General features: G+C 41.3%; 1 pseudogene; it reads right to left on the bottom strand.

Moving 5' to 3' along the window:
• Window positions 1–131,052: 131,052 nt before the first annotated feature.
• On the bottom strand, window positions 131,053–131,933 carry LOC126015741 (heterogeneous nuclear ribonucleoprotein A3-like; annotated as a pseudogene).
• Window positions 131,934–288,358: the final 156,425 nt, after the last annotated feature.

Here is a 288,358-nt window from a genome sequence, read left to right as displayed (position 1 = left end):
GAACTCATTCTCTGCATTCATTCACCAGGGGAAGAAGTGAGCTGGTACTGTTCGTGTGCTGAAGATCATGGGGGGACCCTCAAACCTCTTCCTGGCTCTGAGGATGTGGATGGCCCACTGTCCTAATTCCCACTGGGAGAAAACAGAGCCTCTGTCATAGTCTGTGACTTCTCTAGATTCTCTTGAAGTTTCTAAGGGGGAAGAAACTTGAATTTAGATTCCTTGTGTCCTCAGTTGCTATTTATTTGTCTGTTAGTCTACATTTCGTAAGTGACTGCACTAAGTAACTGGCTCAGCTCTGACACTGAGTAGAACTGTGGTCTGATTGTCATGTACAGTTTGCACAATTTTTCTTTTTCTGAAAGAAAAAATGGAGGAGCACTCAGAATAACATTTGCAGCAATGCATAGCTTTTTCTCTCAAAGGCTTTCATCTAGAACTGCCCAGAGGAATCTTTTCAGTAATATGCCTAAAACCCATCCAATCCCTGGGGATTTGAATAGCCCAAGGAGTTGTCCAGACCTCCTCTGAGCACAGACATGCTTTTAATGGTGAGCAGGAGGAATGGATATGAAGCACCTCATTTTCTCCTGCTCACACATTGAATTTTTTGTGTCCTAGAGTCCAGTGCCTTGGCCATTCTCCCCCACAAGGAAGTAAAGGTTATCTGAGAGCACACAACCAGGTACAAGCTGAGATTCATTCTCCCTGAGGCTAATTATGGAACTACGTTAGATAAAAGTCAACATATGTTGTAAAAGGCACCGTGTATCATGCCTGACAGTTTCTAACAATGTGCTCATGGAGCAGCTGTCAAAGGCAGTGCTTGAAAATGAGTAATATGTTGATTTATGTATATCAGATCTGTCCTCATGCTCCGTGGTGGAGTCGACCAAGCGAGCTTGGCTCTGTGGGTGGGGACTTGGGGAGGGTAGTGAGGAAGGAAGGAAATTCCCCCATCTTCAGAAGTGCCTGGAAGGCCTGGCTGAATCTGCCAACAGCTGTTATTTTCTGAGGGTCTTTGGAGAAAAATTGCCGAGGGGACATCTGTTCCCCTCCACTCGCCATAAGGTGAGGGAAGTGCAAAGCTATCAAGGCTATAGGGGGCTTTTGAGGTCACCTCTGCCCATCACAAACTCCTGACCACATATGGGAAGCACAAAGGACCCCCGCTGGGTGGTTTTGCATAACAGTGCATCTCTTGGGTAACCGGATATCATTTATAGATAGGGCTCTCTTAAACAACCAATTTGATTTTCTCACTTGTTTTGTAAGAAACTCATGTTATTTCAAAAGTACTTTACAGAAGAGGTAAATTAAGGATTTCATTTAAGAAAATGTTGGATTATTGTGGTTGTTGTTTTCTTTCTTGAGGCCATATAAAGGGATCTGCCGTTCTTTCCATGGGTCTGATTGTCTGATTACTACCTAGTGACCTAGTGCAGGACCCAGAAAATTTCCATAGATTCCAAGTTCACCATCATTGTCCTCATTCTCTTTACCTTTGTTATACTATTGTCATGTTTTTTCTTTCTATGTACCTGTCTTTTGTTTTCTGGACCACACCCAGAGATGCTTTTTGGGGGTATGCAATACCAGGTATCAAACTTGGGGCTCCTACATGAAGAGTGTGCTCCAGGCTTTTTGTCTCTGTTTTCTTTAGATGATGGAGGGTGATTCTAGAAGAGACACTGATCCACAGCACAAAGCCAGGGCTGATAGTTCAGACTCAGTTGAAATCGCTAAATTAATTGTTTGCAGAAATCTTTCACTAGTGGACAGGAATACATAGTTTTAGTCCTTATTTGCTGGTCACTAGTAATAAAGAAAATGCATATTTTCTTACTATTAGTGGCCAGCAAAGTAATATAAATAAAAAGATTTTGCTAGTTTTAGAGAGAAAGGGAAGGTTGAGTGGTGGGAAGAATATGGAATTTAGACTTTTAAAAAGAGTCTTGGCTTTTTTTTTTTTTTTTTTTGCTTCTTCCAGTTTTTGGGTCACAACAGGTGGCGCTCAGCGGTTACTCCTGGCTCTCTGCTCAGAAATCCTGGCAGACACGGGGGATGTGGGATTCGAACCACCATTGGTCTTGGATCGCCCGCTTGCAAGGCAAACGCCCTACCGCAGTGCTGTCTCTCCGGCCCCTAGTCTTGGCTTTTTAGCTATGTAATCCTGAAAATGTTGAGTAACAATTTGGAGGCTTTAAAAGTCATTTTTTGGGTTTGTTTTTGGACCACACCTGGCAGCACTTACAGGTTACTCTTGGTTCTGTGCTCAGAAATAACTCCTAGCAGGGTTGGGGGGACCATAAGGGATCCCAGGGATTAAACCCAGCTCAGCCATGTGCAAGGCAAATGCCCTACCTGCTGTGCTATTGATCCAGCACCCCCAAATCACATTTTAATTGTATTACTTTTTTTCTGGGGTGTCCACAGCACTGTTCAAGGGGCCCAGGACCCACTCTGAGCATTACCTGACTCATTGGGTCAGATGGTTCTATATTCATACCTCCGAAGCTAGGTAGGTCTACCGTTTCTATGCCTACCTCCTAAGCTCTCTCCCACCTTCTATTTTATTTCATTTCCCTTTTCTGCTCCCATCCTTTCTTCTTCCTTTCCCTTGTCTTCCCTCCCCTCCCCTCTCCTTGACTCCTCTCCCTGTTCTCCCCTCCCCTGTCCACTTCTCCCCTGTTTTCACCTCCCCTGTCCTCTCCCACCTTTTCTGTCCTCTCTCCTCCTCCCCTTCCCTTCTGCCCATTATTGTTGAAATCACCAAAAGTCACACTGGCTTTGGGGCTCACTATGGCTTGCACATCTGGCTATAGTGCTCACAGAAAGGCCATGCCTTCTTTGGGGTGTCATTTCTGTGCATTCTGTTTGTATGTAGTGCTCACTGTTGGTGACCCACATTAGTTGTGGTGTAATGGAGATCACACTCTGGTTGTGGTACTTGTACATATCTGCTTCTCTTACTGCAAGATTGTTGTGGTCTTGGTCCTAGAATTCAGAGTTACTGGGCCCACAACTGGAGTATGAGGCTGTCATCAGGAATCAAACTCAAAGCCTTCGTTTGCAAGGTGGGTGCTTTTTCTACTGTCTTCTCTAGGTGCCTTTCAAGTCCCTTATTTTATTTGTTCTAATCTAGAAAATGGGGAAAATAATCATAGTTAACTTTGATATAGTGACATCATATAAGGTGATTAATATTAAGTTGCCAAAATATCAGTTTTATGTTTTCTCTCTTAATGTTGCCCATATTCTTTAGCATTTCTAAAACTGATATGTTTCTTATACTTGACATGTACATGCAATGTGGTCACACTATCTCCTTCACATTATAGCTATTTTTCTAATTTTTATAACACCATAATTTACCAAATTGTTTATAATACAGTTGTTTGAGACATTAAATATTCAAACATCAGCCCAACCAGCAGTGTGACATTCCCTTTATCCCAATCTCTACCTACTATCACAAATTCTGATTGTTCTTTTATTTTTTTTTTTATTTTCTGATTGTTTAATGTTGCATTAAATAATTAACGATGGAGCTGGATGGAGGCCTTTATTCTTAGGCCATGGCCAATCCCCATTCAGTTGGCAGGTCCCAGGTTTAGGTGAACGGCGGAATCAGACTCATCCAGAGACAGGCATCAGGAAGCATCAACTTTATTCATGCCCTATCCACCACATGTGTGGCCTATATCATAACCTTTTAAGCATTCAGTCATTCTTAGCTAGTCCTGCATCTTAACTCCTTTCAGCCATCTTCCCTTTGACCTCCATGCTGGCAAAAGACCAAAAGACCAAAAAGGGCCCCCATCCCCTCTGGTCAAAACCTTATCTACCCTTTCCAAGACCCCTCCTAGGAAATGGGTAGGGTCCTGTAGGTAAGGTCAAGTTACCTAGGAAGAATGGGTGGGGGAGGTAAATGTATTTATTAAAACTTAGATCAACATGTGTCAGGTTGAAAGAATTTTTTTTTTATCTCTCCATAGTATTATTAAAATTAGTGTCTAAGATTTTACTGGACAATGGTTAGTGCTAGTTGAGCCTTCTGTGTTCAGACTCATTGATCTTGGTAGATTTATATGTAACTTTCTCACCAGATTTAACAAGACAAAGAGATATGGTTTAGCATTTTTCATTTTGATACTTAGAGCTACCAACTTATACAATGAATGGATATGTTATTTTTTACATATATTTTAGTTTTTGCATCTAAAATGATCCCGGATGCAAACCCTCTTCTGTACAATTTCAAAGACTCCTTGATTTTATAGTTGAAAGATAGTTTGCTTGTCACATTGGTGTTTGGCACAGTAAGCTAGGAGATGAACCTGGTAATTCAGAGGTCTCTGGACCATTTGAGAGAAACTGGAGAAATTTAGACAGGCCCTCTATTTCTGTCCCTCTCATCAACCCCATTCTATCTCTCGGTTGGCAAACTTAGGATCTTTCAAGAATGATCCCTTCAAATTGAAGAGTTTTATTGTAATGAAAATAGAAGATTTCTTAGACCCATAAAAACAATTGGCTTTCTTCTAGATTGATTTTTTTTTTTTTTTTTTTTTTTTTTTTTTTTTTTTGGTTTTTGGACCATACCCAGCGGTGCTCAGGGGTTACTCCTGGCTGTCTCCTGGCAGGCACAGGGGACTATATGGGACACTGGGATTCGAACCAACCACCTTAGGTTCTGGATCGGCTGCTTGCAAGGCAAACACTGCTGTGCTATCTCTCCGGGCCCTAGATTGATTTTTCTTAACTTGAATGTAGACTCTTTTTTGTATCTGATTGTGCCATTTTATTTTCAAATACATGCTCTGTATTGACAACCTTATTCCCTCATTGAATTTTCTGCAGGTTTTGTTGTCTTTTATAAGGCTATTCCAGTGAGGAAAAATGCCAAACAGAATTTATGGTGATATATTAACCTGGCTATATTGTAACTATACTTAAAATAAACAAAACGTTGAAGACAATGAAACTAAATATCTCCCCAGCTCTTGGGATAGATAAAAAATGTGTCCAACTTGTCCTGTATCTTTTTCTAAGGTCTTTTCTAACTTTTCTAAATAATTGGGGTCGATATAGAGTAATTGGTATGAACTTGTATACCCTGTGAGCGGTCCTATAAATATTCATTAATACAATGTTCATAAAGCTCTGGTCCATGAACTTTTAATTCAGAGATGTGGCTTATAAAGAAAACAGTTCCATTTCACCTACTGGGTAGGGTCTACAGATCTGAAAGAATGATCTTGAATTTAACCCCTTTCTACCCTTTCAGAACTTGAAAAATGGATGAGCAAGACTGAACCAAAACGAAGCAGGAAGACATGGAAATGAAGCTTTAAATGCAGTGAGACACTAAGTCCAGAATCCATCCACTCCTGCAGAGGCCACATGGTATTTGCAGAGCAAACCTCAGATCCATGCCTTAGTTATGGCTTTGGGGAGACAATTAGGGTGGAAATATAGAATTTTAGATAACATGAGCAAATAATAAAGAAATAAATACTTACAACAAAGGACTATTATGCAACTCATTTAAGCCTGGCTCTGTTCAAACAGGTTTGAAGTGTTCTCCAGATAGGATATGGGATTCCAGGCTATGTGTAACTTGGTTCAAAAACTCCACATTTTATTTTTATTTATTTAAGTATTTATTATTTTCTATTTATTTTTGGTTCTGGAGCTATGCCCTGTTGTGCTCAGGGCTTACTCTTGGTTTTGTGCTCTGAGATCACTCCTGGCAGGGTTTTGGAGAACAAATTCCAATATTAGCCACATGTAAGGCAAATGCCCTACTTGCTGTACTACTGGCCCCACCCTATTTTTTTCCTGTTTAATGTGAAATTGAAGACTATATGAAGTTTATGGAAGTTTAGGGGTTACATAGAGTAATTTTGCTAGTTATGTTACATGATAAAAAATAGTATGGCAACTGATGGCAAATCATATGTTTTACAAAAATGCTAAACTACAGAAATAATGTGAATTCAAAAACTGAAGAGGAGCTGGACATGGTCACTCAATGACTAGATTGTAGTTTCAACACCTTGGTGAAAGAAACTGACTTCTTTACAGTAATGATTCTGGATGTTAAATTAATAAGATCCAAGGTATATTAAATAGAACTATTTTAAGAGCTCCACATTTTTTAAAGAAAAATGGGGTTAGCCATTCTTTGGTTCCCTTGAGGGCTTTGAATGAGGATTCAATTGAGTGTTTTATTATTACTATTATCATTATTATTGTTTTCAGGAAAAAACATGGTGGTAGTCAGGGCTTACTCCTGGCTTTGTTCTCAGGGCTCACTCCTGACAGGGCATAAGTGACCATATATGGTGTCAGGGATCAAATCCTTGGTTTACTACATGAATGGCCCCTATATTATCTCTCTGATTTATTTTTTCATTTTAAACCTTTTTTTGGGGGGGGGTTGGGTCACACCCGGCTGCAATCCTCACTCCTGGCAGGCACAGGGGACCATATGGGATGCCAGGATTCGAACCATCATCAGGCCTAGATCAGCTGCTTACAAGGCAAAAACTCTACTACTGTGCTATCTCTCTGGCCTTTCATTTTATATTTTATAAGTGAATACCCAGACACTAAAATGAGACTGATCCACGGTCAACTTTGAACTCAGACACTCCAAGTTCTCTGAGCTTGGATCAGTGCTCAGTTTCTTTAAAACGGAACTGCAAGTTTCTAGCCCCAAAAGATGACCAATCTCATTGTTCTGTTTAAAACCTAGAAAATATATGTGATATTCAATATTACTTTATTATTATTATTAATTATTATTATATTATAAGGCCCACTTTTGGCAATTCTCAGCTTAGTGGTTTTTGAGGGCCACTAGGATCACATCTGGAAGTGTTTCGGGGTGTCTTGTGTGTGCTATTGAGTAAATTGGGGTCCTAAAGATTCTGTGTTCTAACCCTTGAACCCTAGGTTCTGGGCCCTTCACTGGTTGTTATTCTGAAAAAGCTTCTGCTATGCCAATCACACATATTCCCAAGAGATCCTTGTTAAAGCTTCACTGACATTCTTCTGGTAGTCTTTCCTAATCACAGTTCCCAACCGCCCACTACTGGTGCCTGATGACAAATTTTGTGGAAAAAGTTATGTCTGTTATCAGGACTCACATACTTGCTGTTCTCTCTGCTAATAAAGGCAGCATTGCCTCATTGTGGCATGAGAGTCAGGTTCTGGAGTGTGTCTTGGAGTGTGTCTCAGGTCAGCTGTGTGGCATTTGCACTGTGTTCAAACCCCACTGTACTACAGTACTGATCACATACCAGGGAATTTCTCCCTTACTCCCTTACTGTAGAGAGCTGAGACAGACTCCTGGGCTCCCTCATGAACTCACAGGAGGTCAGAACTCTTTTTTTCAGGCAGTTTACTGATGAAGGAATTTCTGCAAAGATGGAGCAGGAGGCTTGCCCCTAAGCACAGGATAGAATTTTGTGGCTGACATCCTGAAGGGGAAGTTTAGGTTCTCCTCTGTGGAGCTCAGAGACCTCAAAAGAAGAAGCATCCACCCAAGTCCTTTGTTTTGTCTTCAAGACACTCCCTGATGTGGCTCTAGAAATTGTTGTGGCAAGTCTGTAATCAGGTCCCCCAAGGTTTGTTCCCTGAGTCTGGTACATGGCTCAAGATGGTGGAATTACCCTTTATTGCCACTCCAGGAAGGTCAAGAGCAGACATTTGTTTGCTTATTTGTTTTGGGGTCACTAGTGATGCTCAGCTATCTCTTCTGGGACCATATAGGGAACTAGAGAGTCGAACTTGGATAGGCTGCATGCAAGACAAGAAACCTTACCTTCTGTGCTATTGCTCTGGTCCTGAGCAGATACTTTCTTGATTTTTGTCTGGCATCAGGACTATGACATCCCATTTCCATCCTGGAAGATTTGTAATCTAAAATCCTTTGTAGAAGGTCCTGCAGGATTTGTAGACTGTGCAGTGCTGTGCTTTGAGGCAAGTCTTTTGAGGCATTTAGAAGACTCATTGAGTCTTCTCATCTCATCTGAGGCTCATCGGTGGGTCATTACTATTTCAAAATCATCAGGAGAGCTTAGAAAAAGGAGAAATTCTAGGAGTGGAGAGAGAATACAGTGAGTAAGGTACTTATTTTGATAACCCTTCATAGGAGCCCCACAGCTCTTTCATCTGAGCTCTGAGCATCATTAGGTATGATCTTTTTTGTTTGTTTTTGTTTTGGGGCCACACCCGGTGACACTCAGGGGTTACTCCTGGCTATGCACTAAGAAATCGTTCTGACTTGGGGGACCATATGGGACACTGATGATCGAACCCAGGTCCATCCTGGATCAGCTGTGTGCAAGACGAAGGCCCAACTGCTGCTCTATTGCTCCCTCCCTGGGTGTGATCTTTATACACAAAACAAAATGAAAGAGCAGTGTCTGGGTTTAATGAAATGATCTTTATAGGCATTTAGGAGATGATATTTTTTGTTTTATTTTAGTTTAATTTTGGCTTTTGGGCTATACCCAAAAGTGCTCAAGACTTATTCCTAGCCCAGTGCTAAGACGAAGCTTGGGTCACCATAAGTAATGTTGGCAATTGAACCAGGGTCAACTACATGCAAGGCAAGTGCCTTATTTTCTGTACTATCACTGTAGCCTTGAAGTTGGTGTTTTTTAAGAGCTCCTTTTGTCCCCAAGCTATCTACATTCAGTATGAGTCACAGCATGAGATAATGTTTTCCAAAACATGTTTCTCTGCAGTGATGGAAAGTGGGCTATAGAATCTGGACACCGACGCCCAGCAGAAAAATGCTCTATTCTTTCAATAATTTTTTTCTTCATTTTTTCCTCACTATTTGTTTTGGGGTTTTTCCAGTCTCTGGAGGCCTGGGGGCTCCTATGACTGATTTTCTGCCAACTGTTGGTTTAATGCCTAAGCATGAGGTTGTAGTTCTGGCGGGTCCCATGATGTCCAGGACCAGTCCACTGTGCTAAGACATCCAGGGCTGCACCCAGATAAGATCTGGGGACCATATGGTGTCAAGATTGGGGTCAGCAGTGTGTCATTCAGGTATCTTTATCCTCAACTAATTCAGAACAATCATTTTCCTATTAAGGATTTATTTAAAGACTACTTCTGCAGCTGTGAAACAAATCTTTGAACATGATTGATTCCATTGTCTTGCTGTTCAATGGCATTGTTATCATAACTTGGAACTCAATTGCTTTTGGAGGGTACTATTTAAAAATGGTTTTATTTTTTGATTTTTGGGCCACATGTGGCAGTGCTCAGGGCTTACTCCTGGCTCTATGCTTAGGAATCACTCCTGGTGGGTTCACAGAATGCCAGGAGTTAAATACCAATCTGATGTGGGCAAGGCCAGCCAATACTATTGCTCTGGTCCTTTAAAAAATTCTTACCATAGAACCTAAAAATCCCTATTTACCTTTTAAGATTTATCTTGAATATTAACCCACTTAGTTAATAAAAAAGTGAAGTTTTGTTGATTCAGGAACATAAAGAATTTAAAACCCACATCCTACCCTATGCATGTATCAGTTATTTACATACCCTGATTGAATAAGAAATTTGAAATTTTTAACAGATGTCTGTTTCACATATGCCAACTAGAAATAAGGTTATATTTACATATAAGTTATATATCTATGTATCTATATATGCAAATTAAAGTTAATTTTTTTGCAGATTAAAGTTTTTATCTTTAGTCTTTCCTCCTTTACATGGGTGTCTTCATTCAGTTCTTCCCTTAAGAATTATTTCTTGTTGAATATCTGCATTGTACAAGAGAGACATGTATGTCTGAGAAATAAGAATATATGTTTATAGATAAATAAAAGAAAATATATAGGATCAGAGCAAGCATGTGCCCATAATTATAAAAGATGCCAATTTATCTCCAGATGTTATAGACTTAATGTCCTAAGGAGAAAACCAAATAATTTTCAAAACTTTTTGAGAAAAAATTTTAATAAGATTAACCCTTTACTTGGTCTGCTTAAGCTTACTTCAAGACATCAGAAACATATTTAGTTGTGAAATAACAAGAAGAAAATGTTCATTTTATTAAAATGAAAATACACACAGGAAACACACACAGGGACATACACAGATGCATATAGTAGAATATAAGTTTTAATTACCATGAATGATAAAATATTTAAAATAAGGACTCAAGGATGGGGGAGTTTGCTCAAGGGCTGGGTGTAGGCTTTGCTGTGACCCTAGGTTCCATTCCTAAACCCACAAATTTCCCTGAGCACTGCTGTCAGGCTCCAGCATCACATTGTGAGTGACCTTCCAAACAAGAATCAGCCATACAGAAAAACAGGGACTTGATGTTAATAGAAGTTAAGCGCTAACTAATATAAAAACTTTTTTTGCAGTGAGCAAGGATGGACTCAAAGCAGCCCCTCTCTGGGCATTGCAGAAACATTCCTTTTAGCCCCAGGGTGACTTCAAAAGAATGAGTGACTGAATCTCCAACTCCTGTCACAGCCATGGATGGTCTAGGTTGGACACTAGGAGTTCCTGTGTGCCAAGGGCACTGTGTGTGTGGTCCTGTGGAGGTCCAAAGCCCCTGTCCCCCTGATGATGCCCCTGGGGAAGGATAGACATACTATTTATGCAAGAAGTCAGAAGTTCTACAAGGAGTTTTGGTTTCATGGGAGGTTAGTTAGAGTCTAATTGATTCTAATTGATTTCCTGGGCAGCTGGTACATTGTTACCTACAGCTGAATGTCACTCTTAAAGATGCCATGTGCTGACCTTCTGGGAGACATCAAAGCCATGCTTTCATGGCTTTCTGAATGGGTTTTGCCATATTGGGTTTGTGAGTTTGTCTCTTGTTGGTTTGGAGATAAAACTAGGAACATGGAAAGTATAGGTATTATGATTTATTTTTATTTTTATTTTTTTTGGTTTTTGGGCCACACCCAGCAGTGCTCAAGGGTTACTCCTGGCTGTCTGCTCAGAAATAGCTCCTGGCAGGCACGGGGGACCATATGGGATGTCGGGATTCGAACCAACCACCTTAAGTCCTGGATCGGCTGCTTGCAAGGCAAACACCGCTGTTTGCTATCTCTCTGGCCCCGATATTATAATTTATTTGATGGGAATTTGTATGTTGTATTTTTTTTTTGCTATGCTAAAGTATAAGAATTATAAGATAAAGAAAATTCAAGCAGAAAACTCTGACTTATAAAGGGAGAGAGATAGACAAAGAATAGTCTCACTAACTTATGGAATTTAAGAAAAAAAAAGACATTATTATAACACCCAGAGGCAATAGAGATGAGGGCTGGAAAGACTGGTCCATGAAGCTCACCACAAAAAGTGGTGAGCACAATTAGAGAAACAACTCTACTAACAACTAGATGATAATGATAGTGAGTGAGAGAAGTAGTACGTCTGTCTTGAATAGAGGTAGAATGTGGGGAAAGGAGATGGGAGGGCATTGGTGGTGGGAAGGTTGACTAGTGAAAGGGGGTTGTTCATTTTTTATAACTGAAACCCAACTACAAACATATTTGTAATCATGGTGCTTAAATATATTATTATTATTATTATTATTATTATTATTATTATTATTATTATTATTTGCTTTTTGGGCCACACCCGGTGACGCTCAGGGGTTACTCCTGGCTATGCTCTCAGAAATTGCTCCTGGCTTGGGATACCATATAAGACACTGAGGGAACAAACTGCAGTCTGTTCTAGGTTAGCAAGTGCAAAGCAAATGCCTTACTGCTTGCTTGTGCCACTGCTCCGGCCCCTAAAAGATATTTAAAAAAAAACAAACTTCTGACTTATCACAGAAAATGTTTATGTACTTTTAAAATACTCTGATTTATCTCAGAAGATATTTGAGATGGTTTCAGTTTTTTTCTGAAAGTCAAAAAGGCATAATATACAGATTTTTCCAGTCATGACACGTGGTTGGACTAAGCATCCTGAAGCTGGTCACTACACTGCCACCGACTGGCAATGGGCTAAAAAATACCTTAGTTCCAACAGCCAGCATGGGTCAGGCAGAACCTATGGAAAATGTAGAGGAGCTTCCAAATATTTTGCCGGAAAAATTTGATCTTATACAGAAAACTAACGTAGGTGAATCAGCAGAGGCAGAGGGCAGTTCTGTAAGCCTATCACCCAAACTTCCTCTTCCACAAGCTGTGGGACAGACCCTATAACTCCACCACAAACTTCTGGGGATGCAGTACAGATTCTATTTCTCCCCCGCAGACCTATAGGGAGTGTGGTACAGATCCAGTGCCTTCCCCACAGGCTTCCAGGGGGGAATGGGGCAGACCCACTATTTTTCCCACAAAGGGTAGTCATAAGAGAGATTGACATAAATACAGATTCGGAAGCAAGTTTTTCTCACCAGAAAAACAATTGACCGAAACAACTAATTGTTAGAGAGGTTGGAATTAATACAGATTCAGAAACAAAGTAACTCCATTGGAAAAATATCTGACCACAGAGGCTAGTTTTTTTTAAAGGCAGACAGTTTTTTTAAATTTTTTAAAAAATTATTTATTTTTTTATTTTTATTTTTATTTTTTGGTTTTTGGGCCACACCCGGCGGTGCTCAGGGGTTACTCCTGGCTGTCTGCTCAGAAATAGTTCCTGGCAGGCACGGGGGACCATATGGGACACCGGGATTCAAATCAACCACCTTAGGTCCTGGATCAGCTGCTTGCAAGGCAAACACCGCTGTGCTATCTCTCCGGGCCCTTAATTTTTTATTTTTAATTATGAGAACAAAGATGCAAAGAAAGAGGACAAAGTAAAGTTACAGTGGAAGGACAATCACCCATAACATAATTCTCAGAAGTCCCCTTGCTGATATCTTTGAACTTTCAGCCAAAGAACATTAAGATAAATAAAACAGAATCCATGTACAATTACTTTGTCCCTCAAGTCCCCAGATTGTAGCACATTATAGTATTTCTTTTTTTTTTTTTTTTTTGTGGTTTTTGGGTCACACCCGGCAGTGCTCAGGGGCCACTCCTGGCTCCATGCTCAGAAATTGCTCCCGGCAGGCACGGGGGACCATATGGGACGCCGGGATTCGAACCGATGACCTTCTGCATGAAAGGCAAACGCCTTACCTCCATGCTATTTCTCCGGCCCCAACATTATAGTATTTCTTAACAGCACACAAGGCAATCTAAAGCCATAAAACTTACGTAACTCCTTAAACATTACAGGCATAGTATTTTTTTACATTTCCATGTACATGCATATTAGCTTAAGTTAACCTCAAATTTTAAGTGTTTTTTTTTTTTTAAGGATTAGAGTCAAAGGAGCACAGTAGAAATGGTGTTAGAGTGGCAATTGTTGTTTGCATAGGCCCACCAAAATATGAGGGGCATGGAAAGAAATAACCTTGGCCTAAATACAAAGAGACCCTACCCCTGAAGTTTCCTGGCATAAGACCAACTCTAGGATCCAGGCAAGCTAGATCATCCAATCCAAGACATTGTCTGTAGTGCCAACACACTTTTATTTTTCACACTGTCTCTGTTGTTGGTATCATGTTTTTGTATTAAAGATCCTGGAATCTGCATATCCTACATTGAAGTCAGGATGTGGAGTGTCCTCTCGTTTCACCTCACAATCAAAGGGCAATGCAGGGAGCCCTGTCCTGTAAGCAGCTTGTTGTTGTTGTTAAATCTTCTCAGTGTTAAGGGAAGACTTTTTTGAGCAGGTCGATGTCTGAGCAGTGTAGGGTCTTCCGTGGTAGAGAATTGCTTCCAGGTGATGTTATAGACAAGCCTGTATGTTTCGTGGATGGTTTCCATGGTTCAGGGGTGATTGGAAAATGCCCTTTCTTCTGAAGTCTGTGCCAGGTCATTATGTCAATGTTCAGGGTGTAAGGTCCCTTTGCACTACAAGATTTGTGTGTTCCAATCTCTATTAGATAGGATCTTATTTGTATGTATAGTATTTTCCCATTTTAATGTGCCTATGCAAAAAAGGAGCAATGCCACATGGTGTTATTGGTGCATATGGGGGCCATAAGAACAAGTCCAACAATTCCCATGATATGGTTCAATCATAAGCATTAAACTGGGGGACTCTTTCACCAAAATTCCTTGTTAAACAGCTCAAAAAGAGAAGATAAAAAGCAGATAGAATCGACACTGTATAAGACAACATTTAGTAAGAATTATAGCTGTCAGAGAAAAAACACAAAATATTCTAAAGAAATACGTGTCCATTTTATGTCTCTTGAAAAAGTTTGGGGTTGTTACACACAATGCACGGCTTTGGTCTGTGATTAAGATTGTACAGTACTGAAGTTAAAAAGAGTAATGTAGGTTAGTGATGTTTGGGGGGGTGAGAGAGAGTTAAGGAGTAAAAAAGAGCTTTGTAGGGGTGTGGGAAAGGGCAGAATACAAAATGAAAATTCTTGATACACAAAACAAAACATAAGGATAAGGAATACTCTTAATACATAAAGTGCTCGCTGGGGCACGGTTCTGTAGTTTGTGGATGCATAGGGAGGAATTTCTCCCCCCTCCCCCCCAGGGCCCGATTAACCAGGCGTGGCCTTGAAGACCCGCCTGGTGTGGGGGGATCTTGGTCTCCTGGACTAAGTGGTCAGCCCAGGGGGCCTATGGCTAGCTGTCCTGCCCAGAGCCCCCAACATACCAGTCGAAGACACCCAGAAGTCCTGGCATGTGGAGTGTTCTGAGCCCAGCCCTGAAAGGCAGACAGTTTTTAATGAGACAGACTCAGGAGCAAATTTTCCTGACCAAGAGAATGAAATGGCCTTAACATATGAAAGTTCAAGTACACACAATCTCAGTTTAAGAAAGCATGCACTCTATATGGTCCTCTTGCTCCATACTTTATTAGACACCTTGGTAATGAGGCAAATTAGACTAACAGAGATCATAAAAGTGTGGCAAAGATATGTCTCGACCCATCTCAATATTTACAGTGGAAAATGTATTTCCATAAACTGATTAGGAACAGACTTAAAAAAACTAGATTACTTTGGAAAGATGGTTGCTGGAATCCAATTGAATTATGAAGTACTTGTAGGGGTAGGGGAATTCAGAGACATGAGTAATCATGCTAGATTACCATGTGTTGTTTTAAGGATGATTAGGGATCTCAATTTAGAGGCTTGGAAAAAGGTTGACTCTAAAGCTGAATATATTGGTAGTTATGCTAAGATTGTCAGGGCACTGCAGAGCCATATTCAGATTTTCTAGTAGATTACAAAATGCAGCTGATAGATAGGTAGATTATATAGATGCCTGATAATGATTGACAAGAATTTTAGCAATTGATAATGCTGATGGACAGTGTCAAGCTAATAGACAGTATTACACCCTTTATAGGGGAGAAAAGGAGGATAATGGCGTACCTACAGGCTTGTAGAAGTGTCAGCTATTACAATAATCCCACACCTAACCGCATTTCCCCTCATTGGTTCTAATAATTATCCTTCTGTGCCCTATGCCACAGAAGGATATATATACCTGTGTCTTCTGCCAACCCACCCTCACCCTCCACAGCTGCTCCTGTAACACCTTATACTATACAGGTGCAGACCCTGGGGAATCAGGTCAATGGCTTGACTTCAGCCCTTGCCACTGTACCCTTAACAGCATATGCTATTCAAATGCAGACTCCAGGGAATCAGGCTGTTGGACTTCGCACAGAGTACCCGGGCTTTGTCCAAGGTGTGTTAAGGGAACTCACTGGGCAAGAGACTTCCATTCAGCTCCCAATGCCAAGATGGCAAATGGGGAAAGGATTTGAGATCTAACTTACATGGGAAGGTAAAATGCTTTAAGTGTGTCAAGATAGGACATTAAAAACAAAACAAAACAATGCAGAGCACAGCCTCTTTTTGTACCAGTTCAGGGATTTTTCCCCCTTGAGACCAGTACTAACTCAACCTATCTAAGGAAACTGGGTAGGGGCTCTGGTCCCCCAAACTCAGGGGACATTTCCATCAAGAGAACTCGGCATCTTAAATACATTAAAACCTGCCACCACTGGAAGCCATGGTTTAGATATTCCATGTACGGAGGACTTGATTGTCCTTCCAGCTCAATGTCCTTATAAGATTAGGTATGGCATAACAGGGCCTCTTCCTCAAAAAACTGTGGATATTATTATTGGAAGAAGCAGTTTAACATTCAAAGCAATAGTAATTCACATGGGGATTATAAATACCATGTAGGGAACATAATAGTTCTTGTTTCAGTACCCATATTCTGGACATTTAAGAAGGATGAAATCATAGTTCAAATATTATTGCTTCCTCATGTTATGCCTAGGAAATCAGAGCGCATCAGGAAAGGAGGCTTTAGAAGTGCTAACCCTGTTAATGCATTGTTGGCCTTTATGGCTAAATTAAAAGAGAAAAATCTAAAGTTAACTCTAAAAATTCAGGGCAGAAAATTTGATGGTATGTTTGATTCAGGAGTAGAAGTGAGTATAATTTCTTTGAGAGATTGGCCCAGAAATTGGGTCTTACAAGAAATTCAACACAGTTTAGAAGGGTAGGAGGTGTCTTCCATAAAAATTCTATTAGCATTAGATATCTTAAACATGTAAGTCCAGAGACCTAACAAGCAGTAATTTTGCCATTCGTAGCTCCAGTTTCTTGAACATATGGGGACATAATATGCATAAGCAATGGGGAGCAGAATTTTACATCCCTCACCAAAACACCTCCCAGTATGTTAATTCAGAGGTTTTTCCTTTTTAATTGGGGCTACCTGGTTAAAGGGCCAGAACCCATTCCTATTGAACGGAAATCTGATATTCCAATATGGATTCCCTAGTGGTCCATTCACATTCATACCACAACATTAGAGGCCATTAGAAATTTAATTAATTTAGTTCAGAGCCCTGAGAGGTGGTGTGGAGCAGTAAGGTGTTTGCCTTGCCTGCACTAGCCTAGGACGGACTGTGGTTTGATCCTCTGGTATCCCATATGGTCCCCCAAGCCAGGATCGATTTCTGAGCTTATAGCCAGGAGTAATCCCTGAGCGTCACCTGGTGTGGTCCCAAAAACAAAAAACAAAAACAAAAAACAAACAAACAAACAAAAAAGGAATATGGTTTATAAACAATTGAGATTGGGACATAATAAAATCTCATTTTCTTGTTAGAAATCTCCAATATTCATTATCAAAAAGCCATCAGGTAGTTGGAGACTTTTAACTGATTTAAGGTCTTTCAATTCTCAAATGATTTTAATGCATAAAATGCAAAATGGCTTAACTTCCCCAGCAGCTATTCCAAGAGACTGGCTTCTGATGGTAATTGATTTAAAAGACCTACTTTTATAATATTTATATACACTCAAAGGACAGAAAAAGATTTGCCTTTTTAGTTCCTTCTCTTAATAACAGGGCCCCTATATGGCAATTTTACATAGGGGCGTTTTTGTCCTCAGGGCATGGTAAACTCACCCACGATATGTCAATATTTTGTTGATGGGTTCATTTGTCAGAAGCAGGATTCCCACAAATGAAAAAATTTAGACACAAATGCAAGATAAGACAGTAAATCACCCCTCAGACCACTTGAATGGATAAAAACAGAAAACAAAATGCAACTTCAATAGGTAGCTGGGACAATAAATCAATAACACTCAAATGAAATAGAGACTATCGAGAATGGAAATAACCAATTCCAGTCTCAATTCTGTAGATGAGGAAAGGGGTCCTGTTCTCACTGAACTTCATAATTTAGGAAACACGTTATTTGAACTCAGTATTATAATGTATATATAATATCCCGGTTTGAATGATTACTTTTTACCAAAACTATTATAAGGAGGACATTAACAGGTAAAATCTTTTGGGACATAAAAGAAAGGTGGCAGAAGAATTTTCCAAACTTATAAAAAGCCTTGTGGGCAGGATAACATATGTATGTCAGCTCAAAAGATTTTATGATGATCATTGGAAAAGTCAATAATTGGCTTTCAGGAGACAGTCAACAAGATTCACATGAACTACTTCTATTCTTGATGAAGGGTCTCCAACAGGACTTGAATAAAAGTAGTAGATATGGTGGCCATATGGAGGGAATAGCAATTATATCCCTGAATCAAAGACAGTAAAGTAAGCTTGGCAGTCAGTCTAGACAGTAAGTCTAATGAGTCCATTATTACTATACTTTTCAAGGCCAGCTAAGATCCACATGCCTCACATGCCACCATAAATCTTAGACATCAGAGACTTTTATTCATCTATCCTTGCCTCTGACATCCACAGACAAGTTCAGGTTACAAAACTACATTGAATTTTTTCCAAGGTAAAAGAAGAACTTGAAGACAATAATAGGGTTTATTGCAGCTATTGTAAAAAAAAACAAAACAAAACAGGATGCCCCCCAAAAGACAGAAAATTTGGAATTACCTCCTGTGCTATTAATACATTTGAAACATTTTTCCTATGAAAACAAAAGGATGAAAAACTACAGATTTATGTGGAATTTCCTTTTGAAAACCTTGACTTAACACAATATATCAGGAATTCTAAGAATAATGCTGAATTATACAACTTATCCTCAATTGTGAACCATTATGGTGAATTGGAAAAGGGTCATTGCATAGCATACTGTAAAAATTTAGCAAAGCAATATTGGTTTAAATTTGATGATCCAGAAGTTTCAGAAATCTCCAAACCATATGAAATCTTCAGCAGCTTATATTATTTTTTATACATGAAAAGAAATCTTTGGCAACAAATACAGCTGTTTAAACTAGTTAACTAAATGCTTTTTAGAGATGTCTATAATAATGTTCTAAGATTTTTTTGTTTTGGTTTTTGGGCCACACCCAGCAGTGCTCAGGGTTTACTCCTGGCTGTCTGCTCAGAAATAGCTCCTGGCAGGCACGGGGGGACCATATGGGACACCGGGATTTGAACCAACCACCATTGGTCCTAGATCGACTGCTTGCAAGGCAAACGCCACTGTGCTATCTCTCCGGGCCCATGTTCTAAGATTTTTGTCAGCAGAAAAACAGTGGCTAGATGGTTAGAAGATTAGATCCTCATTACAGTGCCATTAGAATGTTTTAATGTCTTAATACCTATTTTCATAATAACCTCTAAATGTTTTTGTTTACAGTAATCTGCAGAGAGATATTATTTATTTTGGACTCCTAATGCAGTGTTCATGATAATGTCATAACCACTACTTTATTTTTATATTTATATTTTATATTTTATTTTTATATTATATTATATATTTTATATTTTTATTTTATATATTTATATATTTTATATTTTTTTCCAAAAATTTAAAAAATACACATCTTTAAGAACCATGATTAAAACATGTCTGTAGTTGGGCTTCAGTTATTTAAAAAAAAAACAAGAACACCCCCTTTTATCAATGCAACATTTCCACCACCAATACTCTCCATCTCCCTCTTCCCCCACCCCTTGCCTGCATTCCAAACAGGTATTCTATCTCTCTCTCTCACTACCATTGTCATGGTAGTTGTCATTGTAGTCATTTCTTCAACCGAACTCACCACTCTTTGTGGCAAGCTTCATGTCGTGGGCTGGGCCTTCCAGCCCTCATCCCTATTGTCTCTGTGTATTATTACAATGCTTTTTTTTTTTTTTTTTACCTTTCTTAAAACCCATAGATTAGAGACTATTCTGTGTTTATCTCTCTCCCTTTGATTTATTTCACTCAGCATAATAGATTCCATGTCCATCCATGTATAGGAAAATTTCATGACCTCATCTCTTCTGATGGCTGCATAGTATTCCATTGTGTATATGTACCACAGTTTCTTTAGCCATTAATCTGTGGTCAGGTATCTGGGTTGTTTCCAGATTCTGGCTATTGTAAATAGGGCTACAATGAATATAGGTGTGCAGAAGACATTGCTGTGTTGTGGTTTTTTTTTTGTTGTTCCTAGGGTGTGGTAATGCTGGGTCATATGAGAGATCAATTCCCAGTTTTTTGAGGAATCTCCATATTATAACCACTACTTTATTTCATTCATTTTTATTGTGACCCAAGTGAATTACAAATCTTTAACATTAATATTTAAGGCACATAGTGACAATGAGTGAGGGACATTCCCACCACCAGTGTTGTTCTTCCTCCATCCCTGTTCCCAGCATGCATCCCATATATCCCCCCTTTAACCCCATAATGCTAGTGTAAATGGTTCCCACTTGTACAGCTTGTTGGAGATTGGGGGATCGGTTTTGTTGTCATTAACTTTGGTATAACCACTACTTTAAAATAATCTTTTTTCTCTTTTTTTTAAAATATATTTTTTATTTAAGTAACATGATCATAGTTGGGTTACAGTCATAACCAGAACACCCCCTTCACCAGTGTAACATTATCCCCTCCCCCTTCCCATCCCCTATCTGTATTCGAGACAGGCATTCTACTAGAGTTATTTGTTTTTAAGTTCAGTTAGTTGTATTTTTTTTTCCTTAAAGGATAAGAGTAAAAAAATATAGTAAAGGTGTGGTAGTGGCAATCACTGTTGTTTGCAAAGGCCCAGAAAAATGGGAAAATGGAAAAAAATCCTTGACCTGATTACAAAAAGGCCTCACCCCAGAAGTTTATTGGCATAAGACTGCCTCTGGGTTCCAGGCATATCAGTCCGTCCAACTCGAGTCATTCTCAAGGTCCTGGTGAAACTTTTCACACTTTAGCTATTGTTGGTATCAGATTCTTATATTTAAAGACTCTGGGTTCTGTGCATTTCTTTCATCGATGCCAGGCTGATGTGGAACATCCTCTAGTTTCAGCATAGCATTAAATGCGGAGCGATCTGCCCTGCATGCAGACTGTTGCTGAGTCATCTGGGTGTTGGGAGCACTCTTTGGAGTAAGTCAATGCCAAAGCAGTGGTAGGTCTTCTCTGGTAGAGGCTTGGATCCTGGTAATGTTATAGACAATTGTGGTTGTTTCCATAGATGGTATCCATTGTTCAGGTGTGTGTGGGTGATGCCCATTCTTCTGAGGCCTAAGCCAAATCATTATGCCAATGTTCAGGGTAAAAGGCATAATTACATTACCAAATATGTGTTCCCATCTCTATTAGATAAGAACTTGTTTGCATATGTATTATTTTCCCATTTTAATGTGCCAATGCAAAAAAGAAGCAATGCCACAAGATATTGTTGGTGCATCTGGGGGCCGACAAATAAAGTCCAACATTCCCCGTAACTTGGTTCAAACATGAAATCTATATAAAGATACTCTTCTACCAGTATTGCTTATAAAACAGATATCAAAGGGGGAAAATCAAACAATCAAATAACAAATCCAGTGGGCAAAATTGTCACTATATGAGGATGTTCAAAAAGAGTTATAGATGTTAAGGGAATACATCTGAGATATACAAAGGAGATATACGTGTCCCTTTTGTGTTTTAGAAATAATCAAGAGGGAGGGGGGTATTTTCGAGACACTACTTTGGTCTGTGATTTGGACAAGCAAAGAGAACATGGAGTCATATCCTCCCCTTGTTGCCTGTTGAAGCTTCCGACTCCCCAAGAGGCGTTTGCTTCCTAATTGCTGGAAGTTGAAAGTTCACCAGTCCCCTCCCAGTCCCTTGCAGGAGCAAGGAAGCCTTGGGTCTCTTTTAAATTGCACTTTACCGGAACCGACTTGCTGGGACCCTGAGCAGGTGTCCAGATATAACCCTGGGGATGGGGAGGAAGGAGAGAGAAAGCTGTGGGGGGCAGCCGAGGCTGCATATTCACCTTATCTTGGCCAAAAAGCCTACAGCATGATACCTTGCTGTGACGCGTTGCCTGCTGAAGCTTCAGACTCCACCCAAAAATTACTGTGAAAAATATGTAATCCGCCTTAGCCAAAACAAAAATCATTAGTACAGAAAAATGATTAAATGTTGGGTAACAAGAGATGGGAGAGAGGGAGTAAAGGAATAAAACGAGCTCCTGGACGGTGTTCAGATAATGACAAGCAATGAAACACAATGATATCCATATATTTGTCATAATGTTCCCCCACGCGGTTTCACAATGCACAGGTTTAATAAGGAAACTTCCCTGGTAAGTCCTATTGCCAGAACCTACTGTGGTGCTATTTCTCCCAGCTCCCAGGAAAGAAGGAGATCCTTCCCTAGCTAGAAGGCCGAAAGGTCAGAGCCCCCACCTCCAGACCCTCCCTTTGGACCTGGGAGGGACATGGGGAAAGCCTAGAAAAACCAATAAACTCCTCCAAGGGACCCACCTCGCTGGCTTGCCCAGTCATGTGGCCAGGTAAAGCCGTGGAGCACCGGAGGAAGGAGGTAGAAGGGTGCTGGGGTGACCCATGTCCCGTACCCCTTCCTAGGCTCAGTTAAAGAGGCCCTTGGCATGGTGGAGGGCTGCCAAACGCCATGCTGGCTGAACCTCCCGGCTCCCAGGAAGGAAGGAGAAAATAATCTTTTTTTCATTTGATTATACTTGCTTGTATGATTTCATATGTTTCTCCAAAGAGACTCTTGAATGAGATATCTGAATGTCCTGGACTCATACCACAGTGCTTAGTCATTGAATATGTTGTTTACAATTTATTTCTGATTATTTCTGTTTTTTTATTATATTAAGTGACTTTTACCCAGTATTTTCTAGAAAGCTACCTGGTTAATAATAAGTAGATAATACTATAGTTTGAGGTGCTCATTAACTATTTTACTTAATATTTTAAACTTCAAAATTATGATTGTTTTGGAAAATTTCCCTGTTCAATCTAAACCTTAAAGGTTTTATTTTCAGCAAAGTTCCACTTCATTTACATTGCTAGTTCTAGAAGCTGGAAACGTTTTTCTCCAGACATGCCAGCTCTATATTTAAAAGCACTTGACCCATTTCACCTGGACCAATTTTTTAGATGTAAGCTTTGGACCAATCCATTTGTTCGTTTATCTGTATGTTGAATGTGAGTGTGCTGGCCACCTCTGTGTTTGCTTAATTCTGGTAGTGCTGAGAAGTTTCCCTTAGTGCTGTTTGGTTTTGTTTGTAATGTCTGTTTATGTGGTATCTCTGCCTTTCATTCTTTTTAAATCCCTTTCATTATTTTTTCACCTTCAGTTATTTAACTTCTCATTAGCTACTTTTTAATAGGCTGCTGATGGGACTCCTCACCTCCAGCTTGACTCCTATTTCCATCATGGGAAGAAGATTACGTCACCACTTCGAATTGCCCACTGATTGAAGAGTAGAGGAAAGGACAGCATACCTTGCATGTGAAATGTTCACCACCCTCTTCAGTGGCTTGTCCTGCAAGATATCATCATTGTAGATGCTGTCGGAGTTGCTTGAGTCATTTGGGCTGTGAGTCATTCTCTACAGTCACATCAATATTGCTGATAGGTTCATGGAAATTCCCTTTTTTTTACCACTTCTTTCCACCCTAGGATAACTTGTGACTGATGTCAGCTTGGGAGAGTGATCTTTAGCTTTAAAACATCTCCAGAACTGTGACTACTGCCAACCAGTTTCTCAGGCTCCACAGGACTATGCTGCTGACTGAAATTATGACCCAGAATTTATTTACTCATCAGTCATTATTTTTAACACTTAGAAGGGATATGCATGTTATCTTTGTATCTAGAAGGAACATATATGTTTTTTTTGTATCTTGTTTAAGTTTAATACTTAAATGGTGTTCAGGGGTTACTGTTGTCTCTATGCTCAGAAATTGCTCCTGGCAGGCTCAGGGGACCATATGGGATGCTGGGATTTGAACCACTGTCCTTCTGCATACAAGGCAAATGGCTTACCTCCATGCTATATCTCCGGCCCATTAAGTGTAATACTTAAACATGTATATCTTTTATAGTATATTTTATTAATAATTATATCTTTTTCCTTTTTATTTAGATTAGCTAGTAAGAATTGTTTAAAATTCAGTATAGGTAGTATCTTTGGAATTATTATCTTTCTTGTATAATTAGGTCATCAGAATTGTTTGATGTGTTATTATTATTTCCCTTAGGCCCCAATAGTGTTCTATGGCACAATTCTTTGTGCATGGGCACATTAAAATAGGAAAATATTATAGTTTAGGAGGAGTTATCCATTAGGGATGAAAACTCAGTAATTTCTGGTTACAGGGAGCCCTCCACTCTGAATAGCCATAATGATTTTACTTAGGCTTTAATAATTCTTTTTTTTTTTTTTTTGGTTTTTGGGCCACACCCTGTGACGCTCAGGGGTTACTCCTGGCTATGCGCTCAGAAGTTGCTCCTGGCTTCTTGGGGGACCATATGGGACACCGGGGGATCGAACCGCGGTCCGTCCTAGGCTAGCGCAGGCAAGGCAGGCACCTTACCTCCAGCGCCACCGCCCGGCCCCGCTTTAATAATTCTTAACTTTGAGAAAGTTATGGAGGGAGTGACTTCCTCCTACAGAACAATGAAAAGTTTAGAGCTATTTTCTTACTCAATAGACTCGACTTTCACATTTTTACTTCAGCCTCTCCTGGGCATTCCTGATATGATAAGGAAACCTTGAAGGCGGACTGTCCTAGAAACTTGGAGGGTGTCTAGAATGAGCTGCCCCACTGCAAAATGGTGAGATGTAACAAAGAGATGTCTCAGAATGTCATAACTTCATTAAGTGCTTCACTAATATCTTTAAGGACTGTTACCTGACTGTGAAGACCATATTGGAGGTGGCAACAGGACGGGAACCCTTCTAGGTACATTGAAGAAAGGCCTTGGAGTTGCCACTCAGGGGACACACCTGTCTCTGTGCTCAGAAATTGCTCCTGTCTCGGGGGACCATATGGGATGCCGAGATCAAACCTATATCTGCCCTGAGTCAGCTGCATGCAAGGCAAATGCCCTATCACTGTGCTACCACTCCAGCCCCTGTAGTTGGTCTTGTGGTAGGAGCTTTGTGGATTGGAATATCCTGTGGTTAGAGGCCAAAAAATTTTGCTTCCTATATTCTAGCTTTTGCTGCACCTATGCAAAAAGTTGTGCTATCATTTTTTATTTTTAGAGTCATTCATCTTCCCTCCCTTGCCCTTGGAAGTATATTACCTTATGTTACCTCTTGTTTATGCACTTTTTTTTTGTTTTTGGGTCAGTGCTCAGGGGTTACTCCTGGCTCTACGTTCAGAAATCACTCCTGGCAGGCTTGGGGGACCATATGGGATCCCGGGATTTGAACTACCTACCGTCCTTCTGCCTGCAAGGCAAACACCCTTTCTCAAGCTATTTCTCTGGCCCCTGTTTATGTACTTTTTATATGAAGTAAAATAAGAGGATATGTGAAATTACAGGAGTTGTCTGTTTCTACCTCAGTCAGTATACACATTGTTACTCATTGGGTGAAATTATCTTGAATGTAGCACCTTGGATTGGTGTGGAAATTGGAAGCTCCCACCTTCCAGGAGTGCTATTTTTCCTCCAATGAAATACTTGGTTGAAAAGGAAGTGTTTCTTTCATTTTATAAATCTCCTGGGAGTGGGTTGAAGGGTAATATGGGGAACTCTTCAAAAGCCTTTTGTCTTTACTGTGTATGAGCAAGTTATTTTCCAGACCATCCTCTGATTTCAGACTCAAGTCTCTCCAGTGTTCCAGGATTGGAATCCGAGGACTTAATTCAATAGGGTGCCCCTCTATACAGGCAGAGAATGTGCTTACCCTGACAGTGCACAGTAACATAAACTCCAAACAGGGGGCACTGGGCAGGATAGGGTTCACTCAGCCTTGAGACCATGGAGCAGTAGGTGGATGGGAATATTGTGGAAATCTGGGAGTGGGGGAGGCAGTGAAGTTTATGCCTAGAGCTGAATGAGGTATGAAGAACCTGGGCAGTGTGAGGGATTCATGGGAAGCCAGGATTATGCTTTATCCAGGCAACCCTGAGCATTGGCAGCTGCAGGTGTTACCTGGCTAAGGGCCTTCCTGCAGATCGAAGGGAATGTCAAAACCTCCAGGTGGGCATTAGGGCTTTGTGTCCACATTTTAAACTTAGCCAACACAGTCAGGCCTCAGGCAGAGGAAGTCAAGGGTCTCAGAGCAACACTTGAGAGGCCTCACAAGCTAAAACCGTCACTGTACATTTGGAGTAGGGAGTGAAGAGGAGCACCGGAGAAATTTGTTAGATACAATCCTAGCTCTTTTCCTTGGAGTTTGGACCATGCTGAACATACTACAAATGGGACCAACCAGACCTTGTCATAATACTTTGAAGGGGTAAAAATGAATGAATACTGTATGTAATTAGAGATTTACTCTTAATTTATGGTTTGAAACATCATGCTTTTGAGGTACCATCTGTTTTTGACAAGGTTATTTTCCAATTGTATTCTCTGGCAGATAAGCCCTGGGGAAAGAGGGGCCAGGCTTATGCTGCTATACTCTGTATTTAGTCTAGCAAAGTTTGTAAAATAACTCAGCATATTTCCAGGTGGTGCTGAAAATTGATATTTTCTCATTACTGAAAGTGGTGGGCAAATGTCAGTCTACCAGCACTCTGCAAATGAGCACACAAGGGCAGTGGTAGAACAGGCATTTGAGTCTTCTGGCTTGTCACCCCGCTCTAGGACTACTGCCCAGAAGATGCATAAGGAAATATACATATATATATACATATATATACATGTATATATACATATATTTAAAAATAATATTTTTATTTAAACACCATGTACATTTTAGTTGGGTTTCAGTCATAAACAGAACACCCTCTTTCACCAGTGCAACATTCCCACCACCAATGTCCCCATCTCCCGCCTCTCCCACCCCTGCCTGTATTAGAGACAGGCATTCTACTTCTCTCACTCATTAACATTGTCATGATAGTTGTTAGAGTAGTTATTTCTCTAACTGCATTCACCACTCTTTGTGGTGAACTTCATATCATGAGCTGGTCCTTCCAGCCCTCATCTCATCATCTCTGGGCATTATCACAATGTCTTTCCTTCCTTCTTTCCTTCTTTCCTTCTTTCCTTCTTTCCTTCCTTCCTTCCTTCCTTCCTTCCTTCCTTCCTTCCTTCCTTCCTTCCTTCCTTCCTTCCTTCCTTCCTTCCTTCCTTCCTTCCTTCCTTCCTTCCTTCCTTCCTTCCTTCCTTCCTTCCTTCTTTCCTTCCTTCCTTCTTTCCTTCCTTCCTTCTTTCCTTCTTTCCTTCTTTCTTTTCTTCTTCTTTTTTTTTTTTTTTTTTGGTTTTTGGGCCACACCCAGTGAAGCTCAGGGGTTACTCCTGGTTATGTGCTCAGAAATTGATCCTAGCTTGGGGGACCATATGGAATATAACCTTGGTCTGTCCTAGGACAGCACATGCAAGGCAAACACCCTACTGCTTGCACCACTGCTCCAGCTCCTCTTTTATTTTTTTTAAAACCCATAGAAGAGTGAGATTATTCTGTGCCTATCTCTCACTCTGACTTATTTAACTCAACATAATAGTTTCCATGTGCATACATGTATAGGAAAATTTCATGACTTTAACTCTTCTTTTTTTTTTTTTTTTTTTTTTTTTTTGGTTTTTGGGCCACACCTGGCGGTGCTCAGGGGTTACTCCTGGCTGTCTGCTCAGAAATAGCTCCTGGCAGGCACGGGGGACCATATGGGACACCGGGATTCGAACCAACCACCTTTGGTCCTGGATCGGCTGCTTGCAAGGCAAACGCCGCTGTGCTATCTCTCCGGGCCCGACTTTAACTCTTCTGACAGCTGCATAATATATTTCATTGTGTACATGTACTACAGTTTCTTTAGCCATTAATCTACTAAAGGGCATCTTGGTTGTTTCCAGAGTCTGGCTATTTTAAATAGAGCTGCAATAAATATAGGTGCGAGGAAGGCATTTTTGTTTTGTGCTTTTTTGTTCCTAGGGTATATCCCTAAAAATGGTGATGCTGGATCATATGGGAGATCAATTTCCAGTTTTTTTTTTAGGAATCCTTATATTATTTTTCATAAAGCTGGACTAGATGGCATTCCCACAAGCGTGAATGAGAGTTTCTTTCCACATCCCCGCCAACACTGATTGTTCTTGTTCTTTGTGATGTGTGCCAGTTTCTGTGGTGTGAGATGGTACCTCATTGTTGTTTTGATTTGCATCTTCTTGATGATTAATGATGTGGAGCATTTTTTTTATAATATAATTTTTATTTTGATCATAGTGGCTTACATATTGTTGACAATAATATTTTAGGTACATATTTACATAGAATCAGGGGGGATTCCCATCACCAAATGTCCTCCCTACCTGTCCGTTTTTGTCTTCCCTCCCATTTCTTCTTCCCTCACTCCCAGGGCGGCTAGAATATGTGGTCCCCTCTGTATCTAACCTACTACTTAGTAGTCTTGCACCTGTTTGGTCTTGAGGCCTCCCTTATTTCCCCCTCTAACTGGAGGCAGGACTAGCTATTTCAAGTTACGTGGTTTTGCCTGAAAAAGAGAAAAGTAATAAATTGGGGTAAGAGTCTAATACCCCGAAAATGGGCGGAATCCTTCTAGTGGCTCTCATCATTGATTTGGGAGGTGAAGGAGAAAGAGAAGGTGAAACACTCCACCAGTACCAAAAGAAGTGTCAAATATCCAGTGAGGACTCCAGCTATATCGATAAGCACCACAAAAAACAAACAAAAAACAAAACAAAACAACAAAAAAACAACAAAAACCAACCAACAAACAAAAAACACACCATGGTCTTGAAATAAGAAACATGGCATAGCACATAACGAAAGAAAAGAAAGGAAGAGAAAAAATAAGTATAACTGGGGACAACAATTTCAATAATCACACCCAAACAGAGAAATCGACCAAAATAGATAGGTAAATAATAATAATAGTAATAATAATAATAATAATAATAATAAATGAAGGTAAAAATATATATAAAAAATAACCAAGGTTTTGTGCTTTTTGTATTTTTGTTTTTTCCCTCCTGCCCTGGCACAGTAAATATTGGGGTCATTCGAAAAGGAATTCACTTGGCCTAAGAAATATGGGGTTTCTCCGTCCTTGGAGTATACTGTCATGGGATCAACTCTAGACTTTGCTCAGGATCATTTACTCTCCCGGTGGTGTTTTTGTGGTGTTTGGAAGACTTCTGCTCTGTCCAGGGTGATATAATCAGAGCTCTGTGTTTAGAGGTCTCAGTATCTGCACAGATCCTGAGATGGGATTTATGATGAAGTCAGTCTTTGTGATTCTAGAGGTTCTGTTCCCTCAGTGTCATTTTAATCCATCTTCTGTGGTTGGTGATCTTGGTCTTTGCACTGAACCTAGGATGGTACCTAGGATAGCGTCTTTCTTTGTGCTTCCAGAAGCTCCATTCCGTTACAATTGTCTCTGCAGGACCTTTGGGACTGGGGATCATGCTTATTGTGCAGGTCATAGTTCAAACCCTAAACTAGGGCTTTTTTTATTGGTCCCAAGATGTGTACTGTCTGGTCGTGGTTCTATCAGCCAGTCATCTGTAAATCGCGATCTTGGCTTTTGGACCTACCAAAGGGTGCCAAGTCTTCTGGTTTTGTCTTGTCGTTAGCTGGTAAGGTAGGCTAATCTGCTCTAAGGTCAAGTTGTTCACATTTTCCTTGTTGTCAGGATATCATGTTAGAGCTGGCCCTTGTTGTTGACCCCGCAGTATTAAGGCTGTCCCGGATGGGATTTGTTTCCTGCAGCTGTTGTGAAGAGCTGTGCCGTTTCTATGTCTGGGATCCAGGGTTCAAGGCTGGATGAATGGTATCTAATCACCTGAGGTCTAAGTTGATTGATGTGGAGCATTTTTTTAATGTGCCTTTTGACCATTTGTATTTCCTCTTTGAGAAATTGTCTGTTTATTTCTTCTCCCCCTTTTTTAATGGAGTGAGATTTTTTTTTCTGTTAAGTTCTGTCAGTATCTTGTATATCTTTGATATAGCCCCTTATCTGATGGATAAGGTGAATAGTTTCTCCCATTTTATGGGTGACTTTTGTATCCTAGGCACTATTTTCTTTGAGGTACAGAAGCTTCTCAGCTTAATATCGTCCCAGTTGTTTATCTCCACTCTCAATTGTTTGGAGAGTGATGTTTCCTCCTAAAAGATGCCTTTAGTCTCAATGTAATGAAGTTGTTTTTACCTACTTGTTCTATATATCTTATAGTTTCAGGTCTGTTTTCAAGGTATTTAATTAATTTAGCTTTAACCTTTGCACATGGTGTTAGATGGAGGTCTGAGTTTACTTTTTTGCATGTGGCTGACCAGTTGTCCCAATATTACTTGCTGAAGAGGCTTTCTTTTTTTTGGTTTTCTTTACATCGATTTTTATGTTACTTATATTGTCATTTATGATATACATGTTGATTTCCTTTAAATATATTACATGCATATAAAAGTTGGAAAACTGAAGTTTAATGTCCAATTTCATACTTGTTTTTCTTTGCTTCAAATTTATAGGGCAGATTAAAATTCACCTAAATAATTCTCTCTATAAAACAATCTGTGTCTAATTCTCTAATGATTTGTTTTCTTTCTAATCTGCCCATCACTGATCTGGAATATGGTCTGAGAAAAGAATTAAATGGATGTTACACCTAGTACAGCATTTTTCAGCTGCAGTTTTTGAGTAACTGATCTATTGCCATCAACTTATTATTTGATATGAAATAGTATATTATATTATTCTAGAGATATGAACATATACTGTGTCTTTGGTTCTAGAATACTTATTTTAGTCTTTGGTTTTAGAATACTTATTTCATTCTAGTATTCTGAAAAGAGCACTTAGGTAACTGTGGGCAGAGAGGATCAAAGTCCAGGCTACAGACAGCAGAGAGGCAAAGCCCAGAATATTTGCTGTGTGTGTCAGAAGGGCACACAGCAGCACTCAGCTTTGTGTGCGGGACAGCTCACCTCTGAAGAAGAACCAGAATGCATAAGCTATTTAAAGGGAGGTGAAAGTGCGATGGGGAGATGACCTCAAGGGCTATAATACATGCATTTCTAAGGGCTCCTTGGATTCCATCCCCAGTACCACATGGTCTCTGAGCACTAAGGTGGAGCACCTTCAGATATACCACCCCTCCAGGAGAATGACTGCATCTAACCTGACATTCTCATTGAATTCATGAGTCCAATATAGTGTAAGATTGTGATAGGAACCCTGAGAGTCTTCAATTTTGGGCATCCTGTTCTGTGATAATTCAGATGAATAATACCATCATTGCTGCTTCCGAAGCACAGATAGGAAAACCTTTCATCAATGTGTATGATTGCCTTTAGAAAGGCACTTATAACCAATATATCATAAGTATGATTACATCATGTGATCATAAATCATCTACTTGGTAAAATATAATACTATCATCATGTTATTATAAGCCAGATCTTTAGAAATATTTTAATTGAATCACTGTGAGATACACAGTTACAAAGTTGTTCATTATTGAGTTTCAGTCATACAACATCCCAACCCCCATCCCTTCACCAGTGCACATTTCCAGACACTAATGAACCCACTTTCCATCCTGTCACCCCTTCCCAAAACTTATAGAGAGTTTTGATTGCTGGCACCTGCCTGTAAATTGACACTGTTTGGTCTATCCATTCACTTAGAATATGAATTATGTCAAGAAGCTTATTTCTCAGAATCTCTCTGATCCCTGGAACAAAAGTGAATTTTTGGGTTGGGACAGGGCAGAGAATGAATTCTAGGTGTGTCTAAAACCGAGACTGGCTCTCACCTGCTGGAAAGAAGGTTATGTCCCTGGTCACTGTGTGATCCCCTGAGAGCCAGCTGGTGCAAAGCCCTGGGGAGAGGGATCAGAATAGAAGGGCCACTCCAAAGAGCAGAAGGGATGAGAAGCTATGGACTGAAAGTGACCAGTGGGACCAGAAGTGAGCAGTGGGGTCTGAAGTGAGCCTGAAATAGACTGGAAGTGAATTCTGGAACTGGAAGTGAACCTGACACTCAGTGCCTGAAGGAGGCCAGAAGGCGCCAACCCTCAGCCCAGGGAGAGCCTCTTCTCCTAGGCGCTAGCTTCAAGCACATCATCTTGAAAAACCAAACTTGTATTTCAGGGGTGAATTTTCTTCCTCCTAAGGAGCATGGCCGTTTTAGCTCTCGAAAGAAGGTTCAGAATCACCAGTGCCAATGGGTCACTTGTCCATATACAATCTGGGGCTACTAGGTTATTTATGGTCACTGCCAACGAAGGGAATGCATGCTGGTGGAAGTATAAATATCAGCAACACCTCTGAATAGAAATTTGGCAATTTATCTTAATAGCTTGTACACATTTGTGACTTTTAACTCAATAATTCCACTCTTAGAAGCCTGAGAATGTAATCAATGAGAGGGGCAAAGATTTATGTTCAAAGACATTCATTCCAGGTTATTCATCATCATAAAAAAAAAAGAAAAAAGGAAAAGGAGCCATCTTTTCAACAACGGGAGACTGAGGAAATAAACGAGCATGAGTACAAATGAGCTGAGCATGAGTGGGGGAGTTCTGTTCCAATTTAAAATCCAACATTTAAGTGTGGGAGATGTTTGTAAAAAAAAATCAGTAAAAAGTACAGGTACCAGACATATGGTGCATAATCATAATCATGAATACAAAAAATTCTATAGTTAAAAATATTGGATGCAAATGCATCTAAGTGGTATGGTGCTTGAAATTATAGTATATTATACTAGCTTTTTTCCCCCAGCCATACTTGGGTGCTCAGGGTTTAGTCCTGGTTACTGGGGGACCCACGGTTGGCTGTATGCCAAGCAAAGCTTAACCTAGGCACTATTGCTCAGAGCTACAGATTATATATATATTTTAAATAAAATGTTGAGGGCTCTGTCATATCTCTGTGGTTGAGCAGTTGTCTTGCAAGCTGTAGTTATAAGCACAAGGGCAAGTTCAATTCTCTGCATTGCCAAGTGAGATCCTGGAATTTGCTGCATCCTAACCAAGTGTGCATCACAACAAAGAGAAGGAAGGGAAAGTTGAGAATTCTAGTTTCAAGTGGATACACGGTATTATGTTTTCCTAAGCACATATTTTTTGTGGAGCTCTGCGTGCTCTGCGTTCTGTAAGACAGTCTGCTAGGAGGGAGACCAGGAACACACAGGCTCAGAGGTTTGTGAACAGAAAGGCGCTGGAAATGAAGGAGCTGCCTGTGCCTTCTTGCGAGCAGATGTGTGTAGCAACACAAAGAGATTTGGGAAGAATAGATGGTACTTGCTCTTTTATTAATTTCTTAAAACAGGCAATCTGCCCATGTAGATAGCAGCTACAGTAGGAGCTCCAGGGAGGCCTTGAACCAGGAAGTTTCTAGTGAGGAAACCAGGAAGAGATGCAGGAGTGAAACAGATCAGGGTAAGTGGGGAGGGGTGGTCAGAGAACTAGGCAAGGAAGGGATGGAGAGCGGTGTTCAGAAAACCATAACTGGGCACACCTGCAACTCAACAGCTCCCTTGTCACCGACTGCCAGTCCTGTCCTAGAGCCTGTGCCTCCTCTCAAAGTCTGTGGATTTGTTGTCCGGTTCACGTCTGCACCCACCATATGCCCTAGGCATTGTGGCCAGTACAGATTCAGAAGTGAGGTACTGGAGGTTTGTCTTGCAGGACTCCCACCCCATCTCCCACCAGCCCAGAATGACTGCTTTAAAAACTTTTGTTACAAGTGTTCTTACATATTAAAAAGGTTCTTCATAATACAGTTATTTTTTTCACAGTTGCAAATTTGTTCATGATATGAGTTTCAGCCATAAAATATACAAACACCTTCACCAGTTCACATTTCCATGCCACAATGCATTGGATTATTCTCGGAGCAGAATGTGATCAGCCTGCAGTGCTTTGCTGTTATCAATTTCATGGTGAAATATGGACTACTAGGGGATACTTTGATTTCTCAAGAGATATGTTGCCCTCGTGTGGTATTTTGGCATAGTTTACTTAAAAAGAAAAAGTAGTGAAGGTAAATCACCTTGCCTTGCTGGGTGCCAACCCAAGTTCAATCCCCAACAGTGATATCCAGCCATAAGTCACATCTGTCACATCCAGCTATAAGTGATTTCTGAGCACAAAGCCAGGAGTAAAAACCCAAGCCCCTCTGGGTGTGATCCAACAACAGAAAGAAAGACATGAAAGAAAGAAAAGAGAAAAAGAGAGAAGAAAAGAGAATAAAAGGAAAGAAGGAGAAAAAAGAAAGAAAAAGGAAGGAGGAAAGGAAGAAAAGATAGGAAGGTAGGGAAGAGAAAAGGAAGGAGTCGAGAAAAGAAAGGAAGGGTAGAAGAATGGTAGGATGGAAGGAAGGAGGAAGATCCTTTTCCCTCAGTTCCTTAGACCCTAGACAGTTTCTGCAGCCGAGGCCAAAATCCTTTCAAATGTAGGACTCATTAGAAGGCATTGGATGTTATAGGAGAAGTAAAAAGAACCTGAACTATGGCTGAGGTGTTTATCAGAAATTTTACTAAAGAGGGGTAGGTTTGGCCTTGGCTAATCTGTGCTTCTGTGGGCCAGTCTGTCCAGGCCTCAGGCTTTCTCATAGAGCATTGGCCAGAAGAAAGGGGAATCTGTTTCAGTGTCTCCTTTGCTTAGGTTCCAGGACCTAAACTCAGAGAGAACAATTGGGAGCAAGCAGAGAACTTCAAGCTACTTCCATGTCCACCTCTGATCCTTGGAAGGGAGCCGGCCCTGTGTTCTTGCATGGGAAAATTCTCCCACAGAATTAGTCTTTGGCTTCACATCATTTAGGACCTCTTCAGCAGACTGAATAATCAAATGCCAGCAGACAGTAAATATTCACTGCCTGGGAGTCAGCACTAGATACCGACAAGTGGATTTGGTGGGATTGTTTGGTAATTTGCTTTTTAATCTTTAATACCAATTAAATGCAGGGGAATTGCAGCCCAGCTTTGCCTGGAGGAAGTAGCTCTCATCTGATACCTAAACTGCCCAGCATGGATTGCTAGGGCTGAGGGCATCCCAAAGCCACAGCCCTGCATGGAAACTGCTGCCTGTCTCTGCCCCAGACTTCCTAGTACTGTGTAGATGCAATTTAGGACATGCTGATGCAGATGAGGGCTCTTTTGGTCTTGCTTTGAGGAAGAAGAGCAACATGTTAGAGAGATGCTTTACCAGCATAGGCACTGGCAACACATGCTTGGTGGGGGCTTCGCTGGGACTCAGCTAAGACACCAGAGCAGCACCAAATCCAGCTTCTGCCTCCAAGATTTACCACATTTATTATTGTGAATACGATGAGAGCACTGTGAGTTTTATGAGCTTTATGTCATGTGTCCCATGTGAGAACTGTGTCCTGTGAGGGCACTGTGAGTCGTCTGAGCACTTCTCATGTGTGATCACTATGTTCTATGAGCACTGTGAGCTATCTAAGCACTGTGAGAATACTGTGATCTTTTTGACCGCTGCCCAGGTGTGAGCACTGTCCTGTGTAGGCAGTGTGTATTGTCTGAGCACTATGTAGTTTGTGAGAGCACTGTGTGCCATCTCTGACAATTGTCCCATGTCTGAGAACTATGAGCTGTCTGATTGCTGTGTGTGAGTGCTGCTGCTGTCCTGTGCACTGTCCTGTGTGAGCATTGCGAACTGTCTGATTACTGTGTGTGAGCACTGTCCTGTGTATGAGAACTGTAGGTGAGCTCTGTTCTGCATATGACCACTGTCTTATGTGAGCATTGCCCTGTGTGTGAGCCCTCTGAACCATGTGTGGGTGCTTGCCCGGCTCCTGCTATTCTTGCTCACCTGGGCCATGAGTAGCTGCCTAGCTAAAAAAGAACTAGCTGGAACTAGCCAGAAAAGACTGGTGAGTAAGAAATCCTGCATTGGCACCAAATCCAGGCTCTGTTCCAGCCAGAGGAAACAATGCATAAAAAAAAAAGAAAAAAGATAAGGAATGGCCTGGGGCAGGAGGAGGGCAGGGATTAAAAAGGGTAGATTTGGACTTTCCGGAGAATGAAGAAATTTCTTCAGTGGTGAAGGCTGCACAATCTGGCAAAGGCAAAAACAGCCCCTGAATTTGGAATTCTCCATGAAAAGGGAGCATTTTATAGCTTGAAAATTCTATCTGGGTTTTTAGCATGGGTGGGAAGCCCATAAAATACACAACTGTGGAAATAAGGGCAGAACATTCAGGCTGGTTGCCAGGGCTTCCCCTGCACTCTGGCACTTGTGAGTTTGTCAGCCTGAGGAGTTTCAGTGTCTAGATTGGGCTGCTGGCAAAGCCAGGTCTGGGGTAGTGGACTTTGAGCCTTTCTGACCTGTATAGTAAGGGGTAGACACCTGTGCAGTCCACTGCCTTGCCTCACCGACTAATGCTTGGAATGAGGTCTATCTCCTTTTGCTAATGTCTCTGTGGGATTCCTCTGTAAATGATGGCTTCACTGAGTATCAGTGACTGTTCACCAGTCTTGGGGTCATTCATCAGAGTCACTAACCAGGATACCGGCTTCTCCACTACCCTGTCTAATGGAGGACTGGGGTCCAGGGAGGGCAAGGGACATTTGGTGAATGACTACTTTCAAAAGGACCATGTCTCCCATGCCCCATATCTCCCAACCCGGCTGAAAGGTAAAGTGTTAGCTGCATGAACTTAATTAAAGAACAAACCCAGAGACACAGATAAGAGGAAAGCAAGAAGTAAATTCAGGATTTACATATGCTATCTGTAAGTCTACACACACACAGAAGTCTTGGGGAAAAGAGGTAGGAGAGTAAAAATACCATCACTGGGGACCAAAGGATGCAAGAAATATAGGAAAGAGAAGTGCTGGTGGGAAATTCAGGATATAGATCATCTGGAAGGAATAACGAAGTTTGAAACAAGCTGCAGAGAGAAGGGAAAAAGCCCAAAGCTTAAAAGGATTACAAAGGGAGATCATAGCTCCAGTGGGAAATCCTTGCAGGTTTTACCAAGGAAGCTTGCCATACCCTACTCACAAAGGCGGCCCAGAAGTTCTCAGCACTTCCCTGATGGTCCTCCTGATTTCAAGATGCTAAATTGAACCATAGGAATCACTAGGCATTGTCTTTTTTTTTTGGTTTTTGAGCCACACTCAGCAGCTCTCAGGGGTTACTCCTGGCTCTGCGCTTAGAAATTGCTCCTGGCAGGCTTGTGGGACCAGGATTCGAACCACCGTCCTTCTGCATGCAAGGCAAAAGCCCTACCTCCATGCTATCTCTCTGGCCCCAGGAATCATTAGGCATTGTCAAAGTGAGGATACCCCATAACATGCCTCACTGAGGTTCTTTCCTTTTATTATATTTATTGTAGTTTGACATGGTTGTAATTTAATTAAAGAAAATACATTACATAGTTGACATAGTGAACCATAATATATTTGTCTCCAGATAGGTGAGAGTAAAGTTATTAAAAAAAGATATGTAGAAAAAATAAAAAAGAAAAATGAAGAGAAGAAAGAAAATTTAAAAGAAAGAAAAAGTACACTAGCAAGCCGATTTGTGAAAAATATTGTATCTCCAATGAAGTAATTAATACAATGGGTTTAGTAAGCTCCTGTTAGTTCTCCATTTTGTTAAATTGGTGTGTTCTGATAGGAATGATAACATCAAAAAAATTAAGTTGTCCAGGAATTTACTGGATTACTACTGATACTGAGGCTTTTAGGGGCATCTTCTCAGCTACCAAGCCTTCTGGAAGAAGGAGGATACAGGGGGAAGGTATCTGCATTTACTCCAAAATCTGCAAATAATGTGTAAACTGAAGTTTGGTCAGATTGGTGACCAGAAGAGAATTATAGAGAGATGCTGAGGCAGGGTCATGGACAAAATGATGATTCTGGGTGATAGATACAGCAGGCATGGCTTTGGCAGGGCAGGGACGTGGCCTGCCCTCTTTTGCTAAGATGGCCAACTTTTTGCTGTGTGGCCAGTGCATCCATGATTTCTCATGGCTTACCATCTCTTTAAGAAAGAGTCTATGTAGCTGGCCCAGTATGAACTTGGTGACTGCATTTGTGAGCATGGAAATGATGTTCACTATAATGATGTGCTAGTGTCATCACCTCCAAAATGCCCCACCCCCATCCATATCACTTCTTTTTGGTTTTGTTTTTGGGCCATACCCTGCAGTGCTCAGGGGTTTACTTCTGGCTCTGTGCTCAAGAATTACTCCTGGTGGGCTTAGGGAACCATATAGGATGCCAGGCATGGAATCCAACTGTGTACAAATTATTTTACTTCTAATTTGCCTCTTTTCCCCCTAGTCCTGCTTGGTGATCTGAGTTCTGCACTGTCACATCTCAAAAAACAGCAGCAAGTATCATATACAGAATGAGGCTGTGGAGAAAGAGGTGTGCTGTTAACCTCAAGTGGCTGTTAGTCAGGGTATGACTCAATGGGCAGTCAAATATGTCAACTTAATTGACAACTATGGCTGTGTTATTCTTACTGTGATTATACAGGATGTCGGTTCAGAGGACAACCGAATAAAGGGAACAAGGATATTGCTCTAGTGTATTTGTAACTCTTAAAGATTCTCTCAAAAGATGAAGTCAAAGTAATGTGATCAGGACAGGACAGCTGATAAGACACTTGCCTTGTACATGCTGTCTCAGGTTTTAACCTTGGTATACTGGTCCTAGGAAGCCCACTAGAAATAAACCCTGAGCACTGCTGAGCTCAAATCCAAACCAAACAAACCCCAAAATGCTGTTCAGTTAATTATGGACAGGATCAAAGGACTATTTTTGTTTGTTTGTTTGTTTTGTGGTGACGCTCAAGGGTTACTCCTGTTCCTGCACTCAGATCACTCCTGGTGGGGTTTGGGATTATATAGGATGCTGGAGATTTAAATCTGCATTGGTTACATGCAAGGCAGGCTCTCTCCCCATTGCATGATATCTGGCCTTTGAGAACTGACTGATTATTGGTTGGGTTCTATGAATGCTCTACCAGAACCAACGACTTCATAGTTTGGTTATTACGACACTTCATGCTGCTTTTTTATTCACATTTTCTGAAGACTAATGATTTGACTACTCTATGATAAGTTTATTTGAGCACTTGACAAAGATCTGTTTAGGTCTTGTGGCTTTTTTTTTCCTTTAGGGCTTTTGGGACTTTATGTTATGGAAATAAACCAAAATGTGACACATAAATATTTTTTATGGATGCTTCTTTAAAAATAATACAGCTACTGTATTAATTTGGGTTAGACAAGATTTTTTCAGATACAAACACCCAAAGCACAAGCCATAAAGGTAAAGCTTAGGAACATAAACTCTGTGAAAATTGTACAGTGTCTGGTATCTTAGCATTGCTAGTCATACAGGTGTCAGCAAAAGAATTTAGAAGCATTCTCTTCTATTTTTTTCAGATTGAGTTGTGGAAATTGATCATGTTTCTTCTTTGAATGTTTGGAGGAAGATGTGAGTGTAACTATGATGGACAAAAAATAAATTAAATACACTAGTCCTTGTTTGAAAAAAGAACTTAGAATTTTCAATTTTGAGGGAGGGAGAGGAATAATTCCCATTTTTAAAATAATACTTATTTAAAATATTTTATTTATTGGAGGCTACATCCAACAGAACTGGGGTGATGGGAATAGAATTGAGGGTTTCCACATGCAAATCACTGCATTATATTCCTTCAAACCCTCTCCCAGGCTCTTTTTTTTTGGAGGATTTAAACTACATGTCTAATATCCTTTTGTAGGTGTAGAGGTTTATAGGTAATTTCTTCCTAAATCAGCTTTGATATTTGTTTTCTAAAGAAATAACCTATTTTACCTAAGATGTTGAAGTTATTGGCTAAAAGTTGTCTCCTTATCATTCAAGGCATTGACTATTTCTTAACTTTCATAGCAAGACTCCCTGGAGCTTGCTTCTTTCCCAGGCCCCTTGATTTATTTCCTTTCCTAGACTTTTCCTTCCTATGCTTGAGGGTCAAAGGATGATCTAGGCATCCCCCTTTTATATCTTGCATTCCTTCACCCAAATTATTCTATACTGACTTACATCATTTAACATGAGATCTTACAGCTCTGTCCAAGTAAACACCAATTGCATGATTTCATCATTTTTTGCAGCTGCATTATCAGCTTCCATTATCCCGCAAACAGATCTTATCCTTACTTTTTAAAAAAAATTCTGCCACTCTGTGAAATAAGACACCTCCTTTTAAAGGGAATTCAGCAGGCCCACCAGATGTATCTAAGGATTTTCCTGAAGCAATGAGCTGATAATCCCCAAGAAATATTTTAGCCAGCAGGCCTGTTTGTAGATGTTAATTATACCACCTATGTGGATTACTGGCGATATTTCTGAATTTCATAACATGATAGTGACATTACAATTTCTTTCTTATTAGTTGGCATTGTCTCAAGTTCTCACCAGCACTTGACCATCATTATCATCACCACCCTTAGTTTATATGCATGTCCCTAAGCTTCAGCTTCTGTATTATAGCTGAAGGTACTTCTGGTTGTTATTTTTCCTCTTGAGATTATGTTGTCTTTAATTGCCATACTTTGTAACTTTTTTGGGGGGATGCCTAGTGAACCCTAGGCCCCTCATAGATTGATTAACTGATTGGTCAATTGATCATCTGATTAATTGGCATGGTGTGGGGAGACTGCTCAGTGCCAGAGCCTAAGGATGAGGGCTGATCAGGCCCTGTGGTGCTGGGGACCATGAGGGCCATACCCCACCATGTTCTGTTCTTCCCTTCTTTAACTGTGTACCCTAGGGAGATCTTATGAACCTCTAATCTTTTCTGCAAGCACCAATAGAGCTGATAGAGATTTTTTGTGGCCTTCTTGGTTCCTGTATCTCAGAAGGCATCACTGTGCATTATCCCAAGCTCTCATCTATTCTCCACTCTGCTTCTGTCCCTCTAGCTGAACCCCATTGACTTCAATCTGGGTCTGGGAATCTCTGAGGAAATTCAGCCCCTGGTCACATAACCCTCTTGCCTTCCCTCGGCATTCCAGCCTGTTGATTCCCTGTCAATGCAACTCCAACTGGCTTGAGGAAAACACTTGTATCTTCTGGTGTAATATATTTGGGCTGGTTCTTCTCAGACCTCTTCTTCCTGGAGAAAAATTCAGAGTTTATGATAATATTTCTATTATTTTATTTAAGTAACATGATCATATTTGGGTTACAGTCATAACCAGAACACCCCCCTTCACCAGTGCAACATTACCCCCTCCCTCCTTCCCATCCCCTGCCTGTATTTGAGACAGGCATTCTACTACAGTAATTTGTTTTTAAGTTCAGTAAGTTGTATTTTTTCCTTAAAGGGTAAGAGTAAAAAAATATAGTAAAGGTGTGATAGTGGCAATCGTCAATGTTTGCATAGGTCTAGAAAAATGGAGAAAATGGAAAAAAAAATCCTTGACCTGCTTACAAAAAGGCCTCACCCCAGAAGTTTATTGGCATAAGACAGACTCCGAGTTCCAGGCATACCAGTCTATCCAACTCCAATCATTCTCAAGGTCCCGGTGAAACTTTTTCACACTTAAGCTATTGTTGGTATCAGACTCTTATATTTAAAGACTCTGGATTCTGTGCATTTCTTTCATTGATGTCAGGCTGATGTGGAGCATCTTCTAGTTTCAGCATATCATTAAATGCGGAGCGATCTGCCCTGCATGCAGACTGTTGCTGAGTCGCCTGGATGTTGGGAGCACTCTTTGGAGTAAGACAATGCCAAAGCAGTGGTAGGTCTTCTCTGGTAGAGGCTTGGATCCTGGTAATGTTAAAGACAATTGTGGTTGTTTCCATGGATGGTATCCATTGTTCAGGTGTGTGTGAGCGATGCCCATTCTTCTGAGGCCTGAGCTAAATCATTATGCCAATGTTCAGGGTAAAAGGCCTAATTACATTACTAAATTTGTGTTCCCATCTCTATTAGATAAGAACTTGCTTGCATATGTATTATTTTCTCATTTTAATGTGCCTATGCAAAAGAGAAGCAATGCCACAAGATATTGTTGGTGCATCTGGGGGCCGATGAATAAAGTCCAACATTTCCCGTAACTTGGTATAAACATGAAATCTATACAGAGTTACTCTTATACCAGTATTGCTTATAAAACAGATCTCACGGGGGAAAATCAAACAATCAAATAACTAATCTAGTGGGCAAAATTGTCACTATATGAGGATATTCGAAAGGAGTTATAAATGTTAAGGGAATACATCTGAGATATACAAAAGAGATACATGTGACCCTTTTATGTTTTAAAAAGAAAAAAAAGAAAGAAAACAAGGGTATTTGAAGACAACAGGTGATAGTTGAGTTTTAGACATGTTTTGCGGCATTACAGAACTCTATATTGTCCTTGAACTAGGGGTTTTGCTGAAGCTGATTCCGGTATCATGCAACAGTCCATAGTTTGATGGGGGCATGAGGGGCCACTAAGCATGGGTCAACAGGCTTGTTGTTTGTAGTTGTTTGTAGAGGCATGAGCTGGGGACCGAGAGGGTGTCTTTCAATGAAGAGCTGGATGGCGGTGTTGGGGCAGAAGGTCAGTCTTGGTGTCTACCCAATTAAGAACTGAGGATAAGGAGGGTTGAATAAGGGGAAGATAATGGTTCAGGGTTTGGGTATGAGAAGGTAGGAGAGACACAGTGGTGAGGGGAGAGGCAATACATAAAAGACTAGACAATAAAGGTCAATTTGAGTGTTTTATCAAAATCTTGGGCATCCTGATTCTATTTCTAGGAACAGTCTAGGATCAGGAATGTTTTAGGATAATGCTTGTGCCCGCGCGGTTCTGAAAAATAGTATTACTAGCAAAAAAAACCCCAGGGGGTCCAATATACATAGCGGAGGGGTTTCCCTTCTCCACCCGCCCCCCAGGACCTGAGTTGCCAGGGCTGGCCATGAAGACCCGCCTGGCGTGGGGGGTTCCAGTCTCCTGGAGCAAGTGTTCAGTCCAGGAGATCTGTGGCCCACTGTTTTTTTGTTCTTTTTTTTTTTTTTTTTGGTTTTTCGGGCCACACTTGTTTGATGCTCAGGGGTTACTCCTGTCTAAGCGCTCAGAAATGACTCCTACCTTGGGGGGACCATATGGGACGCCGGGGGATAGAATCTCAATCCTTCCTTGGCTAGCGCTTGCAAGGCAGACACCTTTCCTCTAGCGCCACCTTGCTGGCTTTGACTAATAATTTTAATAATAATTTTTATTATTCTATTTAGTCAAATTCTTTTCTATTCTATTTGCAATATGTGGGATAAGGAAAATATTCTCATGTAAATAGATTTTGTCATGAGACTATTTACTTTGAATTAGTTTTGATGCAATATTTAGAAACAAAGAGGGGGGGCAGAATGATGGCACAGTGGTAGGGTGTTTGCCTTGCATGCACCTGACCCAGGACAGACTGGTTTGATTCCCCAGCATCCCATATGGTACCCCAAGTCAAGAGTGATATCTGAATGCATAGCCAGAAGAAATCCCTGAGCATCACCAGTGTGGCTCCAAAAACAAAACAAAACAAAACAAAAACAAACATAGAGGGAATAATCTAGAATATTTTATGTGAAATAAAAATGAGTAGAGGTAAAAGAAATACCTGAACAAGGTCTATAAAAAAAGACTTGTTATTGGGGATACATAATGAGAGAAGTCTAAAGGAAAGCAAATATAAACTGAGTTGGGAAGAAGATAAAATAACTTAAAATTGGTCAAACAATTCTGTTTCATAAAGAGAAATAATAGGACTGAAGGGAGAGTACAGTGGGTAGGGCATTTGCCTTTCACTCAGCTGATCTGGGTTCAATCCCAGAATCCCTTAGGACCCCCTCCCCACCATTAGGAGGGATCCCTGAACACAGAGCCAGAAGTAAGCCCTGAGAACTGATGGGTGTGGCCCCTCTCCAAAAAAGAGAACAAAATTAAAAATGAAAATAATAGAATAAAATATAAAAATTGTGGAGAGAAATGGGAAAAATTAATATAAGCAGAACAAGTTTGAGTATGTTCATATGAAGAGCTTTACCTGCATATATCTGCATTTTATCATTTAACTTTAATTTTATAATTTAATTTTAAGCAAGATGGATGCAAATGAAAGATATGTTAAATGAAGTAATATCACTTATATGTGGCATTTATAATAAGCAGATGAAGAAATGCAATGACCTAAAAAGGTATGCCTACATCATACTTTGTCCCAGAGTATAGGGAGGAGAAGGAAAGAAATAGAGTGGAGGGAAGGGGAGAAAGACAGATGTGAAAGAATCGGGGGGCCAGACTCAAGGGGATTCAAGTACATTGGTGGTAAGTAAGGTAGAACTAAATATACAAACCATGGAATCAACAACACTGAAATCATGAAAATCAAGCTTAAACATCTAAACTCAAAAAGGTTCCTATGAAGATGACAGCCGAGGGGAAAGTGTGGGAGGGAACCTGGGAACATTGGTGGAGGGAGGTTGACATTAGTGGGGTGATTAGTGCTGGGACATTGTCTGTCTAAAGCTCAACATTGCATAGCTTTGTAAATCACAGTGCTTTAATTAAAAAAATTTAAAAAGCATAAAAAGGCAAAAACATATCGGTCAACATAACAACAAATATAAATAGACTAAGCTCAGTATTTATAAGTCAAATATTTATGCATTGAATGAAGATATAGACAGACATAGGCAGGAGTTCAGAATTTCTCTGAATTCAATTTTTTTTAGAACATATAGTCCCATTAATTCAGATTTGATACTATAACCCTTGCCATTGGCATCCATCATTGAAGACTTCTTTGAGATCTAAGTCTTGGAGTGTTTCACTTACATTTTCCTCAGTGAACTTTATGGATTCAGGTCTAATCTCAAGGATTTTTAATCTACTTTGAAATGACTTTTGTGCAATCTGTGAGATACGGATCAATCTTTAGTTTCTAATTATGGTTATCCAATTGTTCAAGACTGTCTTTATTCCATTTCAAGTTCTTAGGTCCCTATCAAAGATTGCCAACATACTTGTGGATTTTTACTGGATATTTTATTCTGACACATTGGTCTGAAAGTTTGTCTTTTTTCCAATACCATGCTGTTTTGATCACTATGGCTTTGGAGTAAAGCTTCAAGTTAGGTAATGAGATGCCTCTCAGTTTCTTGTTTTTCAATATGGATCTGGCTATCCTAGTTATTTTTTTGTGGGCCACATGCAGTGATACTCAGGGGTTACTCCTGGCTATGAGTTCAGAAATCGCTCCTGGCTTGTGGGACCATATGGGAAGTCAGGGATTGAATCCAGGTTTGTCCTGGATCAGCCAAGGCAAATAAATGCCTTACCACTGTGCTATTACTCTGGCCCCTATTTTTTTTTTTTTATGATTTTGGCTATCCTAGGTCTTTTTTAGTTCCACCCCAGCTTTATAATAGATTGTTCTAAGTCCTTTAAAAATGTTGTCTAAATTTGAATAGGGATTGCCTGAAATCTGTATAATAGATTAGGTAAAATGGTCATTTTGATGATATTGATTCTTGCAAGTAATGTTCTTCCATTTCCTTAGGTCTTTTTCAATTTCTTTCTTAAGTGTTTTGAAGTTTTTGTGTGATAGGTCTGTCACCTCTCTTGTTAGGTTGATTCTCAGATACTTGATAGTTTTGTACTCTATATTAAATGGAATAGACTCTTTGGTCTCTTTCTCCTCTGAGTCGTTATTTGTGTAAGGGAATGCAGCTATCTTTTGTGTATTGACTTTGTAGCTGGCCACTTTGCTGTATTGGTTTATGGTTTCTAGAAGCTTTCTGGTAGACGCTTTAGGGTCTTCAATTTATATCATCTGCAAGTAGAGGTAGTTTGATTTTCTTTTTTTCAATTTTGATTCATTTGATTTCATTTTCTTGTTCGATTGCTATTGCTAGGACTTATAATCCTATGTTGAAAAAGAGTGGAAAAAGAGTGAGCATCCTTGTTTAGTGTCTGACCTTATAGAAATGTTTCAGTTTTTCACCATTAAAAATAATATTGGCTGTAGATTTTTTTTAATAGATAGCTGTAACTATCTTGAGGAAGGTCCCTTTTACACCTAGTTTGACAGTAGCCAGGAAGAAGAGTTAGTGATGTGAAGAGAAATTCCAGCAGAGATTGGATAAGAGCACACATGGGTATTGGATTATGCCCGAGAGTCCCTGTTAGCTGCTCCCACTCTGTATGTGTGCTTTTGAGCCACATCTGTGTTGCTCAGAGTTGACTTCTAACTCTATGGTCAGAGGTCATTCCTTGAGGACTCAGGGGACCATTGGGGTTGCTGGGGATTAAGCTTGGGTCTGCTGCACACAGGTAAGCACTTCCCTGCTGTCCTATGGCTATGGCTGAGACAGCTCTGACTCTGATGTCCTCAGGGATATTTTTAGTGTTATAAAACATTATGATGTGCTTTGATGCCTATGGAAAAACAATGAAAAGTTATGCCAAAACTGTATGAAAATCTGGACCTTGCCCTCTTACCAAGTCTGGGCTCTAATCACCAGACACAGGTTTCCTGGAGATATTTTGCTGTTTGCATTTCTGATTTCCTCTCCTCTTCTCTATTAATTCACCAACCTGAGCTGAAGAGGCAGAAAAACACATAAAGACAGAGCCCTCTGCAACTGATGAATTATTTTGCCAATTTGAGAAAAATGTGAGAAAAAAAACACCTTTCAAACCAAATAACAATTACTTTATAAGAAATTCAATGAACACTTTTCCATCAAGCAAATATGTTGGGCCTGGTAGGAGGCAGAAGTTTTCTGAGGTAGCTAAGACTGTTCCCTATTTGCATATTATTTTATAGAAGAACATAGAGCAAGTACTTTGACACAAATAATTATAATATTTTAATTGTGTTTCTTCAGGGCTTTAATGGAAAACGAATAAACAAGAAAGTCAGTGTTTCCTGTCACACAAAAGCTATGGTGACAATTGTTTTCTTTCATCTGCAAGAGAACAGTTGGAGGAGGGCAGAGCAATAATAATACAATGGCTGGGTGTTTGTCTTGCATGAAGCTGGTCCATAGTCAATCCTTTCCTTTAAATATATGTTTTATAATACTAAAAATAAAAAGGGAGGGTGCCGGAGCGATAGCGCAGTGGTAGGGCGTTTACCTTGCAAGTGGCTGACCCAGGACAGATCTGAGTTCAATTGCTGGCATCCCATATCGTCTGTCCCCTTCACCAGGAGCGATTTCTGAGTGCATAATTAGGAGTAACCCCTGAGCGTCACTGGATGTGGCTCAAGAATGAAAAAAAGGGGCCGGAGAGATAGCATGGAGGTAAGGCGTTTGCCCTTCATGCAGGAGGTCATCGGTTCAAATCCCGGTGCCCCATATGGTCCCCCGTGCCTGCCAGGAGCAATTTCTGAGCCTGGAGCCAGGAATAACCCCTGAGCACTGCCGGGTGTGACCCAAAAACCACAAAAAGAAAAAGAAAAAAAAAAGAATGAAAAAAAGTTTTTTGTTTGTTTGTTTGTTTTGCTTTTGGGTCACACCTGGCAGCGCTCAGGGGTTACTCCTGGCTCTATGCTCAGAAATTGCTCCTGGCAGGCTCAGGGGACCATATGAGATGCTGGGATTTGAACCATCGACCTTCTGCATGAAATGTCCCACCAAAACAAGTTTTTTTTTTTTTTAATATTTTTTAACTGTGATCAAAGTGAATTACAAGTCTTTCACAGTAATATTTAAGGTACATAGTGACAGTGAATTAGAGTCATTCCCACCACCAGTGTTGTCCTCCCTCCACCCGTATCCAGCATGCATTCCATACCTTCCCCCTTTTTACCCGATGGACTGCTAGTGTGACAGGTCTCCTTCGTGTATAGCTTGTTGAAGCTTGGGTATTGATTCTGGTGTCTGTTGACTCTGGTGTCATTAACAAAAATAAAATGTCTTATAATACTCTGTAGTTGATGAAAAATTTGCCTTTGTTGTGTACACTGAAATGTTATATTTTCTATATGTTTTACAGGATTACAAAACTGCTCTCATTTTAAATACTATCCTAAAAGTAATCTCAGAAAAAGTCTTTTGTTTTGTAAAACTAAACTTGACTTAAAAAAATCATATGGACAAGCAACTCTCAAATAAAATCAGGATTGATAAGATTTTTTTGCCTGCTGCATCACATGGCAGTTTTTTTTTGTCCCAGCCCCATTCCTCAAAAACTCACGTGGACACCATGCTGGAGATAAAGAATCTTTCCCTGATATCATTAAGGAAAATGGGATAGGCCTACAGTTTCTTTGGCAAATAATTTTATGGCCATGCATGTTTGATTGCCTCCTTCTTAGTGGGGATGGTTGTAGCAGAAAGGAAAGTCATGAGTAATCCCTGCCAGAGTGTAGAGCCAGTAGTAACTTCTGAGCACTGCTGGGTGTTGCCCCAAATAAAACAACAACAAAGTCCTTTCAGGACTTGCATTGCTCTTCCCTGGCACTGTGTTTGTGAAGACCTGACCAGCTCCCCCACTTCCTCCAGTTTGTGTTTAGGGTCCCAGTGAGGTTTGTGGCAGCCCTATCCACTCAGTGCTTGCTCTGGAGTGTCTCATAGAGATTCTCTGTACCTTTGCAGTCTGCTATCTGCTCAGGTAGTGTGGACAGAAGGAAGTTACCTGGCTGGCAACCTCTGTGTATCTTACTGTTCCGTACCTACAGTTCTTTCCACAGTTTTTACCTGGACCCACTAAGTGGACTAGATTTGCAAAGAGTGGTCCTAATCCTAACTTTAGACAGGTTATTTTGGTTCCCCCTACAGGCCGAGGCGACCTTAGAACCCAGTTCCCCTGACTCTCTAGCACAACTGCCCCAACTCAGGCTCATCACCCCAAGATTGGGTAGAATCAAGCTGGCTGCATTTCCAACAGTCACAGTTTGCATCCCTGTGTTTCCCTTCCTCATGTTCCCACTGAGTCACAGGCCCACTGTATTCTTTGTTCTGTGGAACTTGGGCAGAAACATGTGCTTCTGTGTTTGTCCCTTGGTGGTAGCCTTACCACCATTGGTGTACAGGATAGTAGACATAGTAAAGAGACCAGGATTGTCTATTATGATGGAGGTGCCCAAGAACCTCCATTGTGATTGTGATGGACACTAAGGGGCTCCTATCAGCCAGACATGGCCCAAACCCACCCTAGGTCATAAAGCCATCATGTGCAAGTGTTGGGGCTAAGGTGTGTAGGTCCTGGGGAGCACTGCTGAGAATGACAACACAGTATGAGTGAGACAATACAACATAACTTTGTGTGTGTATGTGAATGCATGTATGTGTGCGCTTTGATTTGTTTTGTGGACATACCTGGCTGTGTTCAGAGCTTACTCCTGGCTTTGTGCACAGGGATCTCTCAGATGGGGCTCAGGAACCTTGTGTGGTGCCTGAGATTAAACTATCTCTCTGGGCCTCTATAAGCAAACCTAATTCTATTCCTGCCTCTACATCAGTCTGAGCCTCAATCCAACTGTAACCATAACCCTAATTTACACAGAAGGATGTTACCCAGCCAGGTTTCTGAGATTTCCTGGTCCTAGCTGCCATCATTCACCCTCCTGCCTTTGTCTTAGCTTTTTCTCTTGACTGCCACTCCAAAACCTGACCATACATTCCCATTTCTCCTAGAAACACTTGAGGTTTTGGCTCCTTTCATGAATATGAGTCCTGACTCCGACCCCAGGGCTTTTCACCTGCCCGAAATGAGAGTATAGACCTGATTTATTAAGATTCCTGGGGCAAGATTTCTAGATCAATCTGAGTTTGCTGTAGATCCTCTGGAGATGTGTCTCCTCTTCCTTTTCTGACCTCCTTCCTTCAGTGCTCCCAGACTCAGCAAGACTCCATACGAGCCTGAAACTTCCTACTCAGAAGTGCTCTCTCATTTTCTGCATCCCTGTGTACATTGGGGGTGACAGGTTCGAGAGGGAATCTCCCTACAAAGGTGACCAAGGCCTGTGAGCAGAAATTCACCAAGCAGAGGTAGAGCGTGAGTGGAGGAAGGTAGGGGGGTGGTTGGGCAGAGAAAAAAAAAGATGGAGAAGAAGTAAAGAGCTTGAGACAACCCTGGGCAGTAACAAGCACTGTGCAATGTTTTCTGATGCACTCTTTTCATTTGAAATGCATGAAAATTTAGTGAGCCTCGCTTTCCTCCATTCCATTGCAAGCTACATATTTATGGCAAGTGTTTACAGCATTTTCCATTTATTTTTCTGTTCCATATGTAGTTTGTGCTCTTTCATATGTATAAGTTTAATCTCCCCAGACACAGCTGGGTGTGGTACTTTGTGTCCAGCAGAATATTTTGAGTGATGGTAGCTGCCAGTAATGCACCTTCAGTGCTAGGGAGCTTAAGGAATACCCCAATGGCCCATAATTATCCCTGGTAACTGGGATGTTCAAACATTGTTTCCCATTGCCTCCCTCTTGAGATTCCCCCCACAAGTCTTTCAATGGGATCTTCTTTGGCCTTCTAACTTTTGCACTTTCTTTTTTTTTTGTTTGTTTGTTTTTTGGGCCACACCCGGCATTGCTCAGAGGTTACTCCTGGCTGTCTGCTAAGAAATAGCTCCTGGCAGGTACGGGGGACCATATGGGACACCGGGATTCGAACCAACCACCTTTGGTCCTGGATCGGCTGCTTGCAAGGCAAACACCGCTGTGCTATCTCTCCGGGCCCACTTTTGCACTTTCTTTCTTTCTTTTTTTTTTTTAACTCTTGCACGTTCATACTGGACAGTTGCAACTATGTCTTCATCATGCCCCTTCTTGTTGCTAGTAGAATCTTCCTGAAAAGTAAATGATGCCTTTTCGCATAAGCTGAATTACCCCATTGCTTCTCAGCACCTTGGTCTCTGGTGCTGGCCTGCCTCCCCACGGTGGAGTGACCTTGGACTCTGTGACTTTGTGCCTTCTTGCCTCTTTCCCACCTGAAAGTCCAGCTGGGGCTTATTGTCTTCAAAGTCCTCACCCCACCCATCAGTGCTGACTACTGCTCCTGGCAGGACACTCAGTGCCATCCCTCCCAGCATCCATGTATTCATATGCAAGACTCAATGAATGTCTTTTCTGGCCCAGCCATTCCAGGTCATGGCAGCTCTGATGCCCAAAGTACTTGATTCTGATTCAACAAGGTGGTTTCTATGAGTGCTGTTCCTAGTGCCTCCTGTCATTTGAACACAATGGCACAACTCTTGGAACGAAATTGGCTTTTCAACAGCATGGTATTGAATGAGCATAGAACTATCAGGAGTCTACACTTCTCCAGCAGGCTAGACCCACCCAATATTCAGTAGGGTTCCCAAACTATGGCCTGTGGGCCACAAGAGGCTCAACGAGGACATTATTCCAGCCCACTGGGTGTTTATGCCATTGATGCTTGTCCTGCTTAGCAGTCAACTTGTCCCAGGCCCTATGTGAACATGTGTGGGATATTTGCCACACTTTCTGACTCCCCTCCTTCTGTCTGTCTCAACTCCTCCTCTCAGTCTCAGGCAGGGGTCCTCAGTGTGGGGACTGGACAGTTAAAAGAGAGAGGTGGTGAGAAGGCTGGGCTAGGGGGCAGGGTTACGTGTGTGAGAAAGAGTGTGGGAGAGTGTGTGAGCATGTGGGAAGATTGGGAGCATTGAAAATGTGAGTATGAAACCATGAATGTATGAGTGTATGAGAGGATTGTGAGTGTTGGGGAGGGCAAACAGTGGGAGATTGTCTTAAAATGTGAGTATGTGAGAGCTTGGGAGGACGTGTCGAATGTGAGTGTGAGAAAGTGAAGATATGAATGTGTGGGAGGTCTGTGTGTTGGAGAGTGCTAATGTGTGGGATGACTATAGGAGATTATCTGTGTAGGAGAATATGTGTAGGAGAGCACGTGGGAGGATTGTGTGAGAAGCCATGAGTGTCCTCACATGCGAGTATCCTAAGTGTTATTTGAGTGCAAGCATGAGACGATGAGAGTGTCATATTGGATGTAGCCTGAGGGTAAGACCATAAGAAAGGGAGCGTGTACATATGTGTAAGCGTGGATGTGAGAATAGATGTGAGTGTGAGTGTGAGTGCATGTGAGTGTGTGAGACACTATGTGAGTATGTGAGTGTGTGAATACTACCCGAATTGTGTGAGGAACCAGGAGTAGGGCTGAGAATCTGCCTGGTGGAGGATGCTGAACTGGGGAGTCTGGGAGCTGCTCCTTCAGAGTCAGGGACAGTGGGAGAGGAGGGGGCCTGGTGGCCATCCTGTCAGGATGGAGCAGGCAGGGAGAGGGGTTCTGAGGCTCCCAGCTGAGGGGGCACATCCAGCCATGCACCCCTGCTTCAGCACCTCATCAGCAATGTCCTTGGAGAGCAGAGTCTGCGCATGGTCTGTGGAGAGGAGGTGACAGGAAGGGCTGAAGTTTCTAGCAAGTTTCCAAGTACTAGAGGTTGCTTTGCTCCCTGGTAGCCTTATGTTCTGGAGAGTTCTGTCAGGAGCCCTGTCAGCTCTGGAGGAAGGTTCCAGGGTAAAAGCTGTGATGGCACTTGTGGGAGGGCAGGTGTGGCTGGCAGAGTTCTGGGTTTATAGAGGCCACTCTAGGGAAAATTTTGTTTTTCTGGGGAAAAGTTGATGTGTTCCTGTGAGGAGGAACCAGGAAGAATCTGGGTCTGAGGTGAATGTGGGGCTGAGGCTTAGGGGAAAGGTGTGCCTCCACCTGTGTTCACTGCCTAGACACTCCCATATTGAGAGGGCTGCCCTCTGCTCAAAGACATTTGATAATGAACCCTCTGAAGATGGGTAATTAAGTTCCATTGGGAACAAGTGTGGAAATAATCACAGCTGATGATTCCCAGGATGCTCAGTCAGAAACACAGGAAAAGCAGAATATTGTTGGGATGCCAGATTCTAAGCAGCTTGGCCTCAGCACAGACAGAATGTAGGAAGGAATAAATGAATGCATTGTTGATGGGGAGGGGATAAGCTGACAAAATAGAGTGGCTTCACACACTGGGGGAGAGATAAAGAGAGAGAAAGGGAAAGATGGGGGAGGAGGAGAGAGAGATGGAGAGAAAGGAGAGAAGAGAGTGGCAGGGAGGGAAAGGATGGGAGTGAAAGAGAACAAGAGAATGAGAGTAAGAGCAAGAAGAATAGAGATGGAGAAAGGGAGAAAGAGATAAAAAGAGAAAGAACTATGGGGAGGAAGAGGGATAGAGAAGAGAAAGGAGAGATAAAATAGAGAGCAGTCATACATGTGCACCCTTAAGCTCTGCCTACCTGGATATGTGGCACTGAACTAGCCCCAGCTGCCTGTGGGGCCAGAGCACAGGTACAGCAGGCAGGTGCTGCCTTGCACATGACTGACCAGTTTTGGTCCCTGGCACCCCTTTTGGTCCCTTGAGCATAAATAGGAATGATACCTGAGCACAGAGTCTTGAGTACCACCAGGTGTGACCTAAAAAGCAAACATACAATAATTACCCTGTAGCGGCCTCCTGGGGACTTTGGATATTTCAGGACACAGTCTCAGGACAAAGCTTTTCTCATCTCCCATTCTCATGTGCCCATGGTTTAGAGGGACATAGTCCAGAGACCTTCTCTGCTCACCTGGTACTGAGATGACACAAACTCAGGACTCAGCAGTTGAGCTCCATGGCCACTTTCTCACTTAGCCTCTTACCCATATTTCCCCCAACCCTGGGGTGGCCCACAGATTAGTAGGAGAAAGTGACTAAAATATGGTGGTGGGGAGTGTCCTGGGTATCAAAGCCTGGGACATGTCCCTCTGCCTCTACCCTCCTGGTTCTGAAAAGAGCCAGCCTCTCAGTGTCTATGGGTCTCCCCTTCTGGATCCCAATCCCCATACTAGGGCTGGAATTGTCCTATGGTGGGTGTGAGATGCTCATTAGAAGCTCTGGACAGAGGAGAGTTTGTGGCACAGGTGAGGACCTCGCCCTTCTCACCTAGCATCTGACTTCCCTGCACAGTGCTTACAGCTGCTGTTTTAGGTGAGAAGGTGGTGCAGAGACCCCATAGGTGTGAAATGCAAGCAGATACACCAACAGAGACAGACCCAGTAGTCAGTGGTCAGAGAGACCTATCATTGGGAGACCAGTGCCTGGGGACAGGCTGTTTTGACTCAGTCATTCTCAGTCATCTGGGGATTCGGGTCCTCTGTGTAGACCCTGGAAGCCTCCAGGGAATCTCCTGTTCATCAGATGCCCTTAATCATTCTTCCCTTACCACTTAATTTCTCTCTGTTCCCTTCCCTTTCCACCCTCCATGCCATACTCAGGGCCAGTGCTCAGCTTCTCCAGGATCTTGATGCCCAGGATGGGCTCTTGACCCCCAGGATTGAAGGGAAGAGTCTGTCGTTTGGGACAGAAATGGCACGAGGGGCTTGGAAAGTGGAAGAGCCAATATTGCCGGAGACAGAAGGTAGTCATGATTGATGATAGTCTATATTCCCTCTGTGTAAGCATGTATTAGGGAGAGCCAGAGAGAGATAAATAGAAACAGAGAGATAAGAACAAGCAGAGATAGAAACACAGAACTAAACAGAGGGAGACAGGTAGAGACAGGTAGAGAAATGAGAGAGACAGAGATAAGAGGTTGAGACAGAGAGAAACACAGAGAGACAGAGACAGAGACAGAAACAGAAACAGAGAGAAACAGAGAGGCAGACATTGAGACAGAGACAGAGTTATGGAAATACATAAATAGAAAGAGGAACAAAGACAGAGATAGATAGATAGAAACAGAGACAGAAAACAGAGAGACAGAGAGAAACAAACAAGAGGAACACAGAAATATAGGTAGACAGAGAAAAGGACAAAAACAGATAAAGTGTGGGAGATAGAAAGAGATGGGGAGATATGGAGAGACAGAGGTAGAGTGAGCACTGGAGTCAGAGCATTGTGATTGTCTGAGCAAGACCCTTTCAACATGGAGTGACAGTGACTGATCCATGGTGGGACCGCAAGAGTGGGGGAAGAAAATGAGACTTCCTCACTGCCTGGGGACTTTGGAGACAGGGCTTCAGCTGACCCCATAAACACCAATATTAGGGGTACTCATTTTCTTATCACCTTCTCCAGGGTCTTCGGGGGCCAAAGAAGGCCCCAGGCTGGTTCTATTGCCACAATGATGTTCTCAGGGACTGTGGAGTGAGTCATGCAGGGAATGATCCTGCAGCAGCAAGACAAGGGCAAGAGTAGGGGCAGGTAGAGAGATTCGATGTAGGAGAGGAAAATGGGGGCCACAAGGGGAGAGGGATGAGGAGCCTCAAAAATAAGAAAAGGAAGATCCTATAGTTCAGGTGCTCCACTTCTGGGACTTTATCCCCCAATACAGAAACACTATAAGATCTATGCACCCATGTCTGCCGCAGAGATTTAGAAAAGTCAAGAAATCCACAAAGTAGCCACAAGCTCATCAGTGAAAGTGAATACACACCTGTAGAACAAACTCATCTTCAATTGCAGACAAGAGCTGGGCATTTGTGGGGCATTTGTGATGGAGTTCAAGGGTCATGACACTAAGAAATATATCAGAAGAGAATGCAAAGGCTGTCAATCTCCTCACATGTAAAGCAATGAAACAAATGAATCAACCAAACAAAACCAACGTGTTTGCTGCAGAGAAAAGGCTGGCTCCAAAGAGAACACTGGAGGGGAGTGGGTGAGTCAGTGGTAGATGAGGTGAACCCCAGAGCACTGGAGATGGGAGTCACAATTTAGAAGCATCAAGTTTTCAAGCTATGCACCTGGAACTCGTAGGGCATTAACAACCAATGCTGCCTCAATACACTTATTTTATTTTGATTTATTTTTGTTTTGGGGCCACACCTGGCTATGTTCAGGGCTTACTCCTGGCTCTGTACTCAGAGATCTTTCTTAGAGGTGCTCAGGAGACCATATGGGGTGCCAGATATGGAACCCAGCTTCCATATCAGTAGGCAAATGCTCTACTTGCTGTACAACATTGAGCTGGCCTTAATAAACACATTTTATAAAGAATATTGCCTGCCTTGTATTTTCTATATCTTTATATCTACACAGTATATCTTTAGATGAACTGTGTAATAGACAGTACAAGCCACTTATTGTTTATTAATTAATCATTCTGAGATGCAGCTAAATCTATAAAGATAAATTTGAACTTTGATTTATGTACTCCATAAACTCAGAGGAGACAAGAAGGAGGGAGAGAGAGGAACAGAGGAGGATGGAGAGAGGAAAAAGGAAGAGGGCATCCATCTCCAGGAAGGAGAGGGAGACCAAAAAGGAGAGAGGACTAAAGAGAGACAGAGAGAGTGATGGAGGGAGATGGGAGAGAAGAGACAAGTTTCCATAATTAAAATTTTGACTTCTAATAGTTTGTTCTGATGACAATGTTTTCTATATGATATGTGAATTTCTCAGTAAATACTTATAAGTTGAATGATAGATAGCCCATGGCAGTAAGTACGCTATGAATTTGAAAGTAGAATTAGAGCAGGGGGAAGATTTTTAATGCAACTCTCTGGTCTGCTTGCAGGTTGCTCTTCTCTGCTGAAGCCTGCTAAAGTGCTAGTAAAGGTTTAGAACCCCCAATAACTACAGTATTGAGAAGATACGTAATGTAGGGGATCAGGAAGATCTGGAGCAGCTTTAAAAGAGACAAGTTACAAAGTCAGTGCCTGAGTCTGTGTGAATGTGTGTTTGTGTGAATATGTATATGTGTGTTTAATCTGAGTCCATCTAAGTGTGTAATCTGATGTGTGCATGTGTGTATGTTTGAGTATAAGTAAATGTGTATATGCATTAGTGTGTGAATGTGAATGTGTGTCTGTGTGTGTCTCTGTGTGAGTATATGTATGTGAAGATATATGAATGCGTATATGTGTATCTGTGTGTCGAAGTGTGTGTGTGTGTCTGTATGTGATTGCATGTCTGTATGAACTGTAGTCACGTCAAGTGTGCTGTCCTCCTGGGTTTGGATTTTCAGGCCCCTCTGTGACTAGAAGAGGCTGTCACACTGCTGAGAAATTATGTCTCTGATAAAAGGTCTCCCCACTTCTCCTCAGACCACAGTCCATGGTCCCTGTCATTATGCAGACCCAGGTGGCCTGAGAAAGAGGAGGGCACAGCGGGCCAGGTAGATCACATGTACTTCAGCCTATCAGAGTTTTCAGCACTGGACCATAGCCAGTCCCAGAACCCAGAGGAGTAGCACACACTATGCATGTGGGAGGCACATGGGCTTGAACTTGTGACCAGTTGCTCTAAATTCCCATGCTTTTCCCAGGGCCTAGGGTTGTTCCTTGATTTCTTTCCCAATTTGCCCAGCTCTGGGCTATAGCTCCTGATTCTCCCTTTTGTTATTCCTCTTCATTGTCCTCCGGGGCTTCATTCATGGTACCTGTGGGCCCTAAGAAGGCTTAGGGTTAGGCACTTCAACCCTTCTGGCCACATATAGTGACCGCTCAGGTGTGGTTTCAAGTTTTTAAGAGTCGCTGTCTAGGCTGATGGTTCTTTGGATAGTCTAAAGCCCTCAAACATGTAGTTAGCTTGTAATTTATTTGATTATGGCCAGTTCCTTGTGCAAATAGACCCATGCAGCTACGTCCTAGGAAAAATGCCTTAAATTTGCTGTTTATTTTCTCTCTTGCTTTCATAGATCCTTCATATTTTCATTTCAGAGGATTTTTCAGAAAGCCATTATACATTTCTCCAAAGTGAGCTCCTCAGACCATTGTAAGTTTTAGACTGGGATGAAACCTTTTTTTTTGAAGGGTTCTTATTTTAGGGATAATTTATATAAATTTAAAAATATTTATAGATCTTCTCAGCTTTGTTTAATTTCTACTTGAGCTTAAGAAATTCAAAATAGTCCGTGTTGTAACTATAACAGTGTTGGTGGTTTCCTCTCCATCCTTTGCTGCACTTTTAGGTCTCTTCCTTTCCTAGTTCATTCAGCCTTGCACCTACCCCAGCAAATATACACTCATCCTGGTTCTCTTGAGATAAATATGCTAGGTTCTCAAGAGAAGCAAAACCAATACACTCTCTCCATGTCTTCTATGTCTCTATATCTCTATCAGCATCTAAGTAATGGCTCACATGATTTTTTTTGCCACACCTTGTGGTGCTTGAGGCTTCCTCCTGGCTCTGTGCTCTGAATTCATTGCTGGCAGTACTTGGGATGTGGTACTGGGGATTGAACTTGGTCAGTTGAGTGCAAGGTAAGTGCCTGTCCTATATCTCTGGATCTGATCACACAATTAGGAATAAAAACTATGAAAGAAATGTTATTTTGGGGGCAGTGGTTTCACTGGTGGCAGTACTGAGGGAACTTGAATGTCAGGGTATCTACAAGTAAACCTGCTCTTAGTTAGTTCTCTGAGAAGAGAACGTCCTTCATCTTCTGTCTTATACATAAGATCAACTAGAAGTTTGTTTGCTGTTCTTTAGGGGCCTGTAGGGAAAAGTCTTACCACAAGGCTCCTTGGTTTTAGATCACTCCCTTTTCCAACTAGGGTCCCTATTTCTTGAACCTTCACTAAGTTTCTTTAGTCCCTGGCCAGGCCTTTTAGAAGACACACTGCATATTTCAGGCCTTTCCTGGGGCAGCCACTGTGATTCCTTCCTGGGATCAGAGAGCTGATGCTGCAGGAACAAACAGCTCCAGAACCTCAGGGTTGTTTCTCAGATTTGTGGCCTGTGAGTCCTCCTCACTTTAGGACATAGAATGGAGCTGCTGTTAACTATATGGCAAGAGTGCAGAGGCTATCACTGCTTTCAGGCCCTGGCCACAGCTAACACAGGTCACCAGTCTGTGAATGTCTGGGCTTCAGTAGAACCAGAGAACCTGTATAAGTTGGGCAGGAGGTCATTGCCCATGCTAGGCCCTACATAGCTAGAGAGAATCACTAAAGTCAAAACATGCAGAATGTGCTCTGCTAGGAAAAGGTGACAGACTTTTGAGAGAGTAACCAGGAGGAATGAAATGCTGCAAGGAATCATGTGAATTAAATCCAAAACCCTCTAACTCGGTCTCCCAGTATAAATACCGCAGCTCTGAGCTGAGAAAGAGCACTCAAAGAAGAAACTCCCTTTCACAAATGAATAGACACTCAAGGGGAATTTAAATTTTAATGGAGGTGTTGGAAGACAATCTTAAAGTAGTTTTAAAGTGAGCACCCAGCAGGTCAAAAATAAAAGAGGCACAAGGACATAGGAAGGGCTGAGGAAATGCAGAGGTTATAGACACAGTGGAGTATTATGCAGCTGTTAGAACAGATTCGTACTCACAGTTGGCTGTGACTGGAGGGCATCTAGTTAAGAAAAGTAAATCAGAGGAGAAGGACATATACCAAGTGACCTCACTCATCTGTGGCAAGCTCAGAGCATGGACAGTAGCAAGTGATGGCAAAGTCTTGACCCCAGATTAAAGCAAGGCTAGTAATGAGAGAGTGGGGAAAGGATGGAATGCACAGGGATGGAGGATCTGAGGTACTTTGGTAATAGGAAAAGGGTTAATTGTGTAAATCGAGAAGACATCAGTCAACACTATTCTGAGCAAATGACCCAAATTCTGTCAAGTCAATCAAAAAGAAAAAATGAGCTTGTCAGGGGGGTGGACCTAGAGTGTAAGGTACAGCGTGAGACATCACTGCCAGAAATGGGTAATAACAGCACTAAAATAGGAACTGCACTAAAATAAATAAATCTGAAGGAAAAAAGAAAGGAGGAAAGATATGAGTTTATTGTCCTTTTGTGAACAGAGATGAAAGAGAAAACAAGAGACTTTTCACAGAATTGCTTCCAGAAAGGCCCTGGCATTGACAGTGAGTGGTTTATGATGGACCCCAAGACCCATCACTGAGGACACAAAAAACATGATGGGCAAGAATAGGTACCCCTTGTGTGGGCTGTGGAGTCAGCAAACCCAGGTATGGGGCAAGGAGTAGAAGGAAAGTCAGAAAAACTTTGGATGACCAGGCCTGAAAAACTCCCCAGAAAAGTGCAGGAGGGAAGTGAAAGAAATTTCCAGGAGGGCCAGGGAGTTAACATAAAGGGCTGGGACAAGAGTCTGGTATACTTCAGGCCCCACATTGCTTTTTCAGCTTTATTATTTTTAGGCCACATCCAGTGATGCTCAAGGCTTACTCCTGTCTCTGTGCTCAAAGATCTCTCCTGGAGGGCTCAGGTGATCATAGAGGTTGTCTTGATTTGATCCTGCATCAGCTGAATGCAAGGTAAATGCCCTACCTGCTGTACTATTGCTCTGGCCCAAGGGCCCCAGTTTAGTCCCTGATCGTGAGCAAGGCTGGGTGATTGACCCCCTGCACAACCAAGTTGGAGCAACACTGCAGGCAGGGCTTGAGCACTGGAGTGTCTGGCCTTGTTGGCCAGACTCTGGGAGTGGCTGCCAGCAAACTGAACACTGGTGGAGGAGCCTTCTCTGGAGGCAGTGGACAGTGATGTTCCAAGTCTTTTGGAGAATAGTGCCCTATGCCTGGGCTGGGCCATTTAGTGGACGTGGAACATCTGAGGTGCACCACAAATTCTGGAACTGTCAGAACAGAGCCCAGGGCTGGGTAGAGAAGCATGGGCCTGCCACTAGAAAGTTTCACCAAGATGCATCTAGTATTGCCTGGTCCCCAAAGGGCAGTGTATAGCTGAATTGAGCTCTGAGTGGCTCATTTCACAGCTTGCCAGGCATTCCCCCTTCTCACCACGCAGCCCTGTTGAGTAAGCAAGTGTCTGTCTCTGTACGGGGCAGGTGTTGTCAAACTTGACTCTGATGTGTCTTTAAGGGGATGGGCCCCTCGAGATCACTGCAGGTCACATTTGGCCAGAGTGGGGAAAGCTCTGGATGCCCTGTGAAGCTACTGTTTGGTAGTAACTCCAGGGAATATCAGTTCTCTACTATGGGTGCTGTGATCCTGAATCCCCCCGAAATTTGATTTCTAGTTTGTATCACTGATTATCTGTGTAGCCTGGAGCCCTGCATCTGACCTTGCATTGCTTTCTTGTAACCCCACATTGCTTTCTCACTCATTCACTTCCCAGACACTTTCTGTTGCCCATGCCCTGGGTTCCTCAGCTGCCTTCTTGGGGAGAGCCTTTCTTGGGAAATGGCTGCATTTCCTCACAAAGGAGATGCTGGAGCTGAGGGTGAGAATCTCCAGTCCAGGGCCCAATGCCTAGTGGGAGCAGGGAAAGTGGTGGGCACATATGGTTTATTTAGATGCTCTCAGCTCTGTATCCTAATCCTATACTCACCCCCAGTAGCTCCTTGGTGTGTAATGGGGCTGGCTGGAGCTGATCTGTCAGTTCCTTAACACTCAATTAAAGCCTTTCTCGCCAGCATGGCATTAAGTTTTAAAAAATTTATACATGCAGTTGAAGGAATTAAAGTGCCACTGTGGGTTTCTGAGTGGTTCAGCTAGGGAGGTGGCAAAATTGTTCTCCTTTGCCTACTGTCTAGGTTTCAGATTTATTCATGCAATTGAGCTGGAAATTAAGTGAGGTTTTAAGGTGAGTGTGAGCTTCGAACATGGTACCCCATTAAGCATTTTAAATTTATAAAGGTAATTAAAATGGGATTACACTGAAATGAATCTAGGATGGTGTCTGCTTGCAGAAGAGTCTTCTCCCCTCTCCCTTGTGTCCATTGAAATTTCAGGAGCATGGGTCTTGGACTATCACACCCACATCCACACTTCCTGCTTCATCTTTGCCCTCACCCTTCCAGCCTCCTCATTTCCAGAGGGGGTGGTGGTCACGCAGAGGGAACTGTAGTTGATGGCCTCTAGTTCTCATTTCTGCAAGTAGTGGCCCCTGAATCTCTATCTAATTGCCACGGTTTCCATGTCCCTACATACCAGTGCCTGACCCTGTGGTCCCCATATTCCTTGTCTGTATGCCACGCACTCACATCACTGAAACTGAACACAGAGACCTATGCAACACCTTGTCTGACCTAGTTATGCTATGTCTGTAGGCCATGGTCCTAAAGTTGCATCACCTGTGAGTTACAGACCTGGTGTCACCACATATGTGAGCCGCATCTTTCTGTCTACTGCAGTGGCTCCCCCACTCCGGCTCTCTCATGGCCAGAACTACATGCTGCTACCCCATTGTGGCCAGTTCTGCTCAGTGGGAGGCATTTTGGGGCTCAGCATATAATGCTGGGGGTGATGGCAAGAAGCACAGTCAGTCCTTTAATTCTATACATTTTCTAAAAAAGTCAAGAACACTGACATGAGCAACTTCACCTGAACTACCCAACTCTGCCATGGTCAGCATGGGCATGAGGGCTACATAATGCTCCTGGCTCTAGAAAATTCCCAGGGAGAATCACATTCTCTGCATAAGGGGACAGATGACCATCTATGTGGTTTCACAGAAACCACATAGAAAGCACCTGCTTTCTTCTGGGTCTCAGGACATTGACCCTCCAGGGTCCCACAGTCTTGCTCAGGCAGAATGGGGAGACAGCTTCCTGGCTTACTTTTTACTTGGAGGTTTCCTGAGCAGTGTTGTAGAAATTCTAGGAACCCCAGGTCTGTAGCACAAGCCTAAGGATGTGGGCCTTCATTTCCAGAGCTGGGGGTTCCTTTGACCTCCACACTGAGGACACTTGGATGACCCTTGCTGTACCTCATCCTGGCTCCTTTCTCCACCTTTGTTTACTGTCCGAGTCTCTGCACTAAGACACTTCTCTTTCCTCTCCTACTACATTTGCTCACCCAAGGTGAAAAATTACATAATTTAAAGTTTACATGATTTCCTTTCTGACTGGGATCTGCTTACTAGAGTTGACCTCATGGGGTGGGGGCTCACAGTCCCCTTCTGTACTTTCTTCTGGACATACCACCATGGATAGGGTCAGGCATACTTCATGAACAGGCTTTATGTTGTCCTCAAGGGGAGAGAGATAAAGCGAGTCTAACCCATAAGGTGGGGATGAAGAAAAAGACAGTCTATTTTTTAAACATAGAATCTTACAGAAGCTCAGGAGAGGCCTAGACTTGGTCTCTGGTAAAACAGCCAATGAGATGGAATATGGCAGGGCTCACTGGAACAAACCAAACAGGGCATATGAGGTGGGGGATAAGAGGAAAAGATTTGGGAAGCATAGCATTCTCTCCAAGAAATGCTAAACATGGCTGGAGCCAAGGGTAGGAGAAAAGAAGATGAGGACATGGAGCCACTGGCAAGACAGTGCCCCTGGAAACCCTGGTTTCCTGCTCCAGGAAACTCTGTGGGACTGGTGACTTAGAGCTCCATGTGGCCACTTCCCTGGTTAGATGCTGATATCCCAATTCTGCTGCAGACACCCCTGGTACCCATGCAACTTGGATTCAGTTGCTGCCTTCGACCTCACCCCTAAATCCACAGGAGCTCATACCCCAGCCTAGCCCTAACTTGTCCTTGGGTCAAGACCACTCACAACATTCTGCACACAGGGGCCCAAGTCAAACTCAGGCAGTCAAGTGAACTATGTTGGGGACTGCAGGGTCTGTGCCTCATGGAGCCCTCTAATCCCTCATTTTCTTCTCTCTTCTTTCTCTCTTCTCTTTCCTCTGTCTTCTCTCGTCTTTCTTCTCTGTCTCCCCTTTCTCCTTCTATCTCTCTTCTCTCTTCTCTGTTCACCCTCTTTGGTGGACTATTTTAAAACTCCAGCAAAGTTACTGACTTTGAATCTGGGACAAAAAAAAATCTAATCTGGGATGGGACAGCCTCACTTTCCTCTGTTCTCAGGCTTTGACCCCAGGTGTACCTGGATTTGGGGCTCTCTGGAGATAGGGGATGAGCTTTCCCTGAGCTCTGGAGATCTTTATTATTTTATTGGGGATGAGGGGCCAAGGGTCTGGTGTTGGAGGCTGGGCCTAAGTATGCAGCAAACCCCTGCCTCCAGTGCTGGGGTGAGAGAGCATGGGGCAGGAGCAAGGAACCCAAATGAATTCTGTGGTTCTGGTATCACCAGTGGCCTAGTGAGGTGTAGGGCTCTGAGGGGTGCAGAGTTGGGCAGAGCATGTGGTCCTGGGGCAGCCTATGCCCCACTCTGTGAGTCTGCTGAGTTCTGTAGGGAGGCATTTGGGCCTGATCTTCTTTCTGGAGAATCTTCTCCTGGCCAGACCAATCACAGACCCCAGAAACTCTCAGGGAGCAGACAAGAGGCTGAAACAGGGTGGAGAGTCAGAGAGAAATGTGCTCAGAGAATGGGGGCCTGCACAGAGGAACCTGCTAGGCAGAAGCACTGCCTGCTGCCTATAGAGGAATAGGACTACAGTCTGAGGGCAAGCACAAAGGGGTCAGGCAGTGTGGAGCAGATAGCAGGCTCCAGGGGTCCCTGCAAAGGTGTTGGGGGCTCTGCTATGGGGATGGGGTCTGATGATTTCCATCCTGCAATTGCTTCACAGCCAGATGCTCCTCATCATACTCTGAGTATGTCCTGGAGATGCTGAGTATCATTCAGGGAAAGGTGTGTGTGTGTGTGTGTGTGTGTGTGTGTGTGTGTGTGTGTGTGTGTGTATGAGAGAGAGAGAGAGAGAGAGAGAGAGAGGAAAGAGAGAGACAGAGACAGCGACAGAGACAAAAGAAAATGGAGGGAAAAAGGGGGAATCAAGTTGGCCTCCACACTCAATGTGTGAGTGTAGAGGAACTTCATGGTGATCCCGAGATGCAGGAATAACCCTTACTAAGCCTGTCAGAATAATTAAGAGTGGTGCTTCTCTGCCACAGTTTATAGAGAGGAAACGTCCATTTGGGTGAGTGTCAGCACTGACTCCAGCAGGCCACAGGCAATGCCATTTGTCTATGCATAGCTGTTGGCAGCCAGTTGAATGGGGTGGGGTGTTGAATGTGAAGATGTTGGAAGTTTTAAAATCACCCCACATGCCTTATTTCCAACTCTAGGTGAATGAGTCTAAAGCCAAGTTGCTGCATGAAATAATCCAGACTAGGCTGAGGGTGAAACACAGATAGTCTGGCAATCTTCTACCTCATATGAAGAGCAAGCTGCCTGCCAGAACTGTCCCCCAGGTGCAGGAGTAAGGACAGAGTAAGGCCGTAATCTCAGGCTATCCTGAGTCTGTCTTACCCTTTTATATGTTTACATATAAATTTACCTCCTTTTATATGTTTATATATAAGACCATCTTTGTTTTGGGTGAAACCAAGCTGTAAAGAAACAGATACAAAGAAACCAGGCTGAGCTTTGCTTTGTGTAAAACAACAGCTATGCTCTAATAGGAAGTGAGCAGGAGAGAGAAAATGGTTCTTGTTTCCTTATTCCTGTTGTTGTCCTGGGTAGGGAACAGCATGCGTGGGGGGGGGGCAAAGTGGGGGTGCCCCAGAAAATAAGAGCCTGGAGAAGTGCCATTTGCTGGCTGCTTCCCATCCCAACCTGAGTCACAGAAGATCAAATAGGAAGATGCAGTGGAGCCCTGAGTAGTGCCTCAGTTTATTCAGAGGATAGGGCAAAGCTTCAGGGTGGGACAGCCAGTCAGTTCAGTGGAGCTGGAAGTAGCGTTCATTGTTTCATTCATCCCTGTTTGTGGGGCTTTGAGCTCACTCTGCAGGAGAATTTCTGATCTGGGTCACTGTTGGAAGCATTCTATTCAGCATAATTCTTGTTTGCTAGTTCTTATCACTCATTGGATGGAAGCACCTTTGAATTAAAGCAGCTTTTGTATTGGCCCCTTATCCTACCTTAGGGGTCTCAAACTCGTGGCCCACGGCCGTTTGCGGTCCTCCGTACAACATTTTGTGGCCTATGGCCGGCCTTCAAATATCGCAGTATTCGGTAAGCGAATAATCGCAATAAAAATCGCATTAGTAAGAAAAAAAATCACATTAAACATTCACATACCCCGAGCAGTTCCGTTCGGGGTATGCAAATGTTTAATGCGATTTTTTTGCGATTTTTTTTCTTACTAATGTGATTTTTTTTATTGTGAATATTCGGTAAGTGAATAATCGCGAATACTTTGCGCCTAGCACAGACGTCATTTCCGCTGCTCCTGCCCACTGTCCCTTGCATTATCAGAGGCCTAAGGGAGAGAAGTTTATTACAGAATTAGATTTTGTCATACCTTCATCATGACTTCATCAAAGCCTGCAGTGAAGAGAAAGATTGATGACGAGCACAGACAATATCAGGAAAAGTGGGAGACGCAGTATTTCTTTGTTGAGCACAGGGGCATCCCCACATGTCTTATTTGCTCAGAGAAAGTTGCAGTGCACAAGGAATACAACTTGAAATGCCATTATTCAACTAAACATGCTGAGGAATGTGCAAAATATCAAGGAAATGAGAGAGCCAAACGGGTTGCCAGTCTTAAAGCATGTCTAATGAGGCAACAAGATTTCTTCAAGAAAGCAACCAAAGAGAATGTTGCATCAGTTGAAGCTAGTTATATGGTTAGTGAGATGATTGCTAAGGCAGGGAAACCATTCACAGAAGGAGAGTTTGTTAAAAAAATGCATGTTACAGGCTGCAAGTATTATCTGTCAGGAAAAGAAAGGTCAGTTTAGCCTTTCTGCCAACACTGTGGCAGAGTGCTTTTCTGACATGTCAAGTGACATTTATCATCAACTGTGTGAGAAAGCCAAATGTTTTGATGCATACTCAGTTGCTCTTGACAAGGGCACAAATATAACAGATACTGTGCAGCTCACAATTTATGTCCATGGTGTTGATTGCAATTTTGAATTGACAGAGGAGCTGCTCACAATAATTCCAATGCATGGCCAGACCACCGCTAATGAGATATTTCGGCATCTGTGTGATGCCATTGAGAATGCAGGTTTGCCATGGAAGAGGTTTGTTGTAATAATAACCGATGGAGCACCATCGATGACAGGGAGGAAAAATGGACTGGTGGCACTTGTTCAAAAAAAACTTGAAGAGGAGGGTGGAGAGAAGGCCATTGCTCTTCACTGCATTATCCATCAGCAGGCCCTTTGCAGTAAATGCCTGCCATGTGACAATGTGATGTCTGTTGTTGTGAAATGCATCAACAAAATCAGATCCAGGGGCTTAAAGCACAGGAGGTTCTGTGCTTTTTTTTTTTTTTAGAGGAAATGGAGTCAGAATATGGAGATGTGCTCTATTTCACTGAGGTACGTTGGCTCAGCAAGGGAAATGTCCTGAAAAGATTTTTTGAGTTGAGAGAAGAAGTGAAAGCCTTCATGGAGAAGGATGGGAATGCTGTTTCTGAGTTGAGTGATCACAAATGGCTCATGGACTTATCTTTTCTTGTTGACATCACACATAAGCTGAATGTACTAAACAAGATGTTACAAGGCCTGGGGCAGTTTATCAGTGCTGCCTATGACAACGTGAGAGCATTCTCCACAAAACTTGTGTTATGGAAATCCCAGCTCTTTCAGACAAACCTTTGCCATTTCCCAGCATTCAAGAAACTTGTGGATGCAGGCATACCATTCAGTGGTGAGAAATATGTTGATGCTATTTTTAAGCTAGAGAAGGAATTTGATCACAGATTTTCAGACTTCAAAAAGCACAGAGCCACTTTCCAAATTTCTGTGGACCCCTTTTCCTTTGATGTGCAAGATGCCCCTCCTGTGCTTCAAATGGAGCTCATTGACCTGCAATGCAACTCTGATCTCAAAGCCAAATTCAGGGAGATTAGTGGAAAAGCAGACATGCATGGCCAGTTTTTGAGAGAATTGGCCCCCAGCTTCCCTTAGCTTTCCCGAATGTTCAAGCACACCATGTGCCTTTTTGGGAGCACATATTTGTGTGAAAAGTTATTCTCCACATTGAACTTCAATAAGTCAAAGTATAGGTCTAGACTTAATGCTGATCATCTTCAAGCCATACTGAGGGTCTCAACTGCTTCCTCTCTAAAGGCAAATGTGGTTCAGATTTGTGAGAAGTGCTGTCAAGTCTCTGGCAGCAAGGAATAGGCAAAAGATGCCATGTTCAGAAGAACTGTTCATGATCTTCACTCAATGTTCTATTCACGTTCAGAAGAAATAATTAAAACTGTTAATAATGACGTTTGAGGACTTTTTTTTTTTTTGTGAAATCCCTTATGCAGCCCTGCCACACCCTGACTTTGCCTCCTGTGGCCCCCAGGTAAATTGAGTTTGAGACCCCTGTCCTACCTGTTTTCAACTCCAGAGTGTGGTCTTGTTCTTTCACTTCCCAATAAAGACTCAGGAGTCTCAGGGAGAAACTTTTTCGTTTTGGTTTTCCACAACTGAGCTATCTGCCTGCTAGCCATAGTATTAGGAGCAGAAAGCTTGTAGTGGGAGTTTCCTGGACCTGTACCATTCCCTTCAACTTTGTGTGGATTATTTTCTGTGTCAGCATTTGCTCCCAGACTTTTGTCTCCCCAATTCCTTGGAATTGGACCATGAGGCATTTGCTTCACCTGGTGAAGATCAGGGACCCCCATTTATGACTGTTGAGATGTTCCCTGGCATGATTTAGAGGTTTCTCTAGTGAATAATTCTGTGGTTTTTAAAAATAGCATTTATTTGGTTCAAAATTATGACAATAGCCTGGTTTTTGGTCAAGGGGCCCAGACATTTCCTCACATATATCACAACGTTTATTTTAATTTTAATATTTTTATTTTAAAAAATAATATCTTTATTTAAACACCATGATTACAAACATAACCATAGTTGGGTTTCAGTCATAAAAAGAACATCCCCCCCCTTGACCAGTGCAACATTCCCACCACCAATACCACCATCTCCCTCCTCCTTCATCTCCCTCCTCCCCTATCCCCTGCCCATTCTTTATTCCCACAGTCAAGATAAGACACACTGACATGGTAATTTATATATTGGCTATTCTGGTAGTAACTCTTATTGGCATAATAGTTTATATGTACTGTGAAATGCAAAATAATCAAGTCAAACTTTCTGAAACTGCTCTGTTTCTAAAATGCTCTCAACTGTTTCTGAAGCACCTTCTACTGTTTTTGAAAAGTCTTTGACTGCAGAAAACAAAACAGCTTTCCCAATAATGATAAGTGCTCAAGTCAAAAGCCCTCTGGCTTGAGGCCAGAGCGGTTGGGCTTTTGCCTTGCAAGCAGCTGATTCAAACAGACGGTGGTTCGAATCCCGGCATCCCATATGATCCCCCATGCCTGCCAGGAGCGACTTCTGAGCTCAGAGCTAGGAGTACCCCTTAATGCCGCTGGGTGTAACTGGTAATTCTTCACCTCCCACTGGCTTTAGTATAGAGGGACCACAGCAATCTGACATTGATTTACTAAACAAAACAAATGCCAAAAATGATATAGTGATAGTCCAATTGGATACTGAGTCAAAAAAAAGGAATCTGTAAGGTTACAACCACCCCACCCACATGCACCTTCTCAGAGAGTGTGAGACAAGCTCCACCCCACCCCAATTTCACTGCAATCTTCAGAGAGATTTTTTACTAACACAAACCCAGAACCATCTCCCATCAGGGAAACGATCAAACCTCAAACTATGTGAATTTAAATATAAAATATTATGGTTAATTTTAGAAAGTATGCTTGAATTATAGTCCACTTTCTCTGTTTTTGTGTTAAATTCCTTGCTACCTGGAGTAACAATGGGTATTGGATCCATCAGGACTTTAACACTGTGTCTAAGATCTGCCTGAGTGCTTCTCAACTTTTACATTGAAAAATGTCAATTTCTAAAGAAACTAAAACTAAGCTTAATATCCTAGAGCACTCTGGAAGAATGATTGCAGGAGTTTCATTGCTTTATAAGCTGTTAATAGGGAGAGAGGACTTTTCAGATACAAACAAGTAGAAGAAATTACCCCATGCTGTTTTGGAGCTCATCAGAGAGCTTGCATTGAAAACTTGGGAAAAAGTTGATGCAGATGCTGAATCTTTACAAAAAAATTTCAGGCCATTTCATAATTTCTAGGTAAACTGATGCTATCCAGAGGCTGATTAAAGACAAGAAAGCACATCAGGTTCTGACAAAAACCTTAGTGTTTGTAAATGCCAATGAAAATTGTTAAGCTATGTTATGTCTCATTAGAGAAAAAGATGTTATGAGATTTATACGTGCTTGTAGAAATATTGAAACATGCAATGATACTGCCCTGCTAGCAACCTATGCAGTACAGAGTCAAACTCCAGAGAACTAGAATGAATCCTGTTAGAGGACATGGTGGACTCCACTCAAGGAAACCACCTGGCTTTGCCTGAGGTGTGGCAAAGGATTCATTTGCCTTCATATTCTTTTTTTTTTTTTTTTTTTTTTTTTGGTTTTTGGGCCACACCCGGTTGACGCTCAGGGGTTACTCCTGGCTATGTGCTCAGAAATCACCCCTGGCTTGGGGGGGACCATATGGGACACCGGGGGATCGAACCGCGGTCCTTCCTTGGCTAGCGCTTGCAAGGCAAACACCTTACCTCCAGCGCCACCTACCCGGCCCCTGCCTTCATCTTCTTATCATGTCTCAAATAACTAGGGATGAGGTCCAAACTCAATCCTCTAAGTTCAGGTTAGATGCGGCAAAATGGGTCATTTATGTAGAGACTGCAGTAAGCCACCTTTTTCTGCTCTGGCTCCTGGACCCACCTCCTTGAGTCCAAGACTTAGTCATCCAATAGCAGGAAACTGGGTCAGAGATCAATCCCAGGCCCTAAAAAATCAAAGAATTTTTTTTTTTAATTATCAGCAATTCAGCTTCCTAACCAGGCCCAAGAGAACTCTACAGAATAAACTCATTAAAGCCTGCCATTCAGGAAGCTGTACACTTGATATTATATGTCCTTACAAAATTACCATAATATCAGTTCAATGCCCTTACAAGATAAGATCTGGCACAGAAGGGCCAACTCCTTCAGGAACTGTGGGCTTGATACTGTGTAGAAGCAGTGTGACTATTAAAGACATTTCAGTTCATCTGGGAATTATAGATTCTGACCATGATGGAGAATAGTTCTTATTTTCATGTCCACAGTTTAAACTTAAAAACAAAAGTAAAAACATAGCTCAAATTTCATTACTTCCTTATGTTATGCCTGGCAAATCAGAATGCATCAGGAAAGGGGTTATCAGAAGCACAAATCCTGATACTATTATTAATCCTTTAATAGCTTTTACTGCTAAGCTTAAGAAGAAAAATCCAATGTTAAACTTTAAAATGCAGCACAGAAAGGTTGAAGAAATGATTTTGGTGCTGAAGTTTCTGTAATAGCTTAAAAACATTAGCCCTATAATTGGGCCTTGCAAGATATACCTACCTGGAGTGAATAGGTGGTATTTTGCCTTCTGCATTTGCCCATAAGAATTCAAAATTTCTAAGATGCATAGGACCACAAATGCAGCAAGTGGGTTTTTTTTTCCTGTATGTGGCTCAAATTTTGTTGAACTTTACCAAACCCCCTCTTAAACCACAAGCTCAAATGTTTTGCCTTCTTGCCCACCCCCTCTAGACCACCAGCTCAGAAATTTCATCTTTTTAATTAAGGCACAGGGTTGAGAGCATGAAAACCGGCAAAGCTTTGCAAAAGCCGGCTCCCTGTGTGTGACACCAGGCGGGGAAAATCCGCGAAAGTACACCGGCCCAGTGGGGCCCAACTGTGAAAAACTGTGAGTGTGACCTGTCTATGTCTGTCTACTGTCCTCTTGCGTGAAACTCTTGCGAGTGGGGCAAAAAGAGGCTCCAGCGGAGCATGGCCGCTCCGCTTCGCTACGCGGCCGTGCACTCTTTCTAAGGAAAGAACTCCATTGCAACAAGAAGGAAAAATCACACTAAGAACGGCGCTATATCACAGAAGCAAACATTTCTCTCCGGACTGTCTTCTCTGTTGCATGCTCGGGCCTAAGATTTGACCCAGTGTGAGGCTTCATCCACGGAGGACTCCCCTCCCTTAGAGGCAAGTCAGCCCATCCAGAAAGGGAGGAGCCAGAGGAGTGTGCTGCCTGCATCATATAGACAATGAATACCACCACAACACATAGAAAAACCCACAATACAAGTGTAACAATGGGGAAACAACGCAGGCCAGCATTAGACATAGAGAATGAAGATGACAATTCTGAGGACCAGATAATGACCAACCAACTAATCAACCTCTCAGATAAGGACTTTAGACTAGCAATATGGAAGATGCTCAACGGACTCCAAGAAACCATGGATCGAGTTGAACAGAACACTAATAAGAACCAAGAAAATATGAAGACAGAAATCACAAAACTCCAAACTGAAATAACATGTCAACTAACAGGACTGAAAAAGTCAGTAAACGAAGTGAATGACAAAATGGATAAGCTCTGGGACAGGGTATCAGAAGCTGAGAATAGACTTGGTGCTGTGGAAGATGAGATACATAACAATTCCATACAGCAGGAGAGATTGGACAAAAAACTTAAAGCAAATGAGCAGACAATGGAAAAATTAGTCAAAGAATGGGAACAGACGAAAATAGAAGTCTATGATAAGATCAACAGAAACAACTTAAGAATCATTGGAGTCCCAGAGACCCAGGAAGAAAATTTCCAGGAAGAATCAACGGTCAAGAACATCATTAAAGAGAAACTTCCAGAGCTAAAGAATATATGTGATCAAATCCTGCATGCCCGAAGAGTACCAACCAAAAGAGACCCCAGAAGAACCACCCCAAGACACATCCTAGTCACAATGACAAATCCCACAGATAGAGACAGAATTCTGAAAACAGCAAGATCAAAAGGGGAAATCACGTTCAAGCAAGCTTCCCTGAGATTTACAGCAGACCTGTCACCAGAAACACTCAATGCCAGAAAGCAGTGGTGGGATATGGTGACAAGACTGAATGAAATGAATGCTTCACCCAGAATACTATACCCAGCAAAATTCACTTTCCGGTTTGACGGAAGAATACATGGTTTCACAGACAAAAAACAGCTCAGAAACTTCACAGACACAAAACCAGTCTTAAGAGAAAAACTGAAAGACCTAATCTAAGACAAGACTACCCAAAAGACACACCAAATTTTGAAATAAAGATGGCGTTAAATCCCAGGACAATTCTTTCTCTCAACGTCAATGGAATAAGTGCACCAGTTAAGAGACACAGAGTGGCTAAATGGATCAAAAAACTCAATCCAACCTTCTGCTGCCTACAAGAAACGCACCTGAATAGTCAGAACAAACATAGACTCAAAATAAAAGGCTGGAGAAAAATTATCCAAGCAAACAACACCCATAAAAAAGCTGGAGTGGCCATACTAATATCAGATAATGCAAACTTTATACTCAGGAACGTTGTAAGGGACAAAGATGGACATTTTATATTAATCAAGGGGTACGTAGAGCAGGAAGAATTCACTCTCCTAAACATATATGCACCGAATGAGGGGCCAGCAAAATATTTAATACAACTGTTGACAAATCTGAAAAATAATATCAACAACAACACAACAATTGTGGGGGACCTTAACACGGCTTTGTCAACACTGGATAGGTCAACCAGACTGAAACCCAACAAGAATATACTAGACCTGAGGAGAGAAATGGAAGAAAGAGGCCTAGTGGATATATATAGGACACTCCATCCCCAGAAACCTGGATACACATTCTTCTCCAATGTACATGGGACATTCTCCAGGATAGACTACATGCTGGCACATAAAACATACCTCCATAAGATCAAGAGGATAGAAATTTTGCAGACTACCTTCGCTGACCACAAGGCTCTGAAATTATTTGTGAACTCCAAAGGGACTCAGAAGAAACACTTTAACACCTGGAAGTTAAACAGCCTCATGCTCAATAACCAGTGGGTCCGAGATGAAATCAAGGAGGAAATCAAAAGGTTCCTGGAAACAAATGACAATAAAGACACAAACTCTCAGAACTTATGGGACACAGCAAAAGCAGTACTGAGAGGAAAATTTATAGCTTTGCAAGCACACATCAGGAAGGAAGAAGGAGCTTACCTGAGTAGCTTAATGACACAGCTAATAGAACTAGAAAATGCTCAACAAAAGGACCCAAGAATAGGAAGACAGAAGGAAATAACAAAGCTGAGAGCAGAAATCAACGAAGTGGAAACTCAAAAAAACAATCCGAAAGATCAACGAAAGCAGAAGTTGGTTCTTTGAAAAAATAAACAAGATTGATAGACCACTGGCAAACCTAACAAAGAAAGAGAGAGAGAGAAACTTGATAACTCGTATCAGGAATGAAAAAGGAGAGATCACTTCTGATATGACAGAGATTCAAAGGGTAATCAGAAACTACTTTGAAAAACTTTACGCCACTAAAAATGAGAACCTGGAAGAAATGGATAAATTCTTGGACTCTTATAATCTTCCACGGTTGAAGGAAGAGGATGTAGCATATCTAAACACCCCCATCACCATTGATGAAATTAAAACAGTAATCAAATGTCTGCCGAAAAACAAAAGCCCAGGTCCAGATGGATTCACTAATGAATTCTATCAAACTTTCCAAGAGTAACTACTGCCAATCTTGGCAAGACTCTTTCATGAAATTGAACAAACAGAAACACTTCCAAATAGCTTTTATGAAGCCAACATCACCTTGATACCTAAACCAGACAGAGACGCTACCAAAAAAGAAAACTACAGACCAATATCACTGATGAATGCAGATGCAAAGATCCTCAACAAAATCCTGGCAAATAGGATTCAATGCCTCATTAAAAAGATCATCCACTACGATCAAGTAGGTTTCATCCCAGGAATGCAAGGCTGGTTTAACATCCGTAAATCTATCAACATAATACACAACATCAATAACAAGAAAAATAAAAACCACATGATCATATCAATAGATGCAGAGAAAGCATTTGATAAGGTCCAACACCCATTCTTGATCAAAACTCTCAGCAAGATGGGAATGGAGGGAACCTTTCTCAATATAGTGAAGGCCATCTACCCCAAGCCAGTGGCAAATATTATCCTCAATGGAGAAAAACTGAAAGCCTTCCCTCTAAATTCTGGCACAAGACAAGGCTGTCCTCTCTCACCACTCCTATTCAACATAGCACTGGAAGTACTTGCTATAGCGATTAGGCAAGAAAAGGATATCAAGGGAATCAAGATAGGAAAGGAAGAAGTCAAGCTCTCACTGTTTGCAGATGACATGATACTCTACTTAGAAAACCCTAAAGACTCTATCAAAAAGCTTCTAGAAACAATAGACTCATATAGCAAGGTGGCAGGCTACAAAATTAACACACAAAAATCAATGGCCTTTCTATACACCAATAGTAATAAGGATGAAATGGACATTAAGAAAACAACCCCATTCACAATAGTGCCACACAAACTCCAATAGTAATAAGGATGAAATGGACATTAAGAAAACAACCCCATTCACAATAGTGCCACACAAACTCAAATATCTTGGAATCAACTTGACTAAATATGTGAAGGACCTATACAAAGAAAACTATAAAACTCTGCTCCAAGAAATAAGAGAGGACACACGGAAATGGAAACGCATACCCTGCTCATGGATTGGCAGGATTAACACCATCAAAATGGCAATACTCCCCAAGGCATTATACAGATTTAATGCCATCCCTCTAAAGATACCCATGACATTCTTCAAAGAAGTGTATCAGACACTTTTGAAATTCATTTGGAACAATAAACACCCTCGAATAGCTAAAGCAATCATTGGGTAAAAGAATATGGGAGGAATTACTTTCCCCAACTTTAAACTGTACTACAAAGCAACAGTTATCAAAACAGCATGGTATTGGAATAAGGAAGGTCCTCAGATCAGTGGAATAGGCTTGAATACTCAGAAAATGTTCCCCAGAGATACAACCACCTAATTTTTGATAAAGGAGCAGGAAATCCTAAATGGAGCAGGGAAAGCCTCTTCAACAAGTGGTGTTGGCACAATTGGATAGCCACTTGCAAAAGATTGAACTTAGACCCCCAGCTAACATCATGTACGAAGGTAAAATCCAAATGGATTAAAGACCTCGATATTAGCCCCAAAACCATAAGATATATAGAACAGCACATAGGCAAAACACTCCAGGACATTACAGGCATCTTCAAGGAGGAAACTGCACTCTCCAAGCAAGTGAAAGCAGAGATTAACAGATGGGAATATATTAAGCTGAGAAGCTTCTGCACCTCAAAGGAAATAGTGCCCAGGATCCAAGAGCCACCCACTGAGTGGGAGAAACTATTCACCCAATACCCATCAGATAAGGGGCTAATCTCCAAAATATACAAGGCACTGACAGAACTTTACAAGAAAAAAACATCTAACCCCATCAAAAAATGGGGAGAAGAAATGAACAGACACTTTGACAAAGAAGAAATACACATGGCCAAAAGACACATGAAAAAATGTTCCACATCACTAATCATCAGGGAGATGCAAATCAAAACAACGATGAGATACCACCTCACACCCCAGAGAATGGCACACATCACAAAGAATGAGAATAAACAGTGTTGGCGGGGATGTGGAGAGAAAGGAACTCTTATCCACTGCTGGTGGCAATGCCGTCTAGTTCAACCTTTATGGAAAGCGATATGGAGATTCCTCCAAAAACTGGAAATCGAGCTCCCATACGATCCAGCTATACCACTCCTAGGAATATACCCTAGGCACACAAAAATATAATACAAAAACCCCTTCCTTACACCTATATTCATTGCAGCACTATTTACCATAGCAAGACTCTGGAAACAACCAAGATGCCCTTCAACAGACGAATGGCTAAAGAAACTGTGGTAATATACACAATGGAATATTATGCAGCTGTCAGGAGAGATGAAGTCATGAAATTTTCCTGTACATGGATGTACACGGAATCTATTATGCTGAGTGAAATAAGTCAGAGAGAGAGAAAAACGCAGAATGGTCTCACTCATCTATGGGTTTTAAGAAAAATGAAAGACACCCTTGTAATAATAATTTTCAGACACAAAAGAGAAAAGAGCTGGAAGTTCCAGCTCACCTCAGGAAGCTCACCACAAAGAGTGATGAGTTTAGTTAGGGAAATAACTACATTTTGAACTATCCTAATAATGAGAATGTATGAGGAAAATGGAGAGCCTGTCTAGAGTACAGGCGGGGGTCTGGTCGGGCGAAGGGAGACTTGGGACATTGGTGATGGGAATGTTGCACTGGTGATGGGTTGGTGTTCTTTACACGACTGAAACCCAAACACAATCATGTATGTAATTAAGGTGTTTAAATAAATTAAAAAAATAGGCACAGGGTTACAGCATGCGTCACCCATTCTAATAGAATTGAAATTGAATGTTCCAATCTAGATTTCCCCATTGACAATATGAGAGGAGTACAATATTAGAGGAGCTGAAAAACTTAGTTGACAATCAGCTGGGTACACATAAAAACCTCCTTTTGGAATGAAATTCCCCTGTCTTTGTGATACAAAAAACATCAGGTAGCTGGAGACTTTTATATGATTTAAGAGCTGTCAATTTATTCATGTTTCCTATGGGGAAATTACAGAATGGCCTACACTCATCAGTGGCCATTCCAAAAAACTGGCCTTTGACAGTAATTGACTTAAAAGATTGTTTTTTAATAATATTGACCTTGAGAGAGATAATTGCCATGGTATTTAGTGTTATATTTGTGTGAGAGTTTGGTGTATCTGTCGGTCTGTCTTGTTTAAAGGAAGACCTTTTAGTTTTTTATTTAAGACTGGTTTTCAAAAAAATTTCTGAGTTGTTTGTCTGTGAAGCTATGTATGCTTCCTTCAAACTTGAATGTGAGTCTGATAGCGTAAAATTATTTCTAGGTAAAGCATTCATTTAGTTGAGTGTTGTCACTATATCCCACCAGTGCCCTTCTGGCCTTGAGGGATTCTTGTGAAAGATCTGCTATAAAATCTTAAGGATGCTCCTCTTGAATGTAATTCCCCCCCTTTTTGATCTTGCTGCCTTCAATAATTCTATCCTACCTGGAGGGACTTCATCGTCATGACTTAGAAACTGTCTTGGGTGCTCTTTCTTCAGATCACTTTTAGTTGGAGTCCTCTATAGGTATGCAGATTTGGTTGCTATGCACTTGTTAGCTCAGGAAATTTCTCTGAATGATGTCTTTTAACTATTGATTTATCATGGGGATTTTCTTCCTGGGTCTCTGGGGACTCCAATGATTCTTATGCTGTGTCTGTTAAGTTTATTGAAGATATCTATTTTCATTGTGTTCACAGTTTTAGGATATTCTTCCATTGTCTCACCTTGCTATAAGGCTCTTTTCCAATCTCTTTTGTTGTATATTTTCACCTCATTTTCCAGCTCACTGATTGGTCTTCAGCTGCTGTTACTTTGTTGGAGAGGCTTTCCAATGAGGTTTTCATTTAGCTTATCAAGTTTTTCAGTTCTTTCAGTTTGAAGTTTTTTCTAGTTTCTATTTTCACTATTCCTCTTGATTCTTATTTGTAGTTAGGTAAGGTCAATCATGCCTTTTTTGAGTTCTATAAATATCATCCATATTTTTTCTCTAAACTTTTTTATCTGAGAGGCTAAATAAGTGGTTGGCACTTTTTGCTCATTAAACTGCTGAATATTTTTTATGCATGGTGTTAGCCTGCTTTGTTTCCTCATTTTCACACTTGTAGTGTGATATTTTCTGCTTGTTGTGCTGTGGATCATTGACTAGTACATGTGCTTGGTCACAAAGCAAAGCATAGCTTACTTATGTTGACCATGGCTTCGCGGGCTCTTCTGGGTGGAGTTTGGTTCCCAGCATTGGGATTACGTGGATTTTTAGAATGGCAGGAACGTTTTGGTTGGTATTTTTCACAACCAAGCTATCTGCCTGCTGACCTTAGTGTTAGGGAGCAGAAAATCTTGTCGTGAATTATCTGTATTTGTAATATTCTCTTCACCTTTCGTGTGGATTATTTCTCTACTGGTGCTGGGCATTTGCTACCCAGATCCAGCCATTTCCTAATCTTTTGGGATTGAGCCATGAGCACTTCACTTCAGGTAGCAACTGGGGGTATAGTCATGTAGGCTCCTATTTGGGTGCAGAGTGAGTAAATAGTTAGCTATGTGGGTGAATTGCATGTTAGGGAAGGGCGTCTTGCCGCTAGATGGAGATGTAAATTTGGGCTTCCCCATCTTAGGTGATAGATATAATGGGTTCACTCATCTGTGGTGGTGTTCATGTATTTTCCCCTGGTATTTCTGGGGATCAAGCTCAACTAGTAGGAACCAGAGTTGGCAAGAGTAACGCAAACTACTCAAGTGGTCCCTTTCCAAGGTTCTTCTGAGCCCTGACAATGCATATAATAGTCCACTGGGCGCAGAGGACTGGCTGGGGGTACACTAGGGTTTGCTCACTCATAAGTACATCTAAATTTCCCCAGTACTCTAAATAGAAATCATTAAAGATGTGGTGTTGTGTGGCTCATGGGCTAGGAAGAGGCTGGTGTGGGGTGTGGGAGAAAGAGGGCTTTTCCTATTGGCAGGCAGCTGTGGAGGATTGATATGTGTGTGAAACAGCCACCACTGGTTGGATGTTTATTGAATTGCTGTGGATTTTTTAAAAACAAAGCAAACATATCAAATTGCTATAAATTACTCAGGACTTTCCTAATATTTAATGATAATGCTGTGAATGTTTGAGGACAAACAGCTTGGCAAATTAGCCTGGATATAGGGCCAGGGATGCTCTAGCATTGATGATAAAGACATTGGCCTTTGGGTAAGAATAAATGGAGTTAAGAGAAGGGCAGTTACTCAGATATTGGCATGGCATTCTCTAGGCAGATCTGCATTGTTGTCATTTGCTTTTGCTCAGGGCAGGCTTTGTGCCTGCTTGGCCCATTCCTGAAGGGACTCACCTGAGACTCTTCCCCTTCCACCAGCCTGCACTTAAGGTTCAGAGTTGGGCAAAGAACACAGGCAGGCAGGGGGATGTTTCATAACTGTCTTCCTGAAAAATACCAAGTTTGGGGAGCTGGATGGGTCCATTCTTGCATGAGACTGACCCCAGGTTTGGGTCCAGGCACAGGATTTATCTTCCTTGACCACTTCCAAGATTTGCTGCTGAGCACAGACCCAAAACAGCCTCTGAGTACCACCAGGAAAAGCCCAAATACCAACACCCCTCAAAAAACAAAAATGAAAAAGGACACCACATTTTAGCTTTTTCAGCATTTCCATGTCATGTCCTGCTAGGGGACAGAGGTGTTGAGAAAGGTGGAGCTGAGGGGTAAGGAGGGGAACAGTATCTGGTGTCACACTCCTGCTCCTCATCTCTTGTCCTGGTTTGTTCAGGTTTTATTCCTCTTCCCATTCTCTTCTGGACCTTTGCCATTTTACCTTATTTTCCTCCCAGTCTTAGTCCTGTTCTTTGGGCAGAAATATTCTGTGTATATATTATATCTACACATTTTAATTTATTTTATAATGTTTACATATAAATTAAGTTGCATCGTGCTTATACCCTATACTTACAGATATACTTATATCCTATACTGAAGATATGCTTTATAGTATAATATAATTATATATACTACATATTATAATATATAATAAAATATTAATAATAAACTTATAATAACCTTATAATAAAAATATATCTCAGGAGAAAACATCCTTAGAGCCAGGGAGTTGTAATAGCCTTAAAATGAGAGCTAGAGGAGACTTAGGTCTCTGTGCATTTATATTAGTCCCCTGCGTTAAAAAACCCAAAGCAAGAGGGCCGGTGCAGTGGCACAAGGGGTAGGGCATCTGCCTTGCTCGTGCTAGCTTAAGACGGACTTCGGTTTTGATCCCCCCGGCGTCACATATGGTTCCCCCAAGCCAGGAACAATTTCTGAGCACATATCCAGGGAGTAATCCTGAGTGTCACTGGGTGTGGTCCTCAAACAAAAAACTCCCCCAAAACAAACAAGCAAAAAAATCAAAAGCAAGGTTTAGGAGCCATAGGAACTTTGAGTTCAATGAGTTAAAAGCACCCAGAAAGTTTTTAAACTATGTGGCGTACACAGCAAGGGCTGGGTTGTGTTTCTTTTCTTGCCACTTGGGGGAGAAGAGGACTATAACTGTCTCTGGCAGCATACAAGGATTCTATCCTAGCTGAGTGGTTTGCTAAAAGAGTTTGAATGCAGAGTGCTGCCTTCTCTCTGGGAGGGTTGCTGAGGCTACATTACCCTCCCCAGGGATCATGTTAGGAATGAGCTTTTGACTTTAATGAGCCTATTAAATGATCTTGGTGGAAACCAAGAAGGTGAATTTAGTCCCTCAGTGCAGACAAGGTAGCCCATGGAATTGGGACTTTAACAGTATAGGAGCTGAGAAGAGAATTCCCTTTTCTAGTTAGAGTTACAATAGTTGCTTCTAGGAGCCTAATTAGCATCCTAAATGGGCAGGAAGTAGTAGAAAAAATGGAGTGGGGACCCCTTTGCAGCAAAAGCAGAAGGAGGATACAATGGAAAAGAACCAAATCAGAGCCTGTCAGTCAGTCAGTCATGGCTCCAGGGATGAGAATGAGAGGTCTACCAGCAATGGGGTTGGGATAGGAAATGGTTTTTCTCAAGAACCATTTTTGGAGTAGTCATCACAGACAGAGGCAGATTTCTGTTGCAAGTGGATAAACCTTATTCATAGTCTTATAGATTGGTACTCCCAGGTCTAGTGAATGATTTTACTGCTTCTTTGGGATGACTCTGGTGGCCATAGGAAGTCTAGTTGAGAGAGGCTCCTCTTGCCTTTCTCAGTCCAGAAGGAACTCAAGGTATATATAAATTTTCCACTTTCCCCAGATAAGTCCTGCTCCCAGAACTTGGTGCCTAAGCTGCTGAATGGTTGTATTTGCAAAGTCATCCATCATCATTCACCCATCATACACTATCATTGATGCATCCACTCATTCATCTCTTTCATCATCCCACCTATCATCCAATTATCTACCCATCCATTTCATCATCATTCATTCACTCATCATCCACCCATCTTCAACCTATTATTCATTCATCCCATTCACTCCATCATCTGCCCATCATTCATCGATCATCACCTCATCATTATTATCCATCCATTCACCCATTTTTTTTTTTTTTTGGTCTTTGGGCCACACACCGGTGACGCCTCAGGGGTTACTCCTGGCTATGTGCTCAGACGTGTGCTCCTCGGCTTGGGGGACCATATGGGATGCCGGGGGATCTGAACCGCGGTCCGTCCAAGGCTAGCGCAGGTAAGGCAGGCACTTTCACCTCTCTAGCGCCCACCGCCCCGGCCCCCTCATTCCACCCATTTTTAATCTATCTATTCACCCATCATTATCATCCCATCCATCATCCACTCATTATACATACCATCCATTTACCATAATCCATTCCAGTTTTACAATCCCATCCATTTATCCATCTATCCATTTATTCACCTTCATCATCTATCCAAACATTTCTATATAATTTTCTCAAGCATCATCTACTTCATCATCAATTCATCTATTCATCTTCCACCCACTTATGCATCTTTCAATTCATCCATTCAACCTTCCATTTACTCACTTATCCATCTATCATCCATCCACTTTTTCAACCATTACCCACCCATCCACTTATTCAACCATTACCCACCCATCACTTATTCAAGCATACCCACCATCCACTTATTCAACCATTACCCACCTCATCCCCCACTTATCCATCTATTCATTCATCCATCCAATATCCAAATAGCCATTCCATCAATTCACTTATTATTCATTTTCCACCTATTCATTAATCCCATCATATATTATTCGTGACCAATCTATCCATCTCTCCATTCACTTATATCCATCTTAACCATTCACCATCCATTTATTTATATACACCTCCAGCCAATCATCCCATTATGGTCCTTTAATTCAATTATTCATTTATCAATTCATCTTCCATCACACTAATCATCCCATCCATTAATCAATTTGTCTAGCCACGTACCCACCTATCCATACATTCATTGATTTACTGGTATTTTAATGGTTTATTAATTGATTTAATAAACAAGCATCGACTAATAGCCATATAATTCAATGAAGGACTATTCTAAGTTTGGTTGGGACAAGAGCATTGTTCTTTACAGAATCCATCTCCCAATATTTCTTGAGTTAAAATGTGGGATATATGTTGAATGGCTGAGGAACAGAGCTGATTTTATCTATCCACTGGATTGCAGGGTGAGAGTGGTTCTATTTCACTTAATCCAGTTCCTGCATTCCATTAATGTTGGACATATTTCAGTGCTAAACCTATATTTGTGAAGGTAGGCAGGCATCTCTGGCACCTGTGGCTGTTAGTGCTCTGCTTTGACCATATGCTCTGGTGCTATCTCTAATGGTAGTATAGGGTAGTAAAGAGGGCATGCGGGAGTCATCTCCCTCACCCTGCTCCCACGCCATCCCTTGCACCTTCTCAATTCTGTGTCAGTCTTTCTGGACTGCCATTTCTGTACTTTCTTTTTCATCCAAGGGCATACATAAGGGATAATGCACCTGAAAACTTTCATTTTTTGCTAAGACAAGATCCAGGTTTTCTCTTACAATGTGGAGGAAAGGCTTGCTTATATCCCCCCCAAATGCAATAGTAAATAGTGGGAAAGCAGTCCTTTACAGATACCTGGTGAAAATCAGATCACAGGTGACAAACTGCCACCACAAGCTTTGCAGCTTGGGATGACTTTTATTTTCCAGAGCAATGAGATGGGGGTGTGAGCACTTGTGTGGAATCCACCCTTTGAGAACAAATCTGGCGATCCAGGGGATGAATTAGGCTCCCTTTGTGCTTTCCCAGCCCACAGGATCACAGCATGGTTAAAAGTCAGGAGACCAGTGCACAACACGGTCAATGTCTTGACTAAACATACTCTAATTATATCCATTTTTCTATTTGATTATTCCTGCTATTATAACCTGATGTTTATGTCCACAGAGAACATTGAAATAGGCAATTGCATGCCATAGACTTTTGCTTCATTGGGAATGTTTTTGAAATTTATTTTTTCAATCCAAGCTATTTAACAATTATATCATAAGGCCCATATTGTCAGTTTGCTTTCAGAAAGGGAACCTGGCTGCTCAAGACATGGTACACAATACTCCAGGGGGTAGACTCCTCTTACAGTGCTCACAACCATATTGCTAGACAGGAAAATTATAATTGTTCTAAGAATGATCATGCAGACAGTGGAACTAGCTGATTTCTGCTGTGTGTTTGAAGCACGGCAGACATCTTAGGCCTTTTCTCTGCTTGCTTCGGCCTGGGACTTGATCCTCTGGCATTCTTTCCTGAGGGCTGTCTTTTTTGGAGGTGAGTCGTCCTGCTCACAAAGGTTGGAGCCAGAGTAGTGCGGCCACTTTGCTTCACTTCATGGCTGCATGCATCATCGAGCTCAGCAATGGCGAACCTATGGCACACGTGCTAACTGTGGCATGTGAAGGCCTTGCAGCTGGCATAAGGGAAGGTCCTCAATTAAGATATGCAGGTGAGTGTGCCGGTGTCTGCTTTGCAGCTCACCTGGCAACAGGGCCGGACTGCCCATTGGGAGGACAGGGAATTGTCCCGGTGGGCCGCAGCCCATCCTCCTGTGCTGGCTACAGTCCTGTGAGTGGATGTTTAGCCTGCCTGTCTTCCCCTTAGTAGCCTATGAGTCAGGCAGTGTGTGAAGGGGAAGTGGGGTGGTGGTGGTGGTGGAAGAGAAGCTTCACACTGAGTCTGTCACAGGAACTCAGTGAGGCTATAGTGTAAGTCCACATATGACATCTGTAATCCGGAATAGTTCCTAGTGCTCCCATGCTAGAGAGGTGAGGATATGGGGGATGTTACTGTGTCTAATAATGTACTCCTCTCTAAAAACCTCTGTATCTTCCATGGGGGACATGCTAAATTCTAGAAAATAAAAAAGCTGCTTATGATGATTGCATAGAGAAGTTCAATAAGCTGAGAGGAGGGCTGGGTTCTCTGTGAACAACCAACACACTAATCCTCTGCTATGTACCTTATGGAAAACTCAATATAGCAAAAAATAGTCAAGTGTTTATGTGGCCCTTCACGGTGCTTTTGTAAGCAGCATAATAAAATAACAAAGGCTCCAGTAATGAAAAATAAAAGTCCTTTTCCTATACACTCAGGTCACCTCTTAATTAGTTGCTATTGTGATGAATCCAATGCTGTATACTCATTAATGCGATTAATTCAGTTTGCAGGTCATTTTGTTTGGGAATCGCAGTCACTTCTCCAATACATCAAGACTACAAATAAAACATCTCTGCTTAATCTTCTACTGTCACATAAACTTCCAGCTCACTAAGGTTGGACATTGCTGAGCTGCCTCTTGTTATCTGGATTTTTCATTGTAAAAAGCGCGGACCCCATGGTTTGGTTTCATTGATAAGGGCTTGTCATTTTTGTTTCAAAGGTGAGAGTCTGCCATTGCTTTTATAGAACATTAAAGTTGGAACATAACGCAAGATTATCTTTCCTGTGCATCTTCCCTTAAGTTACATTGTTTTCTGGAGGTTCTTTGGGTGTTCAGCATTCCTTTGGGGGTTTTGTGTGACAGCAGAGGATTAAGAAGAGATGCTTTAGTCGAAGTCTTTATGGCTCTTCTCTCCCACCCCTCCATGTCCCATCTTCTTTCTCTCCTCTCCCCCATGTCACATCTTCTTGTGTGTTGGCTGTTGCACTCTACTTATTAGTGGCTGGCCGTGCCTCTTAAGTGTGCTTCTGCATTTTAGCCCTGTCCCTGGACTTCAATGGGCGGGGCCTGCGAGAGGTCATGTGATTGGGCTGCTCAAGCTAAAATGTCCAGGCCTCTTTTATGTCCCAGTCCGGCCCTGCCTGGCAGTGTGTTCTTCGTGGCTGCCTGAACTACAGCGGGGCTGTGAGAAGCAAAGTCTCACTCTCCGCCTCCTCCTCTGAACTCGCCGAGGTACTTGCCTACAGCACGGAGCCTTCTTCTGTCACACCCTCCCACCCTAGCGGGAGACTTGAGGAGAACAGGAGATACAATCTGCATTCTACATCATTTATTATTAGGTAAACTTGTACTTTGCCCTACTTGTGCTGCCTAATTTTAATTGGACCAATAATACTAATGTTAATTATAAACTTACCTGGACTCCTTTTAAAAAAACCTATTAAATTATCTGGCTATTTGTCTAGGTGTCAGGTTAGGGTTGCACAAGTCCGGTTTTCACCCGGACAGTATATTTTTTGACCAAAACGGATGTTTACAATTAGTAAAATTCCCCAATCACATATTTTTTTAATGGGGACGGATTTGTATACAGCACTTAATTAGATTTTTTTATTATACAAATTTTATTTTTTTGTAGACTTGAAGTCTTGAACAAAGAAAATGAATACAGCAAAAAAAGCAAAAACAGATAGTGGAAGACCGTTCCAAGAGGCCTGGACAGAGACATATGGAGCGATTGAATGCAGTGGGAAAGCATTGTGTATTATGTGTAATGAAAGCATTGTGTCTCACACATCAAGTGTCAAATGTCACTTTGAGACTAACCATAACAGTGTTGCTGAACTTGGTTTAGCTCAAAGAAAAGAGGTCCTTGTAGGAAAATTAAAGAAATATCATTCCCAGTCTCTTAGTTTTAGCAACTATCTTTTAACAACTAATTATCTTACAGTTGCCAGCTTTCAAATTTCACTGTGCATGGCAAAACATGGTAAGCCCCTCTCTGTTGGAGATCTTATCAAAAAGGCAATTTTGGCTGCGAGTAATTCACTCTTCCATGATTTCCAAAACAAAGATAAAATTGTGCAGTGCATCTCTGAGATGCCGCTAAGCAGAAATACTGCAAAAGATAGGGTTCTGCAAATGGCTGCTGATGTTAATCAACAGCTTATTTGCGACTTACAAAAAGCACCCTTCTACTTCATGTGCTTGGATGAAAGTACAGATATTACTAACCATGCAAGACTAGTACTCATTATGCGTTATGCTACTGGTGACATCATGAGAGAAGAGCTGGTAAAACTGCTATCTTTGCCTGGAAGAACACAAGGGATAGATAGCCACAATGCTGTGATGGAGGCTTTTTCATCACTAGATGTAAGTTCAGAAAAAGTGGTTTCAGTTAGTAGCGATGGAGCACCTAGCATGGTAAGGACAACAGCAGGATTCATTCATTTCTTTGCTAAGGAAGCAAAACATCACTGATTCAATTTCACTGCATAATACATCAAGAGGCTCTCTTTGCCAAAGAAAGTAGCAAAAAACTTGAGGATGTCCTCAAAGATGTAACAAAAATGGTGAACTTCATCATGGCGCATGCTCTTAATTTTTGACAATTTCAAGCCCTTCTTGATGAGGTTCAGGTACAATATAACACTTTACTGATGTACAATAATGTCTGGTGGCTGAGCAGAGGACGACTGTTAAGAGAGATTTGTGGCCTGCTTGGAAGCAGTTAGGCTATTTGTGAACTTTGAAAAGGGGGAAGACTATCCTGAATTCACCAACATGGCCTGGCTTATCAACCACATGCTCTTTAAAGATTTTACTAACCACTTAAATGTACTAAACAAAAAATTACAAGGCATGGGAAAAACAGCAGAAATCATGTTTAGTGACATCAAAGCTTTTGAGAGAAAATTCCATGTTTTTGAAAAAGACCTTGAGAATGGACAGCTAAAATATTTTCCTAACCTAAAAATACATTTGGATAATTCTACAACATTTGTGGACAGTCATAAAAAACACCAGGAAATCCATAAAGCATATTCCACCATTGTAGCTGAAGCAAAGGAGAATTTTAGTAAAAGATTTTCTCAGTTCTGTAAGAAGGAGATAACCCTTTCATTTATAACTTCCCCAGAAAAATCCACATTTGAAGAATTTGATCTTTCCTGCTTACAGTGGTTGGATATTCAAAATTTGGAAATGGAACTACTGGAATTTCAAGAAAACTCTATCTGGAAAATTAAATTCAATGACCTGCATGCGGCTCTTGAATGTATTGAGTGTGAAAGGGTGACAAATGAAATCACTGCTAGCAGTTCTGAAAATGAAATCCTAAAAGTGTGGAATTCTCTGCCAGACAATTTTAAGTCCATGAAAGCACTTGGGATTGCGCTTCTTACTTTGTTTTGGTCATCCTATGCTTGTGAGCAGCTGTTTTTGGCTTTCAATCATATAAAATCTGATGCTAGAAACAGATTAATAGATGACATGACTACTGCATGTGTTGCTTTGAAATTAATGCACTATGGGCCAAGGATTGACAAGTTATCAGCATGCACGCAACAACAAAAATCACATTAGGGTTTTTCAGAGAATGCCCAATGCATATGTTTACATGAAGCAGTATTTTCAGTTTGCAATTAAGACACTTTGGAAGTTATTTAAATACTATTTAAAGATGTTATTTAAAAAAAGGACTTTATATGGCCCTGCTGTATCCCAGTCTGGAATTTCCAATAAAAACGGTTGGTTTAATTGAAAGCTCTTATGTTTTCTTTACATCATATTATTAGAAATGTAATGATTTAACTGGTTTCAAATTTGATTGTAAATTTTACAAAAAAAAACAGGTATAGACTCTTTGGGAATACACACCGAGTCTTGACACAGTTAACAGTTTTAAGCAGTTTATCTTTTTTTTTTTTTTTTTTACTCAGGATACATTTGACATGTTATGTGAATAATACATTTAAAATATATTGTGTAACTGAATCAGATTCTTCCTAAATTCATTAAATTGATTGAAATCATTAAAACATTATAAATTGCCAATAAATCGAAATGAAAACCAAAGAATTGTGAATCAGATTGATTCTCTGACAATAAAAAGATTCCAACCTTTAAAAATGATGTTAAAATACAGAAAGAAATATCGAATTAAATAAACGGTGAGCACTACAGCAATAAAGACAGGCACCACACAATTGTCTTGGTTCTGAAATCAAATCATGCTTGAGTGCAAAAAGAAAGAGAAAGACAAGACAAAATAAAATAAAATAATATTGAGACATCAACCTTAATCTCCACACCAAAATAAAGACGTCAAAAAAATCGATCAATCGATAAATAAACATGTGGAAAAATGATTGTTTTGTGCTTTTATTTCCCCTCTCCTTTTCTTTATCCCCCTGCATAGGCACATTAACTATTGGGGATATTGTAGAGGGAATTCCCTTGACCTAGGAGATACAGGGTTTCTCTACCCCTGAAGTATACTGTCATTGGATTAACTCTAGACTCCTTGCATGATCATTTACTCTCCCCTTGCTGCTTTTCCCCTTGCGGTTATTTAATTTGATATTTCTTTCTGTATTGTTGTGGTATTTCAATTACCTTTTTCACATCCTCTCTCAAACTGAGGTTGGTAGCCTCTAGAGGGACTCTGCCCATTTTCAGCGTATTTGACTTTTGACTTTTTTTTCCTCTTATTTTGTACCCCAATCTATTGCTTTTCTTTCCTTCAAACAAAACCACACACCTCGATTTTTCTAGCTCTGCCTCTTAAATAGAGGGGGAAACAAGGGAGGGTTCCAGGACCAAACAGATATGTGATCACTAATAGTAAGCCAGACAAAGAAGGGTCCACCTACTCTAGCAGCCCGGGGGGTGATGGTGGGCTATATGGGTTGTAGAAAGGAAACTGGAATGGGGGGAGGACATAGTTGGTGATGGGTATTCTGATTCAATGTTAATATGTACCTAAAATACTACTGTGAAAGATATGTAAGCCATTATGGAAAAAAATTGTGTTTTTAATCAGAAACTTTCTTTGACTTACATGTATTATTATTATATCAATTATATTATATGTTATGTTATGTCACTATATTATGTTATGTTAGTTTACCTCATTATGTTAATCAATTTTGTCTCTTGAATAAATTCTTACAATAAAAAATGATGTTACATAGTTCAGGCAACTTTATAAAGAGTTTTTAGATACTAAAATCTTGTTATTAAGGTTTAATTGTCGTGCTGCCACTTTGAGGAAATTCTTTGGTTTTGTGCGGCAGTTTGGGCACTTGGGCTCAAAAAGGTTAGCCATCGCTGATCTTGCTGATGAATACCACCACAACACGTAGAAAAACCCACAATACAACTACAACTAAGACAATCGGGAAACAACTCAGGCCAACACCGAGCATAGAGAATGAAGATGGCAACTCGGATGTGTGGTTTTTTCTACGTTTTCTGGTGGAGTTCTTTTACTAGAGATGCACGTGTCCAATCTCTCAGGTGTTGTTATTTAGGACCCGCAGTGCTCACGAGCCCTCAGTAGAGGCGTCGGTGGTGGAAACCTGGACAGGTGTCCAGGGCACCTTAGTCTCTCTGCTTTCTTCAAGGATTCTGTGCGGGGGTTGGTCTCAAACCCACTGGGCTCAGGCACCCACAGTAAAGATGATGGCGACCCGGACTCACCAACACCGTATTTTTTTAAGCAAAGGGCATTTTCTTTCTAATTTCCCTAAGGTTTGCTGTGCATATGGAAAGAAAGAAAGAAAGAGAGAAAGAAAGAAAGAAATAAGGAAAGAAAGAAAGAGAAAGAAAGAAAAAAGAAAGAAGAAAGAACCTTGCACACACCTTTAAAATTTTTCATTTATATATTATAGATGTGGGATTTTACCTTTGTCATAGAACCTTGGGGCATGAAATACTTCGTTATTACCTCATATTTCTACCTCTTTCTACAAATTGAGAAAAAAATGGACAGGGGGGCCAGGGGCCAAGTGATCTCAGGTGCATTGGATGAAAAAAAAAATGGTCAGAACTAAATGCCCAAGCCAAAATTAATGATAATAGAATAATAGAATCAAGAAGCCCAAGCTACAACAATATAAACAAAAAATGGATCTGTCACACTAGTAGAACAGGGGGATAAGGGAGGAGATATGGGATGCATACTTGGAACTTCAGTGGAGGGAGGTCAACACTGGTGGTGGGAATGGCTCTAATTCATTATCACTGTATGCCTGAAATCTAACTACAAAGGACTTTTAATTCACAATGTTCTCAATATTTTTTTTTAAAAGTCAGATGATGAGGATTGGGCCACATTTTGTGCTTGCCCTGGTCACCCACACTGTCAATCATGGCAGCTAAAACAGAGGCCAAACTATGTACCTTCTCACCATCTAATTGTGCACATGAAATGTTTAGGGAATGAGACTGGGCAGTGAAGCCTTGATAGGACGCAGAGATAAGCCTAGAGCAGGCTTGCAGCTAATAAGTACCTAACTTTTATGTACCTCCATGACCGCCTTTCCATCTATTACCGCATTTGCTGCCTAAAATGGTGATCATCATTTATAGAGACCTGCTCTGTTCCAGGCACAGGACGAGTGCTTTGCTCCCATTCCCTCTACTAAGCCCCACTGCAGACCCCCCACATAGGGGTCCTTCGCTGTTAGAGCTGAAACCCTAATCAAAGGTGTAGGAAGAACTTCAGGCACATTTGGTTCCTAGGACCTACTCAGGGGCTTCTGTTCTGGCTTCATCTCAACCATTCCATCCTGGCTCTGACCCCTCCATCTTGTCTGTCTCTGCCCCCTCTCTCCCATCATGGCTCTATTCCCTTCAATGTCTCCTGGCTATGTCCCCAGCTGTCCTGTCCTGTCCTGCCATGTCATTTAAAGATAAGCTATTCCCTTGGGGTTCCAAGGGAGCCACAATTAGTGTCAGGTACAGGGATAATGCTAGCTAAGGTGCCAACCTGGCCACTCTTCCACAGACTTTGTGAGGGTGATGCTGTGGCCCAGATCACAAACCAGCTTTGACATTACATCGGGCCCTAATGAAAGCAACAGTGGCATTTCTAGAAGTCATGTGGAAGTTGGGCAGATGCACAGAGAAGTGGCGATGGAGTGGTGTAGGGAGACACACTTCCTCTGCTGCAACAGACTGTGATGAGAGAGGCAGGCATAACCATCCTGGTCCATGGCTTTTGGAGATGTCAGGGTGGAGATGTGGGGGAGAAGACAAAGGCTCTGAGCCCTTCTGACCCCAGCACTGAAGCCCCACTAGGCTCTTCAACTCTCTTAATAGCTCTGCCTGGGGGTAGTGTTGGTTCTCGGGATTCTCCTTTTAGATGAATCATAGTCCTTAACACTATGCAGGGTATCCCCATTGCTTAACTTCTTCATACATAATGAAGCATGGCAGGGGGCCTGGCTCTAAGAGGAAAGAGAATTAACCTGTAGGATTATTTCAGTCTGCACATAGGCTGTGCTGAGAATCTTTTTTTTTTTTTGCTTTTTGGGCCACACCAGGTGCACTCAATGGTTATTCCTGGCTATGCGCTCAGAAATGGCTCCTGGCTTGGGGGACCATATGGGATGCTGGGGATCAAACCCAGGTCTGTCCTGGGTCAGCTGTGTGCAAGGTAAATGCCCTATCGCTGTACTATCGCTCCAGCCCCTGTGCTGAGAATCTTAAACATGCCCCTTTGAGTCTCACTAACAGAACTGGCACAGTACAGGAGAGGGGAGAGACAGAGGCCTGCAGAGCCAATTCCTGAACCCCATCACAGCAATCAAGTTTCTGCTGCTGGAGACAAGCCCAAAACCACACAAGTGCTCTAGCTGCTAGCCTGGAGGAGAAGTGCTGACAGAGCAGAAGGGTCAGAGTCATCCCTGGACATCTGGGTCTGCAGACCCCTGAAATGGCAGGCAATGTAGGTGCCCTCAGTCACAAATGGAAGGAAGAACACAAAGCTGCAACCTGTGTGGGAGGGTCTGGGCCAGGCCAGCCAGAGCACAGTGTTCTGAGAGGGTCAGATAATGCCTTGTCTCCACCTCCCTCACTAGTCCCAGGATAGGCCTGTAATGGAGTTCCTGGGGTCTGTTGGCCAAAGGAAATGCAATGAAAGCATCATCTTGTCTTCTCTCTCTCTTTGCCATTGTACCAAACCAAAGGAAGGATAAGAGATGATGCCAACAGGCTTGTGAAAATTATAGATGAGTAGGTCCTGTCAGATGAATCAGACCTCCTGCAACTCTGCCAGCTGAGGTGAGGGAGACTGAGGCTGAACTCAGCCATGGTGCCCCAGCAGTTTCACTGTTGTGCACTGACCTCAGCTTGGCTTCCTTTCCAAGTTCCACTTGGTGCAGAGTTCAGCCCTCACCAGGTTAAAGAGGCTGCAGTGTCACCATACGAGAGGCTCAGATTCCTCAGTGCATGACAGAGTAAGGGGAAGGTCTCCACAGAGTGGAGTTCCAGGAGCACATTCTAACAAGCAAAGATGAGGAAGGGGTGCTCTTGACTCCTGAGGCTCTGCTGGATTCTCTCCCTCATGCTCTGCTTGCTCCAGATGGCATACCAAAGGGCCATCCAGGGTAATGTTCTCTTGCCATCATGGATAGGGTAGAGGTGAGGCAGGATCACAGCCCTCAGAGCCCCAGCAGGCTCCCATGGACAGAGTTCAGAGGAGACACCCAGAGTGCAGGACACAGTCTCCCCTGGGCATTTATATGCTGGGGGTGGGGTGGGGTTCCATTAAGGCCCAGCTCATTGACTGGCTAAGTGTGTGTGTGTGTGTGTGTGTGTGTGTGTGTGTGTGTCCCACGACCAGTGCTTCAGCATCTCACACCATGTGGGATGGCGTCCACATGCGGCTGAGGAGCTGGTCCTGCTGGACTGAAGCAGTCACTGTCAGCTCAGCTCTGGATCCTGACCACACAGGCCTGAAACTCTAGGAACCATCATTCCTCCTGGGACCACTCCAAACACTCAGTTCTGTGCTTAGAGATCACTCCCACTTCTTTACTTAGGAGTCATTCATAGTTCAATGCTCAGAAATCACTTCCAGCTCTGCTCGGGGATCACTCCCAATTCTGTACTTAGAGATCATTTCTATTTATGTGCCTCAGAGATCATTCTGGATTTTTTAGGACTACCTTCTGGCTATTCAGTAAAGGCTCCTGGCTTTGGGCTAAGGGCTAACTCCCACCCCTGCACTCCAAGAGCACTCCTGACATAGTGCTGGGGAATGAACCTGAGCCAGCTGCCTGCAAGAAGAGTGCCTTAACCCCATTCTTTCACTTTGGCTTCTACACATCATGTCTTTTTTTCTGTTTTATTTTTGAGTCACATGTGGTGGTGCTCAGAGTTACCTCTGGCTCTGCACTCCGGAATCCCTTTTGGCAGTGCTCTGGGACATTTACCTGTGTGAGGTGTTAAGGATAGAATCCCAACTGAACAAGTTCAAGGCAAGTACCCACCATTGTACTAATTCTCTGGCCTCCGCACATCATGTTTTTATTTGACAAGCTCAGCGTCATGTAGGTAGTTCAATCTGAGTGTCTCATGTGGAGACCTCCGGTTTAAACCCGGACTCTTCTCTATCCCAGCCAGCAGCAGTGACCTTCATGGGCTTGTTTTACCTTATGCTTCCCCAAAATCTACATTCAAATGGCCTTCAAATATTTCCCAGTAGCCTTTATCTATCAGGCCAGCCCAGTTTTCTCTACACCCAGTGACACATATTAGCACCCATGACGTTCTGTCATCCTGTTTGCTCTTTGTCTAACTTGGCTGCCCTCTCACCCAACTCCATCGTGAGTCCCCAGATGCAGGCCATGCCATAATTCTTTGATCTCACTCAGCCCAGCCCAGCACTCAGCCGCACACATTTGGCTGGAAACCCAAGTGGAAAAGCCAATGGCATTTATCTTCCCCTGGGAATGAATAACCATGACCCCATTTAGCATATTGCTCTGTGTTTGCTTTCTCACCATCTTATTAGTGTGGAGACAGAAGCTGGCTGGCTTGGAAAAAGCATCCAGCTGTTCCCAGCAGCTGGAAGCCCAATAAGGGTTATTTTAGGATGAGTTATTCCTTGCTGCTGAAGCCTTTTCCAATCACATTGTCTGGGGTGATGAAGAGGAGTCCCCTCACTCTCAACAGATAAGGGGAGCTGAGATAGCAGAGAAGGATGAGTATGTGCCCTGTTTCAGAGCACAGCTGTGCCAGGGGCTCTCACTGGAGTCCATGCAGCTTCTGCAAAGCACCTGTTTCTGAAGACAGGGTTGGAGACTCCATACTCACCTCATGCTGGCCTCATAGCTGCTTGGAAGAACGTTGCAGCTTCCACACATGTGTGTGGGTGTATTGGTGCAGGGGGGGCCTATAGGTGATGGAATTAATAGCAGAATCCATTAGTAGCAGGAGGTCCAAGTGCTCAGAGGAGCTCGGGGTGATAAACTGATCCCAGCAAGAAGAAAAGGTAGCAGGGGGTCTCAGGTGAGGGAGGCATCAGGCCTGCATGGAAGATGCTGAAAAAGGACTGAGTGAATGGGGAGAGCACAGGCAGCTCCCACACTGGGGGTAGAGAATTAGTCAGGAGATGGAGGGAGACTGGGACTAGGCAGGCTCAGGAGAGTGGGGTGCCCTGGGCAAGGGATGAACTAAGAATAGGCCCCAAGTTTCTAGCCCCCAAGTAAAATTTAATATTCAACCTGGGGCATATGGGATGTATGTGTGTATATGTGGCATCTGTGTAGGTGACTATGTGTGTGCATGTGCATGGTGTGGGGGTATATGTATATGTGTGTGATGTGGCATGTGTGACTGGGATATGTGTAGAGTCATGTGGATATGCATTATATGTGACATATGTGGTATATGTCATGTGTGTGAAGGTGGATATGTGTGGTATGGGACGTGTGTGTAGAGGGACCAAGAACTGTGGATCTAGAATTCTAGGCAAAATGTACTGAGACTAGAAGTGGTTATCCGTAGCTGTCAGTTGTCATCAGTGATTGTCAGTTTCCATCAGTGTCCATTAGTGACCATCAGTAATTATCAGTGATTATCAATCATCATGTGGCCATCAGTGTTCATCAGTGGCCATAAGTAGCTATCAGAGGCCATCAGTGGCTGTCAGTGATCAGCAATGATAATCAGTGAGCATCAGTGGCCATCAGTGGTCATCAAAGGCCATCAGTAATGATCAGCAGTGATCATCATTTGTCATCAGTGGCAATCAGTAGTCATCAGTGATTATTCTGCCAGCACATACTATGGCCCTATCATGTGTCAGGTTCTGCTATGGGCACTGAGGATGGTACAGAAAACATAACCAACTCCACTTCCACATGGGCCATGGTATTGAGGAGTCTGATAACAATAGATAAACAATCCAAACACACAGTGTTAGAGAGGGAGCCATGGGGGGAACAGGTTAGAAGATGGGGGCATAAAGAAGAGGTGGAGGTTATTGGCAAGGTTAAAGGGTATGAAGGTCTAAAGATGGAGCAGTTCTCAGGTGATCTGGAGCAGTGAGGAGTTCTGGGCCTGGCTGGGAGACAGTGGCTGAGAATTGGATCCAGGCTTTGTGATGTGAACGGAAGAACGGCCATGAGAAGAACAGTGCTGATCCAAAGGGAAAGGCAAAGGGGTCTGACTTCCAGAACACACAGAAGATGTCTGCCATAGAGGGTATAGACAAATTTCTCAGGAAAAGAGAGAAATAGGGGAGCTAGAGATGGAGAGATGCCTTTTAAATAGGAAAGACAAGAGTATGTTTGTAACTTGATGGAAAGGACAGAGGAGCATAAGAAAAGTGACTAGTGCAATAGAGTGAAGGAATATTCGTGAGAGTATTTTCTGTGATTAGATGAAGAAAGGGATGAAACGGACAGTGGAGGATTGCCTGAAATAGGAGCACAATGAGAGAGAGAGAGAGGAGAGAGAGAGGAGAGAAAAAGAGAGAGGAGAGAGAGAGAGAGAGAGAGAGAGAGAGAGAGAGAGAGAGAGAGAGAGGCACAGAAGCTGGAAGGACATGTGGAGGGAAGCAGTATAGTCTGTCAGTTCCTAAGTCTAAAGAAGCAAAGTAATTGATGACGAATCAGTGCTGAAACTGAAAATGCACAATGCAGCAGCCTCTGTGCAGATTGGAGAGATCTGAGCACCGGGGCTCTGAATGCCCACACCCTTTCAGGACCCCAGAATCACGGGTTTCCAGTGAAGAGTCTCAGTTGTATAAGGTAAGAATATCCTTTGGCTGGGGATGTTGCTGAGTGCAGGACAGGTAGTGGGAGCAAAAAACAAGGTCAGGATCAGAGTGTGAAGGTGAAGGCAGCATGCAAGACTGGCAGGAAGTCCACAGGGGAGCAGAGACCGGCCAGTGCATTCTACCATCAATGCTGGCAGTAGAGCACTTGCAAGAGGAAGCAGATCTGAGGCATAGAAGGGACATGCGGGAAGCATGCTTTGTGGGCAAGACACTGCATTTCTCAGCAGCTGTGAGCCTGAGTCTTTGACTACACAGTAATTGGCTAAGTTAGGAGAGAGGGAAAATTTCAAGGGGGCAGGCAGGCAGCATGTTTCAAGCCTAGTTACTTGTATCTTAAATAAACAGTGAAGAAGGAGGATGGGATGTCTTGTGGATGAGAATTTTTAGGAATGAAGCATTTCTGTTTCAAGGGGCACTAGGTAACTAACTGGACTGAGAGGGACTCCTTTAAAAGACATGGGCTCTAAGCAAGAAACTTTCATAGCAATGTGAGGAGGGAGAGCAATGCAAAGGGATGGGGAACTACTTCCCAGAGACTCTAGTAGCTCAGGGAACTCTTTGAGTTCCCCAAAGATGAAGTCATATTCTCAGAAAAGAGCTAGGTTTGAGCTGGAAGAACAGGAAGACATGGAGGTGTCTTGGGAAGATGATAAAGTGGAAGTGTCAAGGAAGATATAAAGGCAAATGGGTGACCAAAGAAAATGTGCCTTATACCCCCCAGTCCTCTCCCCAGAGATAAAGTAGATTTATTTTGGGGAGAGAAAGGGAAACAGAGGAAATCTTTCTGGGGTGAGGAGAGACTCTGTGTGTGTGCTCCTGCGAACCATGTCACCCATCTGCAATCATGGCAGTGGGGAGTCCCATCATCTGAGAGCAGAACCAAGAGCCTATGTCACACAGCACATTCCTTCCTTTAAGGGCAGTCCCAGGGAGATATATTCCTTACAAAGAGGCTTAACACAGCCATTTGGTAGTTCAGAGAAAGAAATGTCCCCATCCACATCCAGAGGTCCACAATGCCCATTCTGTGGTCCATGAGGACTCAGGAACTATTCTTTGAGCTGTCTTTTGTGCTTTGAGCACTATCATATCCTGTCCAAGCATTTGGAGTGTGGAAAACAAAACAGCTCTCGAGAAGGCAGTGGGAGACCCAAGCCTTACAATCTGACCTTGTTCTCTGGATTGGCCACTCATCCCTGCCTTATTTCTAGAAACTTCTCTGAGCTGGGATCCTCCAGAGACCCAGATGATGGAGTTGACTTTCTGAATGATGAAACAAGGCCAGAGGGAGCTGACAAATTCTGATCTAGTTTTCTCATCTGTGTATGAAAAATTTAGGTTCCCAGACTAAATATTTCTCTAGTCATTTCTAAAGAGCACGGGAGGGCTGCTGGGGATGCAGATGGGTGAGAAAGGGTGCGATCTGAGAGCCAGCAGAAGGCTCCACTGGTCCTTCCTGTCCACTGTGGCCAGACCCAGTGCTCCTGCTTTCTTGCCTGCCTCTGAAGTGCCAGCAGGCTTTGCTCCCTCTGCATACCACATGCATACTAATTGAAGCCTTTCCCAGAAAATATACCTTCTTTCTGACAGATTCTTTAAGAATAGATGTAGGTTTTGAAAAACCCAAGATGCCATTGCCTGTAATTATAAAGTAATTGGTGTAATTGAGAGCTCAGGATCTCATACAAATCACCCTCCTGTTTTTAACTTTGCATCAAGACTATTTTTATTTTTAAAAGCAAAAGGAAAAAAAAAAGGAGAAGCATCAGCCACATGTGCAGGAGGGGATGTTCAGGCACACGCTTGTCTGGGACCCCATTGATGGAGATCTTGGGAGAAGCTGCTGTGAAGAAAGCTGGCCCTGCTGCAAAGTTCAAGCTGCATCTGGACTTGATGCAGCTCCGAGAAACTGCAGCCTCTGCCCTTTGTATCTCTCGAACACAAGAAAAAGAACAGTCTTGCTGTGGGACCCTTAAAAGAAGGTAACTGGTTGTAAACTATGAACTCATTTGTCCCTCCCCATGCCTTCCCTTGTAATTGGGATGGGGAAATAGCAGCCACTTTCTGTGCCAACTTTAGAGAGTAGACTTTGCATGCCCGGTACAGAGTGGGGACCAAAGGGCCAAGAGGCCAGGCTTTTTGGAGAGGATCTGAAGAAAAACTTTCTTTACTGCCTGACCTCCATGCACATTTTCTTCTATGCTTCTGTGGGGCTCTGCGCATACTTTAGCATGACTTTTGCTGTGATAGTTAGGGTTCCCCTAGAGAGTCAAGGAGCTCCCCTTATTTCCACAACTTCAATGACAACTGCACAGTTGCTGTCTGAGAAATCATGTTAGACTCCTGAGAGTACTGGGGATCCACAACTTAGGTTATACCTTATTTTACCCAAAACAAAGATCATACCTGGTTTCTTTGTATCTGTTTGTTTACAACTTGGTTTCACCCCAAACAAACATTTTCCCTGGTTACCTTTGTATCTGTTTGTTTACAACTTGGTTTTATCCCAAAACAGATTACATGTAAACCTAGGTGAAACTGGCTCAGGTTAGCCTGAGCTATCTGTACTTATTCTGTCCTTATTCCTCCACCTAGGGGTGGTCTTTGTACTCAATAAAATGACCGTTCTGGCAGGCAACTGGCTCTTGATATGAGGTAGAAGGTTGCCAGACTACACTTGTTTCATCCTCAGCCTTATTTGGATTATTTCATGCATGACCCTGATTTAAACTTGTTCTCCTGGGGTTGGAGATATAGCACGTTAGGGTGATTTTACAACTGGAGCTTGAACAGTGACTCGAGAACCAAGAAGAGCTCAATAATGGTGAGTAACCTGACCCTATGGTGGATAATTATCTTTACAATCCCTCGAACTAAACTGAATGTCTTTCTCTGGGACATTGGTGCACATGGTCCCTGTTCTTAATGGCTTCATATTGCTCTGATTCATCTACCTGCATTTCTCACTCTGTACTGTACATGCCAGGCTCCTTAGAGAGTCTCCTGCACACCTGCCAGGAGAGGGGAAGGGTCCCTTTCCAGTAGTAACAAGTTCCAGATCTAATGGTCTTCCCAGAGTTAATAATTTATCATTTACTACTAGCACTAAACCAGAGAGAAGCCTCATCTCCCACTAAGAATGATGAACTGGCAACCTTTTCTGCAGACTCAGAGTCTGAAAATGGCTTAACCAGAGATACCCCTGTGCCCTAAACACTGACAAGCCAATGCCCGTAATCCAAGTCCTGGGCACTGTCAAATGATTCAATGTTCAGACATCGAATGTTCACTGGATGTTCACTGGATAGCTATTAAAAGAAACAATCCCAGGAAGCTTCTTTGTAGTATTGGAGATGGTGAGACTGTGGAGTTTGATGTCATAGGAGGTCATGTATCCAGACCTGCTGAAGTGCCTGTGAAAGGTAGCTTATATACTTCCAATCAACACATGTTCTGTCTATTCACCCTGCGGCCTCACTCAGCTGCCCCACCACCTATTGTGGCAGAGGACCCCTCAGGTGGGAAGTGTCCTAGACACTGACACCTACCATCTTTCTTTTACTGGAGGCACATTTTTGCTAGGGTCTTAGTCTCCTAACCTGCAGCAGCTTATGGAGGAGACCCCAGAAGCCACCACAGAAGGTGGGGATGGAGAATCCAAGCCCAGCTGAAGCCAAACTGAGGAAGAGCTGCTTTCAGAACCTCCTGCATATGGGTTACTTCCAAAACATTAACTTTCTTCTATGTTAATCTCTTGACCTTATAGGCATCGATCACTATATTGCTGGTTAAACTGTGTTTTATCTGCATGAATCTTAATAACTACTGTTTTGTTCTATGCCCCACTGCAAACAGAAAAAACTGTATTCAAATTTAGTGCTTTAATATTAGTTTGCACAATTCCAGGGAAATGAATAATGTTGTTAGAGTTTTTAAAGTTCTCAGCTAGCCAGTGAATATTTCCCTATAGCTATGATGTTTGATTGAGTATGTAGCAACTGATTCTCAAATTATGTCTGCAAAAAATGTTCTAATGTCTTTGTCCACAGAAGTAGAAGGAAAAGGAACTTGTATACTATAGACTCTCATTATAGTGACCATTATAGAATGTTTAGCAAACTTATTTTCAAACTGTATATGCAGAAATGTTCTTGTGATTTTGTTTAAGGAACTTGGATGTTCTAGACTCATATGATAGTACTCTGTAAGAATGGTTAAGAATTTTTAAATTAACCATATCTGCAGAAATGTTCTAATGTTTATGTTCAGAGAAGTATATGAAAAAATTTGTGATATGTGGGGACAGGCTCAGTATAGCCTGAGCTATCTGTCCTTACTCCCCCACCCAGGGGTGGTCTCTGTACTTAATAAAAAGGACAATTCTGGCAGACAACTGGATTTTGATATAAGGTAGAAGATTGCCAGACTACACTTGTTTCACCCAAAGCCTGATTTGCATTATTTCATGCACAACCCTGATTTAGACTCGTTCATTTGGGATTGGAGATAGAGTTGGATATTCCAAGCCAGGATTTCATGCTTTTGGCACTCTGTGATGGTGACATTGCACAGTCCAGTAATTTTACTTCTGATATGTAATGGTCTCACCTGTGTTTCCCTCAAGGGTGGTTTAATGGTTCATGACTCTCATAAAACAAAAACTTATAAAAGTCCTATGTGGGGCTGGAAACGCAGCACAGGGGCTAAGGGTCTTGTCCAGCATGTGGTAGCATCTGGTTCAATCCCTGGTACCAAAGAGTTCCCTGAGTATTGGTGGAGCAACCCCTGAGCAGAGAGCTAGGTGTCACCCCTGAGCACTGGGGTATGGCCCAACTCCCCTCCACTCCAGTCCTGAAAACAAAAGTATTTGGTTCACCATATCACTCCCAGTTTCCCTGGGCATACACATGCCATCATGGCTTCAACTAATCCAGTGGTTTTCATTGACCATGCTTCAGACTAGTGACAGCCCAAGGAGATTTTTGCTGGCCTACTAAGATGTCATTGCTGTTTTCCTGGTGGAGGTTTGCAAGTTATGATCCACACACTGGTGCCAATCTCGAGGGCCCAGGGTTTGAAAACTTTTAATCTAAGCTTTCCAAGAACTTGATTGTCCTAGGCCATTTTGGTGTAAATAATTTGGTGTAAATGCTAGGGACTTGGCCATCCCTAGCATTGCTTATGTGACTACTTCTGCCTTGTTACTCAGAGTTCAGTCCTGATGAGGCAACCTATGTTGTCGGGACCCAAATTCAGGACTGTGAGATTCAAAACATATTTTCCAGCCCTCTAGGCTCCTCCATATCCCTGTACATCACCTGCTCAAAAACAATATTTTCATGCTTACAAATGATAGCTTTATAAATATTTTACAATTGTATAATTTGGTTTGATTTTGGCTTTTGCACTGTTTTTATAAAGTTCCATTATCTGCCGGTTTGTACCTTTTATGGATGGAACTAAGTATTGTACCTGAATGTATGCAGAAGGAGACACTGCTTCTCCTCATCAATTTTGGGGTCACATCATCACTATTCCCACAGGTTCCTCTAGTGCCAACTTCTCCCTCTATTTCCAGTCCTCCTTCAGGTGCCAGGGTCTTTTCTCTGGTAGCAAGCTCTTCCCCCTAGTGTACCATTCCTTGACTGCTCTCACTCACCATCAACTCAGTCAGAGTTTGAAATGATTTTACAAATGCAGCAAACTGAATTCAGTTTTCAATAGTTAAGAAATGTATGCTGGTCAATCGAATTGTCTTCAAGCTGATTTGGCAGGTTTATAGCCAAAAGGCAAATGCAAGGTCTTTGTGGGCATCCCATTGCAGTTGCTTCTCTTTGTTTTAGGGCCACACACAGTAGTGATTAGGAACCACACCTGATTTCCACTTGCTTGGGAAACCACATGGTGCTGGGTATCAAATAGGGGTCTTTTACTTGTCCTCTGAGGAATCTCCTGGGCATGCTTGCAATTCTAAAGTAGTATATACACCACAGCACCATAAAAGACACACATCAAAAACCCAAACTCACACTGCACTTCAGGGCAAAAGCCAACAGTTGCCCTTTATGAATTGGAGCTTAACTTGTCTTTTAAAGGACTCTCAGAACTAAGTTGTAAACTGATTCCCAGAATCCCACACACTATTATGAATCCTTAAAAGTGCTGCCTATTGTTTAATTTGCTTTTGGTTCAGGGGCTATAACCAGACATGTGTAGGGGCTGTTCTCAATTTTCAGTTGAGTTACTCCTGCTAGTGCTCTGAGTATCATGGGGTGCTATCTCTTCAGCTCAAAAGTTTTCCCTGGACTCTTCTCCTGAGTACCCTTTGAGCCTAATCCTGCTGCCAATCACCTCTCTAGAGAATCAGAATGGTGCTCAAGCATGCACACCTTCAGCCTTGCAACCTGATTTTGGGTTTCTAAATCACACAAGTAACATGACAGGAAAAGATGTCTTTTGGAATATACCGTATTTGCCGGCGTATAAGACGACTGGGCATGTAAGATGACCCCCTAATTTTGAAGTTAAAACATAAGTTTAGGCCTATATTCGCTGTATCAGACAGAATGTTCCTGTGCTGCATGTGCTGCATGTGTTCCTGTGCTCATGTACCGCAGTAAGCCAATCACAACAAGCAAAGGTTCAAAGGTTATACTGTAATAGACTTCCTCTCTTACTCTGGCCAATCTGAGCAGGCTTCTTACAGTGTAGATTCGGGTCCAGAATATTGTCTAATTTGCATGCATAAAAAGCCTGCTTGGACTGGCTGAGTTAGAGAGGCGGTCCGAGCAGCCTCGCAGTGATTGGTGCAGGATCGAGTTGGAAAATTCGTTTTGTGGCAATATTCAGACAATTTTCGTTTAGCAGCATATTGAAACATTTTTCGGGATATACTTGGCGTATAAGACGACCCCCGATTTTTGGTTGACTCTTTTTTTTTTGTTTCAAAAGTCGTCTTATACGCCGGAAAATACGGCACTCCAAGAGTCCAAAAGTAAATGAGAAAAATACAGTTGCACTCCTATTTTCCTGCAGTGTTATCCACAATAGCCCAAATCTGGAAACAACCCATGTATGCAGTATGAATAAAAGATAAAAGAACTCACAGGGCTGGAGGGGTGGCACTAGTGTTAAGGCCTAGAATGGACCATGGTTCAGTCCCCTGACATTCCATATGGCCCCCCAAGCCAGGGGTGATTTCTGAGCACATAGCCAGGAGTAACCCCTGAGCGTCAAAATGGGTGTGCCCACCCAAAAAAAAACCCAAGACCCCAAAAAAACCCAGAAAAAGATAATGGAACTTTGGATAAAGGAACTTGGGTACCTATGCACAATGGAATATATTACTCAGCCATAAGAATGGATAAAGTCATGGTTTTTCTGCCCCATAAAGGGACACGGAGAGTATCATGCTGAGTAAAGCTAGTCAGAGAGAGAGGAACCAACAAAGAATTGTCTCTGTCATATGTGGGATATAAAGAAACATAATGGTGGAATAACAAATGTCCAAAGACAATGGAAATAAAGAACATGAGAATTGGAATTCAATAGGATACATGCCACCAGAGGGGGCTGGGGTTAGTACAGGGAGGGACAATGTCTATCATGGAGGGAAATGTTGAACCAGGAAGAGGAGGTGGTACAAAGGTTTTAGCCCTATCAGAAACAGTGCTGTAAACCAAAATACAAAAACTTATTAAAAAAAGAAAAGATGTCTGTTTAATATCTTCTATTAACACTATCCAAAGCATTCTAGACAAAACAATTAGGCAATAAAAAGAATTATCAGTTATCCAATTTGAAAAGGAAGCAGTCTGGTTATCTCTGTCCATAGCAGATACTGTCCTTTATGCAGAAAACCTTAAAGTTTTCCCCAAAGGCTGTTAGAACATAATAAAGACATTCGACAAAATTGCAGGGTACTGAATCAATACATAAAATCAGGTTCCTGTCTCTATACTAACAGAAAGTGATTGAAAATTAAGAAAACATTTTTACTTACAATAGCATCAGTAAGAATGAAATCGTTAGGAATAAACAGTCATGGAGGTGACAGACTCAAGGCAGAAAACTAAAAAATATGATAAAAGGAATTAATGAGGACATAACTGAATGAACACACCCTTTGTTCCTGGATTGAAAGATTAATGTTAGGACATTAAAACTAACCAAAGGAATCTATAGATTCAATATAATGGCTATCAAAATCCCAACTTGTTTGTGGAAATAGAAGTACCTATAGAGATTCACATGAAATACTAAGAATATGAATAGATAAAAAAAACCGTGGGAAACAAAGAACTAAGTTGGAATCCTAAGATTCTAGGTTTCAAATGTACTGCAAACTTCTGGTAATGAAAATTATGCGGCACTGTCTTAAATATAGAGATCTACGGCAATAGACTGAACTAGCAAGCACATAAATAAACATACAATGGATTCATGCAAGCTGGCAAGACCACTGAATGTGGAAAGAAAAGTTGTGATGGGAATACAAAACCCTTACCTAACGCCATAAGAAAAAATAACATAAAAATAGATGAAAGACCTAAATGTATGAACAAAATCTTAAAGTTTTTAGAAGGAAACAGGCAGAATGTTTTACAACATTGAATTGTCAATGATTGCTGGGTATGGCACCAAATGAGTAGGCAAGAAAAGAAAAAAACAGGTAAATCAAGTGTCATTAAAATAAAATATATCTTTTATGCATCAAAGGACACCATCACTTTTGACAGAGAAAAGGTGACCCATAGAATCAAAGAGAATGTTTTCCATTTACATATATAAGAGAGTAATATTCAGAATATACAAATAATTACAACCCAAGAAGACAACAAAAAGATCAACTAAAGTATGGAGAAAGAAATTGAACACACATTTCTCTAAAGCAAATGAACAAATTGACAAATATAATAAATCATGTTCACTATTCAATTAGAATAGCCATGAGGTACCACTTCCTTATGATATTTAAGGGTATGATACCTCATTGTGAAGTAACACATCTGTAAAGAGATTATTATCAATATACGAAATAAATATTTCCTGGGTTGTGTAGAAATTGGTTTATCTGTATATTATTAGTAAAAATAGCTGTTTGGAAAGCAGACTAGGACTCCTCAAGACATGGACAGAATTACTCTTTGATGTATGAAATAAATAATAATATTAAATAATATACATATAAATAAAATAATTTATAAAATTAAAAATATAAATAAAATATAATGCATAATTAATAAAATAACATTTCACTTTTAGTTGGGTGTCATCAGAATTGAAACAAGGGGACTAGAGTAAATAGCACAGTGGGGAAGGTGTTTACTTTGCCTGTGGCTGATCTGGGTTCCCCAAATCTCATAGAGGTAAGGCCTATGACAGACCATGGTTCAATATCCTGGCATCCCATATGTTCCCCCAAGCCAGGGGCGATTTCTGAGCGCATAGCCAGGAGTAATCCCTGAGTGTCAAAATGGGTGTGCCCCCACAACCCCCCCCCAAAAAAAGATAATAGGACTCTGGATAAAGGAACTTGGGTACTTATGCACAATGGAATATATTTCTCAGCCATAAGAATGGATAAAGTCATGAAATTTTCTGCCCCATGGAGGGACATGGAGAGTATCATGTACTTGGTCCCTCAAGTACTGCCAGGAGTAATTCTGGAGTGCAGAGCCAGGAGTAAACCTTAGCATACCTGGATAGGGCCCAAAAGCTTAAAGAGAAAAACTGAAATAAGAGGCCAGAGAGATATTACAGGGCTTAAAGCACTTGTCTTTTTTTTAAATAAGGGGTGGGCCATAACTGTCAGTGTTCAAAGGCTACCATGGCTCTGTTCTCAGTAGTACCCCTAATGGGACTCAAGGTACCACACCAGCCACTGAGGATGAAATCATGTGCAAGGCAAGTGCTTTACCACTGTACTATCTCTCCCATGCCTTGCCTTTTTCTTTTTTTTACAGTGAAACCATCTGTACATCTACAGTCCTTCTGTACTTGAGGGAAAATTTGACACAGAGATTGAGGATTCTACTTGTCACACACCATGTGTAATGCCCACATCTTGGTTTTTGAGACTAGAAAATGTAGGCTTAGAGGGTCTTAAGTGGGAACAATGTGTGACCCATGCTTGATACATGCAAAGGAGACTGTAGAGCTGATGACAGAGCAGCTGGACTGTCAGACGCTGAGTTCACATGATTGGTGTGTGTCGATATGAGGTGGCCCCATGCTGGAGAAACACAGCACAAACAGGGGCTTCCTGCATGGGCCTGGCATGTGCCAGGCTGGTTGCCTCTGTGTGCAGGGCAAAAGAGAAATTCCTTCAAGGAGCTTCCAGACTTATTGGTGAGATCAAACTCAGGGATCTAAATTAAGAAAATACTTAATGTTCAAGACAACAATAGCTGATCTATTATAGCAGCTGATTATTAACTGTCAATGCAATTGAAGAGGCACTAATTGCTCAAGGACTTCACAGCAGGCCCTATTCAGGAGGTTGGTGGCAGTGCCTGTTGGTTGGGGGGGTCTATGGTGTTTGAGGCTGATCCTTTCTGGCCCAGGACTATGGCTTTGACCTTGATTTTCTCCCTTGAAAATAGGCAAAGTCATCAGTTCAGAATGGGTAAGTGGTTGAAGAACAGCTCTAACACAGACATGGCTGTGCCCTTGTGTTATTAGAGCTAAAAAGGAGGGTTTGAAATTTGTTCTTGAAGGTACAGAAGAGGATAAAAAGTGGGGGGATGGGGACTCCAGAAACAGGCAAGAGCAGGTAGGGAGCTGTGTGAAAGGAAGAAGTGTATGTATAGAGAAGGTTCTTTTTTCTGCAAGGTAAGCTGGTGGGATGGGCACTGGATGAAGATATACTATTTCATCTTTCCTGGTCTATGCCCATTTGGGGTCTCTGGTGCATGCTGGGTTAGCATCCTCAACGTTTAGTAGATGCCAATGTAGGGACTGGCCCTGGGACTCAGAAACCTCTACGGGCAGGTTATGCAGATCCTTGCAAAGAGTTTTTAAATCATTTATTAGTTCATCAGAAATTTAATGAGAAGTGAGGAACATAATTTCTGCCTCCTAGAAAGAGATGGAATTGTTTGCAGGATATTTATGGGCTCCAAATGGGGCAAAACCAGCAAGAATATTATCACCTCATAATTATGAACTTCCATATTCAATAGATAGCAGGGGTAAATGGAAAGTAAGTCGGACTTAATTTTGAAAAGGGAAACCAGCCAGCCTTATCACCTGGCCCAGCACAATGCCTTTTACACACATTCCCCTCAAATGGTGGGTGTTTATGTTGAATCTGTAAAACTAGCTTATTTTTTGAACTAAGGTCTATTTAAGTAATTAATCTGTATTGTAAATGTCATAGCTGAATGCTAATTTTATTTCAATGAAAAGAGACTCACTTGCTCAGTGAGATGAAGAACTTGCTTACTATTCAGAATTTATTTCTTTTTCTAAATGTCCCTTGGAAGGCAGGATTCTGTGTTGATATAATTCAGGCCTGAGAGTGGGGTCAAAGGACTTGCAAGCCCTTTTGGATGGGATAAGAGCTGGATCACTAGAGTTGATGCTCCTACTGGTGTGGAGACATATGGAGCACAGCCATGACCTTGGGCTAATTTTCCACCCTCAGTTGCTGGAGTCTGGTCCTTATTCTGTTTCTGGTCTTCTTTCCCAGCCTTTCTTTCATCCCTCAGCTTCCTGCTGAGTGTCGTGAGTGTCGTGGCTATTGGACAGACCCATGGCCAGATCAAGCCAGGTTGACGATAGCTGGTTGTGAGATGAGGCTGATGGCAGGGAGACTGATTGTATAGCTCTTAGAATTTGTCTCTAGTTCCACCATGGGGTACTTTGCTCAGTGAGTAACTAATCAGATGAACTTCCTCTGACACTATGCAGCCCAGCGCATGTGGGCATTTTCTGAAGAGTTTATTTAGAAGACTCACACTCCATCAATATGTCAACAAAAGCCTGAAATATATGAGGCTGGGCTTGTGGATGGACTTCCACCCCGTCCCAGGGTACCATACCCCTCTTCCTTCTGCCTTGCTTCAGCTCTTGGATCTCAGTCTCTTGATAAGCTCCAGAAAATGAAGTTGCAGCTTCCTAGAAGCACCAAATATAGATGAATGAGTGAAGGCAGACAAACAGACAGATGCCCTGCCTGCCTGGCCTCTCTCTTCTGCCATCTCTGCCATCACCTGCTTCTGGATTGGTTGGGATTGAGGATGATGGTTGTCTCAGAGGAGAAAATTAAATGAGTTAGAACACCAGGTAAATGCTCCCACTGCCCATAATACCAGATTGGGAAAATAGACTCATCTCCTGATTATTGTCAAAACCTGGAGCCCAATCTTGCTACTTGACAACCTTCTTGGCAGGTTCTTGGCATCCACAGGTTGGTATACAAAAACCCATTGCACCCAGATCTCCAACTGCTTATGACATAAGATCTGAGCTCCCCAGGATGCCACCCAGACTTCCTGTTGAATTCCTATTCAACTCTGTCGTCCCTGCCATCCTGTTATCCCTGCCATCCCTGCAGTACCTAGAACTGTAGAACTTAGGGGACCTCAGGGTCCTATGTGAACATCAGCCACTGGGCTGTAGAGCTGAGTTTCTTGTTTCCCCAACACCAACTTATTACCCTCTAAGGGCTTTTTATTAATCAAGTGTCCTTGTTATTGCTCTACTTGGTTACTGGAAATCACACACTCTCACGCACACATACACACACAGATCCAAGTTGGAGTGTCTGAGAGCTTGGACTCTCCTGGCCACTGGGCTAGTGTTTATCACTGCGAGGGGGGGGGTTAACTGATGGGTTTGGGTTCAATGGAATAATAACCTCCAACCCAGAAAAGGCTCCTCCAGAAATTTACCCAGGATCATGGTCTGGAAAGCAGGAACTTGGACTTGGTTCTGAGGTTGATTGCATAGTGCGCATCAAAACAGTGGGAAGGAGAAAGTCTAAATGGCTACAGAAAAAGAATGTGTCTAGGGAACAGTGATACAGGAACCCAAGACGCAATGACTTGCTGGGTAGCCCAGCCTATAGCAAAGCTGCTGGATACTGTGAGGGCTCAGCAACACTGAGTGAAAAGATGCTGTGATTGTTACTGGTCATCTCTGAGACAGGAATCCAGGTTTTGAGTGATATTGATGGAATGGGAGCAGGTTATAGTAAATGACTAAATCAGTAGAAGGAAGACAAATATTAGATGATCTTACTCAAATGTGGGATATAATGACACAAAATAGGGTATAAATAAACAGTGTCCACTGGAAGGTAAACTTCAAACTCTGGCCACAGGACTGAAGTGACTGAGTTGGCTAAGGATGAATAGACTGGGTCTAATGGGCAGTGATGGTATGGTGGACAGAATGGACCAAACAGACAGTGGTGGAGAATGGATCTAATGGATGGTGGGGGGATGGACAGAATGGATGTAATGAATAGTGGAGGAGCTATAGGCAGTTAGGGAGTGTATAATGTCAACCAAACATATAAGAACATTATTCATATAAATCAATGTTACTTAAAGAAACAAAATTTTTAAAATGATGAAATTATGGCATAGAGGTAATGATTTAGAAAAAATATTCATGATGTCTTTGGTCATAAAAGAAATGGTATATAAAACTGTATTAAATATGGTGAGAGAGAGCAACAGTGAGCCATCGAGAGGAAGACAGCAAGTGTGTGTGTGTGTGTGTGTGTGAGAGAGAGAGAGAGAGAGAGAGAAAGAGAGAGGGAGAGAGAGAGAAAGGAGCAGAGACAGAAAAGAGAGAGAGACAGAGAGAGAGGAAAGCTAGAGAAGAGAGAAACTATGGATAGCACTGGAAGGAATATGCCTAAATCCTGTGGGGACATGCATGATGCTTACACTGCTCTTCTCTCACAGTCCTAGGTAGCAGATCCTGGTGTGAATTGGAATCTCCTGTTCAGGCCAGGCAAATGGACTGGCCTCTGGGAGAAGAATGTTCCCTATATCATTGCTTCTCCTTGTCTAGCGCTTAGGTTGTGCTCTGGAGTCCAGTCTGGGTTGTTCTGGGCAGGAACTCCCTTCCAGAAGCTTCTTTTCAGGACTTGGTAATATGGCTAATGGGTAGTGGTCTAAATCCCATGGAGCCTTGGCTTCAGGTCATGAATGTCTGAGATGCTGCATCCCAGATGATTCCACAGATCCTCCTGCATCTCCAAAAGTTCTAGGGGGTGACTTTCTGTCACCTCCATGTAAGATGTGGGGCATAGTGGTAGAGATGAGGGTCTGGGAAATCAGTGCCACCCAGGATCATGACAGAGTGCCAGACCATTTTACCAAAGGCATGCCCCCTCTCACCTCCAAAATGCTGCCAGATTCTAAGTGGAGCCTCCTGGATGGGGGGGGGGGCTTTTGTTTACATAAGGGGAGCAGCAGGCTGTAGACCAGAGGGGAAAGGAGTGGCAGAAAGGGAAAGGGAGAAGAGGAGAGGGGAGAGAAGAAGAGGGGAGAAGAAGTGAGGAGAGGAAAGAAAAAGAGGTGGGGGGAGGAGAGAAGGGAGGGAAGGGAAAAGGAGGGAAAGGGTGGGAGAGGAGGAAAGGGAGGGAATGAGATACAGATAAGCAGAGGGGAGAGGAGGGAAGGGAAAGGAGAGAAGAGAGAAGGGCAGGGGGTCTAAAGCATGAGTCATTAGGCAGGAGAAATTCACTGTCACTTGGGCTGACTCCAGATACTCCCCTAGGGCAGGATCTCAGCCATGTGTCTATGAAGGGAGGGGACATTCCTATCCATGCTCTTACCCTTCCCAGATACCCCTACAGTCCCCTCATATTGAAAGGCAGCTAATTGACCTCCTGAGCCCCCCTGGCAACCCTCAGTCAACCAGGCCAATGTGGGATCCCGAGAGAGCAGTACTTCCTGGCATTTGAGTGCTGGGGACACTGGGTCACCTTTGAGATGCATCAGTGCACCTGATTTTAGGACAACTATGTGGTACCCAAAATTGAAACCAGGCCTGAGGCAGGTTCCCTAACTGCCGGGTTGTCTCTGGGCCCAAGGCCACTTGACTTGAGTGGCAGAGCCAGGACTAGGCATGGATCCAAGACCCTAGACTCAGGAGTTTTGAAGTTTGTTCTTTAGGAGTTGGGAGTCTCAAGCTTCATCTCTGGGATCTCAGCTCTAGGACCACCCAGGTTCTGGCCACCCCTAACCCCGTTAACCCTGCCTGTGGATATAGGCTTCTTGACTGTCTTTGCAGTTCATTGAAGGTTCATCAGGGGTCAGAGTGATTGTAGGGTGGTTGTCTTGCACATGGTCCACTCAGTGAGCACAGCCAAGGCTAATTCCTGAGTGCCAGAAGTAATCCCTGAACATCACTGGATGTGCCTCTCTCTCCTGACGGCCCCCACCAAATAATAGGAATAAAACGTATTCCTTAGAAAACATGCACAGACACTGAGAGTGTTCAGCCAGCTGGACCCAGACCAGTGCACACTGAGCATCTCTGCTAGAAGTTCCTGACTGTGAGTCCCTTGGTTTCTGGGCAGAAATGGGTCCTGCATATCCCTTTTTGCACACTCCAGTCCTGGGTGGTCATATCAAGGGCTCCTTAGGTTTTAGTTCCATCACTTCAGGTTCTTGTGTTGGTATTTCCTGTCCTCTTATTTTTACCTTTCTTGGGTCAAACCCATCTTTCTGTGACACCGAGGACCCAGCATAACCCAGAATTCCTTTTACAGTTGATATCTGTTCTGCTGTGTCTTTCACAGGCCCTCACACCTAACTGTAGATGGTGTGAGTGTGTTTATATGTGTAAAGCTTGTGTGTGTGTTTGTAAATATATGTTTGTGAGTTTCTGTGTGATTGTGTCTAAGCTTGTGTGTGTTTTCTTTTGTGTGTATGTGTGTTAATGTGTTTGTGTGTGTATATGTGTGTGTTGGAGGGTTGCTAGCAATGTGTAGTGATAGGAACAAGGAAATGTCACAGCTTTCTGCAACTCATAATTAGCAGGATGGGGAGTAAGGAAGAGCTAAATGGGCCATGGTTTGTGGCGTGGCCCCTCCCTGGGAGAAGCTGCCATGTGTCTTGTCATCTATGACTAGGTCAAGGGAAACCTGAAGAGTTTTTGCTCTGATCAGGTTCCAGGTGTGTCCAATGGAATCAGCCAGTGAAGACTCAGTAAGCCCTTCCTGACCTCTATCCTTGCTCTTCATATTCCTAAAAATACAACCAGCACATTTTTCCAACAGTTCCTGCAAATGTGACATGTCTTCATGACATGTTCCTCAGTTGTATGTGTTCATGTGCTCCCCTACATGTGATTTCATGAAAAATAAGAAGAATATGTTATCTTCAGGCAGGACATTGGCCACCATCTTGGGCACTTGAGGGGTGTAGAGGTGAAGTAACGAAAGCAAAATCATATGTCAACATTCATGTAAACCATGTCACCCTCATCATAATAAGTCATCTTCAAAGAAAAGTGAGTTTGCCATAATGGGAAGTGAGAGGGAACCTGGTCCACTGGTCCACTGGAAGGTCTGGAGTCAAACATTGAATATCTGAAACTCTCTAGATAATACTATTGTTATATTTTGTCAGCCATGTTAATATGAAAATCATGATACCTCACTTAAAAATCCAAATATATGTATGTATTTTCTATTTCTAAAGGAAAAATTAAAATTGGAAAATGCAAACCCTCTCCCCACTAGAATATGTATAAGCTGCTATTGCATCTAGCCCTGCTCAGCTGGGCATGAAACCAGAGCCCCTTCCTCTCTTTGAAGCTGCTCTCCAGCTGTGCTGGTGGACATCTTTCCAATTAAGTTGTTTTCATGCCAATAAAACCCCTCTTGAAGATGAGAAGATGAAGCAGGGTGCGGCTTCCCACTCTCACACTCACAGGCCTGATGAAGCAGCTCCCTAGGAGCGGCCCTGCAAGCTCATATGCAGAGAGAAGAGGAAGAACTACAGCCAGGAGGTCTTGATGGTTTGGGTTGCAGGCTGTGTGTGGAGATGCCCATCTTTGAAGCCAGGCACTCAGGTTGGACCTGCCTGCATTGCTACAAGCTAATGATCAAGAGTCCTTTTTTGTGGGGGGTTGGATGGCCCAGGTGGTGCAGGATTCACTGCAGGAGTCTGGAACCTGCCAAGGTAGTTGGAGCCAAGGGGTGGGTGAGGCATCTCCCAGGGATGCAAGGGGCCAGACTCAGACATGGGCGGGGCCAAACCTGAAGGTCAGAGGAGAGCTCAGCTGCCAGTCCCAGAGCCTCTCAGAGAGGCTCCAAGACCCCAATTCCTTCTCAGCTCCCCAGGCCCATCACTGAGGGATTCCACCTACTCACTGCTTGGTCCTCTTCTGCAAAGAAGGTGACTACCATTCTTGGGTACAGTTTAAAACAGGTGTCCTCAAACTTTTTAAACAGGGGGCCAATTCATTGTTCCTCAGACCATTGGAGAGATGGATTATACTTTATAAAAAAAGATTGAACAAATTCCTTATATCTTATTTACTTCATTTCTTATGTTTACTTTATATCTTATTTTTGAAGTAACGAAACAAAACAAAACAGGAACAAATATTTAAAAGGAAGAACAAGTAAAGTTAAATAAACAATCTTACTAGTTTTTCAATCGGAACTATGGGCCTGTTTTTGGAGAGCCATAGTTTGAGGACCCCTGCCTGAGACTGAGAGGAGGAGTCAAGAGACAGAGAGGAGGAGGGGAGTTAGAGAGTGAGGTGCATATCCCACACGTGTGCATTGTGGACCAGGACCAGTTGACTGCTAAGCAGATCAACAGGCATCATTAGCAAAATCACCCAGCTAAATGTTCTCAGCCGCAAGTGGCCCATGGGCCATAGTTTGATGACCTTGGTTTAAAAGCATATAGAACTGAGAAACACTAGTCCTCTCTTTATTGGGGGCACGTTGCCAGCCCCCAGGGGAGGTCTGAGACTGGGGCATATAGATCATATTCTTCCCTCTTGTCTGCAAGCTTATCCTCATGATAAATTTTAATTTATGAATTAGACACAGTAGGAGATGAACTAGTCACTCATAATAAAATAGCACAATGATAGCAGTATGCACTCACGAAATTTTATGTGTGTGCCTTCTCACTGCCTGTTCCTTCTCTCTCAAAGTATCTTCTAGAGGGAGTATTTTCAACTGGGCTTAGCTGTGGGCTACAGAGCCCCAGAAATCCACACTCCAGAGAAAGGGTGTTCCTGTTATCAAGGACCTCCCTCCCATATCTCAGTGAATGTAGCTGCTTCTCTCTGAGGGGACCTTCCTTTCAGGAGGACACCTATCTCTTTGGAAGGAGGACCGCATTCAGACAGCAAATAAGGTGTCAGCCCTCAAAACCTGTTCCAACATACTGCTGGTTCTGGGCTGTTGCTCTGTTACAAGTGTGTGTGTGTGGGGCAAGACTCTGGAGCAGCTGGAGGTACCCCATCACAGCTCCACCATCACTGCTAACCTGGACCAGGATGCTGGTCCCTGCTGGTGTCTACTCTATGGTTCTTTTTTTTTGGGGGGGGTGTGCAACCAGCAGTGCTCAGGACTTATTGTTGGCTCTATGCTCAGGGATCCTTCTTGGTGGGGCTGAGAGGACCATATGCAGTTCCAGAGATTAAACCCTGGTCAGCCATGTACAAAAGCCCAACCTGTTACCCTTTCACTCTGATCCCTCTCTAGCTCTGCACAAACCTTTGGTTCCTTGTCACCACCTTCCTTCAAGGAAATGGGATAGGGCTTGCTGACAACTGTGACAACTGAGATTTAACAAATCTAAGGTTTATTCTTCCAGGAACATCCTGATCTATAGCCCCATATAGGATCCCGTTTTATATTTTTTCTAATTTGGGGGCCATGCTCGACACTGCTCAGGTCTTGCCCTTGGCTCTGTATTTTGGCCTACTACTAGTTCTGTGCTCAGGAATCCCTCTGATAATGCTTAGGGGACTCTGGGGATGGAGCCCAGGACCTCCTAACCCTCTGTACTCTCTCTTTGCTGCATGACCCTCTGCTTTCTAAAGTCAGTTACACTGATAGGTTTTCAAACAATAGCAAGCCACAGTGCAAAATCATATAAAAAATACCCCACAACATCAACAAGCACCTCTCATAGAAGCAAATAATGCTTGGGAGGCAAATGGGGGGGGGGTGAAAGGGGCCTGAGATGGGGCATTGGTGGACACTGATAAAGGGATCAGAGTTGAAACATTGTATGCCTGAAACCCAGTCATGAATAACTTTGTGATTTCAACTGGGATAAATTAAAAACAAAATAAAGCCAGTTACCTTGGCTGTGTCTAAGCTAGCTTTGCCCAATTCTTCCCACCACCCTCTGGAGCTTCCTTTGGTACCTTCCAGAAACTGTGACCTTCTATGGTGCTAGTGATGGAGGTAATGCTGGCAATGACTGTTGGAGCGGACTGGGTGCCACCCCACTGTATTTGGTTTTAGGACAAACCTTACCAGAAGCTGGCTCTTACCCAATGCCAAGTATTCCTCCTGCAGGGGGACTGTCCTGGAAGAAGGTAGAGAAGGAGAGAGCAGAACAGAGCAAACACTTGGAAAGTGGCTCAGATCTTTTCCTCATGAGCCCGTGGGTCAAAGCTGTGCAAGTCACTGTTGGGCTGGAGACTGGTAACCCTGTGGTCCTGGGCTGTTTGTCCTCAACCCAGGTGGTGGGGGGTACATTTGTTTTCTTGAGTTCTTCTGGGCAAGACTCTTAGCTGTTCATGCCGCACTTTCCACAAATTTGCCATTGATGTTAGGGTGTCAGAGACATTTGGAAAGAGAATTGTTAAAGGACGGGGAACAAAACCAGGAGCCAGGATTTGGGTCGTATGTGGCTGTCATCTTGGTCTTGTTTGTGCTCTCCATCCATTTTTTGTAAACAAAATGGTTTAGGGAGAAGATGTTACCTCCTAGAGCCACACCCAAGTGTGGAAGGCTCACAGGTGCGTGGCACATGTATGGGTTTGTTTTGGGGCCACACCCAACAGTGCTCAGGGTTCACTTCTGGCTCTGTATTCAGGAATTACCCCTCGTGGTGTTTGGGGGACATATGAAATGCTGGCAATTGAACCTGTGTTGGCCTCTGCAGGGTAAATACCCTACACACCGTGCTATATTTCTGGTCCCAGTTTTTGCTGTTTTAAAATAGCTACTGGATTGAGTCTTTTTCCTTTTAGAAGTTGATCCTCCCTTTGAGGCTCCATTCATTTAGAGCATTGAAAGCCACCACACCTCTGATTCTAGACAAAATGCACAAGAGACAGCAGAATTTTCCTCCAGCTATCATGGCATCATGGGTACCTATGGGATGTACGTGTGTATATGCACATATACACAAATACACATGTGTGTATTGCTGCCAACCTTACCAAGTTCTGAGCCACCTTCCACAGAATTCACCCTGCTAATGTGTGTGAAGATGAAGCTGGTGAGGTCGGATCCTGGGCAAGTTCGCAAATAGGCCCAGAAAGAACAGCTTAGTATGTGGTGAGACAGCAGAGGATGGGTGGATATGGATCAAACCTTCTGGGAGCAATTTTAGGGAGATTACTCCTCTAGTGTGGGTAAGGGTAGAGTATTTATAATGTGCTCAGCCAATCAGATTCAAAGGATTGTTTGTGCATGGGAAGTTTAAATGAAGGGAAGTGAAGGCTGTTACTGGTCACAAGACCTTTAAGTGACATTTGTGTATGTGGAGTATTTTAGTGGCATAGGGGAAAGCAGGGTGTGGGCTCTGCTTTTAAGAGGCCAGCAATGCCTTTCTGATAAGTGCTCATTTACCCCATCTGGGGGTGGCCTCTCCTCCATGGTTGCCTGTTGAGCTCCTTTCAGGGGCCTGGTGAGAATCAGCTTGATGGGGGCCTTTGCTGGTCTTCTTAGATGAGAGCCTTTTTCTGCTTTTCCAACCCAGCTACATGGGTAATAATATTTTAGCACATTCATAGCATATTATGCAAAAGCAACACAGTCTCATTCAGATGTTTTTCTTCACTCTCTAAAGCAGCCCAGTAAACATTGGCAGCTCCTCCCTCTTCTCTGGGCTTCTGGCAACCTCAAATATGCTTCTTGAGTGCCTGTTGCAAATGTTAACTGCATGCCAGGTTAGACAAACCAGTGTCTTGGTATCTGGCTTCTCCCACCGAGTGCAGCATCCCGAAGGTTCACCCAAGTGGCCGTAGGTTTCAGTACTCAGTATCTCGTGTTCTCTAATGAGATTTCTGCACTGAATAACTATGTTCTATTTGTCTGATGACCAGCTAATGGGTATTTCAGCTCTGTCTGTTTTTTTTTTTTTTCTGTCAACAGTACAACCTTGAGTCTATGTTCTTGGTTGTGATGGTATATGCCTAGAGGGGTATACATGCTGACTCTGTTACTCCTTTAGAAAAACTGGTAAAGCATTGTACAAAGTGGTTGCTTATGCTACTTTTTTTTTTACCACAAATGTTTTTTCAAATAATTTTATTTTGACCAAATTGAATTACATCTTTCACAGTAATATTTTAGGTACATAGTGACATTGAACCAAGGTCATTCCCGCCACCAATGTTGTCCTCCCTCCACCCCTGTTCCCAGCATGCATCCCAATTCCCCCTCTTTTGCACCCCAGGCTGCTAGAATAAGTGGTTCCCTCTGTGTCTAGCTGTTGTAGATTTGGTATTGATTCTGTTGTCGTTGGCTTTGGATTTGGTGTTTAAGTCTGATCATTTTTTAAATGGTACTCAATGTTCATATGCCTGTTTGGTCTTGGTACCACCCATTATTTCCCCCTCAATTTATGAGGCAGAACAAAATGATTCAAGTTATGTGCTTCTGTTTAAAGGAAAAAAAGGGGACAAAATCAAATAAACAAAAGACCAGGAGGAGTCCATCTAGAGTTATAAATATCAATTTAAAAGAAGAGGGAAAAGAAAGAAAAACATAACAAAAATACAAAAGAACCCACCCCCCAAAAAGAAAAACAAAAACACTCAGACAAACAAGAAAACAAAAACAAAAACCAACCAAACAAAAAATAAACCAAAATAAAACACCAACCCCTCCCAAATAGCACCACAGTAATAAAGACAACAACCAAACAATAACTACAATCCCAAAATAAAAACAAAACTAAAAAAAAGAAAGAAAAAATATACAACAACAAAAAATTTGTACTTCTTTTTTTCCTCTTTTGCATAGGCACAGTAAATATTGGGGAGATTAGAGAAGGAATTCCCTTTGCCTAAGAGATACAGGGTTTCTCCGCCCTTGAAGCATACTGTTATGGGAATAACTACAAGCTCCATACATGCTCCTAAGTCTCCCTTAGGTCTTTTTGTGGTGTCTGGAAACTTTCCTCTCAGTCGTGGATGATAAAATCAGCCTCTGTAACTAGAGATTTTGGTATTTGCACAGGTCATAGGATGGAGCCTAGGATGGAGTCTTTATGGTGCTAGAAGTTCTGTTCCAACACTGTTGTCTTAATCAGTCTTCTGTAGTTGGTGGTCTTGGATTTTGTGAAGCCTAGGATAGTCTTTCATTATGTTTCTAGAAGTTCTTCTCAGTTGCAATTGTTTCAGTCAGACCTCTGGAATTAGAGATCTTGGTTGTTGTACAGATCACAGCCAAAGTCTAGACTAGGATCTTTTTATTGGTCCCAGGACACGTTCTGTCCAGTCATGGTTGTCACAGTCAGTTCTGTAGTTAGCGATCTTGGCTTTTGCACTAATCAAAGGATGATGTGTCTTCTGATTTCATCTTATCCTTAGGTGGTGAGATAAGACAGCCTGCTCTTAGGTCAAGTTGTTGACATTTACTCATAGTCAAGATGTCATATCAAAACTGGTGCATGTTGTATATCACAAATTTATATTTATATTTATTATTATTATTAATTATTATCATCCAATATTATACAAGTGTTTTACTTTGTTTCCACTCTCACCAACCCTTCCTTGTTCATTCTGCCCATCCTGCTGAGTGTAATGTTCTGGTGTGGGTTTTCCTGATGATCAGGAATATTGTGCATCTATTTAAGAACATTTAATGCATTTAAGGCATTTATGCATCTTCTATGGATCTGTGTCTTCAAATAACTGGGTCATTTCTTTTTTTTTTTTTTTTTTGCTTTTTTGTTTTTTTTTTTTTTTTTTTTTTTTTGTGGTTTTTGGGTCACACCCGGCAGTGCTCAGGGGTTATTCCTGGCTCCAGGCTCAGAAATTGCTCCTGGCAGGCACGGGGGACCATATGGGGCGCCGGGATTCGAACCGATGACCTCCTGCATGAAAGGCAAATGCCTTACCTCCATGCTATCTCTCCGGCCCCGCTTTTTTGTTTTTTTGGGCCACACCTGTTTGATGCTCAGGGGTTACTCCTGGCTAAGCACTCAGATATTGCCCCTGGCTTGGGGGGACCATATAGGACGCCGGGGGATCGAACTGTGGTCCTTCCTTGGCTAGCGCTTGCAAGGCAGACACCTTACCTCTAGTGCCACCTCACCGGCCCCATTTCTTATATTTTTTCATTATTGGGTGATTTATTTTTTTTTATCACCATGATAATGGGCTCTAGAAAGAGTTGCAAAATGTTTCCTCCTCTTCAATTTTGGGAAAGAAGTTATAAAGAAGAGTTGCTAATTCTGCTGTGAATGTTTGATGGAACTCTTCAGTGAAGCATTTGTTCTCAAGAAGACTTTTGAAATAGCAGGGAACAATGAGAAAGCTGGGGCATATGGTTATAAGACAGCCATCCACATTGGCCAGAGAACAGTTTCCAAGAGTGGGTGTCAGGAGTCCATTTTTTTTTTTTTTTTTTTTTTGGTTTTTGGGCCACACCCGGTAACGCTCAGGGGTTACTCCTGGCTATGCGCTCAGAAGTTGCTCCTGGCTTGGGGGACCATATGGGACACCGGGGGATCGAACTGCGGTCCGTCCAAGGCTACCGCAGGCAAGGCAGGCGCACCTTACCTTTAGCGCCACCGCCTGGCCCCAGGAGTCCATTTTTATGTACAATAAAGAGTTAGTAATGAAACAACTTTGTATATATGTTGGTATTTTCATGAAATGATTACAGATTCTTGAGGAAGACCTTTGAAAATGTGTAATGAGGAACATATCTGAACTTAGGTTCCATGTACAGAAAATGGCAGAGAAATGTGAGGTAATTAATTTTTTTTGTTTTTCTGGCCACACCCATTTGATGCTCAGGGGTTACTCCTGGCTAAGCACTCAGAAATTGCCCCTGGCTTGGAGGCGGGGGACCATATGGGATGCTGGGGGATAGAACCGCGGTAGCAATCTTTCCTTGGCTAGCGCTTGCAAGGCAGATACCTTACGTCAAGCGCCACCTCGCCAGCCCCGTAATTAATTTTTTGGATGGCAGAGCTATGGAGCAGAAGGCCCAACCCTTTACTCAGGCTCTACTCATGCTCTACCCACTGGCACCTAGGCCAGCCAGAACGAAAGTTCCTCCACTGGCCCCTCAGAGCCAAGAGAAGGAAATGGGGCAGTGGACAGCTTCTCCCAGGAGTAGAATCTCACCCTCAAACATTCTGGCCAGGCTGCTTTAACACCTCCTAATCCCGTATTCCTGCTAAATTTTCTGGGAAGTGAAGAAGGCAAAATTATAAAAAACTTTAGCACTTCTCCCAGTCAAACTTATCTACTTTTTGTATGTTGCACCATATTATCTTTAGACATTTTGATCAAATATTAGAAAGTGTAGAAGTCATTTTTAAGCTGTGGGTGATGCTCCCAAATTCCAGGACAACTCCTTGTGTCTTGTACTTGTATCTATGAGTTTTTGAGGCTCTGGGCTTCAAATTTAAGCTAAAGAAACATCATTCTCCAGCTCTTATTTCAGCTTAGGAACTGAGTCCAGGGGAAAGCTAGGCAGCAATGCTAATAATAGACTTTTAATGTCAGAGAGTATTTATGATTTGATGAAAACTGGCTGTATATTATATCTTCCCTTAATTATACCCAGCCACTGTATGGTATTTTTTCAGCTCCTAATAGACTTGTACATAATTATCTTATTTAATCTTGTTAAAATCAATCATTTACAAATGATTTTTCTCACATTAGTTCAGAATAAAACTATGCTTCTTGTTAAAGATATTAAGACAATTAAAGAAATAGGTGTGCATTGACTACCTTCCTCAAATTCATTGTTTGCAGCAGAGAAAATTGTTTTGAGTTTATTTTGGATTCATAAAGAACTTTTCTTATGTCTATACACATACTATGATATTATGATACATGCACTTTAACATAAAAGTATAATATATGTGTTATATATGGGAATTTTATTTATTTATTTATTTATATGGTTTTTGGATGCTTAGGGCTTCCTGGATCTGTACTCAGGAATTACTTCTGGTGGTGTTTATGGGATGCTTTTGGGTGCTTATGAGGACCAGATGGCCACAAACCTCAGTGGCCACATACTAGGACTATGCCCTACCTACTACTATTTCTTTACTTCCTTGTGTGTATGGGTGTATGTACTTTCTATCTAAAGAAATCGGTGTTTTCTCTAAGATCATCACAACTAAGCAGTGGCACAGTGCTTGGTTTCCCAGTGCTTATGGAAGTTATATTTATGCTATTTTGTGCTCTACTAAGTGTGCTAAGAAAACAATGTCCAAAAGCTATAAATGTGGACATGATTGTAAACATGTGATCTAAACCATAATTACTAAATGGAAAGTAGAAAACAATGTACTGACCTTAATTGGAAAATATTTTATTGCTTAAACATGAACTCATCATTCGAATTTTTGCTGCGGTAGAGAGTATGCCTTGTAGATAAATAACAGTATTCAGGAAGCATAGTGGAGTCAAGAGCTAGAAGAGCAAGAGTATGTATGATCATGTTTTTGGGCTTTGGGGTTTGTCTGAAAATTTATTTGCTTGCTTACTGATGTGGTAGGTAACATGTGCAAAATCTAAAACTTGATTTTAGTTACTTTACAATTACATAGGGCACAAAGACCTTCTCTGTGCCTAGCAAACACTGACTTCATTTTAGCTCACTGAAAACCCTCATTGGAATGTATCTTAGCCTGATTATTTTGGGGGGGGGTAAGATTGAACCACATCCAGAAGTGATTAGATCTTAGCAGTACTTAGATCTTAGTACTGGATCTGCATTTAAGACTCACTCTTGGAAGACGATATGTGATGCTAGGGATTGAACCTTGGCCAGTCACATGCGAAATAAGTACCTTGCCCACTGTGTTATCTCTTTGGCCCTGCTTGCTTTTTTCTTTGGTAATATCTAATTTTCTGGTTACAAATAATACTGCCATTGGCATGGACACACACATAGTTTTATGGGTTGGTTATTCCACATGTTAACTTTTAATAGCTATTATATCTAAGTGTCCTCCAGGACCAGTGAACAGTGGTTAGGACCAAAGGGGTCTCAAACTCGCGGCCCGCGAGTTGTTGCGGCCCTCCGTACAACATTTTGTGGCTCACGGCTTACCAAATAAAAATCGCATATTTGAAGGCCAGCCACGAACCACAAAATGTTGTACGAAGGGTCGCAATAACTTGCGGGCCGCGAGTTTGAGACCCCACTGATCATCAAGAGAACCCCCAGAACATCAATGACATGATCTGAGTATCCCTAGCATCTCAGGGTTTAAGCAGCACCATGTTGCCAGGCTCTAGTATTTGAATGACAAGCCTGGCTGGCCAAGAATCTACTCGGAAAAACTACTTTCAAACCTCACCAATAGCACATAAAAATCCTATCTATATTATTATTTTTTTCTAATTTAGGTACACACAAATGACATCATTTCAGCTCAACTTCTATCTTTTCATATGTTTGTTAGTTGCACATATCCGTCTGCCTCCAGCTGTGCTGGTGTTTGGTTATGTTGCTCATCTTTCTTCTTGGACTATTTCTTTTTTTCTATCTAGTGGAAGAAACTCAGTCTTGGATTGTGTAATATAGTAAGGCTTTCTAACCAATGAAGGAAACTGTAGACAATAAACAGATGGGTAAGAGATTGATAGAAAAAATTTACAAAGGTAAAAAAAAAGAGCATTTATCAGGGATTAGTAGAAAACACACATGAGATAGTCTTACAAACCTGTCAAGAAAATGCTGGAAAGCTTGGGCAAGAACTGAGCAAATGCTATGGAGAGTGATTCACAGGAGGAGATCCTGAAAGATGATTACCTGAATAAAGAAGCACAGTCCTATTTTTTTCTAAGCAGAAAACTCTACTTTTATATTTCTGTTAGCTACAAGTCTAGGTTTTATCATGTCAAAAAGCACAGTCTTACAAGGAGCCTGAGGACCTAGAAGGAGACAATAAACTGAAATTATGTGAAAAATTGTAGGTCAGCAAAAAATTTAAAAGTCAAAATATTCTGAAGACTGTCTTGTGGTGCAAGAAAATGAGCACATGCAGTGCTGGTGGGAATAGTTCAGATAGTTTGAACTATTGGTGAATTTTAATCACCAATTCATGAATGAGAGCTGGTCTGGAGACAGTTCCTGCCATTGCGAAAAAGTAATTGTCACTTAGTACTCCATATACCTGGATTGTGTTGTGATAATAAATATTGATACATACATTCTTGGAGGATATTTGGAGCCACATCTTTTTTTTTTTGCTCAGGACTCACTCTTTTTTATTTATTTTATTTTTAATACCTTTATTGAAACACTTTGATTACAAATATGATTGTAGTTGGGTTTCAGTCAGATAAAGAACACCCACCTTCACCAGTGCAACATTCCCATCACCAGTGTCCCAAATCTCCTTCCTCTACATCTCCCCTGCCTGTATTTGAGACAGGCTTTCTACTTCCCTCACTCATTCACATTGTTATGATAGTTGTCAGTGTAGTTATTTCTTTAAGTGCACTCACCACTTTTTGTGGTGAACTTTATATTGTGAATTGGACCTCCCAGCCCTCTTCTCTTCTGTTTCTGAAAATTATTGCAAAAATGTCTTTTATTTTTCTTAAAACTCATAGATGAGTGAGACTATTCTGTGTCTATCTCTCTCCCTCTGACTTATTTCACTCAGCATAATAGATTCATATACATCCATGTATAGAAAAATTTCATGACTTCATCTCTCCTGACAGCTGCATAATATTCCATTGTGTATATGTACCACAGTTTCTTTATTCAGGGCTCAATCTTGCCTGTTATTCTGGGAACAATAAGGTACCTTATTGTTGAAGTAAGCAAGTACCTTACCTTTATTCGATCTCTTAGGTCTGATATATAAATGTATTTTATTTCTGCACTCACTGTATGCAAGACTTCTTCTCCCGTGTTCACTGGCCAGCAGATGTGAAGGTTGGAAAAACTGTAAATAGTAACTTAGTGCTCTCACTCTTCGTTCCCACTGTAATCAAGAGAAGTCCAGGTATGGTACTACAACAGGGAGATTTGAGAAGGTTTGTGCAGCCTTCTTTGTGATAGTGAGCTCTAAAGACAAAGGAAGTGAATACAGAGTCCAGGTGTGCAGGAGATTAAAAGTAATGGGGGTAGAGAGATAGAACAGTGGGATGGTGCTGGTCTTTCATGTTGTTTATCCAGGTTCTATCTCCAGCATGCCATTTGTCCCCTGAGCACTGCAAGGAGTGATCCCTGAGTGCAGAGCCAGGAGTGAGCCCTGACCATCATCAGGTGTGGCCCAAAACATAAAAAAGAACAAAGCATTGCACAGTGAACATGTATGGGAAGAGCGATGTGAGACCTCAGCTCAGAAATGTTTGAAAATATTTAAACTACAAAGGCACGTTTGTGAGGATGGTTTCCTAGACTCCTCGAGGGAAAGAGCAGATTAAATAAATGGAAGTGACAAAACACAGAAGAAGGAGGTTTGCAACCCTGTTCTCAGTATTGGTTCTTCCCTAAGGAGCCTGATGCTCTTAATTCTCTGTATAATATTTCAAAAGGAGAGGCCCCTACTGAGCCATGATAATGATATTATCCATAAAATCATATTATCCATATTATCTATATAATATAGTAATTTCATGTATATTACTATGTAATATATGATAAATGGTATAATATGCTTATATTATCTATAGATCATTGCCAGGTATAAATATTCAGATTTGCTTTATAGCATTACCCTTTTCACTTTTTAAAAATCTATTAGAATTAATTTTTCTGCATATTTTTAATCAGAATTAAGGACCATTTCACGGATGGTCAATGGGCTCAAACTTAATTCTATTTACTAAGTTAATGCCTAACTTGAATGATATAATAAATTCTCATGTGGCTGTATGAATTATTTGGATATTTGGAGACTGTTTCATGCTATTATAATTATGATAGTTTTATCTAAAATATTTGCACTTCCCATCAAGCAAATTTCTACTCATTGGTATTCCTTTCCAGTTTTTTATTAGCTATTTTTATATTTATCTCATTCAGATTAATTGAAGAAATGTGAGGGTGCCTCCTAAATAGTGTGCAGGGGGCTGGGGTCATCTTGCAGTGATACCCAGACACCCAACTGGGTTGGGTGGCTAAATGCCAGGCCTGATGCCCCTAGGAGTGCACAGGGGCTACATCCAGGGCTACAACTAATGGTGCTAAGAGGGGAGATCCATGCATACTGGGGGTCATACTCAAGGCATGTACTCTTGACTTCTACCCCTAGCTCTTCTTTTGTAGATAATTTTGAAACTTAAGAATGCACATCAAGTTTTATCAGTGTTTTTCTTGTCATCTATTAGTAATCCTGAGCTAATTATTTCTTTTTTATTAATATCTTTATTTAAATACCTTGATTACAAACGTGATTATAGTTGGATTTCAGTCACGTAAAGAACACATCCCTTCACCAGTGCATCATTCCTATCACCAATGTCCCAAATCTCCCTCCTCCCCAACCTAACCCCTGCCTGTACTCTAGACAGACTTTCTACTTTCCTCATTCATTCACATTGTTATGATAGTTCTCAATGTAGTTTTTTCTCTAACTGCACTCATCACTCTTTGTGGTGAGCTTGAAACTTCCAGCCCTCCTCTCTTTAGTCTCTGAAAATTATTGCATGAATGTTTTTTATTGTTCTTAAAACCCATAGATGAGTGAGACTATTCTGCACCTATCTCTCTCCCTCTGACTTATTTCACTCAGCATAATAGATTCCATGTACATCCATGTATAGGAAAATTTCATGACTTCATCTCTCCTGACAGCTGCATAATATTTCATATGTACCACAGTTTCTTTAGCCATTCATCTGTTGAAGGGTATCTCGGTTGTTTCCAGGTTAAGGCTATTATAAATAGTGCTGCAATGAATATAGGTGTGAGGAAGGGATTTTTGTGTTGTATTTTTGTGTTCCTAGGGTATTACAGCTGGATTGTATGGGAGCTCAATTTCCAGTTTTTGGAGAATTCTCCATAATGCTTTCCATAAAGGTTGGACTAGATGGCATTCCCACCAGCAGTGGATAAGAGTTCCTTTATTTCCACATCCCCACCAACACTGCTTGTTTTCATTCTTTGTGATGTGTGCCAATCTCTGTGGTCTGAGGTGGTACCTCATAGTTGTTTTGATTTTCATCTCCCTGATTATTAGTGATGTGGAGCATTTTTTCATGTGCCTTTTGGCCATTTGTATTTCTTTTTTTGTCAAAGTGTCTGTCTATTTCTTCACTCCATTTTTTGATGGGATTAGATGATTTTTCTTGTAAAGTTCTGTCAGTGCCTTGTATATTTTGGATATTAGCCCCTTATCTGATGGGGATTGGGTGAATAGTTTCTCCCACTTTGTGGGTGGCTCTTGTATCCTGGGCAGTTTCCTTTAAGATGCAGTGCTTCTCAGCTTAATATATTTCCATCTGTTTATCTCTGCCTCCACTTGTTTGGAGAGTACAGTTTCTTTATCAGCTTAATTTCTACCAAACTCAGTCAAGTATTACTAGCCTGACTGAACAGAGCAGGGAGTTTAAAAGGATGGGTGTGAAGAGGTGGCTCAAAACTGAGAGTGCAGAGTGACTTACTAGGTAGGTGCTTAGAAAGGGGCCACCTAGCTCTGCACATGGTATATGATGTTGCAAAATTACTCACCATTTGCAGAATACTGCTGTTATCTGCAAGTTGCCTACAGTTATCTGCAAGTCCTGCCAGGCTCAAGTTAGCTGCAGTGCTAACTTGTAGAGGCTGTAGACACCAAAGGCTATAGAGGCCAAAGGCTTCCAGGGTTGGGTGCTGCTAGGCTCAAAGGAACCTGGCTGCCAGGTGGGGTCAGGAGCCCACCCAGGGATGCCAAATTGTAGTGGCCCAGGAGCTGCCATCATCTTGGCAGCTGGGGACTGAAAGAGAGGAAAGTATAAACTAAGCATCCTTTCTTATTCCCTCCTAAAATCTGAGGTTTGCCACCACTGCCTGGGGGTTTTGGAGAGACAGAAATTCACTGGCTAGAGGGTGTCAGAGGAGGCCTGTAGACACGGTCTGAGAAAGAGAAATAGAGGGATAGATACAAAGCAGGCAGCATCTCGCCAATGCTTTATCACCATCCTCCCATCGACTGGTAGTTGCTACCTCTGGCCACTTTCCTGGGGCCCTCTACAAGTGTCCAAGTTTTTTTTATTACCCTACAGGACAGGCCTATGCCCAGGGGTGTGTCCAAGGATCATTGCAGGTTCAACTGCCTTTACGGTGGGGTTACTCAAGGGACATGTCCAAGTTCAACTGCCATTGCATCAACATGATGCTACAGATACCCATGACCCATTCACGTTCGAAAGACAAACTTGGCAATTCCCCAAATCCCCTGAAGCTTATTTTCTTTGTATTTGTATCCTGGGAAATATGGGGTGTATCAAAGTCATGATTTGAGGTGTGTTCATACAAGAAACATGCAAGATAAAAATGGAAAAGTGTAACCAGAAGGGTGAAGATTCAAACAGAGTTCTATAAATTATACTCAACAAGTATAAATAGAACATCAGCTATAATCTTAATAACACAAAGGCAGGTTGCTCTATATTTTTCTTTCTGGCTGGATATATTGGGCTGCTCTGAATTACTTTATTTGTCTATTTCCTTTGTCCTCAAGGCATGGGCGCTTATGGTCACGTGGGTGACCAGATTAGGAATTACTGAGGTGTCTTTATGTTCTAGGTTTATCAGCTAGGCTCCCCACACTAGTACAGTTGTCTGTGAATCATACTAAATAAAGTAGTATGATCTAATTTCAGTCCTTTTGAAAAATTTAAGAATAAAAGATATTTAAGAATAAAAGCAATGGGGCCAGAGAGATAGTGCAGGGATTAAGGCATTTGCCTTGGATGTGATTGACTCTGGTTCAGTCCCTGGCACTACACCTGAGCACCTACAGAAATGATTGTGGAGCCCAAGTCAGGAGTACCACCTTATGTGGTCAACAAACAAATCAAACAACAAACCAAAGAAAAATAAAAGCAAAAAGTTTATTATTACCTAGTTAGAAATATTCAGAAAAAATACAAGCAAGAAGAATGGAAGGAAGGAGCTCTAGGGAGTACCACTAATAAGAAATGCCACCTTGGAGTGATGTTGGAATAAGCCACTTGGCTCACTCCAACATCTCAAGGTCCAGGTAAGGTGGGGGTGGATGCATTTTCTTAGAATGCCTGGGAGGTCTCAGCTGTGTTGTGTTGAGTCTAGTACAGTCTTTGCTTCACATCAGGGAAAATTCTACATCATCAACTTTAGTCTCTGACCATGTCTCTCTCTGTCTGTCTCTCCACTTCTGTCCTCTCTGTCCTTGCATCAGGCAGCTGTAATGCTGTCACTCCTGGGCTATCCAGGAGCTTGTCACCTTTTATTTAAATGACCCTCTTGATAAGGTAAATGAAGTGACTCTGCAGGGACTCCATTCACAGGGAAATGAATCAGCAGCCCTTTAGCTGAAGGAGTCCTACCTCCACCTCCTGTGGGAGAGAAAGTGGGAGCACTTGAACTTCAGTTTACTGGGATCTGCTTCACGTATCCTACCCCCACTTTCTGAGTCCTCCCTGTCACTTAACCCTTCCTAGAAGCCAACAGCTTGTCCTTTAATTGGAAGTCATTGCTGCTGTTGTGTGTGGTGGTTTAAATAGGCAAGTAGCAAAAGCTTCTTTCAGCTGATATGAGAGCCTGGACAAGTGTCCCTTGTAGTTGGCTCTTATTTCTATCTTTCATCCTTTTGATCAAAGGCAAAGGCTATTCCCAGTAAACCAGGCATGAAGGAAGAGGCTGTCAAGTCATCTGGCTTCACCACCATGTTCATGCTTTAAGCGCATGATGTCAATCACATGGTCAGGTCTCTAAGGGAACTAGGACATGTCACACAACAATCCAATTCCTTGAAAGTCATTCCTAGTCCCACTTTATAGATGATAAAACTGAAACTTAGAAAGGACATAGCTAAGATTCCCAGGCAGTATGTAGCAGAGTGTGATAGCAATTTGCTAAATTCCCTCTATCGACCTGTGTTCAATGTCTTTACAACAACCTGTGATGCTAAACACCATTAATGTTTAGAGCTGAGAAAACAGCTTCAGATGCTAAATTAGTAACTCCCAAACTATTAGCCATTGCATTCACTGCATTTCAGGAAATATATATTAAGTGTCCATGACCTGGTAGAAATTCTCATTCGTTCTTGGGATCCCAGGCAGGATAAGGCTACACCTTGCAAGATGGCCAAGTATTGGTGGGGAATCGCTACTAAAGAGAGCACAGGGTGCATCCAGCACTTCCCAGGGAAACTGAGGTCTGAGTTAACTCTCTAAACAGCTGAGTGGGTAGTGTGGAGGGTAGAGGTGGAGCTGTAAGGGACCTTGGGCACAAGCACTACAGTGTTGACAGAAAGAGGCTGGGTGCAGGGGTCTAGTGGGGGAATGGATATTGGTGAAGATGAGTCAGTTAATTACATCCTGATTCCAGAAGACAAAATACACCAGACCAACGTGAAATCTCTCTGTGTGAGCATGACCCAGATTTCCTGTTCTGAATGAGGGGGGAAGCTCTCATTTAGTGTGAGTTCAAAGCTCTGGGGGAAGGAAGAGAGCATTGTAGTTTCTGAGGATGGGCCTGGGATTCCTTTTGTTGGAGAAGACAAAAGCCAGAGTGGTTTGGTGTTGACTGTCATTTCCCCCACCCAAGTTTCACTCTGGGGCATTGATTCCCAGTGGGATTCACAGGAGGAACCTGCCATACTTAGAACCTCACTGGCTATTGAGTTTTTAGAACCTTCTGCTACCATAACCACCACTTCCACCACCAGGTCCATAACCACCACTGTATGGAGTGTCCAATCTTCTACCACCAAAACTATCCCTCTTTCATGGGTCCATAATTTTATTGCTGTTGTCTACTATGATTTCCAAAATCATTATAGTTTCCACCACCACCATAGTTACCACCATCAAAATTTTCTCCTTCATTGTATCCATCATATCCTCCACCACATTCACCATATTCACTGCCTTGGTTTCCATTTCCTTGTCCTCCACCACCATAGCCTCCTCTACTACTATAACCAGAACCACTGCCATAGTTGCCACCATCACCTCCAAAATAATTATCTCTGCTGCCACCACCTCCACCATCATAGCTTTCTTTTCCACCAAAGTTTCCACCATGGCCAAAGTTTTCTCTACCACCTCCAAAATTACTTCCATGACCCATAAAGTTGCCAGATTCGCCTTCATGACCTCTTTGTGATTCAGATGACTGCATATCTTGTTTAAAAAGGGCCCTTTCAACTTTACAATTATGCCCATTAACAGTGTGGTATCTCTGAACAATAATTTTTGTCAACTGTATCATAATCATCAAAAGTTACAAAAGCAAATCCTCTTTTTTGTATTCTGTCTTCCATAACCTCTATGGTTTCAATTTTGACATACTTTTCAAAGTAGTCTCCCAAATTATATTCCTCTATATCTTCTTTAATATCACCAACAAAAATTTTCTTCACTATTAAATGGACACCAGGCTTCACAGAATCCTTTCTAGAGACAGCTACTACTACTAGTAGTAGTAGTTTGAGTAGTAGTTCTACTACTCTCCCATCAAACTTATGTGGTCGAGCACACATTGCTGCATCCACTTCTTCAACACATGAGTAATGTCACAAAACTAAAGACTGGAACGTTTTGTCGGGGATTCCCATTTCTCAAAATGTTCTCTTAAATTATCATCTCTAAAAAAAAAAATTATCATCTCTAGGGATGGAGCGGTGGTGCAAGCAATAGGGCATTTGCCTTGCATGCAAACCTAGGAAAGACCATGGTTCAATTTCCCCGGTGTCCTCTATGGTTCCCCAAGCCAGGAGCGATTTCTGAGCACATAGCCAGGAGTAACCCCTGAGCGTCATCGGGCGTGACCAAAAAAACAAACAAAAAAATTATCTCGGGGCCGGGGAGGTGGCGCTACAGGTAAGGTGTCTGCCTTGTAAGCGCTAGCCAAGGAAAGGACCACGGTTCGATCCCCCGGCGTCCCATATGGTCCCCCCAAGCCAGGGGCAATTTCTGAGCGCGTAGCCAGGAGTAACCCCTGAGCATCTAACGGGTGTGGCCCAAAAAACCAAAAAAAAAAAAATTATCTCTAGTTTTTTTTTATAATATCTTTATTTAAACATCTTGATTACAAATATGATTGTGATTAGGTTTCAGTGATGTAAAGAACACCCCCCTTCACCAGTGCAACATTCCCACCCCCAATGTCCCAAGTCTCCCTCCATCCCACCCCATCCCCACCTGCACTCTAGACAGGCTTTCCAGTTCCTTCATTTATTCACATGGTTATGCTAGTTCTCAGTGTAGTTATTTCTCTAACTGCACTCACCACTCTTTGTGGTGAGCTTCATGTCGTGGGATGGACCTTCCAGCCCTACTCTCTATGTCTCTGAAGATTGTTCCAAAAATGTTCATCTCTAGTTTTAAAACTCGAACCTTCAATTAACAGTTGAGAACTGCTCTGGTTTCCTTGGATCATGGGCCTCCTCCCCCAGTTGGTGGTGGAGACAGCTGGATCCGGTCTGGGGGCATTTTTACTTCCATTTTGAGACCAGATTTCCTCAGTGAGATTTTTATCTCAGATTTTATTTTTCCAGACTATCTCTAAAAAGTTCCCTTGAGCCTCAGAATAATTATGAGCTCCAAGCTTGAAATGGTATTATCAAATTCTGACCCTTCAGCTTCAATTCTTCTGAACTGAAGTCTTCCCTTCTAGCAACCAGCATTGATTATTTGCTTTTAAAAGCAAGAAATTTTTCACATATTGATGTACAGAAGAACACCAGGGAGCAGCAGCAGGAGGAGGCTCTGCAGTTGCCAGTTAACTTGCCAGGTGACTTGATCAAAGTGTAATCAGGTCAAGGTGTGATCTGGGGACGATAAAAGTCAAGAGCCAAGTGGACGGAACCCCCCATTTCCATCCCCTGCAAGACTGACAGTGAGCTGACAGTGAATCTGGAAAGGTAGCAGGAGCTATTGCTTATTCATCTCATTCAGTAGATTGAGGCAGAGATGTAGCCAAATTCACAGGCAGTTCTCCCTTTTCCCCAGATTGCCTTCTCCAGCCTGAGAGTCACAAATCCCTTGGAATGAACAGCTTGATGGGACACTGGCGGCCACTCTTTTATCTGAGTACTCCTGTGGGGTTTGCTCTGGGAATCAGAAGGGCAATTTCACTTCATCCATATGTGCATGAACTCAGGAATAATGCCTTTTGACATGTGAATTTCTGCGAGGATCTCTTTTCTCAGCAAAACAGCCTCATTTTCAAAGAGTAATTAGCAGAATTACAGAGGCTATAGAATATTAATTAATGTTCCCTGTAAGTGGAAATGTCGTTTCTTGGGCTATTTCTCTCTCCTGGTAGTTGACACATTTCTAGAATTCCCTCATTGTTTCCTATTGATGATGATGAATATTTTTCCCTCTCTACTCTGGTAACTCATTGGATGGATCTCCTAAATTGTTAGAATTTTGTGCTGGTAATATCATCTTTTTAGTAGTTCAACTGCAAATGCCCATTTATTTTCTAGGTATTTGCAATCACTTAAATTAATTCTCATTAGCTTGCTGGGCTGCCAGCCACATCTACTTGGCTTCTTCATCAGATCTGTTTTCCTGGGAATAACATGAAGGAAGAACTATTCCCTGCAAAGTGGAGTTGCCCCTTACTTACTTCCAGACCCCTAGAAAGCTCCATGCTTAAACCTATAAGATGATTGGTTTTTGTATGTCATTGAATCATTTTTCTAGATTAGGTTTCCAAATGTCAAAATAAATATTAACTCATTAAAACTGCAGCTGTAGATTTTTTACCAATTTTGTGCATAGAAAAGTGATTACAGAGCAAGCTTGATTAATTAGGTGTGAAAATTTAGGGTCAACATGGAATAAAGGATGGAATTCACCTAGCAGTCTGTTTTCCTTCTACAGCATTTCACTGAATGGCCAATTTTTCACATGTCTGTTATATGTCGATCCTTTTTCAGAGCTGGGAAACTGTATGTCTAAATCAAGGCCCCAAATCAAGGATGGACACAAACAACAGACATGTTCATCCTTGGCAGTTTAGTGACATTACTCAATATCTCAAGTTTCCTTTCTCCACTTACAGATGATGCATTTCTATGTCTAGCTATAGCTTCAGTCTTTGAATAGAAGCAATTTCATTAAAAAAAAAAAAACTAACCAGCCAAGGAATGCTGCAGAATCCCATGTGCTGCTGGGACAGTTTTGGGCCTAGCACACTCTTCTGTATGGAAATAGGATACTCAACTGTCTCATAGAGTTTGGAAATCTGACAATCTGCTTTATCAAATTAATCTTTTGAATGGAATTAAATAACATCTGTGCAAATGCCTTGTCCAAGACTTACTTCATAGAAAGCAATTACTGAAGACAAGAGGCTTCCTGGCCTCTGATTGGCAAGGTGGGACCATGAAATTGTAATTGGGCCCAAAAATATCCCATAGTCCTTTCTGGATAGCCAAGAAGGAAGCCTACATCATGTTTAGAGCCACAACTGGCCATAGTTATAAGGAGAGTGAGTGCTGATGTTCTTTTCTTATTCCTATTTTTCTAGCCTTTGGTAATTATAGAGCCAAGCTTCCTTGGCCCAGAAGAATTCTCTGCCCTCTTCCATTGTGGGACTTCTTACAGTGCCTAACTATGGTCTGGCTCCTCTGCAGTCTTGTCACCAGGCCCCAGATGACAGGTATCATCTCATAAGTATGCCCTGCTTGTTAAATGCCAGGAAATATCCAGTATTTTTCCTGTGCTTCTCACAGATGATGACAGAGCCCCACAGCCCCTTACTTGAGTCTGACAAATGAATGTCCTTTTGGGACTTGCAGGGCACAGTGGTTCTCATTTAGTGACTATTTTGTGCCTAAGAGGAAAACAAAGGTCAATAAACAGAGAAGAGCTATCCAGGGTAAGAAAGACCATATGTGATGTATCTCTTATCCTTGTGAGGTTGGGGCATGTGGGAAGATGTGCACCATAGACCAGGAAGTTCTATAAACCACATCCTGTGGGGTTTCTAGAGGGATTCATAACAAAGGCATTGCTGGCAGAATCACCAGCCTCAGGTGATCAAGTTGCCTCCAATACTTTGCCCACCCTGAAGTGAAAGAGGGAGCAGAAATCTTCATTCATATCTCCAACTACTGGGAACCAACCACCCAGGGCCCCTAGAACTTTATTTAAGTCATGTTAATAAGAAAACACAAACTCCAAAGGTTAGGGGAGTACTCGGTCTGATCTGGGCACAAGGACAAATTTCTTCTTTTCTTAAATTTTATTTATTTAAACCATTGTGACTTGAAAATCATTCATAGTGCATTTGAGACATATAATAAATCAGGGCCAATCCCATCATCAGTGTCAAGCTCCCTCCACCAATGTTCCATAGTGAATCCGATACCACCATCCTTTGCCTTCTGGCCTGCCAGTATAACAGACTCATTTTAAGTTTAGATTGCTATAGTTTGAGTCTCCTGATTCTATTATGTAGGGTTGGTTTGGATATTTAGTTCTTCTTCTTTTTTTTTTTTAATCTCCACCAATGGACTTGAGACTACTTGGTCCCCAGTCCCCATTCTTTCTTTTTTCTTCTTCTTAGTTTTATAAAAAAAATTCAGAAATATGGGGCCGGAGAGATAGCACAGTGGTGTTTGCCTTGTAGGCAGCCGATCCAGGACCTAAGGTGTTGGTTCAAATCCCGGTGTCCCATATGGTCCCAGTGCCTGCCAGGAGCTACTTCTGAGCAGGTAGCCAAGAGTAACCCCTGAGCGCAGCTGGGTGTGGCCACGCACGCCCAAAAAACAAAAAAAAAACTTAGAAATATGAGGTAAAACAAAGTAATTCATGTCCCAAGATTCTATGACAAAAAACAGGAGTCCCTATCTAAAAGACTAAAAAAGGAGTGTCAGTTTTTTTGCACAGGTATAGCAAAAGTTGAGGAAAATAGAAAGGACAAACCTTTGGCCTAAAAACAGGGTGTTTCTACCTATGAAACATTCAGCCATAAGACCAACTACAGGCTCTTGACATTAAGTTGTCTAACCCCAAAGTCTTTTTTCATGATCCCAGGAAAAGTTCTGCCTCAATCATGGTTGTCATAGTCAGGTGTTGTGGGCCAATTCTGTTGCAGAACGCCAGCACCTGCAAACAGATTCTTTGTGTAGTTCGGGAAACCTTCACGGGGAGAGAGTCAGTACATGAAATGGCGAAAAGACGGAACAATATTGTAGAAATGAATGAGACCACACAGAATGCATGGGGACTTGCGTCTAGAAAGACAAAGACCAATTTATTTTTTGAGCTGGGCTGCTTTTAAGGTTTGAGGTTTGGAATGCAGGGTGTAAATTTTTGACATCAAAGGAAATGGGAGATGACCAGGGGAACAGGATGAAAGACCCTGGCTAAAATTTGCATATTAAAGAACCGATACTGAAGATGAAAAAACAGTTTCTATTATGGGTTTGCTTTGTTTTGGGTAAGCAGGGGGAAACAGGTAATTTTCAGGGAAGTGGGAAGAGAGAGGAGTGTTTTAGAGTTTTGGGGAAAAACTGAAAATTACTTTGTTTTGAGTAAGCAGGGGAAAACTGAAAATTGCTTCACTTATGAGCTAAGTGTTTGGAAAAACCTGATCTTGGTGCCAAAGTAGCAAAGATCACAGGGAGCTGTTTAGTGGGAGACTTTTGGCGGGATTTGTACTGTCCTTCTTTGTTAGAAAGAATTACTAAGGCCTGATTTTTAGTAATGGTTAAAAATAAAGAGAGAGATAGTTACAGCCACTTTTGAATTATGGCCAAACAATCCACGCAAAGGGTCAACTGATTTTGACTGCTCTAAGCGGGCCTTTTTGGCAAATAATTCTTTTTCAGGAGTGCAGCACTTTTAATGTGTGCCCTTCCTGAGTGGGGCGCAACAGTCAGGTTTCTGTAATTTTGGGTTTTGCACTGATCCTTTGATCCTATATCAAATTGCCATCTTTTTTTAAAATTTTGATCAAAGTGGATTACAAATCTTTCACAGTAATATTTTAGGTACATAGTGATATTGAATCAGGGGCGTTCCCACCACCAATATTGTCCTCCCTCCACCCCTGTTCCCAGCATACATCCCATATCCCCCTCTTTTACCACCTCCCCAAGCTGCTAGTATAGGTGGTTCACTCTGTGTCTAGTTTGTTGTAAATTGGGTATCGATTCTGTTGTCATTGGCTTTGTATTTGGTGCTTAAGTTTGATCCTTTTTTAATTTCTACTTAACGTTCATATGACTGTTTGGTCTTGTTACCCTCCATTATTTCCCCTTCCATTAGTGGGGTGAGACAAGCTGGTTCAAGTTGTGTAGTTCTGTTTGAAGGAAAGAGAAAGGAAAAAAATATAATAATAAAATAAGGGGCTGGAGAGATAGCATGGAGGTAAGGCATTTGCCTTTCATGCAGGAGGTCATCGGTTCGAATCCCGGTGCCCCATATGGTCCTCTGTGCCTGCCAGGAGCAATTTCTGAGCCTGGAGCCAGAAATAACCCCTGAGCACTGCCAGGTGTGAACCAAAAACCACAAAAAAAAAAAAATAATAATAATAAAATAAAATGGGGCAAAAATTAAACAAGCAAAAATATGAAAGGAGTCCTTTTTGAGGTTATATCTATCAGTTTAAGAGCAGGGAGGGAGAAGGAAGAAAAACATAACAACAATACCAAATAAATAAGATAAAAGGAGTCTAGCAGGAGGGGTTTGGCAGGCTCCCGCCATGACGGAGGCCTTCTTAACCAGGCCTAGTGGGGGTGCCAGACTTGGATAACCCCAGCACCCCTCTACCGCCTTGCTCCAGATCTCCAGGGCTTCCCGGGCCACATGCCTGGGCAAGCCGGTGAGTTGGGCCCCTTGGTGGAGCTTGAAGGTACCCTAGGCTTTCCCCCATTATCCATTCAGCTCCTTAGGGAGGGTCTGGGTGGGGCTCTGAACTTCTGGCCTCCCAGCTTCTTGAAGTCACTGGTAATCTCTTTCCAGTCTATATTTTCAAAATCGCAAGGGGGGACTATCGCCCCCGCGCGCACAAGAAACATTAATAGTACTCACTATCATTGAATTATGTTTTTATGTATGCAGAATGTCCATTTTGTACTCTGCCCTTTTGCATACCCCTTCATAAGATCATATTTCTTTTTAACTTCCTTAACTCCTATCATTATTATTCCTCATTTACCCTTTCTAACTTAAGTACTGTAGAGTCCTAAGTCACAGACCAAAGTGGTGCCCTGGAGTTAACACCCACCCAACTATTTTAAAAGGCATAAAAAGGACACTTATGTCTTTTCAACATTTTATGGGTGTTTTCTTTGATGGCTATAACTTTTGCTGAATATTTTCTTATACAGTGACGATCCCCCCCCCCCAAGTTTTTTATCTTCTCTTTGTGAACTGCTCAATATGGAATTTGGTGTGAAAGAATCCCTCAGTTTAATGCTTATGTTTGAACCAAGTCATGGGTATTGTTGGAAATGTTCTTACGCCCCCATATATCTGATAGCACCACGTGGCTTTATTTCTTGTTTGCTTAGGCACACTAAAATGGGAAAATACTATACATACCAATAAGTTCTTATCTAATAGAGATGGGAACACACAAATCTTGTAGTGCAATGAGACCTTACACCCTGAACATTGACATAAAGACCTGGCACAGGCCTCAGAAGAATGGGCATTCTCCATTCACCCCTGATCTAGAGAAGACATCTACAAAACATCCAAGGTTGTATATAACATCACCTGGAGGCATTCCTCTACCAGGGAAGACTCTACAGCTGCTCTGACATCAATCTACTCAAAAGAGACACCCCTTAACACTGAGAAGACAACAAGAACAATGACCTGCTTATGGACAGGGCTTGCTATATTGCCCCTTAATTGTGAGGTTTGTCTATAACATCACCTGGAAGCAATCCTCTACCACAGAAGACCCTACCACTGCTCAGACATCCACCTGCTCAAAAGAGACTTCCCTTAACACTGAGAAGACTTAACAACAACGACCTGCTTACAGGACAGGGCTTCCTGCATTGCCCTTTAAGGGTGAGGTGAAACGAGAAGACGTTCCACATCATGACTTCAATGTAGGATATGCAGATTCCAGAATCTTTAATACAGAAACATGATACCAACAACAGAGACTGTGTGAAAAGTGTTTTGGCACTACAGACAATGTCTTGGATCGGACGATAACTTGCCTGAAGCCTAGAGTTGGTCTTATGCCAGGAAACTTCAGGGGTAGGATCTCTTTGTATTTAGGCCAAGATTATTCCTTTCCATGCCTCTCATATTTTGGTGGGCCTATGCAAACAACAATTGCCACTCTAACACCAATTTTACTGTGCTCCTTTGACTCTAATCCTTAAAATGCACCCACTTAAAATTTGAGGTTAACTTAAGCTAATATGCATGTACATGGAAATGTAAAAAATACTATGCCTCTAATGTTTAAGGAGTTACGTAAGTTTTATGGCTTTAGATTGCCTTGTGTGCTGTTAAGAAATATTATAATGTGTTACAATCTGGGGACTTGAGGGACAAAGTAATTGTACATGGATTCTGTTTTATTTATCTTAATGTTCTTTGGCTGAAAGTTCAAAGTTAAGATATCAGCAAGGGGACTTCTTTTTAGAATTATGTTATGGGTGATTGTCCTTCCACTGTAACTTTACCTTGTCCTCTTTCTTTGCATCTTTTGTTCTCATAATTCAAAATTAAAAAATTATAAAAAAAGATAAAAGATAAAAAATCAAACAAAAAACTCGAAAAGCACCACAGCAATATAAACAGCAGCCATACAATAACCACAGTCCTGAAATAAAAACAAAACAAAACACAAATGGAAGAAAACATCAACAAACAACAACAATAACACAACTAAATTTTTTTTGATTTGTGCGTCTCTCTCTTTCTCTCTTTTTTTTTTGCATAGGCACAGTAAATATTGGGGAGATTAGAAAGGGAATTACTTTGGCCTAAGAGATACAGGTTTTCTCTGCCCTTGAAGTATACTGTCATGGGAATAACTATAGTCTCTGTACATACTCTTTTACTCTCCCCTAGGTCCTTCTATGGTGTCTGGAAACTTTCTGCTCTGTCATGGGTAATAAAATCAGGCCTCTGTAGCTAGAGATCTTGATATTTGCACAAGTCAAAGGATGGAGCCTAGGATGAAGTCTTACTTTATGGTTCTCGGAGTTGAGATACATCACTGTTGTTTTAATCAATCAGTCTTCTGTAATTTGGTGGTCTTGGTTTTCACCCCAGTCCTAGGATGAAGCCTAGGATAAAGTCATTATGTTTTCCAATGATCTGCTTTGTTGCAGTTGTTTCAGTCAGACCTCTGGAATTAGAGATCTTGGTTATTGTATATATCATAGGCTAGGGTCTAGACTAGGGTCCTTTTTATTGGTCCCAGAATGAGTTCTGTCCAGTCATGGTTATCAAAGTCCATCTTCTGTAGATAGCAAACTTGGCTTTTGTACAAATCAAAGGATGACATGTCTTCTGATTTCATCTTATCGTTAGGAGGTGAGGTAAGACTACCTGTCTAAAACCAAGTTGTTGCCATTTCCTCATTGTCAGGATGTCATATCAAAACTGGCATATGTTGGTGTCAGAGCAGTATTAAGAATGACCTATAGGGGGAATTGGTTCCTGGAGCTGTGGCATAGAGCTATGTCGGTTCTATGTCTGAGATCTCGAGTTTGGGGTTGGACGTTCCTGTCCAATCACCTGGAATCTAAGTTTACTCCAGCTTTTTTAAGAGTATTGTTTGCTTGTATGATATTCCTCCAGCCTTTGATTTTGAGTCTATGTTTGTTCTGACTATTCAGGTGTGTTTCTTGAAGGCAGCAAAAGGTTGGGTTCATGTTTGATCCATTTTGCCACTCTGTGTCTCTTGGTGCATTTAGTCCATTGACATTGAGGGAGATGATTATTATAAAATTTAATGTCATCTTTGTGTATAAGTTTGGTGTGTTGGTTGCTCTGTCTTGTCTTTCAGTTTGTATTTTAAGGTTGGTTTCACATCTATAAGTTTCTCAGCTGTTGCTTATCTGTGAAGCTATGTATTCTTCTTTCCAATCTGAACGTGAGTTGAATTGGGTGCAGTATTCTAGGTGAAGCATCTATTTCATTCAGTCTTGTCACAATATTCCACCATAGTCTTCTGGCCTTGAGGGTTTCTTGCGACATGTCTGCTATAAATCTTAAGCCTTGCTTCTCAGCATCTCTAGTGGGGAATAAATCCTTCACAAGAGGAAAATGGGTAACATGAGCAGCCGAATATGAAATATGAAATAATGAAACCACACACAGAGTATGTGGGGTCAACACATCTTTTGGCAGGAGTGTGACAAGTTTAATTTTTAAGCAGGGAGCTTTATAAGGGGAAAAATCAGTCATAGGTATAGAGAAGAAGGTTTACAATCACAAAGAAAAGTTTAACAGTAAACAATACTTTTTTTTTTGTTTTTGGGCCACACCCATTTGACGCTCAGAGGTTACTCCTGGCTATGTGCTCAGAAATCGCCCCTGGCTTGGGGGGACCATATGGGACACCGGGGGATCGAACCTCGGTCTGTCCTATGCTAGCGCTTGCAAGGCAGACACCTTAACTCTAGTGCCACCTTCCCGGCCCCAGTAAACAATACTTAAGCTATGGGTGTGAGCCTTAAGAATAGTAAAAATTCTGAGTTACAATGAAGAAGGTTATAACTCAAGGCAGCTCTTTGCAAGCTAACTTCAAATGCAAAATAAGAAATATTAAGAAGTAAAAAATCTAGGAACTTGATCTTCACTGAGCTGGACTCTATTGTTTTAGAGGTCAAGTAATGGAAGGAGTCAAATCCCATAAGGTGTGGCTCCATTTTCTGAGAAGAGTCAATAGCCCAGGAGCTGTATTCTGGATATGCCCTTGATTACCAGAAACTGAAGCTGCAATGACATATTTGAAAAAGAAAAAAATATTGTCTTTGCTTTTAGGTGCTTAATATTATTCAGAAAAGGGGTTCTCTTAGTAATCTTTGGTGCTGGAATTTCTGAGCCAAATTATTTGATTGAGGCCATAATTTTGCCTGAAATTTTACAAAGAAGAGATAGCCAAATAATGACAGAAAATGTAAGACTAGGCATGGATTTATCTCTTTGGGAATTCCTCAACTATCCACACAGGGGAAAAGGTGTCCACAGAGGGCCTTTTGAGGAACCCTGTAGGGGTTATTTCAACTCTCCATACCAGGAAAATCTAGGGATACATCTGTTGTGCCTCCTGAGTTTCTCTTGAGCTTATTCTTTGAATGTAATTTCCCTTTTTGATCTTGCTGCTTTCAGTATTCTATCTCTATCTGTGGGATTCATCACTGTGACTTGGGAGTGCTTTTTTTTGGGCCACACCTGCTGTCTTTCAGAAGTTATTCCTGGATATATGCTCAGAAATCGCTCCTGGCTTGGGGACCATATGGGATGTTGGGGATTGAACCACGGTCCCTCCTAGGTTAGCACATGCAAGGCAAATGCCCTATCTCTGCACCACCGCTTTGGCACAGTGTTGTATAATCTTTTTGATGTGATGTTGAATTTGGTTTGCTATGATTTTGTTAAGGATATTTTTTTCAAGGTTTATTACTGAGATTGGTCTGTAGTTTTCTTTCTTGGTAGTATCTTTGCCAGCTTTGGTAATAAGCATGATATTGGGTTAATAGTAGGTATTAAGGAGGATTTCCATCTTTTTGATGTTTTGGAAGAGTCTACGGATCATGGTTAATAACACTTCTCTGAAAGCTTAATAAAATTCACTTATAAACTCTTTTAGTTCTAAAAATTTTATATTGGGGAGATTATTTTTCTCTGTTTTTGTTTTGTTTTCTTTGGGCCATACCCAGAGGTGCTCAGAGGCTGTTCCTGGCTCTGCACTCAGAAATCACTCCTGGCAGTCTCGGGGACCATATGGGATGCTGGGGATCAAACCAGGGTTGGTCCAGGGTCAGCTGTGTGCAAGCAAATGCCCTACATCTGTGTTTTCATTCTGGCCCCTTGTGTGTGTGTGTGTGTGTGTGTGTGTGTGTGTGTGTGTGTAGATTCTTAATTACCCTTTCAACTTCCTTACTTGTAATTGGCCTGAGTAGGATTTCTTCCTCAGTCTTCAGTTTTGGGAGACTATATATTTCCAGAAATCTGTCCATTTCTTCTAGGTTCTCTAGCTTAAAAGAGTACAGTTATTTATAATAAATTCTAATGATATCTTGGATTTCTGGGGTTCCTGATCTAATTACTCCCTTTTCATTTCTGGACAAATTTATTTGTGTATTTCCCTTTTATTCCTTGAGAGTCTTGCCAGTGGGTTGTCTATCTTGTTTATTCTTTCAAAAGACGATCATCTATTCTTTGTATTGTTTTCATTGTTTCTGTATTGTTGATTTCTGTATGTTTTTATTATTTATTTTCTTCTGCTTGTGTTTGCTTCCTTTGTTTTTGGGTTTTCAGATATTTAATGTGTGCCTTTACGTTGTTGATTTTGTCTTTTTCTTCTTTCCGAATTGTAGGCCTATATTGCTATGAATTTTCCACTAATTACTGCTTTTTCTATGTCTTATAGATTCTGGCAATTTGTTTTTCATATCAAAAGTCTCAAGGACTTCTTTATTTCTTACTTTTTTCTTCTTTGATCCAGCTGTTATTGAGCAGCATGTTTAGACTTCAGATTTCAGATTTTCTTCACATCTTTTTACAATTAGTCTTGAATTTGTGGCATTGTGGTCTGAGAGAGTGCTTGGTATAATTATTATATTTGTGACTTTATGTAAATTAGACCTATGTCCTAAAATGTGGTCTCTCCTAGAGGAGCTTCATGTGCACTTGAAAAGAATGTGTATTCAGCTTTTTGAAGATGAAAGACCTTTTATAAATCCATTAGTCCGATTTCTTCTAGTTTATCATTTAGGTTTTTATGTTTTTGCTAGTGTTCTGCCTAGTGGATTTCTAATAATGATAATGGTATGTTAAAAATCTCCCACTACTATCATGTTTCCATCCATATATTTATTTCTCTAGGTCTATGAGCAAAAATTTGCCTTACATATTTTTCTGGCTTTATATTTGTTGCATAAATGTTGATCAGAGTTAGTATTTCTTGGTTTACTGATACTTGATCAATAAATAGTGTTCATCCTTGTCTCTATTTAATTTCTGGAAGTTGAATACAATATGTTTTGATATAAGTATGACTGTCCCAGCTATTTTTTTTGTTTTCCAGTAGCTTGTATGACTGTTTTTTTTATTCTTTTACTCTGAGCCTGTGTCTGTCCTGAAATTTTAAGTGTTTACTGCAGGCAGCAGATGGCTGGTTTTGTTTCCAGATACAACCTACAACTCTGTGTTTTTTCTTGGTAGAGTTTAACCTATTTTTTAAAAAAAAATATTATCTTTATTTAAGCCCCTTGATTACAAACATAATTGTAGTTGGTTTTCAGTCATAAAAAGAACTCCCCTCTTTATCAGTGCAACATCAACATCACCAATGTCACCAATCTACCTCCTTCCAGCCCACCCAACCTGTATTTGAGACAGGCATTCTACTTTTCTCACTCATTGACATTGTCAACATACTTGTCAGTGTAGTTATTTTTCTAACTGTGCTCACCACTCTTTGTGGTGAGTTTCATATCATGAGCCGGCTCTTCCTTCTGTGTCTATCTCTCTCCCTCTGATTTATTTCACTCAGCATAATATATTCCATCTATAGGAAATTTTATGACTTCATCTTTCCTGAAGGCTGCATAATATTCCACTGTGTATATGGACCACAGTTTCTTTAGCCATTCATCTGTTGAAGGGCATCTTGGTTGTTTTCAGAGTCTGGCTATTTTAAGTAGCACTTCACTGAATATAGGTGCAAGGAAGGGATTTTTGAATTGTATTTTTGTGTTCCTAGGTTATATCCTTAGGAGTGGTATAGCTGGATCATATGGGAGCTCAATTTTGAAATATTTTGAGGAATCTCCATATTGTTTTCGATTAAGGTTGAACTAGATGGCATTCCCACAAGCAGTGAATAGGAGTCCCTTTCTCTCCACATCCCTGCTGGCACTGATTGTTCTTGTGTTATGTGATGTGTGCCAGTCTCTGTAGCATGAGATGGTATCTCATTGTTGTTTGATTTGCAGCTCCCTGATGATTAGTGATGTGGAGCAATTTTTTATGTATTTTTTTTTGGCCAATTGTATTTCTTCTTTGAGAAAGTGTCTGTTCATTTCTTCTCCCCAGTTTGATGGGGTTAGATTTTTTTTTCTTATAAAGTTCTGTCAGTGCCTTGTATATTTCAGATATTAGCCCCTTATCTGATGGGTATTGGGTGAATAATTTCTCCCATTCTGTGGGTGGCTTTTGTATCCTAGGCAATATTTCTTTTGAGGTGCAGAATTTCTTAGATTAATGTAGTCCAATCTGTTTATCTCTGCTTCCACTTATTTGGAGAGTGATGCTTTCTCCTTGAAGATACCTTTACTGTCAATACCATGGATTGTTTTACAGATGTGTTTTTCTACATACATTATGGTTTTGGGTCTGATATCAAGGTCTTTAATCTACTTGGAATTGACTTTTGTGCGTGGTGTTAGATGAAGGTCTGAATTTGTTTTTTGGTACATGGCTGATCAGTTGTGTGAACAAAACTTGTTGAAGGGGCTTTCCTTGCCCCATTTTACATTTAATGCCCCATTATAAAAATTAATTGATTGTATGTCTGGGGAATACTCTCTGAATAATCAAGTCGGTTCCACTGATCTAAGGGTCTGCCTTTATTCCAAAACCATGCAGTTTTAATGACATTTAAGGAAACTATTAACAGAAAGGGATATTGTACCATTATATTGTGTAGGGTTGTTGCTATTAGGTGTTTGGTTTATCTATTTGATCTTTGAGTAGTTCATTTAGTTTCATTAGTGGGAATGTTGTGAGTTCTTTTTTTTTTTTCTGAGAGTGTTTTTAATTCTTTCCATATAAATGTAAGTTTTGCTGGGTAGTAAACTCTAGGTTGAAAGTTTCTTTCATTTAATGGTTTGAATATGTCATTGCACTTGTTTCTTGCCTGAATTGTTTCAAATGGATGTTCTGCTTTGATTCTATATTTTTACGTCATACTTAAGGTTTTTCTTTTTCCTTCCTGCTTTACAGAGTCCATCTCTCTCTCTCTCTCTCTCTCTCTCTCTCTCTCTCTCTCTCTCTCTCTCTCTCTCTCTCTTGCCATTTGCATTACTATGTGTCTTGGTATTGACCTGTTTGGATCTATTTTGCTTGACATTTGTTTTTTTTTGTTTGTTTGTTTTTTGGCCCACACCCAGTGACACTCAGGGGTTACTCCTGGCTATGCGCTCAGAAATTGCTTCTGGCTCAGGGGACCATACGGGATATTGGTGGATTAAACTACTGTCAGTCCTAGGTCAGCCTCATGCTACACAAACTCTCTTCTGTTGCACCACTGCTCTGGCCCCTGCCTCTTTTATCTGTACAGCAGCCTCTTTCCAGAGAGCAGAAAATTTCCCTTTCTTTTTTCTTTTTTCCTCCCCTTCTGGTATTTCTATGATTTGGACATGATTTCTTTAGTCTTTGTTTATTAAATGCCTTATATTACCCTCCAATGTTTTGTCTCTTATTTATTTTTTGACTCCTTTATTAATGCTGCCTTGTAATTTGTCTTTAATTTCATCTATGCAGTTCTCCTGTATGATTTTGCTACTATGGCTTGCTAACATGCTTTTTAGTTTCTTCAATTCAATTTTTATGGATTTTTTTTCTTTCTTTCTTTTTTGTTGTATGGATTTTCTGATCTGAAAGAGTTCTCTTTTGAACTGGCTGAATTGTTGACCTATAGATTTCTTAATTTTTCAGGCTGGTGACTCCTTGATTTCTGTTGCTAAAATATTAAGTGTTGATTTTAGGTTCCCATCTATAAGTCTCAGGCATTTTGGTAGACTTAAAAATTTGTAAGGTTTCCTCTCCTTATCCCCAACTACAGGGTATGTTTCTTAGTTTCCCCATTTAGTGGGTTGGAATTCTTTAGTTTCAGGGTGTTTAAGAAAGTGATCTATTGAACTGATTTTATAAAAGTTGGCTAGAGGTATATCTGCTTTAGAGGTTATTTTTCTAAACAAGTGAGGTTATGTAAGTATGAGAAAAAAACATTGCAAACTAATTTATTGGTTTGTTTACCTGTTTTTTGAGTTTTATTTTTTTTATTTTATTTTAGGCCACACCCTGGTGGTGTTTCAGGGGTTCATCCTGGCTATGTGCTCAGAAATTGCTCCTGGTTTCTCTTGGCTATGTGCTCAGAAATTGCTCCTGGTGTGGGGGACTATCTGGGACACTGGGGATCAAACCAAGGTTCATCCTGGATCAACCGCCTGCAAAGCAAATGCCCTTCTGCTGTACTATCACTCTGGCCCCAGCTTTATATTTTTTAGGCGGAAAAAAGTGCTAGGTCCAATCTGCCTGGGAATATATCTTATAAATTGAAATGTCTTTGCATGAACACTACTGCCTCCATGCGGTTTGAAAAGAGGAGGGTTGATGGGCATGAATGAAGGGTCCTTGTTTCTATCCACTCACAGACTTGATATCATGGGGGAGGTAGCAAAATGCTTATGGAGGCAGCATGGCCACAGTTGATGGGAGAAATTTGAGGGTCCCTCTCTCTGTCACCTCACAGACTTGAAATGAACAACTTATATATAAATCCTAGGGGACACTCCTAATTGGGACCCAGATTTCACCTACTTATCTTGGTCACCAGAGTCAGTCAAATATCCTTGTGTTACACACTGACCAACCTTTGACTTTGAGGATCCCTGTGAACCAAATATATCTCAAGAGGTATCTTACTAGACTAGGTATCAGGAGATGGAAGCCTGAGTAGATATAGACCTTGATCTCTGCTAGCTTTGTCCAGCAGGGTTAGACAGAGAAGACCCTTGTAATCTGGTAGACACATATACCTATCAGTGCTTTATCTTGCATTCTGTCTTCCTCGTCTCTAGGTCTAGCACATGTCCTTCAGCCACGCACTCAGGCTGACCAGAACCAGCATGTGTCTCAGACACTGTCCTCCCTATGGCAGGTCTTCAGCCCAGCACTGATTCATCTCCCTTGGCAGAGATCTTTACTTCATGATTCTTAAGTCTCAAGGAAACCTTGGTTTTTTATTTTTATTGTATTCCCTGCCAATTTGTTTATCTTTCACTTTTCTACCATTTCTATCAAGCCAAGCCCCCATGACTATTCCTTTATATTTTAGTGATTCACTGGCAATTGTCCAAATGCTTCTTTGCTTACTCACTCTGGACTTGTATCAATCCTGCTAACTACCTTCTCTACTGATGTATTTATCCTTCTGTGTATTGTTGGTGACATAGTGCCAGGCAAATGCTATGGCAAAACCCGGAATCTTTCCATTTATTTGTGCCCAATATTATGCCCATACCTAATCCTTCATGTGTCCTGTTAGCTTATACAGGCTATTTCCAAATCCATCTCATCCCAGGGGAAGGCTATTAAGAATCTTGTATTTCATGGCAAGGAACTATAATTATTCCTGGTAAAACCTTCCAGGTGTCTGTGGAAGTGTTGGGGTGTGCTGGTGGAGAGATGATAAGGTCTATTACCACTTATTCTTGAGTTGTGGAGTGAGGGTTGGTTAAATGTTTTAGGAGGCCAATATGAGATCAGCAAGGCCCTGTGAAAGAAGGCAGAGAGATTTGAGGAATTATAGTGAATAAAATCTGCAAGCATCAACTGAGGTAGAGAGTACAAGAGAAGGGGCTGGAGCAATAGCGCAGTGGTAGGGCAATTGCCTTGCACACAGTTGACCCAGGATGAACCTGTGTTTGATCCCCAGCATCCCATATGGTCCCCAAGCCAGGATTGATTTCTGAGCTCATAGCCAGGAGTAACTTCTGAGCATCACCTGGTGTTGCCCAGAAACAAAACAAAACAAAACAAAAAGTACAAGAGAAGAGAAATTTGAGGGAATTAAACAATGAATAATTTTCATTTTCACCATGTTGAGTTTGTTTGATTGGTGGAACATAGAAGTGAGAGTTAATAGATTAATCTAGGGTGCAGAAGCCAGGGCCAGGGCCGAAAATATAGATTAAGAAGCCACTGGGACATAGATGGGAATGAAAAATTCTGAGCCTGACTGTGGCTTACCCAAGGAGCATGTAAAGTGCGGAAATGCATGGGTGGGGACAGAGCCCAGGAAATGGCAGTGTATTCATAGCAAATGGAAAAAGAGGAAGCTGAAAAGGTGTTTAACAAGGAACTATTCAAGGTAAGAGGTGATGGAGTAAAGGGTCCTGACCAGGACTCTCCCATAGAGGCTTTGCCCATTGCATTCTACTTTTTAGTGCTCCAAAGTGGTATTTTCTGAGAGAGTTTTCAGAGGAGGGAGCAAGCAGTTGTAGATGATTGTGAGCTGGAGAGAAGCAGGGCTCTGGGGTGGGGCAGAAAGTGACACAGACTGGTCCAGATAGGTGCAGTCTTGCTGTGGTTGTTTGCTTTTGCTGAGCTGATGATGGTCATAGGGGTTCTCTGGGTTCCTGCAAGGGCTGGGGATCAATGAACACTTACAATTTCCATGGAGAGCTTCGAGACCTCCATGGGAGCCTAATATCTCCCTGTTTGTTTCTACAACACAACATTCATGAGACTCTTAGGACATCCACACCTATTAATTTAAAAAATTTCTTTGGTTTTTCGGCCACACCAGGCAATGGTCAGGGTTTACTCCTGGTTCTGTACTCAAGGATTACCCAGGGAACCATATGGGGTGCAGAGATTGAACCTCAGTTAGCTATGTGCATGGCAAACACCCTCCCTATGTGCTGTACTATCTCTCTGGCCACATGTCTATTTTTTTAGTCCTACATCCTAGTTATTGATTTATCTGTTCAGTCCTTCATTAGTTTCTTTGTACTTAAATATATGATATCTGTCCACATTTTACTTTTCTTTTTTGGGGGGAGGGGCATACTTAGCAGTGTTCAAGGCTTACTCCTAGAAGTACACAGGTGATCATATGTAGTGCCAGGGATGGAATTTAGGTCTGTACTATCTCTCATATCCTAATATAACTCTAGTATATTCTAAATGAGTGTGTTCAGATTTTATGGAGGATTACAAGCAACTTATATGGTACTTAGTGGCTGCTCCTGACTCAGTGCTCAGTGGATCATGCAGTGTAGGGAATGAACTGGGCTCTGCCACATGCATGGAAAGCACTTTAGTTAGCCCTTGTACCAATCTTTTTTGCCCAATGACTCAATTTGAGAATATAGAGAAGGGGCCTGAGAGGCTTAGCTGTTTTAACACATGCTTTGTTTGTAGAAAGCCTGTTTCCATGCCTGCACTACTTTGTCTCTGGAGCACTGCTGGGAGAGAGCCCATGGCACAGATCTGAAAGAAACCCCTCCAGCTCCAGTGCTACTGTAAGTGCTCCACTCAAATGAAGAATAAAAACTACTTAGTGGGCTGTTGTAAGGTCAGTAATGACTCACAAATAATTATAGAAGGAGTAGATATTTGACCATCCACCATAATCACATTGTAGTAGCATGGGTAGTAGCATGTTGATAGGGCTTGAAGGTCGTCTGCAGGTGCTATTTTTCAGCCTATTTCTGACATGCTCTTGTGTCTGAGTTTCCACCGCACAGCTTCCTGGGAAGATTGGCCAACTATTCGTCTCTGAAATGACAGGTGCCACACACCACCCCATGGCTGGACCACTTCACACTACAGAGACCTGGGATTGGTATTTCATATTTCCTTTAACTGTTAGGCTATACCTTTTTTACCCAAAACAAAGATCACCCCTGGTTTCTTTATACTTGTTTATTTACAACTTGGTTTTACCCCAGAACAGAGATTGTCTTACATGTAAACCTAAGTGGGACTGGCTCAGAATAGCCTGAACTATCTGTACTTACTTTTCCCGTATTCCTCTACCTGGGCTGGTCTCTGTACTCAATAAAAAATGGCCATTCTAACAGGAAATTTCTAAATATGAGGTAGAAAATTGCCAGACTACACATCTACAGTCTGGATTATTTAATGCATGACCCTGCTTTAGATTCAGTCACCTCGGGTTGGAGATAAAGTGTGTGGGGGGGTAATTTTACATTTAATAACTAACAATACTTGCACAAAACCCACTTCTTTCCTGGGGTGCTTCCAAGCAGTTCTTAGGGGTCTGGGGACTCTGCTTGGCTACACTTGATCAATGAGTCATGTGGTTCAATCCTCAGACCTGTGATGTGTTGCTGGGGATGCTAGTGCTCACAGTACGTGGTGCTGGGAATAGGATGGAGCTCAGGTTCCTGTCAGGCAGGCAGCATTCCCACTATGAGGAGACCCATGTAGAGTGGCTGAGGGTTCACAGAAAGAGATGCACACTTCTATTTCCTGTGTCTTTAGCAAGGGTGATTCTTACACGTTCCTGTAGTTCCTGTATTTATATGAACAATGACCTGAGATGGACAATGTTTCAGACAGCAGCATGGCATGTGAATCTTTCTGGGAGATGACTATAGTGCAAGAACATAGCAAAACAGCATGTGGGCTCCATTGAAGACTCATACAGGTAGCTGTCCTGCTCTGTTGTCCTCTCCTCTCCTCACCTCATCTCTTCTCACCTCATCTCTCCTCTCCTCTCCCTTCCTCTTTTCTTTCATTCCCTTCTATGCCCTCCTGTTTTTTCTTTTTTCCCTTTTCTCTCCTCCTCTACTCATATCATCCCTGCCTTCACTTCTCCCCTGCTCTTTTTCCCCCTCCTTTCCTTCCTCACCTCTCCTTTTTCTCTTATAACCCTTTCTTTTCTTTTCCCTCCTTTATCTCCTGTTCTCCATTCTCCTCCCTGCCCCTTTCCTCGTCACAGCCAGTTAAACTCAGGGCATACTCCTAGATCTGTGCTCAGGGAACATTCCTGGTGGCATTCAAGGGACCATAGTGATGCTGGGGCTTGAAATGCTGAGCTGAAGTTGATCATGTGCAAGACAAGTGTCCTAATCCCTGTATCTCCAGTACCATTAATTGCTCTCTTCTGTAGAAGAGAACTTTAGAGAGAGCATACAATTTTGGTTTATTTAACTCCTCTGCTGACATCAATTTGCTATTCTTAGAAATGCAGACTTTACACTTTCATATTGCATTGGGTCCTCCAGATCAGACAGATGCTCTTCTTATCACTATTGGCCCCTTGCTCAGAAAGGACATTCAGGGTTTAAGAGGTGGTGGGGCTGGCAGGTAATCTTGGGCTGGAAATTATCTTTAGAAATAATAAAGTGGACTTTTACCCACTTAATAAGGCGATTGCAGTATGCCTAACACCGACCTTTATTGAGAAGAAGAAGAATGGTATGAATGGCTGCGTGAGGTTTAGAAATACGGTGTCTGGGGCAGTATCACAAGCATGGAATTTTATTTTACAACTAGCCCTTGAACAGGGATCCAGGACCCAGGGCCCCAAGAAGATCCCAATGATGATGAGTACCTTGACCCTCTGTTGGATTATCAGTATGATGGCTTCCTGAAGGTAAGACTGAGTGTGCAGTGCCCTTCACCAGAACATCAGTGCACATGGTGCCTGTTCTGAACTTGGCAGAGGCCCCTTTAGGTGAGACAGAAGCAGGCAGTGAAGGGGAGATAGCTGAAGACTCTGAGCAGCTTCCCAGAAGCCAAGGTCCACAGCCTTTCTTCTATCATAGGTACTTTGTGAGAGGACCTTGCCCCCCCCCCCAACCTGCAGCAGCTTATTGGGGTCACTGATGGAACAAAAGTCAAAGAGAAAGCTGCATTGGAAGGGTACCAATAGCAGGATGAGCGAATCCCCTCATCCCAGATTCCAGCTCAGAAACTGAAGGTCTCTTTATCCCAGATGACCTCAGAAACCTCACACAGAAGAAGAATGAGAAGATGGAGGATCCATCCCAGCTAAAGCCCAACTTAGGAGAAACTGTTTTTCAAACCTCTTGCACATGAATTACCTCCAAAAAATTAACTTCTTTTAGGCTAATCTCTTGAACCTATAAGCATTGGTTACTATATTTCTAGTTAAACTGTGTTTTATCTGTATGGATTGTAATAGCTAATGTTTTGTTCTAAGCCCCACTGCAAACAGAAAATTTTGCATCTAACTTTAATGGTTTGATATTAGTTTGTACAATTCTGGGGAAATGCATAATGTTTTTAGAATTTTAAAAGTTCTCAGCTAGTGAATGTTTCGCAATTGCTATGATGTTTTATTGTGTATTTTATGTAGCAACTTTTTCTCAAATTATGTCTTCAAAAATGTTCTAATGTCTTTGTCCACAGAAGTAGATGGAAAAGGAACTTGAATACTATAGACTTTTTATTAGAGTGCTTGGTATAAGAATTTTCAAATTAAATATAATGGCAGAAAGGTTCTAATGTTTATGTCTAGAAAAGTCTATTGAAACTTTTGTGATATGTATAAGATATGAAAAGATATGGAAAAGGCTGATTGTTTTGAGAATGATATATACAATTTAGACTTTGATGCTTTGAGTTCTGATTTGGGGTTTCAACTCTGGCAGAGAAAAGTTTAATGAAACTTCTGTGACTTTTCTCTTCTGTTTTGCTTTGTTGTGTTTTAAATAGAAAGGGTGAAAATGTAAGATGAAACCAACCCTAGACAAAGGTGTTCCCCCAATTCCTCTTTCCCTAATCCTCTTCTTTTGGTATGTAAAAGCCAGATAGTACTTTTGTTTCTCTCTTCCATTCTTCCCCCTCTTAGTATGGTGAATTGATTTGAAAATAAAGGAGTTCTGGCTCTTGGCTGGGGGAGAGAGAGCACTAGGAAAAAGGGCACAGAGATGCCATTTTGGCCATCCTTTCCTGACTGCTTGGTGTATTATTTTTTTTGCTCCTACCCTGGTTCTTCAGACCCATCTGCCTAAGGGGTTAGATTGTGGGGTGAGATTACAGCTCATGGATTTTTATTTTGCAAATGATCATGGATGCTCTTGGAAAAGGGCAAATGTATTTGATCTTGAGGTGCCAGTGTCCTTGTGCTCTGGTGGTGCCAACAAACAAGCCATCATCAAATCCTGGTAACTGCCTGAGAATGTGACAGTGGCGTATTGGGCTTTGATTGGGATAATGTGTCTTTGACCAAGTTTTCTTTGCGAAGGGGCAAATGCAGAGTTTCAGGGAAGGAAGAGTGTGCTGGAATCCACTGGGAGACTTTCAGAACAGCATTTACAGGAATAAAAGACACTTGAAGATGTTGAATTCCAGTGTTGATGGCAGAGTTTGCCTGGGGAGTGATTCTCCTAAAATATTTGTGACAGAGCCTCTGGCTGACACATAGATGCCATCCAGGGGCTCCTTCCTGCTGGAGGCAGAATATTTTTGAATATTTTCACGAGGTAATTCCCAGATTCCAATAATGCTGTGCCCTAACAGAGTGTCTAAATCCTGGGTACACAGCCTGACAGAGCCATGCTTCTTGATTAACTTAATATGTATTGATATTTCTCCTGTTGTTTTGACTTTCTCGGCAGTTTAAATTCAGTCCTATCACAACAAAACACAAAAGAAGCTGCTATGACATTGATTTTTTTTTTAAATCCTGCCTCTGAAGGATGGTGTGTTTTTTGTTTTGTGTATCTGTGTCTGTTTGTACTTCAGAGTTGACAGTCAGGAAAGTAGAACTGTTAAAATTGTGGCACCAATAATTATGTTAAATTGTCGAGCATAAATTATCCGGGAAATACATTTTGATCGTTAGCATAAATCAATTTTATGTATCACAAAATTGCCACCATTAGAGTTATCAGTAGCCATGGTTCTGCAGACAGGAATCTCTGGTAGCCTGAACAGATTCCAGTGTCTGGGGGTCCCTTCAAATTTAGGCTTGGGAAAGAAAGTGTGTGTGTGTGTGTGTGTGTGTGTGTGTGTGTGTGTGTGTGTGTGTGTGTGTGTGTAGAAACAATCATTTTATTCTCTTTACCTGAGACAGGAGAGTTTTCTCACCCACTCAGCAAGGTCTCAGCCAGGCTTCCTGCATTAAGCCTAGACTTTCACCCTCAGGTGGGACACTCTAGGCTTTGGGGCTCATCATCATGCTAGTAAGTGTGAGGTATTGGCAGACAGAGTCCACAGTAGCCAAGTCTTCTCTGTGAACCCAGCTCATCTCTAACCAATGTCCTTAATCCCCAGCACCTCTATAGTTTGAGGACGTGTGGGGCAGAGGGACTTACTCTGGAATATTTAGGAGAGACAGTACATAATATTTACTCACATTAAGTGCTCACATTGGAACAAAACAGAATTGTCTGCCCTGAAACTTTCAAGACTCAAGGCAGAATACAGGGTCTTCTCTTAAAAAGTCTTGATCAAATGGTAGAGAGTCATTCTCTAGCTCAGACTATGCCCCCACGTTGCTTTCTTTTGAGGATTGAGCAGAAGGCACAGAGACTTGCCTTCCCTCTTCCTGCTCTTTTTCTGAGGTTCAACTTTCCTGGAGCAGGGCTGACCTATTCTTTGTTAGGTATTGGACCATGCTCTTGGTAGGGATTGGAGGTACGTCTCTGGAAGTATTGGACTATATCCTTGGTGAGATGCTAGACATAGTGCTGGACTAGTACTGATACTATCCATTAAAGTACTGGATTATATCCTTGGAGGAACTGTTATGGACCTTGGGTACTAGACAAGGCCCTTGAAGTTATTAGATTATGTCTTTTGAGCATATTTCACTATGTCCTTAGGGGTACTGGAATATGCCTCTGGGGTACAAGACTATATTATATGGGGGTATTAGACTGTGTCATTAGGAGAACTGGACTATGTTCTTTGGGGATACTGGACTATGCCCTTTGGGTTACTATACTATAATCTTTGGGAATTATTGGACTATGATATTGTGGTACTAGATTTTGTATGTTCTTTGGACAGTAGAAGATTATGTCCATGGGAGATAATGAATACTTTTGTTTGGAAAGTTTCAGATCCAGGAAGAAGTGCTCCCTATTTTAGGAAGTTGTGTCCCAAGGATGAGAGTGGCCCTGGCAGATAAAGGTGAAGTGGCAACTATGAAGGCACTTTTCTTCTGAGACAAAAGGCACTTTTCTTCTTGAGACCCAGAATGGAGCCATTCCTGTGAGCCAGGCCTTGAGATGCCCCTCAATGCTGGGTGGAAATTGCCTCTGGCTCTCACTTGCTACATCATCTCCTGCAAAAGAAAGAATAAGAGAGAGGGGAGATAATGAATTGTTCCTTTCCCCCTTCTTAATATCAAGAGTTCAAGTGTGTGTAGACTTGACTGAAAGATGCCATACATGGAATTATGAGCCAGAGCCTTAGTTTTTCATCAGCAGTAAATAGAGCAGGATGCTAAACCCCACCTGTACATCTGGAAAACAATCATAATTATATTTTGTTAGTTGAATCTATTTCTTTCCTTGGACCAGAGAGTTTCAGAGTTCAGCCAAACTAGCTTTAAAAACTACTCTTGTTTTCCAATCCTTTTTTCCATTTCCAATAATGAGGAAAGGGGCAGAGATAGTTTAGTAAAATTTGTGAGAAGTTTATAGGACTCTGGAGATGGAAAAGGAGTAAAGATAAACTGAAAATCAAAGGTAAAATAATGAAAAAACTCAAAACAGGCATTTACACTATAATCATACACAAAGGAAGACTCATAGGGTTCAAACATTTCCCCATACTCTTTAGATACAAGATTAACTTAAAAACAAAGCTACTTTTCTGTTTACTATCAAAATTAAAAGCTATATTGTTTATTTATTTTATAATTTTATTTTTTTCCTTCTGGTCACTCAAGGCTTCTCCTTACTCTGTGCTCAGGGATTACTCTTGGCAATGTTTAGGGACTATATACAATGCCAGGTGTAGAACCTGGGTCAGCTATGTGCAAGGTTTACCCACATCCTATATCTCTGGTCTCACCAGACAACATATTTAAAAATCCATAAAAATCCAAATCAAGATAATGATGATCAACATAAACTATACCAGAAGTGCATAAAAACATAATAATCTGTAATGAATATATAGAATTCAAATACACTGTTGGTCTGCAGATAAATAACCAAGAATTTGTACAGACTGACAGAGGAAAGAGAGAAGCCACAGAGAAATGGAAGCGCATAAAACTATAAAACTATCAAAATATAAAATGTGAGTAGGAAGACAGCAGAGTGAATACAAAGCCAAAGTGAAAATTAAGATGCCAAAGATAATATGAAACGAAAGAAATGGAAACTAGAGCCTCACATGATGATCATCAGCCATTGGGAAGGTGAGAAGCAGGGGAGTGGGACATGGGGACCAAGAGTGCCCCTTTGATAGAGGAAACATCAGGAGTATGAGCCAAATAGTTTATTATGGTCCTAGGAATGAACTTGCAGGCATGTGCACCAGGGGATTTTGACAGCAATGTTCCTGGTAGAGAGATGAGGTGGACTGAATGCAGACCCTGGTGGGTGGCCTAACCAAGCAGTTCTGAAGCACACTGCAAATCAGCTCTCCCCAGAAGGTCAGTTACCCCCAGCACAGTGTGACTAACATTGAAAGTCAGTATTTGATGTGGATAAAAATGGTGAGCTCAGCACCACAGTACTTTAATATAAATGTATAGGGTAAGGTCAGAGAGATAGTACAGGGGTTAAGGTTCTTGTTTGCAACTAACCCTGGTTCAATCTCTTGCACCACAATGGTCCCCTGATGCCACCAAGAGTGAACTTTGAGCACAGAGCCAGGAGTAAGGCCCGTATAGCACAGGGTCTGACTTTCTCACCCCAACAAAGAAGCACTCTCAAAATCCACAAAAGTATATGTACATGAATGAATGACAAGTAAACAAATAATCGAAAGTCTTTTGCGAGTATATACAAGATAATTTACACATGCATATCTTGATATCTATCCCTTGTCATTAGCTATCTATCATCCATCTTTCTATCATCTAGTTTCTGATATATTAATCTATCATCAAAACGTGCAAGCAATTGCTGGGAGAGGGAGAGACATAGGAGTAAAGACACAGTTCTGTTCATGAGCTCCATGTACTTACCTATTAATAAGACTATGACTAACTCAATAGTCTGAACACACATAACAATGCATTAATACAGATCCATGTAACACATTCTGCATTCACATATACACTAACCCACACAGTACACATATGCACATGCACAGAATCAACTAAATAATCAAAGAGTTTAGAAAACAGCCTCTTTTCTTCCTCGCCAGTACCCCCCAAGACCCTCTCTACCTAGGATGCTCTGCAGACTCTGAGGCAGCCTCTGTGACCCACCAGGATCCCTTGGATTTTCTGGAAGCAGAAATGTTGAGTTTTCTGGCACTCTAAGATGGATGCTGCTTAATTTCCAGCAGAAAACCAACTTTCCCGTGAGAGGAATTACAAGACACCTTTCCCTCTAGGTATGTTGGGAGTTTCATCTAACTTCATTATGATAAAAATGTCACCTTACCCAAGTGTGTGATAAACAACTCTGTTGCATTTCCAGTATTTGTACAGTGAAGAAAAAGGTGGACCATTCTCTAAATGTCTACAGAGGCTAGACGTCTAGGATGAAAAATATTGGAGGGAAAATATTCACACATGTGAAGCAATGACAGCAAGATTCAGATTTACTAAAACAATTGTTTTCAGTTTTTCAAATATCTCTAGCTTTATCAAGGGATAAATCAATTTGCAGGTGCTATTGATAGCTATTTAAGCTGAAGGATAGAACACTTTAATTGGGAAAAACAAACTAAAAAAGACAGCCAATTACCTTCTATGTATGTAGCATTTAATCTATTTCACAGACTTTTTAGATTTTTATTATGACATTTTCTAAGAACTTAATTATTTGAGGTCTCTGTCTTTCAAATCAAATGGTATCTATTGAAGAGCTTTACATTCACACACATAAGAAGCAAGACCAGTTTATTGTGGAATAGATCATTTCATAGTTTGGGCCACATTAGAACCTTCTGGAATTGGTGTTTTCTCTGAGCCTTCCCAAATGCCCTGCACTCCTCACACCCTCCATGTGCCTAGCATGAATGCACAAAGAATAATTATTTATAGGCATTAAAATGAAAGGTTGATTGAGCTCAAAAAGGTTAATGGACTTCCATTTTATCAGGTTTCTTTTCTCAAAGGGTTTCCTCAGTCATTGGTATTGGTTATTTGCATAGTCTCCCTTTATCTATCTATCTATCTATCTATCTATCTATCTATCTATCTATCTATCTATCTATCTATCTATCTATCTATCTATCTATCTATCTATCTATCAATCTATCCATCCATCCATGCATTTGTTCTTTTAGTAAGTGGGAAAGGCCTAGACTATGCAGGGACTGTCACAGCTATTGGCTCAAAACAGGGACCATCTTTTCATTTGTCCTTGTAGTTCCAGTCAAAAGGTTCTTAGGAACTAGAGCTCATATGGAGATTAGGTAAGAGGGTGATGAAGTCTCTCTTTTACTGTCATTCTGTTTTGTTTTGTTTGGGGGTAACACCTGGAAGTGCTCAGGGCTTACTCCTGGTTCTGTACTCAGGAATCACTTTTGGTGGTGCCTGAGAGACCATATCTGGTGCCAGATCACACTTGTGTTGGTTGGGCACAAGGCAAACATTCTCAACACTATCCTATGACTCTGGAACTTAAGTGCAATTCTAGAGCTCTCCTTTTCTCCCTTTTGAGAATTTTAAGAGTACTCCCTCTTTTAGGGGTGGTCTCAAGCAGTGTTTAATGAATCAAATCTATGATCCAATGAGTTGCTACTTGGGGCCATTGGTGTCAGCAGAGCTACCTCTCACTGTGTGTCTTGTAACAACTAGCTTACTACTCTTCAGCTTTGTGAACTCTCTCCCAGTCCAAATATAGCATTTCTCAGTCTCATGAGACATTGGAGATCCTATGATTGCTCCCAGCCTCTTAAGAAAACATGTAGCTTTTCATCCTCTGTGCACAGCACTGGTCACCAATGTAAGTGGGTAGATGCTAGGTATCCTCAGGGGACAGAACCCTGGCCCATCCAACCTCTCCAAGGCTGCTGTACAGAAACAGAGGTTGGGTTAATGTTCCTTACAGTAAATAGAGTCCAGGCATGCAGAGTATCTGTGATGAGTCCATGACCTCCCTCGTGTGCAAGAGAAAAGGGCAAACCCTACCCCATGAGAGGAGAGTCCAGAAGCTTCTTTTGGGTTGGGACTGAGCCTTCCTTCCTGATCTAGGAGAGAAGCTTGGCTCCTCCTCAGCCAGAGTCAGTCAGTGGCCAATGGATTCTGCATCCCTTCTCTCTCTCCTTCCTGGTGCTCTAGATCTGGAACTGTGCCATGCAAGGTTCAGGGGGCATTTGATATTCCAGTCAATGGAAGGTTAAAAGCTGGGTTCTAAGTTTAGGGAGAAAGGGGCACTGTGGAAGGGCTAAGTTGGGAGGGACCCTAGACAGGCTTGGAGATGATTAGCCCTAGAAGTGGCTGCAGGTGAATGGTCTTAAGGTGAGTGATGATATGGATTTGGAGGCCGGTGGATGGTGTAGGTACATACTGTCCTGGTACAGGCTGACAAGGCCCTGGGCTACCATTTCCACTCCTATATTCTTGGAAGACCACTTTCCTAGCAGACTCTTTATTCCAGATTTTTTTAGAGAGTTATTCTTGTTTTTCTGCATTTCCCTGCAGATGGGCTGGAGCATCTCTCACTGGGGATTGGGGGAGAATGTTTGTGGAAGTGGGGAACAAACTCTGAGAATCTCCTTAGTTTCTTTCTGAAAAAAAAATATTTCCTTTTTGGGATCAGCTAGCTCTCAGAGAAACACATTTTGATGAAATTAGAGACATACATATTAATGCCACTTATTTCTCCAAATTTCCCAGAGAACGGTCTTGAAGGAGTATGGGGTCTGCTCTGTCAAGCTGACACATCTGCTAGGGGGTACTAGAGAGGCTCTTGGTGTGTGAAGAGCCATCATTCCCCTGGACCCCTGCTGTGTAGCTCCCTCCCCTCTACATAGGCCCCAGAGGGCACAGCTCTGGTCTGGGTGTTCTACTATGTTGGGAACCATGACTTTTCTCTGGCTTGGGGCTGCTAATGGAAGAACATACATCTCCAGTATAGAGCAGCACACAGATCTATACACAGCCCCTGGGACACCCTCACACCCCACACTTTCCCTTAGCTCTCCCCCTCTCACAACCATTGCCTAACGATCTTTTCCCCATCTCAGACAGATTGCTTTTTGTGGTTCAGCAGGCCTCAGCCCAGACATTCATTTTAATCGATAGAGCAGTCAAAAGAAAGAATAGATTGCCTTGTTATTTTCTTCTTTTTTTTTTTTATTTAATTGAAAAGTTTCTAGTGATGACCAAGCTGAGAGATCTTTGGGGGTTGCAGGGGCAGGGTGGGGATGAAACTGTTTGTGCAGGAGGTGGCCTAGGGTGCAGAATACCAGGCTTCCTCAGAGCTGGTGGGTTTCTCAGTGCAATGACCTTCCTGTTCTGGAGTCTCTAGTCCCTTGGGTGGACCCCAGCATGCCCATAATCCATCCTTGGTCCTCTCAGCTGACCAGCATGCCTGAGGCTGACTCATCTGCTAAGTCCTGTCCTCCTCAGATCTGGCCTCTGGCCTGGCAAGAAGTGGTGACTGTGGTGCTATCACTACTCTGCAGAGGCATGAGGGGGCTCCCAAGAGTGAACCCCAATTCCATTTTAGTATCACCCAGTGGAACATGAGCTGACAGTGGAGTGCATGTGTGAGCAGCCTGGCTGTGCAGAAGCTCAGTGAACCATGGTGGAGATGTCCCTCTGGGGCATCTTATGAAGGAAATTGATAGAAATTTGGAAATATGAAGAGAACTGGCAGAGATGTATGAGGATAACTGAGAAGGAAGGAAGGTGATAAATTTCCACACAAGAAAGGCCCAAATCATCAAAGCATAGAAACTGAAGCAAAATGGTGAGTTAGTTTTATGCAAAACTCTTTGTTCTTCAAAGCCTTAACTGCAATTTAGCTTGTGTAAACCCACCTGCTTGCCTACTTCCACATTTAAAGACATAATAACTGAGTGGGCCCACTCAGGAGTGGGCAGGGCTACCTGAACTCTGGATCAGTGCTGATGAACTCCTTTCTCTTCCATGCACGATGGCTGCAATCTCCATCCTTTAAACTTTTCCTAACAGTTTGTGTGTGGCTCAGCTAGAAAATAGTCTGGAACTCAACTATCTAATAGGGCAGTGGTCGGGAACCATTTTTTTCAACTGAGCCAAATCTCACCAAAACCACGATTAAAATTTATTTTGAGAGCCACTTTTTGTTTGTTTGTTTGTTTGTTTGTTTTTGGCAGCGCTCAACGGTTACTCCTGGTTCTATGCTCAGAAATGATTCTTGGCAGGCTCAGGGGACCATATGGGATGCCAGGATTCAAACCACCGACCTTCTGCACAAGAGGCAAATGCCTTACCTCCATGCTATTTCTTCGGCCCCAAGAGCCACATTTTTAAAACCGAAAATACATAGGATGGTACACTGTTTTTAGTTTCAATAAGTTTTTATTGAGAATATTCTGCAGGCAAGTATCCACATAGGTCGGGAGGATACAAATAACACAACTAATAAAACAAAAACTTTAGAACAATATTATTTATTGATAACGTTAAATTCCATAAAATTTGCCTTACAATGTAGAGAAAATTACATCCTGACAATGACTGACAAAGTCACAAACACTAATGTGAACATTAGCCTTGCATTTCCTTGGATAGTTTGAGTAAGTCTGGTTTGTATGTTGTTGTTTTTAATTTTAGGCACGATTCCAGGTTCTCATCGATGAGACGATTTCTCAATTTACTCTTAATAAGATTCATGCTTGAAAATGTTCGCATAAATATGTAGACCTGAACAAGGAAAGAACAGCAAACGTTAGCTTTTTTAGTTGATTATATGAGTCAGGAATACTATTCCAGGTGTTAAAAATCAACATATCTTCCTTCTCCAGGTCTTTCAAAGCAGACCACTTGTGCTGTGAACTAAGTTCACATTTGTGTTTCTCCAATTTCTAAATTAGCCTAAAGACGTTCAAATTTTGGGCTCCACAGTTTTTTGTTTTTTAAATCCAGAAATTGCTTTTTGAAGTTGCCAGTGTCGATATTAAAGGAAGAAAAATTTAATTATGTAACAGTGGCATCCAGAGTTTTTTTTTTTTTTTAGCAAAGGTCAACATCGCTTTGCTCTTTCTGAAATCCTGAAACCTTTTGAGAAAAGCTTCTCTCCTATTTAAAAGTCTGTTTTAAAATAAGTAATGTCAATATCAGAATTATTTTCTTGGTGATGTTTCAACAGGCTTTGAAAGTGAATCAAAGTTTCTCTGTCAAAATCTTGAGCAAAAACAGATAATTTGTTTTCAAACAAAATAACTTCTAACATCGAAAAAATTGTGTTTCCTTTCCCCTGTAGTTTATGATTAAGCTGATTTAGATGTGAAGTAACATCCACCATAAAATACAGTTTTTGAATCCACTGATTGTTTGTTAATTCTGGATAGTGAACACCCTTCTCGAGGAAAAGTGCTTTGATTTCTGATAATAAGGAAGCAAAAGATTTCAAAACGTTTCCTCTTGTTATTTATTTATCCTCTGTTATTTATCTGTGGAAGACGCACTGTTATTTATTGGTGGATGACGCACTGTTATGGGGGATCTGTGGATGATGCCCTGTTATGGGGGAACTGAGGATGACGCACTGTTATGGGGGTATCTGTGAATGATGCACTGTAATGGGGGGGATCTGTGGATGACACATATATGGCATATTATGTGTGTGTAAATAGTATAAAATTAGTGGGGCTCATCATGGATATTTTAAGCAGGGTTCACTCAAATAGTCCTCACTGGTACTGTTATATATTGACCTCAGAACCACTAACTTATTTTGCTGGCTCCTAGATTAAAAAAAAAAATGCATGAAGCTCTGGCTCACAGGGCCCCAATACATATATTGTACCACAGGGGAGGGTATGGGGGAGGTCCAGGCTGGACAGTGACTCACCAGGCACCATGATGCAGCCACAGACCCACACACGACTCTCTCCTCTGTTCCTCCTCAGTCTGTAGTGCAGAGAGGATGCTGCCTCAACACACAATGCCAGACAGAAAGTCATGTTCCCCCATACCACATGACCTGACTGGACCTATGTGGCTCCACACAGAAAGTCACGCCCCCCCAATACCACATGACCCGACTGGAGCTGGGTGGAGCTGGCAGCCAGGGCTGCACACAGGGCGGGTACTGACAGAGGCTAGGAGCAGAGTCCTGACTCCTGGAGCGCCCGGAACAGAAGAGCCAAATTAAAAGTGTAAAGAGCCACATATGGCTCGCGAGCTGCAGGTTGCTGACCACTGTAATAGGGGAATTTAGACAAAGACCAAAACCCCTTCACAGCCTGCAGCCTGCTCATAGGGGAGCCATACCTGTGGGGATGGCAGTATCTGTGTCTACAATTAAAATATTGTTTACTTATTAAGGTTCTGTTACATACAGTTCTGTTAGATAATGGTTTCCATACACATAATTCCAATTCCATACTCAGTTCCTACCTCCCTGCCCCAAAGATCCTGATGCCTCTTTCTTTTATTCCCCAAATTCAGCTGTGTGGGTAGTACTAGTTTTCTTGTTGTGCTTCCTTCGGCCCTCTTGCTCCATTGTCATGTATTTTTAAGGCCCACATATGAAAGAGACCATTCTGAGCCCATCTCTTTCCTTCTGCCTGATTTCACTAGCATGATATCCTCTAGTTCCATGTATTTTGTCCTCTGGGTTTATGGGACCTGCTAAGAGGAAAGCTGCAGAGCTTTCCATTGCATATCTAGACCACAACTTTATGGTCCATTCATGTGTGGTGGTGCATCTGAATTGTTTACATACCTCAGTTCTTGCAATAATTAACAATAATTAACATAGGTGTGCACAGGTTCTTTCAAAGGAATGTTTTTGTCTTTGAGGAATAGATGCCAGAAGTAGTTCTGGTACTTTTCTTTCTATTTTCTGTAAGATCTCCATTTTATTTCCATAGAGGATGTATCAGACGACATCCTCCCAACAATGGTTGAGGATTCCTTTCTCACACAGCCCCTAGAACTGGCTGTTTCCAGACTATTGATGCTATTGATGTGAGCTAATATCTCAGTGTCATTTTGATCTCATGGGCTTGGATCAGTGGGTTTGGAAATGATTCTGTGTTCTCCAAAATCTATGGGATACTGCAAAAGCAGTAATTAGCAGAAAACTCATATCAATAAAGGCCTACATAAGGAGAAAATAAAAGGACAAAATCAACAACCTAAAGGCACGCCTTAAATATCTGGAAAACCAACAACTAATAAAGCCAAACACAAGCAGAAGAAAAGAAATAATAAAAAACAGAGTAGAAATCAACAATATAGAAACAAGAAAAACAATACAAAGAATTGGGGCCGGGAAGGTGGCGCTAGAGGTAAGGTGTCTGCCTTACAAGCGCTAGCCAAGGAACGGACCGCGGTTCGATCCCCCGGCGTCCCATATGGTCCCCCCAAGCCAGGGGAGATTTCTGAGCACATAGCCAGGAGTAACCCCTGAGCGTCAAACGGGTGTGGCCCAAAAACCAAAAAAAAAAAACAAAAACAAAAACAAAAACAAAAAACAATACAAAGAATTGATAAGACCAGAACTGGTCTTTTTGAAAGAATAAACAAGATAAATAAAGCACTGGTAAGACGCACATGGAGAAAAAGGAAAAATACTCAGATGAATTGGATCAAAAATTAAAGGAGAGAAATTACATCAGAACCCCAGAAATCCAAGACATCATGAGAGCTTTTTATGAACAATTGTACTCTGTTAAGCTAGAAGAAATGGACAGATTTCTGGAAACACAGAATCTCCTAAAACTGAAGGAGAAGGAAGAAGAAAGCCTACATAGACCAAACCACAAGTAAGGAAATTGAAACAGCAATTAAGAATCTCCCAAAGAATAGAAGTCCAAGACTAAATAGGTTTATGGGTAAGTTTTATAAAACATTCAGAAAAGACCTACTAACTTTGATCCTTAGACTCTTGAAAAATATAGAAGAAACAAGAATCTCCCTAATACCTTATATGAAGCCATTATCATGCTGATTCCTAAAGCTGGCAAAGATTCTACCAATAAAGAAAACTGCATTACAATTTCACTGATAATCATGATGCAAAAATCCTAAATAACATCTTAGCAAATCGAATCCAACAACACATCAGAAAGATTATACATCATGACCAAGTGGGTTTTATCTCAGGGATGCAGAAAGGTTCAATCTATGCAAGACAATCAACATCATACACCACATTAGTAAGAGGAAGGATAAAAATCACATGACCATATAATCAATGCAGAGAAAGCATTGGACAAAATCCAACACCCATTCATGATGAAAACCCTCAGCAAAATAGGTATGGAAGGAATCTTCCTCAAGATAGTAACAGCTATTTATAGAAAGCCCACAGCCAAGATTATTCTTACTGGTGAAAAAATGAAAGTATTTTCACTAAGATCAACCACTAGACAAGGATGTCCATTGTCTCCACTCTTATTCAACATAGTATTAGAAGTCCTAGTAATAGCAATCAGGCAAGAGAAGGAAATCAAAGAAATATAAATCAGAAAAGAGGAAGTCAGACTATCTCTATTTGCAGATAACATGATGATATACATTGAAGACCTAAAGAGTCCATCAAAAAGCTCCTAGAAACAATAAACCAATACAGATATGTGGCCAGATACAAAATTAATACACAAAAGACATTTGATTTTTTTATACAAATAATGACTCAGAGGAGAAAGAGATCAAAGATTCTATCTCATTTAAAATAGTGTCAAAAACTATCAAGTAGCTAGTAATAAACCTAACAAAAGAGGTGAAAGACCTGTATCATGAATACTTCAATACAATTAAGAAAGAAATTGAACACCAAAGGAAATGGAAGATTTTATGCTCATGGACCAGAAGAATTAATATCCTTAAAATGACTCTCTTACCTAAAATACTCTATAGACTCAATGCAATTTCTATCCAAATTTAGACAACATTCTTCATGGACTTAGAACAGTTAATTATAAAGTTTGTGTGGAATCATAAAAGTCCTAGGATAGCCAAATCAATATTGAAAAACAAGAAATTTGGAAGCATCTCATTACCTATCTTGAAGTTCTACTACAAAACCATAGTGATCAAAACAGCATGGTATTGGAACAAAGACAGACTTTTAGACCAATGGGTCAGAATAGAATAACCAGTGATTAACTCCCATGTATATGATCAATTAATCTTTGACAAATGAGCCAAGAACTTGAGATAAAATAAATACAGTCTCTTCAATAAATGGTGTTGGAACAATTGGATAACCATGTGTAAAAAAGTAAAAATTGATCGATATCTCACACCTTACACAATAGTCAATTCAAAGTGAACTAAACATATTGAGATTAGACCTGAATCCATAAATTTCATTGAAAAAACATAGGAAGAGGGGCCGGGCGGTGGCGCTAAAGGTAAGGTGCCTGCCTTTCCTGCGCTGGCCTTGGACGGACCGCGGTTCGATCCCCCGGTGTCCCATATGGTCCCCCAAGCCAGGAGCAACTTCTGAGCACATAGCCAGGAGTAACCCCTGAGCGTTGAGCGTTACCGGGTGTGGCCCAAAAACAAAACAAAAAAAAAAAAAAGAAAAAACATAGGAAGAGCATTCCAAGTCTTATATCTCAAGGAAAATCTTCAATTATAGGTTGCCAATAGCAAAGGCTATAGCATCAAATCTGAATAAATGGGACTACATCAAACTAAAATGTTTCTGTATGGCAAAGAAACATGGGATAAAATTAGAAGACAGCTGACTTAAAGTGAAAAATTTTGCACTCATCACATTAGACAAAGTTTTGATATCTAGACTATACAATGTATTCACAAAGGTTAACTCCACAAAACCTAAAAACCCCATCAAAAATGGGAGAGGAAATGAACAGGCACTTCTCTGAGGAAGACAAATAGATGGCCAAAAGGCACATAAAGTATTCATTATCACTTTTAATTAGGGAATCAAATCAAGGTATCAGAGTTTAAACCAAGCATGCAGCTTTGAACTATAACTTTGGTTCTTGTATGTTCATCATTATTATTACTGCTTTTTTTTTTTTTTGCACCATTTCCAGCATTGATCAGGGCTTACTCCTGGATTTATGCTTAGAGATCACTCTTGGCAGTGCTTATGGAACTATATGTGATGCTGGGGATCAAATACAGGTTGGGAATCAAATACATAGCAATGTGCCTTACTGGCTATATTATTGCTCTGGCCCATATACTAATTTGTTGTTGTTGTTGTTGTTGTTTATGGGCCACACCTGGTGATGATCAGGGGTTACTCTTGGCTATGTGCTCAGAAATTGCTCTTAGCGTAGGGGACCATATGGGACACCAGGGATCAAATCTAGGTCCATCCTGGGCCAGCTGTATGCAAGTCATATCCCCTACCGCACTGTGCTATCACTCCAGATCCCAAATACTCATTTTTTAATTTATAGCGTAAAGTAAAAATAGTATCTGGTCACTCACATGTCAATTGACAGTAATTTGGAGCTGATCACCACAGCCTTCACTCACAAACTTTCAAGACAGGCTGAGATTAACAACCAGCCACCCTGACAATGCCACAAGGCAGAGTGGGGCCTCAGTAAAGATAGAGGTTTTCTCTGTCTGTCTTGTTGTGGGGATTCCAGGAAGAGTTGGGAAGCCAAGTCTCCCACCCCTCCCCAATCCTTGTAACCATGGAAGTCTAGTGCCAGAGACCCTTGACTGTCAATCTGTGGAGAAACCTAGAAATGGCAGAGAAAGAGCTTTATTGGCTTTAGACTGGCTGGAAAAATGGTCGGGTTTCTTCATGCCTTCAAAGCAGCCATTTTGTCTTTAACTATTACAAGAAGGAGATTTTATAGAAAAAGAGCAGGAGAAGAAGGTGGTACTGTAGACCAGGGGTTACTAGAGCAATAAGTCTCTCTATGGGCTATCCTCTCAGTCACATTTGTCTTATCTACAAACCTAAATATTGAAATGACAAAGCATCAGCCAAGGCCAAACTGTCCCCAACTTGAGGCATGGAGGCAAAGTGACTTTTCTAATTTTGCTCTCCAGTCAGATCACCCTCCATGCTGGGATGTGTAGAAACTCTTGACTCCAGCCTGAAGTAGCAGTTGCTGAGGGCCAGAAGATGAGCCATTCTCAGAGGAGGGATGGTGCTCCCACCTTTCACAAACCAGGGGCTGATGGGATTATACAATTAAGAGAGACTTGTCCTTGTGATAAAACTAGATTCTCATAGTAGATAGATTTGTGCACCCTTTTGGTGAGATACTTATTGGTTTGCAGTTTGGAGTTTGCTTCCCCCAAGCCTTTGAGCCTGGGTGTTCTGAGTTGGGCAAGCAGCACACAATCTGTCTTCTTAGTATGTTGTTCTAGTAGCTTTCTGCCTCCAAGTGTATGGTAATTTGCGTGCTCTCCCCCAAAAGCGACAGAGGCAGGCAAAAATCACACTCAGAGTGTCTCAGGTTATCAGAGTAAGTGGTAGTTGTCTGATTATAAAGTGGAAAGATATTATTCAGGCATGGATATATCTGTAATCAGCAATGATGAAAAAGGAGGTGTATAGGAAGTTAGTGGTAATTAAAGGAAGACTGGAAGGGCTTTATTTTTCTTTTTGGGCTTGGTCATATGGCATCTCTCATTGCCTTTCAGGCTTCATCAGCAATGCAGATCTTGCCTGGGGAGGAAGAAGACATATATTCTAATTTTAGAAGGGTTCAAATGGCAATATTGTTTAAAGGGTTTCAGAAAGCCAGTTTGGTTCCAATCAAGAAAAGTACAGGGGCTCTGTGCATGCAAGACCTCCTTCCAAAAAGACATTGAAAGACATGGAGATAAGCTTTTCACTTTTTTTGGGGGTAGGGGGGCATATCTGACTGTGCTCAGTGCTTACTCCTTCCTCTGTGCTCAGAAATCTCTCTTGGCAGGCTTGGGGGACCATCTGGGTTGCTCGAGATCGAACGCAGGTCTATTTTGGGTCGGCTGAGTGCAAGGCAGACACCCTACAGTTCAGGTTTCAAGCTTTACACTTCTAAGAGAAGAAAGAGGAGAATGTGTGCTGGCGAAGGAAAGGCAACTGGAATAGAATATCACCTTTGTTTGGATGAAGATTTCATCTCCCAGAATTGAAAATGTAGGGCTGCTTCCTAGTGTTGGGATCAATATAACTGGTCTTCGATTTTGATAGGTGGGCCTGCTCTCTAGAGCAGTTTACATTTGACCTTAACAAAAAGAGACAAAGCCTTTGTATTTGGATGGGTACAGAGCAATTTCAACGGAGAAAGAGACTTAGAGATGGAGGCAGAAAGTGCAGCAGATTCATCACCCTTAAGTACATTGTTTGAGGCCTCTCGCCCTAGCCTGGCTGCTGTTATTATGCACATCTCAGTAGCTGGGAGCTGAGGATATGGAAGGGATTGGGCAGAATAAAATATAGCAGGTAAGGGTGCTTGTCTTGCACTCAACCAACCTAGCTTGGCTTTCTGGCATCCCATGTGACCCCCTAAGCGTCTCTAGGAGTGATCCTTGAATATCCAAGAATAAACCATAAACAATGCTGGGTGTAGCCCAATTTACCAAACAAACCAACAGAAGGATCTGGAATGGAGATGGAGCTCAATGTGCTTCTTCGAGTCAACAAAACAGTGATTTTCCCATTTATCTGTGTCTAAAAATTAAAAATGGAAGCAAAACCTTCCACAGCCTGTGTGTGTGGGGACTTTGTTCTGCCCGATGACATCATTGTGGTTTCATCTTTTGTGTTTAGGTACTTAAGACTTTCGACTGCTGTGAGCAAAAGATAATCTGACACTTAAAACATCAACAAGCAGGGCCAGAGAGATAACATGGAGGTAAGGTGTTTGCATTGCATGCAGAAGGTCTGTGGTTGGAATCCCGGCATCTCATATGGTCCCCAAACCTGCCAGGAGCGATCTCTGAGTGTAGAGCCAGGAGTAACCCCTGAGCACCTGAGCGCTGCTGGGTGTGACCCAAAAAACAAAAAACAAAAAACCAACAAGCAAACAGCACCAGCTACTAAAGGAACTCGGCTCTCCTAGTTCCTAACCCGTGATGTTGCAAGCACCATACAATGAGCACCTCCTGAGGAGGCCACAACTGCCTGCCAAGTTCTGAACCTTGTATATAGTTGTTATTTGATAATCCTTAGCATTGAACTGCAGGGAGAGGTAGCTCTGGATCCCCCACATCCACACACACACTCAAGGGCCCTTGAACTTGACCTTGTGAACCAACCTCTAGAAAGACCCGCCCTCTAATCACCACCAATTCCTTTTCATCAGGCAAAGTGAGACAAGCTGGTTTCATATGCAAATAGAAGAAACTGTTTATTCCACCCATCCTGGAGTTGACTTAAAAAATCAGTCTCTTTCCTGCCCCTGGCTGAGTAGGTGCCCAGGCCCCAGCCTTCCTGGGACCTTTAAAGAGCTGTTTAATCAGCTTGGTGGTGCCAGAGTTGTTGAGAAAGCCAGGCTGAGGCGCATCAGTTTCTGTACATGAAAATGAAACTTTAAAATAGTCCAAGAAGACCCCTGCAATTTGGGCTAAATGAAATTTGATTTCTCTTTAAGCTGTTTTTAATAGCTGGAATTACGGAGCATTGGTGTTTACTAGCTAATAGGTTTGTGAGCCAACAGCTGGCTTTGTGACCATTCACACCTGTAAACTGCACCTTACCCTCCTGGGAAGGGCTCCTCACATTGCAGAGCCCCCCAATTCAGAGCTCTCTCTCCTGCTATTTTACTCCTTCTTCCCACTGCTCTGTTCTTGCCTCTGTCTCCCTCTCACGTTGCTCAATATGTTTCATTGTTTTTCCTTGCCAACAGATTCCACCCTAAATTCTGCTTCTAGTTCACTGTATTTTGGGATGGGAAAGGGGGAGAAATAGGGGCCTGAGCGATAGCACAGCGGTAATAAAAGCATGTTAGACACTGGGACCCTTAGCATTAATGGCAAGAAATCCCAGGCAAAGTTTTTCCATCAGGAAACTGGGTGTTTTTGTCCTTGTTGTTGCAAGAAGACCTAAGGAGAGAGATCTGGGGGAAAGGGCTGGAGGAATGGGAGAAACCACCTGCTATTGAATTTTTTAAAATTTGGGGTGTCATACCTAGTAATGCTCAGGGTTTACTCCTGGCTCTGCACTCAGGAATCTGCACTCAGCACTGCACTTCTGATAGTGTTTGGGAAACTGTATGAGGTGCTGGAGATCAAACCCTGGTCAGCCATATTCATGACAAGTGCCTTCCTCTTTGTACTATCTTTTCAGTTCCTTATTTGCTCTTTACACCTGTCTTCCGCTGCCGAGTATCAATGCAAAGTAACAATACTAAGTAATCACTAGTATGTATTTGAACACTAACTATGTGCCAGACCTAGATTTCCTGAGCATATCAACCTTTACTCCTTACTGCTTTGGGGTGTAGTACAATCAGCCATTTTCATTGAATAACTTCATCACTTGGAGCTCTGGGTCTTGGTAGGTGCCTAAGCAGGACTTGAAGGCATCATCTGAATATTTGTTTGCCAACAGTAGCACCAGCACAGGCTAGTGTGAGCTGACATGGGCTGGCAGACACCAGCATGTAATAACAAGCCAGCATGTCCAGTGTCCACCACAGGTCAACATGCACGAGCAGATACCAGCATAGTCCAGGTCAGGTCATTCATCAATCACCAGCACACATGAGCATATACTAGCAAACAAAAATATGTATCAGCAAACATCAGCATGGGTGAGATAGCTTTCTAAACATCTGTCCTGGAAGTGAATCAACTTTTGTCATCATTCTATAGAATAATTAGCATTGTTCACTGTTAGGAAGCTAAAGGTTCTGGTCTTAGCCCCAGCCACAAAGCCCATTGAAGAGGTGGTGTGGGGTCTGTGGATCAAGCTGCCTGTCCCAGAGCCCACACTCAGACATCAGGCCTTCATATTGTCTTTATTTTCTCCAAGTCCTGAAGAGATAATCTTAGACACTTGAAAACACTTCAGTGCTAGTAAGATTTAAGATTTAAGTAAGATTTAAGACTTATCAGAAGGAGACTTAAGTCTGTCCAAGGAGGATCCTGGTCTTTGTGCTAGACAATGGGCCCAGAGATGAGAACTGGTTAAGTTCTGTTACTCTTTCTTTTTTTTTTTTTTTTTGGTTTTTGGGTCACACCTGGCAGTGCTCAGGGGTTATTCCTGGCTCCAGGCTCAGAAATTGCTCCTGGCAGGCACAGGGGACCATATGGGGCGCCGGGATTCGAACCGATGACCTCCTGCATGAAAGGCAAACGCCTTACCTCCATGCTATCTCTCCGGCCCCTGTTACTCTTTCTTTCCTCTCTCCAACTCTTCTTTCTTCCTAAATTCATCTATATACCCATACCATCTATCCATGCAGCATGTATCCATGCAACCATTCTTGCATCCATACATCCATCTATCCATCTACTTTCCTATACTCATTTATTCAGCTCTACCTCTATTTCTATAATCTATCACCCTTCCATCAACCATTTATCTACTCATCCATCTATTCTTTCATCCACTTGCTCTCCTATCTCTCCCTCTATTCCTCCTCCAAATAGACTGATCACTGGGTTACAGATAGAGATCAATACAATGTATGTGGGGGGTTTTACTTTAGAAGAGAAGGGGGTTAAGGAAGCCTCATGAAATATATGGTCTTCTGACATTTCTTAAAAAAGGAGATGGCAATAGAGATTCATGAATATTTAGAAATTCTCTGGAACCATTTTTGACATGAAGCAGTAATGTCTTTTCTCTTGTGATTCAGCTTCTTCTGACCTCTCTTCCCACATTCATCATGCCAACCTCACTTCTTTCTTTACTCACCTTGTCAGCTTCTCCTTCCTCATTCACAGTGTGTTGTGGGAATGTGAGAAATCACAGAGACTGAAAACAGTATAAAAGCTGATTAATAAATTATTATAAAGTATTAAAATTTATATTGGGGTTTCCTGCACTATTTTATCATGTATAATTTATTAAGCATGCTATTTGTCACCTGGTTAAGCATGAATGACCAATATTTCACTGGGAGATCTGATTTATCCATGCCCTTAGCCCTGTGGTATGGGAGTGTCAGAATCTTTTTTCCCTGGGGAGTTGGCAGAAGAGCAGCCCAGGGCTACCTTCTGATAGCCATAATGATCTCCTCCACAGACCAGGAAAACTTTTAAATTTTGTTTTCTCTTCCTATAGACTGAGACAGAGCTGGGACAATAACCTCCCCATAGTCTCTGCCTCTTCTGTGCTTGCCATTATTTACCAAATTCTTACTTGGGGGAGGTCGTGCCCAACCATGCTCTTGGGACCATGTGGTGCTGAGGATCAAATCAAGAGCTGTAACCTGCAAAGAAAAATCTTTGGCTCTTTGAGTCATTTCCTAGGCTTTGATTCACAAAATATTAAGGATTAACCTGTGTAGTGACTTATGTAAGGTAGGGAGGAGAGAGACCATCTCCAGAAGGAAATATATGGTTTCCATCTCTTCCCATCTCAGGCCCCTGGAGAAGTGCCTACGGGAATCTAGGACTGATGAGTGGACCCCAGCACCGGACAGACCTGAGCTTCACCAGTCCCATAATAACGTCATCAAGCTGCAACTGGTTCTACTTGTTCTGCCCCATGTGGGAGATGATCCCTGCACCCTGATTTCTTAGGAAACTGTGGCACACAGACTGAAGAGAGGATTGCTCTACAGGAAAGAAAAATCAGTCCAAAATTCTTACCAGACTCTCTGGATCCATGATATTGCATCATAGAAAAGAATTTCAGGCAGAGAAAAATAGTGAAGTAAAAAAACAGTTTTATTTAGAGATGCGAGAAAGAGAGAGGGAGAGAGAAAGAGTTGCATTCAAGATAGAACTCTGGTGTTGTCTTAATATAAATTAATGAGTCCTATTGTTGGTCGGGAGATGATGAGGCCTTTCTCAGCTAGGTCCAGCTCCCACAGCCTCTATGGTCTGGAAGGTTGCAGGATGAAGGTGGAGAGATTCACAAAACAGTCAGATGAAGTCCCAGGAGTCAGCCAGCTTTATTTCACAATCCCTACCACCATGTACACCTCCTCACATGACTTCTATACTAAGTCTTTTCCTAGCAGCTACTTCTCTACTCCTTCTGGCTCTCTTGGCCTCTGCCTCCCTTTCAGCTGCTTTTTCCAGGCTTCCAAATTGGCTTCCAGGCTGACTAACTCTCTCCCTTTGCTGATGCTACTGCTGCTGAATTGCTGATACTATATCTCTCTGTTGAATCTCGCTGTTGATTCTCACTTCTGCCTATTCTCATTTCTGCCATTTGCCTCTCTCACACTTCTCTCTCTAACTCTCCTTCTTATCCCCTCTCTCCCCACGTCCCCCATGTAGACTCCTCTACCTGCCCATTACAGGTGGGCAGTTCTGATCATTCAGGCGGGATAAATAAGAAGTTGGGGGAGGAGGGGATACCCACACTTTGGATTCTCTAGAGAGGAGAATGGAGGCCCATTCTCCAGAAATGTGGGCCCTTTCCTAGAATGTGGAGGTGCCTCTGGCCTTTGCAGTGTTGGTTTTATAGGTTTTTCCTCTTAAGCTCTCCTCTAAATGGGACTTCTCATGTGGATAAGATAAGAGAATGTTGCTATGGCATTGTCAAAAGGAAGAGCCATAGCAACAAGGAGGAAAAATTACCCCATGCACTGTATTTTCAACCCCAGGTGAACGAATCTGAAGCAGGGTCGCGCATGAAATAATCCAAATCAGGCTGAGGGTGAAGCACGTGCAGTCTGGAAGTCTTTTTTCCTCATATGGAGAGCAAGCTGTCTGCTGGAACTGCCATTTTTATTGAGAACAGAAACCACCCCTGGGTAGGGTAGTAAGGATAGATAGCTCATGCTATCCTGAGCCAGTCCCACCCAGGTTTACAAATAAGCCAATTTCTGTTTTGGGGTAAATTCAAGTTGTAAAAAAATATACAAAGGAACCAGGGATGAACTTTGTTTTAGGTAAAATAAGGTGTAATCTAACAAAAGAGATTGGAATTTTGATGTCCTTTTTTAGCTTTTGTTGAAGTTTTTTCTCTCCAGAGGGTTGTCTAGCCTTCTCTGGTCTGTGCTGGCTCTACTTGGGCTCTTATAAGAACTCATTTCCTGTGTTCACCAAGTGTGGCCCCGCCATAATGTTTTTTGCTATTTAGGGCTAATGACAGAGTGACTTCTTCCAATCCCATCTTGGTTTTATTACTTCCTAAGACCTCTTTGACAGGGATGATGCCCATCTACCTGCCTGCTTCGAGCCTGCATCTGCCTGCTCTAGGAGGAGATTGGTAATAGAAGCTAAACACAATAAATGCATAAGTGTGACAACAGGTTACCCAGTGATGAGTGCTACAAATATACTAATGGAGATCAAAGAAAAAGGCAAGACACAGTGCAAGTAGACTAACAACCCTTGTTTGCTAGTAGCAATGATCGTTGCTCTATGCTACGCAGTGAATCACTGAAATTTTCCTGGCTGGAATAGCATTTGGGTCTCAGTGGATTGAATCAAATGCACCATATACACCGACCTGTTCTATGAGGTTGGAAGTCTGATTAAGCTAAAGCAGGTGGTAGGGAGCTGAAATGTTAGTGCAGTTGATCCTCTGATCCCACCAAGAGTTATGCCTGAGTGTGCAGTCAGAAGTGAGCCCTGAGAAAACCAGGTGTGCCCCACTCCCCGAAAAAGCAGGTGATAGTTGAATATCAATGCCTAATTCCTGGAGGCATCTGTCTCCTCATCCAGCACTCAGCAGAGAGGGCATTACTACTGCCAGGCCTAGTCTTCCTGTCCTTGCAGGAGGAGGAGAGGCAGTGGTTGGAAAGCTTAGGCAGAGCACTGGGCAAAGGTACTTTGTCTTCACAGGAGATGCCCTGGAATGCCGAAGGCCAGGACAGTGCTAGCCAGTGGTGGGTTTAGCAAGCTGAGATGGAAGCTCAAGTGATGCCTCTGCTCTTAGCTACCAGGTCTTGTAGAAGGTGGCATTTAGGGAATGAGGTGGTTATGATTCCCAGAATGAAGGAAGGTCAGGCCTATAGCTGGCAGTAATTGACTTCATTCTGTCCTTTCTTCTTCTTCTTTTTTTTTTTTTTTTTGGTTTTTGGGTCACACCCGGCGGTGCTCAGGGGTTACTCCTGGCTGTCTGCTCAGAAATAGCTCCTGGCAGGCACGGGGGACCATATGGGACACCGGGATTCGAACCAACCACCTTTGGTCCTGGATCGGCTGCTTGCAAGGCAAACACCGCTGTGCTATCTCTCCGGGTCCATTCTGTCCTTTCTACTGAGCAGAGTCTCAGGGAGATACTGCTTCCCCCATGGGGTGGATGCTTCACATAGGTTATCCCCTGAGTAAAGGTGGTATTGAAAAGTAGAGCTAGAACCAGGGGCGCAGAAGTAGGGGGCAGCTGCATATATGGGTAGATTGAAGGTTTCTGGGAATTATAGAGAATTTTATACAAACCATTTCTGGAGAGACATGCCCTGCCCCGAAACACCCCAAGTCTGAAGACCCAGCCTCAGCCTAGAGCACCACTGTGACTGTGGATAGGTGGAATGAAGCTGCATCCACAACCCACCCCCCCACAAGGGTGGTCCCTTATAATCAGCACAGTGAGTTAGCTCATGACCCCCCAGGGTGACCTCTGCAGACTGCACCCCAGACTATCATGTGTGTTCCTGCCCTATCTCTCCACCCTGAAGAGGTGGTGGATGGAAGGGACCCCTGGACCCCTGAACTCCTGGTTGCTATGTGACCTGCCAGCTCTCCTCTGCCCTCCTTTGCCCCAGGATCCCTCTATCATTGCCATGAGCCATGTCCAAGGCATGGGGGCTTTGATGAGAGGAGGACTGAGTCAGGCCCTGTCTGTACCCAGGAGACCTGGGGGACTTCTGGAAATGAGGAGGGCTAGCTCTGAACAGAAAGACCCACTTACCTGGTGTTCTGTCTACTCTCACATTCTCCTGACTTATTATCGCATGATAAATGGAACCATTCCACTTCATGATTTTGTATTGGAGGAGATTTATAGATTGTCCTGGTGGCTGAAGAGGCTGTGATTAAGGAAGCATGTGCTAATGAAAAAGGCTGCACCAAGCTGCACTAATTAATGCCCAGCCTGGGGCTGTCAGTGGAACCGGGAACAGATTTGCCCACCAACGAGCCAGACTGACACCTTCCCAGACCAGAAGCTGACAGGGACAGAGGAAGTGATTCAAGTGCAATTAGGGCTGGAAACCATCCCCTGCCCTGTCATGTGAGTGTCCAGAGAGAGCCATCAACACCATCCCAGGGTTCTTGTCTCCCCCAATTCTCTCATTCCTTCTTGCCTCAATTCCATCCCAAGAGACTTTGCCTTCCTGCAAATTTGGGATGGCTCAGGCTGATGGCCTTATACTTTATCTTTATGGTTTTGGTTATTTGGTTTTTTTATTTTTTAATTTTATTTAGGCCAGGCTTACTCCTGGTATCATTCCTGGCAATGCTAAGGATACCATAAGTGGTGCTTGGAGTTAAAGCTTGGTCAATAGTGTGCACTGCAGTTGCCTTCCCTACTATCTCTCCAGATCCCCCAAACTCCAGTTTCTAGAGCAGAAGCCCCACCTCCTCTTGCCCCAAGCACTAGTAATTCATGAGCAATTTTGCATCCTCAGATTCTGCCTGGATTTTTGATGCAGCCCTCTTGACTAAGACATTTGTGAGTAGGGGAGAAGATGATTTGGGAGAGGTTCTCTGGCCTAAGAGAAGCTTGTAGCCCCTATACTTGTTCACCAGAGTCTTCCCATCCAAACTGCTTTCATTCCTTTTTAAGTAGCTCTCTTCAGAGCACCTTCTTGTTGGCTGAAAAAGTCAATTCTTTCTATCAACATAGCCCCAAACTCTCACTATCCTCATTCCATCTCTGAATGTAAAGGGTCAGGAGTCAAGTTTTGGGGAGACAGGTTCTGAGGTGTCATTTCAGAACCAAAGATTTTCAGGTCTTCTCTTGGTGACCTTGATCAAAAGCATAGAAGGGAGATTTGGGGTGGGGCCTGAGCCTGGGCTTCTGCTGATCCCTTGGTGATTTCTGGAAATTGGGGTAAAGGACCTATAGCTCATAAAGCTGGAACCATGGGGCCAGGCTTGGTGCTTCTTCCCTGGGGAATCACTGGGATGGAGGGTCTCTCAATGATCACCTTCTGGGAAGGGGGCTCTGGCCTCCTAATGAGGGACCTTGTCTGTGTCCCAGCAAGGTTGGCTGTCAGATATACCTTCTCCTGCATCTGTCTAGACCCCTGGTACAGGGATGAAGCTCCAGCTCCGACTTAGAAACCCAAAGATATCACATGATCCTGATGTTGCTCATGGCTCCTTTGATTGCTTGGGTTTCTCTGTCTGTGACAGTGTGGAAGAACCCCTCCCTATCACCATTACCCTATCATCCTAACCACCCTTACCACCCTTACCACCCTGCCAGTGCTTTCAACTGTGTCTAAGTAACAGAGTGGCGGGTGCACTAAGAACAGAGGGTAAGACCTTAGTTGGCAAGTGGCTGACTTGGGTTCTATTCCTGGAAACCATTATGGTCCCCTGAGCCTGTCAGGAATGATACCCGGTGCAGAGTAGGAAGTAAGCCCTTAATGCCACCAGGTGTAGCCCAAAAATTAGAGAGAGATATATAAAGAGATAGAGAGTGAGAGAGTTGTATCATGACTGGTAGATGTATAATTTTGGCTCAGAGGCTTCTGTGGAGGAAGAACAACACCCATGTACTATGATGGAGCCAGGAGCTCCATCTTCTCTGCCCCTGCATTAGGATAGGGGTACAGAGAAGACCAGCTGCACTCCCATGGGTACTCCTGGGGTTCTGGCTATCCCCAGGGGCATCAGAATCCCTCAAGAGGGATTCACTGAATGAGAAACAATGAGAGATGGTACCCACACTCAGGCTGGCTCCTGTCTCTGATGATGAATGGAGATGCCAGGCCAGGTGATGGTCCTGAGCAGGGTAAAATGGCTAAGCCTGAGAACTGGAAGAAAAATCAATCAAATCTCCCCCCCCCCCCTGGCTTGGGGTCATCAGTCTCTCAACAGGTTTATAAATGACCCCAAAATGTGGCATATCACATTGGCTAGTATCGGCAACTTCTCTGGAGGAGATCAATAGGCTAGAATATAGAATGCACATAGTGCAACTCCACTGTGAATAAATACTCTTAATTGAGGGCAGACCTGTATTATGCACTGCATGTACAGGCTCATTCTCCGGTCTCATGCTACAACTCTCTCATTTATTTTATTCTTAACTCTTGGAATATATATATGGCAGGCTGTGGTGTTGGGCTGGACTTCCTGGATGCAAAGAAAGCTCCAGTCAGAGTCCACTGTCTTGGATGACTTTCACCATTACCATCCAGCATCCAAAATGCCTTACTTTAAACCTTGAAAATAATTTTCATAAATACCTTGTTTTCCCAACATTTTATTCCCAAGAATTAAGTGAAAAATTAATACTTTTAGGGGCTAGATAAATAATAAAGGGGTTAAGGCAATTACTTTGTAGGCATCCAACCCCAGTTGGATCTTTGACTCTACCTTTGGTGCCTTGAGCACTATCAGGAGCTACACTTTACCACAGAGCCAGTAAGAGCCCTGAACACCACTGGGTGTGGCCCAAAAAAACCATTAATTAAATATTTTAGAAGTTATTATGATTAGCAAGGCTCTTATAGCCAGGTCACACTCAATGCCAGGAAGTTCTAGAAAGTGAGTAGAGAGTTGCTGATGAGATAAAGCTATAATGGTATGTGTTGTACCAGGAGTTACATGTATCCACACACATGTCCACTTCTTGTCTCCTCATCTACAAGGGAGGGCATATTTGTGACCCTGGTCACCTTCTCTCCCCTTTCACATCCTCCTGATATGGCTTTACTTGCTACAGTCACACTCACTATTCTCTCTCTCTCTCTCTTTCTCTCTCTCTCTGTTTCCTGACATCCTTTTTTGTGTGGTCCCAGACTGGACCATCTATGTACAAACCTGATTGAGTCTCTCCTATTAAAAACAAACTAATTAAATGAGCTTGTGGTTCTTGAGTTCTACACCATTTACTTGTGCATTCTGTGCTCTTATTTTCATGAAAAATGTCAAAAGCATGCTTTAAATATTGTATCTCCTTCTCCTTTCTTGTAGGGTCATATATCTGCTGATAACATTTTCACTATCCTATTAAAATGTTAAAAGTGGTCTAGTTCTACTGAAAATATTTGTGCCAAATCACCAATAGCCTTCTTTATTTGCAAATTCCAATGAGAATTTTTTCTTGACCTCATAGTGACTCCTCTTAGCTGTTCCAACCATTCATTATTCCTTCCTTAAAATTCTGTTTTCTTAGTTTCTTTGACATCCAGTTTTTCTGATCTTTAAAATTTTTTTTGGGTAAACAGTTGTATAAACATTGAGTAGAAATAAAAAATTATCAAACTTAAACTCCAAACCCAAAGTCACCGACAACAGAATCGATACCCAATCTACAACAAGCTATACACAGAGGGGACCAGTTACACTAGCATCCTTGGGGGGGGGGTGGCAATGCAGGGAGATATAGGATGTATGCTGGGAAACAAGGGTGAAGGGGAGGACAACAATCAACAATGGTGGTGAAACCTTATTCATTGTCACTGTGGACCTTAAATATTACTGTGACAGATTTGTAATCCACTTTGTTCACAATAAAAATAAAAAATAATTTCTTTGTGTATAATGCTTCCAGAAAAGCTTTTTTCATATTATAGTTTCCAAATGATCTTAAACATTTTTTAAACCCAATAATTATTTAGATTTTTAAAATTCAACACTAGGCATATAGTCACTGATTTCAAAATACTTTTTGTTTTGATATTTAATTTGATCTTGCTAAGGTCAGAAAATTACTTGTATATTTTTAATATACTGAGATTTTTCTTTGTAATCAAAACTTCTTTTAAAAATTAGCAATTGTAGGGCCATAGCAGTGGCACAAGCGGAAGGGTGTTTGCCTTGCACGCGCTAGGATGGACCATGGTTCGATCCCCTGGATTCCCATATGGTCCCCAAAGCCAGGAGCGATTTCTGAGCTCATAGCCAGAAGTAACCCCTGAGCATCACTAGGTGTCACACCCCCAAAATAAATAAAAATTAGCAATTGGTTGGTATTTGGAAAGTAAGATACATTCTTTCTTTCTTTCTTTCTTTCTTTCTTTCTTTCTTTCTTTCTTTCTTTCTTTCTTTCTTTCTTTCTTTCTTTCTTTCTTTCTTTCTTTCTTTCTTTCTTTTTTCTTTCTTTCTTCTTTCTTTCTTTCTTTCTTTCTTTCTTTCTTTCTTTCTTTCTTTCTTTCTTTCTTTCTTCTTTCTTTCTTTATTTCTTTCTTTCTTTCTTTCTTTCTTTCTTTTTTCTTTCTTTCTTTCTTTCTTTCTTTCTTTCTTTCTTTCTTTCTTTCTTTCTTTCTTTCTTTCTTTCTTTCTTTCTTTCTTTTCTTTTTTCCCCTCCCCCTTTGCCCTCTTTTCCCCTGCCCCTCTCTCCCCTCTCCCCCTTCCCCTCCCTCTCCCCTCCTCACATCTCTCCCCCTCCCTCCCCTTTCCCTTTCCTTTCCTTTCCCTTCCCCCTCTGCCCCTCCCCTCTTCCCCTCCTTATCCTCTGCCCTCCCCCACCCTTCCCTTCTCCTCTCCCCTGCCCCTCCCTCCCCACTGACCTCCCCTCCCTCTCTGCCCTCTCCTTTCCCCTGTCCTCCCTCCCTCCCCTCTTCTACCCCTGCCCCTCCCTCCTTTCTCCCCTGTCTCCCCTTCCTCCCCCTCCCCTCTACTCTGCCCCTGCCTCCCTTTCCCCCCTGCCCATTCCTCCCCCTCTCCCCTTCCCTCCCTGTCCATCCCTTTTCTCTCCCCCCGCCCCTCCCCTCCCAAGATACATTCTTTTATTACATGCATATACAAATGCATGGAATACACTAAATTAGGATCGCCAACCATGGTATTCAAAAAAAACTCCCCTCGTGATTTTTTTGCACGTTTTATTTGCTCATGAATGAAAGCTTCACTAAAGACTTCCACTTTTTTTCTTCGTTTTCTTTTCTGAACATATTTCAGTGTTATTACAATATACATAAATATTCCTTATATTTGTTGGTCTTTGGAAAAGTGTGCCATTCCTTTCTATAAACTACCCCTGTTGTAAGTTTTCCTTCTCAACTCTGACCTTTCCTCCTCTGCCCTCGTTAAGAGCTGTTTCTCATGCCTCAGCCTTCTCAAAAAGCCAGCTTTGCTCTTAGATGTTCAATGACACAGATTAGAGTGACCTTTAGCTGTAGTTCCTGAGTGCTGCTATTTCTCCAGGTTACTAATATCTGTTACCAACTTCCCATTTCTGCTTCATCCAGATCCCTATGAGTCCCTCCAAGCTCCACATCTCCAGAACTCCTCTAGCCCCATTGTTCTTGAGCTATTTCCTCTACAGATATTCTCCACCTCATAATTTTACTTAGTCACCCAAATAAAAAATTTAGGAGTATTTTAAGTTTGAGTCTCCTGTTTTCCTGAGAAACTAAAAGACAAAACAAAACAAACAAACCAACAACCTATGATTCATAGTTTAGGGACAAAACTCATTTCCATTATTTATTCACTTATTTTTAGGTGTTTTAGCATTACTGGTATGCTCAGTAATGCTCAGGGATTATTCATGGCTCTGCACTCAGGAATTAGTCTGGCAGTGTTTAGGGGACCACATGGGATGACAGGGATAGACTCAGTTTGGGTACAATCAAGGCAAGTGCCCTATCATCACTCTGATCCCCTCCTACTATTTTTCCTCTACAGCAATTAAAATGAAAAACTTATAATCACCCATTTCTATCTCATATGATTTTTCAGACAGAAGTAGGCCTAAACATTGGGAATAGAGGGCTGGGGGAAGCAGAGATAGAAACAATATCTCTAGACCTGCTATCCTCGGGTCTACAAATACCACCAATTAAACAGTCAATGATCTTTAGCAACTTGACTTTGGAGTCTAAATTTCTTTTTCTTGGAATTATAAGAACTAAGTAAGTTGATTCAGAAGAAGCTAATTATTTTCTTGCACATGCTAAGGTAATTTCTATAGTATTACTATTTCATTTTCATTTCAGAAGTTATCAAGAATCATGGAGCCAACCCAAACATCATTTTTCAACTGTAAGCCTAATGTCTAGAATTAAAGGGCCACTGCTTCCCTTAAGATAATGTCTCCTTTACCTCAAGATATTTGGTCTATTGTCATTTTTCTTTTGCCCTTGATAGATCATGCACATTCATTTAACCTTTTTTTCCAGAGTTTCCTCTTAAACCCTCTAATCATTTTCACAGGATTTGGATTGCCTCCAATTTCCTTGTAGCTTTTGGAAAATTAGAAATCCTAAATTGAGCATAACAGTCTAATAAGGGCCAAGATGATGCCAAAGATAGCTCAAGACATTCGTTCTTGTCACTTGAGTGGACAGACAGGTGCCTCTATGATTTCTCAGTAGCTTACCTGTGTTGAGAGGTGTATGCTCACAATGAAAACCCCCCAGATTAAACCTCAGGGCTGTGATCAGCAAGAATTTATGGAAGTAACTTAATACTGTCATTGATCTCTGTAGAACTAGGGGATGTGCTCAGAATTTCTAGAAGCAGTCTGACATGCCTCTCACATGGACCCAGGGAAATCATGGTGTGTGTAAATTTTGGAAGAAAAATGTGAAATTTGAAGTTAGGATTAACTTCAATAGAACCCATTCTCTGGCCATTTAGACTTCAGTTCTTATATGGGCATCTTAATATGGTCCTAATGACTCAAGTTATTTAACTTGCATGCTACTTTTCATTTCCCTCATCCACAGAGAGAAAGCATTTAACTTTCAGAGTTGGAGAGCAGAGGGTTCCATGGGGACTAGTGAGGAATAGAAGCTGGAGCAGGAGGCAAATTAGTGCTGATAAGTGGTCCAACTGGTGTCCTGGAAAGGCTGAAATATTAGAGGTTCATTACATAAAAAGGACTGTGATTCAGCCAGAGAGGGAACAAATGATGCAAAGAAAGAAATTAATTTAGAAGTAGGGAGGGTGGAAAATCTTGCTTTAAAAAATTTTAAAACCAGGGTTAGAAGCATAGGGGCATTGAAAATAAAGAAAGAAAAGGACAGGTTTTCAGGAAGAGAGAGAACTGGGCAGTTCATCGAACAGGTGCATTATCTAAGGGTAATGAATAATCCAGCCACTGTTAGGAGAGGCAGCAAAGATGATGGTACATCAGGTTGTCAGACACTTAACTGCAGGTGGCTCAGGGCATGGGCACTAAGATGGCATGTTCAGACTAAGGAGGTGGCTGAGAAAAATGACTCATTACTACATTTTAGGAACAAAGTAGAAGATTGGGGGGATACACAACAATCATTCCCAACCAACCCATTCAGGGAACAAATCTTTCCCTTTTTCTCTCCACATACCTGAATGTAGCTGAGTCTGAACTTAAACTGGTTAAACTGTTTTTTTTGCCATTTAGAATGAGGGGTGTGGAGATTAGGGCAGTTGGTGCTACAGAGAGTTCCTTCCATTTGGCTTTTGAGCCACCATTCTTGATCCTTTTGCTGTTGGGTAAGGTTGTGGAGAGAGATGGAAAAGGGAAAAGGAATGGGAGGAAATCAAGATCTTTCAGTGAGCCATTATGTATTTACACAGATTAGCAACACCTTTGTATATAGCAGCATATGCACTGGAATAGTGAGATTTGATTGTAGAGGGATATGATGAAATTACTAATGCATCTTCCTACCATAGATGCTCGCTCATTTTTCTAAACTTCATCAGGGTGAAAGGAAGCACTGATGGTTCTTGAGAAAAGGCAATCTAAGAACCACAGCTTCCTTTGGCCCTTTGCCCATTTCCTGGGCAGCTGATTGACTGCATGGGTGCATGCTCAGAGCTGTCACCTCTTGTCAACCTGAAAGGAAGTCAACCACAGTAGATAAAGTTTGTGCCATTTTCCTGGATCATGAAAACAAATCAGACTTTGTAGTTACTCGAATGGTAACATTTTATTTTTTCAGATTTTGGTGGTATCTGAAAGGCTACATATTCAGATAGTACTCAGTGTTTGATACAAGTATGTTAAATCATGGAAGAAATTCTCTTATAGAAGCTACAGTGCCTGCTGGAGAGTGCCTCATAGGCCAGTGTGTTGGGCCTTTCTAAAGCAGGTGGTGGAAGAGACTTCAGTTTAGTAAGATAGGGCAGGTGAGGGAGCCACATGACTGGAGACACACATATTGGGGTGGGCAGAGCTTCTCATGGCCATGGCTTTTTATACTAACAAATTCAAAGACTTCTTCCTCGTGAAATTTTCTTATACATGTATGGATATGGTGGTTAATATGCTGAGTGAAATGATTCAGAGAGAGGGGGATAGATTTAGAATGATCACACTCATTGGTGATATCTGAAAAAATAGAATGGTAATATTTTCCACAGAAAATAGAGATGAAGGCCAGAAGGATAAGTCTATGGTAGGAAATTTTCCACAAAGGGTGATGGTGGGAAGGGTGGTGCAATTATGACAGAGAAGGAACCACTATAAAAATGTTAGTTGGAAATGTTCAATATGGACAAGAATTGGGAAGATTGGTGATGGGAAATGTGCATATTATACATTATATGACTGTAACTCAATCATGGACAACTATTTTGTGGAAAAGCTATTATTAACAACAATGCAACCATGGTGTTTAAATAAAACATTAAAAATAGAATGGGGGTTGAAATGGGGTAAAGTAATATACATAATACCCATTCAATATTAGTCTTATAAATTACTTTTTTTTAAGGAAAGAAAAGGAGACAAAAGAAAAAGATCTACCATAGAATGGGTGGGGGTGAGGATAAACCAGGGATATTGGTGGTGGGAAACATGCACTGATGAGGGATGGGTGTTGGAACATTGTATGACTGAAACTCAACCATCAACAATTTTGTAACTGTGTATCTCACAATTATTCAATTAAAACTTTATTAATTAAAAAAAAGCAGCAAACACTTCTCCGACTTGCAGCTCTGCTGCCTTCTGAGCTACTGGAGTATTGCTTGCTGAGTTCCTTGGGAAGGGGTGTTTTTCAGCTCAAATTTTGTTTGTTTTTTTGTTTTTGGATCATGCCTGGCTGGGCTTAGGGTTACTCCTGGCTCTGTATTCAGGAAATTATTCCTGGCTTTGCTCAGGGAATGATATACAGTTCTAGGGATCACAATTTTGTATTTTTTGTTATGTTTTATTTCTCTTTTCCCTTTCTTCTTTTAAATTGATATCTATAATCTTTAGACAGACTCCTCCTGGTTTTTTGCTTTTTTTTTTCTTAAAAAAGAAAAGCATAGCTTGAATCATCTTGTTATGCCTCATAAATTGAATGAGAGAGAAATGGATGATACCAGGACCAGACAGTTGTATGAGCATTGGGTGTAAATGGAAGTATGATCAGACTTAAAAACCAAATCCAAGGTCAACGAAGATATTTGATAACAGTTTTGCCTATTAAACGAATGTATCTAAAGATATATTCAAAGGAGATTTGTATGTCCTCTTTAAGTCTTTTGAAATAGGTGGGAAAAGGGTAAGATCAGAATCACAGCTTCAGCCTGTGATTTGGTTTTGTGGAGTCTAGAGAAGATAGCTCCTAACAGTCACATATCAGGAAGTATCTTCAAGGGGGACTTCTAAGTCTCTGAATCTGGTAGTGAGAAAAAGTTTATGGTGAAAGGAGGTGAAGGAAGAGGGGTCACTAAGATCAAATCAGTAGCAGCTGAATGTTGGTTTCTTGTTATGTTGAGAATCTATCTTTTCACTTTGGGAGCTGGTTGGCATCTGGCTGGGGTGGGGAGAATGTTCTGCTTCATAAGGAGTTAAGGACTGAAGGTTAAAAAGGTTAAATGTGGAGCAATAACATGGAGGGATAGGAAAGGGTTTGTAAGGTGGTGAGCGAAGGGGGGAATCTATGATTGGGTGGAGAACACTATACAACATAGATATTATATCTATTACATATGGACATTAGACTGACATTGGTATGGAAGACACATGCACTTGTACGCATACATCGGCAGTCACAGAGGATTGATTCATAAATTGCCTTTGAAAATATGACCCAGGTGATATGGGACAGAACACTTTTAATGGAAATAAAAAAAGAAAAGAAGAAATTAAAAAAAAGTATAGCTGGCAAGTCTGATGTTAACGTTTTCCTTTTTTCTTTCCTTAAGCCAACCGTGGTTGGTAAGGGTGAACTCAACGGGAGAAAGGATTCATAGATTGTGTATAGAGTATTCTTAAAAGCAATCAGTTTTTTGGGGGCTGGAATGATAGCACAGCAGTAGGGCGTTTGCCTGGCATGTGGCTGACCCAGGACAGACCAAAGTTTGAACCTCCAACATCCCATGTCGTCTCCCAAGCCAGGAGCGACCTCCGAGTGCAGGGCCAGGAGCAACCCCTTAACATCACTGGGTGTGGCCCCCCAAAATCCAAAATCCAAAATCCAAACCAAACCAAACCCAATCATTTTTAAAATCTAAAAAACTAAGTGACAAGGTAATGTGCACTGTGTGGGGAAATATACAATGAAGTTGGTGTTATATCTATTACAAATGAGCATTAAACAGCTGTTGGTATGATGAATAATATACATTCATGCTTATTCTAAGGATCGATCCATGAGTTACCATTGAAAAGCTGACCAAGGTAAAATGGGACCTTAAAAAAGTAGAAAGAGAAAAAAATAGATTTAAAATAAAATTTTAAAAAAATGAGAGAGGGAGTTAGAAGGGAAAAGAAATTAAAGCCAGCAAAGGTTGTTCATTTCTGGACCAATCCTGGTTGGTGAGGGTAAGCTTTGCATTACTGAGGAAAGGCTTCCTGGATTGGATTGTGTATAGAGTATTCTAAAAATCTACATGGTCTGGTATTGAGAAGTATATAGAAAGTATATACAATGGAGTATTATCCAGTGAACATTGGGCATCCCATTTTCTTTTCTACAAGCAATCTAAAATTCTGAGTGTTATGGTATCATGGTAAACTAAATACAGTAGTAGCTCAGGTGCTAGTGAATTGGGAAATGAGGATTGATGAGGAAGGACACCAGTTGAGAGAAGATTCTGTGCTGGTGCTGAGGAATGGCCCTGATGTGAGGGGTCCCCGGACAGCTTGGCTCCTGCCAGGTGGGAGGAGAGACTGGCTTGTGGTCCATTCCTCCATGACCACCCCCACCTCGGGACTCACCATTCTGCCTAAACCTGGCTGAAGTGGGGAGGCTGCCTATCATAACCTGGATTTTTAAGCTTGTTTCTATTGATTCAAAGTTATGACAATGGCTTGATTTTTGTTGCCCTGGATTTTCCTTACACATATTGGTTCCTTTTTTCTTCCAACAAAAATGGCGGAATCAGAAGGCAGACATGTAAGATCATTACCCATGCACCCTTCCACCACAGCTCTTAGAGATTATGGAATGGACCCACTTCCCCCAAACAGGCTACTTATTAGAGATTGGCATTGATACAGAATCATAAGTAAGTCTTCCCCATCAGGAAAACAATCAACAACAATGACTAGCTCTTAGGGAAATTGGTACTAACACAGAATCAGAAACAAATCCCTCCCATCTGGAAAATAATCAAATAATCAAACAACCTATGAGGGTTATTTTCTGAATGAAACTTGCCTATATATGTAAATATGTAATAAAAAGAAATCAGGTAATTGGAGACTTTTTATCTGATTTATTAGCTGTTAATGCACCCATGATTTCTTTAAGTAAGTAACAGAATGGCTTATATTCACCAGTAGCTATCCCAAAACACCAGCTTTTGATAGAAATTGACTTAAAGACCATTTTTATAACATTTTCAATCACCCAAAGACAAAAAGTACTTTGCTTTTTCTGTTACTTCTCTCAATAATAGGACACCCATGAAACAATTTTAATGGAAAGTTTTGCCTCAGGTCATGATGAATCCACCTACAATGTGTCAGTATTTTGTTGTTGCAATTTTACATCCAGCTTGTGAAAAGTTTACTCAGGAATATTTGATTTATTACATGTATAACATTTTCATGTTAAGCTCTACTCACAGAGAATTGCAATGTATTTATGAATTTGTCATCAGCTGCTTGCAAGGTGCTGGTTTAACAATAGCCACAAAAAAATCAAGACTTTACCTCCATTTCAATACTTGTGCTTCATATTAAAGTGCATTTAAATGCATCCTCAAAAGATTTCTATTTATTGTAACAATAATGACTTTCAAAAACTTTTAGGTGATATTGAGGCTGGAGCGGTGGTGTGCCTTGCAGACACTAGCCTAGGATGGACCGTGGTTCGGTCCTCCAGCATCCCATATGGTCCCCCAAGCTAGGAGAGATTTCTGAGCACCTAGCCAAGAGTAACCTCTGAGCATCACTGGGTATGCCCCCCCCAAACAAAAATAAAAACAAAAACAAAAAAAAACAAACCAATAACCTTTAGGTGAAATTAGATTTGTCTCTCCCTTGGAATTTCAAGCTCAGAACTCAGCAATTTATTTAGTATATTGGAAGAAAGTCTGGACTTAAATAGCCCCAAGGTGTTTTACTCAAAAAGCCCAAAGGAATTATATTTTTTTCATGAATTGACACCAAAATTACTATCTGTCCAGGTTCATACCTGGAGAGAAGGTGTGACATTTCATTTTTGCAACCCATCATTCTCCTACAGGTGCTGTTGCTCAGCTATCTGGGGCTTTATAATGGATTTATTTACACAACAAGCAACCTTGCACATTTATGGCTTATTTGAAATTGATAACTGGTATTATCATCAAAGCAAGGATCAGGGCAATTTTGAATCTGAAATAATAGAGCTGACAATTCCAAAAATAGACATATAATGCATACTACCTCTCTGTGAGCTCATTCAATGAGGTTTATCTGAGTTTTAAAGAGAAATTTACTCCCAATATCCTACTTAAAAAACCTGGTATTTCTTTAAGAGGACACATTTTATGATTTCCTTTATTATTCATTCCTCTTCTATACCTGATGACCCCATGTTTCACATTGACGGGTTGTCATTGGGAAAAGGCAGTATCCCTGGCTCTTCAATGACCACAGCATTACTTACTAAGTTTGGTAATAAAGTGGAACTTGCCACTTTAAATTACTTTAAAGCAGTGCAACATAGTAAGCTATTCAGCTTAATGTAGTAGGATTGCTCCCAGGAAATAGTAACCACCTCTATAAATGTTCATAATCAGGTTGTTCAAGATTTGCTGCAGCAATTACAAGAACTTTTGTATGTCCTTGAATAAAAAACACATGTAGCTAAGGCCAACTCCAGAGGTTTACAGACTAATGCATTATGGCAAATGGATATCAAACGTGTTGATTTTTCCCAATTAAATCCTATCTCTATGTAGGAGGATACATATTTCCATTTCATATGAAGTGTTCTAATGTCTTCTGAATGTTCTAAAGATGTTTTTCACCTTCATGATATGTTTTTCTGTCACGAGCATTCCCCAATTCATAAAGTTGGTCAATGGTCCTGCCTACACCAGTCAACTTTTCATATTTTGTAAGGAATGGAAAATCAAACATATCACTGGCATCCCATATAATCTATAAGGACAAGCCATAGTTGAAAGAGCACGAAGAACTCTAAAAACTTAATTATTAAAGTACAGAAGAAGAGGCATGCCACCCACAAACATTTTATCCTTGACATAATTTTCACTAAACTTCTTAAATTTATGCCAAGGAGATTCCTATACAGCTGCAGAGAGACACTTTAAAGATGTTCAGATACAAAAAACAATTGATTCACCTATTTGGGTAAAAATAGATAATAAATGGATTGCTGGTAATCTCATTAAGGAAAGGAATAACGCTTATGTTTCTATAAAAACATGCCCTGCCAAGAAACTCTGCCAAGAAACTCTAGGTCCCACTATGCCTTGTCAGAAGCAGAATTTTCACAAATAAAAAAACTCAGATACAAGTGCATGATAAGACTACAAACATCCCTCAGAATCAACACAGATTATGCAAAAGGATGAGAGAAGGAAGAAAACTGCGACATCAACAGGTAATGAAAAAAAAAAAAAACCAAAACCTGACACCTCATAATGAGATAGAAACTATGAGGAGTGGAAATTACTAGTTCTAGAATCTCAGTTCTGTAGATGAAAGAGTTGGTCCTGCTCTCACCAGAGTTTATAATTTAGAAAACACTTGTTACAGGAACTCAGTGCTGCAATGTCTGTATAATATTCCAAGTTTAACTAATTACTTTTATCAGATTCATTATAAGGAAGACATAAACAGGTCAAATCTATTGGGACATAAAAGAAAAGTGGCTTAAGAGTTTGGTAATATTATAAAAGCTTATGGGCAGGACAGCACAGGTATATAAACCCAAATTTTTTTACTATGACCATTGGAAAGATAAATAATCATTTTTTTCAGGAGACAGTCAACAGGATCCACACGAACTATTTCTATTCTTGATGAAGGGTCTTCATTAGGACTTGAAAAAGCTGATAGGCAGAATAGACATATAGAGCAAAATAGTGATCATCTTGTTGGCTCAAAAGCTATAAAGCAAGCTTAGTATAGACACAAGTAGTTTGATGAGTCTATTATTGCTACACTCTTCCAAGGCCAGGTTAAATTCATAATTCAATGCTTCATTTGCCACCATGAATCTCAGACATAGGAGATCTTTACTTATTTTCCCTTTTTTGACATGTACAGATAAATGCAAGTTTCAAGATTGCCTGAAAGTGTTTTTCAAAGAAGAAGTGAGAGACAACAATAGGGTATTGCAGCCACTGCAATGCACAGCAGTATTCCTTAAATATCACAGATATTTGGAAATTACCACCTGCGCTTTTAATATATTTTAAACACTTCTTCTACAATGGCAAGAAGATGAAAAAAAAAACTACAGACCTACGTGGACTTTCCTTTAGAAAACCTTGACATATAACAGTCCATTATGGACTCTACACTCAACCTTGAACAATACAATTGATTATGCTTTGAACCATTATGGTGAAATGGAAAGGGTCATTGCACAGCTTATTGTAAAAATACAGCAAGATAACACTGATTTAAATTTGATGATCAAGAAGTTTCAGAAATCTCCAACTTTTCTGTAAAATCTTCAGCAGCTTATATTCTTTCTTATACTTCAAAGAGACCATGGCACAATGGAGACTGTATAAATTAACAGATGTGTAACTGAATGCTCTTTATAGATGTCTATAATAATGTTCTAATGTTTTTACCAATAGAAATATAGCTTCAGGATGTTCCTGGAAGACATGAACTCCTACTGCAGTGATTATTATAAGAATGTTTTAGTGTTTTAATTTCAATACTATTATATTTATAATAACTTTTATTGATTTTGCTCACAGTGAACCTTGGAGATATAGGTTGGATGCCCTAGTTTTGCATTATGGTGATATTCTGTTAAACCCCTAATACAGTGATCATTATGATAATGTATTAACAAGTATTTTAAATTATTTATTTCCATTTGATTATACCTGGTTGTATGATCTAATGTCTCTCTTCACAGAGACCCTTGGATAAGATATCTGAGTGCTCTGAACTCTTGCTATAGTGCAAAGTCATTGAGTATGCATTTTGCAATTTACTTTTAATCTTTGCTAGTTTTTTACTATATCACATAGTAATCACATAGTATCACTTTGTTCTCAGTTTGCTTTCAGGAAAGGAACCTGGATATTCAAAATATGATACTATACTCCAAGGTAAAGACTCATTTTATAGCACTCATTATCATATTATTTAGTATTCTAGACTTGAAAATTATAATTGTTTTGGAAATGTTCTATACTCATTCTAGACTTTGAAGCCTTTTTTGGGCAAAGTTTTCTCCATCAATGTTGATCCAAAAACTTTTACACCTGACATGCTGGCTTTATATTTTGAAGTGCTTTGCTCCATTCCACTCGGGTCAATGTTTCAAATGCAACTTACAGATCAATCTTTTTGTCCATCTAGGTATGTGTGTTTGAGTGTGTGGTTGTTTTCTTCATATCCATCCATATTGCATGTAATGTCTATTTATGTTGTATCTTAGTCCTTCCTCTTGTACTTAGTCCTTTCTTTTCTATTGTTCTCTTTCATTCTCCCACACCCAATTTATTATTTCTTCCTAGTTAACTCTTTTATCCTCAGTTCTCAACTCCTCATAAACTTCTCCTTCTACATGCCACAAGTGGAAACCCTCATCTCCAGCCCAGCTCCTGTCTCTGCCATGGAAGAAGATGAAGTCACTGCTGGGGACCACTCACTTTATGGAGCGCAGGACTTGGGCAGCACCATTTGTTGTGTGAACTGCTGTGGTCCTCTCCAATAGCTTGTCCTGCTTTATACCATTGCTCTGATGCTGTCAAAATCACTGGAGTCATTAGGTTGTGAGTCATCCTCAGAGAAGAAGGCAGGTGCACAGTTATTGCTATGTTCTTGGTGGTCACTTTTTTTGCCACTTCTCTTCACCATAAAACTGTTGCTAACAACTGATTTTGGCTTTTGAGAGGTCCTTGGCTCTAGGACATTTTCTGATCTATGACTGCTGAGAGTCTTTATTTCAGATTCCACAAGACTACATTGCCAACTTGTAGTTTTGGTCTAGAATTTATACTCGCCTCAGACCATTTCATTAAGACTTATAAGGTATACCTTCTTTGTATATTTTAAGTGTATTTCTTCAACATGTTTATTCTTTATTGTATATTTTATATAGTTACTGCTTTTCTCCTTCTCCTTAGATTTGCTAGTAGGAATTTCTTAGAAGATAGTATAGAAAATACCGATGAAGTTTTGTGCTTTTGATAAAACTAGGTTAAAGGAAGTGTTTGGTTTGTTATCTTTTCTGTGGGCCCCAAGACACTTTTTCATTTAGTGGGTACATTAAAATCAGAAAATATTAGATACTAATAGGAGTAATTATCCATTAGGAATGATAACTCAATAATTTTTTGGTATGGGGACCTCTCACTCTGAACATTTGCCACAGGAACTTCACTTAGGCTTTAGCTGTTTGGAACATTGGCTGACCATCCCTAAGCTTTGGGTCTCATTATGGGTCCAGCACAATTTTCAGCACCTATACCAGAAATCAACCTTCTACCAGAATGGACCCTGGATATGCCTTTGCACATACTTGCCCTAGGATGGGCTGACATGCTAATCTGACTATGGCTTGGATATCAGCAATGACGTGATTTGAAGCCTTTTTTTTTTTTTTTGCCTCACCACATAATAGTGAGATGAAACCACTCAGGACATCCTGAATTTGACTTAACGTATATGTTAACACCAATATCACCAATTATTGACACCTGACAGTGATAAACATAATTTCTTTTTTTCTTTTTCTTTTTTTGGTTTTTGGACCACATGCAGTAATGCTCAGGAGTTACTCCTGGCTATGTGCTCAGAAATTGCTCCTGGCTCTGGGGACCATTTGGGATGCTGGGAATCAAATCCAGGTCTGTCCTGAAACAAACATATGCAAGGCAAATGCCCTACAACTGTGCTATCACTCCAGCCACAAACCATGTTTGAGGTGAACCCTTCCTGGGACCTTAAAGACAGACTCTGAGGTTAGACGAATTAGTGTGCCTGGATCCTGTTGTTGGTCTTATGGAAGGATGCTTCATGAGTACTGACACCCTGTTTTTTTAGGCCAAAGTTTTTTCTTTCTATTTTTCCAACTTTTCCTGTGCCTATATGAAGTATTGACAATCCATTTATCTTTTAATTAGAGGCATCAATCTTTCCCTTAGAAAGTTCACATTCCCTTGGAGTGTGAATTACTTTGTTTTACCTCATATTTCTGCATTTTCTATAGTCTATTATGGGTAGATGTCATATTAACTGGGTAATACCCCATTCAGTATATATTTTGTTATTCATTAGTTGGAAACACTTTTGAATATATCACTTTGGATTGGTGTTCAGACCACTTGTTCTCAACTCAATAAAAATCCTGATCTCAGAAAAACACTCTCTTGTACATCAGGCTTTCCTCAACTAAACTACTTGATTCTAAGGAGTGGATAGTTTGTGTTTTGGAATTCCTGAACCCATTTTACACCATTCAGTGTGTGTGAATTATTTCCTGCCTTGACATTTGCTTCCAGATCTATGTCTCTCCAAATGTTCTGGTCTTGAAGCATGAAGCTACCATCACAGGTATCATAAGAAACCAAGGGACTTAGTGATTCATTGGTTCATGGTGAACCCCTTGAGGGGGGTACTAGGACAGGGCTCAGTGGAAGATGCCTTCATCCATAGACAGAAGCCAGGCTGTGCTGCCAATTGGATACTTGTTCACAGAGCCAGGCAGCAAAGAAGTTTGTGGTGTCTACAGTAGGGAAACTAAGTCAGATGTGGCCAGATCCACATTCAAAAGAGTGATGCTCAACTCCTTGGGAGGTCCAGCTCTGGGGGTCCTCCCAAATTTTAGCCTCTCAAGTGGAAGACCCATGGCCCCTTCTCTGCAGTCCAGGTTTCTCACATGCCTCTCACAGATGTTTCCTAGAAAGGCCCCATCCCTGCTCTTTTGATAACCCAGGATTACCCATGGGGTGCATTTTCTGTGTACAGCCCAGGATACCCCAGTTCTGCCTGCCATTGGAAGCAGAGCAGGGAAGTCACTTCACAGAGGTCTGTTTGAACAAAATGTGATTTGAGGGAATTACTTAAGAAAGCACTTAGGGTGGTATGAAAACTCATTTCTGTTCTGGTCTCTCAGCCTATTTCACTGTTGAAGTACAGATGCAAATGCAGCTGACCCTTAGGGTCTTTTCTCTTCACTCCCTTGGTCTCATCTTGAAGATACAGATGAAAGTGGTCCCTGCTCCCTGCCCATCATTAGGGTGGGAGTTAGGAAAGGATATGCCAAAGTGCCATCAGGACCGTGGCAAAGATTCTGGGGCACTTTAGTAGTGGTAAAAGTGTCATGACTTTGTGCATCCAATCCATAAAATTACTGTAACCTACACTAATACACAGTAAGTAAATGCTCAGAATACCTCCTGTGGGGAGGTGTTTGGTGAGTTAGGTTGAAGCATTTTGATTTGACAGTAACCCCAGCTCTGAGCAGCAGAAGCAATTTCTAGCCCCTGGGTGCTATGCTAGATGGCTCAGCATCTTGGATACCTTTTCTCTTTACCCTGCAAAAAAAGCCTCATTAGGAAAAGGGTTGAGGCATGTGTATTTGCACCTGACAGATCATGTACAGTCACTGAAACCCCCCAGGGCTCCCAAGGCTGCCTTCACTGCTTGTGACACATCACCTCTGTCCTCTGTTGTGACAACAAGAGATGTATTAGAACTCACAAGAACTTGCTGCAATTTTGATCTTTGTCTTCTGTGGATTGGGGAAGGGGGTGGATGTATGCTTCAGGGGGGATCTTTTGAAACATAAATGTAAATCCAAAGAACACAATTATTTTTAGAAAAAACTCACTCTTGACTTGGAATTTTTGGACTAGACTTCGATCAGCCCAGAGGGTGGAGGTCTTGCTATTTCAATAACATGTCTTTTCTGCTGGGCAGGAGGAATCTCATTCCACACCCACTTTTACACACATCTGACTGCCAACACAAAAGCCACGGGAAGGTTGGTGGATCTTGGACTTGTCCTATGTTTACTAATCGTCAGGGACCTTTTTATTTAAATAAGTGCTTTTTTTTGCAACCTTTTTTTTTTTACAAACACAACTTTGGAGAGAGTCTTTACTTTTGGGGGAAAGTAAATAGCTCTGCTATTACATCTGGTCAGAGATACCTCTTTTTGTTATCTGATCTCTTCCTCCATCAGTTCATTTAACTCTCTTTTTGTCTGTCCATCTGTCCACCCACCCATCCACCCATCCACCCACCCACCCATCCACCCACCCACCCACCCATCCATCCATCCATCCATCCATCCATCCATCCATCCATCCATCCATCCATCCATCCATCCATCCAACAAACTCCTAGTTAGTGTATGCTCTCTATAAAGTAGGTATTGTACTGATATCTGGGGATATTGAAAAATAATTCTAAACATATTCTCAAGGACCTTAAGGTCAATTGATGGACAAAAGCCTTATACAGACTATTCTACAGATTAGAAATCATACTACAGGGAACAAAGACAAGGGTTGTCTAGCCTCTTCTTGACAGTCCCCAGAAGGAGGTAAAATTTGGGTTAGTCCAGTGCTTCTCAATTATTTTTCTGTCATGCCCCCCTAGGAAGAAGAAAACATTTTTGCCCCCCCCAGTAGACTGTAAATAGTATCTTTATTAAAAAACTTTAACCTGCAGAACAAAAATATATAAAACAATTTAAACTGATTTTTTAATCAGAGGTGATGTCTGAATTAATGGCTACAATGAGCATGTTTTGCAATGCATAGCTTTTCGAAGCGGGGTTTGAAGCAGGACACAGCACATCTCAGCTCCAGAAACATACAGAGACATAAACACAGGGCTTACCTTGTTATGACAATGTTTGCCGAGGTCAAACATGCCCCCCTTTATGGAGCCTTGCGATCCCCAGTGGGGCGCGCCCCACTATTTGAGAAGCACTGGGTTAGTCTTACAAAAATGAAGAGCAGAAATGAGGTGGGAATGCTCAGTACAGCTTAGGTTGAGAGATTATCTTTATTATAGCTTATTAGAAAGAACTGTGCACTGAAAGGAATGTGATATGAAACTCTGGGGTCTTGGACTAAGGGAGAGAGAGAGAAAAGTGGGGCCAAATTATACTGTATTTTGATTATTTTTGTTCATCTGCCTTTTGTCTTCAGGATCAGACCAGAGAGATAGTTCAAAGGACTGGACACATGGTTTGTAAGTGGGGGCCTGGGTTTGATCCTCAAGCACTGAGCCAGGAGTTACCCCTAAGTATTGTTATGTGTATCCCCCAAACCCAAACTAAACAAAAATCATAATCAAAATTAGAAGATGTTGATTTAATCTTAGTTTAATTGGGGAGAGTCTCCTGTGAAATGCTCAGTAATTTTGGAGCCCAAAAGTGTTTCTTTACTAACCCAGTTATCCACTCAGCACAAGGCCCTACAGAGCTGGGATCACCTGGCGTACCCTCTGGTTCTGGGAAAACTCCAGTGCTGTGGCTAGTAATGCCAGGAATAAAACCCAGGTGGGTACATGGCCATCATTCTATCTCCTAGCCTCTAGTTAAACTTAGCTCTCACTATTGAGCATTTATATTCCCATTAGTGATTCTAAAATGTTAACTCAAGGATTTCTAGAAAATATGAAAAGAGGCTATTCTTTGTATAGCTTCAGTCCTTATTTATTTATTTATTTTTAAATTTTTATTGTTGTCAAAGTGAATTAAAAATCTTTCACAGTAATATTTAAGGCACATAGTGACAATGAATGAGGGGCATTCCCACCACCAGTGTTGTCCTCCCTCCACCTCTGTTCCCAGCATGCATTCCACATCTCCCTCCTTTACCCCCCATAATGCTAGTGCAACTGTTTCCCCCTTGTACAGCTTGTTGTAGCTTGGGTATCAATTCTGTTGTCATTGACTTTGGATTTGGTATTCAAGACTGATCATTTTATTTTTTATTTATTGTAAATTACAAATATTTCACAGTAATATTTAAGGTACATAGTGGCAATAAATCAAGGGCATTTCCACCACCAGTGATGCCCTCCCTCCACTCCAACTGTAGTTTTTTTTTTTAATTTTTTAACTGAAACCCATCTACAAACATGTTATAATCACGGTGTTTAAACAAAGACACTATTATAAGAAAATAAATTAAAAATAAACAATCCATTTTCTTCTTTTTTTCCCCCTCTTTCTCTTTTTCCTCTTTCTGAGATCAGATGATATCAGGTACTTTCAGGGTGTTGTGGCTGTAATCTCTTCTTTCTCTTTCTCCTCTTCTTTCTCTTATTCTTCTTCCTCCTACTCTTCTTTCTTTTCTTCCTCCTCTTCTACTTCTTCTTCTTCTTTTTCTTTCTTCTCCTCTTCTTCATTTTCTTCTTTCTCTTCTTCTTTCCCTTCTTCCTCTTTTCTTGTCTTTTTCTTCTCTTCTTTTCCTTCTTCCTCCTCCTCTTCTTCCTTCTTTTATTCTTCTTCCTCTTTCTCCTCTTCTTTTTCTTCTTTCTTACTATTCTTTGCCCTCTTCTTACTCTCCTCCCTCCTCTTTTTTTCAGAAGAAAAGGATGAATCCTTTTCATCTTCTCCTTCTTATTATTATCTTTCACAATATTCTTCTTACTCCTCTTCGCCTTATTCTTCCTCTTATTTGCCTTATTTTTCTTACTCTTCTTCACCTTATTCTTATTAAAATTCTTCTTCCTCTTCTTCCTGTTCTCACTCTTCCTCCAACTCCTCTTATTGTTCTTGTTCTGGGTTTCTGGGACTTAATTGATTCCTATGTTGTTTCTGTTGAGTTTCTCAAAGACTTCTATTTTCATCGGTTCACATTCTTTGAGTAGTTTAGACATTGTGTGATCATTTGCTTTAAAGTTCTCTCCCAATCTCTTCTGTTATATGGAGTTGTTCTGGATCTCATCCTCTGGCTCACTGACCCCGTTTGCAGCTGATGTTACTCAAGTGCAGAGGTTTTCCATTGAGGTTTTCAATTCATAAGCCGAGTTTTTCAGACTTGTTATTTCAGTGTGAAAATTTCTAATTTCAGTTATCAAATCCTCTCGATGCTTATTTGTGCTCCAGTCAAGTCTTTCAGCTTTTTTTGAGCTCCCTGAATATCTTCGATAATTCTATTCTAAACATCTTATTTGAGAGGATACCTAACTGTTTGGTACTTTTTGGATTAACAGAGCAGCCATATTGATTATTTAAACATGGGGTTGTACTGCAAAATTTCCCCATTGTTAAGGTTGTAGACTGCTTTTTACAAAGTGGAGAAGTGGGGTTCAGGGGTTAAAAGATAAGTGTGGCCCTGGAGTGAAGCGGAGCAGCCATAATGCTTGGGTGTGTGTCCTGAAGAGATTATGATCCTTGGTGTCTCTGGGCTGGCTCCCACAGAAAGAAGGCAGAGAGCAGGGCAGCAGTCCTTTATAATCGACTGCTCATTTTGGGGGGGGGCACACCCGTTTGATACTCAGGGGTTACTCCTGGCTATGCGCTCAGAAGTCGCCTCTGGCTTGGGGGGACCATATGGGGCATGGGGGGATCAAACCGCGGTCCGTCCTATGCTAGCGCTCGCAAGGCAGACACCTTACCTCTAGCGCCACCTTCTCGGCCCCAGACTGCTCATTTTTTTTGTTGTTGTTTGTTTGTTTTTTTTGCTCAGGGGTTACTCCTGGCTGTCTTCTCAGAAATAGCTCCTGGCAGGCACAGGGGACCATATGGGACACCGGGATTCGAACCAACCACCTTTGGTCCTGGATCAGCTGCTTGCAAGGCAAACGCCGCTGTGCTATCTCTCCGGGCCCAGACTGCTCATTTTTTATTTCCACCAAATGAACATACTACTGTATAGTCTTGGTACCACCCATTTCCCCCCTCAAATTATGCGGTTGATCAAGGTGATTCCAGCAATGTGGCTCTCTCTATAGGAAATACAAGAAAAGATGGAAGAAGAAAAGAAAAAAAAAGGGCAAACAAAAAACAGAAAAACTAGGAGTCCATCTAAGTGTTATAAATATCCATTTAGAAGAAGGAAAAAAGGAAGAAAAAGGTAACAAGACAAAACAAAAACAATAAGGAAGTAACAATAAAAGAACAAAAAGAATAAAAAAGAATAAACCAAAGACTAAAACCAGCTACGAAAAAACAAACACCCAAACAGAAAAAATAGCATGGTTAGCTAGCCAGCTCCTTCAAAGAACTATTACTTCACTGACATTTAGGGAGAACATGGAAGGCTCTGGAACAAGGCAGAGGCATTTTGAGGTCGGTGATTCAGACTGAGAGTATCTGGCAGGAGGGAGATTGGGGCTAGCAAACTACCACAGAGATCTGGACCAGAGCTCGCAGGACCAGGTTTGGAGCACAGGGATGGAGATGAGGGAAATCCATAAAGCCTGGAGACGGTGGCACCATTGGACAGAGTCCAATGAGTAGAGACCAGAGGGGAGGAAGAGAACGGGGTTCAAGGGCACCCTGGCAGAGCCTCAGAGAGAATGACCAGTTTTGAGTGCAATTACCCTCTGATTCTTCCAGACTCAGATTGTTCCAGATTATGCCCCCTTTCCTGCAGACATCCCTGTCTAAGTGAAGTGATGGTCTGTGTCTCTGTGTGTGTCAGAATCTCTGGGAGAGGCAAACTTGCATCATTGTTATTGGATGGAAGAGAGCAGAGAATAGGTCTGAAGCACATGTTTAGCTTGTGGAAGTCCCAGGTTGGAGCCCAGCATCATGTGGTTCCCAGAACATGTATGAGGGTAATCCCTGGGCATAGATGCAGGAGTAAACCCCTGAGAGCTCCCAGGTGTGGCTCCCAAATCAACTAGCCAAATGGTTGCAAACTCTGGGTGTTTCTATTGGAGAAAAACCACCTCACATGGATGGAGCCAGCTCTGCTATGCAGAGTCTGTGTCCGTTGGGCACCATTGTTCCTTGACTTGGTAGGGCTGGTCCTGCATTCTGGGAGCAGCAGAAATCACTTTAAGTGTCCCCTAAGTCATTTGTCTCACAGAACACACAAGAATGTTTGCTGGGCTTGCTGCAGCCCTGGCTGCCTGGTGGGAAACTGATGAGTATGGAGCTGCTGAGTTGACACATTGCAGACAGTTGCCTTTGTCTTGGGCCCTTCCATTCATCTTTATTGGTTCTCTCTCTCTCTCTCTCTCTCTCTCTCACCTCAGTCCACTCTCTCCTCTTATTTCTCTCTCATCTTTTCTCATTCTTCTCTTTTCTTTGTTTTCATTCTTTCCTCTCTTCTCTCTCTGTTCTGTCTCTTCTCCCCTTCTGTTTGTCCCTTCTCTTTCTCCTCTCTTCTCCCTTTCATTCCCCTCTACTCTCTTTTCTATCTTCATTTCCCTCTCTGTTTCTCCTCTCTTCTCCCTTTCTCCTTCCACTCTTCACTTTTTTACTCTTCTGTCCCTTCTCCCCATTTTCTACCTCAAACCTCAGAAGTTCCACAGGGGATGCACCTGAAACTCTGGTTTATACACATGATCTCATTTTCTCCCCAGCAGAGTCTCCTGTCCCAGGTCTGGTATTGACACTCAGGTTGCATCTTCTCAGCTCCTTCATCCACTCTCTTCCACCTCTCCGCCCCCAACACTGTCCTTGGCAGAGCTCAGCCCCAGATTGTTTTGCCCCCCCCCTACTTAGCCCTCCATTGAAGTATTTATATGATTATGCACATTCACTTAATTCCCTCATTATTTTTGCATTTCTGCTCACTCAAGATTATTTCAGACCACTGTCTGTTTTGGTCAAATCTTTAATTACAGAATCAGAGTCTTCCAGAAGGTTATGTTCCCTTTCATGCCTCTGTCCCCCACTAGGTGGTGTGATCTACATGTACATGCCTAGAATTTGTATGTCCTTCTGCAGGACAGAGGGCAGCAGCTCATGAGTCTCATGGCTTTGTGGTTGCTGGTTCTAACTAGGTTTGGGGATAACATGCTGAGCAAAGGCCGCTGCCTGTAGATAGTACAGAGCTTCTGACTCTGTAACTTTTAATTGTGGGGGCCCAGGAAGGCAATGTGAAAAATAGTCCTGAACTGACTCTTCAAAGCCTAGGTGGTCTCCTCATTCCTCAGTATTGGCATGCTAGCATTTTAACCAAGGACCTGGCTCTGGAATAAAAGATGTGCCTGTGTCTCCTGTTTTATTTTTGGGGCCATACCCAGCAGTATGAAGGCTTTACTCCTTCCCTGTGCTCAGGAATCATTCCTGGAAAGGCTCTAGGAAACTATATTTAGTGCAAAAGTTTGCAGTATCTCTCCTTGACAGCTCCTGCTTCATCTTAGAGCTGGGACAGCTGTGTGGGGGTACTAAGAGGCAGGGTGCTGGCAACCTATAACCCCAATCTGTAGAGCCTGAGAGGGAAGTTCTGTAATTTTTTGATGTCCCCTATGAAATTTTCTGCGCTGAATCAGAAGTGAGGGTTAATGAAATCCTGTTACTGCCAAAGACCCAGGAACAGTTTTGAGTGAATCTGAGAAAGAAACAAAAATCCTGGGTTCCTTTTCCTTTCCCAATATGAATTCTGGGTTTTGAAAGACAAAAGAGCAAGCTCCATCTTTCTTAGCATGGCCAGATGGGGGTAACATGAGGAAGAGGGTCTCCTTCAGCCTCTTGGGAGCTAATGAACATCTTTGAAAATTAAGGGGCTCTCTGAGCTGAAAAGACACCTCATCAAATTGTCCTAACAAGGAAGCCTAGAAGTATACTCAAGTAACAGCATGCACCCCACTTCCCTGGAGAGTCCCAGTGCAGTGTTGCAGCTGGAGTCCCCTTATTCTACATAGCAACTCACACCCCAGTGTTAACTGTTTTCCAAAATAGAATAGTGACTCACAACAGCTTGGCTCAGAAGCTGGACCCCACCAATTTATTTTGTGAAAGAAAAGCCTTCGAACTTAATTTCTTCCTCAGAATTATTTATGTTCACATTCCCAAAGTGCTCTTTTACCCTTGCAGTGTCTTCTAAATGATGTCAGCTGTTATGGATGTCACCTGGCTGCTGGATTTTTAAGTTGCAGGCTGCCTACTGCTTCCAAAATTATCTAGGGCTGAGCATGGCATGAAGTGTAATGGTAGGGAAAACTTATTTTCAGTGGCCAGTATGCCCGACCCATCTGAACGAGAGAGAATTTCAGGGACCACCACAAGATGGATGGACCCCTCCATTGTCAGAGGCAGTGTCTAAGAAGCTGCATTGACCAAAGTGCACTTTGGAGTCTCATAATTAGCAGCCCTCAGAGAACCAAGTCTCAGAAAGTTTTCTCTCCAGCCATCTTGGTTTGTAACAGGCTTTGTGGGAGGTGGAGAATCTCTCAGTATTCTGGGTCACATGTTGGCCTTTTTACATTCTTCTTACTTCTCTCTGCTCCCTCAGTGGGCTAACTCTTGGATATTAGGAGCAATTGCACCCCAAAGAGGAAGAAGTTCTTATCTACAGAGTGGTGAGTAAGGCTTTCAATGAGGTGAGCTGTCCCTGGGGGTTACTGAAAAACAGAATAGTTTTTGCATCAGTTTGGAAGTGGGGAGTCCATGGTCAAGGCCAAGTCCTATCTCCTTGTAATCAATAGGTATTTCCTATCTGTCCACATGGATGTCAGGTAGTCTTGAGAGGTCACCATTATGAGGATACTTAGCCCTTGGATCAGCTCCCCAAAATCCTACCTGCAGCCACTGTCACTATGAAGGTTGGCTTTCAAAGTTTGGATTGATGAGAGGGGGACACAGACATAAGTTGAGCCAAGTTATATGGTAATATGTGTCTCCCTTCATCGTTTAAGGAGGAGGCATCTCTGTCCCCAAACTCTTGTTTGTATTTCCATTAGACATGTCTTCTGCAATGAACTTACTTAGCTCTGCTCATTGTTTAGTAACTGCTTTTATCTTTCCCAACATCATAGGTGATCGAGAATTTAAGTCATCAGAATTTCTAGACTCTGATCAGACTACATTGGATTGTGGTAGACAGCACTCTCTCTGTGAAAATGACTGAAAATGTCGAGTCAAACAGATATTTAATAAAGTCATGAGAAGTATAACGTGGTTCTTTATCCATTCCTATCAGCAACTTCTTGTCTGAGGGGGTCTTTACTGCTATGTTTGCTGTGAAAACACAGGTTTGAGAACTCACTAGGGAGAAAGGTCTCCCCATTGAAGAGGATGACTATGAAGAACCAGTAGAGTGACTTCTGGGGCTGGAAGGTCCAGAAGTTAAAATTTAATTCTAAATCAGAAGAGAAGACTGGTGAGTGGTTCTGCCTCAGATATTTTCTAGGTATCATGTTCCTGAGATATGTTAGGTACAGAACACTAAGAACCTTACCTAGAAGTCTTTGAAAAGCAGAACATAGCTTTGGTTACCTTACCTCCAGGAGATGGAATTGGCATTTAGAGGTATCACTTTAGATGGCACCTCATAAAAATCCTAGACTCTGGTAGATGAGGAAACAATTAGGGTTACACTGAGTCTTAGCCAAACTGTGTTTCCTCCCTAACCACCCTTGTCAATGAACTAGTCCCATAGTCTCCCTTATGCAAAAAGGAAAAACTGTCTCAGGAAAAGTTTAACACCATTTGGAATTGCCACAATTTTTTATTTTTGGTGTCATACAGTTGATAAAAATGGTAAGGCATGCCAAGAAAAAGGACTAGAAATTAAGAGAAAAAAGAGGTAGTTATAATATTCAAATTACCTCTAGGTCTTTATCAGACAAGAACTTTAAAATAACTGTGATTAAAATATTCAAGGAAATAAAGGAAGAATAAGAATAAAATAGAATTTCAAAAGAGAACTTGCAATTTTAAAAATGTCAATGATGTGGTGATAGTTACTCAGTCTACACATGGTAAAATTTCAGAACACATATTTTGAAAAATTTCTTTAGCTTATTAATTTGTTAGTATGGTGTTAACAGTATTCAGATTCTGATAACATAATTCAGTAAGGTAAGGCACTATCATCACGTAGGTGAAAAAAGGTACGTGAGTTCGGCACTGTTTCAACTATATAAGTATTAAACTATTTAACTTAATAAGCTATAATATAAAATAATTGAAAAATCAAATGGGAGTTCTCAAACTGAAAATGCAATACCTAAAATTAAGAGCATAATGGGTAGGTTGAACATTAGATTTGATATGCAGGCTCAGAATGAGATATAAAGAAGCAAAAGCTGTTCAGGTATAAAAAGTGATTAAAACATGTATAGTGAATATAAACTAACATAATTATAATACTAGAAGTGAAAACTAGGATGAATTAAGAACATTTGAATATTTGATCATTTTTGACATTGATGGAAAAGTACACTTATAAAAATATCTATGGACTCCAAGCAGGATAAATATTAAAACACTTAGGTACATCAGAGAAAAGCTACAGAAAATCAAAGACAAATTGAAAATCTTAAAATACTTTTGAAATTCATTTGGAACAATAAACACCCTCAATGAGCTAAAGCAAACCTTGGAAAAAGGAATATGGGAGGCATTACTGTCCCCAACTTTATACTGTATTACAAAGCAATAGTTATCAAAACAGCATGGTATTGGAATAAAGACAGACCCTCAGATCAGTGGAATAGGCTTGAATACTCAGAGAATGTTCTCCAGATGTACAATCACCTAACTTTTGATAAAGGAGCAAGAAATCTTAAATGGAACCGGGAAAACCTCTTCAACAAGTGGTGTTGGCATAACTGGTTAGCCACTTGCAAAAAAACGAATTTAGACCCCCAGCTAACATCATGTACAAACGTAAAATCAAAATGGATTAAAGACCTTGATATCAGACCTGATATCATAAAGTATATAGAATAACACGTAGGCAAAATACTCCATGACATGGAGACTAAAGGTATTTTCAAGGAGGAAACAGCACTCTCCAAACAAGTGGAAGCAGAGATAAACATATGGGTCTATATTAAGCTGAGAAGCTTCTACACCTCAAAGGAAACAGTGCTCAGGATACAAGAGCCACCCACTGAGTGGGGGAAACTATTCACCCAAGACCCATCAGGTAAGGGCTAATACCCAAAATTTACAAGGCACTGACAGAACTTTACAAGAAAAAAACACATCTAATTCCATCAAAAAATGGGGAGAAGAAATAGTCACATTGACAAAAAGGAAATACAAATGGCCAAAAGGCACATGAAAAATACTCCACATCACTAATCATCAGGGAGATGCAAATCAAAATAACTATGAGGTACCATCTCACACCACAAAGATTGGCACAAATCACAAAGAATGAGAACAAGCAGTGCTGGCAGGAATGTGGAGAGAAAGAAATTCTTATTCACTGCTGGTGGGAATGCCATCTAGTCCAGCCTTTATGGAAAGTGATATGGAGAATCCTCCAAAAACTGGAAATTGAGCTTCCATATGATCCAGCTATACCACTCCTAGGGATATACCCTAGGAGCACAAAAATACAATATAAAAATCCCTTCCTCACACCTATATTCATTGCAGCACTATTTAACATAGCCAGACTCTGGAAACAACCAAGATGCCCTTCAACAGATGAATGACTTAAGAAACTGTGGTACATATACACAAGAAATATTATGCAGCCATCAGGAGAGATGATGTCATGAAACTTTTCTATGTATGAATGTACATGGAATCTATTATGCTGAATGAACTAAGTCAGAGGGATAGAGATAGATGCAGAATAGTTTCACTCATCTATAGGTTTTAAGAAAAATATAAGACACTATTGCAATAATTTTCAGAGACAAAAGAGAGGAGGGCTGGAAGTTCTAGCACATCGCATGAAGCTTACCACAAAGAGTGATGAGTGCAGTTAGAGAAATAACTACATTGAGAACTATCCTAACAATGTGAATGAAAGAGGGAAGTAGAAAGCCTATCTAGAGTACAGGCAGGGTGGGTTGGGGAGAAGGGATATTTGGGACATTGGTGATGGAAATGTTGCACTGGTGAAGGGGGGTATTCTTTACATGACTGAAACTCAACCACAATCATGTTTGTAATCAAGGTGTTTAAATAAAGATATTAAAAAAGAAAATCTTAAAACAAAAAAAATTTTTTTTAGTTTTTTTGGGGGGCCACACTCGTTTGATACTCAGGGGTTACTCCTGGCTAAGCACTCAGAAATTGCCCCTGACTTGGCGGGACCATATGGGATGCTGGGGGATAGAACCATGGTCCTTCCTTGGCTAGTGCTTGCAAAGCAGACACCATACCTCTAGCACCACCTCACCGGCCCCAAAACAAAATCCTTAAGACTTTTTGTTTTATATCATATTTGGATTGCTACAATAGTATTAGAGTTTATGATATGGACATACAAATTTACTTCAAAGTACCCATGAACCAAAGAAAAAGATTAACAGCAAACTTTTCAACAGAAGCAATGAAGGCAAATATAAGAATAAAGAATAGACTAGAAAGTGCTATTTTGTAAATAAACATAACTCTTCGTCTTACCAGATTTTGAAATAATTGTAGAATTAGAATGCTTGTCAATTAAAGTACCAAACTTGAGAGAGGCTACTAAATTTAAAATTGTAGTGTTTTTTTTTATCATTGATAGGAATAGGTAAAGGTAATCATTTTCATTTTAATATAATTAGATTTTTTGGACTGTTATATTAATTCCAAAAATTATACTTAGTTAGCTACTAGAGAGTAAGAGAAAAATAATAAAACTTTATTGATCAGGGGCTGGAGTAGAGCACACTGGGTAGAGCATTTACCTTGCATGTGGGCAAACTGGATTAGATCCTGGCATCCCTGATAGTCTCCCAAACCTGTCAGGAGTGATTTCTGAGCTGAGAGCCAAGTTTAACCCATGAGCACTACCAGGTGTGACCCAAAACCCTCCAAAAGTTGATCAAATTATGAGTGATATTAAAAGAAAAGGTAAAAGTCAGTAAAATGGAGATAAATAATAATATAGTAGACATATTTTGCGTTTATTGACTATGTTGGCAATCAGAGATCCGAGTCAAATGGGGATATTTTACAAAGTTCAAAATTCAAGAAAGGTTTAAAAATATTTATAGGATCATATTATGTATGCATTATGTTCTTAAGTCAGTTTATTTATTCGTTCACTGTAATTTTTATTCCCCCTGTCGTTTCTCCTTGCTAATAAGTTCCAAAAATTCCAGAAGGCAAGGCTTTGTTTTAAACACAATCCCAGAGGCTTTTTTAAAAACTTTTTTAAAATTTTTTATTTTTAATTATGAAAACAAAGATTCAAAGAAAGAGGACAAGGTAAAGTTACAGTGGAAGAACAATCACCCATAAACAGAATTCTCAGTAGTCCCATTGCTGATATCTTAACTTTGAACTTTCAGCCAAAGAACATTAAGAAAAATAAAACAGAACCTATATACAATTGCTTTGTCCCTCAAATCCCCAGATTGTAGTACATAATATTTCTTAGCAGCACACAAAGCAATCTAAAGCCATAAAACTTACGTAACTCCTTAAACATTGAAGACAAAGTACTTTTTAACATTTCCATGCACATGCATATTAGTTTAAGTTAACCTCAAAAGTTTAAGTGGTTTGTTTCTCTTAAGGATTAGAGTCAAAGGAGCACAGTAAAAATGGTGTTAGAGTGGCAATTATTGTTTGCATAGGCCCACCAAAATATGAGGGGCATGGAATGGAAAAGCTTTGTCCTAAATACGAGGAGACCCTACCCCTGACGTTCTCTGGCATAAGACCAACTCTAGGCTCCAGGCAAACTAGTTTGTCCAATCCAGGTCATTGTCTGTAGTGCCAATACACTTTTATTTTTCATGCAGTCTCTGTTGTTGGTATCATGTTTCTGTATTAAAGATCCTGGAATCTGCATATCCTATATTGCAGTCAGGATGGTGCAGAGCGTCCTCTAGTTTCACCTCACAATTAAAGGGCAATGCAGTGAACCCTGTCCTGTAAGCAGGTCGTTGTTGTTGTCAAGTCTTCTTAGTGTTAAGGGAAGTCTCTTTTGAGCAGGTCGATGTCAGAGCAGTGGTAGTGTCTTCCTGGTAGAGGATTGCTTCCAGGTGTTGTTATAAAAAACCTTGGATGTTTCGTAGATACCTTCCCTGGTTCAGGGGCCAATAGAGGATGCCCATTCTTCTGAGGCCTGTGCCAGGTTATTATATCAATGTTCAGGGTGTAGGGCCCCATTGCACTACAAGATTTGTGTGTTCCGATCTCTAATAGATAAGAACTTATTTGTATGTGTAGTATTTTCCCGTTTTAATGTGCCTATGCAAACAAGGAACAGTGCCACGTGGCGTTATTGGTGCATATGGGGACAATAAGATCAAATCCAACAATCCCCATGACATGGTTCAATCATAAGCATTAAACTGAGGTACTCTTCCACCAAAATTTCTTATTGAACAGCTCACAAAGAGAAGACAAGATAAACAATGGATAGAATTGTCACGGTAAAAGAATATTTAGAAAAAGTTATAGCTGTTAAAGAAAATGCACAAAAAATATTCAAAAGACATATGTGTCCATTTTATGTCTTTTGAAATAGTTGGGGGTTGTTAAATCCAATGCACAACTTTGGTCTGTGATTAGAACTGTGTAGTTCTGAAGTTAAAAGGGTAAATGTGAAGTAATGATAGTTGGGGGTGGGAGAGTTAAGGAGTAATAATGAGCTTTGTAGGGGTGTGTGAAAGGTCAGAATCTTTTGGGGAAGGAGGTCGATCTTGGTGCCTAACAAATTAAAGAACTGAGGGTAAAGAGGGTTAATTAAGGGGAGGATAACAAATCCGGTTTGGGATATGAGGGAGTAGAAGGGGCTCTCTGTGGAGGAGGGGAAATCTATCAGATGGGTTATATATACATTGTATATATGAATTGTATATGGTCAGGCTTGACAGGCAGAGAGGAGCTCTGTATAGGAAGTCAAGTCTACATATACACTGATTTTAGAGACCTGTTTGAATATTACCCTCCAAATCTAGGGAATTCCATGTTTTTCCTAAAACAGTCCAGAATTAAGAATATTTTTGGGTGTTGTTAAAAAGTATATATGTTGCACAGGCGCATTTGCGCCCGCTCGATTTTGAAAATGAATAATAGTAAGAAGTGAAATCCTGAATGGGGTCCAGTCTGGGGTGGGGAGATTTCAGTTCTCTGGACTAAGTGGTCAGCCCAGGGGGCCTATGGCTAGCTGTCCTGCCCAGAGCCCCCAATATACCAGTTGAAGAGACACAGAAGAACTGGCATGTGCAGTCTTCCGGGTGCAGCCCTGCCTCTATAGTTTGTGGATGTATAGGGAGGAATTTCTCTCCCTCCCCACCCCCCAGGGCCCAATTAACCAGGCGTGGCCCTGAAGACCCACCTGGTGTGGGGGGATCTCAGTCCCCTGGACTAAGTGGTCAGCCCAGGGGGCCTATGGCTAGCTGTCCTGCCCAGAGCCCCCAACATACCAGCTGAAGAGACACAGAAGAACTGGCATGTGGAGTCTTCCAGGTGCAGCCCTGCCTCTGTAGTTTGTCAATCCCAGAGGCTTTTGACATCTGACCTGGCACCAGTACTCTAGAGCTGTGATATCAATGGACATAGAAAGCCAGAGGAAGAAGCTTTTAAGGGCTGACCTAGATGAATAAATGCTTCTGCCTGCAATGTCATACAATATTTCATGGTTGTTGAAAAATGTGTGTCTGAATTTGGTTTGAATTCTGTTTGAATAGTTTGAATTCTGAAACAAGTTTCTACATAGACAAAAATATGATTCCTATTGTTATCATTAGAGAGTAATTTGTTGAATGACAAATTAGATTCAGAAAATTTATCTGCTTATTTATCCTTTTCCATAGGAGTTCTTTCTTGTTTCTGAACCATGTTCCTGGTTTAGTATCATTCTTGTTTATATAAAATCACCATAATCTGGATAGAAAATGCTTTGGGGAGATAAAAATAAAAGTTTTAGCCATCATTATTGAAATTTTAATGTGGAAGAGTAAACTACCATGTCACATTCTACCATTTGATTTTCCCCATCTCTCCCTACCCTTCTCTCCAAGCCCTTTCTCTTCTGTTGTTTTCAAATTTAACACAAGCCAGATTTTGTCTCCTTTAAGGACTCTTTGGATCATTAGCAGTAAATGCTGTAAACCAATTGTAGTTGGTGGTTGAGCAATTACCCATAATGGCTGCATGATGAGTCATAGGTAATGCTGGTTGAGTAAGGGTGCAAGCCTGTTCCCATTTGGCTTGACACGGTCTGTCTCTAAAACAATTAGAACAAAGGAGAAAAGGCTGCTGTAAAAGTTACCCTAAAATCACATCTTGGAAGAATGTCCACTGTGGGATTGAATAGTTTTGGTTCCAGTACCCCTTCCTGATTCGAGGAAAACTACAAACAAGAATTTTGCACAATTTCAATGGACCTTCCATTAAAAGCCCTTACAAGATGAATATTGCCTTACAAAATTCAGGCCTTACAAACATGAATAAACCAAAGAGCCCTTGAGTGTAGATTAAAATTTAGCATTTCTTATTTACAGTTTTTGAGTTTAATTTTTTAGCATCCTGAGACTAAGACAGGCTACTGATCTTAGGACAATAATTTAAACAGAAAGATTTAAAACATAAGATTTAGATAATAGCTTTCAGTGGTTGCACATTAAACTCACAAGAAAATGTGACAGATTACACATGCCTGGCACAAAGTAAAATACTAAATAAGAACCTCCATATATGACATCTTTAAACACCTTTCCATATATGAACAATAGAAAAGCCTCTCTCCAGAAACGTTACACACATGATATTTTTCAGGTAATTTCTAGATAAAGGACCCACAGAAGCATAAGTATAAAAATTAAGATAATGTATTAAAAACCTCTCTTCAGAAAACAGGTCTTAGTACTTATCCCCATCCTAATATATTGATTTAAAATTGCTTTTAGTTACCATTAATTATAAATTTATTTATGATAGACATACAATGTTCCAGCAACAACCTGCCAGTGTCCACTTGTGGTTCCCCCTTTTATATGTTAAGTTGTTCCATTTTGCCATTCAATTCGTTTATTGAGTTTTTGAGGCCTATTATTTGACCTGATATTTCAGTTTGAAATTTTCTCATTTTTATCATCATATTCTCTTGATTCTTATTAGTGTTCTATACTTTTTTTGAGTTTTGTGAACATCTTCCATATTTTGACTCTTTGGCCATATTCCGGTCATCAGTGTTGCTATCTTTATTCTCTATGTCTGGCGCTGGCCTGCGTCCTTTTCCCCATTGTCACACTTGTATTGTGGGTTTTTCTACGTATTGTGGTTGTATTCATTGGCTAAATGATGTACGTGGTTGCTCTGCTTCACTACTTGGCCGTGCTCCTCTTGCTTCTCCCTTTCTGCGTGTATCAACTCACCTCCAGGGAAGGCTAGCCTTCCTCAGATGAAGTCACACACAGGATGAAATCAGGCTGAGAATGCACCACAGCACAGGAGACAATCAGAGATAGGTGCTGGCATCAGAGTTCCAGCATAGTTCAGCCCCTTCCCCCTTTCTGGGTTTATCAACTCACCTCCATGGAAAGCTCCAGGGAAGGCTAGCCATCCACAGATGATGCCACACACAGGATGAAATCAGGCCGAGGATGCCTCTTTTTTCTTTCTTTCTTTCTTTCTTTCTTTCTTTCTTTCTTTCTTTCTTTCTTTCTTTCTTTCTTTCTTTCTTTCTTTCTTTCTTTCTTTCTTTCTTTCTTTCTTTCTTTCTTTCTTTCTTTCTTTCTTTCTCTTTCTTTCTTTCTTTTTCTTTCTTTCTTTCTTTCTTTCTTTCTTTCTTTCTTTCTTTCTTTCTTTCTTCTTTCTTTCTTTCTTTCTTTCTCTTTTTATCTTTCTTCTTTCTTTTTCTTCTTTCTTTCTCTTTTTCTTCTTTCTTTCTTTCTTTCTTTCTTTCTTTCTTTCTTTCTTTCTTTCTTTCTTTCTTTCTTTCTTTCTTTCTTTCTTTCTTTCTTTCTTTCTTTCTTTCTTTCTTTCTTTCTTTCTTTCTTTCTTTCTTTCTTTTCTTTCTTTCTTTCTTTCTTTCTTTCTTTCTTTCTTTCTTTCTTTCTTTCTTTCTTTTCTTTCTTTCTTTCTTTCTTTCTTTCTTTCTTTCTTTCTTTCTTTCTTTCTTTCTTTTTCTTTCTTTCTTTCTTTCTTTTTCTTTCTTTCTTTCTTTCTTCTTTCTTTCTTTTTCTTTCTTTCTTTCTTCTTTCTTTTCTTTCTTTCTTCTTTCTTTCTTTCTTTCTTTTCTTTCCTTGCTTCCAAAAAGGGATGCCTTGACTGTCTTTTCCTTTCTCTGTTGAGGGGGTTGGCTGTAAAGCCCCTGCCCTCCCTAATTTACTATATTTTCTGACATATAAGATGACAGGGTGTATAAGATGACCCCCTACTTTTCCTGTTAAAATATAGGGTTTGGGCTATATTCACCATATAAGACTACCTTTCTTTGAATGCACAACAAATAAAAATTAAAAAATGTAAGAGAAAAAGAGTAGAATCCTCAAAGTTTAACCATATAAGTTTAATAAAACTAAACTTTGGAGTGCCAACAATCATTTTATATCTGTCCTTGTAGTGAGTGACTGTGGTTTTTTATTGTGATCTACTTTGACAGCAGGGAGAGGGGGCTCCTCCAAGAGCATCTGGCTGGAGTGCAGTGATTAATAGGATAGCTAAAGGAATACAGAGATTCTGTGCCCCATAAAAGCTGAACAGAGGACTGTGCACCGGAAAGCCACATACCAGCGATGACACCTGGCGACTGGATGGGATGCAGCCCTCAGTAACCCAGCTCCTCTGTGTGCCCTGAAAGATTAACTATGACAAGCAGAGGACTGAGTGATGATGCCTGGCAGCTGAATGTGATGCAGTGGTAAGAGGGGGGCAGATCACTTGTCCCTGGAGTAAGTTTCTGTATGCCATATACCAGTGTATAAGATGACCTCCACTTTTAAAAAGTCGTCTTAAATACTGGAAAATATGGTACCTCTCCCTTTATTAAATCATGTTTCTAACCCTTTCTTGTTGGGATTTTGATTGGTAGGGAAAATACCTATAAATACTCCCTTGCTTCAGGCACTCATAAACCCCATTGTTCATCCTGAGCTTTCTATCAGTGCCTCATCTACCCCTCCCCACCATCGTGTGTGTTATTTTTCCCTTTGGATATCCCAGATTTTCTTTTGGTCCTATGTAAGCATTGTTATAAAGAATTAAACAGTCTCTAGTCATCATCCTAGGACCCATTCCATCCCCATCATGAGCTGGGGAAACGTTCTCAGGAGGTGGAAGTTGACCCTTGCTGGCCAACAAGGTTGGCATTTTCCTTGCATACAGCCTACTCAGCTTGAATGCCATGCCATATATGAACTCCCAACCTAGCTAGCAGTGATTTCTGAGTATAATAAGTCAGGAATAAGCTCTGAGAACTCCCAGGCATGGTTACTTATACTAAAAAATCCAATTCCTTTGATAATTTCCAAGAAAAATAGATGATTATTTAGCAAGTATTGCCAAATCTATGAGTTTAAAGTAGTTGCTTGTCTCATAAAGACATTTTTTTCTAATCACTCTTTATCTTTGTATGGTTCAGGATTTGGTGGTTTAAGTGATTAAGATTAGCAAAAATAAATGTCCATGTATATTCCAGAGCAGTCTGGTGTGCCTGCAGCTGGCTCTGATAGCAACAGTAAGTGGGAGAGAGAAAGTTAGCACCAGAAAATCTAGTTGAAATTGGTCATTTGAATGAAGAGTAGTCAGATTCTGAAAATGGGTCAAGGGTAGAAATAAGAACACTGAAAAGGAAACACAGGACAGGTAACTTCCTCTTTGAACCATTATCTGTGCTCAGGGAAGATGGCAGTGTTGTAGGTGAATTAGATGTAGTAAAGAGGAGAGAGAAGACAACCATGAGAAGATCCACAATTTCCTTCTCTACTCACCTGGGTCTCCAGGGAGGTGCCTGTGAAATCTAGGACTAATGAGAACCTTCACTGAGCTTGGTACAAACTCAACTTTCACTTCCTGGAACTCAGGCTGGAGTAAGTAATTGAGCTGGTCATGAAAGAAAAATCATCCTAAAACTTATCCAGGTTTTCTAGATTCACCAGCCCTATCACTGAAAAGAGTTATAGGAAGGGATAAATCATGAAGTAAAACTGCTTTACTTAGAGATTGTGAGGAAGGAAAAACTTGCTTTGGCTCCCTTTGTCTCTTCTCATTCTTTTAACATACATTTTTTGGCCACACCCAGAAGCACTTAGGGGTTACTCCAGGCTTTGAGATCAGGAATTAATCCTGCTGGCACTTGGGGGGAACCATATGGGATGTTCAAATTAAACCCAGGTTGGTCACATGCAAGGCAAACCCCCTATCCTACTATCACTCTGCTTCTGAAACACATTTTTTATTAATATTAATATTTTTTGAACAAAGTGGATTACAAATCGTTCACAGTAGTATTTCAGGTACATAGTGACATTGAATTTTGAATAGCTCATAATGATAATAATTTTAATTAAGGTCTGTAAAATAAATCCACTAATTCTGAAATCACCCCTACACCATATTTTCAACCCCAGGCAGATGAATTTGAAGCAGGTAGGGTAGCCATGAAGAATTAATAAACCAAGCCAGTCAGGAGAGAGTCATGGAGTCAGTCTGTATGCCATGGTCTCTCAGTGCACCAAAACCAGACTGACTTTTCTTTATTATTGGTACAAATTTCAACCAAGTGGAGGAAAGTGGAGTAAGATCCAGGTGGACTTTTACATATCAAAGGGCTGGGTAAAAGGGCAGAGGAGAATGGGTTTTTGTGGGTGAATAGCTGGATGTCATCTTGCAAAGAGCAATAATTGATTATTTCCTGGATTGTGCCTTTTGAATTGTAAATAAAATATAATTATTATATTTAAGGCTATCTGGGATTTCTTTGAGTTATATTCTAAAAGTTTTCTTTAATAGTTGTGTTTTATTTAGGCCTATGATCCATTTTGAGTTACCTTTTGTGAAAAACATAACGTCTAGATCTACATTTTTTTATTGTTTGTGTATCATTTGTTGAAGAAATTGTCTTTTTCTATTTTAATTGTATTAACTTTTTATCTTTATCAAAATCAGTTAACTATATTTATGCACGTGTATCTTCAGGCTTTCAGTTCATTCATCTCTTGTTATTTTACCAATACCGCACTCTTTTATTTATTTATTTATTTATTTATTTATTTATTTATTTATTTATTTATTTATTTTATTATTATTATTTTTTTTTTTTGGTTTTTTGGGCCACACCCGGCGGTGCTCAGGGGTTACTCCTGGCTGTCCACTCAGAAATAGCTCCTGGCAGGCACGGGGGACCATATGGGACACCGGGATTCAAACCAACCACCTTTGGTCCTGGATCGGCTGCTTGCAAGGCAAACGCCGCTGTGCTATCTCTCCGGGCCCCAATACCACACTCTTAATTATTGTAGTATTACAGTTAATTTTGAAAGCAGGTATCTTTGGGGCTAACATTTGAAGGATAGTTTGATAATTGAAACAAAATTTTGGTACCTAGCAGGAGGTAATTTTATGATATAAAGCAGAAATGGATTTTGCCATTGAGTAGGGGGCACTGTCTGGTGATTAGCAGAGCCCCCAAGCTTCTATTAGTGAGATATGGCAAATCCTTACAAAGATGACAGAGGCACAGAGAAGATAATCTTGCTGGAGATAAGGGAAAGGGAAGCATTTATTCTCTCTCTGGAGGAGTACTGACAGTACTTGCTGTCACCTGGAGCACTGTGGAAAAGAGAATAGGTGAGTAAACTTTCGGACAGTTCAAGGAGATAAGCTACTGACACTTAAATTTCCTCATGGAGGATTATAAGATGAAGGAAAGGAGAAGGTTTATGTTCAGCAGAATAGAGAGGGAAGAAAATAAACATAGGGTTTAATGAGTACAATAACACAATGGTTTAGCTTCCCCAATCTATCCCAGAAAAAGTGTTCCCAAATGTCTTCAGGGAAAATGTAAAATTCAAAGTACTATAAATAAAGAAAGGTTTCACAGTGAAAATTCTAAAGCTCCAGGTTCATAACCTTGGCAGAACCTCCTTAAGAGTTTAGGACATACCTCAAAGGACTTCTAAGAATACTAAGAATACCTTTAGACTTCTTTACTAGAGAAGAACCTTAAAAGAAAAGCAGGGGAGCTCTGGAAGCTAAACCAAAGGCCAAACCCCCCATTACAATGTTTTTCCAGTTTTCTAGTCTATGGTCAAGGGAAAGAAATCAGCAGAGAGAGGAAGAAAGTCTGCCCTGTGTGGTAGTAAATGGCTAATAACTGAATCTCCAGGATGACTGCACATTTTTGACAGGGTTGAGTCACCTTGGACTGAAAGAAGAGAGTATGTAGAAAATGTTTTAGATATAGGTCTTCTATGAAAAGAGCAAAAAAGAAACACAGGATCTGCTCAGTTAAAAACGAGCCATTTCTTGTGGAAATGGAAAGAAAATTCAAAGGATGGAGCCAAAGTTCAGAGGATAAAAGTAAGAAATTTTCTGGGCACAGTATGTGGTCACCTTTATTTGGAAGAACAGCAGAGAGTAGCATGAGCCCCCTGGAAACCACTTGCTCTGCCCCACTTTGAAAGGTAGGTGTTGTGTTGCTAATCTTGATTTGTACCACCTTTATGATATGGCTCCCTTGTGGGTAGATAACAGTATATTTTACAGCCTGTGCCACAAGGAAAGTGTTCTTAGGGAAGTCCACAGAGAGAGCCCAGAGGGAAGGGTGCTTACCTTGCAAGCAGACAACTGGGTTCATTCCTAGTCACCACATAGGGTACCATAAGCACCACTGGGAGCCACCCCTGAGCATTGTTGGATGTGTGCCCCAAATTTAAATACCCATACACTGTACTCAATGAGTCCTTTCAAAGGAGGATAACTTGTTTATGAGATTCTGCTAATTATCATGAGATCATGATAAGCTGCTCCTACAATGGGGTGACCTTTGAGAAAAGAAGGAAGGGGTGAGTTGTAAATAATTGGGAGGTGATTTTGCAGCTGAAAATGGAAGAAATATGGCAGCAGCTGTAGGGCTGCAATAGCAGCAGTGGAGGGGAGCCAGAGATAAGGAGATCAGCTTGACCCCTCAAGCCCCCAGTGTAAAATTCCTGAAATTCCCAAGTCTTATGATACATCTGATTTCTGGAGAGGAAAGCCTAACCATCACTGGATTGAAAATAAAGCTCCTTGAGATATTGCTGGAGAAAGCAGCAGTGACTGAGAAATTGAGTAATTGACACCAAAACATTGTCCCAACTTTGTCTTGGAGCTCTGGAGAGCTGCATGTGTCCACCACCAGGCCAAGCTCTCAGGTCTTACAGGTGTGGATGTTAAAAAGTGCAGTTGGAGCATGAAGGGAGTGCATCTGGTGCTTTGGAGAGCAGCATGGGCCCAACTCTATGGTGAAACTCACAGAACATGGACATTAGAGTACAGGTAGGCATTTGAGTAAGAACAGCTAAAGTAGGTAGGGTTCTTGGATCAGGCAGCAGCAGCATTACTGTAAGACAGCTACATCTGACCGGCCAGCCTAAGCAGCGAGGCCTGGGAGCTGCTCTACTTGTGGGCATCCTTTTACCCAGCCCAGTCCTGCTTCCCTGACAATTCAGGGCCTTGGGCCTAGTCTGCATTTTTGTTTTGTTTTGTTTTGTTTTGTTTTGTTTTGGGGCCACACCAGGTGATGCTCAGGGGTTACTCTTGGCTATGCACTCAGAAATTGCTCCTGTCTTGGAGGACCATATGGGATGTCAAGGGATCAAACTGTGGTTCATCCTAGGCTAGTGTGGCACAAGGCAGAAGCCTTACATCCTGCACCACCACTCGGGCCCCTAGTCTGCATTTTTAAAAATTATTTCAAGATACTTTATTTTTTAAACTGGTGACAACACAGCTAATGTCCCACTCCAGTCCACCAATGCCCAACCTACAAATGCTTGCACTTCAGTAGCTGAGAGGGTACACTCTAGTCTGAAATTTTTAACAAAGATTTCTATACCCAAACAGGCCAGAGACTAGTAGCTGTGGTGACTGTGGTGGCTTTTGGGATCAAAAAGGTTATTTAAAACTCAAGCTAGTCATGTAGAGACAAGCATGAATGCCGCTTTGCTCTGAGGCCTCACATTTTTAGCCAAAAAGCTCTACCACAACACATTATAAAAACACACTGCAAAAGTCACAATGGTAAAGCCATGCAGAACCCCACCGCACCTAGTGAATAAAGATTATAGTTATGATGACCCAACGAACACCAGTCACCTATTTAAACTTTCTGATAAAGATTTTAGAGAGGAAATGAGGAGGATGTTCAAAGAACTTAAAAAAAAAATAAAATGGACAGCCAATAAAGTTTAAAAGGCTATGAGAGCAGAAATGAGAAAACTTCAAAGAGATATGACAAATGAAAAACTTGGTAGGTGAAATAAAAAACTCACTGGAAGGTTTCACCAGCAGAGTAAAAGCTGCTAAGGACAGGATTAGTGAGCTAGAAGATGAACTGCAGTTCATAACATCTTCATACAACAGAAGAAGCTGGGTAAAAACCTTAAAATGAATGAACAGATGACAATAGACCTTTGGTATAATTTCAATAGGAACAACATAATAATCACTGGCGTCCCAGAGAGGCATGAAGAAGACCCCAATGAAGAAGCAACAATTAAAAACATCATTTCTCAGAAGTTTCCAGACCCACATCGAGAATGCCTAAAGAGTACCAGCTAAAAGAGACCCAATGAAAAGCACTAAAAGCAATCCTAGTTACAAAAATAAAGCCACAGATAGAGATAAAATACTGAAAGCAACAAGATCAAAAAGGGAAATTACATATAAAGAAGCATCCTTAATATTCGTAGTAGATTTATCACAAACCACCCTCCACGGCAAAAGGCAGTGATGTGATTTAGGAAAAAATCAACCAAAATAACATCTTGCCATAAATACTTCACCCAGCCAGGCTTTTATTCAGGTTTGAAAGAATACACTGCTTAACAGATAAACAAGAACTCAGGAACATTATAGATTCAAAACCAATATTAAAAGAACTGAAGGTTCTACTTTAAGGCAAAATAAACTCCAAACTTCCAAAAAAGGGCACAAATTCCCATGATAAACATTTCTTTCAATTTTTATTTTATTTTATTTTGGTCACACTTGGTGATGCTCAGGCTATGTGCTCAGAAATTGTTCCTGGCTTGGGAGACCATATGGGATACTGAGGATTAAACTACAATTCATCCTGGGTCAGCTGTATACAAGACAAGTGCCCTACCACTGATCTATCACTCCTGCTTCTTCTCTTTTAATTGTCATGGACTAAATGCACCAGTTAAGAGACATAGAGTGGTGAAGTGGATCAGAAAATTGAACCCAACATTTGCTGTCTGCAAGAAACACATTTGAATAGTCAGAGCAAACACAGACTCAAAGTCAAAGGTTGGAAGAAAAATTTTCAAGCAAACAACTCCCTTTAAAGGCTAGTGGTGGCCATACTAATATCAAACAATACAGACTTAAGGCTTAGAAAGGTTAGAAGTTACAGAGAGGTCATTTATTAATAATCAAGGAATATGCACATTAGAAAGAAGATACACTCATAGACTTATATACACTCAATGAGGAGCCAGCAAAATACTTAAAACAATTGCTAATATATTTGAAGAAAATGTATCAATAGAAAACAATTTTAGTAGAATACTTCAACACTTCCCTGTCAGCTCTTGATAGATCAAGGCTAATATTCAACAAGGATATATGGGCTTTGAAGAAATAAATAAGAGAGAGAGAGAGAGAGAGAGAGAGTGTGTGTGTGTGTGTGTGTGTGTGTGTGTATATACTTTCCATAGATATGGATGACTTTCCATCTCCAAAAAGCTGGATACACTTTCTTCTCCAATATACATGGGACATTCTTCAAGATAGATCATATGCTGGGTCATAAAACATACCTCCATAAAATCAAGAGAATAGAAATAGTATCTACTATCTTCTCCAATCACAATTCACTCAAAATAGAAGTGAATTGTAAACAGAAATGAACAAACAACTTTAAAACCTAATAATTATACAGCTCAGTACTGAACAACAAGTGGGTCAGAGATGAAATCAGAGAGAACATAAACATATTCCTGGAAACAAATGAGAATGAAGACACAAATTATCAAAATTTGTGAGCCACAGCAAAAGCAGTAAGAGGGAAATTTATAGCTTTATAAGCATTTATCCAGAGTTAAGAAAAGATCCACCTAAATAACTTAATGCACAGCTTAAGAAATTGGAAATAACAAAATAAAGTTAAGGTAGGCAAGAGGAAGTGATAAAACTGAGCAGAAATTAATTAACTGGAAGCCAAAAAATCAATCCAAAAGATCAATAAAAGCAAGAGTTGGTTCTTTGTAAACATAAACAAGATCAATAAACCATTAAGAAGACTTACAAAGAAAAAAAGAGAAACTTAATAAACATAATAAGAAATTGAAAGGGGCATGCCACTACAGATCCTATAAAAATTCAAGGGTAATCAGAGATTATTTTGATAATCTTTATGCCACAAGAAAATCTAAAAGGATAAATTTTTAAATTAAATTTTTATTTTTAATTATGAGAACAAAGATACAAAGAAAGAGGACAAGGTAAAGTTACAGTAGAAGGACAATCACCCATAAATAGAATTCTCAGAAGTCCCCTATTCAACATAGCACTGGAAGTACTTGCTATAGCGATTAGGCAAGAAAAGGATATCAAGGGAATCCAGATAGGAAAGGAAGAAGTCAAGCTCTCACTGTTTGCAGATGACATGATACTCTACTTAGAAAACCCTAAAGACTCTATCAAAAAGCTTCTAGAAACAATAGACTCATATAGCAAGGTGGCAGGCTACAAAATTAACACACAAAAATCAATGGCCTTTCTATACACCAATAGTAATAAGGATGAAATGGACATTAAGAAAACAACCCCATTCACAATAGTGCCACACAAACTCAAATATCTTGGAATCAACTTGACTAAATATGTGAAGGACCTATACAAAGAAAACTATAAAACTCTGCTCCAAGAAATAAGGGAATGGAAACGCATACCCTGCTCATGGATTGGCAGGATTAACATCATCAAAATGTCAATACTCCCCAAGGCATTATACAGATTTAATGCCATCCCTCTAAAGATACCCATGACATTCTTCAAAGAAGTGGATCAGACACTTTTGAAATTCATTTGGAACAATAAACACCCTCGAATAGCTAAAGCAATCATTGGGAAAAAGAATATGGGAGGAATTACTTTCCCCAACTTTAAACTGTACTACAAAGCAACAGTTATCAAAACAGCATGGTATTGGAATAAGGATAGGTCCGCAGATCAGTGGAATAGGCTTGAATACTCAGAAAATGTTCCCCAGACATACAACCACCTAATTTTTGATAAAGGAGCAGGAAATCCTAAATGGAGCAGGGAAAGCCTCTTCAACAAGTGGTGTTGGCACAATTGGATAGCCACTTGCAAAAAATTGAACTTAGACCCCCAGCTAACATCATGTACGAAGGTAAAATCCAAATGGATTAAAGACCTCGATATCAACCCCAAAACCATAAGATATATAGAACAGCACATAGGCAAAACACTCCAGGACATTACAGGCATCTTCAAGGAGGAAACTGCACTCTCCAAGCAAGTGAAAGCAGAGATTAACAGATGGGAATATATTAAGCTGAGAAGCTTCTGCACCTCAAAGAAAATAGTGCCCAGAATACAAGAGCCACCCACTGAGTGGGAGAAACTATTTACCCAATACCCATCAGATAAGGGGCTAATCTCCAAAATATACAAGGCACTGACAGAACTTTACAAGAAAAAAGCATCTAACCCCATCAAATATGGGGAGAAGAAATGAACAGACACTTTGACAAAGAAGAAATACACATGGTCAAAAGTCACATGAAAAAATGTTCCACATCACTAATCATCAGGGAGATGCAAATCAAAACAACGATGAGATACCACCTCACACCCCAGAGAATGGCACACATCACAAAGAATGAGAATAAACAGTGTTGGCGGGGATGTGGAGAGAAAGGAACTCTTAGCCACTGCTGGTGGGAATGCTGTCTAGTTCAACCTTTATGGAAAGCGATATGGAGATTCCTCCAAAAACTGGAAATCGAGCTCCCATACGATCCAGCTATACCACTCCTAGGAATATACCCTAGGAACACAAAAATACAATACAAAAACCCCTTCCTTACACCTATATTCATTGCAGCACTATTTACCATAGCAAGACTCTGGAAACAACCAAGATGCCCTTCAACAGACGAATGGCTAAAGAAACTGTGGTACATATACACAATGGAATATTATGCAGCTGTCAGGAGAGATGAAGTCATGAAATTTTCCTATACATGGATGTACACGGAATCTATTATGCTGAGTGAAATAAGTCAGAGAGAGAGAGAAAAACGCAGAATGGTCTCACTCATCTATGGGTTTTAAGAAAATTGAAAGACACCCTTGTAATAATAATTTTCAGACACAAAAGAGAAAAGAGCTGGAAGTTCCAGCTCACCTCAGGAAGCTCACCACAAAGAGTGATGAGTTTAGTTAGGGAAATAACTACATTTTGAACTGTCCTAATAATGAGAATGTATGAGGAAAATGGAGAGCCTGTGTAGAGTACAGGCGGGGGTCGGGTGGGGCGAAGGGAGACTTGGGACATTGGTGATGGGAATGTTGCACTGGTGATGGGTGGTGTTCTTTACATGACTGAAACCCAAACACAATCATGTATGTAATTAAGGTGTTTAAATAAATTAAAAAAAAAACAAGATAAAAAAAATGTCCTCTGCATTCCTGTGTTCATTGCAGCAGTATTTAAAATAGCCAGAATCTTGCAACAACATAGAAGCCTGACAACAGGCTAAATAAATTGTGGTACATCTACGTAATGGAGAATTATCTAGCTGTTAGGAAAAATGAAGTCATAAAATTTTGATTATATAAGGATATATGTGGAGATTGTTGTGAAATAAGTAAAATAAGTCAAGGGAGAGGGATAATAGAATAATCTCACTAATTTATGGGATGTAATAAAGATAAGAGATAGTATGGTAATAATACCCAGAGACAATAGAGATGAGGATCAAGAGTACCAGTCCATGGTAAGAAGCATGCCACAAAGAGTGGTGGATGCAGTTAGGATAGTGAATTGTTGGTCCACTGTGATAATGGTAGAAAAGATTTTATTTTATATTTCAAAATAATATGTTCATTTAAGCACCATGCTTACAAACATGTTTGTAGTTAGGTTTCAGTCATAAAAAGAACACTCTAATTCACCAGTACAACATTCCCACCACCAATGCCCTCTGTCTCCTGAATCCCCCACCCCTGCCTGGGTTCGAGACACTAATTCTACTACTCTCACTCATTAACATTGTCAACATAGTTGTCAGTGTAGATATTTATCTAACTTCACTCACCACTCTTTGTGGTAAGCTTCATATTATAAACTGGTTCTTCCAGCCTGCATCTCTATTGTCTCTGGGTATTATTACAATAATATCTTTTATTTTTCTTAAATACAATAGATGAGGGCCCGGAGAGATAGCACAGAGGTGTTTGCCTTGCAAGCAGCCGATCCAGGACCAAAGGTGGTTGGTTCGAATCCCGGTGTCCCATATGGTCCCCCGTGCCTGCCAGGAGCTATTTCTGAGCAGACAGCCAGGAGTAACCCCTGAGCACAGCCGGGTGTGACCCAAAAACCAAAAAAAAAGAAAAAAAAATACAATAGATGAATTAGAATATTCTGTGTCTATCTCTCTCCCTCTGACTCATTTCACTCAGCACAATAGTTTGTAGGTCCATTCATGTATAGGAAAATTACATGACATCATCTCTCCTGATAGCTGCATAGTATGCCATTGTGTATATGTACCACAATTTTTATATTGCTGGTGCATTTAGGGGTAAGAATGACAGGCTACACTTTCTCTATGCCCTGGTTTTGATCTAAGCTTTTATCCCAGTTCAAACTTTTTCTAGTAGGCTTTCATACCAAGTAGTACCAAAACAAGTGAAGTTAAAAAGGGGAAAGAAAGACATCAATATATTTTTATATAATAGAAGAAATAAATAAAAAATAAATTTTAAAAAGTAGTTAAAGCTATTTAAGAAGCTAACTTATGGGGCCAGAGATATAAGACAGTGGCAGGGAGTTTGCCCTGCAAGCAGCTGATCCAGGATGGATGGTGGCTCAAATCCCGGCATCCCACATGGCTCCTGAGCCTGCCAGGAGCAAACTCCAAGTGCAGAGCCAGGAGTAACTCCTGAGCACCACCAGGTGTGATCCAAAAGAAGCAACAAACAAACAAACAAACAAAAACCCAAACAAAACACCTTATAACTTTTCTAAGTCTAAAGTTTTTGTCATCTGATATTAATATTCCCACACCAGGTTTTTTTAAGGGAGTTTTTTTTTTACTTGAAAGATTGTCCTCCATTTTTTAATTTTGAGTCTATGATTGATCTGACTATTCAGATGTATTTCTTGTAGGTAACAGAATATTAGATTAGCTTTTGATCCATTTTGCCACTCACTCTTTATCTCTACTGCTGCATTTAGTCCATTGATGTTGAGAAAGATAATTGCTATGGGATTTAGTGTCATCATTGTGTAAGATTTTGGTGTGTTTCTTGGTCTGTCTTGTTTTTAAGTAGACTTTTCAGTTTTCTTTTAAGGCTAGTTTTGAGTCTGTAAAGTTTCTGAGCTTTTTTTTAATCCATGAATCTCTGTGTACTTCCTTCAAACCTGAACACGAGTCCTGCTGGGTTAAGTAGTCTAGGTGAAGCATTCATTTAATTGAGTTTTGTCAGCATATCCCACCACTGCCTTTGGGCCTTGAGGGTTTCTTGTAAAAGGTCTGCTGTAATTCTTAAGGATGCTCCTTTGCATTTAATTTTCTTTTTTGATCTTGCTGCTTTCAGTATTCTATTCCTATCTGTGGAATTCATCATTGTGAGTAGGATGTGTCTTGTGCTTTTCTTTGGGTCTCTTTTAGCTGGCACTTTTTAGGAATGCAAGATTTTGTTGCATGCAGTCTTTAGCTCTAGGAGTTTCTCTGCAATGATGTCCTTGACTGTGAATTCTTCCTGGGGTTTGCTTTCTGGGTTGCGGGAACTCCAAAGATTCTTATGTTGTTTCTGTTGAGTTTATCAAAGACTTCTATTTTCATCTGTTCACATTCTTTGAGGATTTTTTCCCATTGTCTGATAATTTGTTTTAAGACTGTTTTCCAATCTCTTCTCTTGTATGTAGTTGTTATGTATCTCATTTTCCAGCTCACTGATTCTGTCCTTAGCTGCTGTTCTGTTGGAGAGGCTTTCCAGTGAGGTTTTCCCTTGCATCTACTGAGTTTTTCAGTTCTGTTATTTCAGTTTGGAGTTTTCTATTTATATCTTCATATTGATCTTCTATTAAATCAAATAATTAAAGATGGAGCTGGATGGCAATGGATGGTGAAGGATGGAGGTGGATGGCGGTGGAGGGAGAAGGATGGCGAAGGATGGTGAAGGATGGAGGCCTTTGTCCTTAGGCCCCGGCCATGTGGCTTCATCCCCCATCAACTGGCGGGTCTGGGGTTCAGGAAAGCAACGGGTATTGAACTCACTCACAGGCAGGCATCAGGAAGCATCAACTTTATTCATGCCCTATTCACCACATGTGTGTGGCCTATCTCATAACCTTTCAAGCATTCAGCCATTCTTAGCTACCCTGCATCTTAATTCCTTTCAGCCATCTTCCTTTGACCTCCATGCTGGTCCAAGACCAAAAGAGGCAAAGACCCAAAAGCCAGAGAGCCCAGCAGGGCAGACACCCCTAATCCCCTGGCTCAAAGGCTTATCTACCTTTTCCAAGACCCCTCCCAGGAATGGACGGGGTCTTGCAGGTAAGGTCACACATAATATCTGGTTCCCAAGACCCCTCCCAGAAATGGGTGGGTCTCAGGTAGCTACACCTAAATCCAGGGTGGAGTTACAATCTTCATCTTGATTCTTATTTATGGTTCGTTTAGCTAGATCCATGCTTTCTTTGAGTTTTATGAGGATCCTCCATATTACTTCTCTAAACTTTTTATTTGAAAGGCAAAATTGGTGGTCTGCACTTTTCTGGTAACCAGAGCTGCGATTTTTATTCTCTGTGCATGGTACTGGCCTATGTAGCTTCCCCATTGTCAAGCTTGTAGTGTGGTATTTTCTACATGTTGTGCTGAGGTTAACTGGCTAGAATATATGCAAGGCCATGAAGTGAATTAAAGATATTTTCTGATGTGCCCTCAGAATCTCTTCTTTTTAGGGTATTTATATCTACCTCATGGGGCATAGCAGAGGTCGTTTCAAATGTCTTTCATTTGCAAAACACAGGGCAGGAATCCCCATTGTAATAATGTTAGTTGGAACTGGTAGTTGGAAATCTGAACAAGAACTAGGTGCTGAAAGTGGATAAAATAATATGCATGATACCTCTTCATTAGTAGTAGTGCAAACCACTGTGAGAGATAAAGATAGAGAGAGAAACAGAGAGAAGTAAAATATTGCCCCAGAGGCAGGCAGGTACGAAAGGGTGGCATAGAAACTAGAGACATTGCTCCTAGGGAAAAGTACATTGGTGATGGGTGGTGTACATTGTATGCCTGAAACTCAGTCAAGAACAATTTCGTAACCATGGTGATTAAATAAAATAATTGTATAAAACTTTAAAAAATAATTGCAGGAGGTGTCAGGTTATGGACTGGGAGGTGGTTTGCTGTTCATCATCATTTTCTTTGACATCCAAGTGTGGTATGAATAGTCAATCCATAAGTGCTTGTGGTGAAAGGACAAAAGTACAGGCCACAGTTTCTTTAGCCACTAATCTGTTGTCGGGCATCTGAATTGTTTTCAGATTCTGGCTATTGTAAATAGCACTGCAATGAATCTAGGTGTGCAGAAGGCAATTTTGTGTTGCATTTTTGTTTTCTAACTATTTTCTCCAGATTTGCTGGCTGATAGCACCATTCCATTAAGAACACCCAGGATTTCTGAGTCAGGATCCCACATAAGGCTTTATTGACTGGTGTTCATGATTGTAGTCACCTCCTGGAGTCTGCAGTTTTGTGTTCCATCTGAGGAACAGGGTCCCAGACCCTTTCCAAAGGCTTGCTGGAACTGGAGGTCATGTGATCTACCAGTTGACATCTGCTGTTCTAGGGGCCCTTGCTTCACTGCCACACTGGGCCTTTCCAATGTATTTTTGCCTAGGTTGACTCACACACACCAAAAAGATCCCCAGTGGAGGGAGAAAAGATGAGCTAATGCCCTTTAACTCAGTTCCCACAACCCATTGTCTCTCACAGGCCAGCATACTCAAGGTGCCATCCCAAAACCCAGATGACACAAGTTGGGGATGATGATGAAAACCAGAGTCATGAGAGTGAAGTGGACAAAAGAAAAAAAGGTTGGGCCGGCAAGGTGGCGCTAGAGGTAAGGTGTCTGCCTTGCAAGCGCTAGCCAAGGAACTGACCGCAGTTTGATCCCCCAAGCCAGGGGCGATTTCTGAGCGTGTAGCCAGGAGTAACCCCTGAGCATCAAACGGGTATGCCCCCACCCCAAAAAAAGGTGGTTTCCTGGTCACATAACTCCACTGTTCTGTTGTTCTGTTGTTGTACTTCCAGTGTGTAGCTCACACACTTCCTGCTGAATTTTTCACACTCTGTTGCTGCCCAGCATTCTTCCCCACTTCCCACAGCCACTGTACTTTTCAGTCTATCCCCGCTCCTTTCCTGGCCTCTCCGACCTATGGTCAGAAATTCAGAGTTATTTTTACTGGCCACTCTTGGCTATTGTCTGCTTTGTTAACACTTTTTGTTTTGTTGTTGTTGTTGTTGTTTTTGGTTTTGTTTTTTTTGTTTTGTTTTTGGGCCACACCCGGTGATGCTCAGGGGTTACTCCTGGCTGTCTGCTCAGAAATAGCTCCTGGCAGGCACGGGGGACCATATGGGACACCGGGATTCGAACCAACCACCTTTGGTCCTGGATCTGCTGCTTGCAAGGCAAACGCCGCTGTGCTATCTCTCCGGGCCTGCTTTGTTCACACTTTGAATTATTATGCTGGTCTCACACTTGCCAACAGCTCGGGCCTGCCCCCTGGACAGGGCATCTGTACAAGTCCAGCTGTTCTCTCTGGGCCCCAGCTCCTTGGTGTGGGTGAGTCCAGACCCCCATCCCTATAGACAGACCTTCCTTCACCTTCTCTGTCATTGATCCCAGCCCTTCCTGGTCTGTGTCCTGCCTCCTCTGAGTTAAGGGCAAGCAGGCATGATGGTGAGAATAAAGTCAGACAGGGTCTGTCTGTTATCTTCTCCTAAAGTTTAAGTTTATGTATAGACTTCCTAAAAATATGACACAATCATGTTATTTTATATGTGCATGTGCAAAAGCTCTCTATTTATAGACTCTTTAGTATGGAAATCCATGGTGATATTTACAAGCACCAAAGCCCCATCCATCGTGTAAATCTAAATTCCATTTCACATATCCACTTGCCTCTTCTCCTTATCCTACTTAACATGCTTATTATTTGTCTTGGAAAGGCATCATGAAGTTGATAATGGCTGTAAAACACCATTGGTCAGCCAGCCATAATTCAAACTTCCACCTGAGGAAGTTTGCACACTGACACTTTCTTCTGCTTTCACCAATGATCTATATGTAAGGCTGGTTTGTCAATGGCTTTTCTGAGGACTGAGGGGGGGGGAGGGTTAGAATATAACTTGTCCTCTTGATGCCAACCATATTATCTGACTTAGGGACACAGACAAGACAATGCTACTTTCTCCTTGTCACTTTCCCCTAATGAGTAAAAAAAAAAATGCTAAAGAGTGTGTTCGGAGAGTTGGAATTGAAGGTGTGGCCAAAAAATTGTTCAAACGGTGACCTTGGTAGCCTGAAACCCATTTCCTCCTAGTTTTGACTTAGAAGAGGGGAAGGATGGGCAATGAAATCAAGCAAAAAGATGAGCACAGGTCCATCAAGTACAAACTGGCAATGAACATCTTTCTCCCTCCCTTTCCTCCCTCTTTTCTTTCTTTCTTCTTTCCTTCCTCTTTTCTTCTTTCTTTCTTCTTTCTTTCTTTCTTTCTTTCTTTCTTTCTTTCTTTCTTTCTTCTTTTTCTTTTTCTTTCTTTCTTTTTCTTTTTCTTTTTCTCTTTCTTTCTTTTCTCTTTCTTTTCTTTCTTTCTTTCTTCTTTCTTTCTTCTTTCTTTCTTCTTTCTTTCTTTCTTTCTTTCTTTCTTTCTTTCTTTCTCTCTCTCTCTCTTTCTTTCTTTCTTTCTTTCTCTTCCTTTCCTTTCCCCTTTTCTTTCCTTTCCTTTCCTTTCCTCTCTCCTTTGCCTTCCCCTTTCCTCTCTCCTTTGCCTTCCCCTTTCCTCTCTCCTTTGCCTTCTTCTTTCCTCTCTCCTTTGCCCTCCCCTTTCCTCTCTCCTTTGCCTTCCCCTTTCCTTTCCTTTCCTTTCCTTTCCTTTCCTTTCCTTTCCTTTCCTTTCCTTTCCTTTCCTTTCCTTTCCTTTCCTTTCCTTTCCTTTCCTTTCCTTTCCTTTCCTTTCCTTTCCTTTCCTCCTTTCCTTTCCTTTCCTTTCCTTTCCTTTCCTTTCCTTTCCTTTCCTTTCCTTTCCTTTCCTTTCCTTTCCTTTCCTTTCCTTTCCTTTCCTTTCCTTTCCTTTCCTTTCCTTTCCTTTCCTTTCCTTTCCTTTCCTTTCCTGTTTTTGGGCCACACCTTGCAGTAATCAGGACATACTCCTAACTTTACATTCAGAAATCACTCCTGTAAAACCTGAGGGGACATATGGATGCTAGGAAACAAATCCAGTTGGCTGCTTGCAAGGCAAGCACTCTAAAGGCTGTACCATCTTTCTCTACTGGCTCACCTCTTTCCTCGGTCCCCATTTACCTGGATAAGAATGACAAGGACCAATTTAGAAGTTAGAAACTGAGACTTAGGCCCATATGCAATCACCCACATGGAATCTGACCTATCCACTACTTCCTTCTTAAAATTTCTTCCACATCAGTAGCTTTCCCCAGCCCTGCCCTCAACCCCTGCCAGTCTTTGCAAAAGTCCCTGCTGTTGAGTACATGGTTAAACCTGGACCTGGTAAGACTCCTGCTATGAATGTTGATATATAAAATATTCCTGTTTTAGATGATGTTGTAAACAACTGCCCCTTCATGGTTCACCAAAACATTTTCTCGTTATATTCACACAGGTCTGCAGAGGTAAAATTGTCTGACCCTTCTATGTGATTATTCCTCCCTCCAGTTCAATTTCTTTTTTCCTTATGGGTGGAAATGATAATGAGAAAGTTGATGCAGATTGATTTATGCAAAAAACACATACTAAGCCACCTATTGTGTGCAAACAACGACACTATTAAGTTTCTCAGCACCCTCAGGAATTAGATAGTAAAAATTAAAGACATAATAAAGATCTACTCATTCAATTATCTCATAATATCAGCAAACCACAGAAACTGACCATCACAATTGTCATCAAGGATGCAGATCAGGTAGAACTTAGCTCCAGTTTTGGTAGAAATGCACCTTAGTGCAGTCCCTTTAGGAAACAGTTTGGCGATTTTTAAAATATAAATTAAATCCTCCATTTATCATGCAACCCTAGCAATCTCACTCCTAGGCTGTTTGCCCCAAGCTGACGAGAATGCTGTATTCACATAAAAACCTGTGTGAAACTATTATGGTTACTTTATTTATAACTCAAAAAAAAAAAAAAAGCGAGACCACCCATGTCCCCTAGTCAGGAAAGGCATGAAGCAGTTCTGTTATTATGATGTTTGAATAGAGCACGGTATTCAGCAATAAAAAGCAGCGAGACTTAGAGATATGGGCTAAAACATAGACTACATTGTGAATGCCCTTATACTAAGTGAGAGAAAACTTAGGCACCTAAATGCCCTCTAATTCATTCTCTTTTTTTTTTTTCTTTCTGGTTTTTGGGCCACACCCAGCGGTGCTCAGGGGTTACTCCTGGCCTGTCTGCCTCAGAAATAGCTCCTGGCAGGCACGAGGACCCATATGGGACACCGGGATTCGAACCAACCACCTTTGGTCCTGGATCAGCTGCTTGCAAGGCAAAATGCCGCTGTGCTATCTTCTCCGGGTAATTCCATTCTCAAGACAATCTGGAAAGGCGTAGACTAGAAGGAAAGAAAGTGGTTGGGGACATTCAGGAGCTGGGGCGAAGTGAGAGACGATACTGAAAGATTAGAGTAAGTTCCTTGTGGCTGGCCACTGCTCTTAATATTCACAATACTTTCCCCTCCTAGCAGCTCTTCACATACACTTGGCATATTCTACTGATTAGCTTCTCTGAAATGCCCACATAATCTTCCCCAGTTTTAATCTTTCTTCCTTCCATTCTTAGCCTAAGCAATGTCTTCTCTTCCTCCAAAGTCCACTTTTTCCAGGATGCCCTTCTACTCCTCCCTGTTTTAGGTCTCCTTCATCACAGAGATATGTGAATTGAGTCACCCTCCTGCAGGGGGACTATCCCACACCCATAACCTCTAGCCCAGTTCTGGCCACAGCGCACACACAGAACGGTTTTCAATCATAAGCTGCAAATGATTCCCATTTAAGCTTCATCTCTAACACCTCAGCCTGGGAAGCACATTAGTGGGATCCTATCTGGATTGATTTTGCTTTGTTCTTGTCTTCTCTCTGGGAGACCCATGGCATAGTACTGAGAACATGTAGAAGGAAATTATGAAAGGTACTTAGATCATGGACAGAGGCTTATGGCTCTAGTTACCACAACATTGATTTGAAATGGGAAGGTGAGTGCCATGTAACCATGACTGGAAAAATGGGAAGAAAGTCAATGTATTTTGGAAACTCACAGCATTGGGGTGAGTGTGTGGCAAGAAAGTCATCCACAGAGATGCAGAGTGGCCCTGGGATGATGCTAAGGGAAGTGCCATGTCGGCTGTGTCTGCACATGGTCAGCCAGTGCAGCTAATGGGGAGCAGGTTGGTGCTGGGTGGCCCCTTAGCATGGCATCACCACAGGCAGCCATAACCTGTGCAGGTGCTAAGGAGGGCAAGTGCCCAGTGCACTGCACTGGACAATACCACAAAACACTCTTGGCTGGCCTCATTATTAAGAATCTTTACCCCTTCTATCTTTTAATGAAACAGTTGCTCTTGTCTTACATGTAAACACATCTGGTGACTGGCCTCTGGTCTCTCATGATCTTGAGTTTTATTGAACCAAAATGCTTCTTCCAAACTGGAGGGCATGGGGAGATGCTTGGGGTCAATAGCCCTTGTCCATCTCAGGGGACAATTAGGGTGGGGAGGATTGGGGATGAGTGGGGAAGATTAAGAGGAGCAGGGAGGCTGAGGAGGAGCAGGGGGAGAGTGACGAGGAGCAGATGAGAATGGGGAAGATAGGGAGAGGTAGGAGAGGGCACGGGAGGAGCAGGGGAAAGCTGGAGGTTATAGGGCAACTGCCGCTAGTTTGAGGCTGTCTGCTGCCTTAGCCATCTCCTGGGGTGCTGAGCAGTGAGGCCTCCCCACCAGTCCTGAGACTCTCAGGTGCTCTGATGCCTAGTTTCTTCAACACTGAGGAGAAGGACGATTTCTGAGTGTTCAAAAGCAGAGCAGGCATTTCTGAACCTGGAAACAGATTTTCCTGACTATTCCCTTTAGTGCTTGCTGCCAAACAGGCCTTGAGACTCAAAGGTCAGGAAGGAGCTCAGTGACTACACTGGGTGAGGAAGGCACCCACCATTCTTGGCCTATCCCCCCCCCACCCTCAGGAAAGATTTGATCAGGATGGTTCAGCACACCTGGATGTGGGCTCTCACCTTGGAATGCTTAGGTAGAGGGAAGAGCCCTGGTGGCTAACAAGGGGAAAAACAAAACCGCAAAGGCTTTAAAGATTCCAGACCTTCTCTAAGACTGATGCCTCTGACAGTGGGGCATGGTGGGGTCAGCACACTTCTGGTCCTGGCTCTAAAAGACTTGCCTGTAGTCAAGCCTGGTGACTGGGGTGCAACTCTTTAGACCCTGCACAACTGCCCCACTCTTGGCATTTTCTGGCACACTGACAACTTTCTGCAGAATGACCAAGGGGGGTTATATAATGAAATGGAGACAGGGGACTTGAAGACCTTAGTGCTTTAGTTTCTGAAATCAAGTCCTTCTAGCCACCTGAGGAGGCACACCCCATACAGGTTTAAGCAGAAGGCCTTGTTTGGCTTTTTGTACACTATGGACAGGTATGCAAGCACTTTGCTCTGGTACAGCCTTGATCTGGGGATTCTTCCTGTCTTTGAGACACCAAAGGATTTCACTCTGGGTTGTTTAAGATTCTGTAAGTCATTGTTGCTACTACAGTTCAGTAGAGCACTGCCACCCTCAGTGCCTGAACCTGTGCCTCCTAAACCCATCATGTATCCCCTCTGCCCTCATCAATGCTGTGAGACCAGCAGGCATGGCCACAGGACATGCAGAGTCTCAGGATGGAAACTCCCGCCCTCGCATAGGTCTCTGATGGAAACAAATTCAGTGAGTTTGGAGCCACAGTGTAAACCCATGTAAGCCACTATGTCCACCATGGAATCTTCCCCATGGGGACCAATCTCAGAGCCAGAGGAACTTCAGTACTTAGGAGAAACAGGCCTGTGGGATTTGGGGGTGTCTCTAACTTCACTAGGCTCAGTAGCCTAGTGTCTGTTGCATGGGCCCTGGTGGGGGCAATGGGTATGTCCTCTCCTCTCAGAGCTCCTGGGGTCTCAGGGGGCTCTTAGGAGGGTGTCGCTCCCCTTGCAACGCTTATGCCAAGAAGACAAAGCCACTGCTCATTTGCCAGTTGGGCTTGATTTGCCACTCAGGTTGATTTGAGCTTTAAAGCTTGCCCACCTTCTATGGGCAAAGCAATTTAGACCTTGGGAAGGCTTGTGGCTGTCACAAGCTGTGTTTCTGGAGGCCTGTCAGGCAAGCCTAATACCCACACTCAGAGGAAGGGGCCTTTGACTCTGGGTTTCAATTATGTACCCAATTCCCTGCTCTGACCAGCTCGGGTGGCAGGGGATGATTGCATTGGCCTTTGCTTCCTGGGACTTTGAGTCAGTAATGAAAGAACTTGGCAGAACTTTCTGGATCCCGATTTATTGAGTGCTCCACCCCCACACTTTCTATAATCACTTACACTTAGAGCTTCAGTTCTCCCTATACAGACCAGAACTATATTTGTGGTTGTCTTCCCATAAGTGTCTTTTCATCATACAGCTGTCACAATCTCTCTCACACACATATGAATATATTTACAGGGTACATTATTTCTATTTTTAGATTTTAAAATCAATTATAGATGTCCAGGGAGTTCTTATCATCTTAATGATTGTCTGGAAAATTTTATACAAAGGCACAGGCATTATCTTTGCATATAAGCAGCTTCCACACACCCAGAAATTCCACAAGTAGGAATATCCCATCCCCAGAGAATCAAAACAAAATAAAAAACATGCATAAGATCATTTGTAGCCTCATGGTTTTCATGAGATTGTTTCCAAACAGAAGCAATCCAGATGCTTGTAGCCAGCATGAACAAGAAAATAAACTGTGTTCCCTCCAGATTCTGGAATATTATTGGGTCATAAACAGTATAGTTCATGCCCCAAGAGAAGAGCTTAAAAAGTAGACTAAAGTGAGAGCTGCCAAATCCGCAGACCACAGAATGTGGGGCTCAATTTACACAGCCAGGCCTGATGCTGATGTCTTTAGAGAGGAAAGTCCATTAGGTGTGTCCCCAGGGCCCAAGGCCGGCAGGGAGCATGGAGCGAGACTCAGCTAATGGATGGAGGCTTCCTTTTGGGGATGGTGAACAAAGCTGAAATTAGGACTGTTCAACTCGGGGACACATAACAGCCACCACGTTGTCCACATTAAATGGGCAAGTTGGGCTGAGCTATGTCTCAATGATAGAAAAAAAAGTAGGCTGTGATGGAAATAGCACAACCTCTTCTGCCCACAGCCACCATCGACTTCAGTGGGATTCTTGTTTCCAATCCTTTCTTAGACAGATTTTGAAATTTTATCAGCTGGTTCTTTCTCCCACATCCTGGCCTCAGGCTCAGCAAGTTGGACCCGAGGGCTGATCTTTCCCTCCTAGCTCTACTCAGTCAAGGCTGGGGCAAGGGACAACCAGCATCAAATTGGCAGCCCTGAGGCTGGAACACATCTTTATTCTGAAGTTCTTCACTTTTCTGTAACAAGTTAAGATATTTTAACTCCAGGTTTGATGGGAGGGAAGAGCATTAATGCTGGAGGATTCTTCCTCTGGGTTGCAGGAGATGTTCTATTGCCTTTAATGATCCAGGAAGAGGGAGGGAGATAGCATCTTGGGGAGCACAGGCTAAGTAGCAGAAATGCTTGGCAAGTGTCCCAGAACTCCCCTCATTCTTGCTTTCCCAGGACCTCCCCTCTAGCATCACCTTTTCTGTGGCTATGGGGCTACACTGGCTAGTGCTCAGGTCCTTAGTCCTAGCTCTGCAATCAGGGATCACTTCTGAATGTCCTTGTGTGCAACCATTTGAATGGTAACAGGGATCAAACTTCAGATCTGCCCACCTGCAGGGCAAGTGCCCTGCCCTTGCTCTCCTTGTCTACCACTGTTTCATGATAGAGCACCTATATCTCTGTGATGCCATGTGCATCTGAACCCCCTTTCTTCACTCTTTATCACCCTCATCTCCCTCCTGGATCACATGGCACCTTGCTTCCACCCCACCTGCCATCCCCTCCACACTCTCTCTCAAAGCTCCCAGTAAAAGAAATGCAAAACTGATTAGAGAAAGCTGCTCAGTGGGTTGGGTGAGGTGCAGGTTTATCATGCTGAAGATACTGGAAACATCCAAGAAGGCGCTAGTGCTGGTGTTGGGGATTCTGGTTTTCTGCTCCCTAGACCTGGGGAAACCCTGAGCCTGTCACCAAATGTCTCCAGATCTCAATGTTCTCCTTTTATAAAATCTGCACCTAAGTGTGGGATATTTCCTCATCTGGGTCATTGAAAGAATTGAAACAAACCTGTTTGTATTGATAAAGGCCTTAGAGGAGTTTCAGGGAAAGCAGGACTTGACTGTGATTGGTCAAGAGCAATTCATGTTCCTGTTGAAACCTTTTCCAGCCTGGTTCCCCCTGCAGGCTCAGGGTTCATCAACATTGGTTCCCGCTCTATGTAACAATCCCCCATCACCAGCCAAGTTCAGTCCTACCTTTTTCAGATATTCTGTTTCTTATTAAAAAAAAAGTAATACTGGAGCTTATTCTGGGTTCATGTTATTCTCTTTAAAATGGTCTCTCTGTTGGAGCCAGAAGGATAGGAAAGTAGGGAAGGCAATTGCTATGTGTAAGATGCACCCAAAATAAAGCTGTTCTTGATCTTGATCTTCTACTTCCCTTTAAGCCTAGCTCTTCTGATATGTAAAAGTCCACCTGGTCACTTGACCTTTCCCCTCCTGGTGGCGTGTTATTGGTTTAATATAGAAAGAAAGTCTGGCTTTGGTGCACAGATATACCATGAGGAAACTAAAACATACTGACTGCATGAATTAATTTTCTGACTGGCTTTGGTTTATTAATCCTTCATGGCTACCTGCATCAGACCCATCCATTTGGGGTGGTAGAAAGACGTGTGTGTGATGAATTCACAATGTGGGGGTTGATTTTACACCTTGCATACAGCCTATCTGAATTGTGCTTTGTTTAGTGTTAACAAGGACAATTTTTGTTACAAAATGCCCAGCCAGTGCCCTGTCCTCCACACCCACACTTTAGAACACACAAGAGCTCCTGAGTCCCAATCTTGGTGTTGATCTCAGGAATCATCGCCAAGTCTGTTCCCATCTTCAGACCTTACCTTTGTGCTATTTACTTTTAAACTGACATCCCCACATGATCCTGCAATGAAATACCCTGTGCACCCAGAGAAGGCCCTTTTAACATGGAAGGGAAATTTACAACACATGTGTCTCTGAGGACTTGCACACAGCTCTATATCAAAGACTCTCCAAACTCAGTAAAAGAAAAACAAACTGTTGGAAATGGTCATAGGATTTTAAAATGGAGCACTTTCACCAAAAAAGACATAGATGGCCTGAGGTTTCAGGAGAAGATGTCAGTATTTAGCTAGAGCATCAGGCAGAGCAAGCTGATAGCCTAGCAAGGTTTCACCTCAACCCTTCTCAGGGTCTCAGATGGGCTATGCCAGTGTAGATGAGATTGACATGAGGTGATCACATTTCATTCCTGGAACAGAACTCTCACAGATGATTATTGAGGTATACAACCGTATATACAGTTTGTAAAAATAGTTTGAGGGACTGGAGAGCATAATACAGTGGATGGAGTGCTCTGGTTTGCATGCTGCCAACCTGGGTTAGATCCCCCGCATCCTATATGGTCTCCTTGAGCACTCGGGATGACATTTCTGCATACAAAGTGAGGAATAAATCCTGCATACTGCCCTGCTACAACCCCACCAAACAAAACAAAATAAAAATAATTGAAATAATTGAAGAGATAGTAAAGGATAGTAAGTGACTTGCCTTATGTATGGTTGACCACAGTTCAATCCCTAGCAGCAAATACAGCTCCTGAACACTGGCAGGAAGGTGATCTCTGAGCACCCGAGAGCCAGGAGAAAGACCTGAGCACTTCTGGGAGTGGCCGTCCTAAAGTACGCCCCGCCACACAAAAAAAAAGGCATGGCTAACCTTCTAAGAAAATTGATTATATACTTTTTTCTATGGGACAAACTGCTCCTGCACATGATCTATCGTTTCAGGTTGGTGAGAGCCTGGATGGATTCACTCCAATGACTATTGTAGTGAGTGTCCACACTGCCTCTATTTGTGTAGTTCCACTCTGGAAACAATTCCCCTAGTGTCATCTTTAGGGAGGGAAATGAAGAAGCTTTGGCGGAACTTTCGGGAACATAACTTGGAATGACCTGCCAACATGGAGACCCCAGAATCCTTTTGCTAAAGCACAGAGGCCAAACTGTAGAGTCTGCTCTGTGGTTCTGTCTATTCTAATGCTTGGATATGCAAAAGTAAATGTAAAAGAGGCAGCTGGCAGACTATGGCTCATGGTGGAAGGGGCGGAAAAGATGCAAAGAAGGAGAGAAGAGACCGGGGCTTTCTGAGGGTTAGCTAGAGTGAGAGGATGCAACCCTTCATGTTTACTTTGAGGATGCCTCCACCAGGGTCTAACAGGGGTCCTCAAACTTTTTAAACCGGGGGCCAGTTCACTGTCCTTCAGACTGTTGGAGGGCCAGATTATAGTAAAAAACAAAAATTATGACAAATTTCTATGCATACTGCATATATCTTATTTAGAAGTGAAGAATCAAAATGGGAATAAATACAATATGTGGCCCGCGGGCCGTAGTAGTAGTTTGAGGGACCATTGGACATGGATGCAAGTGTTGCCCCTGGACAGATGCTGTGTTTATGTCAAGTGCATCTCTACAAAAGGGCTTAAAAAAGTTTCCAAGTAGCAGAAATCACTAGGAAGAGGAATGTGATTCTAGTTGTAAGGCTAGAGTTTTGCAGAAGTGAAGCCCATGAGTTCTACCCCCCAGAACAACATGGTCCTTGAGCACTGCTAGGTGTATTTCTGTTTGTAAAAAAAATAAAAAAGAACAGAAAACCATACATATTCCTGGTGTCTTCTTCTTAGTAGATCTCTCTCTCTGAACCCCTTTCCCAGACCAAGTTCTGTTCATTTTACCATATTGTGCAAAACTCTTCACCACAGCACATCCTGGCAGATGGTGCTGTCACTGACTTGCTCATCTGTCACTGGATTGTAAGTGACTTGTGAGCCAGGGCTTTGATACTGAGCATTTGTGCAATTTAAAAGAGTTTAAAGAGTCTTAAAACTCATAGGCCCTTAAGTGCCTATGAGTTAAACTTTGCACCATTTCTAGACTTTGAAATTCAACCCTAAGATGAGTGTTTTAATGTGGAAGTCATATTCCCGATGCAAAATACCATTCCAACTTATTTAAAAACATATCACTACATATGCACATATACCAAGTTCTACATACATGAATATTTTCAGATGTTTTAAATAGATAAAATGGCACCCTGTTTACCAGATCTCTGCCATCTCTGCATGCCTCTGCAGAGTTCAGGCATCTGAAAAATGATGACTGCAGTTTCATGGAGGAGTTCTTGGCTACTGAATGGTGACCTCATGTGGGGATGAAAGGAATATGCTACTGGAGATGAGGCTGTGAGAGGGGTTTAGGGCTGAAATCTCCTTGATCTAGTCAGTCAATCCAAGCAGAAGACTCTGGCAAGAGGCCACCTGTAAGTGCTGCTGCTGCAGGGGTTTCTCCACCTTGGAAACCAGCTTCTTGAGATATTAATGACAAGATCCATATCTGCCATGTGTTTTTTGCCAATGGTGCTGCATGGGTTATCTGGGCCAGCACAGCTGTTCAAAAGGCTGCTGGCTACCTCAGAGCCATGGATGGTGGCCCACTACAGAGTGCCACACTGAGAAATGTCTTATGTGTAGGAAGTTCCCGCTTTCTATGATTCCTCCTGCCCTTCATCTCAGTGTCTAATTCCATGCCAGGGAAAAGTGAAGAGTGGCTGGCATGTGAAGGTACTAACCAAGCCCCAGCTTCCCCTCAGACCAGAACTCTTCCCAGAAATGACTCTTTTCCTGAGGAAGCACACTCTGGCATGCTGATCCATCAGCCCTGTCTATTTTGCTCCACACCTGCGCTGTGTGAGGAGCTCTTAGAATGCACCAGATCCTTCATCCTCAAAGCTTTACCTACTGAGCATAATACTTTTCCTGGATTGACCCAAAAGCAACAAGAAAGTGTTTTCTCTTAATTTACTATTGTTGTGGTCACCTGCATTCACGGTGCTCACATACTCTTCACAGCATTACTCTGGTGAATGGTGTGACGTGCATATGAGGCAGTGCTGCCACTACACTGGCCTGTGGGCAGTGCTGGGGATTCAACTTAAGGCCTCCTGCCCACAGGCAAATGTTGTACCATGGAGCCATTTTCTCGTTCCTGGTTTGTAGGTTTATCAAACTTCCTCCCAACAAAACAGAAAACAAAGAAGCACAACTGAGTTCTAGAAGGTTCTATGAGTCATGTGTGTATTCATGGTATGAAGAGACAGTAGGAGACAGTAGGAGCCTCAAGCTAAGCCAAAGTTTGAGGGTGTCTTAGAGGTAGAGAGGGTTTGCTCTGACTTGACTGCCAGACTGTAGACAGGGGAGGAGACAGCGCCGTGGAGATGACGTGTCAGACAAACCTCTCCACTTAGTGTCACTGTTGCCTACAGGGACCAGTGAGCGAGCTGCGGCCTCAGCAGCCCTGTCAGATCTGTGGTTCCCTGATTTGATGATATATTGGGAAAGTGTTTCCTGCCTCTTCTCACCCTGGCCTTACCTTGGCACATTATGCTTATACCCCATGTGGGTCTCCAGCCTTTAGAAAAGAGGCTGAAAGCTCAGTGACTTGGTGAACCCACTGGCCTATTGGTCATTGGTTTTACCCACTCAGACGTGACCTCTTCAACACTCAGCTCTTTGGAAAATTAGGTACCAGGTGGGCTGCAGGCTCAGCTGAGGGTGTGGTCTCATTCAGGGGCATGTCCTGCACTAGAAGGCCTGAGTACCTACCTCTTTCTACAGGATTTTTCTGGGGAAGCTTATTGGCAGCTTTTCCTCTGGAAATAAAAGCTCTTTTTATTTATTTATTTATTTATTTATTTTTTATAAGTGATTCACAGTTGTATTTAAGTAACAGAGATAGTCGTTATTTTTTTTTAAATAAAAGGCAGGGGCCCTTAAGTATAAATAAGATTGAAAGAAAGAAAATAAAAGGGGGGGGGCAGATGTGGCAAGCTTTTTGTTGTTGTTGTTTGTTTGTTTTCCTTTTCTTTTTGCATAAGCACAGTAAATGTTGGGGGAAATTAGAAAGAAAATTTTCTTGGCCTAAGAGATACAGGGTGTCTTTACCCTTGAAACATACTGTCATGAGACCAACTATAGGCTCCAGGCAATTTAGTTGTCAAATTCCAAGGTCTTGTTTTATGGTCTCAGGAAAAGTTCTGTTTAGTTGTGGTTGTCAGAGTCATTCTTCTATAATTAGAGATGTTGGATTTTGCAAAGATCCAAGGTGAAGCCTAGGATAAAGTCTTTGTGGTACCAGGAAAAGTTCTGCTCATTCGAGGTTTTTGTAGTCGGTCTTCTGTAATTAGTGACCTTGGATTTTGCACAGATCCTATGAAGGAGGGTCTTCTGATTTCATCTCACTATGAGATAGGTGGTGAGCTAGGGCAACCTGCCCTTAGATGAGTTGTTGCTGCTTCCTCATTGTCAAGGTGTCATATGAATCTACCTAGACACAAGTTGGTGCCAGAGCAGTATTAAGGCCTTCCCCAGGGTGGGTTTGATTCCTAGTGCTGATGTAGGGAACTGTGATACGGGGGGGGGGGGCATCAGGATTGGGTGGTCGATGTTCGATCACATGAGGTCTAAGTCAGGTCCCCAGGGTGGAAGGTACCCGTGTCTTATAAAATTATTGAGTTTTTATCTCTCTTAGATAAGAACTTCTTTCATATATAAGACTTCCACATTTTAGTCTGCCTGTGCAGAAAGAAAAAAATAAAAACAAAACAAAACAATTAATTATTGGTGCATTTAGGGGTAAACATAACAAGCTATACAATCTCTGTGGCCTGGTTTTGACCTGAGTTCTTATCCTAAGCTGGAATTTCTACTAGAATTTTCTGCTAAGCAGAATCAAACCCCCCCCCCCAAAGAAGAGAAAATAAAGAAGAAAGGGGGGATGGGAGTTACCTCTATATGTGGAAATAAACACTAAGTTAAAACTATTAAGGAAGTAAACATACAAAGAAAATAAAAATATTTCCATTGAGTCTTCTGAAATAGTTTGAGGGTGAATAAGGTCCAGGGCACGTTTTCATCTCACACAGTAGATTTGTGAAATCTGAACTGGTTTGCTGCAATTGAGGTCCTCAAGTAGTGTCCTCAAGCTGCGGGTCCCTCTGGAGCTGAATCCAGTAGTAGCAATAGTCCACTCTGAGAGGAGGTGGGAGAAAGAAGATAGCAGAGAATAAATCAGCAGGATTGGTGGGTGCAGATTCTTGCTGGATTAGATCGGGGGTACTGAGAAGATGTCCTTTTGCTTTGGGAGCCATGTGACAGCAAAAGCTCATGTGTTAACATCTCATTGCAGGTGTCTGGCTTCTGATAAACCTGTTAGAACAATTATGCTCCAATACAGAGAGGTATATCACTCTGTTGACCTGTGCCAGACTTCAAGGACTGCTCCCTGACCAGTAACAGGGTTGGGGATTACAGGAAAGGACTTCTTGGCTTCCTCTTCCTCTTTCTTTCTTGCTTAAAATCCTATGACCTGCCTCCTATGGCTCAGTGGGTGGTTAGAGACCAAGTGGCCTGCCAGGTTTGGGGGGATAGAGCTGAACTGTTGTGGGTTCTGGGCCTCATCACTTTACAGGGAAGGTCATCCAACTGCTCATCTGACTTGGATTCTTTCCAATTCTCAGGTGGAAAGTGGAGCTACCTTACTCCGTGGGGTGCAGTGGGTTTAAAGGCACAGTGCCTGGAAAAGGAATCTGGAAAAGTACATATCACTATTCCCATATCACCACCATCATCATCTATAATTCTCACAACCACTCGTCACCACCATCAGCATCATCACACCCTCATCTTACCACGATTACCAACACCATCATCCCCACTCTATTATCATTAATATTACCATATTCATTACCACTCCCATCATTACTGCTCTCCCATCATCACCACCCTCATTATCATACCAGTATCACCATCACCAGCATAATCACCAATCATCACCAGCACCAACATCAATGACATCATCACCACCATTACCACCATAATAATCACGACCATTCCCACTGCCATCACCACCAGCATGATCATCTTTATCATCACTACCACCACCACCACCATCACCAGCATAATTACCATCATAATCACCACCATTGTCATTAGCATTTACCGAATTCATTATTAGCACCATTATTTTACCATATGGCTATAACCATTGCTAACAATTACATAATTTTTGTTGACCTAGTTATCATCATTATTGCCACTATGATTTTTTCTCTGTAAAATCTTTATTTAAGCACCAGGATTACAAACAAGATTGTAGTTGGGTTTCAGTCATAAACAAAACACACCCCTTCACTGTACAACATTCCCACCACCAATGCCCCCCACCTCTTTCCCAACCCCTGCCTGTATTCAAGAGAGGCATTTTAATTCTCTCACTCATTAAGGTAGTCATGATAGTTGTTAGTGTAGTTATTTTTCTAACTATATTCACTAGCTTTTGTGGTGAGTTTCATATTGTGAACCGGTCCTTCCAGTCCTCATCTTTATTGTCTCTGGGCATTATGAAAAAAGTGTCCTTAATGTATCTTAAAACTCAGTGAGTGAGACTATTCTGTGTCTATCTCCCTCCCTCTGACTTATTTCACTCAGCATAGTAGATTCCATGTAGATCCACATATAGAAAAATTTCATGACTTCATCTCTCCTGATGGCTGCATAATATTCCATTATGTATATATACCACAGTTTCTGTAGCCATTCATCTGTTGAAGGACATCTTAGTTGTTTCCAGAGTCTGGCTATTGTAAATAGCACTGCAATGAATATAGGTATGAGGAAGTGATTTTTGAATCGTATTTTTGTGTTCCTAAAATATATCCCTAGGAGTGGTATAGTTGGATCATATGGGAGCTCAATTTCCAGTTTTGGAGGAATCTTTATATTGTTTTCCATAAAGGGTGGACTAGATGGCATTCCCACCAACAGTGAATGAGCATACCTTTCTCTCCACATTCCTGCCAGCAGTGAGTGTTTTGTTCTTTGTGCTGTGTGCCAGTCTCTGGGGCATGAGATGGTACCTAGTAGTTGTTTTATTTGCAATCTCCTCAAATTATTAATGATATTGGAGCATTTATTATGTGGCCATGTGCCTTTGGCCATTTGTATTTCTTCTTTGAAGAAGTGTTTGTTCATTTTTTCTCCCCATTTTTTGATGGGGTTAGATATTTTTTCTTGTTAATTTCTGTCAGTATCTTGTATATCTTCGATATTAGCCCCTTATCTGATTGGTATTAGGTGTCTTGTGATCAGTGAATGTAGTTCTGCACAATTTCTAGTATAATGTGCTGCCGAAGTGAGTTTTGTCTGCATGATTTCTATCCTCTAGATTTATGGACGGTACGTTTTTATGGGCCAGCATGTGGTCTATTTCTGGAGAATGACATGTGCATTAGAAATAGAATGTGTATCCAGGGGGCTGGAGAGATAGCATGGAGGTAAGGGCATTTGCCTTTCATGCAGAAGGACAGTGGTTTGAATCCCCGGCATTCCCATATGGTCCCCTGTGCCTGCCAGGGGCAATTTCTGAGCATAAAGCCAGGGAGTAACCCCTGAGTGCTGCCGGGTGTGATCCAGAAACCATAAACCAAAACCAAAAACAAACAAAAAAAATAAAAAGAATGTGTATCCTGATTTCTGGGATAGAGTGCCGTGTGTGGTGTGGGAGTGTGTGTGTGTGTGTGTGTGGTGTGTGAGTGTGTGTGATACCTACTAGTCTACTTTTTCCATTTCTCTTTTCAGGGCTAGTATATTTTGTTGGGTTTCAGTCTGATTAACCTATCAAGGGGTGACAGGGCAGTGTTGAGGTCTCCCACAGATTATTGTGTTTGCTATTGATGGTCTTCTTTCAGATTTGTTAATAACTGTATTAAATAATTGCTGGTCCCTCATTGGGTGTGTATATGTTTAGGAGTATGATTTCTTCCTGTTGTACATATCCCTTGATTAGTACAGAAATGTCCATCTTTGTTTCCTTACAACTTTTCTGAGTCTAAAATTTGTGTAATCTGATAATGAATATGGCCACTCCATCTTTTTTTGTTTGTTTGTTTGGTTTTTTGGGCCACACCCAGTGATGATCAGGGGTTACTCCTGGCTATGCACTCAGAAAATCGCTCCTTGCTTGGGGAAGCATATGGATGCTGTGGGATCCAATCACAGCTATCCTTGGCTAGCATCGGCAAGGCAGATGCTTTCTCGCTCTGCACCACTGCTCTGGCCCATCAACTCCAGCTTTTTTAAAGGTGTTGTTTGCTTGGATGATTTTCCTCCAGAACCACCATGATTTTTGTTATCATTTGTATTATACCATGCTCATTATTCTCATTATCATATCCATCTTTGCCATATTATTATAAAGATCTTGGTCACCAGTGTTGCTGGTTACTACCATTATCTTTAAGAGACCAGAAAGTGTTAGTCTGGGGATGCAGGAGTAATAAAGTCTGGGATGTGAAGAGGACACAAGACTTTCACCTGCATTATCTCACCTGAGAAAACACTCCTCATATCAGGGTGCATGGATACCGACCTGAGCAGGTGCTTCTGCTGCAGCTAGAATTTAACACAGTTCTCCATGCCCCACATTGGTGTTCAAAGTCACTTAGAATGGTAACGGAATAGAAAACAGGATTAGTAGTGGTAATTCTCCCAAACCATTGGATGTCAACATCAGAAGCCTCTGTACAGAATAGACATTGCCCCCAACCCCCTGTTATTTGTGTGATTTGCAGAATTAATTACTCTCCTCCAGATCACACTTCTTTTTTGGACTTAGGGCCCAGAAGTGGGAATGTTTTCTGTGAAATTTTCTTCTCAGTTTACAGTTTTCTGTCTGATTGCTTCCTCTGTAATTCTTTAGGGCCTTCCTGAAGGCACTTTCTATGATGCATAACTATTTTGGATATGGTCTCTGAAATGCCACAGAAAAGCAAAGAGATTGTGGGGCCCTAGTGGGAGTGCCCTCAATGCTTTAAATAGAGGTGAGTGGAGCTCATTACCACTGCCACCCACGGGCTGGTTCGGGATCTTAATGACCAGGCTCAGAAGAACAAGAGTGGCTTCTGAAGTCTGTGTGTTAGTAAGAGCAGGGGGTATATCACCATGCAGAGGAAATGACTTCTTCAGGTCAGAGGAAGCAGGAGTCATGTTCACATATTCCTCAAGTGAGACAAGGAGAAAGCAATTCCCCTAGCAATCTAGAGCACCTGGAAGCATGTATTTTTCTCTTCTCTTTGGTCCTTTGCTCAGACTGCTTATATACATACACCTGATCACTTGGAATGTTCTGGCTCAGTTCCTCTCTTGCACTTCTGTTTCATCTTTACCTGTTTGTGGCAGAAATATCAGTGTTCTACAATGTTCCTGAGTCTCTTCAATTTCTTTTGCCTTTGATGTTTTGCTGTTACAATGGACCATGGAGCATTATACGCAAACCTCTAGCCTCTCTCTCTCTCTCTCTCTCTCTCTCTCTCTCTCTCTCTCTCTCTCTCTCTCTCTCTCTCTCTCTCTCTCTCTCTCTCACACACACACACACACACACACACAACACTTTCTGCAAGGGGATTTGGGGGTTGTTTTTAGCAGCTACTCTAACTGACTACATCCAATGTTTTCCTGCAAAACATAGAACTTAATTGCCAGTGAAATAGCATAAAACTAGACACTCTTCTCTGTTTCTAATAGGAAAACCACATAAAGTGGGAACCTTTACTTGATTTTTATGAATGCCTAGAACTTGCTGCAATTTTTGTCATGCAGTTGGTTTCATGATCTAATCAAGGGTGGGAAATTCTTTTATTTTCTGGGCCACTTGGATACCATTAACATCATTCAGGGAGAATACTATGGTGGAAGATGGTCCATGAGCAGCCAACAGAAAACACATCTACCTGTCCTAATATGTACTAGGGCCAAAACACATGGTTTCATGACTTTATATAGAATGCGGACCAAATATCCCCACTCCTGTAGTTTGTGAAGTAGAAAAGTCTAGAAGACTTGATTTCCTATCTTGAGAGCATGAGTCCTTTCTTGAAGTGAAGTGACTACAGGATAAGGCAGCTATTCAGAGGTATTTCATGAGTCACAGACCATCTAATGGGAATTATGTTCCCTGACCTGGTCCCATACTGGCCACCTCCATTTGAGCAAAGGTAAATATTTCAGCCTTCATGGAATCCCAGAGAGCAGCTCTCTGCTTTTCTTTCCAGTGTCACTCAATGCCTGCTGGGGTGAGGCAGGCAGCATTCTGAAACTCCCTACTGATCAGGAGCTGCTGTCCCAAGGCTGTGCATTCAGAACAGAAACAGGTTCAGGAAACAGAGCAAGAGAAGGGGAACATGGGGCCAGAGAGATAGCATGGAGGTAAGGCATTTGCCTTACATGCAGAAGGATGGTGGTTCGAATCCCGGCATCCCATACGGTTAGTCCCCCGAGCCTGCCAGGAGCGATTTGTGAGCCTAGAGTCAAAAGTAACCCCTGAGCGCTGCCGGGTGTGACCCAAAAACCAAAACCCGAAAAGAGAGAGGGGGGAGAGGGACAAAATCAACTCATTACACCTTGTAAGTCTACATCTTCTGACCCTCAAAAATGTTTCTCAGGCTTGCAGGAGCTGTAGTGTTCTGTGAACATGCTTAAAATCAGTGTCTGTCTCCAGATGGAAGGTGCTTCTTTACCCTGAGCCTCTGCCCAGTTTTCTGGAGAAGAGAGATGCTTAAAGAGTTCCAAGATATTGGGTCAGTCTTCCATGACATGAAGATGTGACAACATAGTCAGTCCTACATCACACCAAGAGGCACTTGGTCAGAGTGTCTGGGAATGGTACCTAAAACCCAGAATATCAACTGCTCTGTGAATTCTGACAAAACCCCCACAGCTTTCAAAACTTGCAAAGAACTAAGCTCTCTTGGGTTGACCGCACCACCACCACCACCTTTCTTCTTTCTTCTTTCCTCTTTCTTCTTCTTCTTCTTCTTCTTCTTCTTCTTCTTCTTCTTCTTCTTCTTCTTCTTCTTCTTCTTCTTCTTCTTCTTCTTCTTCTTCTTCTTCTTCTTCTTCTTCTTCTTCTTCTTCTTCTTCTTCCTCCTCCTCCTCTTCTTTGTTTTCTTTTTCTTTCTTTCTTTCTTTCTTTCTTTCTTTCTTTCTTTCTTTCTTTCTTTCTTTCTTTCTTTCTTTCTTCTTCTTTCTTTCTTCTTCTTTCTTTCTTTCTTTCTTTCTTCTTCTTTCTTCTTTCTTTCTTCTTCTCTTTCTTTCTTTCTTTCTTTCATCTTTCTTTCTCTTCTTTCTTCTTCTTTCTTTCCTTTCTTTCTTCTTTCTTTCTTTCTTTCTTTCTTTCTTTCTTTCTTTCTTTTTCTTTCTTTCTTCTTTCTTTCTTTCTTTCTTTCTTTCTTTCTTTCTTTCTTTCTTTCTCTCGCTCTTTCTTTCTCTCGCTCTTTCTTTCTTTCTATCGCTCTTTCTTTCTTTCTATCTGTCTTTCTTTCTTTCTTGCTTCTTTCTTTCTTTCTTTCTTTCTTTCTTTCTTTCTTTCTTTCTTTCTTTCTTTCTTTCTTTCTTTCTTTCTTTCTTTCTTTCTTTCTTTCTTTATCTTCCTTCTCTTTCTCCTCTCCTCCTCCTCCTCCTCCTTTTCATCTTCCTTGTCCTTCCCTCTATGGGGCATATGTCTGGTTTCTCATGAGGACATAGCTCAAAGACAAAACTCTGGGGTTTGATGGAGGCTGAGCCACACAGAACCTAAGAGGAGTGAGACCTGCAGATGGTAACTAGATAGCAGGAAGGACATCAAGGTAAGACAAGAGGCTTTTAGCAAGAAAAGCACTGAGTCTGAAAACATGTATTCCCTCCCACCCCACTTCTACTCCTTTTTTTCTTATCACAGTGCTGGAGCAGGAGAAAAGTGGACCCAAAATCTTATATTGTCATTGAATGAAGCAGATCAGAGAAGGGCCTGTGGGTAAAACACCTAAATGACAATTTGGTGGGAACTGAATTTATCCACCAATGAGGAAGAGAAGCAAGGAGTTGAGGTAGAAAGGGGTAAGCTTCTAACTGGGGCTGCATAAGAACTTGAAGGTGTATGCATGTGTGGTAGGAATACTCAAAAGGAGAGAAACTGAGCTGTGATTATAAAATTTTTGTTGTGATTTTCAGAATCTTAGAGAAACGCCATTTTAAAAAAATACCTTTATTTAAGCACCATGATTACAAACAAGTTTGTATTGGGTTTCAGTCATAAAAAAACACCCATCATTTTTCTTTTATACTCAGTAGTATTATCTTTGTAATCAATCTCATACCAAGGACTGCCCTGAAATTCTGGGAGCTGAGAACCTGTCTCAACCTAGCCTTGTCCTGATGCCAGGACATACATAAGAGACCAGGGTCTTGAGGACAAGGACCTCTTACTTGAGAACCATGAAACCCAGAAAGGAGGTGGCACAGGGACTGAGAAGGGGCTCAGAAGTGTCCCCATCTTTAGTGGGGTGTACTTATCAATCTTGCCCAGCACCACCTCTTCTCCCCTGCCACCTGGGAGCTGCCTCTCCAGGGAAATGCAAGTGGAAGCAGAAATCACTGAGCAGAGGAAGCAAAAATAATGAGTTTGTTTGTCGGCAACTGTTCCTGTCACATCTGAGAGCTGCCTGGCAATATCCAGGTGAGGAAAGACATGCCAAGTGCCCACTGCTTCACTGGGCTTAACTGCTCTCAGTTTGAAGCAGGCAGCATGGCCTGGTGGGCCCAGGCGGCTGGGGAGGGATGGTGAGTACTGGCTGATTCTGGCACACTTGCCTGCTGGGAGGGAGCCAATGTGGGTAAGGGGGAGAGGTGCCTTTGCTCCATATGCAAGCCCCTTAATGAGAGAGTATGCATCTGCTCTCTGCGCCTACCCTGAGGGCTGCTGCCAGCTTGACTGGGGGCGGCTGGAGGAAACAGAACCTGTGAACCAGCCCAGTCTCCAAGCATCCCAGTGGGCACTCAGCCAGCAGGCACCACAGGGACTCATCTTTCTAGGTGCCGAACAGGGCCTGTAGAACAGTCCTGAGACTTTCCCCAATAGACCACAGAGTCCATTGTACACCCAACTGAGCCTCGTTCTGGAACCTGGACCAATTCCTCATAAACAGCCGGGCTGTTCTCTACTTTTCTTCACATTATTTTGTCTTAGTTTTGAGGCCACATCCAGAGATGCTCAGGGCTTATTCTTTGCTTTGCACTCAGAAAGTATTCCTGGGAGGGACTGGGCATCCTATGGAGTGTGAGGAATTGAATCCAGGTTACCTTCACACAAGACCAGCATATTCCTCTCTATCTTCCTTGCACCAGCCCCAAAGTATCTCTGACTATTAACTGTGCAAACCATATACCTGCTGCAACTATACTCTGGGGTCAAACCTCTAAACTCCAAAGGTTCCTGGAAGGCCAACATTGACCTTCTTCCTGTTCCCCTTATCCGATGTGGCTTCTCTTGTGGATTACATGGCCCCTCACATCTGCATAATCTCTTTTTGGGGAGAACTTCTCCACACTGGAGAGCCTTTTATAAGAGACTTGCTGCTATGAATATAACCCTTTAAATTAGCAGATGTGTAATTGGATGCCCCTTAGAGATGTCTTTAATAGTGTTCTAACATTTAACTTTTTTACCAACAGAAAAACAGTTGCAGGATGTGGACTCCCACTATAATGCTCATTATTAGAGTGTTTCAATGCTTTAATTTCTATTCTAGTATGTTTATAATAACCTTAATTTTCTGTTACTAATAATCCATAGAAATATAGCTTGGATACCCTAGTTTCACATTACAGTGATATTTTCTGATGGTCTCCTAATACAGTGCTCATCACCTAATACAGTGCTCATATCACTTAGTATTCTAGTCTTAAATATTATGATTGTTTTAAGAATGTTCTTTGTGTGTTCTAAACCATTAAGCTTTTTTTTTCAGCCAAGTTCCCCTCCATTGATGTTTATTACTCCAAGGAAGTAGAAATCTTTTCTGATATGCTGGCTTTCTATTTTGAAGTACTTTGACCCATTCTATTTGGATCAACTTTTCTATGGATCAATCCTTTTTTCTGTCTGTGAGTGAGTGTGTGTAGTGGCCACCTCTATGACATTATATATTATATGTAATGTCTGTTCATATTGTATTTAGCCTTTTCTTCTTGTATATGACCATTTCTTTTTTCTGGGAAGAAGATGATGCCACCACTGCCACAGTGGTCATGCTGGTGCTTATGGTAACAATCCAGTATAAGTTTGTAAGATCTATATAAATCAACCCAGCTGAACTTGCTGCAGACCACACAATGTATGGAAAGCAGGACTTAGGCAGCACCATTAGCACGTGAACTACTCATGATCCTCTTCATGGTTCATTCTACATGAAGATCTCCTGCTCTATGTTATCACTCTGGCTGCCACTGCTGTCAGAGTTACTCAAGTCCTTGAACTGTAAACCATCTTCAAAGAAAAAGGCAGGCACACTGTTGCAAGTCAGCACTACTATTGCTGATGTGTTCTCGGTGGTCAATTTCTCCTACTTCAGTTCACCATAGACTATTGTTCGCAACTGATTTCAGCTATGAGAGATCTTCAGATCTAGGGCATTTTCTGATCTGTGAATGCTACAAGCCATTTCCAGACTCCAGAAAACTGCATTGTGGACTGCATTTGAGATCCAGATTTTATCTACTCTCCTCAGACTATCTCAAAAGATTTAGGGGATATGTTTAACCTCTTTGTACACTTCTTAAGTGTTTCTCCTTTTTTTTTATGTTTTGTTTTGTTTTATTTCTTTAGGCCACACCCAGTGACACTCAGAGCTTACTCCTTGCTATGTGCTCATAAATAGTTTCTGGATTGGGGAACCATATAGGTAGGACACTGGGGGATTGAACCGCAGTCCACCCTAGGTCAGCAGCATGCAAGACAAATGTCCTACTGCTGCTCCACTGCTCCGGCCCCTTAAATGTTTCTCTTTATCATAAATATGCTCTATGGTACATTATGCTTTCCTTTTTTTATTTATATATGTTAGTAAAAATTTTTAGAAAAGAGTAGAGATAATACCTATGAAGTCTTTTTGTGCTTTTGATAGAACCAGGATAGGATCTTTTTGATTATTATCTTCCCCATAGGCTACAATATTATCATATGGCACTGTTTCCTTGGTATAGGTGCATTAAAGTTGGAAAATATTAAAAACTAAGAGGAGTTATTATACATTAGAGATAAAAACTCAAAAACTTCCAACTACAGGGGCATTCCACTCTGAACATTTGCCTTGGCGACTTGACTTGGACATCAGCTGTTTACCCCTGAACCTTGGGACCTGCACGGTTCTCTGCACCTATTCTAGCAACCGAGTATCTACCAGTACAGACCCTGGATCTGCACATACTGGACACAGATCTTTCCTCTCTCTATATATAAAAGTTCTGTAAATTGGCTCAAACTGTATGAGAAGAACCTTTCCTAATACCTTGAAGAAAGGCTGTAGGGATTAGACAATTTACTGTGCCTGGAGCCTCAGATGGCAGTAAGGCAGGATGCTTCATGGGTAGGAATAATCTGTTTTTAAGCCAAAAAGTTTTATTGTTTTCCCAAATTTTGCTGTGCCTATGCAAAATATTATGAACCTTTATCTTTAGAGCATATGCCATAATCTTAGAATCATAGGATGTGAATTATTTTGTTTTTCTATAAGTCAATTAGGGGAAGATGTTGGGTTACTGATCCTATCCCAATTAATATTTGTACTTCACCCTAGGGTGTCATCTGGTGATGATATATCGGATTATTCCCTACTTGGTATTCTGCTCCCACCCTACAGTTGGACCTGATTCTTGTCAATAATAGCAAGGGTCTGAGGAAGGCAGAGGCTCATTCGTCTTCTTCCACTGAGCTGCATCACATCTTAGGAGCAGAAAGCTTGTGTGGTTAAATTACTGCTTGAGCTCTAGATTTCCTGAACCCATTCCTGTACCTCTTCACTGTGTGAATTATTCCCTGCATTTACATTTTGCTTCCAGGCCTCTTCTCTCCAGACCCTAATTTTGGAGCCATAGACTCCATTAACAGTATTGGAATAAATACAGGCCCTCAGATCAGTGGAATAGACTAGAGTATTCAGAGAATGTCCCCCAGACATGAAATCAATTAATCTTTAATAATGGGGCAATAAATGCAAAATAGAGCAAGGAAAACCTCTTCAACAAGTGGTTTTGGGACAACTCGGTGGCCACTTGCAAAAACAAAAACAAAAATGAACTCATCTTCATCTAATGCCCTGCACAAAGGTCAAATGTAAATTGATTGAAAACATTGATATCAGACCCCAAACCATAAGATATATAGAACAACATGTAGGTAAAACACTCCAAGACATTGAGACTAAGGCATCTTCAAGAAGGAAACAGCACTCTCCAAACAAGTGGAAGCAGAGATAAACAAATGGGACTATATTAAGCTAAGAAGCTTCTGCACCTCAAAGGAAATAATGTCTAGGATACAATAGCCCACCCACAGAATGGGAGAAGCTATTCACCCAATACCCATCAGATAAGGAGCTAATATCTCAGATATACAAGACACTGACAGAACTTTACAATAAAAAAAAATCTAACCCTATCAGAAAATGGGAGAAGAAATAAAGACACTTCCTCAAAAAAAATGCAAATGGCCAAAAGGCACATGAAAAAATGCTTCACATCACTAATTATCAGGGAGATTCAAATCCAAACAACAATGAGGTACCATCTCACACCACAGAGACTGGCACACATCACAAAGAACAAGAACAATAAGTGCTGGCAGGAATGTGGAGAGAAAGGAACTCTTATTCACTGCTGGTGGTAATGCCATCTCGTCCAGCCCTTATGGAAAACAATATGGAAATTTCTCACAAAACTGGACATTGAGCTCCCATATGATCCAGCTATACCACTCATAGGGATATACCCTAGGATCACAAAAATGCAATACTAAAATACCTTCCTCACACCTATATTTATTGCAGTACTATTTATAATAGCCAGACTCTGAAAACAACCAAGATGCCTGTCAACAGATGAATGGCTAAAGAAACTGTAGTAAATAAACACCATGGAGTATTATGCAGTAGTCAGGAGAGATAAAGTCATGAAAGTTTTCTGTACATGAATATACATGTAATCTATTATGCTGAGTGAAATAAGTCAGAGGGAGAGACACAGAGTAGTCTCAGTTATCTATGGGATTTAAAAAAAATAAAAGGCATCATTATAATAATGCTCAGAGATGATGGCCAGGAGGACTAGCTCACCATAAAGAGTGGTGAGTTCTGTTAGAGAAATAACTACACTGAGAACTATCATAGCAATGTCAATGAATGAGGGAAGTAGAAAGCCTGTATCAAATACAGGCTCAGGGGAAGGAGGGAGATGGGGAGCACTGGTGATGTGAATGTGGCAATGCTGAAGGGAGGGTGTTCTATTTATGACTGAAACTCAACTACAACCATGTTTGTAACCATGGTGTTTAAATAAAGATATTATTAAAAATTGCCATAATTTACCATTGCCACCATCTTTCTTGCAAGAGATGGCAGGTCTCTGCTTCACAACAAACTGCTGTTTTTCCTTAAAAAATAAAATATATTAAGATCACAGGTGTTAAGCTCCAAATTTCTGTGCTTTTAATGAATCCTGCTATGCATTGCAGTGGTTGCAATAAACCCTATTTTTGTATCTCACTTCTTTTTTGAAAAACACTTTAGGGCAACCTTGCAACATGCATTTACTTGTACATGTCAAAGGCAAGATAAATAATATCTCTTATGTCCAATATTCTTGGATGAGTTATTAAATTGTAGATTTAAGCTGGCCTTGGAAAAGTGAAGCAATCATAGACTCATTAAACTTTTTTTGTCCCTGCCGAGTTTGTTTTACAGCTTTTGTGTCAACAAGATGATCTCTATTTTCCGCTAAATGTCTATTCTGCATATCAACTTTGTTCAAATCCTAATGAAGGCCCTCCATTAAAAATAGAAATAGTTTATGTGATCCTGTTGACTGTCTCCTGCAAACTTATTTATCCTTCCAAAATTCATTTAAAGTCATCTGGATTGATATACCTGTGTTGTCCTGCTCATAAGGATTTTTTAAGCTTACCACTTTGTCTTTATGTCCCAAAGGATTTGAACTGTTAATATCCTTCTTATAATGGTTCTGCTAAAAGCAGTCAGTCAAACTGATAATATTATAGAGGTATTGTAGCACTAAATTCATGTAACAAGTGTTTCCTAAATTATAAAGTTTGGTGAGAGCAGAGGCAATTTCCTTATTTACTGCATTGTTTATTTCCACTCCTGATAGTCTCTGCCTCATAGTGTGGTGTTAGGTTATTATCTTGGTTACCTGTTGAGGTCAGTTTGTTTCCTGCCCACATTTTTTAATAATCTGTATTGGTTCCGAGTGAAGGTTTATACTCTTATCATGCATTTGTGTCTGAGATTTTTCATTTGTGAGAATCCTGCTTTTGGCAAGGCATAGTGAACCCAGAGTTTCTGGGCAGGATTACCATTTGTAGAAACTTATCACATCCTTTCCCTCAAATGAGGAGATTGCCAGAAATCCATTCGTTATCCATTTTTACCCAAATAGGTGAATTAATTGTTTTCTTTTACCTGAACATCTTTAAAGTTTTTTTCTGCAGCTGTATAGGGCTCTCCTTGGGGGTAAATTTAAGAAATTTATTGAAAATAATATTAAGGATAAAATGTCTATGTGTGGTATGACTTTTTCTATAGTTTAATAGTTGAGATTTGAGAGCACCTTCAAATATGGCTTTCCTTGTGGATTATATGGGATGCCAGTGATATGTTTGATTTGTTTTTCTTTACATAATATTCGAAACTCTTTACTTGTGTAGGATGAGCTATTGTTTGTCCTTATGAATTTGGGGATGCCCATAACATAAAAAGCACTTAAGCATGAAGGTGCAAAGTGCATTAGCTTGTTCTAAAGTCATTGGAATTCCTCATATAAAATGAGAATATATATGTACTACCATATGAAGGTAGGGTTTCCTTGGGAAAAAGTGAACATGTGTAATATCTATTTGCCACAATTCATTGGTATATAACCTTCAGGAGTTGTTGCCAGCTACATGTGTTCTTTTATTCAAGGGTATGCAAATGGTATATGTATCAAATATTTGTCTGGCTTGCTTCAATGGATTACAATAGTTGACATATAAAACAACAGACATTTGTATGAAGCATATTTGTATGAAGTATATTCTTCTACAGGCAATGTAAACACTGGCATGGCCAAATGATCAGCAGTTTCATTCCCTAAAGTCATTGGCCCTAGGAAGCCAGAGAGTGCTCTTACATAAATAATAAATATTGGATCACATCGTCTTTGCAGAAGATCTTGTAATTGCTGCATCAAATATTGAATAACCTGGTTATGAGTATTTAAGAGGCAGTATTATGCCTGGGAAAATCCTACTACATAAGTTGAATTGCCTTCTACACTGCATGCTCTGAAACATGAGATAATCAGTAATATAAAGTAGCAAGTCCACTTGTTGAGTTTACTTTTAGTTAGTATGCGCTGTTGTGGTCAGAGAAGGGCCAGCAATGCTGCCTTTTTCTGATGATGACCTGACAATGTAAAACACAGGGTGTCAGGTATAGGGAGGAGTGGATAATAGATGATGCCGCAAAATATTTTCTCTTAAAGAAGTTCCAAGCCTTTACAGCAGGATAATGGGAGGAAACTTCTCCTGAAAAATCAGATAATGCTCTTTGAAGGGGCTCACTAAGAGGCAATATCATTATTTTTTTTGGAATCAGCAACACTATAATTTCAGTATAAAGACCAAAGAAGGAAATGGTTCTGAGTCTTGCTTTGATCAGAACAGAGATTAATTCCAAACAGGGCACACATATGTGAAATTTCTTTTTGTGTAAGTAAACACATTCTAGTGGCCCAGACAGCTGAATAATAGCACCCTTCAGAGAATGAAGGGTTGCAAAAATTAAAATCCACACCTTCTCCCCAGGTATGAACCTGGAAAAATAGGACTTTTAGAGCCAGTCCATAAAAAAATCTAAACCCTGTTGGGCCCTTTGTGTTAACACCTGGAGCTATTTCAATAAGGGTTTCCTTCTAAAGTACTAAATAAGTTGGTGAGTTTTGAGTTTGGAATCCTGAGGGCAGCACGGATCCCATTTCTATCACCTAAGAGTTTTTGAACATCATTCAGAGTCCTTAGATTTTTCTGATAAATATCTTTTGCGGATGCACTGAAATACACTTCAATACAAAGCCCACGTATTTAAATAGAGGTAAAGTCTGTATTTTTTCTGTGGCTATTGTTAAACCAGCACCCTGCAAGCAGCTGACAACAAATTCATTGACAATTGAAATTCCCTGTGAGTCTGAGCCAACAGTAAGATGTCATCAATGTAATGCACCAAATATACCTGGGGAAACTTTTTACGAACAGGACATAAAATTGCTTCAAGAAAATATTGGCACGTAGTGGGTGAATTCTCCATGCCTGAGGAAAAATTGTCCATTGAAATCACTGCATAGGGGCACTGTTATTAAGAGAAGGAACTAAAAAGGCAAAGCTTTTTGTTTTTGGATGTATAGAAATATGATAACATTCTTTTTAGTCAATTATTATCAAAGGCCAGTCTCTTGGAATGGCTACAGGTGAAGGCAAGCCATTTGCATCTTATCCATCAAAACCATCTGAGTATTTACAGACCTTAAATCAGTTAAAAGTCTCCAGTTACCTGATGGTTTCTAAATAATAAATGCTGAAGAATTCCAATTAGAAAAAGAAGTTTCAATGTGCCCCAGCCTCAACTGTACATTGACTAAGTTTTTAAGCATCTCTAATTTTGTGCTGTGGATGGGTCACTGGGGAATCCAGATTGGAGCATTGAATTTTCATTAAGTGGGAATGGTTTCTGGGCCCTTTAACCCAGTGGCTTCAATTAAAAAGGTGAAACATCTGAATTAACATACTGGGAGTTATTTTGGCAAGGGATGTGATATTCTGCTCCCAATTGCTTATGCAAATCATGTCCCCATCGGTTCAAGGAAACTAGAGATACATAAGGCATAATATAACCTATTAATTTCTGGTCCTATTCACTCAAATATGTAATGCTCAGAATTCTGGCAAAAAGAATTAGGAGGCAAGACTACCATATCCCTTCCACACTGTTTTGAATTTCTTGTAGGACCCAATTTTAGGATCACTTAAGAAACCACAGACACTTCTGCACCCAAAGAAAATACCTTCAAATTTTCTGCCCTGAATTTTAAGAGTTAATATTGGGTTTTTCTCTTGAAGCTTAGAAGATAAAGCTATAAATACTAATGCCTCAGAGTTAGTATTTCCAATGCCTCCTTCCCTGATGAATTCTTATTTTCCAGGTATAGTATAAGGAAGTAAAATTTGAGTTATATTTTTTACCTTTATTAAAAATCCAGATTGTGGGTACTGAAACAAGAAGTATTATGTCCTCTACATGATAAGAATCTACAATTCCCAGTTGAATTACTATTCCTTCTAGTGTTAAATTGCTTCTTCCTAAAATCATCCTACAGTCCCTTAATGGAGTGGCCTTGTTATGCCAGACCTAGTCTTAAAAGGGCATTGAGCTGTAAGGATGATCATATCCTTTGGCCAGGGAATATCTAAACTGTAGCTTCCAGTAGTGGCAGACTTTAATGAGTTTAAACTGTAGAGTTCTCTTGGTCTGGGCTAAGAAGATGTACTATTAATGAAAAGGTTTTCTGGTTTGAGGGGCCAGGGACTGGAACCTGACCCAGTTTCCTAAGATGATTGATTAAGTGTTAGTCTCGAGTGGGTGGGTCCTTGAGCAAATTATAAAAGAGCTTGTGACCTGCTTGCTTTTGTAAATTCCCTATATTTACACACTTAAAGCAAATGGCCTGACCTCATGAAATTGGCTGTAGACCCCCAGTTGCTGGGGAGACAGGTACTGAATGACAGTCACTTACCCAATAAAATCCCTGCCACACCTCTGGCAAGGATTAGGTGGTTTCCTTGGCTGAAAGCCATTGATATTATTTCCTGAACTTTGTCTCTGAACCATGTATGTTGTTAGAGGTGCAATGGTGGAGGATGAAAGAGGATGATTGTAAACCCCAGCAGTTCTACAAGCAAGTAGAAATCCCATGACATCTCTCTCTGTAATTGGGCATAAGATAAACTGACAATATTCATTGGTATTGTCAAAGGCTAATGTTTTTTGTCAAGGAATTTTGAATTTCATTATTTCTAACATGCCTTTTAATCACCTCTGTCAATTTCCCCACAAATTCTGAATATGGCTTTATAGCTCCCTAAATATTGTTTGTATAGATACCCTTGCACTTGGTATCTGAGTAAATTTTTTCACAAGCCTTCAATGCAAGTTCTCTGACAAGCTTTAAAACAGCATGGAGTAGTCTTGCCTGCATATTTACATCTGTGTACTGTCTGTCCCTTATCAGCATTTTATAAAATAATGTGACTCCTGCAACCCTTCATCCAGAGTGATCTAGACTATTCATTTTATTCTTAGAATCTTCCTCAAAACACATCTTCCATTATAAATATTGAGAAGCATTCAAACAAAAAAGTCATAAACTTAAAAACCCAGAATGGTGAAATCCACCTGAGAAGCATGAAATGAACATCTCACCAGTCTGTGGCAGTCTCTGTTTGATTTCCTGTTACAGTCTCAGATCTGAGTTCAGGCAACCTGTATAAGCAGAGCCCTAGGCCCCAAAACAAGGATCTGGTGAAATGCTGGTCTGGGAGCAAAACTTGACCCAGGAAATAATCCACACAGTGAAAAGGTAAAAGAGTGGGTGCAGGAAATCCAGCACATAAGCACGGAATTCCACCATACAAGCCATCTGCCCCTAAGAAGAAATGCAGCTCAGTGGAGAGAAATAAAGAAATAAGCTCCTTCCTTCCTCACACCCCTGTTTTTATTGACAAGAACCACGCCACACCCTAGGGTGGGAGATGAATACCAGGTAGAGAATAATCCAATGATAGAATCACCAGATCACACCCTAGGGTGGAGTATGAATATCTATTAAATTGGGACCAAATCCAACATATTCTCTCAAAGGATAGGAGAGGAGTCTCTCACCACAAATCCTTGTCAACACTTGATATTGCCATTATTGACAGTTTTTGACAATGTGTGGGTGAATAATTATATGTCATTATAGCTTAAATTTGTATTTCTCAATTACACAGAATTTGCTCTGTGCCAGACTTTCCTTAGAGGAATGGATTGCACGGCCCGCCTTCCCCTATATTGCTGAGGGGTTTTCCCTCCCTGTACATGTGGCACCTTCAACTTTTCTCTCCCTGACAGGTGACTTTTTTTGTTTTATTTTTGTTTGTTTGTTTGTATTTTGGGCCACACCTAGTGACACTCAGGGATTACTTCTGGCTATGTGCTCAGAAATTGCTCCTGGCTTGGGGGGACCATATGGGAAACTGAGGGTCAAACCGCAGTCCATCCTAGGTTAGCACATGCAAAGAAAATGCCCTATCACTTGAACCACCACTCCAGCCCCGTGACAGGTGACCTTTGCTATTTTGTAGCCATGGATCAGAGTCTCACATAGACCAGACCTCTTCTCTGCAGTTGAGTCACGGTTAAATCCTTTTTTCTTTAAAATAATTTATTTGGGGACTCCCAAGTGTTCAAGGAGTTCAGGGGCCCCACTTGATCATATTTAGCCAACTGGACTTGTGATTCAGTATGTGGACCGAGCATATTGGTCACCACAACCACACCCAGCAATGATGGGAAGAAGAGCCTCATCTACCTGCCAGACTTCCCATTCATTAGTCCATTAAAATGACTTATAGGTAGGTATTAAGATTTATATGTGATATATTACCACATAATATTATTTTCTAGAGTGGAACTTACCTGTTTTTAAAACTCTATTGTTTTGTTTTGTTTGGTGACTATACCAGGCTTTGCTCAATTACTCTTGACTCTAATGCTCACCTCTGGCAGGGCTGGTGAGATAGGTGGGCTGCTGTGATTGGAATCAAGTTTGGCTGCATGCATTAGGGACTTAAGGCCTGAACCTGTTGCCTATTCTCAAGCTGAAGCATGCTCTTCAGTTTCCATGTCTGCACTGGTCACATTGCCTTGATTTTCCCTACCCAATGTGTTATGTCTGCCCGTTCTTCTGTCCAAGAAAGAGTCTAGTGGCTCAGTTCTCATATACTTTATTTCCCAGACTGGGCAGTTAGCAGGGCCATATCTCAGTCCCTGACACCTGGTCCCTCAACTGCAGTCCTGAAATGTCACATGCTCCCAATGCCATCCATCTTGGCATAAGCTTGATTTTCTTCTAATCATCACTTTGTTCCCCTTGAGGTGCCTTTGTACCTTACCTTGCAGGGGTCACTTCTTTTAAGCTCTGAGCTGAGGCACTAGGACATGCAACCCTTGTTTTCCCCCTCTGCCACCTCTCTTCCTCCTTATCTCCAGCTTGGAGCTCTTCTAGCACATCACAGGCCCTTAGTACAGCCTCCATTGTCTGCTCTGGCTCTCTGGGTTGCTGTGCAGCAGTTTTATTTTATTATGCTCTAATGTGGGGTCCCCGGGAAGGGCCTGGTATGTGGGGGGCTTTAGTGTTGTCCCCGAGATACAAATGTTCAGATCTGTGTTTGACAGGCATAGCCCAGAATTTCCCCACACAGTGGCTTGAAATCATCTTCACCAATTGACCCCCTTCTTTAGCCCAGAGCTTTGCTTTGAGGCATCAGAGAGCCTCAATCAGATTGATCGTGATGAACAGCTGGTACTGGCACCATACAGTTTCCACAGCTGTGTTTTCCTGCATCCGTAACCGATTCCTGAAGGTTATACCCTCACTTGTTTCTTCCTCTGCTCTGATAGCTGGCCCTGGGGACAGGATGGGAGTGAGGAAAACAGGAGCAGGAACAGAGAGCCCGGAGAGTACAGAGAAACTGGGGCTTATAATGGAGGAGCAAAGAAAGTAGAATGCAAATGTAAGGGAATTCCAGCACCGATGGAGGAGACCTAAGCACTGATTTAAGAGATTCCAGCATTGTTGCAGGAGGAGACCCCAACACTGATGCAGGAAGAGACCCCAACACTGATATAAGAGCAGATATCAGCAATGATGCAGGGGATCCAAGCACTTATGCAGAAGAGAAGGGCACTGATGTAAGAGAAGATCCCAGCACTATTGCATGGGAGATCCCAAAATTGGTGCAGGAAGAGATATCAGCACTGATGTAGAATATCTCTGCACAGGTGAAGGAGATTTTATCTCATGCAAGAGATACTAATATAGGAGGAGAACCAAGCTCTGATGTAGGAGATCAAATCATTGATGCAGGAGATCTCAGCATTGCTGTAGAAGGAGATTCCAACAATGATGCAGAAGGAATCACACCACTGATCCTGGAGGAGATGAGTGCTAGTAATGACGCAGGAGGTGATCTTAGTCGTGATGCAGCAGATAACGGAGGAGGTCTCATTACTAATATAGGAGGAGATCCAAGACTGATGCAGAGGTCCCAACACGATGTAGGAGATCCCAGCCCTGATGAAGGAGGAGAACTTGACACTGATGCAAGAGGTCTTGTACTGATAAAAAGAGATTAGAGTTCCTAGCACTGGTGCAGGGGAGATCCCAGCACTGATGCAGGAGATCTCAGTACTGATACAGGAGATCCCAGCATTGATGCAGCAGATCTCTGCATTGATGAAGGAGGAGATCTCAGCACTGATACATGCGAGATACCAGCACTCAAGAAGGAGCTCTCATCACAAGTGTAGAAGGAAATCTTAGCACTGATGTGGGAGGAGATCCAGGCACTGATGCAGGAAGATATCGCAGAACTGATGCAGGATGGATATCCTAACACTAATGAAGGAGACCCAGCACTGATGAAGGGGAAGATTCCAGCATTGATGCAAGAGATCTCAACACTGATACAGGACGGAGATCCTAGAACAGATGCAGAATGTGATCCCCGCACTGATGCAGAGAGCTCAGCACTGATGCAGGAGGGAGTTTTCAGCATACATCCAGAAGGAGTTTCTAGTACTGATGCAGGAGAAGATTTCAGCACTGGCCCCAGGAGGCAGGTCTGACTAGCAACCAAAAGTAATATGAGTTCTGTTTCATTGCAGTAAAGTGATGACTGTCTCAGCTTCCTTGACTTGAATGTAGCTTTAGATGTCCTGGGAGGGAAGTTTTGGAAGGTTCTCTCATCTGCATGGTAGCCTGCAGGAAGAAGCAGAAGTTGCTTTCATCCTTCTGGTCTCTTCACAGGCTGCCTTTCAGTTCCTTGATGATATCTCTGCTCCCTTTATCTCATCCCAGACTTTTCCCTCCAGCTTCCCTGTCTGCTCCCAGACAGTTTCTCTCCTCAGGTCATATGTTAACGGTGCAGCTGGCATCTCCTTGGCAAGAGCCTCGTGATGGTGCAGGAAGGGTATTCAGACTAGGGCAGGGGACACTTACTGTTTCCATGACATTCTCTCAACACACACACATAGCTCTGGACCTGGTGCTGATTTAGTTTGACCATGATTATCGGATCATAGAAACATGACTTTAGGGAAATTTCTTTCTTTCTGTTCTGACCAATCCACCCACTTCCTCGCCTATAGGAATTAAACTTCCTGGCCTACTATGGCACTTTCCAAGGTCTGCTGGGTTGTGTCTCTTCCTTTTGTGCCAAGCCCTTCTCTGCATCCAGAACCCACCATCAGTCTCAGGGTCAGTGCCCCTGGGAGCAGGCGAGAAGACCTGGCAGCTGCCAGGGGCCTGTCCTGGATGAGGTCAGCCTCCTGGGGAAGGAAAGAGGGTGCCAAAGAAATGTGTCTTTCTGCTGCCTCTGTGGGCATTCTCTACCCTTTCTTGTAGGAGGCACTACTAGCTATAACTTTGTCAAAAATAAGAATGAGTTTGGCAGCATTTTTCATGTTCAGACATAGAATGTTTTGCATTTCTATCCTAATAGCCTATAACTTCGCTTCTATCCAGAGAGATGTGGTGGCATTGAGGATCTGCATGAACAGGCCAGAGTACAGATGAGTTTGCGGGGAGGGCAGGTACCAGGCTTAAGAAACCTAAGGGAGGGAGCACAAAGGAGAGTTAAACAATTGGTGCCAGGACTTAGGACAGTGACTTCCCTTGGCCACAGAAATTGGTGTGGTGGCTGGGCCTTGACCTTGCATCTGGGCACGAAGGATCCTGGAACATCAGCAGCATCATTTCTTCCTCCAGCATCTGTGATGCTCTCTTAAGTCTAGCCAGCTCGTAGCTTCCCACAGAGGAGATGAAGATAAACATTTAATGCTGAACAGACAAACCAATGACTAGAAACAGAGGATCTGTATTGCCAACTTGTCAGAACCCAGGTAGAGTGTATATGTGTAAGTGGGGTGTGTGTATGTTTTTGACTCTCCAGCATGAGGCTCTGTGGAGATAGTCAGATTCCCAAAGGGTCTTCCCTGTTAGAAAAGGTGAGCAGAAAGCAGCCAATGGAGCACAGATATAAGCAGCCCCATCTAGAGTGGAGGAGAGGTCAGCTGCTGGAAAACCTGACCACCTGTCTGTTTTCTCTGGCTAAGAAGAGCAACTTTGTCTCAAGAGCCTTAAATTCCACTCATTGGGCTATGGTGACAGCATTGGTGTCACGGTGACAGCATTGGTGTCACTTTCAGGCCAGCTTCATTGAAAAGAAAATATTTTCCACTCCCAGCCCACTTCTTTCCTCCAAACAACTTGGTGGGTTGAGTGTGGGTTCTGTGGGGGACACGCATGGCAAGAGGCAAGACCCTCATGAGTAGGAGCTGGTAACCCCTTACATGTATACTGACCCAGAACACTAATTTCTGCCGATAAGCAATAAATCCATTGAAATGTGAGGATTTGTCTGAGTCAATCCAAAAAAAGAATTCAGGGTCGTGGGTCCTGTCTACTTGCCATGAAGTCTGAGTCCTTAAAGCTAATTTAAAAAAGAAAAAAAAAGAAAACCTGAGATTCTCAGAGACACTCAGGCCTGCAAGCTTCATTGTTCAAATATTGTCAGCAAAGGTGCAACTCTAGGGAACAGTCAGGCTGTGCATGAATGAGGCCCTGAGTTCTTGTCCTACTGCTGCAAAACTGAAGAAATGCATAGGAAATCAATTCTAGGGAAGTAATAGGCATAAAAACTCACTCAAATACACAGAGGCAGAAAAGTAAGCTACAATTCTTGGTTCTGGTTTTATTTTGCCTTCTAGAATGGTGAGGATCTGGCTAGGTACAGGGCTAAGACCTTAGTTGTCAGAAAAGGCCAAAACAAAGATATTTATAATGTCCCCTATAGACCACATACAGGCAGGAGGGCTCCATGGACCCACTAGAAGTACTGTGTCTGTCCTGACTGAGTCAGACCCAGGATTCTAGTTGCCTTCTTTGGTTGGAGAAATTGATGTGCTCTGCCGTAGCAGAAAGAGCACCAACAAGCTTATATCAAGTACCTACTGTGTGCAAAGCACTACAAACATTAAGTGCCCACTGTGTACAAAACACCGCTTCATGAACATTAGGTACCTACTGTATGCAAAGCACAGTGTTTCTTATTCAATACCAACTGCGAAGTACTGGGTTGCTACATTAAGTATCTGCTGTGTACAAAACATCAGATTGTGGACATTAAGTATCTACTTTGTGCAGATCATTGTGTTGTACCTGATTTGTTGGGTTATACCTTACTTTACCTAAAACAAAAATCACATCTGGTTTCTTTGTATGTTTGTGTACAACTTGGCTTTAACCCAAAAACAGAGATTGTTTAACTTGTAAACCTGGGTGGGACTGGCTCAGGCTATCCTGAACTATCTATCCTTACTGTCCCACCCAGGGGTGGTATCTGTACTCAATAAAAACAGCAGTTCTGGCAAGCAGCTTGATGTAGATACTAGGTAGAAGACTGTCAGATCATATATGTTTAACCCTCAGCTTGGTTTGGATTATTTTATGCACAACTCTGATTTAGACTCATTCACTTGGAGATAAGGTACTGGGGTGATTTTACACTGATTATATTCAAATTGCTGCATTGCAGTCCTTAACTGCATGCATGAAAATCACTGCACCTTGCACTTTAAGTACCTGCTGTGTAGCTCCCTGTGTGGTGGGCATTAAGTACCTACTGTGTGCAAAACACTGTTACATGTGTTTGGAGAAGATCCTTGGAGGGATAAATAAAGAGCAATACACTGCTTTTGCTCTGAAAGGCCACCTGCACTATTTAATGAGATGGAGATGCCCATTAATTCAGCACCTGAGCAATGCAGCCAGCTCAACATTGGATGCTTGAAAAGGGATAGTGAAGATGGGAGATTGGGGCTTTGTTATTTTGTGAGGGGGAGTCATCATGAGACAGTGTTCACATAGCTTAGAGTTAGAAAAATACTTATACTTAATGTCAACTTGTACAAATGTACATTACTGCTGGATTGCCCAATCTATGTATTCATATAAACAAACATATCAATATGCCATATTGGGAGGCTTTTCAAGCAATAGTGAGTGAACTGGGGCCACCCCCAGCTGTACTTGGTCAACCAGGTTGAAGAGTTCAAGGCTACACCCAGTGATAAGATGTTGCTCAGGCTTTAGGTATTGGGTATACCTAGGCTGTTCCTCACAGTGGCAGGGGCATGAGGTGTGAGAAATCAAACTCGGGGGCTCAAGTGTGCAAATAAGCTGTCCAGCCCTTTTAGCTCTCGCCTCAATTCCAAAATTTCATGTTTTCTTTTCTTTCTTTTTTTTTTAAGTTTTTGGGCCACACCCGGCGTTGCTCAGGGGTTACTCCTGGCTGTCTGCTCAGAAATAGCTCCTGGCAGGCATGGGGGACCATATGGGACACCGGGATTTGAACCAACCACCTTTGGTCCTGGATCAGCTGCTTGCAAGGCAAACGCCGCTGTGCTATCTCTCTGGGCCCAAAATTTCATATTTTCAGCAGCAGTACATTCAAGACTTTGCAGCAGGTGAGCCATCTCATTTGTTTGTTTATGGGTTACTCTTAGAAGTGCTCAGGGCTTGTTCCTGACTGCTCAGAAATCACCCCTGATAGACTAGGGAACCATTTGAGTGGTGGGGGTTGAATTCATCAGCTGTGTGTGTGCTGCTATATTCTCTCTGGCTAGTTATCTTATTTTTTAAATTATATTTCTAATATAATTAAAATACATAAAAATATATAAGGAGATTTAGTAAATAGTTAAGGGATTTTCAATATTAATAGTTTCAACTAGAGATAAGCATCACTCCTTTGGCAGTCACTATTATCTAATTGAAGTTCAGATAAGCTGAATCATACTGTCTTGATTTAAACAGTCTTCTTATGATAGTTCATTCGGCATCCATCGTTACAACACTGACATGAATTATATATTATTGCTACCTCTCTGTAATCAGGACACAGAAATGATAAGCCACTTATAAGTGGCCATGCAAATGGGAGTTGAAGACAAAGAATGAGGGATCCTGAAATAGACCTAAATGCAAACAGTGGTTGGAAAGGAAAGGCATTTTTGAGACAAATGCACAGAAGCAATTGGAGATGGATGAACATTTCATATCTGTATATGTGGTAACCAGACCTTCTGTGGGTTATTACTAATGTATGAGTTCCCATCAATGGGCTGCTGCTTAGAGGTTCTACCTTTCTCATCCATGACAGTTGACAGCAAACCAACCTGGAATCTATGGTTTTCTATTAGGAGATGTTAATGCCACTCAAGCATTACTAGGCTATTCTGGGATCCACAATGTAGGTGATTAGTTATCAAACCCCTTATTTGTGTAAGTACTGTTCTGGTTGGCCTGTGTCCTTTACACATACCCCAGATTTGCCATGGCACATGTCCTAATACAACCTTGAAGGCCTCATGACACAAACAGCATTGTGTGAGTCCCCAAAGAATTATTCTACATTACAAAATTAAACCTCAGAAATTTGCCTACATTATTGTTATATGTTTAATGAGGAAACTTTTGAGGAAAAGCATCAGCAAGTGAGTGTTGGAGATTAGCGCATAAAGAGGAAACATATTTGTTACGATATACTGTTCTATGTCTTAGATGTAATAGTAGATAAGAACCTACACGTATCACATTGAATAGATTTGCTCACACACATGGTGAGAACTAGTAAAACTAGGAGCATCTGAGGAAGATAGATGAATTCTACATTGTCAATGTCTTTTTTTTGTTTGTTTGTTTTGTTTTTTGGCCACACCCAGCAGTGCTCAGGGGTTACTCCTGGCTGACTGCTCAGAAATAGCTCCTGGCAGGCATGGGGGACCATATGGGACACCGGGATTCGAACCAATCACCTTTGGTCCTGGATTGGCTGCTAACAAGGCAAACGCCACTGAGCTATCTCTCCAGGCCCTGTCAATGTCTTAATTGTGCTAACATACTTGACTTTTGTAAGGTAAATAGCACATGTGCTATTTCTTGATTATTTCTTATGACTGCAGGCAAACACAAAATGTTCTGAAGTAAAATTTTAATTAATACAACCAATCAAAGTCAATATTTCCCATATACTGCTTCATTTAATTATTTCACAAATATTGTGATCATGTAACTGTGATTTTATTTGATGTGCACATGAATTTTGTGCCATTGTTTTATTATTTTTCACTTTTGCTTGAGTTATAATCTCTTCTTGGCTATATTCTATTTGTTTTACTTTTTTAAGTTTTGTTTTGTTTGGGGCCATGTCTGACAATTCTCAGGAGTACTCCTGGCACTGCACTCAGCAATCACTCATAGCAGTATTTGGGGGAACCTATGGGATTCTGGGGCTCAAATCCAGGTGCTTGCATGCAAGGCAAGCTCTCTACCATTGTACTATCTCTCCAGCTCCGTGTTCTATTTGTTTTAAATAGTGTTTGTCTGGTTCTTCACAGTTCTGATCTTTACAAATTTTAGGCATCACATTGATTTAATCAAGACCAGTCATCATGTTGATTTCATTAGGACCAATTCTCCAGCAGCACTGTTTATATCTCAGTGGCCAGTGTATTAATTGTGAAAAATAATGTAATAAGTGGACTTGCCTGCTAGATTTTTAGTTCACCAATAGCAATACCAATGATGTCAGGAGTGGCGGATGTCCTTTTTGATAAAAGTCAACTCAATATGCCACTTTGCATGAGGTGTACACACCACCAGGTGCTGCTTTAGTCTCAGAGACAAACATCTGAAATAAAAATAAATAAAAGCACAAATAGAGGTGAAAGAAAAATGCAGCCAAGAAGTGAGAACAGAAAAACTACGAGGGAAATTTCACCCGAGAGTCAGCAGTTGTGACCAAAGTGCCTGATCGTGGGGATGAATATTACAGCTCTTCAGGCAGCAGCTAATGAGTCCAACTCCTCAGTGTGCAAGAATGATGCAGCTGTAATGGAAACAAAGTCCATGTACTGGGAACAGCTATGCCACCAGATTTTCTTCTCATAGCCAGACATTCTTAGGGTTTTTTATTTTAAGTTTTGGGAATATCCCCAGTAGTGCTCAGAAGGCCCAGGGTCTTCATCAGTGATTCTTGGTCTATAGAGGTTAGTGATTGAAAGCAATGACCTGAGTAAATGGTGCTGTTTGGGCCCCCGGGTGCTGAGCACCCCAGGACATTATAGCATAATCTTGGGACACCCAGGCTGCACCTTGCATTGCTTGGGGAACACAAGATGCCCAGAATTGAACGTAGGTCAAGCTCATGCCCTGGCTGCTTCTATCTGTTAGATTACATCTTATTTTATCCCCCAAAAGATCATCTCTAGTTTTTTTTGTATCTGTTTGTTTACAACTTGGTTTCACCTAAAACAGATTATCTTACATGTAAACCAGGGCTAGACTGATTCGGGATAGCTTGAGCTATCTACCCTTATTCCCCCCACCTAGCAGTGGTCTTTATACTAAATGACTGTTCTGGCTGGCAACTTGCTCTTGATACAAGGTAGAAAATTGCCAGACTACACATGTTTCACTCTCAGCCTAGTCTGGATTATTGTATGCAGCTACTCTGCTTTAGACTCGTTCACCTGTTGTTGGAGATAAGTTGTGTGGGGGATTTTACACCATCCACTTCGTAATTTCTTTCACTAAATAGTGTGCAAAAGCATTCTCAGTTTGACATGGTCCCATTTATTCATTTCTTATTTAGTTTCCCTGTCCCTTGGAGTCCAACCTTCAAAGACCTCTTTCTGCAGTGTTATGGACCTGCTGCCTATATGTTTATAGTATTGTATTGTTTTAGGTCTTCCAGTCAGGCCTTCAATCCTTATAAATAAATTAAGTTTTATGGGTGACAAAATAGTTTTGTTCTTGATCAGGTTTTTATCTTATTGCTCAACCCTGGTTGTTGAAAGGATATTTCTTTCCCTATTTATGATCTTAGCTCCTTGGTTATAAACTACCTGTTTATCTCCACTGTTGATTCTGACAGGAGAAGGGTCATATTAAGTGAACATCAGAGGGAAAGACAAATGTTGGATGATCTTTCTATGGTTTTTACCAAATATTGGACATGGAAAACAGTGAATGAAAACAGACACAGAACTGCCAATAAAACTGAAGGTATTGAGCTGGGGGTGGGGAAGTGAGAATAGAGGAGCCAGCAGCATTAGCTATTGTAGATGAGCAAAAAGTATATGTATGAAAAAAACTTAATAATGTTAATAATTTTAAAATTAGCTTTTCATATATTTGTGGACTTATTTCTGAGCTCTCAATCCTATTCATGTAAGTGTAGTCTTTTGTATTGCATTGTAGTACTGTTTTAATTACTATAATTACTTTGTATACTTAAAAATTGAAGCCAGAAAAATTGCATTTAACTGACTCTTTGAGATACTTTCTCCATAATATTGAAAACAAAAATACTTAATCAGTTAGAAAGAAAATCAGGTATACAGAGATACAAAATTCTCCAGAGCATTAAAAAGATGCTCATTTGGCATCAGAAGTTATATGGGGAAAGGCAAATCCCTTTCAAAATACTTTTGATAATTTGTTCTTACAAACAAAACACTCCTATTTTGAATAATTCTAACATTTGAAATCAAAGCACACTAAATAAAATTAATTTTACATTTTCCCACATGGTTAGGTCATATGCAGTCTTGAACATATGTTAACAGAATTAACAACAAAATTTGTTACTTAGAATTCTGAATGTTGCAGGAACATAGTTTCCAATTCTTCCTTTGGGATAGGGAGACTCCACCCACTGTATTCAGGAGTTCTCCTTTTTTTTTTTTGGTTTTTTTTTTTTTTTTTTTTTTTTTTTTTTTTTTTTTGGTTTTTGTGTCACACCCGGCTGTGCTCAGGGGTTACGCCTGGCTGTCTGCTCAGAAATAGCCCCTGGCAGGCGAGGGGACACCGGGATTCGAACCAACCACCTTTGGTCCTGGATTGGCTGCTTGTAAGGCAAACACTGCTGTGCTATCTCTCCGGGCCCAGGAGTTCTTCCTGATGTTGTGCTCAGGGGACCATCTGAGGTGCTGTGTATCAAAACAGTATTGGTCACATGCAAGGCAAGCACCTTCCCTACTATACTATCTATCCAAATACTAATATCTCTCTCCTCTGTGCCTCCCCACTCTTCCTAAAAATACTTAGCATAAGGGCAGGAGTGGTAAACAACAGATAAGGCATTTGCCTTGCATGTAGCTGATGCTCAGTATCCCATATGGTCCCTTGATTTCTGAGTTCAAAGACAGGAGTTACCCTGAGTATTTCTAGGTGTGGCTCCAAAACGAACAAACAAGACATTTAACACCACTTACTATAGTATACACTTTACTTATCTGCCTGCCCTAGAGAACACAGGGTCTGGGGTCAGTCTGATACAATGGGTGTGAGCACTCAGCTTCTTGTCTTGGAGTCAAAATTGAAAGTCAGACACCAGAGATCACTGACCAGGTTCAGGAAAGAAACTTTATTTAAGAGAAAAGAAGTCAGGGAAGCTCTCAGATTATAGAATGGCTCCCCAAAGGGAGAAACCTTTTTCCTTTCATAGCTAGGAGAGGGAACATTTTTCATGGATCAGGGTGAGAGGCAGGGGCTAGAGAAACAGCACAGCAGAAAGAGCACTTGCCTTGCACACAGCAGAACTGGGTTTGATTCTACATGATGAACCAAGCCCCAGCCCCACTAGGAATGATTCCTGAGTGCAGAGTCCAGAGTAAGCCCTGAGCATTGTTGGGTGTAACACCCCCCCCAACAAAATTTTCCCAAATAAAACTGGGGACATTGAGTCTACCTTTTGGTGTCTGTACATTATCAGTCATCTCAGTTACTGGGCACCACTGAAGCCCACCCTTGTGACATCCCACACCAATTATTCCTTTTCTTATGTCCAGATTCCTCATCTTGGCTCATCCACTGCCCTTTGACCCTTGTCTGTGCTCAACTCTCCTAATATTGTCAGTTTACTGATGCAAATTGTTCAGGTTTCTTTTCTTATTTTTTCATATTTTTGTTTGTTTGTTTGTTTGTTTTTGGCACACCCATTGACGCTCAGGGGTTACTCCTGGCTATGCGCTCAGAAATCGCTCCTGGCTTGGGGGACCATATGGGACACCAGGATATCTAAGCGCTAGACTAGCACTTGCAAGGCAGATGCCTTACTTCTAGTGCCACGGCTCCGGCCCAGGTTCTATTTTCTTTCAATATTTCTGATTCACATTTCTTTCTGGAACTGATGTAACCAGCAAGAGTTGTAGTCTGAGAGATTATTTCCTTCCAGCATTTAAATGCTGTTGTTTCATTGTCTTCTGGCTTCAACAGCTTCTAAATGGAAACTAAATTTGATCATGGACAGCTATTTCACAACAAGGAATATCCCCCACTCCTGCAGGGCCTGTACCCCAGATTTCCTCTTATTATTGGCTTCTGACTATCTCCTAGGATCAGTCTACTTGGCTTGGTTGGACTTCTTAGACTTAAAAGTTGGTGTTTTTCATCAAATTTGGCCAATATTCAGCTAGTAAATATTTCCTCAAGTGTTTTTTTTTTTATATTACATTTGTTTTCCTCTCCTTTGCATACCTATTACAAGTTTATCAGATTGTTTGTATTTGTCTCAGGGAATCCCTAAACTCAGTAACTCAGTTTATTTTCCTCTAATCATTTCCTTTCTTTCGATTTAAAATTATATATGTTTTATTGATATCTTCTCAGATTTGCTGATTATTTTGTTATTTCTAATTTTCTGTTATACCCATCAGTAATTTAAAAAACTATTTAGCATTATACCTTTTCCTTGTAAATTTTTCCTTGGCTCCTTTTTTATCTTTTATTGATAATTTTAATTTCTCTGCTTTTCTCATGAGGACCTTAATGTTACTGAATTTTAGAAAAGTTGATGGGATGTATTTTAAAGTTGTTTTAAGCCTTTGTCTGCTAGGGCCAATGTCTGGAAAGTCTGAGAATATGTTTCTATTAACTACCTTTTATCTTTACTCTGACTTCCCATTTCTTTGCAGAGCAAGTAATTTTTATAGTTAAGTGGACATCATGAATGTCCATTGTAGAAATTAGATTTTGTATTCCCCCAATAAGTGACCTCTTTTTTCTAGAATGTAGTTCAATTATGGACTAATGGCCTTGACTTTATGTCTTATTAGAATAATCTGTGGAGAGTCCACGCACTTTCCAAATCTCTCTAACCCAGTAGTGTTACTCAATCTCCCTTCCCTCTGCCTCGAGGACTTGGTGAGCACTTGCTTTTAGACTTCCTTAGGATGCTTTATTTCAGGGCTTTAACTTTAAGTATAACCTCTAAGCTGTTTAGTTGAATTTCTGAGAATTAACAAGGCAGTTGTGAGATCTCTCTGTCCAAGGAGCATGAGACCTCTGGTGTGCTCAAAACCCACTTTGCCTTACTCCATTTTCTCTACATTCTGGTGCATTCATTCTCTGTTCTGCCTTGTTTAGTTTCGTCCTGGGCACATGTCGAATCCATACTTTAGGCAGGGGATTCCTACATAGAATTGTTCTCTTGTGTTCCTCACAACAGAGTATACTTTTTCTCCCTGGTCCTGGCTCTCACAGATTCCAACCTTCTCAGCTGGTTCTATAGTCTGTACTATGCATTTTTGTTTCAGTAGGTAATGTTTAGCTTATTTCTTTTTATTTTATTTTATTTTATTTTATTTTATTTTATTTTATTTTTTGGGCTTTGTGCCTCATTTAGTGATGCTCAAGAGATTACTCCTGTCTCTGTACTCAGGAATTACTCCTGGTGGTGCTGGGAATTGAACCCAGGTCTACCACTTGCAAGGCAAGAGCCCTACACAATGTACTACAATTCTGACTTCTAGCTGTACTAGTTTAAACTCCAATTTGTGCGGGTTTTGTAAAAAAAAGAAATGTAGGCTGATCAAAGGTGATTACAAGTTTTCCTTTTTCTAAAGACAGGGCCTTGTGTTTGTCTGTTCATGGCCTGAAAATATTTGCTTCATGTTTTTATTTTCCTTTTGTGGTTGTTAAAGGTAACAGGATGAGTCCATTCTCAATACTTTTATCCAAGCAGCACTCCACATTTCCATTTTGAATTGATTTATGTCCAAAGACAAGTGCATGGAAAGAGAAATTGATAAAGCACAATCCTGGTTCCTGGAATATCATCTGCCTTAGAATATATAATCCCTTTTCATTTTTTCTACTCAGCCTGAACTTTTTTATGTCAGTATGACATTAAAATGGCAAGTATCTTTGTTTTTGTCTAATATTTATGAATACATTTGAATCCTATCATAGTGTTTACTGAATCTGAAACAAGCCCTGATTTTCATGTTCTATCTTGTCATGAGAATAATAGCATGAGAAAACAGGTATGAAAACAAACAGAACATTATTTTCTTGGCTCTAATATACACATCACTCCTCACATTTTAATGGTTCTAAAATGCTAACATATCTTACAACAGAAGTTGGAATTTTCCCCACCATAAAATCAAATGATTTGTCCCAAAACCAATGGAAACTATGATATATAAATGATATTTGTAGACAGCTAGTAATTTGCATTTACTTTATTTAATTTGGCTCCACTTTTTATATAATTTTTTGTATAATTTCAGTAGAAATGGATTCCTTTCTTCACAGTTCAAGCACTAAGGCTTTGATCTTTTTAGCAACAATTGATTTAAGGAAGACATTAGGGGAAATATCCAAACTTCAATTTGACTCTCAGATGTTGAAAAGCATCAAAAGATAAAAATCTAGGCTGAAAGTCTTAAATTTTGTCTACCATGGGGTAAAATCATGATGTGCCAGGTGTAAAATTCCATCCCAATAGAGAAGATCTGGAGCAGGGACCACCACTTAAAATAATCCAAACCAGATGGTGAGGGTGAAACACGTGTTTTGGGACCTTTTCACTTTATGGAGCAAGAAAAGGAGGGAAACTAAGACTACCCCTTGGGAAGGGGAGCAAAGGCAAAGGATCTTTCTGCCTACGTGGGTCTTTGGCTTGTAAAAGAGGAAGCCGTCATTGTTTAGAGTGAAGACCAGTTACCCAACAGATGATAATGATAAAGAAGAGGAAGAAAATGATGATGATGAAGGAGAAGGAAAAAGAAGAGAAAGAGGAACAAGAGGAAGAAGAGGAAGAAGAAGAAGAAGAAGAAGAAGAAGAAGAAGAAGAAGAAGAAGAAGAAGAAGAAGAAGAAGAAGAAGAAGAAGAAGAAGAAGAAGAAGAAGAAGAAGAAGAAGAAGAAGAAGAATTAGGAGATGGTTCTACCTGGTTAATTGGTTTGATTCATCTTCAGGAACTTCCTTTGAGCTCTCACCTTGCATGCCAAAGTCCAGGACTTTAATTCCTCCTTATCACTAGATATCTCTTCACCAATACAATTTAACTCAAATTTTGACCATTTATTACAGGAGATTGATCATGAGCATATTTTTCACCTTCCATGGAATAACATTTCCTATCACTCCATCATATCTTGTTTAGGGAGAGAAGTGTTTCTTCTATCTTGACATGTTTATCATTGCATGCCTGAGCTAATTATCTCTATAGGCTCAGTTTAGCTCTCAATTTGATGGATTATTATCATGTCTTGGAAGTGAGACATGCCACACATGTGCAGCTGTGTCGGTAGAGAATACTGAACTGCATAGTTTACTTACAATGGCTCTGGAATTCAAAGACCAGGTTTTGACATGTAAAGCATGTGAGGTCTTCTATATGCAGGCAAACACAATCAAATTGATTATGTAGTCAGCACTCTGTATTATTTGTGTGGTATAGGTATGAGTTACTCTTTTTTTTTCAAGTTAGGGCTTTATTTAGCAATGGGTCTCTGCTACTGAGATCTCAGCTTTTTATGTTTCATCTGTTTATCTCTACTTCTCAATGTTAGAGTCAAAATCTAATAACTCCTCTCTCCTGTCTGTCTTCAAATTAAACTCCCAAGGCATTTTACCAGTGAATAGGAGAGATAAGCAGCATTGTTTGTGTAATTGGCAAAGTTAGGGTACTCCATTTTCATTACAACATTATATCTGCCAAAATCACCCTGCTGGCAGCAAAGAAACAGGACAAAGCAGTACCAGGAAGGATTTCATCCAAATCACCAGTTTTGTTGTTCATTCTTTCATGGAGAGCCTAGACCAGCCATACAGCACTGTAGCTACCAACTGGAAAATGAGATTGGGATGCACCTGTAACACTCCTGCAAATGTTCCTTGGTTCTCATGTTCTTTGGAGTATTATCTTTTTTGCTGACTCTAAGAATCATGCCCATTGCTTGGTCCAGTAGACACACTGAATGTCTGATGAGGTTTCCAAGCTGGCACAGGTATGAGCTAAGTGAATCGGGACTATCTATATAGAAAACTGGTCCTTCTGAACATGTTTTAAGTTCTATTAAAAATATCACCAAGCACAAGAAATGGAAGATTCTTGATATATTTTTTTAAAAAATGTGATATTTATAGCAGATGAAAAATTGGTTGGCTGAAGAAGGAGCATACCCAGGAGGCCTGTAAGACCAGCTACTACCCAGAGTTCTAATAGTCTATTATCTATTCCCAGGCCTGTGTGTTCCTATCTCAGAGTCCTTTTAAGTCTCTTGGGTTCCTAGTTACTTTTATGCAATGAGTTCATGTAACTCCACTAGCACTCATTCCCCCACACATTTGGAGGTTAAAAGAGGGTGTGTGTGGAACTCTTCAAAACATAACCCCCAAACTAAAAAACATAAGTAGAAAATGTTGAAGTGAGAAGCCTGGTTTCCATAGCAACTTGAGTTTGCCAAGTTCCACACTCTGAGAGCTGGACTTTGCTAGAATTGGTTGCTTCGCTACCACTGCAGATGTGGCTCTAGCCAAACGCACTGAAAGGGAAAACTGGATTTGGCATGAGCCCCTCTACTGGGAACATGGTCTACATGAGCAGTACTGATTTCTTTGTTCGAATCCATCTCAGTCCCTTCCCTCTTTCCAAGGAAGGCAGAGAAGCCAGAAGCACCTTGGCTAGAGTAGCTAAGCATACACTTTGGGAAAAGGTAGCAAAAAATTATCTGGTCTCTACAAGAAAAATACTCTGGGTCCTTAGTAAGACATATCTTTACTGTTGATAATCCCCTAAAACAAATATTTCTGGGAGAGCAGAGCAGTTTTCTAGAATAAAACCAAGAGCAAGTTAGACTCTGCCTGCAAATTTCTTATGGGTTTAAGGGGGAAATCAAGCTATAGATTAGGTTGCAAATCATGACTACAGATGATACTTCAGAAGGGTGATTTGTAATTGGCTTGTAATTGGGTCTCAGGGGAAGAGGTAGTGGAGAGTATGAAAGAATGATCCGAGAAGTACTTTCTGCCAGTGTGGTGGGGCTGAGAGTGTGATAATAGGTTATGAAAATTTTTGGAGGGACAACACAATAAAAAAATAGGATGTCAATTAGGATGCTGTTCCAAAGTACTTTTTTATTTATTTATTTATTTATTTATTTATTTATTTATTTATGCCTGGCCTTGCTCAGTGATCACTTCTGGTTCTAGAAACAAAATATGGATCAGCTATGTGTAAGGCAAGTGCTTAGCCCACTGTATTATCTGTCTACCTCTAACCAGAATGCCTTTAAAGGAAAAATAAATATCATCAAAATGATCATCTTACCTAAACTACTATATAGATTCAATGCAATCCCCATTCAAATTTAGATAACATTCTTCAAGAACTTAATCAATTATAAAGTTTGTGTGGAACCATAAAAGACTTAGAATATCCAAATCAATATGGAAAAACAAATAACTGGAAAGCATCTTATTACATAATTTGGAGCTCTACTACAAAGCCATAGTAATTAAAACAGTATGGTATTGGAACAAAGACAGATTTTCAGACCAATGGGTTAGAAGAGAATATCCACGGACACCCCTACAAGTATCTGGTCAACTAATCTTTGACAAAGGAGCCAATAATTTGAAATGAAACGAAGACAGTCTCTTCAACAAATGATGTTGGATTGATCCATATCTCACACCTTACACAAAAGCCAATTCAAAGTGGATTAAAAAACTTGAGGTCCAACCCAAATCCGTAAAGTTCATTAAGGAAAAGATAGATTGAACACTCTAAGACTTAGACCTCAAAGAAGTCTTTGATAATAGGATGCCAATGGCAAGAGCTATAGCATCAAACCTAAATAAATGGGACTACATCAAACTAAAAAGTTACTGTATGGCAAAGAAACATGGTCTAAAATTAGAAGAGAGCTAACTGAATGGGAGATAATTTTTGCACTCAACACAGCAGAAAAAAATTTGATAACTAGGATATACAAAATACTTACAAAGATTAACTTCACAAAACCTAAAATCATTATCAAAAATGGAGAGAGAAAATGAACAGGCACTTCTCTGAAGATGACCAACAGATGGCCAAAAGGCACATGATAATATGTTCATCACATCAAAAGAGAATTCCAAATCAAGACAATGAGATAACATCTGATACCATTGAGGATGGCATATATAAAAATAATGGGAACAATCTCTGTTGGTGGGGGCGTGGTGCGAAATGAACTCTCATCACATGCTGGTGGGAATGCTCCCTGGACCAATCTCTATGGAAAACAGTATGGAGGGTTCTCAGTAAACTCAAAATGGAGCTGTCATATGACCCAGCAATCCCTCTCATAAATATCTCTCCCCAGGACAGAAAAAATTTATACAAAAGAATCTATGCACACAGCTATTTATTGCAGCATACAGAACAATAGCCAATCTAGATATCAAACAACAGATGAGTGAAACATGAAGATGTGGTACATATATACACTGAAATACTGCATAGCTGTAAGGAATGATGTTATCATGCGATTTGCCACAACATGGATAGAACTGGAAGATATTATGTTAAAGAAAGTAAGCCAGAAGAAGGATAAATATAGAATGATATTACTTATATGTGGTATTTAGAATAACTGCAGGAAGAAATACAATGGTCTAAAATAAATGGTAGTTGTCTCAAACACCATTGGCCCCAGAGTATAGCTGAAGATAGATATTCTCTATATAGAGTATAGGAAAAGAGAAGAAACAGAGTGGATATGTAGAACACAAAAGCTTATATTCTCTACTATACTTCAAAGACATCATCAGCAATGAATACAGATGATAAGATTGACCAGGTGTTCAATCAACTGCTCTTTATAGATGTCTATATTAACATTCTAACGTGTTTATCTACAGAAAAAGGTGCAGAAGCTTTTGGAAGCCGTGGACTCCAACCACAATGCTCACTTTAGGAATTTATATCTTCTTAATTTTAATATGCTTATATAAAACCTTTTAAATCTTTTTGTTCACAGTGGTTCTTGGTGATATAGATTGATCACCCTAGTTTTGCATTGCAGTGCTATATTTATTAGACTCAAAATACAGTGCTCATTAAGATAATGTGTTGACAAATATATTAATCAATTCATTTTTATTTAACTATGCCTGTTAATATGATCTAATGTTTATATCTACAGATATCATTGGAATAGGCAACTGCATGCCATTGACTCTTGCTACAGTGCTCATTCATTGAGTATATTATTGCAATTTGTTTTCAATTCAAACTAGTTTACTATTATATCATAATGCTAATAATTTCAGTTTGCTTCCAGGAAAGAAAACCTGGATGCTCTAGACCCATTAGATGATACTTCATGTTGTAAATTCCCTTTACATTGCTATTACCATATTGCTTATTATTCTAGACTTAAAAATTATGATTGTTTTAAGAATGTTCTATGCACAATCTAACCCAGGAATTCTTTCCTTGGTAAAGTTTATCCTCAACAAAGATGATTTGCTTAGAAAATGAAAAACTTTCCCATCTAACCTACCAACTATATTTTTTAAGTGCTCTGAACTATTTTACCTTTGTCTGTTTTCAACCGCAACCTATGGCTCGATCTTCATTGTCTATCTGTGTGCGTATGTGTGTGTGCGTGATTTTATGTGTTGGCCACCTCTTTATCAGTCTAATGTCTGTTTGAATTGTACATAATATCTGTCTTTGTTGTATTTAGACCTTTCCCCTATTATATATATATATATATATATATATATATATATATATATATATATATATATATATATCCCTCTTGTTACCACTTTACAAATCCTTCTCTATCCTTTATACTCCCTCACCCCAGATCTTTTATTTCTCCCTATTTTATCCTTTTACCCTCAGTTCTTAACTCTTCAGGACCTGAAACATTTCCCCTACCTCAACCAGCTGCCAATCAGTGTCCAAAGTGAAAAGACAGCTTCCCGGCCTACGTTGCCTCAGCCTGGGAAGAAGCTGCCATCGCTGCTGCTACTGATTTGCTCTTGGTGGCTCTCTTTCTCCCTCTTCTCTTTTCTGAGGACTGTTGCTAGCTACCAGATTTGGTTTTTAAGAAACCCCTGCTCAAGGACATTTCCTGAGCCATTTTTAAGATTCCAGAAGACGATGTTGCAGACTGAAGTGTGCTCCAGATGCTAAAGGGGATTCTTAAAGGGAATATGTTTATTTCCTTTGTATATTTCTTTAGGTGTATTTTCTTAATAGGTATAAATCTTATTGTGTATTTCCTTATGTATATGTAGTTTTCCCCATCCATTTTTTTGGGTTTGTTCAGTAGGAAATTCTAGTAGATATATTTCTCTTGGGTTCTCAGTTCATGTTAAACCCAGGTTATAGGGATTATGTAGCTTGTTATTTTTACCCTCATATGCACAAATAATATCATGTAGCATTGTTACTTCTTGCATAGGCACATTACAATAGAGGAAATCCTATGTATAGAAAGAAGTTCTTATCAAATATAGATAGGAACTCATAAATTTTATATTGCAGTGGGGCCTTTCACCCTTAATATTTGACTTGATTTAGGCTTCAGTCGATCAAACATTGGATATTCACCCCTAAACTTTGGATCCCATCTTTGGGACAAGCACAATTTTCTCCACCAGCACCAGAAATCAAACTTCTACTGAGGAAGGCCCTAATGCTGCCCTGACACTGACTTGCTTCAGAGTGGGCTATGTGACACTGATGACTTGGAAACAGAAGCAACTTGCTTTCAGAACACATTTTCCTGCATTGCCACCTAACTGTGAAATGAAACCAGAAGATGCTTTTTGTTATTAGTAACTTTGACATAGGATCTGTGCAAAACCCAAGATGTCTAATTATAGAATCCTGACTACAACAACTGTGATTAAGAACTTTTACTGGGATCATAAAGAAAGACTTTGGGGTTAGACAATTTAGTATGCCTGGAGCCTGTAGATGGTCTTATAGTAGGATGCTTCATGAATAGAGTCTCCCTGTTTCTAGTCCAAAGGTTTTCCTTCCTATTTTCCTCAACTTTTGCTGTGCCTATGCAAAAAAAACCCAAAAAGACAAAAAACAAAAAACAAAACTGCTAACCTCTTTTCTTTTTTTTTTTCTTTTTTCTTTTTTATCTCTTAAATAGGATTCCCACCTTTTTCATAAAACCTTGAGATGCGACTTACTTTATTTTACTTCATATTTCTGCATTTTTATATAAAATTAAGAAGAAAGGAAAAAAGAAAGGATGGGAACAAGGGGCCAAGTGGTCTCAGGACATATGTGGAGAAAAAATGGAAGAACTAAATATCCAAGCCAAAGTCAACCACAATAGAATTAAAGACCTGAACTTTAACAATCTAAACTTAAATAGGCCTGTTATGATGAATGGCTAAAGAAACTATGGTATATATACACAATGGAATATTATGCAGCCATCAGGAGAGATGAAGTCATGAAATTTTCCTATACATGGATGTACATGGAATCTATTATGCTGAGTGAAATAAGGGGAAAATGCAGAACAGACTCACTCATCTATGAGTTTTAAGAAAAATAAAAGACATTTTTGCAGTAATTCTTAGAGACAAAAGAGAGGAGGTCTGGAAGGTCCAGCTCACTACATGAAGCTCACCACAAAGAGTGATGAGTGTTGTTAGATAAATAACTACATAGAGAACTATCATAACAATGTGAATGAACAAGTGAAGTAGAAGCCTGTCTAGAGTACAGGTGGGGTGGGGTGGGGTGGGGAGGAAGGAAATCTGTGATATTGGTGATGGGAATGTTGCACTGGTGAAGGGTGGTGTCCTTTGCATGACTGAAGCCCAACTACAATCATATTTGTAATCAAGCTGTTTAAATAAAGATATTAAAAAAATAAAATAGATAGGCCAGTTTTACTGGCAGACTAGGGTGCAAAAGAGAGATCATTGGTGGAGAGAGGTCAACATTGGTGGTGGGAATGGCTCTGATTTACTGTATATCTGAAATTCAATTATGAAGGACTTTGTAGATCACAATGGTTTCAATAAAATAAAATCTAAAAAAAGAAAAAGAAAAAGGTATTGTGTGGTACAAAGTCAGAAGGAAAAGGACAAATATTGAAGGAGCTCTTACTTGTGTGATATAAGGAGCATAGAAAGGGAATAAAAAGGGCCAATCATAAGAGACTCTTAAGGGTTGGACTACAGAACTGAGAGCACCATGGGGCTGGAGTAGATTGTGGTGGGAGAGATCTTGGAAGATTGTTAAAGGACACTGTGGTGGTGGTTGTAGAGTTGGAGTAGTGTATGCCTGAAGCTGTGTTATGAGTAGTTTTGAAAATCCCTACTACCTAAATAGAAATTAGGGTTTAAGGGAAAGGAAGATGAAAGAATTAATGAAGCATCTCTGAAGTGGTCACTGTTTTTGGTACCAAAGAAGCATATTGATGAAAATGAGCTTTAGAGAAGTTGATCACATGGTACATGATTATAAAGAAAGATACTGGAGAGAAAGAATAAAGACAGAGGGTCAATATGTGGGATAAATACACAATAAAATACTACGGAGCTTAAAGAAAGAACAAAATCATGCAACTTGCTGCAACACAGATGGAACTAGAGGAAAGCATGCCTATCGCAGTCCACCAGAAGGAAAGGAACACACACAAAATAATCTCTCTTAGATGGAGTTTAAACATACACAGGGAGGTAGTGTCAAAGGGCCAAAGGCAACATAATGAGAAAACTGAGTCACATAATTGTGTTGGGGGCTAGGGGCTTGAGAAGGAAGAGCATTGGGTCCTTGGAAAATGGAGGTGGGTACCACCTACTAAAAATAAATTTCTATATGCATGATGCCACTGTTGACTCAGAAAACATAAGTTGGGCATTTTCTTAGGAGCACCCCATCTTTATCTCCAGGAAGCCCCTCCTCCACCCTACTTGCTCTGTGTGCAAGGTCATTCCTCACAAGAAACTTCCTTCTCTCTCCTTTGTGATATAAAATTATATGGTGGGACCCCACTTTCAGCTTCCAAGACCCACCCCAGGAATTCTCCCTTTACTAGTCTCTTAGTGATTTTAGCCCAGCAGGTACTCCCTATTTATTATGACTCACAAGTGTATTACATGGAGATTGTAAGGTGCATGTTTTCTTTTTCTTTTTTTCTTTTTTTTTTTGGTTTTTGGGCCACACACGGTAATGCTCAGGAGTTGCTCCTGGCTATGTGCTCAGAAGTTGCTCCTGGCTTGGGGGACCATATGGGACGCCGGGGGATCGAACCACGGTCCGTCCAAGGCTAGCGCAGGCAAGGCAGGCACCTTACCTTTAGCGCCACCGCCCGGCCCATCATGTTTTCTTTTTCAAGGACTTCTAAATACACCGCAGAACTCTCCAAACATCTACCAACTGTGGTAAAGACCAATATGAATGTATTGAGATTCTGAAATATGGTTGTTAAAAAGAGAAATGCTGTGAGCAGGAAACATATGATTCCACAACAGTGTTTGGGGGTGCCACCTGCTGGTATCAAGGACTGACCCTTCATTTATTCTTCAACAAGTATTTTTGCATGTCCACCTAAGGAAATAACAGTTTTAGTCTCCACTGATACAATGAGCAGGTACAGCAAGGAACTATTGCAGCACTTTCGATGTTCAACAGTTGAACATTATCAAATCTCCTGATGAGACTATGCAGCTTCTCTTTCCCTCAGCATAATTCCAGTTATTCAGTGGGGCTCAGCTTTCAAACACTTTCAGTCTAATGAAGACATGAGATCTGTTTTAGGGATCACTAAGCCTGACATAAAATCATGATAATAAGAACATTTCTATATTAATACATACATATTGATATTTTGCATCATGGTGATAAATTATGCATGTTAAGTGGCAATACCTTTCTCATGTACTAGTAGGGAATTTCTGTAGATCAATCCTAGTGTGTGCAAATGAACACATGTTGAAAATCATTGCTTTGACTATCATTA

The sequence above is a fragment of the Suncus etruscus genome, chromosome 8 (assembly GCF_024139225.1).
Source record: "Suncus etruscus isolate mSunEtr1 chromosome 8, mSunEtr1.pri.cur, whole genome shotgun sequence".
Taxonomy (NCBI): Eukaryota; Metazoa; Chordata; class Mammalia; order Eulipotyphla; family Soricidae; genus Suncus; species Suncus etruscus.
Note: the sequence above shows the minus strand (reverse complement) of the source record. Positions and strands in the feature narration are given on the sequence as shown.